Below are 236,538 nucleotides of genomic sequence, written 5' to 3' on the forward strand. Positions count from 1 at the left end.
AAAAAAAAAAAAAAAAGTAAGGTCCTCAATCATACCAGCCACATTTCAAGTGTTCAAGAGCCACTGGTGGCTACAGCTACCACCTGGACAGCATGGACACAGAACACTTCCATCACTGTAGAATGTTCTATTGGACAACACTGGCCTACCATTTGAAAAATATAACTAAATCCCTACCTTACTCATAACAGAAAAATAAACTTCAAATAAATAAAATATTTCAATGTTTTTTAAAATAAAATAAAAATAACACAGAAAATTAGCAGCAGAAAATACCAGTGAATACTTTTATGACCTTGGAGTAAGGAAGACCTTTCTAAAAATGATACCAAAGCTAAAAAAAAGAAAAAAATTGGTGGGTGCCTGAGTGCCTCAGTCAGTTAAGTGTCTGCCTTTGGCTCAGGTTGTGATCTCAGGGTTGTGGGACGGAGCCCCACATGAGGCTCCACACTCATCAGGGAGACTGCTTGTCCCTCTACTCCTCCTCCTCCCACTCATACACTCTCTCTCTCTTTCTCTCAAATAAATAAATAAATAAATAAATAAAATCTTTTAAAAAATTTTTGGTAAATTTGACTGCCTAAAATTCTATATGGCAAAACACAGAAAAAAATGAGGTTGAAATACAACTGACTAGAAAGTTAACAGATGACAAGAGTTGTTCCTGACCCATGATGTACTTCTTCAAATTGTTAAGAGACCTATAAACATGCCAACAAAAAGAAAAAACAATAGAACCAAATTAAAATCAAGACATGGATTGGAGTGCCTGGCTGAGTTCAAGCCCCACGTTGGACATGGAGACTACTTAAAAAATAAATAAATAAGGGGCACCCAGGTGGCTCAGTCAGTTAAGCGTCCGACTCTTGATTTTGGCTCAGGTCATGATCTCAGGATTGTGGGACTGAGTCTCACAACGGGCTCTGTGCTCAGCGGGGAGTCTGCTTGAGATTCTCTCGCCCCCTCTCGCTCCCCTGGCACACGCACACATGCTCTCTCTCACTCTCTCAAATAAAAGCTTAAAAAACCTAACTAAATAAAATTGAGTCATAGAACAAACATAAACAGCCAATGGATATTTGACTATATTCACTTACAATAAAAGAGATCCCAATAAAAATCAGTGGTTTTTTCCTCCAACAGATTGGCAAATTCCCTGGAGAAATGAACACTTTTTAACAGCTGGTGACACAACCTTTTTGGAGAGAAGTTTGGCAATGTGTACCCACATTTTAAATGTACATAAGTTTGCTGGTTTTGGGTTTTTTTCGTTTAGTTTTTTTTTTTTTTTAAGTAAACTCTGTGCCAATGTGCAGCTTAACCTCACAACCCCGAGATCAAGAGTCACATGCTCTATGGACTGTGCCAGCCAGGTGCCCCTAAATGTACATTAGTTTTAACATAGCAATCCTTCTCCAGCAATTACTGCCAGAAGTAAAGTACATGTTTGCAAAAATGTTAAAGATGCTTACTTCAGCATCATTTACAAAGAACCACTGCAAATAACTGAATCAACCATCAATGGATATTCATTAAAAATATAGCCACATAATGGAATATTATCCAGTTACTAAAATCTGATGTTAATCTGTATCAGTTGTTATTTAAGCCCCAAAACTTAGTGACTTAGAATAATGATTCTGCCTCCACCCCCAATAATTCTGTGAGTTGCCTGGGCTTCAGCTATGGAGTCCCTTGAGGGGTGGACTGGGCCCCTCTCTCTCCAGGTTGTCTTTTCATTCTCAAGGAACACTTAGCATCCTGTTATGGTGGTGGCAGTATTCCAGAAGTACAAGCCTCAAGGTACAAACACTTATTCAATCTTTGTTTGAATGACACTTGCTGATGTTCCCTCGGCCAGAGCAAGCCATGTGGCCAAGCTCAGCATCACTATAGAAGGGGACTGCCCATGGCAGTGAATACTGAGAGGGATGATTCACTGGGGGCCATTAATTTCACAATCTACAAGACTGGTATCCCATTCATTCACCAAATATTTACTGGACAGCTACTATGTGCCAGGCATTTTGCCAGGGGCTTGGGAACAATGGTGAAAACGACAGACTTGGTTCCTGCCCTTATCTACACGCTGCTGGAAGGAAGAGAAGCGGGCAAGCAATGGCAAATGGGTTGAGAATTACTAAGAAGTTTCGGTTACTACGGTAACTTTTAACAGGGGAAAACCAGTCTAGGCTATCAGGAAGGGTGTCCCTGAGAAATAATGGTTAAACTAAGACCAAAAGAATGAGCTGGCATTAGCTACAGAAAGGGGGAGGAGGCTAAGGAAAAAGACAGGAAAGCATTCCAAAGGGAGGAAATAATATAGAAAGAGATCCGAACATACTGTTTAATGCAAAGTAAGTTTGAAAACAGCATGCATATGATTTTACAAAGATGTTGGCCAAAATCTTAACAGTAGAGTGTTTTTTAACACTTGTTTATGTTTTGCTATATGTCTAGCATTATGGAAGCATGAATTATTTTTATAATTGGAGAAAACCAAGCAATTATGCTATTCTCATTTTGGACTAATAACATTCTTCTAAATTGTGGATGTGAATGTTTTCTCCTTCTCCAAATGCTGCAATCTCTGAAACTACTGCCCAAGTTGGAAGTTGATCATTTGGTTCCTGTGACTAATCCAACATTCAGAACACTACTGACTTCACATGTCATCCCAGGGGGGCCTATTCTCACTCAGGCGTTTGGATCTAGAGGCAGTTCAGAAGGCCAAGACTAAGTCCTATCAAAACCGCCTTTGCGAAATCCTTAAATGGCCCCCAAACACAGTGCTGGTTTGCGGGAATAACTCCACTGCCAGGTTCTCCAGCACTGGAACAAATCAGATTCCTCAGCTGGACACCAGCTCAAGGAACTGGCTTGAGCCAAAGTGAAGGAAATCACACTGCATGTTTAAACCCTAGGAACATACTTCCTGTGGACATGCTTCCACTTAGAAAGGCCAGCTGGAAGGAAGACAGGCTGAAGAGGCAATAGCAGATTCTCAGCTCCCATCTCAGGCCTAGGCATAACTGCCCTCCCTGTTTAAGATTTTATTTTTAAGTAATCTCTACTCCCAACGTGGGGCTCGAACTCAAAATCCCCAGATCAAGAGTCACAAGCTCTGGGGCACCTGGGTGGCTCAATCAGTTAAGCATCAGAATCTTGGTTTCAGCTCAGGTCATGATCTTGGGGTCCTGAGAGGCCCCGCGTTGGGCTCCGTGCTCAGTGTGAAGTCTGCTTGGGTTTCTCTCCCTTTCCCTCTGCTCCTCCCCCACAAAGCTTGCTCTCATTCTCTCCCTAAAATTAATCTTTAAAAAAAAAAAAAGAGTCACAAGCTCTACCGACTAGGCCAGCCAGGGACCCTTGTCCTCTCTGTTTTAATCATTATCTTTTTCTTTTTTGCCAAGCAGATAAGGTTAATTGTGCTTATCCTAAATGTGTCCCTTTGATTGCCCCATAAACCTAGCAATGGTCCTAGAGATGCCAGGGAGCAATTAGGAAATTCTATACTACCTACTTTGGGCCTCAAAAAGTTTATGCTCTTGGGGCAGACGAGATTTTAAAAGAAGTATTCAGTAATATAAAAGGCATGTAAATGTGTAACATACTAACTTGTAAACTGGTCTTGTCACAGGTCGTGAACATACCTATTGTAGGGATGGTAGTCACAATCTCTCCCAGTTTCAATTTATACAAGATGGTGGTTTTTCCGGCTGCATCCAAACCCACCATAAGAATCCGCATCTCTTTTTTCCCAAATAGACTTTTAAACAGTTTTTCAAAAACGTTCCCCATTGTGACTGAATTCTGTTACCTGAATGAAAAGAAAGGCAAGTCAAGCAACTGTTCTTTGCAGAGATAGAGAAACACCATACATAAAACACAGGGCTCTATTAAAGGTGACTCCTAGTAAAAAAAATTAAACAATCTTAAGTATAATTTGGCCAAGAAGGAGTAGTGTGTCGTTTTCAAAGGGAAATTCAACTAAGCCTTTTGATGCCTTGTCAGAAAACTCTTCTTTTCCCCTGCAACATCCAAGTGGGGTAAGTGGAAACATAGTCTCAATGGCCTAACCACTATGGCAGCAGGCTTTGGTCAGCCTACGCATGGAAGCAATACCAAAACAAATACATCTAAACGCTCTTGAAATGAGAACTAATGAAGCAGGAAACCAGTTTATTTTACGGGATGTGAAGCAAAGTCCTTAAGGCAGGTTAAATATCAGTATCTCTTAGAAATTTAGTAGTGTCCTTTGGCTAGCAAACAGTATCAACACCCAGAAAAGAACCTAAAACAATTTCAGAGGGGAGGAAATACAGCATTAAGACACCACACTGCTAACAGAGAAACTGACTACGAAAAGAGTTGAGCAGATCCCATAGCATCCAGTGTTGACCATCACCTACCTCTCAACCAATTTCTTTTAACATTTTATTGAAATGTAATTTACATACAGATAAAAACACACACAATAACCAGTTCAATGAAATGTCATGAACTAATCAAAATATGATTACCAGCGACCCAGATCTCTTTGTCTACCGTCCCAATCATTACCTCCCAAAAGGTAATCACTATATTAACTTCTAACAGCGTAAGTCTTCAATATTTTATTTTTTTAGAAGCGTGCATGATAGATTCTATAAAGAAAGGCAATAGTAAAGACAGACTAGCTTTGCAGAACTTTATTTTATGGTCTTTTAACACATCAGCCTATTTGAAGTGTAAGCCTGACATTCTGAAGACTTAAAAGTAGTCCTGTGTCTGCACCTCTAACCAAGCTCCTGAAAGTCTACAAAGATTCTTCAAAAATAAAAAAAAGTCCTTGCTCCAAACACTATGATTTTCCTTTTAAACTGCTAACCAGCGGTGCCTGGGTGGCTCAGTGGGTTAGGCACCAGACTCTTAATTTCCGCTCAGGTATGATCTCAGGGTGGTGAGATCCAGCCTGTCATCGGATTCTGCTGGGCGTGGAGCCTGCTTAAGATTTTCTCTCTCCCTCTTCCCCTCCTCAAAAAAACAAATAAACAAAACTAAATAAATAAATAAAACTGCTAACCAAATAAAAACTTTATTCCAGGGCAGAGCAGAGGGAAAATGCAACAAGGACAGCCAACTTCCCATTCATCTGGACCCTAGTGACCTCAAAGGGGAGGTCCAGATTCCAAAGGCCCAACGTCTGAAATTCAACGGTTTCCCACAGTAGCTTAACATGGATGATGTCCAAGCATACACCGTTCCATTCTACAACCAGAGAAAAGAAGAGCATTTATCCCGTACATAAATGAAGTAAAAGTGAACTGCTACAAACGAAGAATGATGAATGCTTTAATCATTCATAGTAGGTCTGTATGTAAAGTATATAAACGTCCAGAGCACTGCAGCGGTCAAAATCTTGTTGGGCGACAAAACTAAAGACGCCTTGTCTTTGTTTCCGAAAAAAGACAAATCGCATAAATGAGAAAAACTGTAAGGAACGTGCTAGGGGTGGAGGAGGAAGGTCCTTCCCACTTAAATGTCCTTTGGGGCAAATACTCGTACTCGATTCCCCCTCCTAACTACACACAGTACACTACCTAGGTTTTCCCTCCCGCTTCTCTATTCCTCTTCTTCCCACTCATCTGCTAGAGGCGCCCAAATCCCGCCGAGTCTCTGGAGACCTCTGGGGAAAAACGTCCCCGACCCCAGGGCCTCTTCGGCCCGCTCACCCTTCCCTGCCACGAGCACCAACTATCCATCAGGGATGTACGGCGGTGAGGCCCCCGAGGGCACTCACGGGAGCGGGTGTCCAAGGGGGCGTGCGCGGCGGGCGGGCGGGCACGCGCGCCGGGTCCTCGGGAAGAGCACCGAATGCCTTTTCTGCCAGCCCGCCAAGACGCTCCCTCTCGAGGTGCCGGCCCTCGGGAGAGAGGAGGACCACGGGTGGACGCGCCAAGCTTCCCTCGGGTCCCCGCAGCGCCGGCCCTACAGAGGGTGTAGAAGGGGCAGGGATCCCAACCCCTTTCCGCAGGCCAACTGCTGCTCTCTGGTTTCCCGCCCGCTGATGGTGCGGAAATCCAGCCAGGCCTGGATTTAACTGCTGCCGCCCCTTCTCCCCAGCCCGCTACTCACCTGCCACCACACTCAGCACGGTTACCCACACCACTGCCTTTCGGATTTCGGCTCCCTCTGCAAAATGGCGACCGGCGCAGGGGAGGGAACCGCAACCAACCAATCATCCACCGCCTCTTGGAGCTTTCGTACCAATGAGCTCGAAGTTCTGTGAGTGACGACATGTCTGGCCAATGCAAAGGACAATAAGAGCCTAGTCGCGAGGAGGCCCGCCCCTCGGCACCTAGGCGACGGCACGAAGCTCTGAAAATGCCGGGTTCATCTTCCAATGACAGCTCCCGGCGTCCCGGCAAGACACTCCCACAAGCCCCGCCCCAATGCCTCGCGCGACCAATCAGAAAGGTAAAAGGATTTCCGATTTGCTCCGCCAATAGACTCGGAAAAATCCCTAGGATTGAACTAACCCCGGGAGCATTCGAGCCAACCGTGTGGGGGCATGTGGGCGGGGCCGAGTTCCTAGTGATATTTAAGGAAATTTGCCGCGGTTGAGCTAAAAGTAGAAACTAGTTTGGGGCGGTGTCCCATCTGGGAAATGCCCAGACATTGACACAGAAGTTAGGCTTAAGGAAAGTTTCCTACTCAGTCTAAAGCTAGACTGCAGCCCTGCCTCTGAACAGATTTTCAACAGTTGGATAAAATACTAGTCACCTGCACCTCTCAGATGTCACAGTATCGCAGACCTCTATCGCAGACCTCTCGATAACTCAGACCCCTTAAACGTCAATTTGGTTAGCCAAAAAGGTAACCAACTCCTGTAAATGGTACCTGAGATAATCAGAAAAATGAACACCTATTGAACACATACCACGTGGCATGAACTATGTGAAGGACTTTACCTGTATAATCATAGTGCCTTCTGAGTTAGAAACTACCTATTTCCACTTTACAAAGAGGAAAATTAAGTAGCTGAACAGAGATAAAAGCTTAGGTCTTAATCTCTTTACTACATACTTTCTGTCCCGGTCGCAGTGATTGTATATATGACAGTAAATATAGAAGAGGTTTTTCTACGTGACTCCTTAAAAAAATTTTCTGACGAAAAAAATTATACAAAGTAACTTTTAAAAAAGATTTTATTTATTTATTTATTTATTTATTTATTTATTTATTTATTTGAGAGAGAGAGAGAGAGAAAGAGAACAAGCAGGGGGAACTGCAGAGGGAAAGGGAGAAGCATTGGCTCCCCAGTAAGCAGGGAGCCAGACGTGGGACTCGATCCCAGGACCCCACAATCATAACCTGAGCTGAAGGCAGACACCCAACGGACTGAGCCACCCAGGCGCCCCTACAAAGTCACTTTTTAAAATACATGAAAAATGACATTCCTCACCAGAAAGTGGACGAAAAGGAGGAGGGGGAAGAAAAAAAAATAACCCTTCTATCATCTAGAGGCAATCACTGTTACATTTTGGATTATTTCTTTCCAGTTATTTTTCTATGCAATTTTTTTTACATAGTTCAGATTAGAATACATAAAATTTTGGGGTTTTTTTCCAGTTAACATTTTAATTTGAGCATTTTCCACATTAACTTAACATTTAAACATTTCTGAAATGTGTGATATTCCGTCATAAGGATATACTCTGATTTATTTAATCATTTTCATGGAGTTCAACATTTAGATTGTTTTTAAGCTTTTCTATATGAATAATGTTGAAATTTTTCCCCCCAGAATTCCTGGCTATTGTTTTTCCTCAGGAAAAACCCCAAAAGTGGTATCACTGGGTTAAAACATGAAGATGTTTAGGTTCTTGATAATATATTACACTGCCGAATTATGTTCTGAGTAGACTATGCAAATGTACATTCCCAAACCAAAACGTACATTTTCCTATTCACTTGACAATGTACATTTGTACATTTCCCGTTGCCAGGTGAAAACAGTGCTTACTTCATCATTTCGTAAGCTCTTCTTAATGTGTTTTGTTCTCTAATTTGATAACCAAAAGAAAAAAAAAGTATCTCTGGGGCGCCTGGGTAGCGCAGTCGTTAAGCGTCTGCCTTCGGCTCAGGGCGTGATCCCGGCGTTTCGGGGATTGAGTCCCACATCGGGCTCCTCCGCTGGGAGCCTGCTTCTTCCTCTCCCACTCCCCTGATGTGTTCCCTCTCTGGCTGGCTGTCTCTCTGTCACATAAATAAATAAAATCTTAAAAAAAAAAAGAAAAGTATCTCATGTTGGTTTCATTTTCATTTCTCTGATTACTTGTTTTTCTCCAAATGTTTACTAGCATTTTTATTTCATCTACTGAAAATGAACTATTCACGTCCTTCTGCTGACTTCCAAGTCAAAGATGCAAAACTGTTTTGCCAGCAATTATGAAGCCTGTTTAAATGGATTCATCATAACCCGAAAAAAAGTTGAAATAGCAAAGAAAAGATCTTTCCTACCATCGTTTGTACCCTACAGAAGGAATGTTGGAGCTGATAATCATGGGGCTTTATTCCTCCACCTCAATGACCTGAGAATATGCATTATTTTCCCAAGATCTGCATCATGATGCCTATGAATAAAACAAAGTCCCTGCCCACAAGGCACTCAATTGTTACAGGATTACAACCACATGTAGGTACATATATTCACACAGAGACATGTTTATATACATATATACTCACGCATGCATTTATGTTTTATGTTTATGTATGTTTTACACATACATATGTTTCATATGTATATGTTTTTTAAGATGTTATTTTTTAAAGTAATCTCTACACCCAACACAGGGCTCAAACTCACAACCCCAAGATCAAGAGTCACATGCTCTTCCAACTGAGCCAGCCAGGCACCCATCATATATTTTTATAATAATATGCATGGGGAATGTATGGGAGAGGGGCTAGAAGAAAACAGGTCTAACTTACTAAAGATTGTATTCAGGAGACAGGGTTGTGATTTTTTTCTTTAAGTGATTGAGAGAAAAAACTAATTTCATAATGCAAAACTCAACTTTTTTTTTTTAATATAAAACCCACAATTAAGACTTTATAATTGAAATCATGGTAACTGTTCAGGGAAAGTTTATTAAGCTCAATTGTGGTGACTCAATAAATGAATTGTTTACAGTGATGTTGATTGAGTAGGGTTTTTTCCTTAATAGAAAACATCTCTTGGGGCGCCTGAGTGGCTGTCGGTTAGGGGTTCAACTCTTGGTTTCAGCTCAGGTCATGATCTCAGGGTCATGGGATGGAACCCTGTGTCTCAGGTTCCTTACTCAGCAGGGAGTCTTCTGGGGATTCTCTCTCTCCCTCTCCCTCTCCCTCTCCCCCACCCCCCCCCAGCACGTACGTGCTTTCTCTCTCTCAAATAAATAAATCTTTGAAAAAAGCAAACATTTCTTGTCAATGTAATGTTATTTGTACAGCATGGCAAGTAGAAAGTGCTCTGGGGAGAAACAGATCATTTCACCCTGAGAAACATCTCAACTGGAGATAGCTTTCCTTCTCTGAGTTAGACTTTAAAATCAGCTAATAGCGTACTAGTGTATAGTACTCTTGGTAGTGGTAGTTAGTATCTGTGTAACTACTGCACCAGGTATGAATGTGTTAGGTACTGTATGATAATTATCTCATTTAATTCTCCATGAAACCATTTCAGTTTAGAGTGTCTAAATGTCACACAGTATACCCACACCACCCTCCCCCAAGTATCACTAAACATATTCCTTTATTCTTTTTTTCTTTTAACTTAAGTAATCTCTGTGTCCAACATAGGGCTCGAACTCATGACCCCAAGATCAAGAATTGCATGCCTTACTGACTGAGCCAGCCAGACACCCCTTTATACCTCTATTCTGGTCACACTTCTGCTCAAGAGATGTCTCCTCCTTCTCTTGGAAAGCCCTGCTTTTCATGTTCCTTGCCCTAGAAACAGCCCTCCAGAAACCATAGACACATCTTCACTTTTTCTCAGAAGCCCTCCTGAGAGCCATCACAGATAGCCAGTATTGTAATGACCAGTGAGCTGTGGTTTGTGGGCCTCTAGTGTCTTAAGATTTCAGGCAACTCAGTCCCTTCCGGGAGACTGACTTCCTTTTTACAAGATGCATAAAAGCTCATCAGACCAATATCTGAATAATTCCTTTCCAAAGAACTGCAAGCAGCTCTCCAGACCCACAATGTTAATATGCAGGGTTAGGCAGCCTAGCAAGCAAGCTTTGGGGCTCACACTAAAGGATCATCTGGTTTCCATAGCAACATTCATTCCTTTCCACGGAGGGTTCTATCATCTCTCCTGCCCACTCAGACTTTTCAGAATGAATTGTTTTTTGTGACTATAGGTGTTTGTCCTTGATCTTCCAAAGAGAAAAGACCTATTCATCAAAACAAATAACACCAACAATAAAAAACCTGACTGCAGCTAAAATGCTGCATTGCATCAGCCCGTCTTCCTTTCTTTAAAAATTCCATACCCTTTCTCCATTTTGCTCCCTTCCCTAGCCTTAGCCATCGTTTTGGGAAATAGGTTTCTCCAACAGAAAACAAACAGATGGCAACTCTATTTTCCTAAAACTGGCTACCACGGGGCTGTAAAATGAAGTTTTCCCTTAAGCCTGGGCTTAGGTCATGGGTGGCTGACCTGTGGGTTATGATTGGAGGGGCAAGAGTATGGATCATTATCGACATAAAGCTCCCTAGAGAGATGTCACAATCTCTGAAATTCCACCAGTAGCAATTTGTTTTTTTAGGTTAGGCATTGCTCTCCCCAGCAATATTCTCTTAAATTGCATATACTTCTGGGAAAAGTAATATATGAGGTTGCTAATGCTCAAAGAACTTGGGAAAGAGAGGAGGCGGTGCAGGGGGAAGGGTGTAAAAGGGGCTCTGGGGACCACTTTTATCTGCTTCACAATGACATCTTCTACAAGAGGGGCGGTACAGGTCCTTGTCACTCATACACAAGGCCACTGGAGGATGTTCTCCGACATTTACAATGCAGTGGTGAATTCACTGCATAGCACTGTTCCCTGAAACACCTGCATGCAGTCTTGCTGGAAGATGTTTGAAACCCACACGGTGAAGCCACTAAAACACCTCTCTGTTCCCAGCACCATTTGTTTAACCCTAGAGTTTCCACGGACAAAAGGTAGTTTTCTTCTGGGTAACATGGCAAGCACCAAAAAGCTGCATTGCTTTGTTAAATAAACTAGACAACACTGATTCAGTTCACTCCTATGTAGGTTACTATTACCTTCACTCTTCAACACACAGAAGAAATTTTCCCCCAGTTAAATTCCTACCGCAACTGTTAGAACCAAAATGCCTCTGTAACCGGAAAGTCACTCAACCCCATTCCAGTGGAGCTCTTACTAAGTGATGCTGAATTGGCCATAATTTGAACACAGAATTATATCCATGCAGTCTTTAGTCTTCGAATCAGGCCTCCACATATAAATGTTGGTTACCCATCAGGGAGGATCAGGTGATATTAAGTTTCACTATGTAGAAGCCTGGAATCACTTTGTTGTCACTGACAGGAAATTTAGTGTATAAGTCAGGGTTCTCCAGAGAAACAGAATCAATAGGGTGTATTGTATGAATATTTGTATAAAATGAAAATTTTATTTAAGAAATTGGCTCATGAAATTGTGGAGGCTTGGGGAGTCCAAAAATTTGATGAGGCAGGCTGGCAAACTGAAGATTCAGGGAAGATTTGCAGTTCCAGTCCAAAGGCATTGTGCTAGGAAAGCAGGAAGATGTAATGTTGCAGATGAAGTCAGAAGGCAGTCTGCTGGAAAATTTCCTGTTGCTCCCAGGAGATTAGCCTTTTATTCAATGCAGGCCTTCAACTGATTAGATGATGCCCACCCACGTTATGGAGAGTACCTACTGTACTCAAAATCCATGGATTTAAATGTAAATCTCGTCTAAAAATATCCACATGGGAACATCCAGCATAATGTTTGACCAAGGATCTGGGCACTGTGACCCAGCCAAACTGACACATAAAATTAATCATTACACTGGGTCACACAGTTCAACAAGAACCGATCTTGATCAAACCCTTACCACCACCACCCCCGTTCCTCACTGTTACTTATTTTAGACACTGCAATATCTAATTCATTATTATGTCATTATCTTTTGTCCTTTCATTCGAGGTACCTAATACCCCTTTCCTCTCTGACTCTATCCCTAGTCTCACCTCATCCACTTCCTGCCTCTCTAAAAAAGCCCTGCAGCCCTTAGAAAATTATGCTGGTCATTTACACTTCAGGATAAATTTAGGGACATCTGGCTGGCTCATTCAGTAGGGCATGTGACTCCTAATCTTGGGGTTGTGAGTTGGAGCTCCATGCTGGGCATTAAGATTACTTAAAAAAAAAAAGGGATAAATCTAAATCATTGTTAGCTGTCTTACCTACTTTCTCATTGTAAATGAAAAACATATTAAAAGGATTTCAGGATCAATGAAGAGCTGAGGGAGGTATTTTTTTTGAGGAAGAGAAGGAAAAAGAAAGTGACAAACAAATGAAGACAAAGAGGGACAGTCAGATTTTGCAGAAGACAGAAACCAGATAAACTCCAGGGGTCTAGATAATTCATGAATGGTCTTTTCAAGGTGTCACCATTGTAGTGAATCAGCTCTCACTGTTTTCTATCTTCCTCAGGATAGAAAAGGTTGCAATTGCTTGGGAGAGAAGCATCTGATTGATTGAGCTTAGGTTCTGTGCTCCCTCCTGGGCCAGGGGATGGCAGGGCACCTTGTCTGACAGTTTCCAAGCGGCATGAGCTGGAGGAACTGTGGCCAGAAAAAGGGGTCGTGGATGTGGGGCAGCAAAATATTTATTCGTTATCGACTATCACTGTAAGAATTGCTCAAAGGTGATGCAGAATCAGTTCCACTATTTCTAAGATAACCCTGAAGATCAGAGCAAGGCACAGATGGGAAGTACAGGCACTGTGACAGCCTGGACCAGTATCTCAGAATCCTTCTGCTCCAGCTGGATACTAAGCACCTTAAAGGCAAGAGCTCATGCCTACCTAGTTTCTTTGATAGGTGGACCTGTAGGACAGTGTACATGATGCTATTGAATTTATACCACTTTGGAGATGCTACAAAGGGTGGCCTATTACTCGCTCTAAACAGACACATTAGAACCTCTCCAGCGAGCCTATCTTTCCTAGGTGGTAAGTATTCCTCCCTATTGGAGAGATTAAAGACATTTTTCCTTGCAATCTATTTTACCTAGTACCAAACCAGTGGTGTAAATATATTTGCATTATTCTCTGGCCTTGAAAATAATGTCAAGGTCATTGGCCTGAGAACCAATATCATATTCTGGATCTGTTTGATAAATCTCTTTGATTTACAGATTCAAATTCAAAGTATCAACAAATATAAGACACAACCATTAAGCTCATCTAATTATATCTCTCACTTTGCAGATAAGGAAACAGGCTCAGAGAGGTTAAGAGATATGGCAAGTGAGTTGGCAAAGAAGGGAAGGGACAAGAACCTACACCTCCAAGCTCACCAATCCATTCTCATTGTTTTTGTAGCTTTTGCAAGTTAATAGATCAGAGTTCAACTAGTTCTGTCTTTCCTGACAAACTCAGATCACTGATTTAGTTAACATCTGATTTGTCCAATAAAGCAATGTGGTTCTCAGGCACTGCGTGAGAGTTCATAAAACTGGCCTGATTTTGTTTCTTCTGTGTCTGGCCCGCCTTCAGGCCACTTATTGATTTTTATTCCCAATTTTAAACCGCTAAGTATGCCCAGCTCTTCTAATTTTTTCCTTTGCTCATGTTGGAAAAACTATTTTTTCCTAATCAACTGTGAGAAATGAAAGATAAATCCTGTTGTTTCTCCTGTCTTAAGAGCTGATAGCTTATAGAAATACAAGCTATCACGGGCAGGGGCAATAAAAGCATCAGGGAATCTGCTAGGCAATCTCTCTTCTTGCAGGGTGCTGCTGCTGCTGTTGTTATAATTATTTATTCTAATAATTATTATCCCCTATTCTGAGACTCCAGTGAGGAAATGGTATAGTAGAAACATCGAGGTAAAAAAAAAAAAAAAAAAAAAAAAAAAAAAAACCGGAGAAAAAAAAAAAAAAAAAAAAAAAGAATGAATTTTGGGCATAGTTCATTCAAATTCCGCCGTATTGTCTAAAATGAAACAATACTGGGGAATTTTAAAGATTGTTAAAATCATTACCTTTATAAATGAATATACCTAATAATGAAATAAAAAATATAGAAAATAAAGGTATAGCAACAATCACAATTCACTTTTAAATTTTTAGAAAATACTGTTTTCCAGGCTACACATAAGCTAAATACAAATGCCAACGTTGATTAATTTCCAGGAGCTAGGTAAACAAGCTCGCCTACAGAAAAACGCTTGAATTCACGTAGAACTTGAACTCAGAACCAACTTCGGGCAGGACTCTTAGGCACATTTTCACATTTCAATGGATCTGGAAGCAGAAAGTTAAAAGGATGAGAGGCCATTACTGGGCAAGCAGCAGCGGGCAAAGAGAAGCTGAGCTAAGGGATTAAAACATCACAGGCCTTGCTACAAAGTCCGGCGCAAACGGTCAGCTGTGACAAGACTCGAAAAAGAAACCATTGAGAAAGTCGCTAGCGGATAGGCACTCTGCAGAAATCAGAGTCACAGCACCCGCAGCTCCCGCTCAAAATGGCGCCGCCGCCCCGCCCGCCCCTCGGCAGCCGCTGAGCCTGCGCGCGCCCTACGGGACGGGAGCGCCGGGGACGCGGCCGGGCGCGGGCGCGGCCTCACGACGGCTGCGCGCCTGCGCGAGGGCGGGCGACGGGCGCGCGCGCGCGCGGCGGGGGCGGGCTTTACTAAGCGCCCAGCTGCAGCCGCGGAGCCGGACGTGTCCGCGAAGATGGCGGGCCGGGTGAGTGCCGGCCCCGAACCTGCGGCTCGAGGCGGGGGCGCCGGGTTCGCGGGCACTCCGAGGTGCGGACGGCCCCAGGGGAGGGGGAGTGAGTCCCAGCAGATGGGGGGTTGGAGGGGGCGGCAAGCCAGAGAAGGGCTTGAGGGTGAGAAGGGGGAGCGGTGGCAGGGGATTGCCCTTCCTCAGAAACTCCATTCCCCTAAGGAAGCTCGAGGGGAGGTGACCCCCTCACTACCCTGGGTCTCCTGGGTCTCCTTTAATTCTCCCTTTCCATGCCTTGGGGCTTGTTACCCGCTTCCCCCAAGCCAGCCGCAGAATTGTGGCGGTCCCAGCCCCGTCGGACGGGCTTTGGGGGTTTCTCTGCACCCCCTTGCTAGGGCTTATTAGGTGCAGCCGCTGGAATAATTGCGGGGGATCCGTCTGCTGCGTTGGGGCGAGTGCTGTGGGAAGGATCATTAGGAACCCATTTCTGTTTCTTTAGAGTGAAAGGTCTTGGGAAAGGAGGAGGAGGTGCAAATGACTTTGAGTGTTAAACCCCAGCCATCTGGGGGACCTGTCACTGTCGGAACAGGCAGGAATATCTCCAGCTTGGAGTGGGGATGCATTTGAGGGTGTCGCGTTTTGTTTTTATGAATGACAGTCGCTTTGAATGCAGTAGGATATGTTGAGTTTCAGGGTTTAAATTTTACTTCCTCCTTTAGCCTCTTAAGATCGCGGTGTAGTATGGGTTTGGCAAGGGGAGATAGGGCTGGTTCTGTGCTGTACTGCAGTGTGCGATGAGCTAAAAGCTCTCTGAGGGATGGATCTTGCCCAGAGATTACACTGGTCATAAACCTGGGGACATTAACTGCGTCACTAGGGGATAAGGATGTGCTTGACTGATTTATTTGAACAAGTTTGCGTAGATTTATGCTCTCCTGCAAATATCCTATATAAAAGAAATTGTAAATCGTGAGATTATGGAGTGGGAAGAGACCTTAAAGGTCATTTAATTTGACCTCTTTCTCTTCCTTTTCCCCATAGCCTCCTTTTATCTATGGCTACTCCCTCTACCCATGCTTCAGATTCTCTTTTTTTGCACCCAAAAAACCCCACTCCTGTGCATTCACCTGTTTCCTCTCAACATACTTAAGCTTCTCCCATCTTTAGACAAACCCTCCCTCAACCCCCACAGCTGTCTCCTTTCTCTTCCCATTTTTCAGCCAGATATTTTGATAGAGTTGTGTACATTTATTGTCTTCCATTTGCTTACCACCTACTCATCCCTCAGCCCACTGCGGTCTGATTTCTGGCCCTATCAGTCTACCGAAAAGTGTTGCTAAACTTAATTGACATTTTTCATTCTTTGGCTTGATGTCTCCACAGCATTTGACATGGTTGACCATTGCCTCCTTCATGGAAAATGCTCTTCCTATGGCTTCTGTGCAGCTTGCTCCTGTTTTTACTCACACCTCTCTTTTGCAGACTCACCCTCCTCTACCCTGTTATTCAATGCAGATATTCCTCAAGGCTCTCTTCTCCATTTTCTCTTCGGGCAATCTCTTCTAAGCCTACAGCATCAACTACCATCCATATGCCAGTGATTCTCAGTATTTTACTCCCAGTTCAGATCTAGCCTTTAAATTCCAGATCAATATGTCAAACTGCCTATTTAAAATCAAGGCACCTCAAACTCTACTGTTCACATCTAAACCTATGATCTTACCCCACCTAATTAGTACTTTTCCTGTTTTCTGTTTCAGTGAATGGCATCACCGTCCATAGGCTGGAAACCAGTGCCCCCCCAGTAAAATTCATCACTGAGTTCTATTCCACCCAACCCCATCCCTTCCCTAAAAGGGTATTATTAGGTCCAAAGAATATGGCTTGGGCACTGGTGCTTTAAACTATACCCAAATAACCCACTGGACTACGGGTCACGTGGGTTTTGTCATTTTAATATCCTAAAAGTCTCTTCAATCTGTCCACTTCTGTGCATTCTTATTTCCACTTCATTTCCCCAAACTACCATCATTTGTGGTTTGGACTACTTCGGGAAGCTCACTAGAGGTCTCTTTACAGCATTTTCCACATTGATTGTTTCCTCCCATGCCTGTTGCTACTTAAACCCCTACCTCAATAGCATCAGGTTACTTTTGGGAGAAGATCAATCCAAATTGGTCCTGTAAGGCCCTTTGTGGTTCTACTCCTGCTTCTTTCTACTCACTGCCTTACAGTCTATGCTCAGGTTATATAAACCATTCAGTTCCTTGAACTTTAGTAGTGTCTCTTACCACAAGGTCTTTGCATGTGCTGTTTCCTTTCTTTGTGATGTTCTGTTCCCAACCATTTACCTCCTACTCATAGATCACTCATCTACTTAAGGGAAGTCTGTTCTGATCCCACACAAGTCATGGTCCTTTGTTATATGCTCTTGAAGAATTGTATTCCTTTCCTTAGAGATTTATCTATTTGTCATTTTAAATTTATTGGTGTAGTTATTTGCCTTTACCATTTATCTTTCATGAAAGAAGAGACCGTGTTAGTTTTTTATTCATTATCATCACTTGTACTTTGCACACTGCCTGGGACCTAGGTGCTCAATACATTTTTGTTTAAAATGAAACTAATCTAATCTCTGTTTGAATATTCTAGCAGTAGAGGGTGCATCACCATTAAAGCTAACCCATTTTAGTGTCATGTTAGAGAGGTCTTTTTCATATGGCGTCCCAAGTAATTTTTAGCTCTTTACAGCTACATAGAACTAAACACAATTCCTTTTCCATATGATAGGTCCTCATATATTTGAAGACAGGTTACATATTCTCTCAGATTTTCTCTTTTGGTAGTCAGACATCCCCAGTTCCTCAAATATTCTGTATTCCAAACCCTTCATCATTTAGATTACCTTCCTTTGGAAATGCTGTTTTGCCAATGTTTCTTCTAAAATGTGCCCCAAGTGGAACACAGTGATTAGTGAAGAATATGCTGAACGCTTACTACCATTATTAATACAGGTAAAATTGTATTTGCTTTTATTCTGTAGTAAATCACACTCTTGGCTCATAATGAGCTTGCAGTCAATTAACTCTCATATTCTTTTAAGATTGGCTCCCCCACCCCATTTTATGTATTGTGCAATTGTTTTATTGAACCTAAGTATAAAACCTTACATTTATCCCTTTACAATTTTTTTTTCTTTATATCAGGACCTATCTACTACTTGTTCATGCTCTTCTTGGTTCTCGATTCTTTCATGTTATGCAACATAGTAGCTCTGTCTGCTGATTTTGTTTTCACCTATAGGCTTAAAATCATGACTTCTGTGTCTATATTCAAGTCATTGATAAAAAGGAGAATAAGACGGGTCAGAAATAGCCCTTGAGCGTGCTCTTAGAGACCTTCCTCTAGACTGATAAACATCAGTATACTTTGAGTACCATTACTTAAATACAAACATATCTCATTTAATCCTGACGAAACCACTCTGCAAGCTAGGTAGCATTAATATTGTTTTTCTCAGAGATAGGGGCTCCTTAATCTTCCAGGTTCATAACTAACAAGAAGCAGGGTCAGGATATGAATTCATCTCAGTTTGCTACTATTACCTGCTTCACCAACTTTGTTGCAAGGGTCTAGAGAAGAGTAGATTTACCTTACCTAGAACTTTTGGAGGTTGCTGCCAAAGTTTAATTTTCAAAAACTACCGTCTATCTTTTGGAAAATCTGAACACCTTTGGCCCATCCCTGATTTTCTTGTTTCTTCTGACAACTATAATTTCCTAGTAACTACTTATTGTTGTTTAACAAATAGAGTTAGCCTTGTTGTAAGGCTTTTAAAATGAGTTCTGAATTTCCTTTTGTGGGAGAAAAGCTATTTTGAATTATTTTTGCTTTTGGTTAGTTTAATTTTCTCATTCTGACATCTTGTAAATGGTATTTATATTCACTATATAATTGAAGGCTTTTTTTTTTCACTGAATCATTATATCACATGTATCACTGGTAGCATTAGTAACCTGTATATCTTGTCTTTTGCTTTTTCTGGGCAAAGGAGAGCATCATGTTTAGTTCATCTGGGAAATTGGCCGAAGAATAAAATGTGTGATATTATTCAGTAAATAGCATTTAGGTCATCAGAACTGATGACCCTAAAATATCCTGAAGCTCCTAATCTCAAAAGCAAAGAACCTGAAAGGAAATAATTCTTGTCATTATCTTCTTCAATGTATTTACTATATGAGAAAAAACAAGGAATTGTAAGTTGGATATGTTTTATAATAAATGATGAATTGATTTAAACGTACTTGATTCCCTTTGGCCTTTCAAAAAGATTGAGTTAGGTAATTAATGTTCTTGGCTGTCTTAAATTTTTGCTGGTAATAAAGCAGATTCTATAGTTCTAATTCTTATTACTTACATTGAATACGGACTCTTAGTTATAAATGAACTCCCCATACAGATGGCTACCACTGCCCCAGGCCTCTTATGCACTATCAGAACTCTTATGCTACAGCTTCTCTGGAATCATAGAATCAGAAGTGGAGGAAAGAAAGAATCTGAAATACAGCCTTAAATGTTTAGGAGAGCTGACTCTAAGTATGGAGAGGCTCCCGAGTAAAGCTGTTCTATTTGGTGTTGCTTTCTTGGCCCCTTCTACTACCACCACCACCACTACCACCACCACCACCACCACCTGGTTACTGAAGAGAAGAAAGGCTTTCCACATTTCCTGAACTTTTTTATAATCTTTTAAAATTGCCAGAAATTTCACTTGCTGGAGATTCAGCAGTGCCTTTCTGAAAATACACATACAGTAATGCCAGTAAAGCCAATGGATCCCTTTCTTCATAAATTCTTACACCTTGTTGAGGTAATCCGTTGTGAAGGAATAGGAATAAGATGATGTTAAATAGGAATCTAAGGAGTTGAATGAGGTGTAGAAAGAAGTTAGAGGGGCACCTGGGTGGCTCAGTTGGTTAAGAGTCTGCCTTCAGCTCACGTGATCCTAGGGTCCTGGGATTGAGCCCCGCATTGGACTTCCTGCTCGGCAGGGAGTCTGCTTCTCTCTCTCTCTCCCTCTGCCCTTCATCACGGCTTATTCTTTCTCTCTCTCTCTCAAATAAATAAATAAAATCTTTTAAAAAATTTTTAAGAAGAAAGATGTTAGAGGTAAAATTTACCTAATCTCACGTTTTTCGAGGGCAGGCTAGTATATTTAGTATCAGTATACTGATGAAACTTGTAGCCTAGTCTAGAAACCTAGCCATTTATTTGTTTATGTATTTATTTTTAAAGATTTTGTTTATTTTAGAGAGCGTGAGTGGGGAGGGACAGAGGGAGAGAGAGAGGGAGGGGGAGAGAGAATCTGAAGCAGACGATTCCTGCGCAGAGCCGGATGTGGGGCTCTATCCCACGACCCTGAGATCATAACCTGAGCTGAAACCAAGAGTCTGATGCTCAAATGCCTGAGCCACCATGCGCCCCAAGAAACCTAGCCATTTATAACATTTTGTGGGTAAATGACATCTTTACCAAATAATCGACCTTCAGGTAGTTTTGGAGCACAAGTTCTGAATTGGGAATAGCTTATGTGCAATACCACAAGTCCAATCAAACAATACAGAATGTTTTGTAGTCTTGTTTCGTAAAGTCAGAGTTGCACATCAACTTTCTGCACTCTTACATGCAGTAGTTATTGTTTGTGTGTGTTACTTTAGTGGAGATTTTAAAAAGTATCTTCAAATGCAATATGTTTTAGAAAATAAAATTGAACTATTTATAGCACTATTAAATAGCTTCTTTTTGAAACAAAAGAAATTTATGCTTAAAGTGGATGTATTCTTTTTTCAAGTACTTAAAACAAGGTGCAGAGGTATAAGGTGAAAGTATACTATTGGGAATGCCTGGGTGGCTCAGTCAGTTAAGCATCTGCCTTTGGCTCAGGTCATGATCCCAGGGTCCTGGGATCGAGTTCCGCATCGGGCTACTTCTCAGCGGGGGGCCTGCTTCTGCCTCTGTCTGCTGCTTGTGCCCTCTCTCTCTCTGACAAATAAATAAAATCTTAAAAAAAAAAAAAAAAAAGAAAGTATACTATTGTACTTTTGAAAATTCTTGAATTGTCAGAACAGTGAGCCCCTGGAAACACCTGCACTGGCAATATACTAGACACTTTGCTATAGTGCAGTTCTTAAGGGTCCATACTCTGGGTGTGTATCTTCGGTAAGAACGTCTTAATGAGATCCTCTCTCACAATTCCGTATTAATACCACTGAGTGGTCTCTGAGGCCTACACTATGTTGTCTTTCAGTTTCCTAGAGATTTAATCTCATAATTTCCGACTTATTTTTTATGGTGGAAACTATTCCTTTCTTGACTGTAAGTATTTCTAGAAATTCTGTGCATTTAAACAAGAATAATTTATATACACTTTAAGAGATTTCAAGCATGGGGCGCCTGGCTGGCTCACTCAGAAGAACATGCAACTTTTGATCTTGGGGTTGTGAGTTCGAGCCCCACATTGGGTACAGAGATTACTTAAAAAAAAAATTCTTAAAAAAGATTTCAAGCATGCTGAAAAGTACAGCAAATAGCATATATCCATATGCTCACCACCCAGATTTAAGTGTTAACATATTGTGATATTTGTTTCAGAACTTTAATTTTTAGAAATAAAACATTACAGATCCAATTGAATCTCTTTTGTATCTCCTTTTGATTTCACTAACCTTTCCCCCAAATTAACCACTATTCTGAAGTTGGTATAGATCCTTTCTGTTCACATTTATGTATGTTTGTGCCCATAAGTAATAAATTGTTTTGTGTGTTTTAAAAATATATATAATGATGTCATACTGTATATTTCCTTCTGCAAACTGCATTTTTTAAATTTAAAATGACATTTGAAATTTAGTCATGTTGATATATAGAGAGCCAGTTAATTCTGTTTAACTACTGTGTAGTATCCTATTTTGTGACTGCTCCACAATTATCTCTTTTCTTATCTGAGGATAATTTAAGTGGCTTCCAATTTTATTTTTTATGGAGTATACATTCTTCTATATGTCTCCTTACATGCACATGTAAGAGTTTCTTTAAGATATATGTCTAGAAACTTAGACATGTATCTTATGTAGAATTGCTACATAGAATTGCTGGGTGATGAGTTAACCTTTGTCTTTACCTAGTTATACCAGTTTGCACTCTTGCCAGCAGTATATGAGTGTGTGTTACTCATGTCCTTTCCAGCACTTAACATAGCCGACATTATAATTTCTACATTATGATAGGTATAAACAATCTTACTGTTTAAATTTGCATTTTTTCGGGGCGCCTGGGGGGCTCAGGCGGTTAAGTGTCTGCCTTCGGCTCAGGTCATGATCTCAGGGTCCTGGGATAGAGCTCCGCATCAGGCTCCTGGCTCAGTGGGGAGCCTGCTTCTCCTTCTCTCTCTGACCCTCCCCACCTCATGCTTTCTCTCTCTCAAATAAATAAAATCTTTAAAAATAAATAAATTTGCATTTTTTCCCTAATTACTAGTGAGATTGAGCAGTTTTCATATTGGTCATTGGGATATCTCCTTCTCCAAATCATCTTTGTATAACCTTTGCCTATTTTTACCTTTTGGCTATTAGTATTTTAAAAAAAAATTAATTTGTAGAGTTTTCGTTTTGTGGGGAGTAAGGTATGCTTTGGAATCTCATTCTTATTTAGTTGTAAATAGCTTCTCCCAGACAGTGGTGATATTTTCATGTTTATAGAGTTTTAGGTTTAAATTTTATTATAGCTATAATTACTTATTTGTTACCTTATGATTATTGTGTTTGTGTGCTTTAAGAGAAATCTTTTTTTTTTTAAGGTTTATTTATTTATTTTAGAGGGAGAGAGAGACAGCAGGGGAGGGCCAGAAGGAGAGGGAGAGGGAGAGAGAGAATCCTGAAGCAGACTTCCCACTGAGCGCAGAGCCCACGCGGGGCTCAATCCCAGGACCCTGAGATCATGACCTGAGCCAAAACCAAGAGTCGGCTGCTCAGCCAACTGAGCCACCCAGGTGCCCTAAAAGAAATCTTTACCTACTTTCAAGTCAAAAAGATACTCATCTCAAAAGTTTAAAATTTTGGGTTTTACAATTTGGTGTTTAATTCGTCTGGAATTTGGGGTGCCTGGATGGCTAAGAGGGTTAATCGTCTGCCTCTGGCTTAGGTCATGATCCTAGGGTTCTGGGATCAAGCCCCACATCAGGCTCCCTGATCAGTGGCAAGTCTGCTTCTTCCTCTTCCCTATGTGATCTCTCTCGCTCTCACTCTCAAATAAATAAGTAAACACATCTTAAGGGAAAAAAAAAAAAGAAAGAATTCGTCTGGAATTTATTTTTGTGTTTGGTGTGAATTGGGAAGCTAATTTTATCTTTTCCATATGTATAGCCAGTTGTCCCAACGTCATTTATTGAGTCCATCCTTTTTTCCCACTGATTTTAATGCTATCTGTGTTTTATAACCACCCTAAGTCTGGACTCTGTTATTAATATGCTGTTTGCCTATACATGCACCAGTGCCACTGTTTTAATTAAAATAGCTTTAATATTATATTAAATGTATATCATATTATATATTTTATAATAATTGTATTATTTGATGTTATATATATTGTATGATAGCTTTAAAATTATTCTTGATATATGCTAAAATTATTCTTGCCCCCTCCTTATTTTTCTTTATTTGGCATTTCTTGACCCTTTTCCATATGAAGGTAATCTTTCCTCTTTTAAAAAATGTCTTTATCTTTTTTTTTTTTAAGATTTTATTTATTTGACAGAGACACAGGGAGAGAGGGAACACAAGCAGGGGGAGTGTGAGAAGCAGGCTTCCCGCTGAGCAGGGAGCCCGATGTGGGGCTCTATCCCAGGACCCTGGGATCATGACCTGAGCCGAAGGCAGACGCTTAATGATTGAGCCACCCAGGTGCCCCAAAAAATGTCTTTATCTTTAAATTTAGATTTATCTTTATTGAGGTGCCTGGCTGGCTTAGTCAGTAGAGTGTGCAACTCAATCTCAGGGTCATGAGTTCAAGCCCCATATTGGGTGTAGAGATTACTTAAAAATAAAAAATCTTTAGAAAAAAATTATCTTTATTGTCATTGATTTTGACCTGCATTTTTCCCTTATGTTTTACAAGAGCAGATAAAAGATAATTTCAATAAAATTCAGCTGAATTTACTCTACAAAGCCGATTTCCTTTTCTTTTTTTTTTTTTGACATTAAGCCAAAAAGTACTAATAATTTATCAAAACTTTGTGCTCTATAGATTTGAAACCAAATGAATTAGCATCAGCTGTTTGTGAGTAATGCAGGGTATTTTGGTCCTTTGCTAAATTCAGAATGAAGTGCTAAAGTTCTCACGTGTTTTGCACTAGCCATATAGATCTTTGGTAATGTAGAAAATGGGAAAATTATTAAAGTAAGAAATAAGTAGTCATTTTTCAAATCCAACATTCACTTATTTTTAAAATCCCTAAATAATAAAAGAATATTTTAGGGTTTTGCTGGTGGATTTTTAAATACTGTAAAGTGTTTTTAGTGTTATGTGCATATGAACAAACATTTTCTTACTTGGTTGACAAGCAATGAAAATAGCAATTATCGCTAATTCTGGGTCTTCCAAAGAACATCAAGGTGGGGGAATTTAAAAAATTTAGTTATCCTAGTTACTTTTCTCCTAGAGAATAATATTGACAGCATTTTGTGAGATGATAGAAGACGTGGTTCTCACTGTTTGAACAGAGCCTGGTGTGGATGTATTACTCAGTGAATGATTGTTGAGTGAATGGATGAACATTTATTTCTAAATACCTTAATAAATCATCATTTTGGACAATGTAGTTTGAATTTTAATGTTACATTCTCTGCCAAGCTGTTGAATTCTGTACTGATGTTTATTCTGTTATTCAGATCATTAATAATGTGGCATAGATCTAACTTTAAACAGCTGCTGGATTTCATGCTAGTCTTTTTTCTCCATGTGCCGATATTGAGTCTGATTATTGTTTTTTGTATAAAAAGCCTCCCAATCAATTTACTACTTAACAAGCATCAAAATAAACTTAATTGTATTTTTCAAGTTAAATGATGAAATGGCCTAAGGGCATTATTGAAGCCTGTTTCCCACATTTCTATTGTAGAAAGAAAGGAACCTGTAGGTATTTCTGTTTTTATGAAGATTATTTCTCCTTACTTAATACAGTGATTCTCAAAGTGGAATCTGCAGACCAGCTAATCAGTATCACCCGAGAACTTGTTAGAAATGCAAATTCTCAGGCCCTACCCCAGGCTGATGAAATTAGAAACTCTGGTGGTGGGGCCCCTGCAATCTCCTTTAACACATTATCCAAGTGATTCTGATGTATGCTAAAGTTAAGAACCATTGACTTGGTACATGGTGCTCTCCAGATTGCTGAAGATAATTTTCCCATTTCTTTCCAAATGTATATTCAACCTTGTTATTTCGAGATTTCAGGATTATTGCCTTTTCTTCCCGTTAATACCTTGAACTGTATCCAATTCTCAAACATTTAAGAATGCAAAGTTATTTCCTGCAGTATAGTGAATTTGGTATTTGAAGTGCTCTTCCCATAGAAACAATTTAAAATGCTAGATAGCATGGTAACTATCGTTAAAAATGATATATTGTATACTTGAAATTTGCTGAGAGTAGATCTTAAGTGTTCTTACCACACACAGAGAAAATGGTTAACTATGTGAGGTGCTGGATATGTTAATTAGCTTGATTGTGGTTATCATTCCACAAAGTATACTTATATCAAAACACCACATTGTACATGTTAGGCAAAATTCCCTGAAGCTGAACATGTATGTATATGCTATGACCCAGCAGTTCTGGAGGCTGTGTGTGTGGGGGGTGTATATCCAATAGAAATTCATACATATATTATTCAAAAGACATGTACAAACATGCTGATAGCAGCAGTATTCATAATTAGAAACTGGAGACAACTCAAATGGATAAATAATGGTGGCATAGTCATATAATTATATACTATAAAAAGCAATGAAAATGAATGAACTAGTGCTGCATGCAAGAGTGTGGATGCGTTTCACAATCATGACATTGAGGGAGAGAAGTCAGACACAAAATTGCACATACTATATGATTCTATTTATATAAAGTTTCAAAAATAGGCAAAACTATGATTATTTCTGATGATAGAAACAAGATACTGGTTATCTGTAGTTGGGGGTAAAGGGCTAGTAACTAGGAGGGGGAAGTATGGGAGGCTGGTATTGTTCTCTTTCTTGAACTCGGTGTGTTCACTTTTTAGAAATTCATTTAGCCAGACACTTTAATGTACGTACGTTTCTGGAGGTATGTTTTTCTTCAATAAAAGTTGATTTAAAGAAATGGTAGTTCTTTTTTTTTTAAACTGGGGTGAGGCTCTAGGCCTTCTATTTTTGTTCTGATTACTTCTCCAAAGATTCTTCTCTTCCCCTTCACCCTTCAAAAGAACATAAGTACTACACTTCCATCAGGATGTCGGGAATTAAAAAGAGAGCTTCACAAACATTGTTTTCATTTCTTTAACAGTTAGAGATAACTTTTTAGAGTAAGAGCACTAAGTTACTGAATAAAGATATCTTAAACTAAATGGTATTTTACAGTTTTGAAAACACCTTCACAGATCTTTTCTTGTTAGATTCTCGGAGCAACCTTGAGTTGGCACTCTGTAAATTCAGTTCAACAAGCAAAATTCAACAGAATAATCCACAGCTAACATTATACTTACTGGAGAAAACTGAAAGCTTTCCATTTTAAGATCAGGAACAAGATAAGGATGCCTGCTCTTGCTACTTATATTCAATGAGATATTGGAGGTTCTAGGTAGGCAGTTCACAAGTAAGGTAAAGAAAAAAAAAGTTTGGAAAGAAATAAAGTTCAATTTGCAGATGACATGATCTTATATATAGAAAACCCTAAAGAATTTACAAAAAATGAATCCAGCAAAGTTGCAGGATACAAGATCAATATACAAAAATCAGTTGCATTTCCATACACTAGCAATGAACAATCTGAAAATGAAATTGAGAAAACAATTCCATTTACGATAACATCAAAAAGAATAAAGTACTTATGAATAAATTCAAGGAAGTATAATGCTTGTACCCTAAAAAGTACAAAACATGTTGAAAGAAATTAAAGATCTAAAGAAATGGAAAGACATCTTGTGTTCATGGATTGGAAGACTTAATATTATTAATGTAGCAATACTCCCTGAATTGATCTGTAAATTCAGTGTGATCCTCGTCAAAATTCCAACTGCCTTTTTTCCAGAAATGGATAAGCTTCTCCTAAAATTCATATGGGGTTGCAAAGCCATTGAATCCACAACAATTGGAAAAAGTAGAACAAAGTTGCAGGACACACACATGATTTCAAAACTTACTACAAAGCTATAATAATCAAGATGATGTGCTGGTGGCATAAGGATAGTCATATAAACCAATGGAATAGAATTGAAAGTCCAAAAGTAAACCCATAAATTCATGGTCAATTGATTTTTAACAAGCATGCCAAGACCATTCAATGGGGAAAGAACAGTCTTTTTAGCAAATGATGCTGGGACAGCTGGATATCTTCATGCAAAAGAGTGAATTTGGACCCCTACCTCACACCACATACAAAAAATTAACTCAGAATGGATGAAAGATCTAAATCTGTAACATTCTTAGGAAGAAACATTGGTAAAAATCTGCATGACTTGGGGTTAAACAGTGATTTTCTTTTGGATATGACAAAAGCATAAAAAAAATAGATAAGTTGGACTTCATCAAAATTTAAAACTTTTATGCATCGAAGACCACTATCAAAAATATGACAACCCACAGAATGGGAGAGAATATTTGCAAATCATATATCTGATAAGGGTCTAGTATCCAGAATATATAAAGAACTCTTGCAACTCAACATTAAAAGACAACAATATAAAAACAGGCAATGGAAAAATAAAAATCGGTAAAGGATTTGAATAGACATCTCTCCTAAACAAATGTGCAAATGACCAGTAAGCATGTGAAGAGATGTTCAACATCATTATCATTAAGGAAATGCAAATTAAAGCCATGATGAGGGGTTCCTGAGTGGCTCAGTTGATTAAGCATCTAACTCTTGATCTCAGCTCAGGTGTTGACCTCAGGGTGGTGAGTTCAAGCCCTGCGTTAGGCTCCACGCCCAGCCTTAAGAAAAACAAAACAAACCAATGAGGTACCACTTTACACCCGTTAGGTTGGTTATAGTTTAAAAAAAAGAAAAAGTGTGGGTGCTCATGCAGGGAAATTGGAAATGTTATCCTCTGCTGGTGAGAATGTAAAATGCTGTAGTCATTGTGGAAAACAGTGACAGTTCTTCAGAAAGTTAAACAGAATGACTCAGCAGTTCTACTCCTAGGTATATAATTGAGACGAAAGTACATGTTTGTACATAAACTTGTTAGATGGATGTTCATAGCATTATTCATAATAGCCAAAAAGTGGAAATAACCCAATGTCTATCAGCTGATGACTAGATAAACCAATGTGGCCTATTCATACAGTGTGAATGATCTGGTCACACACTGCAACATAGAAAATCTTGAAGACATTATGCTAAGCGAAAGAAGACAGTCCTACAAAGATGACAGATTTTCTGATTCTGTTCATATGAAATGTCCAGACTAGGTAAATCCACAGTGACAGTTAAACTAGTGGTTATCAGAGGGTGAAGGGAGGGGAAAATTGGGACTAACTACTAATAAGTACAGGGTTTCTTTTTGAAGTTTGCTGGAAATGTTCTGGAAGCGTTAGTGGTGATGATTGCACAACATAGCGAATATTGTAAAAACCACTGAAATGTACACTTTAAAATGATGAATTGTATGTTACATGAAATTGTCTTAGTCTTTTTGGGCTGCTATAATAAAATGCCAGAGACTGGGTAACTTTAAACAGCAGAAATTTATTTCTCACAGTTATGGAGGCTAGAAGTCCAAGATGAGGGTGGTTGAAGTTAACAGTGGACTGTTGTGATCCTTGAAGATGATGAAATGAAACTATATTATATGCTTAAATCATATTGAAGGTGCCTATAGGATGAAAATATGCAATCTTCAGTTATTCACCTTAAAATAATTTTTTCTCTTCTAAGTATGAATATTCAGAATGAATCATATTAAAGAATCATTTAAAGAGGAGTAATTTTCTTGTGTTGTGAGAAACACACCTAGAGCTGGAGTGAGGCAGATACAGTTGACCTTTGAAGAACACAGGGGTTAGGGACATTGACAATGGAAATTCCAGTTAGAATTTTTGACTCCCCCAAATCTTAGCTACTAATAGTCTGTTACCAGAAGCCTTACTGAGAAATGGTTGAATAACACTTATTTTGTATGCTGTATTCTTAACAGTGAATTAAGCTAGAGAAAAAAATGTTAAGAAAATCATATGGGAGGCACCTGGCTGGCTCAGTTGGTAGAACGTGTGACTCTAGATCTTGGGGTTGTGAGTTTGAGCCCCACGTTGGGCATAGAGTTTACTTGATTAAAAATATATATATATATGTTAATATATATATATATATAAAGAAAATCATAAAGAAGAGAAAATACATTTATAATACTGTAATGTATTTATCAAAAAAAAGCTTCATAGAAGTAGAGTTCAAACCCATGTAGTTCAAGGGGTCAACTGTAATGTTAGATTTTGGTAATCAGAAAGAATTGTGGGCTGGGATGTTTGCAGGTATGTGAAGCTCTTAAAACTGTGTCTGATTCATAATGAAACTCCCCAAACACATTAGCTTTTTTTTTTTTTTTTAAGATTTTATTTATTTATTTGACAGAGGGAGAGGCAACACAAGCAGGGGAGTGGGAGAGGGAGAAGCAGGCTTCCCGCTGAGCAGGGAGCCCAATGCGGGGCTCGATCCCAGTGTACTGGGATCATGAACTGAGCCAAAGGCAGACACTTAACGACTGAGCCACGCAGGCGCCCCTTAGCTTTTATTATTAACACTCCTCCCTCACCACTACCAAATGGATAGTCTGTTGTCTCAACACCATTATTGAATAGTTTCCCCCACTGATTCTCAATCTTGTATATTAAGTTCTCATGTATATTTAATCCTATTTCTCTGTTAGTAGTTCTTTTTTTTTTTTAAGATTTTATTATTTATTTATTTATTTGACAGAGAGAGAGACAGCCAGCGGGAGAGGGAACACAAGCAGGGGGAGTAGGAGAGGAAGAAGCAGCCTCCCAGCAGAGGAGCCTGATGCGGGGCTCAATCCCAGAACTCTGGGATCACTCCCTGAGCTGAAGGCAGACGCTTTAGCGACTTGAGCCACCCAGGCGCCCCTCTCTGTTGGTAGTTCTACTCCATGAACCGTTTGTTTTTGTACCAGTACCATCTTGTTTTAATTATTGTATATACATGTTTTGATGTCTAGTAGGGCCAGTTGCCCTCATTCTTGCTAAAAGTTTTCTTGACTAACAAATTAAGAAAATTCCCTCCCATTTCCTCTACTGTATTTTACTTGGCAGTTCCTTTACTGTATTGAATTTATGAATGACCCGTTGGGATTCTGCTTATAATTACATTACATTTATAGGTTAATTTGGAGTTCATGATTCCCTTACAATATTGAGTCATTGCATACAATAACATCATATTTCTCTACATTTATATGGATATTCTCTTATGTATTTCCATTGATTTTCTTTATGAGGGTCTTATGCATTTTGCTAAACTTTTTTCTAGTACTTTAAACATTTTTTGTTTCTGTTGTACTTGGAACCTGTTGTCTATTTCTTATTTATAGCAGTTTTTGATTATATGTATTTATCTGCTTAGATAGGCATTAATTTTCTTCAACTTTGTAGATATATTTCTCCAAAAATTTTAAAATTCAACCAACACTTATTGAGTCCCTATCATGTGCTAGATATTCTTCCAGGTACTTCTCCAAATTCTTAAATAATTTATTTTAAGGCATTGACGAACTTCCCCAGATTAATGCAGCCTTGGAGAGGAAATTGTTTCCAGTGCCAAGGACTCAGTTAACTGACTGTGATTTAGTGCTGTACTGTCATTGGTTAACCTGCCCAATATAAATAAATTTTAACTCTTTGTATGATTATCAAGTGGTTCTGTGTCTCAGACCATATTTTATTTTTATTTATTTATTTTTTAAAATGATTTTATTTATAAAGAGACTGAGAGAAGGAACACAAACAGGGGGAGTGTAAGAGGGAGAAGGAGGCTTCCTGCAGAGCAGGGAGCCCTTCGTGGGGCTTGATCCCAGGACCCTGGGATCATGACCTGAGCCGAAGGCAGACACTTAATGACTGAGCCACCCAGGTGCCCCTCAAACCATATTTTATAGCTTCTTACTGAGTTTGCTAGACGTGCTTTTTCTTTATTTACAAAAATCCTTGTCACACCATTATCAAAAGAAAATTAGATTTAACCAACATGATTTAATTATGAAGAAAAGACACACACAAAGGATGAGTCAGTGTCTTGTATGTCATGCGTAATGACAATGACCTTTATTAAGCATGTCCTTTGAGTTATTTCCTAATGTGTGTGGTCATAACTATCTATACAGAAGCAGACAGAGATCTAAAATGAAATGCCATCAATCAACTTTAAAGATTTATTTATTTGAGAGAGAGGGCGGGGGGGGGGAGAGGGAGAGGGAGAGAGAGAATCTCAAGTAGACTCACTGCTGAGCGTGGAGCCTGACGTGGGGCTCAATCTCATGAACTGGGACCATGACCTAAGCCAAAATCAAGAGTTGGATGTTTAACTGACTGAGCCACTCAGGCACTCCACCGTCAATTAACTTTAAAACAAAAATTTTAATTTGGTAAAATTGGAAAATGCACAAAAAAAGATGAAAAAAAATCATCTGTAGTTCCATTATCCAGTTACAATTGTTTTTTACATTTTGGTGTGTTTCCATTTAGTTGATTTGCTATTCTTTTAAAAAATCAAACTGTAAAGTAAAACTTATGTGTATTTTTTCATATTCCTGTGATATAAACCCCTCAATATATTGTGATATTTAATTAAGTGGATATGTTGTAGTTTACATAGCCTTTACTTGGAAATAGTATTTTTAGGTTGCTTCTAATTCATCACTGTTAAAATAATGCTATAGAGGACAATTTTGTACATAGAAGTTTTCCATATTTAAAATTATTTCCCTGGGTGCCTGGCTGGCTTAGTCAGAAGAGGGAGTGACTCTTGATCTTGAGGTTGTGAGTCTGAGCCCCATATTGGGTGGGGAGATTACTTAAAATAAATAAACTTAAAAAGAAAAATTATTTCCGTAAGACAAAGGTTATTTATTGTAAAAGTAATTTTAGAATTGTGAAAAGTGAAAGTGTTTCCCTTATGCCTTCTTGTTTCTCCTCAGAAGTAAATACTGCTATTTTAGTGTGTATCTTGTTTATTTAAAAAAAAAGGTTACCCTACACACTGTTTTGTAACTTAAGAAACATTTAGCACTATATAGTGGACATTTGCCCTTGTCAGCAACACACAGAGGTACCTTGACCTTGAAATGGCTGCATAGTTGGGATTCTTTTAGCCACACCCCTATTAATGGCATTTATTTAGGTTTAGGTGTCTGTGATTTTTTTTTTTTTTTTGCTATTACTGAGTATCTTTAGGATAGTTATAATAATAGCTAAGATTCATTGAGTATTTACTCCGCATCAGTAAATGAGGATTATCTCATTTAATTCTCATTGTTGTGTATGTGTGGGTGGGTGTGCCTTTCTTCCTACTATTTTCTCACTTTTCTGTCCCTGCCCATAGGGAGGGTAGAACTTTAGCTCAAACTTCCTTGCCTCTTAAGGGAAGAATTATTACAGGGAAAAAAATCCTTACTTATTCTTCTCAGGAGGAAGAATTACCAATCTGACTGTCAGTATGGGACATTTGTGCCAGAAGAAGTTGTAGGTTTTATCCTTCCACGTTGACTTCCTGTGCCCAGGACTGGCCAGTATGGGCAGTACCCTTGGACTGGCCTTTTAGAGGTAGATCTGACCATTTCTTTAGTTCTGTATGTTTCCTGCGTCTGGGATGAGGACTGGTTGGGGAGTGAACGGAGGCTGTTCTGCAGACCAAATTGTCTCTGTCTACCAGGTAGGAGTGTGGATGTATCAAGGTCTAGGTCTTTGTTATATAGAGATAAGGGCCCCATTTTGAACTTGTACTGAAACTCTGTTTTCTAGTTTTAGCATTTATCCTATCTTTGCAATGGAAATTATTAGACTGTACAGCCATTGAAAAATCAGAGCATAATCTTTCAACTTTATTGAGTTATAACCTATATACAGTAAAAGGCAATCAGGATGTAAAACACTTATCAGGCGCCTGGGTGGCTCAGTTGGTTACGTGTTTGCTTTTAGCTCGAGTCATGATCCCAGGGTCCTGGGATTGAGCCCTGCATTGGGCTCCCTCCTCAGGTGGGGAGTTTGCTTTTCCCTCTCCCTCTGTCCCTTCCCCGTGCTCCCGCTCACTGTCTCAAATAAATAAATTCATTTGAGATAGAGGGAACGAGAGACTGAGCACACAAGCAGGGCCAGGGGAGTGGAAGAGGGAGAAGCAGGCTCCCCACCAAGCAGGGAGCCCGATGTGGGGCTTGATCCCAGAACCCTGAGATCATGACCCGAGTGGAAGGAAGATGCTTAACCAACTGAGCCACCCAGGCGCCCCTGAGTAAATAAAATCTTAAAGAACCATATAAAACACTTCTGTCATGTCAAAAAGTTACTTCATGCTTCTTTACTGTCCTTTTCACTCAGGCAAGCACTGACTGATCTTTTCGTTGCTGTTGCTCTAGATTACTTTTGCCTCTTCTAGAACTTCATCTGAATATGAGGTGAAATTTACATAATATCCAGTGATTTGCATTTGGCTTCTTTTACTCATTATTATGTTTTTGAAGTTTACTCATGTTGTTGCATGTATCCATGGTTTCTTTTTAAGTGCTGGGTAGTATTCCATCGTATGGCAGTACCACAATTTGTTTTTCCATTCATGTGTTGGTAGGCACTTGTGTGTCTTTCCGATTTTTGGCTATAATGAATAAAGCTTCTGTGAACATTTGTGTACAAGTGTGGCTATATGTTTTCATTTCTCTTGAATAAAAAGCTAGGCCAACTTGCTGGGTCACATTAACTTTATAAGAAACTGTATTACGTCTTTGCCAGTATTTAATGTTGTCAGCCTTTTACATTTTTCTTTGGGGTCCCTCCCCCCAAAAAAAGACCAAAATTGGAACTTGCTTTTTTTCTTTTTCAGGATAAATCTGTAAAGGAATTTTAAGGCCCTAAGGGATGTCAGGAGGTTCATTTATTTGAATAGTTATTGGTCTGAAATGAATAAGGTAGAAGTATCCCTACAGGCTCTTTGAGAGATAACTTTAAGACTAACTTATTTCTACTCCACCACTTATAGGCTCATGTGACTTCAAATTTTAACAGAAATTATTACCTGAGTTTATAGCATGGAGTGATCTCAGAGGCCTGAAGACAGATATCACTGATGGGCTTTCTCACATAATCCTAGACTAGCCCTGTCCAGTGGAAATTTCCACAGTAATAGCTACTAGCCACATGTGGCACTTGAAAGGTGGCTAGTGCAACTGAATGGAATTTTTTATTTTAATTTTAATAGCCATCTCTGTCTAGTGGTTACTTTATTGAACAACGCAGTTCTAAAATGTTATTTTTCAGCAAAGCTCGTCTGACAAGAAATAATGGAGTGAGACTTGTCAGCGGAGCTGGCTCTGGGCAAGTTCATGTTATCCGTCCTACTTCCCTTTCCTGTGGGGGATTTGGGTGTCTCTAGAGAGATGTAACCAAGCCTCAAGCACCGCAGAGGAAAAGCACGAGGATTCATGAGTGTTGCAGTTAGCTAGGGTAGGGGCAGTTATTTGGCAAGGAGCTCTTCTAGTTAGGTACTGCACTCTGTTTTTTTCTATTTATTTTTCCCTATTAAATTCTTTGGTAAGTGACAAAGCATATATTTAATTAATCCAGTTCTTAAAGTAGACCTTTGGATGGAATTATGCTATTTGAATTCAAAAACTGTATAATGTTGCCCAAAGGAGACCTAGTTAAATCCTTCCAATTTTTTTTTTTGATGAAGAGAAGCAAATTCTCTTTCTGCACTTTAATAAAGGCTTTTTTTTTTTTAAAGATTTTATTTATTTATTTGACAGAGAGACAGCCAGCAAGAGAGGGAACACAAGCAAGGGGAGTGGGAGAGGAAGAAGCAGGCTCCCAGCAGAGGAACCTGATGTGGGGCTCGATCCCAGGACTCTGGGATCACGCCCTGAGCTGCAGGAAGATGCTTAACGACTGAGCCACCCAGGTGCCCCTAATAAAGGCTTTCAAGTAATGATATAATTGCCTCTGCTAAAGTTTCAATTAAAGATTTGTTGAGATTTTTATTCTTTTGAGTAGCAATGAGTTAATAATTTTTTACATTTCAAGTTATTAGTGAAAACATTTTACAGCCTTTAGATGGTTAAATGTTCTAGTAACTCAGATAACTGAACTTATAAAATTGCCTATCAGTGTGGTATTTTCATTTCATATTAGCTGCATGGCTGTAGTGGCTGAGTTTTTATTATTGTTTCCTAGAGGCAAGTTCAATGTTAGAAAAATTGTGGAATTTTCCGTTGGCATTACTGTGGTGGGTAAACAGCTACTATTTATAGGAATTTATATTTTGATGAGAAAATGAGATACCCTGCTTGGCTTATCATAAAAACACAGATGCTTCTAGATTCCACTAGGAAGGCCTTTTGCTCACAGCATCTGTTTTGGTTGGCTAGCCAGATGACTTCTACAGAGTTTTTTACTTTTTTTTGAAGGACACTACCTCTTTGGCAATTTTTTTTTTTGATGGATGTAGAAAAGTATTATAAATAATATCCTGTATCAGACAGACTGGAAGCCGACCCCCCCATCACTGCCTCTAGTTATTTGTGCCTCTGTGTAATCCCCTCATATACTTGAGTATATGGGACAAGCAGCTTGCTTCTACCCAATAGATTATGGCAAAGGCAGTGCAATGTCATTTCCATAATTACATCATGTTACATAACACTCCAGCTTGCTAGGGGACTCAATGTACTGACTCTCCTTGATGGCTTGATGAACTAAGTGACTATATTAGGAATGCCATGTAGCAAAGAATTGAGAATATTCTCCAAAAACTGAGGGTGTTTTACAGCAAGAAGCCTGGACATTCAATCTCACAATAGCAATGGAATAAATTCTGCCAATAATCCCTGTGATCATTGAAGCAAGCCTCCAGATGAGAGTGCAGTCCAGCAGACTTCTTGATAATGGCCTTACGAGATTTTAGACAACCCAGATGAGCCATGCCTAGGCTCCTGAGCAACAGAAACTAAGATAATAAATGTGAGGACACTGCCTCTTTGACAACTAAACAAGTTTATAAATGAAAAGGTTAACTTAGGGGTGCCTGGGTGGCTCAGGTGGTTAAGTGTCTGCCTTTGGCTCAGGTCATGATCTCTGGGTCTTGAGATCGAACTTTGCGTCGGGGCTTCCAGCTCAGAGGGGAGTCTGCTTCTCCCTCTCCCTCTGCCTCTCCTCCTGCTCATGCTCTCTCTCTTTCTGTGTCTCTCTGTCTCAAATGAATAAATAAAATCTTAAAAAATAAAAGGTTAATTGAGCATCTTGTACATTTTTTATTACTTTGGCTATATCAGTTCTGTGTAATTTTGAACTATTAGATAAATTAAATTATGTCACTTCATACCACTTCCTAAGTAACCTTGAAATGTCCTTTGTGTACATGTCCTTTGAACAGTTTATTCTGCAGTTAGATTTATATTGATCCATAAGTTCATTTATTCAGCAGATGTTTGATGAGCATTCACTGTGTACCAAGCTCTGTACTAGTCCTGGGGAACCACACATGTAAGCAAGATATAGTTGAGTTCTTGAGAAGCTTACTGTCTTTTATGCCATGCACACATGTAAACAGACAATAAAAATAGGTGCTTTCATTTGAACTTTATCGTATCAGTTTAGTGGGGAGGGAAAGGTCTAGAAAGGTCTTCTAGAAAAAGTAATGTCTGAGCTGAGAATTGTTGAAATGAGTAGGAGTTGGCTAGGCAAGAGGCTCAGCATTAGTGGAGAGAGAAGAATGTACAAGGAAGAAGCTTATAGATGAGAGAGACCTGAGGATGGGTAGGAAACTAGAAAAGTTTGATAAACTTTTGTTAGATGGCTAGTCAGACTGACCATGGGCAAAAAACCATCTCATTCATAAAGCAAACTTTTGATCTAGACTTTATTCATCTCATGTTCTAAATAAGTGATTTCCAAACATTTTATGAATCCCATAAGTAAAACATGTTTTGGTCCTGTATCTCCAATATGTATACATATGTACTTACAAGTGACATACTAGTAGCTTATATACATAGTAAAACATATACAAAAAGAGTTAAAAAGGAACTAAAGATGTAAAACATATTCTCTATTTTATTAAAAAATACGAGCAAAGTGCTACTTCATTATTCTTTAAAATCTTGGCCTAATATTTTATGATATACCTTTTTAGAGGTCTGTTTTCTAAATGCAGTTAATTTTGATGCTTGGATTATCTGCAAATCCTTCTGGTGCACATAGCCTGCTTTAGGGACCATTGCTCTAAACAACTGGGATGACTGTATTTTAGTTAAAAACAAAGCAAAAAGTAATATATTTTGCTTTATACATTTGTATTTGGAAGGCAAATTTAAGAAGAATCAGCTTTGGCTTGAGATGTAAAGAATGAGTACTTTAGTCATAAACTACATGTCATGACTACAAGGGTCATATTTCACTAACTAGGAAACCCTAGAGAATGGTAGAAGGGTTATTGGTTAAGTATGTTATATGAAGGAATGTTTTGCTAGTAGCTGTTGATCAAAAAGATTAATTGCTGCTTTGAAAAAATATATACCCTCCAGTTATCTTTGTTGGGAGGTATTTGGATGATGGTCTTTCTTAATCCTTAGGAGATGTGGCTCATGCCACTTGGGGTCTCTTATAAAAATATTTGTTCATGATACACTTTATTAAACTTACTGAATTTACTTCATTGCATTTGAATCAGTCAAAATTCTTTTCTTCAGAAAAGATGGAAAACCAAATAAGCTTGAGTGAAAAAAAGAATTTATTGGTTCATAACCAGTGTTCAGTATTCATCTCAAGGGCTTTAACTTGGTTAGTTAACTTGGTCAGATCTGTATTTCAAGGTCTCTGTTTGTCTGTGTCTCTGTTACCTTGGCTTTCTCTGTGATAGTTTCACTCTTGTAGAGCAGTGAAACCTCCATGCAGTGGTGAGGCCAGGGAAAGTGTCCTTCTCCTGGCATATGCCTGTATAAAATTCCACGGATGAAATAGAATCTGTAGTTGCACATGTGCTGTGATTGGCAGGCCCACGGAAACATATGGAATGGGGAAGGAACAGTTTCCCAAAGGAAGGGTTTGCTGTTACCACAGAGGAAGGAATGCAGGGAGTCAAAAACAATAGGTAATTACTACAGGTGATGAGGAATAGAGGACAGGAGGCATAAACTATTCTTTAAGGTTATGAAAGATGACTTAGGGGCGTCTGGGTGGCTCAGTTGGTTGGGCGTCTGCCTTCAGCTCAGGTCATGGTCTCAGAGTCCTGGGATTGAGCCCCATGTCTGACTCCCTGCTCAGCGGGGAGCCTGCTTCTCCCTCTCCCTCTGCCTGCTGCTCCCCCTGCTTGTGCTCTCTCTCTCTTGAATAAATAAATTTTTAAAAAATATTTAAGAGATGACTTAATTTTATTTTCTTAATCATTGATTTTTATAGAGTATGCAAGCTGCAAGATGTCCTACAGATGAATTATCTTTAACCAACTGTGCAGTTGTGAATGAAAAGGATTTCCAGCCTGGCCAGTGAGTATCTAACTTTGTTTTCTCCTAACCTGCCAAGTGGTGTTTTAGAAACTTCTAGAGAGCCCTTATTTTTTAGGAAACTTGAGAATAATTTTTTAATTCCTCCTGCTGAGTTGGAAAATGGAAGAGGTGGGAGTGTTGTGTATTTTAGTCTATACTATATTAAACTTTGATTAATATGTTTTAAAAATCATACATAGCTTTTTATATATAATCTTTATTTTTATCAACTTTCTTAGCAGAACTAAACATACTGGTTATTAAATCATATATAGCATAGTCATTAGGATTTTGGCTCTGCAGTCAGATTGTCTGAGTTTGGATTCTGGCTCTGCCAGTTACAGACTGGATGACCATGGATAAGCTTTATCTACCGTCTCTGTGCCTCTGTGTCCTAATCTGTGAAATGGGGATGATGATGATATCTTCCTCAGGGTAGTTGGGCAGATTGACTTACAGAAATAAAGCATTTAGAACAGTGCCTTGCACATGAATAAGCCCTCAATAAATGTTAGCTATTTTGATAATTATTACTATGATAATCCAAGAGACGTGAAAATTGGAAGATGCACAACAAAGTATAAGTATTTACTTATTTACTTATAAGTATTCTTTTGTTGTCTTTTATTTTAACCAATTCATATCACCTACTGCCAAAATTTCTAAAAACCCCACTACCAAGTTCAGTGCCACCTATATGCTTCTGAGGCAGGTAGAGGTAAGGAGATAAAGGAGCCCACCAGAAGGCAGACTAGGGAAATAAGGAACAATAAGGCAGAATTTTAACTGAGGCTTTAAAAAAAAAAAAGCTATCTGTAAAATCCAGGAGTTTTACAAAGTTAGAATCGCCAACTGTTTGTAGTTTTCAGCTTCAGGGTAAGGGGCTGCACTACATGATTGCTGTAATATTGTTTCTTATCCTAAAAACTCTTTGATGCTAAGTTGAACACAGAACTTTCTGTTTATAAACTGGGGTATAGATAATCAGTGTGAGAATTTGTTTATGGAATTCTTATATTTGTCAGATGTTCACTGTACTCATGATGGAGTTACTTGAAATGTAGCAGATGTAAGGAACTTGTGTTCTAGTGGCAGAAAGATGTGTATAGAAACATCAACCGTTAATATTTCAAAAGTCATAACATTTTAAAAGATGATATTCTAAAAAGATTTTATTTATTTATTTGAGAGAGCGAGCTAGTGAGAGAGAGAGAGCACTAGCGGGGGGAGGAGCAGAGGGAGAGGGAGAAGCAGACTCCCCGCTGAGCAGGGAGCCCAACTTGGGGCTTGCTCCCAGGATCCCAGGATCATGATCTGAGCTGAAGGAAGATGCTTAACTGACTGAGCCCTCCAGGTGCCCCTCTAAAAGGTGATTTTAAAACAGATAGCGCTGTTGCAAAATAGAGTTTGAAGGTTTCATCACACACACAGTCCTTGGCAATTTCTTGTTGTAGTAGGTTATCATGAGATGACTATATTTTATCTATATATGGGTAACTTTTGAGCAGAATGAATTAGCACAAAATGCTTTGAAATAATAAATATTGATATCTATATGATATCACAAAATACATTTTGTGACATTTTTTTGTGACAATTTTTTATTTTTACCATCTTTTTAATTTTGTAGGTTGCAACTGTTTCAACTATTGTGAGAACCTACAGAGATTTAATGACTAGTCCTAAAACTAACTTTTTTTGGACTGTTATATCCTCGTCCTTCTGTCTTTGGTTCTCCTCCCTTTATTCTGTTGAGGGTGTGAAATAATTCCCAGAAGAGGAAACTCATCTAATTTTTACTTAATATCAAGGACTCTAAATCATTGTCTTTAGTTTTATGTAAACTGGAAATATAATAGTGTTGATATTTTGACTGGTATGTACTCTCTTGAACTTGATCCTGAGTCTCCTTGATGTGTGCTTGGCCCAAGGTTATTCCTGGAAAGCATTTTGCATTCCTAACCGTTTTAAGAAATGAAATTTGTGGTTCTGTTCCTTCAGGACTGTCAGACTCTCTGCCATGTTTCCACCTGGTACTCATCAAGCATCAGTTGTCGGAAATGAACACATGCAGTGGAATTGATGTTTTTTATTTCCTTTGACATGGAGCATTAACTACGTTTCTGTCTTTTAGGCATGTGATCGTGAGGACCTCTCCCAACCACAGGTACACATTTACATTGAGGACCCATCCATCCGTGGTTCCAGGGAGCATTGCATTCAGCTTACCTCAGGTAACTCAGATGCTGATTTATTCTCTTCCATTCTTGAAAGTCCTAGAAAAATCAATTCATTTAAAGCAAGCATCATCCTGGAACTGTATTGATTCATATGGAAGAAAAACGTCTAGGTATTTATATGAGGAACTTAAAGATACATTCTTTTCTTTCTTAAAGGGGGTTGGGGTAGAGGGAGAAGGAGAGAGAGAATCTTAAGTAGGCTCCATGCCCAGTGCGGAGCCTGACACAGGGGCTTAATCTCACAACCCTGATATCCTGACCTGAGCTGAGATCAAGAGTTGAATGCTTAACTGACTGAACCACCCAGGTGCCCCTAAAGATACATTCTTTTTTTTTTTTTTAAGATTTTATTCATTTTTTTGAGAGACATAGAGAGAGTGAACACTCGCATGCATGAGCAGTAGGGAGGGATAGAGGGAGAAGGAGAAGCAGGCTCCCTGCTGAGCAGGGAGCCCAATTCGGGGCTCGATCCCAGGACCCTGAGATCATAACCCGAGCTGAAGGCAGATGCTTAACCAACCAAGCCACCAAGGCACCCCTAAAGAGACATTCTTAATTGCCAGTTTTACTGTGTTTGCCTTTTTATTGCCTTGATTTTTTTCCCCTAATTTAAAAAAATTCGGTGGTTATATCAGTTAGCTATCAGATAAAGTCTCAAGTTATTTTAATGTTAACTCATAGGGTAACAGAAAATATATAAAAATAACATTTATAGGGACGCCTGGGTGGCTCAGTCAGTTGAGCGTCTGCCTTCAGCTCAGGTCATGATCCCGGGGTCCTGGGATCGAACCCCACTTTGGGCTCCCTGCTCCACGAGAGTCTGCTTCTCCCTCTCCCTCTGCCTGCTGCTTTCCCTGCTTGTGCTCTCTCTCTCTCTGTCCAGTAAAAAAATAAAATATTAAAAAAAAATTATAAAATTGACATCACATAATAGTGATTTTTAAAGTGCAATGATGTCACGCTAATGAATATGATATGAGTAGTTACTATCTCAAATTATGATGTAACTTGCTGGGCTTCCTAAAGAGCGGAAGGATTATGATTACATATATAATTGTTGGTGGATTCTGTGGCAGGAAAACTGCCTTGCACTGTTGCAGGCACTTAATACATAATTGAGGAGCATTGCAATATTAGTCTGTATCCTTTTCTCCCTTATCTTACTTGTGCTGCTGATCCCACAGTCCTCAGCAATGTAATGCAACCCCTACCTTCTAGTATGCTAATAAGCATTGATTCATTCCCCTGGAGGTTGAAGGAAAGAGATCAAACACTCTTTAGGGATCTATTAAAGGTCTCTTGAAGCCCTCAAAAATTATGGGAGATCTTTACTCACAATTCCCCTTTTCTGTATTTGGATGCCTCTTGATTATCAGGACTACTTTTCACATTTGTTTTTACACATCACATGTTTGGGATATTTTAGAGTTTGTCAACTTTTGCAGAGCTGGGATTCTGGTGGCCAGAAAAGGGGCTTCTAATTATTTCTTCTTGTCTCTCTGCTTTAAAAAAAAAAAAATCCATAATATTTACAATAGGCCAAGTGCTATTCTAAGTATACTTGTATATATTAGCTCATTTAATTCTCAGAACAACCCCATATGATAGATACTATTACTTTCATCCTTTGAGTCTGTCTTTGGGATTGAAGTATAGAACCTGTTTGTGGCTGCTTTTTGACTCAAAGTCTGGACTTACCACCATGCTGCTAAATTTCTCATTGGCTGGAAGTGAGATGGGATATTACAGAAGGGGGCATGAAGGGCGGAGAGGAGGGTGAAGCAACTGTGATAAGAGAGCTAGAGGGGAAAGCAGGTGTTGCACATACTCACAATGCAGCCTCTTCACCATCCACCCCCAAATCCGCACTGGTTGATGAGTAGACAAAATGTGGATTTTCAGCCAAAAATTATTTTTCTCACTGTTCTTTGAAGTGTTATCAGGAATGACTAATTTTGAATCCATACCAAGCCAGTCCTAAATTCCTGCCTAAGCACAATCTGGCCTGCCTCTGTATATTCTTGCCATTGTAACCAGTCTGGACCTGGGAGAAGCTAAAGTCTAGTTGCAAAAGCCCGAATATTCTTTGGCTAGTACAAAGAGTCATCAGGACCATCTAATGATTAGAATGGCTGCTTGGTTTTCAGACTAGATTAGCTGACCAGCTTTAATTTAGTTTTCATGATTTGAACGTCTTTCTTGTTGAGATATTATAACAAACAGTATAAGTAACCATAGTACATTTAGAACACCGAAATATTTTCTGATACTGTGAAGGCCTTCAGGAGCAGTATAGTGTGCAAAGGAGCATGCTACTCTGTGATACCAGTTTTATTGTACAAGGGCAAGCTTTTTTTTTTTTTAAAGATTTTATTTATTTATTTGACAGAGAGAGAGACAGCCAGCGAGAGAGGGAACACAAGCAGGGAGAGTGGGAGAGGAAGAAGCAGGCTCCTAGCGGAGGAGCCTGATGTGGGGCTCGATCCCAGAACGCTGGGATCACTCCCTGAGCCGAAGGCAGACACTTAACTACTGTGCCACCCAGGCGCCCCCAAGGGCAAGCTTTGTATATTTCAGATAGATGGTCAGATATGAACTATAGCATATAAATATGTTTCCTAGGGCTCCTGTAACAAAGTACCACAGAGTGGGTGGCTTAAATTTATTCTCTTGCAGTTTGGGAGTCTAGAAGTCTGAAATCAAGGTGTCAGCAGAGCCATGCTCTGTCTGAAGGCCTTAGAGAAAAATCTGTTCCATGCTTAGCTTCTGGTGTTGCCAACAACGCTTGATGTTCCTTGACTGGTAGATGTGTCACTTCAGTCTCTGCCAGCATCATCACATGACTTTCTCCCCATGTGTCTATCTTTTCTCTCTCTCTCTCTCTCTCTCTTTTTTTCTTTTTTTAAGATTTTATTTATTTATTTGATAGAGCGAGAGAGCACAAGCAGGGGGAACAGCAGAAGGAGAGGGAGAAGCAGCAGGCTCCCCACTGAGCAGAAATCCTGACACGGGGCTTCATCCCAGAACCCTGGGGCCATGACCTGAGCCGAAGGCAGACGCTCAACCATCTGAGCCACCCAGGCGCCCCTATCTCTTCTTATAAGAACACCGGGTCATATTGGCTTACGCCTACCCTAATTTGATAATGACCTCATCTTACCTTGATTGCATATGCAAAGACCGTATTTCCAGATATGGTTGTATTCCCATATGCCAGGGGCTAAGACTTCAACATGTCTTTTTGTGGATCATAGTTCAACACACAACACTAAACCACGTTTTGATCTTTGAATGTGTACTGAAATTCATAGATACTCCTTTTTACCTCATTTTTCTAATTTTGATTGATTTGGTTTTAAGTGTCTAATTTTTTTCTTTTATTTTACAGCGAAAATGGGCCGGACTTTCTATTGGGCAGGAAATAGAAGGTAGGTGTATTTTTTAGCTACCTGATATAGATTTTCTTTATGATTTTTCTCGTGGTTGTGGGTATCTGTAAAATTTTCTATTAGTGGTTGTCAGGCCATTAAACATTGATCCTGTTTATGTTACTGGTTAAATATATGATAATGGAAAAGTAAGTAGTTATGGAACTTACCGCTTGACTTACTACTCTGCCTGAAAATTGCAGTCTAATGGGGGAAAGAATATCCACTTATTCGTGGCTCACAGAATGTGTACAGGGTAAATAAGTGCACAAATATTACCATTGGGAGCTCTGTGTGAAAGTGCTAAGATAGAACAGGAGTGGATGAGTTGATTGGAGACTGGAAAATCAGCCAGAGAAATCTTTTTAGGCACTGGAGTTTTGAGCATGATTATGAAGTAGGGGGAAAGCATTACATAGTAGAGATAAGGAAGGAAGGCTCTTAAGATGAGTCAATAGTATCAATAAAAGGCATTCATATGGGAGCAAGCAAATCGTAGGCAGTGCTCAGGAAGTATGTTTGCCTGATTGAAAGGATTTGCCTGAACGAGTTCTATTAAGTGATGAGAGTATGCAGTTAGCGGAGGGCCTAAAAGTACATACTGGAAATTTTGGATTTTATTCAAACGCAGTTGAGAACTCCTGAGGATTTCTGAATGAGCCCGTCAAAATCCTAACTTTAAAAAAGATTCTGATGTCAGGGTGGAGGATAGTGAGGAAAGGGGAGAATTCAGGAGTCAAGGAAAATAGCTTGGAGATAGTTTGACTTGCCTAGAATTAAGTTGAATAGGACTTTCTGAAATTATGGCTATGATAATTTTTTTTTTACAGTCTGAGGTATGTTGAGGGCGCCTTGGTGGTGGCACAGTTGGTTAAGCATCCGACTCGGTTTTGGCTCCGGTCGTGATCTCTGGGTCATGAGATTGAGCCGCACCTTGGGTTCTGCTCTCAGCTTGGAGTTTGCTTGAGATTCTCTCTCCCTTTGCCCCTCCCACTTGGGCGCTCCCTCTCTCTCTCTCAAATAAATATATTTTAAAGACTTTATTTATTCATTTGAGAGACAGAGAGAGAGAAAGAGCGAGTGCATAAGCCAGGAGAGACAGAGGGAGAGGGAGAAGCGGGCTCCCCGCCGAGCAGGGAGCCAATGAGGGGCTCAATCCCAGGACCCTGGGAATACAACCCGAGCTGAAGGCAGACGCCTAACCGACTGAGCCACCCAGGTGCCCCTCAAATAAATAAATCTTGAAAGTTTAAGCTATGTTGAAGAAGATAATTGGTATTAGTTGGTGATTCCATTTTATTGTATACTGAGTTATGTTTTCTTCTGTGTTTGTTTGGAAAGATAAATCAGATTTAAGTTAAGGAAAGGATGGCAGTATTTAAGCAAATGGTATACTTTTAACAATTTTTATTTTAAAGATTTATTTGTTTATTTTAGAGAGAAAGCATGTGAATGCATGTAAGCAGGGGAACGGCAGAAGGAGAGGGAGAGAGAAAATCCTCAAGAAGACTCCCCACTGAGTGGGGAGCCTGATATGGGGCTCGATCTCATGACTCTGAGATCATGACCTGAGGCAAAACCAAGTGTCCAATGCTTAACCAACTGAGCCACCAGGCTAACCAAATGGTGTAGTTTTTTTTTAATGAAGTATGTATCAAGTCATCGTAGTTCATTGGGGAAGGGAGTAGAAAGCAATTTATGACTTCAGGAGGAAAAAAGGACTAAGCTACATGTGGATTATAAACTAATGAGCTAATAAGCAAAAATTGGCATTATCTCTTAGGCACTGTGGCAAATTGAGAAAATGGGGTATGAATCTTCTTGTCAGATAGTTTCATGTCAACTTCATGGGTATGGCAGGAGAAGGAAAGAAGCAAGTATAATTAAGTCAGCTTTTTTTCTGCTTGCTTTTCTTTTTAAAAAATGTTTTAAAGATTTATTTATTTATTTGAGAGAGAGTATGTGTGCATGAGTTGGGGGAGAGGCAGAGGGAGAGAATCTTCAAGCAGACTCCCCTGTGAGCTTGGAGCCCAACCCGGGCTCAGTGCCATGACCCTGAGATCATGACCCGAGCTGAAATCAAGAGTCAGACGCTCAACTGACAGAGCCACCCAGGCGCCCCTTTCTGCTTGCTTTTAAAACCTAAAAATTTCATATTTATGAAAAGTTTGCAAAAATAATAGAATCGCTATATACTACTTTTACCCAGATTTACCAATTATCATATTTTTAAAATTCATTCTTTTTCTCTCTACACACATGCCTGCATACACGCTTTTTTTTCCTGAACCATTTGATATTAAGTTGCAGAAAGCATTCCTCTCTACATCTGATACTTTAGTGTGTAATTCCTGAGAACAAAGATGCACTCTTACAGTAATTGAATTCAGGAAATGAAACATTAATATAATTAAACATTGAAACTTTAATCTGTAGTCCATAATTCAGTTTTGATAATTGTCCAGTTATTTCCTTTACAGCCTTTTCCCCCTTCAGTGTAGGATCCAGTTCAGGACCGTGTATTTGTACTTAGCTGCCATTTCTCTAATCTTCAGCTTTTTTGTTTTCCTTTGATGATGGTGATATTTTTGAAGAAAACGTAAAATGGGGTAGTTGTTTGGTCAAAGGGTACAAAGTTTCAGTTATGTAAGATGAATAAGTTCTGGAGAGCAAACATACAGCGTGGTGTGACTATTGTTAACAATACTGCATTGTATACCTAAACTTTGAGAAGAGGGTAGATCTCAAACATTTTCATCTCACACGTGCACACACACACACACACACACACACACACAGAAAGAATGTGCACTGAGAAGGAGGTATATTCTCTGTTGTCAGGGTGTAGTGTTTGTTACATATACGGAAGCTCTGCTTTACTGATTATGCCGTTTGGATCTTCTATATTCTTACTTATTGGTGGTTACTTACCCTGTCTTGCACTGAGAGAGTGGTGTGTTAAAATCTTAGTGTTTTTCTATTTTTCCTTGCATCTCCTGTAGTTTCTATTTTACATAGTAGTTTCTGTGTTATTTGGTATGTAGATATTCATAACTGTTATCTTTTTAATGTGAATTGTGGCTACTAGCATCATAAAGTGTCCTCCTTTATCTAATTTAATGTGCTGTAAATTATACTTCGCTGTCAGGATCAAAACCTTGCTTTCTTATTGTTTTTAATTTGCTCACTGTATCTTTGCCCATCTCTTTACTTTTAGCCTTTTTTTTTTTTTTTTAATGATTTTTTATTATATTATGTTAGTCACCATACAGTACATCCCCGGTTTCCGAGGTAAGGCTCAATGATTCATTAGTTGTGTATAACACCCAGTGCACCATGCAATACGTGCCCTCCTTACTACCCATCACCGGTCTATCCCATTCCCCCACCCCCCTCCCCTCTGTAGCCCTCAGTTTGTTTCTCATAGTCCATAGTCTCTCATGTTTCATTCCCCCTTCTGATTACCCCCCCTTTCTTTATCCCTTTCTTCCCCTACCGATCATCCTAGTTCTTATGTTCCATAGATGAGAGAAATCATATGATAGTTGTCTTTCTCTGCTTGACTTATTTCACTTAGCATTATCTCCTCCAGTGCTGTCCATGTTGTAGCAAATGTTGAGAACTCATTCTTTCTGATTGCTGAGTAATATTCCATTGTATATATGGACCACAACTTCTTAATCCAGTCATCTGTTGCAGGGCATCTCGGCTCCTTCCACGATTTAGCTATTGTGGACATTGCTGCTATGAACATTGGGGTGCATATGGCCCTTCTCTTCACTACGTCTGTATCTTTGGGGTCCTTTTCTTCACTACGTCTGTATCTTTGGGGTAAACACCCAGTAGTGCAATGGCTGGATCATAGGATAGCTCAATTTTTAACTTTTTAAGGGACCTCCACACTGTTTTCCAGAGTGGCTGTACCAATTTGCATTCCCACCAACAATGTAGGAGGGATCCCCTTTCTCCACATCCTCTCCAACAATTGTTGTTTCTTGCCTTGTCTATTTTTGCCATTCTAACTGGCGTAAGGTGGTATCTCAGTGTGGTTTTGATTTGAATTTCCTTGATGGCTAATGATTTTGAACATTTTTTCATGTGTCTGTTAGCCATTTGTATGTCTTCATTGGAAAAGTGTCTGTTCATATCTTCTGCCCATTTTTTGATTTGTTTATTTGTTTCTCGTGTATTGAGTTTGAGAAGTTCTTTGTAGATCTTGGATACCAGTCCTTTATCTGTAGTGTCATTTGCAAATATATTCTCCCATTCCGTGGGCTGCCTCTTAGTTTTTCTGACTGTTTCCTTGGCTGTGCAGAAACTTTTAATCTTGATGAAGTCCCATAAATTCATTTTATCTTTTGTTTCTCTTGCCTTTGGGGATGTGTCATGAAAAAGGTTGCTTTGGCCGATGTCGTAGAGGTTGCTGCCTATGTTCTCCTCTAGAATTTTGATGGATTCCTGTCTCACATCGAGGTCTTTCATCCATTTGGAGTTTATTTTTGTGTATGGTGTGAGAGAGTGGTCAAGTTTCATTCTTTTGCATGTAGCTGTCCAATTTTCCCAGCACCATTTATTGAAGAGACTGTCTTTTTCCCACCGGATGTTTTTTCCTGCTTTATCAAATATTAGTTGCCCAAAGAGCCGAGGGTCCATTTCTGGGCTCTCTATTCTGTTCCATTGGTCTATGTGTCTGTTTTTGTGCCAGTACCATGCTGTCTTTGTGATCACAGCTTTGTAGTACAGCTCGAAATCCGGCATTGTGATGCCCCCAGCTTTGTTTTTCCTTTTCAACAGTTCCTTGGAGATTCGGGGCCTTTTCTGTTTCCATACAAATTTAAGGACTATTTGTTCCAGTTCTTTGAAAAATGTCCTCGGTATTTTGATCGGGATAGCATTGAAAGTGTAGATTGCTCTGGGTAGCATGGACATTTTAACTATGTTAATTCTTCCAATCCATGAGCATGGAATATCTTTCCATCTTTTTATGTCTTCCTCAATGTCTTTCAAGAGTGATTTATAGTTTCTAGAATATAGGTCCTTTACGTCTCTGGTTAAGTTAATTCCAAGGTAACGTATGGTTTTTGGTGCTATTGTAAATGGGATGGATTCCCTAATTTCTCTTTCTTCGGTCTCGTTATTCGTGTATAGAAATGCAACTGATTTCTGAGCATTGATTTTGTATCCCGCCACGTTACTGAATTGCTCTATAACTTCTAATAGTTTGGGAGTGGCTTCTTTTGGGTTTTCCATATAGAGTATCATGTCATCTGCAAAGAGAGACATTTTGACTTCTTCTTTGCCAATTTGAATACCTTTGATCCCTTTTTGTCGTCTGATTGCTGTTGCAAGGACTTCTAGTACTATGTTGAATAATAGTGGCGAGAGTGGGCATCCTTGTCGAGTTCCTGATCTTAAGGGAAAGGCTTCCAGCTTTTCCCCATTGAGAATAATATTTGCAGTAGGCTTTTCATAGATGGCTTTTATGAGATTGAGAAATGTACCTTCTATTCCTACACTCTGAAGGGTTTTAATCAGGAAAGGATGCTGTATTTTGTCAAATGCTTTTTCGGCATCGATTGAGAGGATCATATGGTTCCTGAGTCTTTTCTTGTTGATATGATGTATCACGCTGATTGATTTGCGAATATTGAACCACGCTTGCATCCCAGGTATGAATCCCACTTGATCGTGATGGATAATCCTTTTAATGTACTGTTGGATTCTATTAGCAAGTATCTTGTTGAGGATTTTGGCGTCCATATTCATTAGGGAAATCGGTCTGTAATTCTCCTTTTTGAGGGGGTCTTTGCCTGGTTTGGGGATCAAGGTAATATTGGCCTCATAGAATGAGTTTGGTAGCTTTCCTTCTGTTTCTATTTTTTGAAATAGCTTTAGGAGAATAGGTATTATTTCTTCTTTGAATGTTTGGTAGAATTCCCCAGGAAAACCGTCCGGGCCTGGAGTTTTGTTATTTGGAAGGTTGTTTATCACTGACTCAATTTCTTCATAATTAATTGGCCTGTTTAAGGAATCAATTTCTTCCGGTTTCAATCTTGGTAGTTTATAGGTTTCCAGGAAGGATTCCATCTCTTCCAGATTGCTTAGTTTATTGGCATATAGCTGTTGATAAAAATTTCTAATAATCCTTCCAATTTCAATGGTGTTCGTCGTGACCTCTCCTTTTTCATTCATAATTTTAATAATCTGGGTCCTTTCTCTTTTCTTTTGGATAAGTCTTGCCAGTGGTCTGTCAATTTTATTGATTCTCTCAAAGAACCAGCTTCTAGTCCTGTTGATCTGCTCTACTGTACTTCTGGTTTCTGCTTGATTGATTTCAGCTCTAATTTTGGTCAACTGCTTCCTCGTGCGTGGATTAGGCCTGTCCCTCTGTTGCTGTTCCAGCTTCTTGAGGTGAGAATATAAAAACTGCATTTTAGATTTTTCTATTCTTTTGAGTGAGGCTTGGATGGCTATGTATTTCCCCCTTAGGACTGCCTTTGCAGTATCCCATAGGTTTTGGACTGTTGTATTTTCATTCTCATTGGTCTCCATAAATTGTTTAATTTGATTTTTGATTTCCTGGTTTATCGAGTCATTCCTGAGCAGGATGGTTCTTAGTCTCCAAGTGTTTGAGTTTCTTCCAAATTTTTCCTTGTGGTTGAGTTCCAATTTCAGAGCGTTGTGGTCTGAGAATATGCAGGGGATAATTTCAATCTTTTGGTATCGGTTGAGACCTGTTTTGTGTCCCAGAACATGGTCTATTCTTGAGAATGTTCCATGGGCATTAGAATAGAATGAGTATTCTTTGGTTCTGGGGTGTAGTGTTCTATATATATCTATGAGGTCCAACTCGTCGAGTATGGCATTCAAAGCCTTTGATTCTTTGCTTAGTTTTTGCCAGGGTGTTCTGTCTATTTCTGAGAGTGGAGTGTTGAGGTCCCCTACTATTAATGTATTTTTATTTATATGTCTCTTTATTCTGGTTAAGAGTTGGCTTGTGTATCTTGCTGCTCCCCTGTTGGGGGCATATATATTTATAATTGTCATATCCACTTGTTGAATACTTCCCTTAAGAATAATATAGTGCCCTTCTGCATCTCTAACTATAGTCTGTAGTTTAAAATCCAATTTATCTGATATGAGAATTGCTACCCCAGCTTTCTTTTGAGGTCCATTTGCGTGAAAGATGGTACTCCATCCCCTTACTCTCAGTCTGAATGCATCTTTGGGTTCGAAATGAGTCTCTTGTAGACAGCAAATGGATGGGTCATTTCTTTTTATCCAATCTGCAACCCTGTGGCGTTTTATGGGATGGTTCAAACCATTTACATTAAGACTGATTACTGAGAGATATGATTTTAATGTTGCCATGTTGCCAGTAAAGTCTTTGTTTGTATTGGCTGTGACTTTCTGTTCTGTATCACTCTTGGGGCCTTTTTACTTTTATAGAACCCCCCGTAATATCTCCTGTAGGGCTGGTTTCGTGGTTACAAAATTGGTTAGTGACTGGCGATTCTGAAATGTCTTTATTTCTCCATCAATTCTGAATGACAGCCTTGCTGGATAAAGGATCCTTGGCTGCATGTTTTTCTCTGAAAGAGCTTTAAATATGCTCCCCCAACCCTTTCTCTCATTCCAGGTCTGTGTAGACAGGTCTGACGTAATTCTGATGCTTTTGCCTTGGTACGTGAGAAATTTCTTTGCCCTGGCCGCTTTCAATACTGTATCCTTGCATCTAATATTTGCGAATTGCACTATGACGTGACGTGGCGTAGGTTTGTCGTGGTTGAGCTTGGGAGGGGTCCTCTCTGCCTCTTGGACACGAATGTTTGTTTCCCTTGCTAGATTAGGGAAGTTTTCAGCTACAATTTGTTCAAATATCTCTTCTAGACCTCTGTTTTTCTCCACCCCCTCGGGGATGCCGATGATTCTAACATTGGATCGTTTCATTGAGTCAGTAATCTCCCGTAACCTACATTCGTGGGCGTGGATTTTTTTAAGACCATCTTCTATTTTCATTTTTTCCTCTATTAACCCATCCTCCAATTCACTAACCCGTTCCTCTGCTTCTGCGACCCTGGCCGTCAGAGCCTCTAGTTTTGCCTGCATTTGGCTCATAGAATTTTTAATTTCTGTCAGATTCGCTCTCATTTCTGTCCTTAGGGATTCTATATTCTCAGTAACCTTTTCGTTAATAGTTTTTTCAATTCTACTCATCATTTTGACCATCGTTACTCTGAATTCCATTTCTGATAATTTGGTTACATCCATATCCATTATTTCTGTGGCAGAGGCCACAGAATCACTGTCTTTTCTTTGCTGGGGGGGGCTTCTCCTTCTTGTCATTCTGATGAAGAGAGGTTGCGGGGTTTCCAGAGCCCAAATTATTGACTGGGTCCCAGGCCGTGCCCCTTGTTTTATAGGGATCTTAGGGATGTGGGCTTCTTCTTTAAAGATTTTATTTATTTATTTATGTGGCAGCCAACCAGCGAGAGAGGGAACAGAAGCAGGGGAGTGGGAGAGGAAGAAGCAGGCTCCCAGCGGAGGAGCCCGATGAGGGACTCCTTTCCGGAACGCCGGGATCACGCCCTAAGCCGAAGGCAGGCGCTCAATGACTGCGCCACCCAGGCGCCCGGGTTGTGGGCTTCTTGATTTTTCAGCCTGCCTTCTGTGTTCTGGGGGAGGGGCCTGCCGCGCCGATACTCAGGCAGCCCTGTTTGGGTAGAGTCTCCGTGTCCCCTGCGAGGGGGGATGGGGATGGGCACTCCCTGAGCCGGTATTTCCAGGCTTTTGTTCTCTGGCGGCTTTCCCTGGCGGTTTGCTGTGCCTCTTCTGAGAGTCAGAGCAGCAGCGGCCAAATTTCAGCCTCTGTCACGGAACAGAAGGATTGCGGCCCGTTCTCTACTAATGTTCTGGCCACTTTAACTCTGTTCCTGTGGTGCTGCTCAACCCTGCAGCGTCCCGGGATGTGCGCCCCACACCCGGCGTCCCAGCCCTCACTTCCAGGGCCGGCGCGTCTCTGTCCTTTGTGTTTCTAATGCCGCCAGCCGCCCAGCGCACGCTCCCGGATCTCCCGGTCTCAGTCTGGATCCAGTGAGCGCACCGGGATTCCGGAGTTCCGCGAGATGCCTGGTGGCGCGCACCCGGCTCACGGTCTCAGTCTGCTGTTTCGCGGGTGCCGTCTGCGAGCCCCGCCCGCTCTCCCGTGCAAGTGGCTGCCGCTTCCCGGCGCCCGAACGCGGCGGCTCCCTCCCCCTTCCGTTTATCTTCCGATATCTGTGCACAGTTTCATGGCTCCCCGCTTCGTACCTCAATACTCAGCGCTGGAGATGTTCATTTGTAGAGATCCAGATGCGTCTTCCTGTGTCTCAGGCTGGTTCCGTGGTTGTTTAGGCTGGTCTGGTACCTATCCAGCTCGACTCGGAGGACTGGCTGAAAACGGAGTCTCCTACTCCTCCGCCCTACTTTTAGCCTTTCTTAATCTCTGTGTTTTAGGTGTGTCTGTGGTATACAGTGTAGAGTTGGGGTTTGCTTTATGAGTTAATTTGAAATCTTCTAATAGGCTTATTAAGCCCATTCACAGTTATTGATATGACTGATAAATGATCTCAGTTCTGTTATTTTACATTTTAGTTGTGTTTCTCTATTTGTTATGTTGTCTTTGCTATTTTAAAATTTTTATTTTGGTATTTAGGAGTGTTTTTTGTGTGTGTGTTTTAGTGATTACTTTTGCATTTGTACCTCTCATAGCCCCTTGGTCCCCTCCTTTTTTAATTTTTATTTTATTTTTTCTTACTTGACCTTTTCAAAAACTGTTCTGTCAGTTATAAGTGATACCTTTTGACTCTCATCTGTTGCCTATACAACAGTTCATGATCATTTTCTACCTCCCCCTTTCTCTTCCCATTTTGTTGCTTGCTTTTCTTTTTTTTTTTTCAAATTTAAAAATCTTTTTTTGAGTGGGAGAAGCAAATTTTTAAAAATTGAGGTATAACTGACGTATAACATTATATTTGTCTCAGGTATATAACGCAGCGATTCAGTGTCTGTATATGTTGCTAGTGACCTCCACAAGTCTAGTTAATACCCGTCACCTTCTATAGTTACAAAAGTAGTTTTTTTCTTGTGATGGGAACTTCTAAGATCTCCTCTTAGCAACTTTCAAATATGCGATTTAGTATTATTAACTGTAGTCACCAAGTTGTACATAGTAGTTACTTTCTTTCTACTTTTTCAAAGCATGATATTTAAATGCTGTTCTTCCACACGTGACCCCATACTTGTTTTAGTCTTAACTCTGCAATTAAGTCTCTTAAATGATTATGATCGGTCCTTTTGCCTATTTCTACTTGGTTGGATAAAAACCTATGCTCTAGGAGATTCCTCCAGGAAGTATATATGTGTATAGTGTTCCTTAAGTTCTTGCATATCCAAACTGTTTTTCTTTATCTTTGCTATTTCAAGTGCAGCTTGGCTGGATATAAATTTCTTGGCTTGTTTTCTTTTCTTGAATTTCTTGAAAATGCTGCATGCAATTGCCTTGATGCTCTTGAGAGGTCTGATGCCAGTCTGATTTTCTTACCTTTTAAGTAATTCAATTTTCCTGCCTGGGAACCCTGTGGATTTTTCTCTATTTCAAGTCTAATATCCTTACTAGGATATTTTTTGGAATTGGTCACTCTGGGTCAATGGCCAAGGGATATAGCAGGTCATTTCAATATGCAGATTTAAGTTTTCTCTTATTTCCAAAATTTTTCTTAGATTATGGTTTTGGAAATTAGTTCTGGTCCAATTGTTTTGATTTTCTTCCTAGGGGCTCTAATTATATATATATTAGTCCTTGTGTGCCTGCCTTCCATTTCAACCACTTTTTTCTTTGTTCTTTTTTTTTAAAGATTTTTTATTTTATTTATTTATTTTTTTAAAGATTTGAAAAAAGAAGATTTTATTCATTATACAGAGATAGAGAGCATGAGCCAGGGGAGGGGCAGAGGGAGAGAGAGACTCTCAAGCAGACTCCACACTGAGCGTGGAGCCCCACCCGGATTCAGCCTCACGACCCTGAGATCAGGACTTAAGCCGAAGTCAAGACTCAGATGCTTAGCCAACTGAGCCACCCAGGGGCCCTTTGTTCTTTAAAAAAAATTTTTTTAATCTTATTTTTGTTATCTGGTTGTTTTCCTTTTCTTTCACTGCCTCTTACTAAATTTCAGTTTGAATCTACTCTCCAGTGGGCACTTTGTAATTTATTATTCACTCTGAAATAATTTTATCTTTTTCTTCAGTTTCCTTCCTGAGTTTCATAAACTCCAATTGCATTTCTTGTGTCTATTTGTGTCTTACATTTTAATCTTCCAATTGTAGATGTTTTGTTATATCTCTATGTACTCTTTTGAGGATATTTAATTCATTTTAAAGTGTTATATATATATTTTCTAGTTCATGGTTGATTTTTTGGGAGAGAAGACACTTTATCAGCTGAAATGCTGCACTATTTAGTTATATGTTATGTTTTCTTTTTGTAGTAAATTTGTGGAGTTTTTTTCAATTTTTGTGGGTTTTTTTTTAGAGGGAACTTAAATATTGGGGTTATCTTTTAGGTTAAATATTTAGGTTATCTTTTTTTTTTTTTTCCTTTGTGGAAATAGGATGAGGGCTAATTTTTTTTGATTGGGTGTGAAAATAAAGGAAATTACTTTAGTTATGGGTAGCTGGTGGAGAGAGTTACATAATTAGTGCTTTCCACACTTGCCTGGGAGAAACACCTGGAGAGTTTGTTAAAAAAAAAAAAAAAAAAAAAAAAAAAAAAAAAAACGATTTCCAGGCCCTTTCCTTGAGAAGTCTGATTCATGAATCTGTGTTTTTAACACTGTTAAGTAATTACTCAGCCACATTTTGGGAAACACTGACATAAGTGATTCCCTTAACTCTAACCCCCTCACCTGAAGCCTGGTGAGAAGCTGAGACAGTGAAAGAGTTCAGCACCAGAGTGAAGTAGGTCAGTGCATGAAACCAGGGTTCCTTATTTACAGACATATATGCTTATTAAATCTAGTGAGAAAATAGGTGTGTATGTAACGTAGGTTTCTTACTTCTTCAAACTTATCTTTCTAAATATAGTTAAGAGAGTGCCTAAATTTAGCCTTTAATGTAGATAAATTCTGTGTGGAAAGGTATGAAAATTCAAGATTATAAATCTTGATGACTTGAGAAATGTGTTTTGTGACTTAAATTATATTTAAAGCATTCTTCTGCTACGAGAAATTGTTGTCTTGATTGTAAATTTAGTTCTTTAAAAGGCAAGTCAAACAGGGGCACCTGTTGGCTCAGTTAGTAGAGCATGTGACTCTTGATCTTGGGGTTGTGGGTTTGAGCCCCATGTTGGGTGTAGAAATTACTTTAAAAAAATAAAGTATTTTTTAAAAAAGTGAATCAAACAGACTTAATGAGCAAAATTATAAAACTAAGTGATTAGGTGGGACTAAGGTGGAGTTAGCTTGAGGCAAGGAAGAGTTTGGAGGCCTGAGTGATGTGAGTGATGTGGCCGTAAAGGAATACAGCTGGTTCAGGGTAAGTAGCAATGTGGGCACAGGTAGGCAAGAACGTGTGGTATGAAGGGGAGTGCTAATTCAAAGATTCTGAAACAGGAGATTTGTCTGTAAGGTGAGAATTTTTTTTAGTCAAGTCAGTGATTTTAGTGTGAAGGAATCTTCTAGAAGAATCATTTGCATATTTAAGTATTACAAACTAATGTCCAGTTAACACGTTTTTGACCATTATAGTATATGCCTTTCATTGTAATGTCTGTTTATTCAAAGCACTGCCTATAACATTCTTTGCTTATAAAAATAATTTTTATTAGTCTTTGGCATTAAATTTCTATTAATCATAAAATAAGAAAACATTCTCAACCTTATAGCCCTTCTTTGCTCCTGGATGAAACTTTCAGGGCACCTGTCCTTTTGGGGCTGACAGTGTTGCTGACCATGGTGCTGCCTCTGGTACTGTCCGTGGTACTGTCCATGGTACTGCCTGTAGCATTTGAAATTGTTTAACAGCTTGGTCTTTTCTATTTAGGAACACTGACCTTAAATTAAGGCACATTTGAAAACCATAGTCAGAAATAATGATATTTTAATACAGTTATTCAAGTTTCTTGATATGTAGATGATACACACATGTATATGCACACATTGGTGTATGTGTATGTGTGAATACACACATACATAAATATACATCATGACATTATAGAATGGTTTTTGAGTCTTTAATGCACAGGATGGTATCGTACTGTATGAATCTTTCTGCATACAGTTTTTTGCTCAATATTATATTTTAATAGCTCATCCATCTTTTATACATTTAAATTATACATATTTTATACATTTAAATTATACATATACATACAATATAATTTATAATTACACAGTTACATATACGTCAGGTTTTTATTTTAATTGCTGTATAGTATTCCACATTCTGAATATAACACATTTTACTCATCATTCCCCTACTGATCAGTGTTTTTTCAATGTTCGGCTGTTATAAATTATGCTGCAAGGAACCTCTGTATAGATCTCTTTTTAGATAAATGTTAAGGAGTGTTTTTGGTACAGACACCTGGAAATGGAATTACCGAACCAACTTACTCATTTCTTTTTTTTTTTTTTTAAGATTTTATTTATTTATTTGACAGAGATAGAGACAGCCAGCGAGAGAGGGAACACAAGCAAGGGGAGTGGGAGAGGAAGAAGCAGGCTCATAGCAGAGGAGCCTGATGTGGGGCTCGATCCCATAACGCCGGGATCACGCCCTGAGCCGAAGGCAGACGCCTAACCTCTGTGCCACCCAGGCTCCCCAACTTACTCATTTCTACATTAATATTTCATTCTGTATCTATCTTAACTGTATGAGGAAACAGTTAGGCTCTCTTGCTTATGAAAATTACTTAACATGCAACCTGTACTTTCTACAAAATGTTAAGAAAGAACAAAACACCTAGAAGTGGAGGCAGGGGGGCGCCTGGTTGGCTCAGTCGTTAAGTGTCTGCCTTTGGCTTAGGTCATGATCCCAGGGTCCTGGGATCGAGCCCCGCATCAGGCTCCCTGCTCAGTGGGAAGCCTGCTTCTCCTTCTCCTGCTCCCCCTGCTTGTGTTCCCTCTTTCTCTGTGTCAAATAAATAAATAAAATCTTAAAAAAAAAAAAAGTGGAGGCAGGAAAGTCTTCTGAAACTTTCAGGTGAGATTTGAACTTTTTCTTTCTTTTTTTTTTTTTTTTTTAGATTTTATTTATTTAACAGAGAGAGACAACCAGCGAGAGAGGGAACACAAGCAGGGGGAGCGGGAGAGGAAGAAGCAGGCTCCTAGCAGAGAAGCCTGATGTGGGGCTCGATCCCAGAACGCCGGGATCATGCCCTGAGCCGAAGGCAGATGCTTAACAACTGCACCACCCAGGCGCCCCTGAACTTTTTCTTTGATCTTCAGTGAATTTCCTATTCTTTACCCTGACTTTCTTAGTTATTTTGCTTTTGAAAATGTTTATCTTTATGTGTATCCCCCTTTACAATGGGAAACCAAAATATTAAAATATGATTAGACAAGCAATTTCATTCAGAGAATTTAAAGAAAATCTCTGTATATAACTGTCTAGACTATAAGAAATACGTTTAGGGGGCGCCTGGGTGGCTCAGATGGTTAAGCGTCTGCCTTCGGCTCGGATCATGGTCTCAGGGTCCTGGGATCGTGCCCCACAATAAGTTCCCTGCTCAGCAGGGAGCCTGCTTCTCCCTCTCCCTCTACTGGTCCCCCTGTTCCCCCTGCTTGTGCTCTCTCGCTCTCTGTCAAATAAATAAATAAAATCTTAAAAAAAAATAAGTTTAGAACAGAATTTAGGGTATGGAAGGAACATAAAGGTTTATATAGTTCCATCTTCTTGTTTTACAGATGTGACAAATAAAGGCACAGAGAGCTAGATGATTTACTTAGATTCTTAACTAACAGAATCTTTTTTTTTAAGATTTTTTAAAAAATTTATTTGAGAGAGAGAGACAAAGATAGTGACAACACAGGTGAGCACAAGTGAACACAAGCGAGTACAAGCTGGGAGGAGAGGGAGAAGCAGGCTCTCCGCTGAGCAGGGAGATCATGGGATCATGACCTGAGCCAAAGGTAGCCGCTGAACCAACTGAGCCACCCAGGCGCCCCCTAATGGAATCTTTTGGAACACAGACTCAAACTCCAAAGTTCCTTTGTCTTGCCTCCTTTGTTATTAGCATGGAGATTAGGTTTTTTGCTGTTGTGTGCTGTTCATATAAAGATGAGTTAAAAACATGGTCCTTGCCTTCTTTTACATGTTGTACATGGAATACTTACTCTTGAGTGTACTTACTCCCTGCCTACAGTAGGTGTCAGTAAATATTTTTGTAGTATTAAAAAAGAAATGTCAAACTCTAAGTTGCTGTGGAGTAAACCTGCCTAGTAAATATTGTTTCTCAAGCCTTTTTTTTTTTTTTTTTTTGGTCCTACACACTAACTTGCTAGGGCAAAAGAGTCCACACGCTTCTCATGTTAGCTCTTGTTTGTGTCATACAAAAATCTTGTTTGAAAGCAGCATGCTATGCCAACTCCACTGGCACTTTCCGTGCTCATTTTGTTCTCTGTTAAATGAGAAGAAAGAAGATGTAGAGACCATGTGGGAAGGGCTGTGATTTCCCATAAGGGTCGGGTGAGGGGTAAAGGTAGAGGGAAGGTGCTGTTCAATATGCCCTAATTAATTCAGAGGGGAGCAAAATATTCAGTGGTCATATTATTTTCTTTAATCTGTGCCTGTGTGTCCCTCCAGTGACAGCCACGGAAAGCCCCCTTTTGGTCGAGTTCTGTTAGGTTTCATTTATGTGAAACTTTTAGTTATTCGAAACACAGAAAGTATTTGGTATCTTTGAGATTTTAAAAATGCTTCTTCTTTTTCCCCCTAGTATCCTTATATACATTTGACAAGGCCAAACAATGCATTGGCACAATGACCATCGAGATTGATTTCCTGCAGAAAAAGAGCATTGACTCCAACCCTTATGATACTGACAAGATGGCAGCCGAATTCATCCAGCAGTTTAACAACCAGGCATTCTCAGTGGGACAACAGGTGGTTTTGAATTTTCTTTCTTTCTTCCCACTTAACAGGCGTTCCAATCTCTGTAGTTGTCCAAAATAATAATTCTACCTTGTAGAAATTACGAGGAGCTTCACATATGGACAGAGATATCCAGTCGAGTGATAGAAAGTGATAGATAGTGTTGGAGATGTGTTTACTGAACCTCTGAGTCCAGTCAGAAAAATTCTAAAGTAGCTTCTAGGTTATAGTGTCATATTTAATTACAGCAGCTCTTTCCTCTGTAAATTTGGGAACACTGCAAACTTATATGCTCAGATTTCTTACTTTTCTTTTTGTGGGACATTTGTTTTGTCTCTGGATGGCTTTTTGTTTTACTGATACATTTCTGTAAGAAAAGTAATTCTTAACTCTTTTAGTTATGAACTAACTTGAGAATCTTAAGACAATTATTTATATATATTTTCAGGTTTTTCGCAGAATATCCGAAGCCCAGATTTTCTATCCTTAAAGGTGATATTGCTGATCTTGCCCTTTTTTGGACTTCAGTTAACATATTGTTAACCTCCTAGGAAGAAATTCTGTTCTTTTTAAAATTTTACTTAAAAAATTGTGTGAGTTAAAAATTGCTGCTTGTTTGTACACATAAAGAATCATTGCTCTTTTGACTTCACCATTACATTTGTCTCCATCTTTGTGACTTTTCTTAATTATTCCTAACTCCTTCCCCCTGTCATTCATAGCTCCATAGCAGTACTTCTCAGAGTGTGGTCCAGAGACTTCTTTGGGTCCCTGAGACTCTTTCAGGGGATTTGTGAAGTCAAAATTATTTTCATAATAATAGCAAGATGTTACGTCTCTTTTTTCTCTTACTCTCTCACGAACGTATGGTGGTGTTTTGCAGACTGTGTGATGTATGCTAGCTCGTCAGCACATCGACTGTTAAAGCAGATGTGAGGGTCTGCTGTCTTCCGTCTGCGAGACATTAAAGAGATTTGCAAAAATGTGACAGTGCCACTGTTTCCACATATGTTTTTTATTTTGGAAACTGGCGGGGGATTTTTTTTTTTTTTTTAAGATTTTATTTATTTATTTGACAGAGACAGCCAGTGAGAGAGGGAACACAAGCAGGGGGAGTGGGAAAGGAAGAAGCAGGCTCCTAGTGGAGGAGCCTGATGTGGGGCTCGATCCCAGAACTCTGGGATCACGCCCTGGGCCGAAGGCAGACGCTTAACGACTGTGCCACCCAGACGCCCCTGGCGGGGGATTTTATAAATTAAACACAATTCACTTAGGTTCACACATAATGAATTTCTTGTCATTTTTATGTTAATAAATACATTTTAAGTTTCTTGTTCTAATTTCTACTACAGTGAATACCAGTGGATATAATCCATTTAAACAAAGGCTCTTTGAGGATTCTCAAAAATTTTTAGGCATATAAAGGGATCCTGAGACTAAAAAGTTTGTGAATCGCCGCTTATGGCATTCTGATCTCTAGTGACTTACCTAGACTATCCTTGCAGGCTCTCATCTGGGGAAGTATGTGGAACAGACAGTGAGAGAAGCGGTAGAAAGAACTAGCTCTTGGATCAAAGGAGTGTCACTTCTTTGGATTCTCTCATCTCAGTGAAATGGCGTAAATCTGAAAGAACAAGACCAGGCATCCGGATAATCCATACATTATGATAATCAAGCTTTCACAAGTGAAAGTAAATCACTGACAGACAGAAAAGGGTTACAGTGCATTTATTATTCTTTTTAAGAGTATTAGAATTGGAATGAACCTCAGAGGTTGTCTTGTCTAACCTCCTCATTTTGCAAATGAGTAATTTTTAAATTCAGAGAAGGTAAAAAGCGTGCCCGTGGCTACACAGCCAGGGCCATAGCTGAGACAAGAACCCGCTAGATAACTGAACAGTTAATTAATTAAACAAATATTTACTGAATAACCTAGTATGTTTCGGCTACTATTTTAGTCCCAGCAGGTGAGCAGTGAACAAAATACACACATTTCCTATTTTTACAGAGCTTACTTTCTAGTTGGGGAAGACCATGCACTGTTAAGTACTTTGATGGAAGGAAAATGAGCTGATGTACCAGAGAACCAGCATGGTGCTGCTCGAGATGAGACGGTCCGGGGAGTCTCCCCAAGATAATAGTCCGCTGATCATTGGGTGACCACGTGTCCATTGCTTTTTGAGCTATGCTGTTCCTTCTGGATCCCTACACTTTTTGATGAATAATTATGCTCAAATTGCTTACCTAAACGTCATTGTTTTTACCTTTTCCTTTAGTGTTACGACTTTAATAGAAGATGCTTTGGTATTTGTAATCATTTCAAACCCAGGAACATCCAGATGTCTATAAACCCATGAGAGAAAAATCCTCCATAATTCGGAGAAGAAATAAATATCTTACCCCAAATCACTGTTCTTAGTGTCGATTCCCATTCGTAGTGGTCAGTAGTGGCAGGGCTGGCAGTCAGCTTTGCCTGCGGTACTTACGGTTGCAGCCCAGCAGGTAGAAGAGGGCCTAGGTTGTAGAAGGCACTCAGTAAACACTTGGTGAAGGAATGGGCATTCAGAAGCTCTCCATGCACTTGTATGGCAGGGATTTGTATTGGTGGTAGAAAGGCATGACTCTGGGGGTCATGGACCCGGGACCCAGGCGTGAATCCTGGCACTGCCATTGACTGTGACTCTGACTTCCGTTGCTTAGGCGCGCTCTGGATCTCAGCTCCCTTACTGGTAAAACTGAGGAAGCCCGTCTGTTTCCAAGAGAGTTTGTATTAAGTAGAGGACCTCCTGTAGTGTTTGTTTGGCACACGAAGATACTCAATAAATGTTAGTTGCCTTTTCCTCTCATTGCCTGTGTGCGTAGTTTGCCTGTGGAGCAGATTTGAGAGGGATATACAGGAGAAAGCTGCCTTCGCTGCATTTGGAAAACGCTGGTGATGATGTGAGAATCCAGCCATTATATCATGGAAGTGATTTTTCTCCCCTTATCTCTTTTCTACATAGCTTGTGTTTAGCTTCAATGAAAAGCTTTTTGGTTTGCTGGTAAAGGACATCGAAGCCATGGATCCTAGCATCCTGAAGGGAGAGCCCGCGACAGGTAAAAGACAGAAGGTACGTTTTAGTTCTAATAATCACTGTGATGCGAGTTGTGCAAATTAATACAACATTCCTAGCCATTCTCTTGCTCAGTGTTTTCTTTCGTATTATGTAGTCTTTCTTTTAAGGTAGTAAGGAGAAAACATTGCTTTTATAACTAATACTATTATCAAAATATAGCATAAATTAAACTTATTTGCAGACTTAATAGTTATTTGAAATTTGTATGTGTACTCGTAATCCTGGTTGAATACAGATCATCTGTATTTATTGTACACAAATAAGAGCAGTAAGTCAGGCATTATCAAAAGATACATGCATTGAAATTAAATAGAAATAGTAGAAAGTAGTTAGGACAAAAATAAATGTAACTTAGATGATAGTTTGGAAGATTTGCTTTGCTCAAAGAGACCTTACTTCCCCTTCATTTTTGGCCTTGCTTTGAGAAGTCCAGAAGTTCACTATTAGACTAACTGCTAATTATTGTCTTTCTGTACAGATTGAAGTAGGACTGGTTGTTGGAAACAGTCAAGTTGCATTTGAAAAAGCAGAAAATTCATCACTTAATCTTATTGGTAAGATTTGCAATTTTTAGAAAAGTCTGAATGAAGTGGGACTATCTCTGTTATCATATGTGACTCAACTACTGTGATTTTCAAGTCTGGGAGGAGAATAAGGGCACCTCTGTTGAGAAGGCTTATCACAAAATCACACAGTATTTCATCACTGTCAGATGTGCTGATACAGAAAAAAAGTTTAGGGCACCTGGGTGGCTCAGTCAGTTAATTGTCTGCCTTCAGCTCAGGTCATGATCCCTGGGATCGAGCCCCGCATTAGGCTCCCTGCTTTGTGGGGAGCTTGCTTCTCCCTCTCCCTCTGCCTCCTGCTCCCCCTGCTTGTGCTCACTCTCTCTCTCTCTGTCAAATAAATAAATGAAATGTTTATTGAAAAAAAAAAAAGTTTAAAACCTTCACTAGATCATTATTGTCCAATAGAAATAGAATATGGACCATACGTGTAATTTTTAATTTTCTAGTAATGACACTAAAAATCAAGAAAAAAATACAGAGTAAAATTAATTTTCAAACTTTTTAAAAAAGATTTTATTTATTATTTGAGAGAGGGAGTGAGCAAATGAGAGAGAGAGCACACAAGCAGGGGCAGAGGGAGAGGGAGAAGCCAACTTCCCTGCTGATCAGGGAGCCTGATGTGGGACTCGATCCCAGGACCTTGGGTTTTTTACCTGAACTGAAGGCAGACGCTTAGCCAACTGAGCCACCCAGTCGCCCCTCATTTTTAAACTTTTAATTTTGAGATAAGTTCAGGCTTACAGCAGATTTGCATAAATAGTTCAGAGAGGTCCTGTATGTTTCAGCAGCTTCCTTGGTGTTACATCTCAAATAATCATAGTACAGTTACCCAAACTAAGTTAACATAGTTACATTGATACTAACTAACCTACAGATTTTGTTTGGGTTTCACTAGTTTTTTCATTATGTCCTTTCTGTTCTAGGATCGGATTCAGAATCTCACATTGCATTTAGTTGTCTAGTTTCCATAGCCTTCTCTGGTCTCTGACAGTTCCTCAGGCTTCCACTGTCTTTATCCACCTTGGTGCATAATGTGTCTGTACGCATGTTGGGAACTGGTCAGTTATTTGTAGACTGCCCCTCACTTGGTGGTGTGTTCAGTGTGATACTAGCATCACTTCTGTTAGTGATTGAGTTAAATGGTGAATGTGCAGGTAAAGAAAGTCTTTCCAACAGATTCTTAGCTCAGTCCTACTCTTGTATGTTAGCCCTGCTTTTATTATAATAAAATAATGCAGATTGGACTCCAAGAAAAGTAACTCACCAGAATGATGATGCCATGAACTGTATAGTCATTCTGATTTGGGGTGATTTTCACTATGCCGATGTCCTCCCCAGTAGAAAGTAGAGGGTTGTCATCATTGGTTGCCCACCATTATTTCCAAGGCTATTTACCTTCAAATATGTGACCTTTCTTGATCCATAAATTATCATTCCCTCCTTACTTTTTTTTTCTTAATTTTACAACAAAATATTTGTTTCATAAAATATGGATATTCACTCAAAAATAACTCACACACTCTAAAATTTTTAAATTTGATCCTATTTTCATAATGTTTTATAATTTGTTTTGTTGCTTAACATATTTCAAGCCTCTTCATACACCTCAACAATATAATTTTTAATGACTATATATGTTGTTTTATGGATGTCAGATTTATTAGAATCTCCTATTATTGATCCAATACATTTCTGAAGTGATTTCTTTGTATTTTATACACCTTTCATACACCTTTTGTTAAGGTATCTTATCTTAAGGGAGTTGCATGCCTTTCATACAATGTGGGTGTTTCTAAGTCATGCAAAGGTGATTGATGGGCTTTTTTCCATTGATAAATAAAATTGTGTACGGATTTAGCGTGTGGTAAATTTGGCCACAAGAGGGCAGTAGAGTGTAAGAAATATTTTTCATAGCTTCATAAAGGAAACGAGTCCGCAAAACCCTAACCATAAAATCACCATCTAGGATAAACTTTTTCTAATGTGAGCTTTTCTTCTCTCATAAAAAAAAAAAAAACTGTATCACTTTATTTTTTGTTCATAGCGGAGTGTACTAAGGCACTTTTATTGTTTGAGGTGGGTAATGTGCTTCTCTTGAGTTACGTTAGGGGGCACTATAACATTTAAGTTAGATACTTTTTATCTGTGAAAATTAGGAACTGTGAATTTTGAAATCATTAAGACTTTAGGATAATTTTAGACTTTTGTGTGCAAGTAGAGGAAAAAACAAATAAGACATCAGACTTAGCGCATCCTTTCAGGCTAAGGGGTTATATACACGGTTTATAAACTTAATCTAGATAAATACACGTATTTTTAAATACACTTGCTTCAGGAGCGTTGAGGGATTGCTAGATTTCAGTTGCTTTTCTAGCAACTAGTGTTGTCTTCATCAGATGTACACATGGTGTTTCCTCTCATCAGCCAAGTTAGTTAACTAGGTTAGGATTAGAGGTTAATAAGACCAAGCTCCATGGATTGACCACAAATGGACTACCGCATGAGTTTAGACATGTCGGAAATGTTTTGCTGGCCCTAAGTGGGTCCAGACAAAGTAGTTAACATAGCAAAACTTATTCTTCTTATTAGAAAATCAGCTAAGAGTGTGTTCATCTTTGCCTAGGGTAGCTTCTCTTTATTCATTAAGAATGCCCAGCAATTTCTGTCTTTTTTCACCTAGTAACGAAGTTCTTGTTTCACATTTGATTACATTTGTCTGACATAGGCAAAGCTAAAACCAAGGAAAATCGCCAGTCTATCATCAATCCTGACTGGAACTTTGAAAAAATGGGAATAGGAGGTCTGGACAAGGAATTTTCAGATATTTTTCGACGAGCATTTGCGTCCCGAGTATTTCCGCCAGAGATTGTGGAGCAGATGGGTGAGTTTAAAAAGGAAAATTTGATAAAATCTTGTATTATTAAAAAAAAAAAGAAGAATGCAATGAAATCTCTTTTTAAATAACATTTTGAAATTTTTTTCAGACTTGCCAGTGTATTTTTGTGTTTTAACTTTTTCTTTTAAAAAAATGGTCTAAAATTTTTTTTTGAAGTATTACAATTTTTTAAATTACATTTTAGTTTTATAGGGAAAATAGAAATATTTGTGGTTACTTTATCTTTATTTATTTGTTAATTTAAATATGTTTGTGTATGGACATATTTAGAAATTTCGTTTTATTTATTTATTTATGAATGCTTTTCTATAGGGCATGTTTAGGAATTTCACCGGACTCTGAAGATTCAGTGTGTGTCTAAGATTTATGCTGCTGAATCATCATCATCTATTAGACTGTGGGCATTGTTCTTATGTTAGCTACTGCTTCTTTTTATTGTGCTGTTGCATTACCCAATTAGTACATCTTCGTACCTAGTAAATGGATTCTTGGCATGTTTTTCAATTAGATAAGTTTGATCCAAAAAGACAAATGCATGGTATACATGGGAGTTTCCATATTGCGTGTAAAGAAATGTGCCGTTCATTTATCATTTTCTTCTTGAAGGTTTATTTAATTTATCTGTGTGTGAAATGGCTTTATTTGCCCCAGTGGAAATGCTGTCATGACTGTTTTCATATCCATATCATATGTTGAATTGGAATGTGAGCAACAGAATATCTGGGAAAGGAATTTATAACCTAACAGCTTCTGACAGACTATTAGTATAAAAACAGTATCTAAGAAAAACCTGAAGAAATACGAAGATATTACTCCCTTCACCTCCATCATTCTTTATCTGTACATTGCTACTGGCAGATAAAAGTATGGTGGAGAAAAGAACTGCTTTCTAGGCACTAAGTGCTTGGTTCTATTAGCCTCCTATTGTTGGTAGCCTTTCTGCCTGGCCGTTCACGCTGATAAATTAGAGGCACAGCACACACCTGTTCTCTGGGTAAAGGTCGAGTTTGGAGTTGGATTAAGAGAAAATGACAGAGACCCTCATCACCTGAGTTTTATACACCTTGAGATGGCAATAACATACTTTTTTATCTGAAAGATAACAAAGGCCAAGTCCATAAAAAACAGAATTTTAATTTGGAACGTAGTAAAAAATGTGGTAATTCACTGTCTTGGTAATGTGTATTTTAAAGCACAATAAGTCCATAAAGCTTTTTGATCAAGACATGGAAATGTTGTTTGCATATATTTTGAGTATCAGGAGAGATAAAAGGATGATTTTAAATGTTCTGTTATTCTTATGGCATATTTTTTACTGGTTTTTCAAGACTGAGCTCTGTGCAGAGTCTAATGATTCTGTTTCTTTGAACATGTATATTATCCAACCAGCAAGTAGAAAAGTAACGGCTTCTGTAATAATCTGTATCTTTTAATTATATTACAAATGTTTTCTCGCAGTTTTTAGAAGCTGTCAAGGATTCAATTTTTCAGATGCATGTTTCCTGTTTGTGCATTATCCAGACCCTGCTCATTAGGGCCTCTGTCTGCAGTTGGGTTGATAATCCTGAAAGGAGCAAAACTCATATTGGTCGATCTGTGACTTTGCCAGCTGTTGGAGGGTTTGGAATTAAATCAAAACAGATCTGGAATTTTTGAGTGAATTTAATCTGTTGCTACAACTCATATTGAAATTAGTTAAATTATAATAATTTGCTTTTTTGTTATTGTCAACAAGTTTTTTGACTAAGAACCATGGATTTGAATTTTGTTTGTGAGGGCTACTATCCAGAACCTTTTCTGTGGATTTATTTTTTTAATATTTTTACACTAATTGGACAAAAAACGAGTTCTGTTCTTTAAAAATATTTTTTTTGTCTTTATGGCTTTTTGCCATAAAGATGCATGTTATCAATTTGATTTAAAAGACAAAAAGTATAAAACTACCTTTGCTTTTCAGCTAAATTGAAAGGCATTATTTTCTTTATTCTGAATGAAGATTGTCAGTGTCCTAATGGTCAAATGGCTGGGAAATAGTTCTCTTGCAATGCACGTGTCATTCTCTGTTTTCCATTAGAGTCTTCTTTTTTCCTTTGAATTTTGGGGGATTACATGGTAGAATACCTCATTGCAGTCCAAAAACAGCATGGTTATAAAATTCTCATTAGGCTTTGGTAAAGGTATATAAAAGTACAGATTGCTACATTTGGATAGAATGTAAAATAACCCTGCACAAGTTCTTTTTATATATACCCTGTGTTCTTTTACCCTGGCAGGTGGGAACAAAATTGTCTGATTTTTTCCTCACTCTTTAATGGTTTGGGGATCCGTTTGGACACTGGGTGTGATTGTTTAAATCAATTAAAATGGAAAGAAATAGTGATTAGAGAAGAATAATTTATGTAGGTTATGGGGCTGTTTTGTTTTAAGCAGAGAACTTTTTGTGTTTACCATGGAGTCTAGAGTTATGTCTACTTTGTAAGTAGGAATCTTAACTAAATGGATCTTTTTGCCTATGTATCAAAGTTGCAAGTTCACAAAGTGATCGATTTAGAGTTCTCTTCTCTCACTGTGTTTATGAGTGATAATTTTGCTTCTAGGTAATACAGTTCTTTGCTTTTGCTTGTGAAACTTCATGTTCCTTTCCATGATTGAGGATGTAGTTTAGAAATGTGCAGAATATTGCCGGTGAGGCATACAAAGACCAAAGGGCTAACCAGAGGCACACCGTGATGCAGGAACATTCGAGGTCAGGTGAGGTCACGCACATGCAGTCCATGTCCGAGGAGCACCTTCTGAGTCCCAGGGTAAAGGTGTGGGCATCAAAAAGTGGTGTCTGAATGTCTCGGTGAATAAACTCAGCAGCTGATTGCTGTCCTTGAGTACAGTCAGGTGTCAGCTGGATATACACTTGCGTTCAGACATTTACCACACTTACTCCCTTGCACGTGGTTTTGTGGAGAATGTTGTGAATAATTAATTGATTGAGTCCCTCAGTTCTTGTTGTGGCTCTTTTGTTGGCAAAGATAGAGATTCTGTAAAGAAACTTCATTTTTCAGCATCCCTGGCAGTTACCCCTAAGTTGTAAATGCCAGGACAAAAAAAAACCCCACCAAACATCCTCTTCAAAGGACAGTGGAATGCTTGTTAAAGAATTAACGTCTCTTAATGTAGTTTTAGGACTAGGTTTACATGTAGCCAAGGAAAGGGGCTTTGGCAGAAGTTCCTCTTTTTATAGTTGGAAGGAAGAGTGTGCGGACTGAAGGCCTCCAGCCTCATGTTGCCTTTGGTGGCCGTATCCCTCCAGGAGATCCAGGCCACCTAGCGGGGAGGAGAGCCTCTGTGATGTCTTGTGCCTCCCTTCTTTGAAACGGACTCTGTTCTTTTTGGTCCCCTTTCTCTATGCCTCCCTCTCTAAGCCCATTTTCAACCTGTATTTTTAAGATTTTTTTTGAAATTCTAGAGGAGAGCAACTCTTTTCTGATACAGTAGGTGAAGCCGCAGTGACTCTACGGAGTAGAGTGCCTGGAAGATAAGGAGCCTTTCAGTCACACGCAGGCATCTTTCACATGCTAAGAACAGTGCAAATAAAATATGGTGGAAGAAAGGGCACTGAGGTTTTCTGCGCGCCATATTTGGGGGAGAGGGAGTTCTTACTCAGATTAACATAAACACTGACACTCTTAAGATGCATTTTCACACTCCCACTCATGAGGAGAGATTGCAATTTAAATGGGGGTTAAGACATCTAGCCGAACTCCAGGGCTCTGTAAAAGGAACCCTAAGGCTAAAGAGCTTATCTGAAATTTGAAAAAAAGAAAAAAAAAGTGAAGCTTTCTGACATTCATCTTTTTTCCTTGTATTAGTCATAACTTGCTTTTCAGCTATATTTTAGGTTTTGAATGCCAACCTGACATCTGTTCAAGTCTGCCTGTAATTTATTAGGAAAGGAAAAGAAAGCAGTTGCTCACTAGTTAGAGATGCAAAACTTCCCCCTTCTGCTTTTCCACCAAGTACTTATAGATGATACTTGGACATGAAGAAGGAATAATTTACTAATTATTAATTCAAACTTCATTTTAGGAAATCTGTAATTTTTTTTAATCAGAAGAAGAAATAGCTTATGACCATGTGATTTCCAAAAATCTCTAGAACAGGATTTAGAGCTAAAGCACACACCCTAAAAATTACTCTAGGTGCTTTTTTTATAAGTTGAAATTTTTAACCTTGAATTAATTCTTGCATTGGTTTTAATAATTTAAGTAAAATTTACTTACATTTGAATAGAAGTAATGTAGCTGTGGTCATGTCTCAGAGTCAAACTGTGTGTAAATTCAGTTAGTATTTTTTATTAATAGATAAACTTTTAGAAATAAATCTTTCAAGGAGGGGGAGCTGTCTGTAGAGTCTAAGCTAATGGATTAGATTTGCTGGCAGCTACAGGTGAGTTACGGATCAGTCACTAGTCTAAGTTTGAACCTAAACCTCCAGCAGTAAGGAAATAATTAAATGAAGTATGCTACATGCTCTTACCCTTGGTATGGAATACAGTGAAGCAGGTCTTAAACTGATAGTTTCCAATGTACAGAGATGTTTTAATAAAATATATATATAAAACTGAAAGTTAAATGCATTACAGAAGTCTCTATGAACACACATTAGATTGAAAAAACATTGTTTACTTCCATGAAAGGGAAGTTGGGATGGGAAATACAGGGAGGTTTTTGTTCTTTTACTCTCTGAACTTCTGCATCTGAATGTTTTACTGTGATCTTATATTTCTACTTGTGTAGTTAAGAAAACAACCAAAAGGTAATATCACAGGCTCTTTCTCTTTTGTGGTGGCTTTGCTGTCAGCACAGCAAGGGAACGTGGGAACAGGTGTGTCCCATGTCCTTCATGAGGTTTCTTTGGAGGAAAAGAGCGCAGGGGTCATGGGGACCCCCCCCCCCAGGGCTTTGATGGCAGCCCCTGACAGAGGGGAGTCAGAAGCACATGTCCTTTTCCACTGAAAAGACCAAGTTCCTGATGTGTAAGAAACTACTTCCTCCTATAACTGTTTTGCATTATATTAATGGGTATGAGTAGTTTGTACTCCCTGCAAACTGTGAGAACATTTGCATCAGGCCTTTACTCAGCTGTGGAAACCCTAGAGGGGAGAGAGTGGGACCCAGGGACTTGAGGGAGAGCAGAGTATCTCTGATGTGTGAGGAGCTGTGCTTGAATTTGCTCACACCTTTCCACTGAGGAATCCAGCTCCCGTGACTCCTGATGTAAAGTGGTGGGTGTTTCTTCCCCTTTTACTCCCGTGTTTAAGTTGGTGGTGATGACGTCGATGACGGTGGTAGCTAATACTCCTGCAGTGCCAGGGGCTGTTCTACATTCCTTACATGTATTAACTTGTTTCATTCTCACAACCACCTTACGAGGTAGACACTGTATCATCCCCATATTATGGAGAAGGAAGCTGAGTCCCGAAAGGTTAACTGACTAGTCCAGGACCTATAGCTAGTACGTGGCGGAGTCAGATTTGAACCCAGGCGGTCTGGCCTCAGAGGCCACACCTTTAACACTTACATTGTTCTTCTCTCATGAAAGCCTATCCTATGTAACCACTAAAATGGGCCTTCTCAGCCCCACTTCTTGGGGCCTCTGAGGTGGTCTTTGAAGGAGCTAGAGCCAAGGGTTTTTCAACTGTGGCATCATAGACATTTTGGGGCCTGATCAGTATTTGGCATGAGGCGCCGGCGGGCCTCTGCGCTGCAGGATGTTCAGCAGCATCTCTGGCCTCTACCTGCTAGATGCCAGTGGCACTCCCCCCCCCCCAGTGGTGAGAGTCAAAAATATCTCCAGACATTGCCAAAATGGCCCTTGGGGGGCAAAATCACCGTTGGTGAGCTAGTACAAGCCCCTGGCTTCTCTTTACAGATGCAGAAGCTATGGCCCAAGGTCACTAAGCAGGTCACAGGCAGAACTAGGACTAGAACTTGGTTCTTCTGATTCAGGAACCCTTGAAGAAGGAGAGGAAGTGACTTACTAAGTTTGTCCAGCTAGTAAGTGGCTGAGCTGGGGTTGGAAGTAGGATGTCTGGTTCCAGAGTCTGATTGGAGTCTCAGCTGCCTTTCCAGGTACTGGAGAGATGGAGCAAAGAATCAAGGAGTCAAGGAAGCCCTGAAGTTTAGGTCGAAGAATATTTTATGATGAGTCAATAAGTGCCACTTTTGCCTTTCTCCCTTAATTAATTCTCAAAGAAATTTACAAAGTTTTCCGTATAGAAAGGTTCTGAGAACTTAGACATGACAGGTAAGGAGGGTGGGACAGAAGAGAGGAGTTACTGAAACCCTGAAGGTCTATAGGTCTGACCTCACCCCCCCCCCGCCATTGCCCATATGCAGGTATAAGTAAACGTTCAGAAAATACACTGCAGAAATTGGACTTCTGCATTTAGGTATGAGACAAGACAACTTTCTAAACTGTTTAAACTTTTCCAACCTTTCTGTCTCTGCTAACTAGTTAAACCACCTCCTCCTTCATCTTCCTCTTGTCATTCTCCTCTTCTTTCCCCCTGCTCCTCCTGTTTCTCTTCCGTCTCCTCCCCCACCCCCTTCACTCTTACCATTCTTCTTTTTGAGATTAGTGGCATTTTCCAGAATCTCAGATTTTTGTCACAGCAGGAAGGTATTGAGTAGAAATAATAAAGATCTTTTTATCTGTTTGGGTTTTGAACTTTGAGCAGAGAAACTGTCCCAATTGAGATTTTTAAATTTTCTAATTTCTGGCAGATTTTCTGAGACTTAAATGTGGCAAAAATCAGTGGACTTCTCTTGGCCTGGAGAAGAAGTATAAGTGCTCAATGTATGAGAATGAATGAACTCTCTATAACACTAAGGTTTTATAAATAAACTGTCTTTCTAGTAACTGGATATATTCAAATTGTCATGAGCTCAAAGACATGAAGCATTGGTTGTATGACTGTAATGTCTAATACTTAATAAGTCTAGTCCACTTTCTTCTTGTGTTTTTTGGTACCTGTGGTAGCATTAATACAGGAAGGAAGTGATTGCTCTGGGTTGTCCAGCAGCTTTGTCTTAAGTGAACTGTCAACTTAGAGATGGAACATAAATGCTACAATTAATCATTTAGAAATTAAGCACCATAACCTAATAAGTGATATCAAAAGTCAGTATATGATAAAGTGCCAAATGAGTGGTATAGATGGAAAGTCCGATAGCAATTTTAAGAGAGAGAATCCCTGAGGACTTCATGAAGGAGACGGAGCTTGAATGAGGCCTTGAATGCTGAATGATTTTGGATAGGAGGAGAGAGGATGGTTGTCCATGCCCTGGGAAGAGTGACAGACTCATCAAGGTATAGAATTCACAGCTTAGACCAGTTTAGCAGAGCTGTTGTTGGAAGAAGCAGGAAATTAGATTTAGAAGTTAGGTTGGGGTTGTATGTGGAAAGCTATGAATCAGGAGATGAGGACTTCCTTTTCTTTTTGTAAATACTAAACCTATTTGACCTTCAAGACGGACTCAGGTGCTTCTTCTGTGCTTCCTCTGTACCTTGTATATACTTAGGATGTAGCTGTCTTCTTAATATACTATAATTATTTGTTTGCATTACACTCACAAGGGGGAGTTTCTCAACCTCAGCATCTTTGACATTTTAGGGTGGATAATTCTTTGTTGGGAGAAAGGCCTGGTCCTGTTTGTGGTGGGCTGTTTAGCAGCATCTCTGGCCTCTGTCCACTCAATGCCAGTAGTTCCCTGCCTCCTTCCCCCTGTGTAGTGATCAAAAGTATTTCGCCTGAATAGCAAAATTGCCCCGCATTGAGAACCATTGCTCTAAGACCTTTGAAGGCACAATCATAGTGTCTTTTTATCCATGTGTTATCAACATCAGGGCTGTTTGGAATGTGGTCTACAGACCATTGCTGGACCTTGAACCATTATTACCAGTCCAGGATAAGATAAATATTGAAACTGAGAGTGAGAATTTAGAAACTTTTGTAGCAATTTAACATTAGCACAATGTTTTTTACTGTACTTTACAAAAATATTGATTAGAAACTTTTAAGAAAAAAAAAACTGGACCTTAGCATAGTTTGAGAAGTGTTGCCCTATGTAAATATTTGTTAAATGAATGACATTTTTTAAAAAAGATTTTGTTTTTAAGTAATCTCTACACCCAATGTGGGACTCGAACTCACAACCCCAAGATCAAGAATTGCATGCTCCACCGACTGAGCCAGCCAGGCACCCCTAAATGAATGAAATTTCTGAACAAATGATTATAATGAGGAGTCATTGGAGAATTTCTAATAGTGGGATAAGACAAAGTGAATGTTTTAGGGTTGTTAATATGGTTGTTCTGTGTGAAAATGATTGCTCTAGAGAAGAGGTGAAAAGACTGCATAGCCTGGGAGCCAGTAGAGTCTCCATTTGTGTGGTCCTTAGAACCGGATTGGGGTGGTGGCAGTGCGGATGGAAAGGGAAGAAAAGGCACAAGAAAAGGTTACAGAGATGAAACTGGCAGAATTTGATGATTACTTACTGTGGGTGACAGAGTTGGAGGTGAGAAGTCAGGTCTCACTGAAAAAATGTTAGAAATGAGAAGACCAGGAGGACCTAGTTTGGCGGGAGTGGAGAATATCATTGCACGTATTGTCATTACCACGAAGAGAAACTAGAACCTGGATTGAAGCTAGGAAGAGTGACTGATATTTGTGAAGGCTAGCTTCAGTCTCTGCAGGTTTGAGAAGCACTCTGTTGACCACTGTTTCTTGAAATATCCTTTTTACTTGGTTTCTCTCACTCCAAGGGTTTCTGATTTTCCTTCTACCTCTGGCTGTCCGTTTTGGGTGTGTTGTGTGTGTCCTTTAAAATGCTGGAGTTCTTCAGGAATCTGTCTTAGAACTCCTCTTTTCCTCACTCTGAGATTGTTCTCCCTAAAATTGATCACGTCCATTTCCATAGCTGCAGTTAGTATCTTTATGCCATCAACTCTCAGATATGCATATTTTATGTCCGAGTTTAAAGCTCTGGATTTTTATCAGCATAACCTGTTGTTTCTCTCATGATCACACAGATAAGTTCAAAATTAAATTCATTCAGCTGTCCCGTCTGTCCTCCCTAAACATGCTCCTACTCCTGTTTTCTGTCTTGGGCAGTGCTCTAGCCAAAAATTTGGGCACCTTCTCTAGCTCTCCTCTCTCCTTCCGCTCCACTTCCCAGTCAGTCACAGAACAGACCATCAGTGCTATAGTCTCCTCACTCTCTCAGATCTGTCTTCTCTCTCCATCTCCCCCTGCCCTTGCCACTGCCTTCATCAGGATCCCTTGCCTGAATTGCTTCCTGGGCCTTCAGCCTTGCCATTCTCCAGTCCATTCTTCACACTGTAGCTGGAGGGATTTTTATGAAAAGGCAAGTCTGATCCTGTCACTCCACTGGTTAAAACTCTCCAGTAGCTCTCCTTAACTCCTTCCATGGTTTATAAGCCATGCGTTCTGGCCCCTGCCAAACTTCCCCTCCTGCTGCAGCCTGTGCCCCTCCCCCATGCTCTGGGTTCCAGCCAACCTGTCCTATTTCAGTTCCTCTGCTGGGTCATGCCACTGTCTCTTACCTCTGTACCCCAGGGTGCATTTCACCGTCTTTTTATCCTGCTCCTGTTCATCCTCACTAACAAACACTCCATAGAGGTAGTTGTTTGGTATGACTCTGTTGCCTAAGGTACTCTTCCAGCTCCGTAAGAGGCAAAAATCTTTAATCCATTGCCTTCAGTCAAATGTTTATAGATCTATTTCCTTATCTGAAACTTTCGTTGCTGTTGAAGATAGTTAACGCCTTAGATTATCCTCTTATGATGTTTGGTAATTGTCCATTTTGAATAGTGTTTGTTGATAAGGTAGTCAAGGGGACACTTAGAAATTTTTTTCTTTATTTGTGAACTCATACTTTGGCTGATTTATATTTACTTTTTATCACATTCCATCAGAGAGGAGGTGATAAATGCTCTACCACTTCTATAAATCTTGTCAGTTTCTTGTATGTGAATACTGATTTAGAAAAACGATTATCTTAATAGAATATTGGAGGAAGGGAGGTGGAAGAAAGAATTAGCAATGATGTTAGCAAAAAGCTGCACAGAACTTAATGCAAAATTATTTAGGAGAGTTCTTCTACCGTGATTCTGAAGAGACTTTTCGTAGTGTTCCGTATGACTTGTTACTTGGAGCAATATACCTTTGATAATATGTTTATAATTTTTAAAAAACCTGCAAGAAATGTGGGTTTTGCTTTTTGTTTTTTATTTTTATTTATTTTTAAAGATTTAATTTCTTTATTTGTCAGAGAGAGAGAGCATGAGTTGGGGGGAGGGGCAGATGAAAACGCAGGCTCTGCGTTGAGTGAAGAGCCCAATTGGGGACTTGATCCCAGGACCCTGGGATCATGACCTGAGCCAAAGGCAGATGCTTAACCAACTGAGCCACCCAGGTGTCCCTGCCTTTTGTTTTTTAAATAACGTGATGTTCTTTTAGGTTTTTCAAAGACGTTAGAAGAGACAGCAGTAAATCCCTTCCATATACCATTTTCCTAATTGTGTAAAACTTAACGTTGAAAGTTACTGTAGATAATGTATTCAGGACTCAAAGGTTTCCTGTACTTAGGGCTGTGAGTTCTTCATTAACACCTCAGGCTTTCACACGGTATCTTCTCTCTGGGCATGTGATGGTTTGAGTTCTGTTCCTATTCCAGAGTGACTGAAAACTGATATATAAAGATACACACATCTGTAGCTTGAACTTCTCTACCGTTTATACATATTTACTCGAATTTATCCACAATGACATAATTTTTTTGGAAGTGCTTTGATTTTTAAAAAATCTACCAAGAATCGTGTCACGAGGGAGAAAACTTAGCAAGACTTAGGAGCCTTTTGATAATGAATGGTTACTGCAGGATAAACCTGTAATGAGAATGCTGCCAAGCCACACACTAGATATGTTCAGTCAAATCTCAGGTATACGTAGGAGAATCATCCAGACTGCTGACTATTAGTACATTCCAGGGACATTTCTAAGCTGATCGACAACTACTTTTTTGCCTGGCACTTTTCCTGTGTTACTGGACTTTTTCTACAAAACTTCTCTTGATTGATTCTTTTTTGCTTTTCTGTCTGCCACGTGATGACTTGGCCTCTTCTGCAGTGCCTCATTTAGGCCACCAGTTGTGGCTGTGATGAGCTGAGACCAAGGGAGATAGGCAAGACGCACTTCCCTTGAGTTACACAGTCTCTGTCGTCTCTTCTTTCTCTGGCTGGAGAAGGCTGCCCATATGTGATAATGAATGACAGAACTCAACTGTGGAAAATTCAGGTTTGTCTTATAAGTAGTAATGGCTCCAGGTGGGACACTGTGTGCACACAAGGAGAGAAAGGTGATAGTTTTTTTTTTACCATAGACAAAAGATTGAGTCCTTTTCTTCATTTTATCTAAAACGAATTTTTTAAAAAGTTGAATGGGTTGACCTTGTAGTTGAGTAATTCTGTTTTTGGCAACTCCTATAAGCATTTGAGGGAAAAGATCATTTAGAAGGATAGCTAGAAACAGAATAAAAGACATTGTTTACATTTATTACCTTAATTATCCAGTCCATTCTCAGACACTATTTTGTGCCTTTTTCCTGTAGCCCCTTTGCTTTCTGCACTCAGTTGCTGCTGTCAAGGTATGACATTTGCTCAAAAGGATTGTCACCCGTTTTGCATTATCTAATACTCCTCTCTAGGAGCTAACCACAGGTAACCTCCAGATACATCTGTAAATATAGTAGCTTTAAGTACATTCACGTAGCTATATACTTGAATCAGAATTAGACCAGATTAGAGTAGGAGACCTTAGAAATGATCTAGTCTAAAATTTTCCAAATTTACTTAAACTTACTTACGCATACTACATAAAGATACACCTATTAATGTTCCAGGGAAACATCAGTTTTGAGAAACACTGATGTTTGTTCATGTCATTCTTATTTTGTAGTTGAGGACATTGGGGCCCCAGAAGAGTAAGCGGCTGATTTAAGCTAAAGTCACATTTGGGATAAATTCGTGGAAGTGGAATTGCTGACTCAAAGAGCATTCCCAAGTGTAAACCCTTTTTTCATGCACTGCCAGATTTAGACTTCCTTCTTAAAAAGTCAAAATGTTATAGATGAAATCAGTCACTGCATCGGTTCTCTGGAAGAGAGAGAGAAATGGGAGAACTCTAGTGGTTACCGGGAAACTGATGGACAAGGTGTCAAGAGTTTTGGAGCCTCGTCTTAATTTGTCATTGACTGTGTGACTCGTGAATGTAGTTTCCTCATTAGTAAAAAGGGGAAAGCAGATGAGATGTAGAAATGTTTCTGGAACAACTGCTGTGTGAATGCCTCATTTTAGTGACATATGAAGTCTGTGCACAGACTCTGGCAGGGAAGCTTATCCTTCAGGTTCCAGCTTGATTCCCTTCTCTGGAAGAGCCCTCACACGTGTCTTCCCAGTAGAAGTAATTTTTTTTTCCTCTTTGGCTTCTCATAGCCCTTTATCTATTTTGTTTCTATCCAGTTGTGTCTTTGATTTTTAATATCGAGCTACTTATGACAAAGGCCATCTTACTCATCTCCTGGAAGAACTCGGCTTAGCATATTTTGGGGTATCTAATGGATACTCAGTAAATATCTGTGGGAGTTGAGAGTGATAATGTAGGTCTCCGTGTCCCCAGCGTATGAGATCAAAGAGCCTAGCTTTCCTACTGAGCGTTGTCTTTTCCCACTCTGAAGAGCTTCGCCATGTTTCTTCAGTTTTGGGGGGTTATTCCAAAATGTCTCTCCTTCTGATGCCACTTCTATTTAGGAACACAGTGGTTCTCCGTCTTTGGGGTCTATCAGAATTTGGGGGAGCTTTAAAAAAGAAAAACAGAGGCACCTGGGTGGCGCATCATTAAGTGTCTGCCTTCGGCTCAGGGCGTGATCCCGGCGTTATGGGGTCGAGCCCCACATCAGGCTCCTCCTCTAGGAGCCTGCTTCTTCCTCTCCCACTCCCCCTGCTTGTGTTCCCTCTCTTGCTGGCTGTCTATCTCTGTCAAATAAATAAATAAAATCTTTAAAAATAAATAAATAAATAAATAAAAAAGAAAAAACAATTCAGAAACGGATTTCCAGGTTCTCCCTCAGGTCTGCTGAACCTGAGTCTCAGGCAGAGCGGACACCCGGTGCCGCCAGTGGCTGAGCTGTCCTGCCAGTGCTCACTTGGCATCGGGCAGAGTGCTGTTCACGTTCCGACTCTCTTGTTTACCAGCTGTGTCTCCAGGGGGAAGTCATTTTACTGCTGCGAGCCTCAGTTCCACATCTGCCGGAAGAAGGGTAAGAATAAGACGTGCTCACAGGGCTTTTTAAAGGACTACGGAAGAGAACACACGAAAGCGCTTAGGACAGTGCTTCCAGTAGCTGCACTTCCAGCCTCCATCTGTCCCTGCTTGGGTTCTGTACGCATTAATTATTCATTCATTTCTTTTTCAAATAACATCTATGTTTTTCCAACTCTTAAAAGTTAATATGCTCAGGGGCGCCTGGGTAGCGCAGTCGTTAAGCGTCTGCCTTCGGCTCAGGGCGTGATCCCGGCATTCTGGGATCGAGCCCCACATCGGGCTCCTCTGCTGGGAGCCTGCTTCTTCCTCTCCCACTCCCCTGCTGTGTTCCCTCTCTCGCTGGCTGTCTCTCTGTCACATAAATAAATAAAATCTTAAAAAAAAAAAAAAAAAAGCTCAGATTGGAGGTTTAATAATTCCATTTCCGAAAGGTAATATTTCATATGAACTTATTCATGCCTTTTGTCCAAGCATTTAGTGGTGATTCTTAGATCACCTTTACTGTATGTAACATATGGCTCTATCTCCAGAAGCTTTCACCATCTCCCATTAGAATTCTTACTGAGGGGCCCCTGGGTGGCTCAGTCGGTGAAGCGTCCGACTCTTGATCTCAGCTCAGGTCTTGATCTCAGAGTCATGAGTTCAAGCCCCATGTGGGACTCCAAGCTGGGTGTGGAGTCTACCTTAAAAAAAAAAAAAAGCTTGAAATGTTCAAAACTTTGTTACATTTATTAAACATGTTTTCTCATCCCACAAATAGTTATCTCTTCCTAGTTTCTTTTATTTTCTAGGTCCTTGGAGTCATGTTTTCTTCCCTTTTTCCTTTGCTTTGCAAGCATTTTTTTTTTTTTAAGACTTTTTCTTTTTTTCAAGTGTAGTTTTAGGCCCACAGCAAAAGGAGGGGAAGATACAGAGATTTCCCATATATCCCAGTCTCCATACATGCATAGCCTCCCCCAACATCAACATCTCCTACCAGGTGGTATCTCTGTTATAATTGAACCTACTGACGCATCATAATCACCCATGGCCCATAGTTTACATTACTGTTTACCCTCGGTATTGTACATTCTGTGACTTTGGACAAATGTATAATGACACGTATCCATTGTTGTGGTATCATACCGAGTATTTTCACTGCTCTACAAATCCTCTGTGCCCTCTCCCCCAATCCCTGGCACTCACTGATCTTTTTACTGTCTCCGTAGTTTTGCCTTTTCCAGAATGTCCTATTGTTGGGATCATACAGCATGTAGCCTTTTCACATTGGCTTCTTTCACTTACCAATATGCATTTAAAGTTCCTCCGTGTCTTGTCACGGCTTGATGGCTCATCTCTCTTTAGTGCTGGATCGTATTCCGTTGTCTGGATGCACCACAGCTTATTTACCCATTCACCTGCTAGAGGGCATCTTGGTTGCTTCCAAGTTTGGGCAATTATGAATAACTGTGAATAAAGCTCCTATAAACATCTGTGTACAGGTTTCAGTGTGGACATAAGTTTTCAACTATTTGGCTAAGTACCAAGGAGTGCAATTGCTGGATCATATAGAAAGAGTATGTTTAATATTGTAAGAAGCTGTCTTCCAAAATGGCTGTGCCATTTTGCATTTCCACTAGCAACAAATGTGAGTTCCTGTGTTCCATAGCCTCATCAGCATTTGGTGTTGTCAATCTTATGGATTTGGGCCATTTTAATAGGTGTGTAGTGGTATCTTGTTGCTTTAATTTGCATTTCCCTGATGACATATGATGTAGGGCATCTTTTCATATGCTTATTTGCCATCTGTATATCCTGTTTGGGTAAGTGTCTGTTAAGGTCTTTGGCCCATTTTTAAATTGGGTTGTTTTCTTATTTTTGAGTTTTAAGAGTTCTTGCTATATTTTGGTGCTTCGTCACATGTGTTTTTTGCAAATATTTTCTCCCAGTCTGTGACTTGTCTTCCCATTCTCTTGACATAGTCTTTCACAGAGCAGTTTTTAATTTTAACAAAGTCCATTGTATCAACTATTGCTCTTATGGATCATGCCTTTGGTGTCATATCTAAAAAACCATTGCCGTACCTAGCGTCATCTCGGTTTTTCCCCTATGTTGTCTTTTAGGAGTTTTATGGTTTTGCATTTTAACATGTAAGCCTGGGATCCACTTTGCATTAGTTTTTGTGAAGGTCGTGAGGTCTGTGTCTGGATTCCTTCTTCTTCTTCTTTTTTTTTTTTTTGGCGCGTGGATGTTCAGTTGTTCCAGCACCATTTGTTGAAAAGACGATCTTTGCTCCATTGTATTGCCTTTGCTCTTTTGTCAAAAATCAGTTGGCTGTATTTGTGTGTGCATGCATTTTTCAAATCCATTATTGAATACTCCTAATTTTTTTCTGCTTCATTTTTTGGATCCTTCCTTTTTTATTTTTTTATAGCTTCAGTAAATTATACTTGAACTATAAGCAATAGCTTCCATATTATCTTCCTAGCCTTCAGTCTCTTTTCCCCTTTGTATCCAGGAATATTTATTTCAAAGCTCATTCTCTTTACAAAACTAGCTGGTTCTGCCAGGGAATGTCAAGGGAAATTTAGAATCTCAGCATTGCGAGGGATCTTAAATATCATTTAGTTCATACACTTTTGTTGAATTTTCTCTCCATTTTTGCTAAATAACTTCTGTCAAGTTCCTTAGTCTAAGCTTAGATTCCTGCAGTGACAGGGGAATTATTGTCTTTGAATGTTGCATTCCATTTTTTGGACAAGCGTATATGTGAGTCTTCCTTATGTTAAGGTGAGATGTATATCCTTGTATTTCTACAAGATCTAGTTCTCCCCACTAAGACTCTATAGAACAAGGATGCTTCTCCTTCACTATGAAAGCCCTTAAGGCATGTGAAGAGAGCTGTTCTGTCCAGACCTAAAGTCCTGCAGGATTCATCTTTTTCCTAAGCTACATCTCCCAGCTTGGTTGGTTCCTCCAGCCAATCCTTTTGTAATTTATTTTCATCCTGTTACCAGCCTATTCACATTTCTCTGAACTTTAACATTTGTTTATATTCATCTTAAGTTGTGAAACCCAGAAATCAGTGATATGTTGCAAGTGTCTCCCCTGTTCTAAAACAGACCAGAACTCTCCATCCGTTGTTCAAAACCTCAGTCTTCTTTTAATGCAGGCTGGAATTGCACTAGCATTTTTGACATCCACATGCTATCTTGGGTTCTATCTCACGTTGAATTACTGTTGAGTAAAACCCCCAAATCATCTCTTACAAAACCGTACCTCCCCTAGCTCTACTCAACTACAGAAATCTTACATTTATTCTTGATAACTTCTATCTTGTTAGAATAGTTTTTTGCTATTTTATAGCTACAACTTGTCAAGGAATAAAAAATGTGTCCTTCTCAGCTTATGATTTAATTTAGGCTGTAGAACATATATATAAATAAAATAAAAACCTCAGAACTCTTAGAAAATGACTTAACAAAATGTCAGTTGTAAGTATGTACGGTTCTCAGTGTCCTCTGGCCTACATTAGACTCGCCTGGGTGGGGGGAAGCTTTATAACTGGTCACCTTCCTCAGCTCCACTCTGGACTTAATGAATTCAAATTTCTAAGAGTGATGCCTGAAAATCTGCGTTTTAACAGGCCCCATTGAACATTGGTGCGTGTTAAAGTTTGACTACTGCTACTGTAAGTGTTGGAGAATAGAACCAAAGATGGGATGCGAACGAGGTGGCACTGACACAGTCAGATGTGACAGGGTTAGGGGGCATTGCTTAAGGAGGTGATTTCTGAGGAGCAGAAGAACATGAACTCGATAGAATGAGTAGAAGTTCCAGGTGTAGGAAAAGAAAGAATAAGTTGTCTGCTAGAGGAGACAAGGTATTTGCTAGTGTGCAGCAGATGCCTTATAGAGCAAGTGGAATAAGTAGAAAGCTAAGGGACAAAGGGAAGAAGAAGAAAGGGAAAGCTGTAAAATTCTGAAACCAATAAGAACACATGCCAGATGGCAGCAAGGCAGGACCTGCCATAGTAGAAGCATGATCTTTGTCATCAAGAATTCATGAAATACCAGGCCACACCCTAGGAGGGAGTGTAAAAGGGTGGGGGTGTCAGCAGAGATTAGTTTGGAGAGTTGCTACACATACCCCATCTTTAGTTCTAGACTATCTAATGAGACGATCTATATTAAATCTCAGTTGACTAATTTGGATATAGACCAGTCAGGTGGTAGACATCACACAGCTGCTTGGTGCTCAGGGCGTAGGCCTTTTTCACTTTATCGTAACGGAACTCAAAGTGTTCTTGAGAATATTTTAAAGTTGGCGGGGCACAGCAAGTCTCTGCTAGACAGAATGACACCTGTGGCTGATCAGAGACCTGACTGCCCAAATGGGGTCAGGAGTGAGTTTTTAGTCTTAAATGTGTCCTTTCCTTAAATATTTGATAAGTGCACAGCTCAGCAATTGCAGATGATAGCCTGTGTTAGATGCTGATTGACGGTCTTTGAAACGCACAAACAAACTAAAAGGGCCTCCTGTATTTCAGTATGTTGATAGAAGTGGTGCTCCAAGTCCTCACTGCATGGCTGGAAAATACCAAACTATTTCGTAAGTAATCATATCATACTACTGAAATGATGAGTTGGATGGAAGTAAGAACATACTCATGGTTCTAGGAGAAATTGGAATTATGCAAACTTTAAAACAAAAGATCATATATTAATATTGACTTGTGATTGTATTTCTGCAAGTGCATGCACTGTTTAAAAATAAGCATTCAAATCTGGTTTGCACAACTGCAGAGAGAAGCTTGCAAGACTTGTGAATATGTCCTGACTTGCCACTAGTCTGTTGATAGTCTCCCTCTTAGGCAAACATGGCAAGTCCGTCTGCATCTGAACTGGAAGCTACTTGCACTTCCCCTTTAAACATCAGCTGTCGTTCAAAACCCACTTCACACTTTCTCTCTTTACAGATCTTTTTGTCCACAAAATGAACTAGACACTCCTTACCCTGATGCTAATTTGACAGAGATCACTTCTAATATATTATCATTCTGTTCACTCTTGTGTAAAATCAATGAGTAGTTGTTAGTTGTGTTGGTTTTTTTTTTAATATGTATAGTTTTTCCTCTTTCGGATACCTAAAAGTTGACTGACAGTTTTTCCTCAGTGCAGCTTGCCTCTGATATCATCTCAGGAAAACAAAGGAAATTCACTGCTTTTTAAAATAAAAGAGCCTAGCAAACATACTTGTCACTTTTTTGGGATAACGTTTTATAAGATTATAAACAGCAAACATTACTGTTTATTCATTTTAGTGCAGTGGTAAGGCTATATATTTTTCATTGAGCTATCTTAAGAAGAGAGATTACAATTAGCATATTAGATATCTTATTTTTTCATGGATCATTTTCATCAGAGGGCTGGATAAGCCTTATTATAGTGTATACGGCCTTCTTCAATTTAGACTTTCAGATCAGAAATGATTTGAGGTTATTCGTAGCACACACCTTAAAGCCTCTTCAAGTTGTCCCCACCAAAATTTGTATGATTATAATCACTGGGTGTCAATACCTGGGGCTCAAACAGTATTCCAAGTTTTATATATTGCTGGAGAATTCATTGCTAATTCAACTGAGAGAGTAAGAAGTGAGGTGGGAAGGCGTATCATGCTAATCTACCTCAAATGAGCAGGCAGAGGGTAGGCTGTGGTCGTCTGGCATGGCAACTGTGCTTTTGGATGAAGTACCCAGAAATAGCCTCAGTTCCTCCCAGTAGCACCAAGTCATTCCAGGTGAGTGCCAGCAGAGCTGCATGTGTGCTCCCTGAGAGGGAAGTGGCCACTAGGAACTATGACAGTGGTTTTGCACTGGGGAGACACAGGGGACTTTGGAGAAGAAACACACAGTAGAACAAGGGGTGGAGGAGATAGCAGGACATATGCACACGGAACTGATAATCACAGTAGCCTTGTAGCCTGGATTATGTGAACGAGTATGTGTTGACCCTAAATGGGCTTGGAAAACTGGAGACATAGGTATGAAACGGACTCTGCCTGAGGCATAAGAGAAGCAGGTGGGATTGACTTTGACCGTAATCCAGTCCACCTGGAAGACAGAGGCTGAAGCCATGGAGAATCCTGACTTCCTGAAACTCTCGTGAAATCTTTGTGAAACTGCTGTGGTCCACCTCATTCACTACGGTGCTCATTTGGAGCTTGCATCAGCAGAATGGGTACTATCACTTGCAATGTTCAAGTGACAGTAGTGTCCGATAAGTTAAGGGGCCAGAGTTGTCGGTCTCAGAAAGAATTTCATAAGCAAAGTAGTCACTTATTTTCAAGCTTTACAGTCACCTAGCGGTGATGTAATTCTCACAGGACAGTTCGGAGTCTGACTCCTATCAGACTATCTTCACAGTTCTTTGGCTTCCTCATTTCCAGTGAACTTTCCTTTCACTCCATCTCAGCCACCCCCTCTTTGGTCACACCCCAGGCTTCACCATTACCAGTAACCACCATTTCAGGGATCTCAGCGCTAAGCGTCCTGCTCTCAAGCCGCCTCCTGCTTGTGCCGTGCTAGCATTGCCCTCCACAGCTCTAGCAGCTTGGATCCCACAGGACCCTCCAGTTAATTTACTCTCACCTCCCAACCTTTTTGTTCTCTCTTCCCTCTTTACCCAGCTTCGCTTCTGTGGTCTGTCATGTTTATCCTCCTCAAGTACATCTTTATGGCCTTGCTCCTCATCTTCTGTGTGTGTCAAAGGCCTGGGTGTGTGTCAGCTACCTGCCTGCTCTGGATCGGTACCCAGACTACTGAGAATGGCTTCAGAAGAGCACAAAGCATGGTATCTGATCTCAGTTTAAATTTAAGAAGCACACCTCAAGTTGGCCCTCAGTGTTTCTTGGAATCAGTATTTCCTGCTATTCCTTCTGCATTTCCCTAGTCTAGCCACTTTACTCTCCTTCTCTCGAAGAGGACTCGTTCCTCTTCTCCATTCTCCTCAGACCTCCAGCACCATTTCCTCCTCCCAGTCCCTCCTCACCAGCTGCTGGTACCCTGGAATCATGATTTCATTGAGAAAGTAGAAGTAGTCAGAAGAGAACTGCCTCCTCTTCCCCACCACCAAATGAATATGTCCCAAATCTTCCTTTCTTTTCCTACTACAATTTCTTACGACTATTGCCTCTTTCTATTTCTGGTCTCTTGTCTAGATTATTTCAGTACTATATTCAGGGGTTTAAATTTGGATTCCATGAATAGGCCTCAGAGGATCTAAGAATACCCTCAAAACTGCATGCAAATTTTTTGTACATGTGCATTTTTCGGGACAGGTCCATTAGACTATTCCATGGGAAAGAAAGTAAGAGATAGAATGAGAGACTATGACAATTTAAATGAGTCAGTTCCACTGATTTCTCTTTCCATGTCTGCTCTTTGCTATGTAGTTCACCAGCCCAGGGCACTGATCTCTGAGCAGCGAGGCACGTAAGACATCAAGAAAGAACAAGTGACAGCAGTCAGTTCAGCTTGGCAGTCAGACAGGACAGTCCAGCAGCCACAGGTCAGAGGCTTTCCAGCATCAGAGCCACGTCTTAATGTCCTGCAGAAGCTCAGGAGAAAGCTGGGGCATCTCTAGGGAGGTGTCTTCCTAAGGCCTCTGGACCCATTTGTTCATATGCTTCCAAAGGACTTGGAGGGAAATGAAAGTTTAATTGGCAGAAGTCCAGAGCCAGCCAGTGAGGCAGTGTCCCCAGAAAAAGGTTAAAAATATTCCTCTAGCTACACTTTAACCCACTCATCTTTGTTCTCTAGTCCTTCCTCCACTCTACCACCAGAGTTAGTTTTTAAATGTATATCTCATTGTGCACTCTCCCTGATTAAAAACCTCAGGGTTTTTACAAAACAAATTAAAAACTCCTGGGCATGGTGTCAAGGCCTTCCATAGTTGGGAGCCTGTCAGCCTCTTCTCCAGGCACTCCCCTCCCCTCCCCTCCAAGGCTGTAGCCACAACAGGTTACTACTGGCTGTTTTGAAAGGATAGCTTCTATGTCCATACCTTTATGCCTTTGATCATGCTAGTTTCCCTCGTTAGGTGCCATTTCCTCTTCTGTGGCCAATCATGAACCTCCTGCTGTCCTTCAAGGCCTACACTAAATATTATGTCTTCCCGTATCCATCCCTAATGTTCTGCCATCACCTGGCAGAGTCAGTCTCTCTTGGCCAGGTTCCAAAAACATTTCATACATATCTCTGATAATGTCATATTATATTGTAGATAACCTATTTTTATTTCTGTCTTTCCTACTAAACCAGAAATGCCCTGCAGGTAGGGACTGCCTTTTTCATGTTTGTATCCCTAACACCTAGTTTCATGCCTAGTCCAAACAGGAGCTTAATACACTTTTGTTGAATGGAATTACTTACGAAGAGTTTTTATGACTCATTTAAAATTAGAGACCAATGCTTATTTAATAAGTCAGAATAGGCTATAATAATAGTAGTAATAACAAAGTCCCATTTCCACTGCTTATTCAAGTAACTGCTTCCTTTGTGGAAGTAGATTTTGAAAATCTTCACATGTCAATGTATATTTTTGATGTGTGTTCTTGAGATCCTGAAAGAATTATAGTTCTAATGCAGACTCGCACTTCTATGACATTCCTATTGGTGTCATATTCAGTAGATTCTGTTATTTCAGAGATATGTATGAAATACAGTAAGTTCCATGGATATGCATTTTATCTCTTTCAGACTTCGTGGAAATATTTTGTGAATTGTTTGTAAAGTCTGAGTCCATTTAAATCAAACCACATTAAATTGAGCATTTTCCACATGCGAAAACAGAGTTGTGGAGTTAAGACTCTAGTACAGACAGTCCCCAACTTATGATGGTTTGACTTAATGATTTTTTGACTTTTTGATGGTGTGAAAGTGATATGCATTCAGTAGAAACATATTTCAAATTTTGAATTTTGGTCTTCCTGGGCTAGAGGTAGGCAGCACAATATTCTTTCATGATTCTGGGCAGCAGCACCCACAGCTCCCAGTTGGCCATGCCGTCACAAGGGTTGTCTTCAACTTACAATGGGTTTATCAGGAGGTAACCTCATCATAAGTTGAGGAAGATCTATGTTATATATTATATAGTTTGGTCTGCTAAATTTGCAAAGTCCCAGTCACTGTAAATACGTTTTTTAGGTGTTTAAATTAGTTCCGTTATGAAAGTAAACATTTACTTCCATAAATGAAGAGCTTCAAATAATTTTTTTAATCTTTTTTTTTTAAGATTTTATTTATTTATTTGTCAGAGACAGAGGAAGCACAAGCAGGGGGAGCAGCAGGCAGAGGTAGAGGGAGAAGCAGGCTCCCCGCTGAACAAGGAGCCTGATGCAGGACTTGATCCCAAGACCCTGGGATCATGACCTGAGCCGAAGGCAGATGCTTAACTGACTGAGCCACCCTGGCGTCCCTCAAATAATTTTTTTAAATGGTCTCCTCTCCCTCATTTCCTTTTCTTTCTTTCTTTTTTTTTTTTTAAAGATACAGATAGAGACAGCCAGCGAGAGAGGGAACACAAGCAGGGGGAGTGGGAGAGGAAGAAGCAGGCTCACAGCGGAGGAGCCTGATGGGGGGCTCGATCCCATAGCGCCGGGATCAAGCCCTGAGCCGAAGGCAGACGCTTAACCGCTGTGCCACCCAGGCGCCCCCTCCTCTCCCTCATTTTCTTTGAGTTTTGTAGGAAAGGAGTCAACAACAATTTACTTATTCAGCCATTTACTGAGTACATATTATATGCTAGACATTATGGTGGATGTTTGCAATTCCAGACTGAGGAGGTAGCGCCTGCTCTTGAATAGTTCATGGTCTAATGGAGAAGGTATATAAACAAATAATTGCAACTTAAACTTTGGAGAAGAGGAAAGAAACTCCTTTGAGAAGCCATGGTGAGGTTGAGAATGGATGTGTCTGCAGATGAATTTGTGGTAAGAGAAGCAGTGAGCTGAACGAAGTTCATACCTGGTAGTCCTTTTTTTTTTTTTAATATGCGAAGTAGGAATCTAGATCTTTTCTGTGAATTAAACGCATGGGGTAGCGCTTGAGAAGAGAAGAACGGTGACAATCTGGGTAATTAATGTGAAGAATGGGAGGCGGACTAACAGAAACCAGTAAAGGGTGGCATGCAGTATCGAGAAGCAGTGAGCATGGAACTGAAATTGGATAACAGGAAATTGTGAGAATATCAGTCAGGACAGTGGTGTAATTTTCCCTGGCTGTGCTCTGTGGCCAACGTGTAGGTGCAGTAAAGCCATATTGTGTTCAGGCCTGTGGGATGAGTAGAATAGAAGTGTAAGAAGGCCAGGGAGTTGAAAGAAAGTGTAGCTTAATGTGGAAGGAAGTACCATTAGGAGGAAGTTGATAAATTTGGAGAAAGTTAAGAAATAAGAGGATGAGGATAAGGCTTGGTACTTTGTCCTCAGCAAGTCTTCATTTTCTCCTTTCTGACTCCCCTTTCCTTTGCCTTGTTTTACCACCACCATGACCACCTGCTTCTGCTGTGGTTTATATGAATAGTTTCAAGTCATGATGGTAGCAGTTGGCTTGGAGGGTGAGATTAGCAGCCAGGTCCCAAAGTCTTCATCAGAAGTGCCCCAGTGGTTTGGATGCTGGCAGTGCCTCCTGATGTTGGCCTCTAGGAGAAGCTCACACCTGACCACTGTATCACACTACTGCTTGTGCTCCAAGAGTGGGTCAAGGGCAAAGACATTTTATTGGCCATGGTTCTCGGGACAAGAATTTACTCTGTGGTGAGAAGGGTTAAGACTCTTAAGCCTTCAAGGGTTTCCACTAAGTTCCCCTTGTCTCTACAAATCTAATCATAGGCACACATCTCATTACTCTCAGGGATTTTAAAGGGAGTGTTTTTTTGACATATAGAAGCAGTGACCATACTGGCAACCCAAAGGGTCTTCCTCCTGAGAATCTAAAATATCTAGTAGAGTTGTACCTTGTGATTTCTTTTATGTGAGTTATTAAACGTATTGTCATAATTTTTTTTAAAGAAACAGTTTTTAAGGCTTTCATTCCAAATAAGGACAAACTATTATACATGGAAACACACTATATTTCATTTCCAGAAATTTTCTTTTTCACCTGTACTTTTGAGTGTAACACTGAAATCTAATAAATCATTATTTTGCAGAATGCTTTTTTTGGTATAGTGTAAGGGAAAAACTCATGAAACAAGAGTCATGCATCTTAAGTGTGAAACTGCAAGAAAGGTGAGAATTCCTAGAGTTAGTAAACTGAAACCACAGGTCGTCCGAATCTTAGAAATGGAGTTAATGGTCATGAAGAGTTGGCTAAAGAAATCCTGGGGAGTCTAAATCACCAGTCCTGCTCTTTCCCAATTGTTACTGATAACTTTTAAGCCATTTAGTAGTGCTTGCCTAGAAAAGAATTGAATTTTGTTCTTTTGAAACTTCATCTTCATCTGGGTGGTGCTGAGAAAAGCGTGTGCCTCCCTTGGCATTAGTCACATGAAGTAGGACATTCACCTTTATCCACTAAGTCGTAACATCCATTTGGATCCTATGGATTGCTCTATACCAGCCAACTCAAAACATGTTTGCCTGTTCTTCAAGGGCTTGTGTTGACAGGTAGACCTGTAATTTCTATGACTAAGATATGGTTTCCATAGCCTACCGTATCATAATAGATTTGTGTTGAGTTAAATTTGCCTAAAAGCAGATCTCTTTTATTCTTTGACTTTAAAGTAAAAGATAATAGAAAATAAGTAATACTTCCTAATTAGGTATTTAGGTCAAAGAGACATTTTCAGAGTTAAATGTATTTGTTCTAAATGATAGTTCAAATATACTTTTCCAAAGACCTTTAATTGGCAGCTTTCACACTCAAATATTGGTACTTGTGTAGGAATTTTTTTCTGGATTTTCTATTTAAAAAAAAGAGTTTTAGAGGCGCCTGGAGAGATCATGCAACTCTTGATCTCCAGGTCATGAGTTCAAACCCCATATTGGGTGTGGAGCCTACTTAAAAAAAAAGAGCTTTAGTTGTTCATTCTTGTTCTGCTCTGGCACTTGGGTATTATATGTTAATGACATGACTATAGTTTTCCTAACATGCATATGAAGAAGAAAGAAAACTTTCCTTTAGATGTCTTACTTGGAGTTTAGTTAGTTGTTATAAGACTGTTTTCTTTTCCTTTTTAGGTTGCAAACATGTTAAAGGCATCCTGTTATATGGGCCCCCAGGTTGTGGTAAGACTCTCTTGGCTCGACAGATTGGCAAGATGTTGAATGCAAGGGAGCCCAAAGTGGTCAATGGGCCAGAAATCCTTAACAAATATGTGGGAGAATCAGAGGCTAACATTCGTAAACTCTTTGCTGATGCTGAAGAGGAGCAAAGGAGGGTAATGTTAATATAAGTTTTTTTAGTAAAAGTTGTTATCATTTATACAATGAGTGAAGCCCAAAGCTATGGTGGAAAACTTGTGATCCATGTTTTGAAAACATGCAGATAAAATTTATTTAGTACTGAATTATATTTTAATATAATAAAAAATATATTTAGTACTGAACCAGGGATTATGGGGAATTTACATGATGTGAACACATCATTACCCACATGTACATATACAAAGATAGATGATTATATAAGCCAAAGGTTTTGCAAAAACAGAGCATGAATTTATTTTCAGGTGTCACTTTTATTCCACATTACTTTCAGATACTTGAACTCATTTATCCTTTGGAAAAGGGGGGAATTAAATCCATAAAATGACTTCTAGAATTATCTATATGTAAGGTTCACGAGCAGAAAGCTAGTTTACTTACCACTAAGTCTTCTCACTTGTAGAGTGACAGGCATGAGTTGTTAAGGTCTCAAGGAAAGGAAAAGGTCTCAAAGGAAAGTTTGATGTGGGTCTTAGAAAAAAATTAATTAAAAGTCAAACCCGAGTTTACTAATTGTTATGGTTAATTTTATGTGTCAGTCTGATTGGGCCTCAGGGTGCCCACACATTTGGTTAAACATTATTCTGGGTGTGTTTGTGAGGATATTTCTGGATGAGATTACCATTTGCATTGGTAGACTGAGTAAAGCAATTGCCCTCCCTAATATGGGTGGGCCCCAGTCAATCAGTTGAAAGCCTGACTAGAACAAAAGGGCTGCTCCTCCCCTGACTAAGAGGGAATTTCCTACTGCCTCACTCCTTTTATCTGGGCCATCAGTTCTTCCCTGCCTTTCTACTCAGACTGAAACTGCAGCCCTTCCTCACTCTCCAGCTTGCAGGCCTTTGGACGAGAACTATAGCATTGGCTCTCTTATGTCTCCAGCTTGCCAACTGCAGATATGGGGACTTGTCAAGCCCCATAATTGGGTTACCCGCTTCCTTATGATTAATCTTTCTGTAGATAGATATAGATCTACATTTAGATCTATATGGATCTGTGTGTGTGTGTGTGTGTGTGTGTGTGTGTGTGTGTGTATTTCCAGGTGTCCAATAGGATGGATCCATAGATCTATCTTACTGTTACATTTCTCCAGAAAACCCTCATACGCTAATGCTAACATATTTATTTCATCAGCAGAAGTTTAAAAACAATGCCATAAGATTTCTGCTTCTAGCAATACAGTAGACTAGGTAACCTGAAAACCTGTCTTCCATAAACACCTTCAAATGCTGGGTAAAATATAACTAAAATCATTTTAAATGCATAATTTAATTCTCAAGAAAGAAAAGGAGATCTTCAGAAATGAGAAGAAAACTCTGAAAATTAGAGTGGTAAAGATAAGAGCTACAGCTTTTGGTTCTGGTAATGTATGAGTTTGGGTTTTAGTACCCGCTAGCAGGTAGAAAATGAGTCCTTGAACCCACTTAGGGTGTGGACTAGGAACTGGAACCTTCAAAGGGGTTGTGTCCTCAATGAAAAGAATGGACTAAAAATTGCTCACCAGCACAAAGAAATAACAAAAACATTTAACCATCTGTCTGAGTTCTGCAGTGGGAGCTAAAGAATCTCTCATGGGAATTCTGAACTATGGATTCTTAACTTATGCTTAGGATTTGAAAGCACACACACCACCACCACCACCACCACCACCACCACCACCACCCCTGACCTATGTGGTCTCGGGCCCCCAAACTGAGAAATTGATTTAAAAATGAATCCTGGACTAATGATAGCATGGGATTGATAGATATTAGCAAACCGCTGGGAGGAGGAGAATGGAGGCCCAGAAAAAAAAGGTCCTGGTGTGTAGGGTCACCATTCCTTTGGAGATATTAGCCATTTCTGGAGGGAGCTGCTAAACAGCGGTACAGCCCTTTTGACAGGCCAGTGGGAGTAAGGGGCCAGAGGTTGAAATGCATGGCTCATGAAGAGAGGACACCTGATGAACTTACTTCCATTTGAGTTAGGACTGTGGAAGGCTGCACGATAGAAGCAGGGGTTAACCGGAAGTACACATGCTCTCACAGAGGCCAGCTTTGAATCACATCTAATTTCTCTACAATTAAATTGAAGGTTCCTAAATCACTAGTGCCCCTTGGCATCCAACAGAATTGTAGATCCTTCCTGGAAGAAGGTAGTACCCTGCAAGGCCACATATTATTTCTGTAGTTTGCAAATGAGATGCCTGGTTATAATCAAAAGCAGTCAGGTGTACAAAGACATAGACAACTTGAAGAAAGAGAAACAAAAGGTGATAGAAATTGGGCCTCCAGATATTGGAATTCTCAGATACAGACTTTTAAAATAACTACACTTATCATGTTCAAAGGGAAGCAAAATTGATAATTTTGGCCAAACAGTGAAAACTATAAAAAAAAAAAAAAAAGGAAATTCTGGGAATGAGAAATTCAACAACTGAAATTAATTCAAGTAGTTGGGTTTAAACAGCAAATTGGAAACATCTGAAGAGAGAATTAGCGCACTGAAAGATGTTAGACAAAAATAACCAGAGACAAAGGATGAAACCAATGAAAAGTGATAGAAAATACCAACACAAATGATGGAAACCAGAAATTAGTTGAATGCTATTTCTAAGAAGCTGGAAGAGAAGAACTATTAACTTAGAACTTTGTATCCAGTAAATGGATAAATTGTCATGTAAATATACAATGAAGTATTACACAGTAGTAAGAAATAGACTATGGTTATACATAGTTGTGGATCTCACAAATAAATGTTGAGCCAGAGAAACCAGACGAGAAAGAATACATACTGTGCGATTCCATTTATATAAGGTTGAACTAAGATATAATGTTTAATGATACATGCTTAGGTGGTAAACTATAAAGAAGAGTGAGAAGTAATTTCTGTAAAAAATCAGATTGGGGTTGCCTATGGGGAATAAAGGGGAGGGGTATTGGGGAAGAGTTGTGAGGACATGTGCCCACGATGCTGGCACTATTCTCTTTCTTGTTACATTATAGGGATGTTCATTTTTCGACAGTTCCTTGAAACATGCATTCATATTTTGTGAACTTTCCCTCTCTGCATCCCATAGTTCACCATAAAAAAGTTTAAAAGAGGTAAACTTAATAATCACTGCATGAGACAACAATAATAGTCATCAATACATTTTTTTTTTAAAGGATAGAACTAAAATATGGAACAAAACATATCGGAAGTGGATTAAGTTTATGTAAGATCTTTGTATTATTTGGGAAGAAGATAGTACTGTTAATTAACATCAAACATTAAGTTAAGTGTGTATGTGAAAATTGTGTATAACTTTCACACTTTTCCAAAGCATGAGGAGGAGCTGGGAAAGGAATAAAGAAAACTCAAATTCTTTAGAAGGCAAGACTCAAAGAAAATGTGAAGATATTAAAAATGTAACTTTAAAAAAAATTTCACTTACATCAACAGTCAAAATGATAAGGTACCTAGAAGTAAATCTTAACAGGAAAATTAAAGGAGAAAATTATAAACATTTTTGAGAATATGTTTTCAAGAGCTAGTAAATGATAAACCATGTTTATGTGTGGGACTACTGACATTATCATAAAATGACAGGTCTGCCCATATTAATTTATAAATTTATGCTTTTCCAATCAAGTCTAATGGGAATTTTTTGGAATTTGACAACTTGATTTTTTTTTTTTTGAAACTTGAAGAGCCATGAAAGTTTTGGAAAATTATGAAGACTTATTTCATATCATGATTTACTGGAAAGCTGTAGTAATTGAGACAGTTATATGTTCTTGCATAAGCAAACCAAGGAAACAATAGAACACAGGAAGAACTTGCTATATGAAAAGTGACAATACAAATCAAAGGGGAAGGAATATTCCGTGAATCAGGATGAGATCATTGGCTTTCTGTTTTGATAAAGATAAAATACAGTCCTTATCGTATCATACAGAATTGCAAAATGGATTTGCAAAAAATAAACTAAAACTTACCAGAGAAAACATTTTTAGAAGAAATACAGGCAAAAAGCTTTAAGAATTGAGGCTAGAGAAGAATTCTTTAAAAAAGAAAGTTTCATTTGTTTGTTTGTTTGTTTAGAGCCACCCAGTCACCCCAAGAAGAATTTCTTTATTAAGATACAGAAATCAAATCCATAAAAGAAAAAAAATGTTAGTTTGGTTATATTAATATAATATGAAGAAAATTCCCTCTGACAAATTACACTAAATATAGATGTCTCAAACTGGAGAGGATATTTGCAATGCATATAATCCACAAAGAATTGGTGTTTTATAAATTGTCTGTAATAACTCCTTCATATTAAGTACGAAAAAGACAAACACCACAATTAAAAAAAAAACAACCAAACAAACAACCAGCGGGGGCACCTGGGGGCTCAGTCAGTTGAGTGTTTGATTCAGTTTTGGCTCATGTCATGATCTAGGTCTCTGGCCTTAGCCACATTGGTTCTAGAAGGCATGGGTCTTGGTGGATTGGTACAAGTCCAGTAACTCTTCAGACAGTCCCAGAACCAATTCAGTTTTATTGTTCATCCCTAACACTACAATATTTTCTGCTTCAGAAATCTTTTTAACACTCAGGGTGCCAAGAAAAATTGTCATCATCATTTACTATCTGGGTTGAAATAACTCCTTTTTAAAAATTATTTTTAAGTTATTTTACAAGTAATTTACAAATGTAAGAGTAAAAGGAAGTGAAAGACGATTATATATCTAATAACTTAAATATAGCAAACTAAATTTTTATTCCATATTTTATTGGTTTTGAAGATATAGATATAGATAGATCTATATATCTATATCTATGTAGACATTTATATACCTACATCCAAATGGGCAGGAGCCTCTGAATGTAACTAACAGTCCATCAGTTGTCATGCATGAACTTCTACATACTGGTTCTAAGTTTTACTTTATTTTTTAAAAGATTTTATTTTTTACTTATTTGTCAGAGAGAGCACGCGCGCAAGCACAAGCAGGGGAAGCGGCAGGCAGAGGGAGAAGCGGGCTCCTTGCTCAGCGAGGACTCTGTCCCAGGACCGTGGGATTATGACCTGACCTGAAGGCAGACACTTAACTGACTGAGCCACCCAGGCGTCCCTGATTCTAAGTTTCAAATACACCTGTAATGGAGTCTAGCTTGTCATTACTTCTGATTCTTTTTGTATTTGCATTGTCAAGACACAATACTTGAATTTTTTTAAAAAAATCATTATTTTGTTGTAGAGAGGATGGCCACCAAATACTCCATAATTGCAAAACATTTTCATTTTTAAATTTGTAGACACCTTTTAGAATGGCTAAATTTTTTAATATCTATATCATCTGTTTCTTCTCATCATCTTTCTATTAATACCTGCCTTCAGCATCTGTCTACTTAGAAACCATATCAAGGAAATTTTGATGCATAGATGAAATAAGAGATGAAAGAACACTGTCATGTGTCCTTTTAGAAAAATGAGATGGTCTAGTTTCTTGTCACAAAATATTGCACAATGAAAATTTTTGTTGAATAAATAACTAGATGAAAATGCCATTTTTTTTGTCCTTAGAAGTATATTATTCACTCATTCTTTATTTTTAATTTGAGAGAGAGAGAGAGAGAGTGGGGGCAAGATAGGGGCAGAGGGAGAGGGAGGGAGAAACTCAAGCAGACTCCCCACTGAGCACAGAGCCCACCGCAGGGCTCGATCCCACAGCCCTGAGATTAGACCTGAGCTGAAACCAAGAGTCAGCACTCAACAGACTGTGCCATTGAGGCACCCTGCACTCGTTCTTGAGTTTGAGAAAATGTATGCAGGATAACATCACCTGAAGCCACGTAGTCTGAGATTTTACTTATTATCATCGATTTCACCATCTTCATTAGAGTTTCAAGTGCTACCTTATCACTCTGCATTAATCTTTGGATTAGATGTAATAAGTGTGAAATATTTGCCTCGGTCAGTTTTCTTTTCTTTGCCATTATGGCCGGCGGAGGGGGGGAATCTGAATTTTCAACTGTGTTCAGTTAAAGCTAAAACCAGGCAGCAAAGATGGTGGATGGTGTCTCCGGACTTCTTTTATACCTTCTTGAAAGATGTTGTAATTTTTTGGGCAACACAGTAAGAAAACTGAAGGGTGATATCCTAGCGGTCTTGATTTCACTATTGCATTATCCCTCTGAGCAATTCCATCATTCTTTCACTTTCTTATTATCTTCATTTCATTATTTTATTTTCATTTCATTATTTTTTTAGGATAGGTAGGAATAATTGATGAGTAATGATGATGTAATTTCTAGAATGTTGAAATAGCATATCTTAGATTTAGAAAAAGGTCCAGTGGACTCATATGGTAATTGCAAGATAGAATGAGTTTTATTCTATTTATTCTATTTTTTAAAATATATTTTCCATTTTCTTCTGTGGAATACTTCTAATTTAAAAAGTCATAAAATATCAATATTTACAAATAGTTAAAATTGTTCAGCAAAAAAACTTAAAAACTGAAACTGTGTCTAGTGGACCCTGATGATAATACTGAGGATTAAATACTAGGTGCAGGTGAGCCAAAATGTCCCCTCTCGAAAGAGGCATTTTATAAAAATCTGTTGTGATCGTTTCCACATGGCTGCATAGGTGTCTTTGGTGCTGTTTTTAAACTTGCAGAGAGTTGTTTTTTTTTTTTAAGATTTTATTTATTTATTTGACAGAGAGACAGGCAGTGAGAGAGGGAACACAAGTAGGGGGAGTGGGAGAGGGAGAAGCAGGCTCCCAGCAAAGGAGCCTGACATGGGGCTCGATCCCAGGACCCTGGGATCACACCCTGAGCCGAAGGCAGACGCTCAACGACTGAGCCACCCAGGCGCCCCTAAACTTGCAGAGAGTTTAAATATGACACTATTCATGATACAACTGAGTTGACAAAGAATTTCTAGGTAGATGTTAATCTAGCCAGCCTTTTCAGTTACACCTTTTCTCAATTCTTACATCCAGGAATGGCTTGGTATACTCAGCTAACAACCCCGTGGAGGGCAGATGTGTGTTACATAATAAAGAAAAGCATCACCTCTGTGATTCTGGACAGTCCAGGCCGACAGAGATGAACACTTGCATATAGGTCAAACTGGTTAAATATAGAACAGCCGTTATCGAAGGCAGTTGCCAGGGGCTGCACAGCATCAGCTCTGTTTCTGTGGGGGAAGACTTTGCAGATGGTAAGAACAGAGCTAGAGGCCAGTGAGTTAGAGGATTGCATTGGGAAATTTAAACTCTTTGGTAAAGGGTTTATTGATGAGTCAGCTATATTAATCTGTGAACATTAATCTTGACATCTTCCTTGCCTGACTTCCAATTTATTGCAAGAACTTACCTTTATTTAAGTAACACACCTGTAAAAATTGGTGTGGTTTTACTGACTAGGTTGGGGGAAGGCACCTGATGACAGGTCACAAGATTAGTAAGGTTCTGAAAAGGTCAGAATGGTACCGAATTATATTTAAGACAGATTGTTCCTGGGGGCATACAGTGTTCCTATTGTCTCTGGCTTTCCATCCACACAGATGATTTTTGAGGTCAGACTGAGAAGGAAGTCATGATTCCAGTGGCAACAGAAGGTACATTGACAGCAAAATTCATACATTTAGCAGCTTTTTGTTTCGTGCTAAATTGGCAGACAACCTTGAATAAGAATGTCTTATAAAATAATGTAGAATCTCAGGGCGCCTGGATGGCTCAGTTGGTTAAGCATCTGCCTTTGGCTCGGGTCATGATCTCAGGGTCCTGGGATGGAGCCCCTCATGGGACTCCCTGGTGGGTGGGGAGTCTGCTGCCACCCCCCCCCCACTCGTGTGTGCACGCTCACTCTCTCTCTCTCAAATAAACAAATAAATAAATAAATAAAATCTTAAAAAAAAAAAAAACCAATACACATGTTAAAACTCACAAAACTGGGGGCACCTGGGTGGCACAGCGGTTAAGTGTCTGCCTTCGGCTCAGGGCGTGATCCTGGCGTTATGGGATCGAGCCCCATATCAGGCTCCTCCGCTGTGAGCCTGCTTCTTCCTCTCCCACTCCCCCTGCTTGTGTTCCCTCTCTCGCTGGCTGTCTCTATCTTTGTCAAATAAATAAAATCTTTAAAAAAAAAAAACCCACAAAACTGCATACCAGAAAACTCAATTTTATAAATTTTAGAAAACAGATAAAGTATCTTTTAATACTTACATTCTATTATTCATATCTGGATTATTGTTCACTCTTTAATGCAATTCTCTGCAAGAGGATAGTCATGTGTTCATCAAGGTTTCCAAAATTTAACTAGGTTGTTTTTTTCCCTGAACACTATTTAGAGATTGTTCTCCTTCCACCAATGTTTTAAAAACTAAAATCAAATCTGGAAAAAAAATTAATTTTCTCAATATAGTCGTATTTATTGAACAGGTGTCTGATGATAAATGATAGCTTGGTTGCTTAAAAAAAATTTCAACACCAAAAGCTATCATCTTTCCAACTATAGAAAAGACTGAGAATAAGGAGTTGGAACTATACCTTCAGCTTTGCTGAACACTTCTGTATGGTAGGGTATTAATTCTTGGGAATTTTGTGACTGAAAAACTGAGATTCTACATTTTTTAAAAAAGATTTTATTTATTAATTTGAGACAGAGAACAAACGATGGGAAGGGGCGGAGGGAGAGAGAAAGAAGCAGACTCCCCTTTGGGCAAGAAGCCTGATGGCAGGGCTCGAACCCAGGACCCAGAGATCATGCCCTGAGCTTAAGGCAGACACTTAACCGACTGAGCCACCCAGATACCCCATAGAATAGTCAAAATTGTTATGACAAAGAATAATGTGTGGAGGAAGCAAGCTTGCCCAGCCTACTGCTACAGTAGAATAGGCTGGTAATAATATAAAAACATAAAGCCCAATAGAAATGACATCTCAATCAATGAAAAAAAGATTATTTCGTCTATAGTATTGGATCAGTTAGTTGATTGTTTGAATAAGAATTACTTGCATTCTTACTTCACATGTACCATTTACAAAAATGAAACTCTAGATAGATTGAAAAATTACATATAAAGTAAATTTTAAAAGAGGAAAATATAGGTGACCATCAGGGTCTGTAATGGGGGAGGATTTTAAGGGTGAAAGTAATTTTAAAAATCATAAAATGAAAAATGGGTACTTCTGGCTACTTACATAGTAAAAAAAAAAAAAGTAGAAGTCCTTCTGTATTAAAAAATATGCCATAAATAAAATCAAAAGATAAGTGGCAAACTGGGATAAAATATTTATAACAAATGAATAATGCCCTCAATATATAAAAAATTTTTCTAGAAATCAATAAGAAACACTATTAAGTCCCAACAGAAAAATGTGCAAAGAATATGTACAAATAATTAATAAAAGAAAAATTACAAATGGTAAAAACATGATTTTAAGAAGTGCCAGCCTCTTCAGTAATCAGACAAATGCCAGTTAAAAACAGTTGAAAAACACCATTGTTCGGTTATCAAGTTGGGAATTACTTTTTAGATTTTTCTCATATTCATTACTTGTGAGGATGTACCAAGATAAGCACTTTATATACCTTGGTGGGATTATGAAGTGATAAAATATTTCTGGAAAAGTATTTGACAACCTATTTTAAGGGCCTTAAAACACTCAATACACCTTTTAAAGTAACAATTTGCATTCAGGAAGTAATCGTATCTGTTGTCAAGGAGTTAAGTACAAAATGTTTATTATGGAGCGCCTCGCTGGCTCAGTCAGAGCATGTGACTCGATCTCTGGGTCGTGAGTTCAAGTCCCATGTTGGGTATAGTGATTACTTAAAAATAAAAATCTTAAAAAAATGTTTGTTGTAACAACATACATAATACTCAAAACTTAGAAATTATTAAATGTCTGACAGGAAGGAATTAATGTGAAGTTAGGGGAGTTCTCTGTGCAACCAGTCATACAATGAAATATTATGGAGCCATTAAAAATTATGTAGTTGTATTTATAGCCATGTGAAGGGCTGAAGATAATATCCGTACTGAAAAAAGGGATACAAACTACCTACACAGGACCTAATTAATACTATGAGTTATTCGTAGCTAGTTGAATTTTGGATGATTGTGATTTCTTTACATTTTTAAGTATTTTTCCACATTTTCTTTATAATGATCATGTTTTTTGCAAATAGAAACAAAAATAACAATTTTAAATAGTTTTCAAAGAATAATGTTCAAGAGAATACAAGATGCAGTGAGTTACCAATTTTTTAATTAAAATAAATTTAAAATATAGAAATAAATCCACAGAATGTTAACAGCATTTATCTTTACGTATTATATAGTATATATCATAGGTATGATATAACATAGCTTATTTTTAACTTATTTCCATTTGCTTTTCAACTTTTGCTCAGTTAACATCTAATGCTTTTATAACAAAGTAAAAAAACCCCAACTCTTAAAAAAAAAAAAAAGATTCTATCCTTACCAGAGGTTAATGAACACCAACCATATTTAATCCTGAATCTCATTATGCCTATCATTTATATTATCCATTTGTTAGTTATGTTCATTTTCACCTATTTTGTTAATCCCTGGTGTTTTTTGTTGTTGTTGTTTAGAAAAAGAAAAGAAAATTTATGGAGTGCACTTCCTTCTTAGGTTCCTATAATAAGAGACTTAAGTACTTGAATATAATTGTTAGAAGGTCCATGTTAACCTAATGAATTATTAGCATTTGAAAGTATTTGCATCTGTTAAAAGTTTACAATACATAAACTATTTTCTTGTAATGATGACTCTTTATTAAGTAAACTCAAATCACTATGCAGAAGAAATAGCACCCCCTTGACTATTCTTTCTATAAACTATGTCTCTGTTCTCACTTTACAGTTAGGAAGTACTTTGTTTTCATGTGATATAACCAAATGTGAATCATGTTCACCTCCTTCCGTCATCTGCCCACTTCCCAGTCGACCTCCGGGTAGAGTTGCTGTTTAGTTATATAATATGACAAACAAACATTAAACCTGCTGCAACTCGGACAGTTCTCTCACCAAAACTCAGGGAAAATGGGAGGGAGTTGCCATTCACTGACTTAAGACAGGCATCTGATAATTCTGAGCTCTTCTTTCCAGTAGTGAGATAAGAAATGCATGTCAATGAACAGATTATTATTTGATGGACTCTTCACATTCATTAATGTATAATGTGTATTTTTGTTTTATGGCTGTTAAGTATGAGGTTCTGGAATGCCTTTTCAGTTTGCAGAGTTCTGAGAATGCAGTTCCAATACGTTTGAGAGGGTAGGAGCCATGAGTACACCTGCTGTACTTATTAGTCAAAATGGAGCAAAATCAATCCATGATGGCTTTGTTTTGCTTTCGTTGACTAGTTTGTTTAGTAATATATTCAAATTATGACCTTGACTCTAATTTCTTGCCTTGCTAGCTTGGTGCCAACAGCGGTTTGCACATAATCATCTTTGATGAAATTGATGCCATCTGCAAGCAGAGAGGGAGCATGGCTGGTAGTACCGGAGTTCATGACACTGTTGTCAACCAGTTGCTGTCCAAAATTGATGGGGTAGAGCAACTGAACAACATCTTAGTCATCGGTATGTTTACTTAAAAAAAAAAACCAACAGAAGTTCTATGATTTCAAAACATTAGACACATAGGTTCTGAATTAAGATCTGTGTAGGTTGTAGTTAATACTGTGTTGCCCATGTTTCCAAATTAGTATCAAGTGATATTGAAGAATCTTAAGTACCTATTTTAATGTCTGGCCTTAATAAGACAAATAAAAGATGGGTTTTAGTGACTCATGGGTGTATGCTCATAGCTCAAAGATGAAAAAGGCAGCACAGTGTAATGCAGTGGTTTTCAAATTGCGTCCTATAGGCCTCCAGGGGCCCTCAGAGGTGCCTCAGGGTCTGTGAGTGAGCTTCAGATCATGTATCCCAATTATAACTTCTTTAACTGTTACATGTACTGAGGTTCTCTTAAGATGACTTTAAAAAAACAAAACAAAACTTCTGTTATTTATGAACATTGAAAACCATTGGCCTACAAAAAAGGAGAGGGATTTTGGGGTTGGGCAGATCACATTCACATTGTCCCTCTCTCACTTTGACAGCTGCTTAGCCTCTCTGAACTTTATCTTCTCTTTTTAAATATTTGAAGATTTCATTACATTTATATTCCATTGGCAGTATGGCGAAATACTAAAGCAGAGTCTTCAGGGGTTTCCATTAGAACAGATCAAGAACAAATGATATTTTTATTTGAGAATAATTGGTTTTCTGTTTGACCTTTATAATATATCTTAGCTTGTTTGAGAAATTACTATTTGTACATGTAGTGAAGGGACTATTTATTTATTTATTTATTTATTATGTTGTGTTAGTCACCATACAGTACATCATTAGTTTTTGATGTAGTGTTCCATGACTCATTGTTTGTGTAGAACACCCAGTGCTCATTGCAATACGTGCCCTCCTTAATACCCATCACTGGTCTAACCCATCCCCCACCCCCTACCCTCTGAAACCCTGTTTGTTTCCTGTAGTCCATAGTCTCTCATGGTTCATCTCCCCCTCTGATTCCCCCCCCTTCATTTTTCCCTTCCTTCTCCTCATGTCCTCAATGCTATTCCTTATGTTCCACATGTAAGTGAAACCATATGATAATTGTCTTTTTCTGCTTGACTTATTTCACTTAGCGTAATCCCTTCCAGTTCCATCCATGTCGATGCAGATGGGGGGTATTCATCCTTTCTGACGGCTGGGTAATATTTCCATTGTATATATGGACCACATATTCTTTATCCATTCATCTGTTGAAGGGCATCTCGGCTCCTTCCACAGTTTGGCTGTTGTGGACATTGCTGCTATGAACATTGGGGTGCATGTGCCCTTGAAGGGACATTTTATCTTATTTTTGAACTTTTGTTGTTTTGTTTTGAAATCTGTGTTTAGGAATGACCAACAGACCAGATCTGATAGATGAGGCTCTCCTTCGACCCGGAAGACTGGAAGTTAAAATGGAGATAGGTAAGCAGGTCTGTCACTGGTTGGGGGAGGGGTGTGTGTGTGTAGAGTTCATGAGTAAGAGCAGAGTCCTATAACTTAACATCGGTTAGAAAAGTTATGTATCATGAGGAGCTCATGTTTACCTACCTAAGTACCTATAAGAAAAGCATTAGGATGGGGCACCTGGGTGGCTCAGTTGTTAAGCGTCTGCCTTTGGCTCAGGACGTGATCCCGGCATTCTGGGATCGAGCCCCACATCAGGCTCCTCTGCTGGGAGCCTGCTTCTTCCTCTCCCATTCCCTCTGCTTGTGTTCCCTCTCTCACTGCCTGTCTCTCTCTCTGTCAAATAAATAAATAAAATCTTTAAAAAAAAAAGAACAGCATTAGGATGATTGTAATTTCTATTTTATTTTCAATTTTACTAGGCTTACCAGATGAGAAAGGTCGACTACAGATCCTTCATATCCACACAGCAAGGATGAGAGGGCATCAGTTACTCTCTGCCGACGTAGACATTAAAGAACTGGCTGTGGAGACCAAGAATTTCAGCGGTGCCGAACTGGAGGGGCTGGTGCGGGCGGCACAGTCCACTGCTATGAACCGACACATCAAGGTCAGGAAGATCACCTAACACGTTCGGGGTCTGCAGCTCTGTAAATGCTGTGTCCGTGTTCTGTCTCTTTCCTTTCAAACATGCAAGGGCTATGGTAGTGCTGACTTTTGACAGAGAAGAGACCTGGTAAAAGGAATAGGAATTGTCAGCTGCCAAAGTGTCAGGGTGGCAGGAAGTGGATGATGCTGGCGTCTGCCCCACGGTCACTGCTGACACACCTGCCTCGGTTTGCCGCCGTCTGATAGAAACGTGTGAAGTTGAAGAGTTGGAGGAATTTAATTTTTTTTTTTAATGGAAGTTTCCAAAGGAATTTTTTTTTAAAGATTTTATTTATTTATTTGAGAGAGAGAGAGAGAGCGCATGAGGGGGGGAGGTCAGAGGGAGAAGCAGACTCCCCACCAAGCAGGGAGCCTGATGCAGGACTCGATCCTGGGACTCCAGGATCATGACCTGAGCTGAGGCAGTCACTTAACCGACTGAGCCACCCAGGCGCCCTTGAAGAATTTAATTTTTAATCTTTGTACTGTGTTGAGTTGTAACATGTCATAGAAGTTGGGTTTTCTATGATGCTTGAATTATGGGGGCTGCGTCGTTCAGCACACACACTGAATACCTGCTGTTTTCTGAGTATTAAACTGGAGACACAAAGATGATAAACTGTGACCTCTCCCCTCGAGGAATTTAGAGTCAGGTGGATAGATATGTTTGTAAATGAGTACACTAATGTTATTGATACTACGGTAGGAAGACATACCAGGATACTTTTATGTTGATAAAGTGCTTTTGAACCTTTACCATCCCTTCTCCTCTTCAGAGGTAGATGGATGACTCCCAGATTTATGTCTTGTCTCTTGAAAGTTTCTTTCTCCCACTTTCAAATTTACACAAAATACCTCTACCTCAATGGTTTATCAGGTCTCAAATTTAATATCCAAAACCAAATTCACTGTCTTTTTTTTTTTTTCTTTTTTACTGCTTTCCTTACTGTTCCTATTTTCCTGTTTATACCAATTTCCCAGGCTTAAAACTTCAGGAATATCATTAATTCCTGCCACTCTCCTGTGTCCTACATCAAGTCATTTGCCAACTTTTGTCACTTATATCTTGGCAGTGTCCTTCAGTTTCTACCCACTTTCTGTTTGATTAGTCTTCCTGTTTCACACTATTCTACCCTACAGAAACTTTCGGAACAAAGTACAGACTTCTTAGCCTGATCCTTACGGTCCTCTAGATCTGACCCTAAACTGGCCTGTCCAAATGTGTTCCCAGTTATTCTCCATACTTTAGCCAAACTGAAATACTCATTGGTCATCAGACGTTAATTTATTTTGTTACTTCTCTGCTTTTGCGGAAGTCTTTACCCTCTATGTTTACTTATCTCTTTAATACCTAGTTCATATGCCACCACTTTCTTCAAACCTTTTCTGATTGTCTCCTTCAAGAAGGATGTCTTGTCTTCCTTCTTGAAATAGTGATGTATCACCTGTGGTACTTTGGGTTCACTTCGGTTCCCAGTAGACGTGTTCAGCACCTGCTCTATGCCAGACGCTGTGCTGGCAGCTAGTGCTACACCTGAAAGAAACCACCTACCCTGAGCAGCCCGTAGTTTTAATCTCCACATTCAGTAACAGAAAGGACAGGAGACGTAAGGAAGTGAGAAGGTGTCAGATGTGGCCAACTCGTGGGGTGAGAGGATGCTTCACTGAGACATTTCTGGGTGAATGCATCTCTTGGTGGGGTAGGACATTTTAGGTAGAAGGCAAAGGAACAGAGACACAAAATAGCATGGCATGTTAGGGTAATTCAGTATCGCTTCAGCATAAAAGGTAGGGGAGGGGAGGTAGAGAGAGACATTGTGGGGAATAAGTCAGGAGACTAAAGCAGGGAGTGGAGCACAAAGAGCCTTTTATATTGTGCTAAGAAGTATGGACTTTTTTCCTGGAGTAGTGCTAAGCCATTGAAGCGTTTTAAGAATAGCAGCGACATAGTGTTAAAACATAAGCTCACTCTGGCAGCTGTGTCGAGTGGAGTATTGAGGGGAGTGGAGTTGGCAACATCCTGTCACTGGTTCTAACCCAAGGATCAGCAAACTGTGGCCCATGGGCCGTATCCAGTTCACCACCAATTTTTATAAATAAAGTTTTTGGGGAACATACCCATTTATGTGTGTGTTGGCAGTGGCTGTTTTCATGCTACAGTGGTAGAGTTGAGTATTTGGAACAAGGACTGCTTGGCCCACAAAGCCTAAAATAGTTACTACCTCATTCTTTACAGAAAAAGTTTGTCAACCCCTGTTCTAGACTTTAAGTCCCTATCTTATTCGTGTCTGAATATCCCACCGTGCCCCAAATAGGTCTAAATACTGAGAACACAGCAGGTGTTTGGTAAGTGTTTCTAAAATTAGTAAGCTTATGTATTTATTCTGAATCAAGCTCTACCCATACCCATGTATGTATTCTGAATCAAGCTCTTCCCTACGTAGTAGAAGTGACTTTGTTCTAGCTCAGAAATGCCAAAGGTCAGGATAGTGTGGGAATACAGTATTGGGTCCTTTATAGACTGGATCCATCCATCCATCCATCCATCCATCCATCCATTCATTCATTCATCCTTTCTCCTTGCCATAAGAAATGCCTTAGAAGTGATGGCAACTTCAAGAAAAATTGTGTAAATGATGTGAGAATTGTTCCCAGACCTTTCATCATTTTGGTATAATCCACATCTCAGACCACATCAGTGCATCTTTGTATAATCCACAGTGACTGGTGTATTACCAGAGTTTTCATGTGCAATGGCCACTGGATTTTTCTCCTAGTCACTTGTCATTTTTACCACAATAGTCCTATCCCAAAATGTCATTCTAAGCCATTCTCTCACTAAGAAACGTACTTTCTTTAAGTATATATTGAGTTTATCTACACACAAAGCAATGAGCAATGGTGGAAAGATCACAGATTTTGTAGTCCGAAGGTGTGGCTGTGCATTACACTTTTTTCACTTTTTTATTTCTTTTTTTTTCCTTAAGATTTAAAAAATTTATTTGAGAGAGAGAGAGATGGAGAGAGAGCATGAGCTGGGGGGTCGGGGAGAAGCAGGCTCCCCTCGAGCAGGGAGTCCGACACAGGGCTCAGTCCCAGGACCCTGGGATCATGACCTGAGCCGAAGGCAGACGCTTAACCAACTGAGCCACCCAGGCATCCCTGACTTTTTTATTTCTGTCAAGGGGAAATAACTACTTACCTCATCAGGTTTTTTTGAAAATCAAATCAAATACTATATATGGAAGTGCCTTATAAGGTATATAAATGCTAATTGTTTCCATTTTTATTATTACTGGCTAATTTGAGAGCACACCATATATATCCTTTCCAATGCCTGAGTTTCTGAATTTGTTGACTATTATAATTAATTATAATAAATAATATAATAAATATAATATAAATATAATTAAATAAGTTATAATTTTTTCCATTGTAAATGTTTGCTACCACTGTACAGAATATGTTACCCTTCAGATTTGCAAGTAAGAAGTAGTACAAATAGTTGGTATTCTTGCCCTCACTTTTCCCAGGTGGTTACTTTTATACTTAAGGTAATGCATATTGACTTGTGATCAATATCTTTTATACCAAAGAGCTTTTATTTTCTTTCAGTATCTATGGAATATCTAATACAAGGGACTGTTTAGGCACTTCAGGGAAGAGAAGGATTTATAGGACACCAACCCTCACCCCCAAGAAGAAATTATGTGAACATTTATTTTCTTTTCTGTGTTTTTAAAAATCTGTGTTGTCAAAGGTCTTGAAACACTGTTTTCCCAACGAGACTCCTCAGCTGAACAAAAGGCATACAGTCGTCATATTTCCATTGTTGCAGATGTTCGTAGCTTTACTAGTAGTGATTGGTGAGTGAGTATTTAATCTGAAGCTTATGATCTGGAGTTGATATACAACTTTAACACATCCACAGCATTCAGCTCTTGGTTCTAAAGTCCTGTCTTTGTATTATAAAAAGTCATAATTGGTTTTATTTTGCATCCTTTTCAAAAGATTTAGGCTTAAATAAGTCAGATAGATTCAACTAAACAAGTCTTCCCGGTTAGACTGTGTTTGGTTTGTTTTTTTCAAGTTTTCTGAAACAGGGAGAAAATCCGGTCACAAACACCTGATGTTCATGTCATTTGTACTTGAACCCATGTTTGTGGTCAACTGAAATTCATGTGACGTTTGGTTGTTTTTTTCTTGAAAGGAATTTCTGCTTCAGGTAGAAAAGAGTCATAACCCAAGTTTCTTCTGCTCTAATGGGTTGTAAGGAAGTACATTGAGGACGTGCTCATCCACACAGCACACAGACATTCTGCCCCGGAATCCGAGCTCTGATTTACGCTTGCAGAATTTCAATAAAATCATTTCTTGCTTTCTGTAGAATTTTGATTGATTAAGGTCATTCTACCCGTAATTTAAGAGGAATGATAAGAACTTTGAAAGGTCAGATTTAAAAGGTTATGAAATTTAAGGGTGACCACTCGATATTTGCTAGTGTTGAAATACAAGTTTATTAGTTTCTGCAGGTATAAGCTGAAAGATGTAGCCTCTTCTCTATTGATTAGCTGTTATAAATAAAATGCAGGAAAAAATCACAGTAATTCAGACAAATGAGAAAAGGTTTTCTGAATGAGTAAAAATTCAGAATTGTAGAATATTTTAAAATTAGATTTTACCAATTTTGATAAAATAGTAAAAGTTAGGAGAAGGCCTTAGAAAACTTAATGAATAGGCAGGAATAATTTATAATTAGAATATTGATTATTTACAGTTAGGCAAGTTCTACAATTCCTGGCATGCCTAACAACTTGCCTTACAATAACTCTCCCCCAGCCATTTTAATTCACTTTTAACTCATTGGTAAGTCCCTTCTTAATAGTGAAAAGACAAGTTTCACACAGCTTCAGTCCTGAAATCTATCCTATTTTTTTGTCAAATGTCAGAAGTTAAGATTTTCCCCTCACATTGCTATATGTATCTATCATTTGAGTTCACTTTCACCAGCAGAGGAAATCAAAACACAAACCATCGTAGTAGAAGCTCAGGGCTATATACAGAGGGGACATTGGGAATGAGGCTGGAGGCTTCATTGGGGCTTTAACATGATTCTGTCAGAGCTCCTTCTTCACTTTGACCTGAAAGTTAACACCTTGTAGAATCCTTTAAGATGTGTCAAAAAGTTTTAATCAGAGTTAAAACGTTTATATAAGATTACCTAGGAAGGAAATCTTATATCTACCCTTAGTTAAATTATCCTACCTTTAATTTAAGAAAACTTCCAGGCTTGTATAAGGATAAAATGAGATAATGGGTATGATGAAATGAGTAATGTATATGAACATACTTTATAAGCTATAGAGCACTGGGGTGCCTGGGTGGCTCAGTTGGTTAAGTGTCTGCCTTTGGCTCAGGTCATGATCCAAGGGTCCTGGGATCGAGTCCTGCATTGGGCTCCCTGCTCAGCGTTGAGCCTGCTTCTCTCTTTCCCTCTGTCCCTCTACCACACGCCGTCTGGCTCGTGCTTGCTGTCTTTCGCTCTCAAATAAATAAAATCTTAAAAACGAAACAAAACTATAAAGCACTGTAGAGATTTATATATTATGAACTGAGCACTGTAATTTTTTCATGGAAGTGCTTGTTTCTTGTAATACCATTTCCTTTCTTTAACTTAGAAATGTCAAATAAATGTGGGTAATATTTTTTTTTAAGGTTTTATTTATTTGTTTGAGAGAGCATGAGTTGGGGAGAGAGAGAGAATCTCTCAAGCAGAACCCATGCCACGCATGGAGCCTGATGTGGGACTCAATCCCATGATCCCAAGATCATGACCCAAGCCAAAACCAAGAGTCGGATGCTCAACCGACTGAGCCACCCAGGTCCCCCAGATGTGGTTAATATTTATCAAATGCCTAGTATGTGTTGATGAAGACCCTATTAATAATTTAAATGCTCATTGTTCTCTGTATTTAAGTAGAATCTATTATTATATCTACTTAAATATTATTTGTTACTTTCTTTTTAAAAATATAGAAGTCATGTATGAATACATTCTCTTTGTAGATGATTCAAGGATGCCAAGTGATGGAGGGAAAAGTGAGAAAGGCTGTTTCTAATACCCCTTCTCTTTCCCTCTCCAGAGGTGCCAACATTTAAGTTATATCTTTATAGTGTGTTTTCCTTACATTTACATTCATATATATGTGCTTTTTAAGAAAAAAATCAGTGGAATTATACTGCAGTTTATATTTTTTACTTGACAGTGTATCTTGGATAGCTTTCCATGTCCGTATATATTGTCTTCATTATTTTGGACAAATGCACAATATGCTAGAATATTATAGCATAATTTAAAATGTAAGATCCATGAGAACAGGAACCCTGTCAGTTTTATATTCTGATATGTCTCTGGTGCCTGGAACAGTAAGTAATACTGTTGTGGAAGTGTTTGCCTATTCCTCCCCGAGTGCATGTGAGAATCATTTTCCAGGGGAGATAGCTGGATGTATTTTTGAAGACCGCCTTTAGTTAAATTGTCTTCTAGTTACATTGTCTTCTAGTTTCTAGTGTTGCTGGTGAGAGATACACCAGTTTTATTCTGGTTTCTGTGCAGGTAACTTGTTTTTGTCTCCCAAAAACGTTCAAGGACTTCCTCTTTACCTTTAGTGTTCTGATAATTTACAACAGTGTGTCTAGACAGATGTGGGGTTTTTTCACTCATCCTCATTGGCACTCATTGAACCTTTTAAGCTGCAAAGACACTCCTTTTTTCAGCAGTGGAAAACATTTTTTCTTCCATCTTATTGTTTTTTCTCTATCATCCTTTCTCTTCTCTCCTTCTGAGACTCCTCTTGGGTCAGTGTTAAATTTCTGTGTATATCGTCCATGCTTTTTAACCTTTCTCTTTCACTTTGTCATTTCATGGAATTTGGGGCAGGAAGGGAGATAAATAAATATGTTCTGTTTGCCATCTTGAGCGAGTTTCCTGACATAGTTCCTTTTATCCCATAAGGCTGACTTTTTACAAAATGTTTGTCATTTCATTTGTCTCAACAATCTGTTTCTAAAGGAAAATGAGTCATATTTTATAATAATCAATGGAAGGTTGATATTGCTTAACATACTTTTGTGTTACAGTCAGATTTTTTTGGAAGATACCGTCTTTAAAAAAAAAGTAGTGCCATTTAGAAATTAGGCTCACTTGCCTTGTGCTATTGGGAGTGAGCCCAGTCGCATTAAAAAAATGTGTTGGTATCTAATCACTCATCAGGTCCAGGCAGCTCCAAGTGCTGATAAAGGCCTTGATGCTTCTCCAGATGTCTGTTCTAAGTGTTAGCTCCAGGTGCAGTAAGCAGAATATTTGGAGCTGGCACATAGATTCTCAACCACAAAGTATGGCTACAAATCAAAGTTGTAGGACCTTGGTCTTCTAGAATCATGGTTCACAAACCTACTTGAGCATCAGAATCACCTGTGGCACTTTATGAAAATATAAGTGTATGGACCCTTGTTGGACCTGTCAGATCAAAATCCTGAAGGGAGTGGGGCTGGGCTTCTGTATATCTTTAAAGGCTCTAGAGGTTATGCTGGTATGCAGCCAAGGATGAGAACCACTGTTCTTAGAGACCCTCTGAATGTATTTTCTCCTCCTCGTGCCTTATTTGGGGAGGGGGGGAGCTATCTAGCATTCTTTGGTACAAATGCATCATAATTTACTTAACTGGTACCCTCTTGCTAGACTTTTAATTTGCTTCTAATCTTCTATTATTACAAATTACTCTAATAGATATCCTGATATATATAACTTTGCATGCATTTGTGGTTATATTCATGAGATAAATTCCTAGAAGTGGAATTTCTCAGGCAAAGGTTATGTTTGTGAATTTGAGAGAGAGGTTTTTTGTCTGTGAATAGACGCCTTTTAAGTCCTCAGGTATTACATTCTTAGACTGAAAATATTCTTACATCTTGGAAGTCCTTACATTTTGTTATCATTTCTAATTAGGCCAGTACTAAGGTGGAAGTGGACATGGAGAAAGCAGAGAGCCTGCAGGTGACAAGAGGAGACTTTCTTGCTTCTTTGGAGAATGATATCAAACCAGTGAGTATGGATATTGAGTGATGGATAAGCCAAAAAATAATCGTAATTCAAGAGAAAAGTAAATGCCATTTTACTCAATATTCTGTAAGGTTATATCATACATATTTTTAAAAATCAGGAAATCTCAATATTGGAAGTGTCCAGTATGAGAAACATTTGCGCATTAATGCTGGTGGCTGGGTAATTTATCAGGACTTAATTGACATTATTTCTCATGATAGGGAGATCGCCATCTCATAACACTTGGTATTGTCAGAGTTAATTTTTGCCATTCAGTCGGATGTAAAATGAGATTTAATTTTGATCTTGATTTGTACATCACTGATTATTTATAAAGTTAAGCATCTTTCCATATGTTTATTGGCCATATGAGTGTCTTCTGTGAAATGCTATTTGTGTCTTTTGCCTATTTTTCTGTTGTATTGTTTATTCTTTATTTTTATTTGGTCTGCATAAGTTCCTTATATATTCTTGACAATAATTATTTGTTGCAAGTATCTCCTTTAAAGACAAAAATTAGTTTGTTTTAGCCCTGTCTACTTTATGATTATTGTGACTTTTAAATATAAAATAATTACTTTCAAAAGTTATCAAGTAATGGAAATGATTTAATCTTTTGCTGCTGTCATCTGTAATAATTACCAAAAGTATTAGAGCCTGGCCTAACTGATTTATCGCAAGAATTTTTTAATGACAAATAATTTGTTACCAGGAAGGGTAAACTAAGATAACTTAGTCAAGTAATTAATAATTTACTTTTATTTATTGCACGGGCCTGGGGTATAAAACAGAAAATAAAATGACAGAATAAGTAAGGAAGACTCCTACATTTGGTTAGCCAGGGAGGGTCACCCCTTCCTGGTTCAGGTATCTTGTTGCTGCTGCTGCCGTGAGGCTTGGAGCATGTACTTGGAATCATTACAGACAAAAGCCAGCCAGTCCACATATTTCCTACAGTAGCCATTCAACCAGTGTTTCCTAGGCCCTTTATAACTTTATACAGGGCCATTCAGTGTCCCGTATCCAGAAGAGGGAATGATATCTTTCTTCTGTATTCAGGAATCAGAAGTGTGTGCAAGGACGAGAGGGTGGTCTGCAAGTGATTTGGTGGCAAAGTAACACAGTAATGAGACCACCTTATACTGTTAAGAGACAGTATTACAGATAATGACTTTCTGTGAGGCTCAAGTTCTAATGTTAAAATCATTCCATATGTTGGGTAATGAAAAACTGACTTTTTGAAGGATGTGATAATTTTTTGAAATTTGAAATTCTCAAGATATGTGACCCTTAGATTACGTTCGGTTGTTTTCCTACTCATTTCTTTACTTGTGAACCTTATGAAAACACAATTCAATTAAGTCACTAAGTACTAACATCACTGACTCCTCTTGGGAGCTGGTTTGATGGGAGTTACAATGTGAAAGCTGAAGCTGAAAATGAAGAGGGATGTGATTTAAGCTCTAATATGTAATGAACACACATAAGATTATTATATAGTAATTGCTTTTATTTCCTTTTTCTCATACTTCAGTCTTTCAGTATAGCTTCTCCTTTCTACCTCATTCTAAATTTTGTGTTTACAAACCTAGGCTTACCTTGGTGCCATTTAACTTATGTCCTATGTCCCCTGCTACCAAGCCGATGTGGACAAGATCTTCTCATTACCATTTCATTTCCCATTTTAATCCGAGACCCCTGCAGTCAGTGTGAGGATAGTATCTCTGTCTGCTGAGCCAACTGCTTCTAAGTCCATAACCTCTTTTTCTCTTTGTTCTTAACAGAAGGCCACAACCAACGTACTCCTTACAGAAATAAGCACATTGAAACTACCCTTTCTCAGGGATCATGAGGGCTTGGGCTCTTGTAGAATCTGACCCTAGAATCTATGTTTTTTTCTATTAAGTCACCCAAAGTCACTCTCCCACCACTGGGTCAAAGGTTAAATGAGAAATTATAAAATAATGGGTTTTTTATTTTTGGTTTTATTTGCTTTTCAAGCTTTTTACATGAATATGGGATATTGCTCAACACTTTTAGTGTGTAGGAATTATTACTCATCTTTTATACCTTTAAGTATTTTAATTTTTATACTAACACTCAAAATGCTTTAAATTATCCTTTTCCTCCATAGGCATTTGGCACAAACCAAGAGGATTATGCAAGTTACATTATGAATGGTATTATCAAATGGGGTGATCCAGTTACACGAGTTCTAGAAGATGGGGAGCTGCTGGTTCAGCAGACTAAAAATAGTGACCGCACACCACTGGTTAGCGTCCTTCTGGAAGGTGAGAAAGTATGAGGAGATGGCATTCAAAGTTAAAAAGAAAAAAACCCAAAACACAAAAAATACTTTTACACTATTTAGCACATTCCAGAAAAATGAATTATTTTCCGTTCTAAATCTATTCATGATCTAAAAATAGTAATCCAGTCTATGTGCCAATATTGTGCATAAATTAAAATTTTCTTGGGGTAGAATGTTACTAATGAATGATAGCAACAAGTTTTCTTGTGGAATCGTATCTAAATTTCTGTCACTTAATTGACTATGTGCTACCGTAGAGTACTTGAGTCAATTAAATAAATATTCACTGAGTGCTATGTTACGTAACAGACTGTATGATAGCACAAAGTACTTGATTCAATGAAGTAAGTATTCATTGAGTAAAATGTTTTAGGCATTGAACTGGTTGCTGGGGATACAAAGACATTCACAGAATTCAGTCTGGTCACAAAAAAAGACATGTAAACAAATTCTTAACTACAGTATATATGTGTAAAGGTGTGTGTGAATGCCAGTCATTTTGCCCAGGGATGATCAAAGAAAGCTAAAGGTGGTGTTTAATGTAGACTTTGAAGGATTAGTTAGGATTTTACCAAGTAGACAGAAAGGCAAGGACATTCTATTCACTAGTTACTTGTTTATAGTTATGATTAGTACCACGGAAAGGTTTGGTGAGTCCACATGACAGAGGAACCTAACTCCTTCTGAAGTCTGGGAGTGAGGGCCTCCTGAAACATATTAAGCCAAGGCCTGAAGGATGAGGAAAAGCTGGCCCAGCAAAGTAAGTGGGGAAGATGTTCTAGGTAGAGGGATCGGCATGTTAAAAGACCTGGGTGGGAAGGGGATTGAAACAGAAAGGGATGTTGGCTAGCCATGAAACTGAAGAAGTAGACAGGAGCCGGTTCGTACACAGCCTTGTAGACCATAGTAAAGATTCAGTCTGTGTCTGAGGGGCAATGGAAGCCATTTGTAGGGTTTTAAGCAGTGAAGCGACATGATAAGATTTGTATTTTCAAAACCTCACAACTGCTTTGTGGTAGAGAATAGATTAGAGGGTCAGAAAAGATACAGGATAAACCAATGGTTAGAAGCAGTTGTATTAATGCATCTTAATGAGAGCTGATTGTGATTTAAAGTAACATAGGGTAGTGGAGATGGAGATAAGTAGACCATTTTGAGAAATATGTAGGAGAGAGAATAAAAGAGACTTCATTATGATTATTAATGATTAATCATAATTAAGCCAACATTCTTTGAACTGTTACTTTCTAGTCGCTCTACTGGCACTTTACACTTATTGTCTTCTTTAAACCCCACTTCAGTCTTCTGAGGGCAGATGCTTCTGTTAGGCCTATTTGGTAGATGGGGAAGCTAAACTTAGAAGTATTAAGTAACTATATTGAATATGGGGAAGAGTTATCAAATACAATCGCCAGGTTTCTAGTATACACGGCCTGGTTAATGGTGCAGTTTAGTAAGACTGGGAACACTAGTGGAGAAGCAGATTTCAGGAAGAAAGATTATGAGTTCAGTTTTGGATATGTTGAGTTTGAGGTTCCTGTTGGATAATTGAATTGGAAATGTTGAGCAGCCTATTGGATATGTGGGCGCAGAAGAGAGGTGTGGCTGGCAGTAACATTCATGAGTTGTTGTTGAATCCATGGGAGTTGGGTGAGGTGGCTTACAGAAGGGGTATAAGTTGAAAAGGAAAGGGGGCCTAGAACTGATCTCTGAGGTGTGTCAACATTTAAAAACTAAGTAGAGCAGGAAGAGTTGACAAAGGAGACTGAGCAAGAGGTAAGAGGGAGAGAAAGAGAAGGAGCTATTGCAGAAGTCAAGAGAAGTGTTTTTTAGAAGAGGAGTTATCCATTGTATCAAATATTCCTAAGAAGCCAACAGAGAAAGTGTCTGTTGGATTTGGTGACATGGAGGTCATCGGTGACCCGCATGGGATCCTGTTCCATGTAATGGCAATGGAAGCCAGAGGGTTTGTTTGAGGATGGAGGAAGGTGGAAAGTGAAGGTAGCCAGTGTAGATAATTATTTTGAGTATTTCCATTTTGAAGGGAGAAGAAGGAGTGGTGTTGAGGGGTGTGAGTCCAGAAAGAGTTTTTTGCTGTTTATTAAACTGTTAGGTAGATTAAAGCATGCCAGAATGCTGTTGGACAGACTGTAGGGAAGAGGAAGATGTGGAACAGATGGGGAAGAAGATACAGTCAGGGTCAGGTTCCCGAGAAGATGGGAAGGAAGAATTTGTTGGTTTATGGATGGAAGAGGGACACATCTTCCATTTCACAGAAGGGAAAGAGGAGATGTCCAAAGACAGTTAAGTTTATAGATTTGGTTGCCTTTATGAGAAGGCCTAACTAAATCTTTAAAATTTTAGCTTTTTAAGTCACATTTGCTTCTGTAAGGCAGTTTTTCCCTGTCCCGATGTCATCTCCTAAGAAGATCATATTTTTTTGTTAGACATATAAGATCATATTTTTTTGTTAGACATATGATTTGATGGAACTAATAACATGAGTACAGATATGCATTCTTTCTTTTTGAATGCATTCTTTTTTTTTTTAAGAAACAAAACCCCTGCATTTTATATATTTAGCCAGAAGTTTGAAAGATTAAGACTGTGAGAAAGAAAGAAGGAATGTATTTCATCATACCTTTGAGAAATGCTAATCAGTTCATTAAGTTTAGTTGCTAATAAATAAGAGAAAACATGTCTGCTATGAAACTGTGTCAGGAAATGTTAATGAGCAACTAGTTGAGACCTCAGTACATTGTGGGTAAACGTTTAAACTTGTTTTATTCCCCTTTGCTTAGGTTGGCTTTTTTCCCCTGACTTGCTCCTATCTTTACGCAGGCCCTCCTCATAGTGGGAAGACTGCTTTAGCAGCGAAGATTGCAGAGGAATCCAACTTCCCCTTCATCAAGATCTGTTCTCCTGATAAGATGATTGGCTTTTCTGAGACAGCCAAGTGTCAGGCCATGAAGAAGGTATCAAGATTTTTACTTTCATTTTACTCTCCTATCTCTCTTAGATACGCGTGTGTACACATGTACCTGTATATCTATCTTCGTACATGTAGATCTGTAAAAGCCATAGCAACCATGTTCTCAAGTGAGCTCAATTATCAGCAGAATTTGGGGGGAAACAGTGACTGTTTTAGGTAGATTTAACTTTGTAATGCAGTCTTACTAGCATTTATCTTCCAAATTATGAGGGCTTTTTTAAGATTTTATTTATTTGTTTGAGAGAGAGAGACTCCCCGCTGAACAGGCAGCCCGATTTGGGGCTCAATCTCAGGACTCTGAGACCATGACCTGAGCCGAAGGCAGATGCTTAACCAACAGAGCCACCCAAGCGCCCCCAAATTATGTTTTGTTTAATACATATTACAGTTAATTTTCATTTCCTAAGTTTGTATTGACTTGATTGAAAGAAAGATCAAGTTAAAAGTATTTGAGTAGAGGGGCGCTTGGGTGGCTCAGTCAGTTAAGCGTCCCACTCTTGAGTTCTGCTTAGGTCATGACCTCAGGGTCCTGGGATTGAGCCCTATTGGGCTCTGTGCTCTGCGCAGAGTCTGCTTGTACCTCTCCCTTTGCTCCTCCCTTGTTCACTTTCTCTCCCTCTCTTTCTCTCTCTCAAATAAATAAAATCTTAAAAAAAGAAGTATTTGAGTCAAGTGGAGCAAATTCATTTAGGATTTTTTTTTTAATCAGTGTACAAAATCACACAAATTCATTTAGGATTTTTTTTTTAATCAGTGTACAAAATCACACATAGTCAATTAGGTTGACTATGTAGTTTGGGAAAGAACAGAAGTACATCATTGGAAAGATATTTTCAAAACCCCTACAAAGGGATGGTGGTCTGTTAGGACAGTCAGAGTCTGCTTGGCAACTTAATGCAGCCCTCATCCTTCTTCGTTTCTCTGAGTGCCATTTGTCACCTTCTTAATGCAGCTGCTTTAAACCATCAGTGAAAGTTAGAGCCACATAGAATAGAATCCTAGAGCTGTAAGGACTCTAAGACCGCCCGGTCCATCTCTCTTACATTCAAGCAAGTGCCATTTATGGCTTCTAGGATAGTAAGTGGCTACTCTTTAAAAAAAGTCACTGATGAAGACATAATGACTGTTTCATGTCACTTGGCAGCCTGTGTTCCCACTGATATTCTGATTTGGTATACTCCCAGGCAGTGAAGAAGTTATTTTTTTATATCTAGTTGAAGTATTTCTTTTACTTAAATCTGATTTTTCATGCTTGATCTTTCATAGGTGTGAACTGACTGTTAGTTAAAGAGATGTGGGAAAATCAGAATCGGAGAAAAGAGCTTTGAGAATTGGGGTGCTGCCTAATAAAGACAGCTCCGGAGTTCTTTTTTTTTTTTTTTTTTTTTTAAGATTTTATTTATTTATTTGACAGAGAGAGACAGCCAGCGAGAGAGGGAACACAAGCACCAGGAGTGGGAGAGGAAGAAGCAGCCTTCCCAGTGGAGCATGGAGCCTGACGTGGGGCTCGATCCCAGGACCCTGGGATCACGCCCCGAGCCTAAGGCAGACACTTTAACAACTGAGCCACCCAGGTGCCCCAGCTCCAGAGTTCTTTAACCTTGCTCCTAGGACCCCAATTTTTAGAGATAGAGGATACAGTTACTTTAGGTTTTTTTAAGAGAAAAGACTGGAGGAAAGATAATATTTTAAAAGAAGCAGACTCCAAAAAAATGTAAGTTTGAGAAGTTAGCTTCTTGTTTGTGCAGATGGCAGAAGATTGTTCCCGTAGCATTCTTGAAATGGATGCAAGGGGCAGAGCTGGAACCAGGATTCTTGCCTGTACCATCAAGATAAATATTCTGTGGGACGCCTGGGTGGCTCAGTTGGTTAAGCGTCTGCCTTTGGCCAAGGTCACGATCCCTGGTCCCTGGGTTCTGTGTCGGGCTCCCTGCCCAGTGGGGAGTCTGCTTATCCCTCTCTCTCTCCCTCTGCCCCTCCCCTTGCTCGTGCTCTCTCTCTTACTCACTCTCTCAAAATAAACAAAATCTTTTTAAAAAGATAAATATCATATATAAAAGTCTTTGAAGTTGGGTGTGAAAGAGAGGGAAATGTTGCCAGACAGAAAAAGAACTTAAATATCATAGTCCGTTTATTCTGTGTCTGAGGTGAAACCAGTAGTATCTCTCCTTCTGGGGAAAATCTAGACAGAATCACTAGAACCAGAAACTTCCCTAATGTAGGTGGGGGTGGCTTTTCTTTTTTGTTTTTTTCCCCTCTAAAGGAAACCTAAACAACTTCCTCTGGTCAAACTTTAAATAATAGCCCTTGGAATCCGTGGCCATTGAATGTAGCGTTTAATTGCACAGCTAATTCTGTTCGCATTTCCCTAACTCCATCTAGTCCTTGTATTTGTTCAAAAGTAGTCGTCTCCTTTGCAGATGGTAAATTACTCCAGTGCTTTTCACCAGCTGCCAGCTTCTACCTCAGATGTACTCTGAGATGTGGGTGGAATGGTCCTAGTTTTTCTATAAAGTTTTAAAAAAGCACTTTAGGCTCCTGCAGATCAAAGCTGCTTTGTAAGTGTGAGATATTATCATTTTTATTATTTTAATCTCTTGCAAATTGACTTGAGGGGGGAAGGTAATATGTGCTGGGTTTAGAGGCTTAAATGGTTAAATTAATGGCTTAATAACTTATGATTTAATCTTTAAATTGTTAAAGCCTTTCAAGGTAGAGTTTGAGATGAGTGGAAGGCTAAGGAATAGAAAAATAAGTGTCTATACAAGCTTATTCAAAATTGTTTCGATTCATGATTCACTGTCTGGATCATCCATACACCCTTAAAGTTACAAAAATTATTTCCATGTCACCAGTATAATAAATTCATATTAGACTTTTTTGTTTTCTCTGGGGAAAAAAAAAAAGTCATTCCCTGTAACTAAAGTACAGGAACAAAAAATGAAGCATAGGTGTCTTAGAAATATATTAAAAATATTGCAAAATCTTTCCCTGCAAATAGTTTTCAATTGTTGCCTAATGATAGGTTGACAAAAGCCTGCGGGCTCAAACCAGTCTAAAGGTGCTAAGTCTTCCAGGCTGCTTTTGAAAATGAAATATAAACGCCATTCCTCAGTACTTCTTGTCTACCTCCCACTGCTGTTCTCTTCCCTTCATTTTTAGTGTTAGGATGGGAAGATATTTTCTTTCTTTCTTTCTTTTTTTTCAGAGCACAAATAATCTATAATTTTTTATCAGTTCTGAAAAGACATTTTTTTTCTTTTAAGTGTTGCTCCTCCCCAGTGATGCAGCTTTTCTAATCACAAAAATAATTTAGAAAATACAGAAAAGAGCACAGAAGAAAAAAAAAAGGAGTCCATATTTGTCCTTCAATTTTCTTCTATAACACACACACACACACACACACACACACGTTTATTGGGGATCACACTGGACATACTGTTTTTTGTTTTGTTTTGTTTTGTTTTTTTGTTAGATTTTATTTATTTATTTCACAGAGAAAGCCAGCCAGCGAGAGAGGGAACACAAGCAGGGGGAGTGGGAGAGGAAGAAGCAGGCTCCCAGCGAAGGAGCCTGATGTGGGGCTCGATCCTAGAACGCTGGGATCACGCCCTGAGCCGAAGGCAGACGCTCAACAACTGAGCCACCCAGGCGCCCCTGGACATACTGTTTTAAACCTGCTTTTTTTCACTTAATACATTATGGCTCTTTTTTCAGTGTCATTAAAATGTATCTCAGTATTATGTTAATAGATGTACAATATTCATTTAAACCCATTTTGCTGGATGTTTAGTTTGTTTCCAGGTTTTTTCACAATTAAAAATAATATTCTGTAGAACCACCAAACTAGGGAAATCACTACTCCCCATTGTCTTACTAGATTTTTTAAGAGTAGCATCACATTTTAATGGCTGAGAACTTGGGCTTAGGTTTCGAATAGATCTGCCTTTGAATCCCAGCTCCACCACACTTACCAGGTCTTATAGTCACTTAACCTATAAGCCTCTGTTTTGTTGCCTATGAAATGAAGATAATATTCAGAATTAAGTGAGATGATAATCTATGTAAAGTATCATGCAGTGCCTTGGGATATCATATGTGCTCAATAAAGTGTAGAGGTTATTTTTACATATCATTATTACTGTATATACATTTCTGGTTATTTCCTTAGGATAAATTCTCAGAATTGGGATTGCTAAAGTAAAAACATTAATATTTTGAAGATTTTTGATAAAGATTGGTATCAAAACTCTTATGTAAAAATACTGCTGATTTATAAAGTCCACCTCTTCAAAAAGTTGTACCAATTTACACTTGTAGCCCCATCATGTGAGTGTCCATTGCCTTGGGCTCTCACCCACATTTGATTTTATTAAAATATTTTTTTTTTTTTGCCAGGCTGCCTGGCTGGCTGAGTCGATGGAGTGTGTGCCTCTTGATCTCGGGGTTGTGGGTTCAAGCTCCATGTTGGGTGTAAACATTACTTAAAAATAACATCTTTAACAATTAATTAAAATATTTTTTGCCAATTTGAGAGGTAAAAGATTAGCATTTAAAATTATTTCTTCAGCTACATTTTAATAATGAAGTGCTCAAGTTAAAAGATTTTTTAAGTGTTTTATAATGGCAATAGTTTGTGAAACTCAGAAATATTATAATTTCATACAATTTAACACATTAATTTTTCTTAAATTGAGGTGGTCTGATTCATTGATTCATAGAACATCTTTATATACCATTTTATTACTTAAACCAAGAGGTAAGAGTTTTTGTTAGTAGAGAGGGTCATTCAGCTTGCTTTAGTGAGTATCTTAGATTTAATTGTAATTAAGCTGTTGCTTCTTGTTCACATATGGATGATGCTAAAAATACATGAAAGTAGTTTATTTTCAATTAATTTAAATTCTACCTTGTACTTCTCGTAATTTGCTTAATAAATCCTTTCTCCATGGATAAACTCCTCAACACTGCCATTATCCTCACGTTGGGGGGGGTGGGCGGAGATACCATATGTTCCATTAAGATGTTTGAAGGGTTTACAGATCTTCTTCTCCCCCATTTTATGTTTGTTTCCCAACTCCGTTCTGTTTTTAAATTTTAGTTCCTTTATCCATATTCACATCTATATTTTTTAAAAATCTATTTTACTCATTCTGTTAGTGGCATTAAATGAACAAAAGAACAGAACAGTAGAGTTTGATTTTAACTAGTTACCTAATCTTGATGCTTTCTGAGTGCACAATCAGTACAGAGAGGAAATAGAACAACCTGACGTGACTAAATTGAACAAAATTAAGTAGGAATATCAGTGACTTATAAAACTATACCCGTTAATAACATAATATAGTCTTGTTTTTAAAGGACTGAAAATTAATGGAAGAAATTTTCCTTTCCACTAGCTTTGCAAGAAGGAAATAATCTTCTTTGAATATCCTCCTGTAAATCCCACTGCAAATTGTAGTCTGTACAGAACAGAATCATGGTGCCTAATCCTCCTCTTTTCATGGTTTAGTCCATACAAAGAGCAGAGCTGGAAATTGGATCTTTTGACAGCAGTTACTAAGCAACAGAATTTGGATGTTTTTGGTTAACATCCTAATATATCATGTAGCTGATTTGTCGAAGTTTGTGCACGTATTAACTGAGAGAAGTGGGCACTCCGGAAGTGACTACAGGTCCCCATACGGCTGGGGGGTGGGCGCATGTTGTTGTTTTGTTTAATACACTTTGTCTCTTGGCGTTTGTTTCTCTTGGGCACACAAAGGAGGACGGTGCAGCCTTTAGTAGAACTTTTAAGACCTTGTGACTTTTTATATTATTAAGAATACCCCACTCTGTGGTTTGTGTTATGTAAAAAATGTAAGAATTTTTCCTGAAAAGCAGGGAGAACAAATGAGGGATTTTAAGGTCATTCCAGGAAGCTTTAGTGCTTTGCCAAAAGTTTAGGTCCACTTCCTGAGGCAGTTTCATTAGAAGACAGCTAATGTTTGCTTGGTCTACTCCCAAGTTATTTTTAGAAACTAGAGATTATTACTGATAGCACCGATTTGAATTTGCTCATTTACGTTTTTATATGCTACCAAATATGATTAGGGTAGGCTTTCAACTAATTGCTGACAGATTTACTGCATTAGGGATTTTTCTAAGTCATCAGATTCCTACTGTCATCAGATTCCTACTAACTAGGTACTTCACGCCAACCACTTCAGAATTGAGATGAACTCTTCAGCCCCAGAAGAACCAGAGAATTTGGCTTCACTTACCTCAGAGCACTAATGAGGTGATAGAAAATGGGGGACGGAATCCACTTAGAACACGCTTTGCTGTGGTTTGTGATTCTGAAAGGCTGGGATTAACATGGAGCTAATGTTGGCGTGTTCCCATTTGTACTCATGGAGACTCCAGAATCGGCAGCTGCCGCCCCTCCCCTCCACACAGGTGGCTCCTCGCTCGTCTGTAGATTCCAGGAGTGGGCTCGGTGCCGAGAGCGCTTGCAGGGTCCTCGCGGACCGTATTCAGACCTGCCCCGCGCCTCCCTGTCCTCCGGCTTGCATAGCGCATGCAGCACGTTCTTGCCTTCAGCCCAGCTCCTCACACTGGTTTGTGTCTTAGGACCTCGTACCTACTTTGCCCACAAGAGGGTTGGTACCAGAGAGCAGAAGTAGACTGTGGGATTCTCTGCTTTCTAGAGCTACTATTCATCTTCTAGAATAGACCTCTCATTACGTCCATGTTGACTGATGCCACTCTTTCACACACTTTTTCTTTCTTCGGTTCTTCAGATTTTCAGACTTCTCCCCGGCCTCGAAGACTACATATACTGATAATTTTACCTGCTCTCAGGAAACAGCCTGATAAAACTAGGATGACCAGACATTCTGATTTGCTTTGAGCAATCCTGGTTTTTACCTGTTAATTCAGCATGATTATTAACAGTGCCCCCCTTTCAGGTGTCCTGGTTTGCGTGATAACTGTTTCTCTGATCCCCAACTGATAACCTCTCCAAGAAAAGGCTTTAAGTGTCATACATTCGTAGTACTAATTGAGAGGATCTGAATTTAAATTTATTTTTAAAGAGTTTTTGACATACAGCCACTAGCCCCAGCTGCAGCCCACCTGCCTCCCTGGCGCTCGGCGTCATTCGATCTGGAGCAGGCACTGTGTCTGCCAGGTGCTGTTAGCAGGGGCAAGTTTGGCACTTCAGTTCGAGTGGGCAGTTTGTACAATTCTACTTTTTTTCTGCAGCTTTCTTTCTGGTCCATCTCCTCCTTTTTTGGGTTTATCTACCTAAAGTTGTGGTAGAACTTCCCAGCTCACTCTGTAAATCTCTCACTTAGATGTTCACCTGGCAGTGAATTGCATGTACTTGCCAGTCAAATCTGTCTTCTTAGTGAACGTTGTGCTGGGGCCTGGACCAGGGGGCGAGGAATGGAAGGGGCTGAGGAGACTAGGCCGAAAACAAGGATCCAGAGAAGTGGTGACTTTGTATTACATTAGTGACTAGGTAAGGCAAAGAATTATGTGTGGAAGAAGTGAAAGGGGTGTGTGTGTTTAAATTAGAGCAGAGTTGCCACCCAAAGGAGTTTCAGGTCAACTGAAACTGGTCAAGTTACAACTGGAATTGCACAGCCTTTGTCATGGTTAGTAGGTTGTTAAGAGAGTTAGCCCTGAGTGCTCCTCTCCTCATGATAGTAATTAGTACATTAAGAGCTGTCTGTAAAAAAAAAAAAAAAAAAAAAAACAAACCTACATTAAATGACTGCCATAGGTACTTTTCTTCTCAAGTCTTATAGGTAAATCATGCAGTCAGCTATGAAGTGATCTGTAAGGCTTCGTGAACACAGTATCTGAGATACACTGGTGAGACAGTGTACAGTTTATCATCAGTTTTGACCCCAGCAATGTCCTGAGTAAGGTTCCTGTAGCTGAGTAAGCTCTATACTGTTCTTGAGAAGGGAGAAGGGCTGACTTGGGAAAAATAGAGTACTGCAAATATCCTGGGCCCCTCTGACTCCAATCCACTCTAGTCCAGCCTGACAGACGGAGCTATATGCTTGCATCAGAGCCTTTAGTAGAATTCTGAAAAATGATTTGAAGAGCAAGTGTATTTTCAGTGACTCCTTGACATCACCAGAGTTCATAGGATACCACATTGACTGCTCTCTTGGTCCAGTCTTCAAAAAAAAAAAACATAGCCAAGAACTACTGTGAAACTGCTTCTAAACTTTTCTCCTGTCTTGGATTCACCAACTCAAAGCTTGATCATTATGTATCAAGAGGTTGAAATAAATGTCCTATTTTTCTTCCCTTTGTGGGGCGGGAGGGAGGGTGGTGCAGGGAGAGGTAAAGGGCTCCTATTTCGCTGGTCTTTACATGTACTCATGATCCATCCCCAAACCAGCTTCTCCTCTGTCCTCTATTTCAGTAGCCAAACCAGAAAGAACCCTCCACTCTAGTTTCTTCCTCATTACCACAACTATTCATCACCAAGTCCTTTCAGTTCTGCCTTCTAAATATCTCTAGAATCCATCCATTTATCGGAACACCTACTCCCCTTCCCACTTCCAGACCACCATTAGCTTTCACCTGGAGTTCTATAGTATTAAACAATGATTACTCCCCTCTGATGCTTTTCTATATAGTAGCCAGAAAAATGTTTCTAAATCATGAACTTGACATGGTGGTCCATTATTTAAAATCCTTTAGAGGCTTTTTATTGCCTTTATAATAAAATTTCAACTGGTATGAAATTTTTAAGACCCTCCATGTCCAGGCCCTTCTGTCACCTCTTCTGCTTCATCGCTCACCTACCATTCCCTATGCATACCACACTAAGACCTCTTCATTTTAATTCTTATTGACCATATGTCAGTTCCTGCAGTGCTCCTGAATTTTCTCGCTCTGAGCCTCCTAATATTCGGTGTGCTCTGCTTGGAACACCCTCTTCCCCATTTTCCACTGTTTATCCTTCAGATCTCAACTTAAATGCCACTTCCTAAATTTAGGACACTGTCACTGACTCCACAATCCTCCATGTCGGTTAAGATAGGCTAAGTTATGCTGCAATAATGAGCAACCCCCAAATCTCAGTGGGTTAACATAACAAAGGTTGTTTGTGGCTCATACTACGTGGCCTTCATGGCTCAGGGGAGGAGCTTTGCTCATTGTAGCTTCTCCGAGACTCAAACTAACTCATAGTAGAAGCTCCCTCTCACATGTGAGATCATGATAGCTGAAGCAGGATAAAGGGAATATGGTGAATCATTGCAGTTGCTCTAAAGCTCCTTTTAGAAAGTGATATATATATTCAGTTGTATTTCATTAGTGGAAGCAAGCCCTGTAGTCGTCCCTGCCTTGAGAGGGGGCCGGGAACTACAATCCTACCACATGCTAGAAAGAGAACCAGTATGTGTGGGGGTATCCCCAAGGACTACTGTCTCATCTCGTATTTCCTCCAACATAGTAGTGTCATGCTTTGTTATGGTTACCTGTGACCTGCTTCCCCCACTCCAAGCTTTGTGGAGTTATGATCATACTTGTCTCATTCATTACTCTCTCCATTGCCTTCATTAATGCTTGACACATAACAGCAGTTTGAAAATATTTGTTGAATGACTGCACAGAGTAACACTCAAGATTTGGTACTTAGCCTATTATTCTTTTATCTCTGCCATTTCTCCTTGAGCTCTCTTCCCCTCGCGTGCTTTCAGCAGTCATTGCCCTGAGGGTGAGCTCCATACCCTGACTTCAGTCATACGTCTCCAACTATACTCACTTGATATTTCTGCTTGAATATAAAATGCATATTTATGAGGGGTCTGGGTGGCTCAGTCGGTTAAACGTCTGCCTTGGGCTCATGTCATGATCTCAGGGTCCTGGGATCGAGCCCTGCAGGTGGTCTCCCTGGTCAGTGGGGAATCTGCTTCTCTTTCTACCCTCTGCCCCTTCCCCCTGCTTGTGCACTCGCTCTCTCTCTGTCTCTCTCTCTCTCAAATAAATAAATAAAATCTTTAACAAACAAAATAAAATGAAATGCTTATTTATTCTTGCAGTCAATATTTATTGATTACTTTATGATAAGGCATTATATTAATTGATTTGAGGATACGTCGATAATTAAGATAGTACTTGCCTTCAGAGGGCTTATATTCTAGTATAATATAAGGAAGAGTGTAAAGAATCCTTAATACGTACACAATATACAAAATGCTATACCAGAGCAGAGCAGAGACAAGTGATTTATGGCAAGATGGAATTAGAACTTGTGTTGTTTCAACCGCTGAATTCACTGGGCAAGTACTGTTCTGTGCCAGGTCCTCGAGATGACATGAATCAAGTTTTTATCCACCTCACAATCCAATGGGGAGAAAGGGTAAATGGGATTTTTACACAGTATAGGAGAGTGACTGAGGGGTAAAGGGGATGGTGCAAAGGAAAGCAGCAGAGGCTTTCTTTCACGCATACATACAGGAGACAGTTGTTAAGCACCAGTGCCATGTCAGGACATTGAAAACATAATACCGAGGAAGACAATTCCTTCCTTAAAGAACAGATAGTGTGTTGGGAGGAACTTATTATCTGGATTGCCAACCTGAGTCGATTTGTTTTGCCATGTTTTTGTTTTGCATCTTTAAGGGTGGCTTTTGAGGGTAAAAAAGACCATGTATAGCTAATTTAAGGTTTAAACAATGAAAGGGAGCATATTAAAATTTTGTAATTTAAAACCTAGTTTTTCAACACAAAAGAAAACAAACTTTTAAAAAATCCCTTTACATCTCTTATTCTATTTGTAGGTCTAGTGAAGGTTAGCAGTTCCTTAAAAGGGGACTTTTACAACTTAATTAAATTTCTTTAAATATTTTATTTTTTTTTTCTTTAAATATTTTAAACTATACTTACACATTTAAAATGTTTTATTTTCTCTTTGAAGTACTTCAGTTGTTTGTCTAACAAACAAAACATTGAGTTTCAAAATAACTATAATTTGTTTAGTAATAAATTAAAATACAACTAATAATATATATATGGTGAATCTTAGATTACCTTTACCATTTTAAAGTTATCTTTTGCCTTCCAACATAAAAACTTATCAAAATGAATTATTCAACAGTATATTTTAAATTGAACTAGCAAGGCTAATCTATTAATCTTGATATGGTAAATTTTCTTAATTGTTACAAATACTTTTGAGACCAGGCATATATAAGTTGTCTTTAATATGAAAAAATATTAATACTGAAGACTTGATTTACCTTATTTCTGTGCCTAATACTTAATTATCTATGGTTAAAAGATAACCACTAAGGAGTATCATGCCACCCCGAGCAAGATGTGTGGAGTGGTGGTTAGCATCTTGGTGCCCTGAGGTTATTTATCAACCAGAAAGACTGGGCTGGGATGCAGAAATTAATTCTTACCGTTGACATCTGTGGGGTGCCCTGAACCCCGGTTATAGTCACTAGGGTAGGAACCCCCACATTTATGAAAAGGCTGGTCCCAAGGCTGTGGGCACTTACATCCAACTTATACATAAATTAAATCTTCTGTCTGGCTTGAAATTGCCACATCCTTGTCAGGATATAACAACTTCCTTTACTGCTTGCTTTAATTTGCATTTCTTTCACTATCTTAAGACAGTGTACTATTATCTTTTTTCTGGTTCTAAAGATACATCTATCTGATCCTTTATAACCAACTTTAATTCTTCTGTGAACATTTTGACCATTATGGTCTGATTTGCATGAACAGGATTCTGTTCTCTCAGTGTTGTTCCTGCTTAACAGGGCCGCAATTCTTATCGATAATAAAACGACATTCGGTTTTATTCTACCCATCCCTTGTGGCTTCAGCTAGCTCTTGGGTCACAACACTGAAGTCGCGCTCCTGACATAGGAGGAGAGACCATTGTGATACATTTGATGGGATTTGTCAGTTGATTAATGACCAGCGGTTCCTCAGCATGGGCAGGTGTGACACGTCCAGCTGGTGAGGCTGAAAACAGCATTACCCTTCTTCTTGCTCAGCCAAGATCCAGTTGTGTTGTCTTGAGCAAGTCATTTAACTGCTTTGGGCCTCAATTTCCTCATTTTTAACTTGTAAGAACTCTTAGTTCCAAAATCCTAGTATCTGTTAAATTCTAACATAGTAGAGTCTGAAATATTGGTTTTCTATTGTGCTTTGTTTAGGCATTGCTCAAGAATTAACTAAATTTCATCTTCTTGGAAATTGTCATAATTATGGAGAGCACTGGGATAATAAATGGTTTTACTTTCTTCCAGATCTTTGACGATGCGTACAAATCCCAGCTTAGCTGTGTGGTTGTGGATGACATTGAAAGACTACTTGGTGAGTCATAATTTCTGCCACTGTGCTATCTTCGCCACATTACACTAATGTCTCACAAATTGCAAGAGAAAAATAACGGGTATTTATAAACTATAAGGCAATAGAAATACTTTTCTTTGTCTTACAGGGAGTTATGTTACCTGTTATAGCTGAAGTCAGTGATGATCTTCATGTTAGATATGCCTTACGACCATAACTCCATTATGAACTGCTTTCCCATCAGGGCCCACACCTCACGTTATTTTCTTTCTTGCACAGAGTTCTCTGCCCGTAATAAATGATCAGTAGTTTCCATTGATGGATATATTTGCTATTTAGTACCTCTGGACTGCCTGTACCCCAGAGTTTCCAGCTAGGAACTTTGATAGAACTAAGGGAAAAACGGGCTTATGAATGGAGTGAAATAACACTTGGGAGAAGCTACAAGTTCTCTTGTATCCCAGTCTGTTTTATAAGAACGAGTCCCTGTTATAATGCATTTATTCCAGGTTTATCTAATTTTTGCAAATAAAATATACCTGTTTTATAAGAACTGAGACTGTGTTCCCTTCTTTACTTATCCCATAGAGTAATTGTGCAGACAAAAGTGGGGTAACAGTGTTGAAAACATTCTGAAAGTTACAGGTGCTCTACAATAGTTAAAAAAATTTTTTTAAAATATTGATTAACCATTTCTTATGCTGAAATGCACTGCTGCCAGATACAAAGATGAATAGTAGGACAGTCCCTGCGTGCAACTCGTAAGATGTAATCTCCCAGTACATGCCAGAAAAGTGTTGTTACTTACATTTATTTCATTGCAAAAATTAGATACATCTGGAATAAATGCATTATAATAGTGACTCGGGATGCTGTGATCACTGTATTGAAATTGAACCCATGTGGTGACTTCATAAACTTCTGAAAATACCACCCAACACCTGAGTAATCCCTTCTTAAGCTATCCAAAATGGTGTAGTAGTGATTTCGAAGTTAACTGTTCTTACCACATTTTCCTCATGATTTTCAGACTTGCTTTAGGTCCTCTGTTATTTATTTTTATTTCTTAAGGCAATGTTTGTTATAAAGCAAAGACGTACCTATATATAACAAGGTGTATCTGAGGTCTTCTTAATTTGATAGTTTTATCTAGTGACCTGGGGTTTTTGGTCTGCTGTTTTTGATACATTTCAGCCCAGTTTATAGGATTATTTCTTTAAAAGCTTTTAAGCACAAACTCATAGCTCTGTGTAAATTCCTTTATCTAAACACAATTGAGATGTGTGGTCATAGCAACACTACTGTGTCAGGAATGTGTGCCCTCCGAGTATATTTTCACTTGTATGAATAGTTATTACCTATACTTGTTTGTTCATTTATTCAACAAAGTAAGCTGAGCCCTTACTACTCTGCTAGAATTATTAGGCTCTCAGAAAAAATAAGTAACATGCTGGTGTTGTAACATATATTGGTAAAAATTATTGCAAAGTAGAATGTGCCCTGTGTTCTGGATAATTCGGAAAAGGGAAAGATCACTTTTGACTTCAGAGGGCTGGTGCCTGAAGGTAGTTCTAAGCATAAGGCAAGGGTGCATGCGTATGCACTATTCAGAGAAAGCTGGATTTATGCTGAATCTTGAAGGATTAGTAGAAGTTTAACAGAAAGTTATAGAAAGTTCTCTGTTCTTCACCAACCAAGGACCATTCTTAGTGACTTTACCATCATCTCAGTTATATTTAATACCTTACTTACATTATTAATTGCTGTTTCCCCCTCTACTCATTTTCTAGTATGTTTTGTTGCCTGTGAGCTTACTGTATTACCATGGTTTGCAGTAATTTCTTGGAAATGGTTGGTAGATACACCTGGCTATTTTCTTCATTAAAAAAAACAACAAAAAAATAAACTGTCTCTGAATATTAGACAAAGATGTCTACCTGAACTCAAAATGGATATTTAGAAGCTTTTTAAAAAATGTTACAGATGTGAGTTCTTACATAATGTTTTAAGCCTTTCAGTTATTGGAGATACTATTCTTCTAATTATCGTTAGTTGCATGACAGTTACTTAAGACTATGTTTACTCTTGATGCAGAAAAATCTGAATGTTTGGAATATGTGCATATGTGTATCGAATCCCTAAAACACAGCAATGTTTCTGTTCCAGATTATGTCCCTATTGGCCCTCGATTTTCTAATCTGGTATTACAGGCTCTTCTCGTGCTACTCAAAAAGGCACCTCCTCAGGTAAAAATAATATAAGGAACATTTCCACAGAATTTTTCCAGTATATTGCGTATAATGGTGCATATAAGCTGCTAACTAAGCAAGTGATCATTAACGTAAAATTCTGTTGTTGAGGGGCTTTGGAAAAGTCATCTGGTCTGGACTTCTGTTTTAAGGTAAATGATTTTCTTAACAGAGAAGTTTCCTTTCCGAAGACCCCCAAATCCTAGTTTCGATCAGTGTTCTGTTTTTGTTGTTCTGTAAATTTCCCAGGATGTTACATATCCCTAGCCACCTGCATCTCCCATGAGAGATCATGATATTCATGTAGAAGGGATGGAATATACATTCCCATTTGTTTCATTTATCATCGGATAGATTTTCCTAAGAAATTGTATTTGAGGATATTTATTTCCTGTAGGCAGATTTTTCTTTTTAAAAAATGTTTACAGTGAAGCTTGAGTTATGTCTCTTGTGTCGTGTGGCACTTTTGAGGAGGGAGTTCATAGCCAGATCCTTGTTCATGTGGTTGCATTTTTACTGATGTGGCTACTGGAGACTGGTGATTTTGATAACACATTTAAAAGTAATCTATGAGGGTTGGCTAAATATGTTAATTACGTAGAGGCTGCCAGAGCATGTTTGGCTATGACACAAGACACCAATTCTCTTGATTGATTTTGTGTGCTGTAACCTTCAAGAAATGCCAAAGACAGATACAAAGAGGTTAAGCATTAACTTGAAAAACATCTTAATGTCTGTATGGGAATCTTGTATTGAAGTTATAGATTTTAACTAGGCTGTATGGAAAATATTTCTTGTTAAGTTGATGAATCTGCTTTTTAATTTAAGTTAAAATTGTGTGTGTGTGTGTGTGTGTGTGTGTGTGTGTGTGTGTGTGTGTTAGAACTAAAAGTGATGGACTTGTCTTGATTTTCTGGGATTTTTTTGTTTTTTTGTATTTCTAGAATAGTGAAAAGAAACATAAGGTACAACAGCCTTGAAAATTTACTGCATATATGCACTGTAAGGATTTTGTAATCATTTTTCCATAAACTATCATTCCCGGTATTTGGGAATTAGCTCGTCCTAAGGCTGAAGTTAGAGAACTGGGTGTATTTTTCCCTTCTCTGATTCCTGCAATAAGTATATAAATAGATAAATATAAAGTTGCTGGAAGAGTCGCTTGGGTGGCTCAGTCGGTTAAACATCTGACTCTTGATTTTGGCTCAGGTCGTGATCTCAGGGTCCTGGGATCAAGCCCTGCACTGGGCTCTCCACTCAGTGGGGAGTCTGCTTGTCTCCCTCTCCCACTGCTCACACAGGCACACTGTCTCTGTCTCTCTCTCTCAAATAAATAAATAAAATCTTTAAAAATAAATAAAGTTGCTGGAAAAAGTAAATAACCCCAATATCCATATATATCACATACAAAAAGAATCCTTTCCTATGATATAGCATTTTAAAAATTATTAGATTGGGAGACTTTCTCCAGGCATTTAAATTTATATCTTATTCAGGGGCACCTGGGTGGCTCAGTTGGTTAAGTTTCTGTCTTTGGCTCGGGTCATGATCGCAGGGTCCTGGGATCGAGTGCCGCATCTGTTTCCTTGCTCATCAGGGAGCCTGTTTCTCCCTCCACCCACTCCCCCCTGCTCATGCTCTCCCTCTCTGTCTCTCAAATAAATAAATTAAATCTTTTAAAAAAATAAATTTATATCTTATTCAGTCTTTAGCTAAAAAGAATTTATGCTAAAAGTCATTGGGAGAAGGAAGAATTATTTTTCAATGATATTTTTTAAACTGCTTGTCCTTTACCTTGGCAAATACATATATTTAAACAGAATTATTTGTAATCCAAAATAGATACCAATAGAAATAAATAGAGCATATTAAAAACACTTGCAGCATTTTGACTAAAGACTTAAGAATAACTTTCCATTTTGTAAAAATAATTGTAAAATTCTTGAGGAAAGGAACATTACCTAATGTTTTAAATCTTACAATGTCTGGCACCAGTTTATACGGGTATACTTCATGAACAACTTATTCCACAAAAAATACAGACAACTTCTAAAGAGATTTTTTGAGTGTCCGCTCATTTTGGTGGCCTTAAGTATTTTGTATTGTTGTATTTGGCAAAGTATGATTAAAGTGAAAACATTCAAAAATAAATAAATTTCAAATGGTCAACGAGCACGTGAGAAGATACTCCACATCATTAGCCGTCAGGGAAATGCACATCAAAGCCACATGAGATACCACTTCATACCCACCAGGATGGCTACAACCAAAAAGGCAGATAACAATAAGCGTTGCTGTGCATATGGAGAAATTGCAACCCTTATGCGCTGCTGGTGGGAATATAAAAATTGTGCAGCCTTTGGAAAATAGTCTAGCAGTTCCTCGAAACGTTAGAGATAAAGATACAATATGACCCAACAATTTAGGTATATACCCCAAAGAAATGAAAATATATGTCCACACAGAAGCTTGTAGATATGTTCAAAGCAGCATTATTCATAATAGCCAAAAGCAGGCACAACCCAGGTGTTCACAAAAACTATGGTATATCCATACAATGGAATATCATTCAGCAATAAAAAGAAGTGAAGTCTGAAACATGCTGCAACATGGATGAACCGTGAAAACATGCTAAGTGAAAGAAGCCAGTCACAAAAGACCACAGATTGATTCCATTTGTATGAAATGTCCAGAACTGGCACATCTGTAGAGGCAGAATCTAGTAGATTCACGGTGGCCTAGGCCTGGAGGGGTGGATAGGGGAGTGAGAGGTGCCTGCTAACAGGTGTGGGTTTCTTCTTGGGGTGTTTCACATGTTCAGAAATGGATCATGGTGATAGTTGCACATTCTGTGAATATACTAAACAGCACTGAATTGCACACTTGAAATCAGTGAATTGTGTGTTCTGTGACTTCTGTCTCAATAAAACAGATACTTTAAAGAAGAAAGTGATTGCAAAGCTGCTTAAGTGATGAAAGGAGGGTTAAAGGGAGAGCTGGAAGCAAGGAGTGAGCATCCAGGTACATGGCCCAACTTGGGAGAAGTCCTAGAAACAGGGATTGGATCATTAAAAAGGGATGTGGGATGAATTTCTCTAAGGACCGAAAAGGAGGGATATGGGAATATATAAGAAGTCAAAGATAGATCTGGTTGCCTTAGTGACTGGAAATGGTGGGGATTCTCTTTTAAGGGTTACCAGCCTGTCGTTAATCAGAATTCGGTGACTCTGACCTGGACTGCTGGATGATGGCCTACTGTGTGAGCACGTCAGTGGCCGGGGAAGTAAATGTTTCCAGTGTATCTAGTTGGCGTACATTTGACAAAATAAAAATATGCTTTCTCTGTACCACCTTGCTTTTTAAATTAGTATGTATTCTCTCAGGAGAATAAGGGAGAATTTTCAGGCTGATCCAGTGGCGAGAATATTTGTCTTTATAAAGTGAAAGCATTCACTTCACCAAACCATTATCTGTGTCGGTTTTTCAGATGTTTTCAATTAAATATTAAAAGTGTATGAATCTGAGTGTTGTAGAGCCACCTAGGGTGGTAGAAAACTATTATTTTTATCACCGTCAAGAAAACAGAGAAGTTGAAGGCATTTTTCTTTAAAAAGAGGAACTGTACATGTGTACAATATAGTAATCATATCAGCCACAGAATCCTTAATATTGCATTTGTTGTAATTCCAGCTTTCACACAGAAAAATTATGTGTGCATGTGTGCACATGCTCAAATAAAAGAATCCCTTCAGGGGCACTATGTTGTTATGTATCAAGATATTCTCTTTTCTCCTCCTCCCCTCCCCCACCCCCCCTCCCTCGCTGTAAATTGGCTTATTAAAACTGGCTCACAAGCCTTCTTTTTTTCCCTTTGTGATTGCTTTGGTCTTGGATTTTCAGTGTAGGACTAAAAATTCAAGTCAGATTTCAGTTACTAGGATAATTTTCTTTGAATTTTAAATTTTTCTAAGTAAATGCATAGATTTTTAATGAACCCGGTATTCAGTGGGTTTGCTTTAAATTTAGCTGGAGAGTTAATTTCATGATTGATTTATTAGCCCTTTGAAAGTATAAAAAGTGGTATCTGTAGTTCATGAAGACTGAAAAACATCATCACATTTTGTTTAGCATCTTTTTAAAACCAATTAAAAGCTTTTCTAAAATGGATTGAACAGGAGAAAATAAAACATGTTCCCTAGGTCTTTATTTCAATCAAGTTGCCCTGTGTTGTGCAGGAGAAGAGATCGAGGGGGGGTAGAACACTGAAAAGGGCTGTCCCAGCAGGGAGCCACGCCGGAGAAAAGGGCTGCTCTGAGAACTCCCGGCGGCGGCTCAGAAAGCCCCCGGCTGGCTTCATCTACATGCAGAGTCACACAAGGCATGGGGGCGCTCACCGGCACCACAGAGGTTTCACATGTGCTTCCCTGCTGATTCCTGTGAAAAGCTAACAATTGGCTCGGAGGGTAAAAGACCACTGCAGTTCACCCTCCCCGAGCTGGATGTACAATTTGTCCAGTGTTAGGAAATGTCCGGCTTAGCAGTGAGAGGCTTGAAGACACCCCTCCTTCCAGTGAGATTCCTAAAGCCGGCTCTTTTACTCAGTGACACTGGGGCTCTTTTCAGGTTTTGCAGATTTATGGAAGTTGAGGAGAATGTGCTTTTCAACATCAGGAGGATGAAAGCCTTAGTCTTAATGTCAAGGAAGAAGCAGTAGGAAAGCCGTAAGGCCAGGTAAATCTTCCCGCAACGTGCAGCACCGACAGCTTTACTATTTCCCTCATTGGGCCCTTCTGGCACCTTCTTTTTTTCTTTTTTGGGAGACAAAATAAAGTGCCCGCAAAGGAACTCTTCAGGCTCTAAAATGACATGACTTCCCAGTTTCCTCAACAAGTGCGGGAGTAGTTAGTTAAGCCCATTAACCTGACTGCTTCAGTGCTGGATTCACTTGACACTTTGGGGAATCCCATTGGAAGACTGCATCCGTGGCCACCAGAATGGCCTTGTCATTTATGGAGACCCATTCCTCTTTGAGCTCAGCGTAATAGTATATAGAAAACGGTAGCATCTGTTGAGGTAAGTCAGGTAAATGGCCGCCACCGCTCTCAGCCAGACAGAGGCGCAGCTCCCCACCCCCACCCCAGTGCCACCCAGCCTTCCCCAGGGCTGACGAGAACCGATACCTTAGTCCACCTATAACTCCTTTGCAGCATACCAGTTGGAAAACTCTTTGGAAACTGTAAACTCTTACAAGAGAAGACCACTCTGAATTCATAACAGTATTACTGAAGGAGAATTCAGACCTAGGGGTTGTTAGAGTTTTAGGTAAAGTAAAAGTTGTTGGAAAAAACCAACTTCCTCACTGCTCTGGCACCTAGGAATATTACCTGATAAGAAAGAAGTAGGGTTTAGAGCCAGGACTGGCATCACGTACCAATAAAAAACTGTAGTGAGCTGCAAGTGGGAACTCGGGCAGGTGTATCTGTTTGTCCCATGGATTTTGTTTTAACATCACCAGTCCCTGGACAAGATTGCTCTTCGTGTAATCCTGACACGACGTCTGAGTACAGTCTTACTTCAGAGATGTTGTTAGGAAGTCTTGGTAATATTAAGCAACTCTTCAGCCTTTGGGTTGCTTCAGCGAAATAAGCAGATAATGGAAGAGACTCCAAATCGTGCAGGCCTAAACATGAGTATCTCCCCATCTATCTGTTCAAAATTAACTCTGGCTAATGACTACAATATGACTCAATAAGATGTGTAACCACTTTAGGAAAGAGGTGTAGTCAATCTGCCAGACACATTAGTCGTAATCACTGATGTGATGACTTGTGCATTGGACTGCTTTGTTGAAGAAAAGCTGTATGATGGTTGACAATTTAGTGGCCCAGTTTTTCCATTTATTCAGTCAGTGACATTAGATGGCTACTGTATTTTATAAAATTCTCTATACTTTGCTTAGTATAGTAGGTTGTCTCAAAGTTCTATATAAATCGAATATATATATATATATATATAACTTTGAGACATATATATATGTGTGTGTATATATATGTATATATATATATATATACACACACATATATATATGTAGGATGATTTCAGATACATAAAAAGTAGTGCAAGAAATTTGGTGAGTCCTTTTATAAAACATTGCTACAGATACCTGCTAAATAAAACCATGTTTTCAGGGGCACCTGGCTGGTTTAGTCGGTGGAGCATGTGAGTCTTAATCTCAGGGTCATGAGTGCAAACCCCACGTTGGGTGGGGAACTTACTTAAAAAATAAATCAAGTACATAAATAAATAAAAACAGACACACATTTTAAAAAAAAAACATGTTTTCAAAATAGGGTTTTTGGTTTGGTAGAGTGCATCTATAATAGGTATTAATGAATACAAAAAATTATAAGACATGTATACACCATTTTCAGCTAATTCAAAATTAAATATCTAAAGTTTAGTCATCGGGGAACTGCTAATGGGGCTGAGACACAATACTCTATCCCTGCCAGAATGTCTTCGTTGAGCCCCATTGCCATAAATATATTATTGCAACATGACGTCAGTGTTAGAAGTGTTGATTTTAGTGAATCTTGTTGTGAGGACCCCCTCTGCAGAACTGCTCTTGGAGTCAGAAAACCTGAGTTTGAGTGTTAGTTCAGTCAACTTTGAACTAGTCCCTTACTATCTTTGTGTATTTCTTCATCTGTAAAATGGAGGTAATTCTCCCTGCCTTACCTACCCCATTGAGGGCCAGCGAAGATAATGTACAGTGAAGTCCTCTGTAAACCTGGGGACTACACAGAAGGCTAAACCTGATGCTTTATTGTGAAAAGCGTGGGGTTACTGAAAAGTAGGAACCTGCCATTGTCCACAGAGCATGTCATTTGTAAAGGATTGATGTATAGAGTCTTATCCTAACATCTTCGAAAAGAGAACGGATGTTCTCTTGATTTGAATATTCCCATCGCTTGGGGCCAAGGGTTGACCATCTCAGATTCTGTTTGTTCCTGTTTTGTGGCTGTTTCAAAGTTCTTAGAGGGTCTAATATTTCATTAAGGCTATTGTATGGAACTAGAAATGTATTTCCCAGTTTGTTTATTTTTAAAGAAAAGAGGTGCCAGTCCACAGACTCTTTTTAGCCTGTATGACAGAAAAACTAAAGAAAGCAACTCCTATATGTAGCAGATCATCAGAAAGTGTGTTGGAGTTCCAGCCTGGAGTGCCCAGGCGCAACTTCCTTCATTCTCATTACGGAGGGAAAAATAATAAGTATGCCCCTATCTCCCATGTGCTGGAATTTAGAAGCATCCTAAGTACTCTGGTTTGAGAATTAGAGATCCCTGTTATAAATGAAGAATGAAACAGAGACAGGAATTTCAGGGCTCAACAGGGTAAGGAGTAGAGGGAGGAACAGGGCTTCTGGCCATTGTCAGCTCCCTGAGGACACTACCTGTTATGTTTATCCTCAGCCTCCAAGGACTGGCCCACCTACTTGCTTTTTCCCTGCAGCCACCTGTTGCTTGTGACTAAAGCTCTCCTTTTCTCCTACCTCACAGTGGACCAGAGTAGTGTCTCTCACCTCTCCTGCCTTCTTGTCCCTGAAACAAGTACATAGATCTTTGGAGATTTCTTAGGGCTTTATACTGTGTGGCATAACAACTGTTGGGCAAGAAGAGCCAGTAAGAGAAATCTTACAAAAGGTCCAGAACAATCCGTCAATATTCTGATAGTTATTGGGGTGTAAATGGAACAAGGTCTTGATCTTTTTAAGTCACTGCTTGGTCTACCGTCACTACTTGGTCACATCTTCATCTTGACAACCTTCCTTACCCCTCACATTGGGGAATGGAAAGAGGGCTTCCACAGGCAGGCTCCAGACAATCTGAGCAGCTCCACCTTTTCTTTTCTTTTCTTTCCTTTTTTTTTTTTTAAACCAGTTAGGCTATGTGGATGATGATATTTACTACAAATGGGGTATTTTTGAAGATGGTGGGTCTTAACTACACATAGAACTAACATTGGCAGTGAAATAAGAGCACGGGAGTTAGAATTCAAAGACTTGAATTAGAATCCAGTTACTTTGGAGCCTCAATTTTCACTTTTCTAGAATAGGAACAATAGAAATATTGAAGTTGAGAATGTGAGAATTAAATAAGAGAAATGTTTATTGTAGTTCTCCGTCAACTGCAAAGCACAACTCAGTTATTAATTTATTTTTCACATCAAAGAAAACTCTGACTCTTGTCTTTCCTCACACACAAAATATATAAAACCAACAAAGCAACCAACCCATATCAAAGGAGCTCGGCTCCACATGGCTGCTGCTGAAGAAACCAGCCCTAGAAATCCGGAAGAGAGAACATAGCAGCTTTCTCTGCCGGCCCTCTTGCTCCCTGCAGCACCTGCCTGCCTTAGCCAGCCCTGGAGCAAGCGGAAGAAGGGGGCCGGTTTCCAAAATAAGAGGGGCAATATTGGGAAGGGAGGACAGAGAGAAATATCTAGGTGACCACAGTCAGATGGAAAACTCTGGCCACCCAGCTAGTGACCCATTGTCTATATAAACTGAACCTGTGTCAGAAACTGCCTGCATAACTGTCAAGTCACCTTTCACTTAATCCCGAGTTACTCTCCGAGTGGATTTCAGTCAAGGAGAAAAAGGACTGGGGGTGAGGGGGTGTAATGCCAAAATTGTGTTCTAATGATTGCCTTTATAGCAGCGACCCCCAGCTTTTTGAATGCGTACCCTTACCAGTAAAAAAAAAAAAAATCTGAGCTTATCCTCCCAACATTTTACTACATCTCTTGTTCTATAAGATGATGTTCATTTTATTATGATGATGTTCATTTTAAAACATAAAAAAGGAAACTTTTTGAAGAATGCGATCAAAAATAGAAATAAAAGGAAGTTCTATTATTTCCCCATCTTAAAGGCACCTGCTGTACCCTAGATGGTAGGATTTCAGGTGATTCTTTTTCTGCTTTATTGCTTCCTATATTTTATAAATTTTTGACAGTAAGCATTTATTACTTTATAATCAGGAAAAAAGAAAAAATGTGTATACTATTGTTTTCATTTTTAACTAGCAGCATATAACTGTCAAAATTCTTTAATTCCAATCCTTCCAACTGATTTGCTGTTTGCTTAACAGGGTTAAATGAATGTCCTTTGTCTCTAAGCTTGTCTATATGTAATTTTTTTTTTTAACCTTGTTTTTTCTTGTAAGGCTGATTTAATTTAAGGTCTGGTCTGTAAGACGCCCTGTGATCCTGAGAGGAAAAGTGTGAAAGTGTCTCATGCCTCTCACAGTTGTCCTCGGAGACCCACCTGGCATTCAGCTCAGTGTTGTGCTTCCAGTAGGAACTCATGATGCTGGAATGCCAGTGTGACGAAGGTTGCCGAAGGTAGATGGTGACAGTTGTATTAAGTTCCACGGAAGGGCAATGGGAAGGGTTTTTTCCCCATCCAAAAATATTTCTTTTGACATGCAAGTTTGAAATATTACTTTATAGAATCTATGCTTATCCTGGGATGTGCACTTAATAAGCATTTGTTCCACACTGTAGAAATAAAGGGTGAGTGAGACGTTGTACCTGCCCTCAAAGAGCTTATAATCCAGGACCACCTGTTCGGTTGTGCAATTGGTGAACAAAGTGTGTACAAGGTCAAGTGACAATTGAGAGTTAACGTTTAGCCCACGCTTCGCTCACCAAGCCCTATCCACCCTGGTATGGGGCTGCATCTGCTCTGAGTGGGGTTGCTGGATTTGATAGATGCAAATAAAGGACACCCAGTTAAATATGAATTCCAGAAAGATATCAAATAATTTTTGGTATATCTCATGCAGTGTTTGGGGCATATTTGGGTCTTTATCTGGCAACCTTAGCCCTGAAAGTTACTCCTACAAGTAGGTGCTGGGCCTTGCGGGGGTGGGGCAAGGATAGCTACAAGCTTCTTTCTAGTTCTTCCACCTAGGAAGGGTTTTGTTTTGTTTTGTTTTGTTTTGTTTTTTTAGTTAACTGAGTCTAACTAGTATCCCTGTCACAATCCAGTGATGGAGAGAGATGTGTAAACATGATATATCTAGTTAAGTTTTATAAGTGGTGTGGGTTCCAGTGGAATATAAAGGAAAGCACAGTCCATTTTACTGAGAAAATCTGCTAATGTTCCATAAATAGTTCTTGATCTTGGTCTTGAAAGATGAGTAGAAGGGGGGGAGAAGGTTATCAGGGCCATTGTGCCACAGTAAGGCATTCCAGCTCTGAAGCAATGAGGAGAGATGGTGAAGGATGCCTCAACGCCAGAATGCCAGAATTAGCAAATTTTTATTATTTACACACTAATGGATACTTGGAAATGTAAGGATATGTTTTGTGTACAGTTACTTATCTCAGGCTTCATGTGGCATATTCCGTTTCCCTGGAGACAAAAATAGGAATTAGTAAGAAATCAAAAGCTTTATTTTCAAATGATGAAAGTTTAACCTCTTTAAATATCTGTTCTTATACTTTAGCCTTTTTTAAGAGGAAAAAATTGCTACATACCTTTTTGGTATCTGAACTGTGTTAGAGAATAAGGATCATCATTACAAATCATATGCACGTGGGTCAGTAATATCAGGAGTAACAGCAGGAACTGTTGGAATGTCTACAGCTCTGTGCAGGTCGTCATGAAATAGGTCCAGTGTGCCCTGTTTTGTTTTGTTTTTGTTTTTTGTACCTTTTCTTGTTCTTAATGGTTTTGCTATTAGCTGTGACTTGCAAAATCGCATTGCATTGTGTTAGCCTACCTACCTCTGATGGTTCCCACTTTTCTCATTTGCCACTTGTGGTCAGCTGTGAGCTAAAAAAGGCAACCACTGGGACTCACGAGTTGTTTGTCAAGTAACCAGGCTGCAAGAGCTGGAAGAGCTTTCCTGTGAACAGGGCCACATTATGATTAACATGGGCCCTTTCCTCCATTAAAAAAAAAATCAGAATTTTATTTTCCAATTGTTGGCATTTCAAACATTTTCTTGGGGCGCCTGACTGGCTCAGTCAGTGGAGTATGTGACTCTTGATCTAGGGCTGTAAGTTTGAGCCCCACGTTGGGTACAGAGTTTACTTAAAAATAAAATCCTTAGGGGCACCAGAGTGGCTCAGTCGGTTAAGCATCTGACTTGATTTCAGCTCAGGTCATGATCTCAGGGTCATGAGATGGAGCCCCGAGTCGGGCTCTGCACTGGGCGTGGAACCTGCTTAAGATACTCTCTCTCTCCCTCTGGCTCTCCCCCACCTAAAAAATAAATAAAAATGAAATCAAATAAAATCTTTAAAAACAAGAGTAATGACAAAACATTTTCTTTGACCTGAAAGGTCTCTTTGTTTTGATTTTATAAGAAAATAGAGGGGCACCTGGGTGGCTTAGTTGGTTAAGTGTCCAACTCTTGGTCATGGCTCAGGTCTTGATCTCATGGTTGTGAGTTCGAGCCCCGCGTTGGGCTCCACACTGGCCATGGAGCCTACTTTAAAAAAAAAGAAAAAAAAAAAAATATATATATATATATACACACACATACTTATATATATGTATATATATGTATATGTGTATATATGTATATGTGTATATATATGTATATGTATATATAAGTATATATATATGTATATATAAGTATATATATGTATATATAAGTATATATATATATATACATATACATATACATATATATATATAGAATATTTTTGTGGGCCCTTCCAAGTTTTATGGGCCCTGGCCACTGTGCCCACTGTGCCTAATGGATAAGGTGGCACTAGCAGTGAGTAAAGTCACTTGAATCTCACTTTATTTTGTTTTGTTTTGGTCTTGGGATTAGAGGATTTTTGTTTATTTCTTGGTTCTGTGTTCTGGATAGCAGAAATTGTTCAGCAGACTGGCCTCCAGTTAAGTGAGGGCATGCCGATCCGAGTTCGAAAAGGTTGGGGCCTGTGGGAATACACGGAGTTGTGTCTGGTTAAGTGAGGGCAGAGTGTAGAGAGAAGACAAGTTTTGAAATATCTTGGACTTAAGAGATCATTGCAAACTGGTAGAAAACTCTGGAAAGCGTTTCAATAAAGAGGAAAGCTGTGGATAAAAGTCACAGAGGTAGAAACTAAATGAGAAAAGAAGAAAATTGACCTGATTAGAGCACGAAGGTCATTGTAAGGCGCATCAAACTAAACGTCCAGAGGGAGAGAAACTTCTGTGGGTGCAAGACTGAGGAGTTTGGATCTGCTAATGAATCAGTGGTCATCTTAGTTCAGTTTCTAATGAGAACTATTCCTTTCGGCACTGACAATACTGTGGCATGATCAGTACAGCTTTATTTTCTTAATTTAAACTTTTCTCCTCAGAGCGCAGAGATCATAATTCCTAGGTGATGTGTCTCCCTGACTCATAATTAAGAGATCAGCCATTGCCGATAGTTAAAAATTGCACAGATGAGAACAATGGACAGCAGAGCATAATGGAAATATCTAAGAGGCCTGAGCTCTAGCTTCAGCTCCCTGCCTGGATATAAAAGCTGCAGACAGGTCACTTCACCTCTCATCCCAGGTTTCTCATCTACAAACTAACCAGGGGAGGACTCGGTCATCATTAGACGAGGTAATCTTCAAGAGCTACTCAAGTGTGAAATCTGACGATTCAGTGTCTTTTTCACAAATTGATCCTAAAATATTCTGTAATATCGTAAAGTGATCTGCTCTTGCCTGTAGTAATTATTTTAAATGATTTGAGGTGAAGTGTCTCATTTCATATCCAGTCTGCGTCGTGAATTCCCCTCCTTACTGTCCTCTGCCCTGCTAACAGCACCATGAGGTAAACTAAGAATTTGCTTCAGGGGAAAAGCTAATGGAGAGTTTGAGTTGTCTGCCTAGTTGTAGCATGATTTATTTGAAACATCCTTCCTTTGGTATTCAACTTAAACATTTAACCACAAAAAAAAAAAAATTACCAGACATTTGAGCATGAGAAATCAGAAATGCATGTAGAATACTGTCCTGGCTCCTGGTTGTTTTTGATGGTAGTCAGTTGTCTCCCTTGTTTTGGAGAAACCAAGAGTTGTAGGAGATGCTTAACAATACTTGTTATTTCACTAGCTTGAATTAATGGCTTCTGATGAATCTCCTCTTTTCCCTGTTAGAGTAGTCTGTATTATCCAATCAATCGCTTAACTGTTCATCCATCAGATGATTAACTACAAGAAGGAGATGACAGCCTTGTGGCATCCACTGACATTGTAACTGACGCATACATGCCGTTCATTCTAGATTATTTTCTTGAAAACTTGTTATAGCATTCCCCACGTGGGGCTCCTAGGTGCAGACTCTGAACTGGTAGATAGTTATTTTCCTATTGAACACTTGGTATAATGTGCATTTTTCTGGGGCCAGAACAGAGAATGTGACAAGGAAGGAGTGCTCTGCATCCTCGAAGCCTGCAATGAGATCACCATTCACTCATTCAACACAAATGTATTCACTTCTCAAGATGTACAAGGCACGGTGCTAGCCCCAGACATATCAATAGACCCAAACAGACAAAAATCCTGTCCTCCTGAAGGAAGGCCAGCAATAAATACAATAAATAAGTAGAGACGGTAATTGAGTAAAGTATTTCGCATGTTAAAAGGTGATGCATACTGGGGGGAAGAGAGCAGGGTAAAGGGAGCTGAAGAAGGGGTGTGCAGTTTTAAATGGCGGAGCCCGGGGGGCCATGTGGGCCTTGTGGAAGACGTGACATTCAAGCAATGCTGTGATGTCAGGGAGAGAATCACGTGGATGTAGAATGGAAGAGCGTTCCAGGTGGAGGGAGCACAGGAGTCTATGTGCCGGGCATGCTGTGCTGACAACCACAAGGACAGAGATGAATAAAACATGGCTCCTACCCCCAGGGAGTTGACAGGCTAGGAACAAGATTCAGACTTGCAAATAAGGGCAGCGATAAAGTTGTATAAGAACTATGGTGGGTAGAATGTTTTCTTAAAAGTCTCTATGTTGAATAATACAAACTAAGTAAAAATGTGTGAAATTCTTCCCACTTCATGAATGAAGCTTGGATGCGTGGAGGAGTAGAGCATGGCTTCCTGGGAAGGCTCCTTCACACCCCTGCCCTGAACTGTCCTCTCCCTCAGAAGCCTCTGGCTGAGGCCACTCACTCTCAGCCTCTGCCACGACTCCTGAAGGCGATGGTTGATCTTTAGTTCAGGCCTCGTCTGGGCCTCCCTGGAACCCTCGTCAAGCTGCACATCGGCGCTCTCCTCTTCCCGAGAGTGAATCTTGGGAATGCGCTCTCTGTGCATCATTGCCAATCAGTGCCCTGTGTTGTGGGGGGAGGGATTTGCAGACAGCCCACTCTCGCCCACCCAGCTAACCCTGACCTAACCGTAGCGTTATGGAGTCCTGACATCCAACACGGAGTTGCCCTCAAGACTGTTCATTCAAGCTCGCACCTCCTTTCATTCTCGCCTTCTCCGAAAGACTCCCTTTCGCCAACCTTCTCCGCCCGGCCCCCACCAGCGCTCTGACAGGGAGGTAGGATTTTTATCCCATGTGTATGATTGAGGAGGAGACCGGGCACTCAGAAGTGAAATAATCTGCCCCAAATCACATGGCTATGAATGACGGAGCCTGTCCTTTTGCTACTGCCCCAAGCCACCTATCCGTCAGGGACTTGCCGCTCCTTCTTGCTGTCTGCCAGCCCTGGGCTTGCCTTCAGAAGGACGTTGTGTGTGGGAGGTCTCGGCGGGAAGGTGCGGAGCCTTCCTGGGCTTGCAGACTTGAAGAGCGAGCACTTTCCACCGGCCCCTGGACCTTCCTGCCCGGAGCTGCTAGGATCCTCTTTCTCTTCCTCACTCTTCTGCCTCCTCAAGAACCTTCTTTAGTTTCCTGTTGCTTTTTATATCAAATCTCCTTCCTTAGTTAAGCATTCTGAGTCTTCCTTTCAGTGGCTGCCCACTCCCCTCTCTCTAAAAAGACTTCATTTTCAGCCCTGAGCACTCCGCTCAGCTGCCTCCACCACCCACATAGGATTTAGTAGCATTAGAGACCCGTCCCTTCTCCTGCAGGGCCGCCTCTGTGTCCGTGACTCTACAGTCTACGGGAATCTTCGTAGATGCCCCCCCTCCAATGAACCTGTCCCCTTATGCTTTGTCCCCTCGGCCGTTATTAGTTTGTGCTTGCTGGTGTGTTACTTGGTCCTGATATCTGAATGTGCATTTGCTCTTCCCAGCTAAGTTATACCCTCTCTGAGGGCACAAACCAAATCTCATAATTCTGTGAATACCTGAACAGAATAGATTCTTGTTAATGGTCTGATCGACTCGTCTTTTAATTACTGGGTTTATAAATTCTTAATATTCTGAAAATTTTCACTCTCAGTTAGAAAAACCTCAGATTCCAACAATCAGAGAATAAAGTTTAAGGCCCCCAGCACACAGCAGTTTTGAGTTGCACTTTTAAACTCACTTCTTAATCCATTTCAGGGTTCCCAATTGTTCACAGTTAATTCTTCTTACCGAGAGTGTATTACACTTGCTCAGCATTGAATGATATGGAAAGAATGGCCTTTCTTTACTGCATAACTGACTTTACTTTTGTTCACAGGTTAAAATCAGCCCTTCCATTTCACTGCAGTATTATATCGGTGGCATTTTTATTTAAGAAAAAAAGCTTTCTTCCACATGAACTTTTGTTACAAATCAGTTTATTGGGGCCAATCAATGGGCAGGACCTATGAAAGGGTGTGGATTATCTGGTTAGTCCTTTGTGTGGCAAAAGGCTTAGATACTGCTTAGTACTTTGTTCATTCTTCATCATGTAAAGAAGTGTTTTTTTGAAGGATCAACACCTGACTGAGCCCTGCCTTTTTCATGGAAATGTTTTCACCTGAGTTGCTTCTTATGGTACCAAGAATTAGTTAACTAATACTTATTTAACCTTGGAACAATGTTCATCATAATCCGATTGGCAGATAGTCATTTTATTTAGGTCCGTTTCTTTATTGTATCAGGAACTAGCAAATCTCAGTAAAGAGTATGCTGGGAACTGTTTTTTTTTTTCCTTCAAATAAGTTATCATTCTACTTTTTTTCTTTCCATCAAGGGCCATGTTTCCATGCTGTAGACTTAAGACAAGTAGCCACACATTAATGAGTTAGATTTCCAGTCTTGGGTTGAACTCTACTTTTATTTTTAAAGCCGGCTTTCCTATTACATGCTGCTGGCGGCTTTTCATCCAAAATGTTCTCCAATATGATTTACTACATTAACACACTCAGAGTTGTTTTTTCATGATAAAGCTTCCTCATGAGCATTACCACTAATTAATAGACAAAATGACCCAGCACAATTTAATTATTTGGTAATGATTTTCGGTGTTTTCTTAAAGATGATGCTTTACAAGTCAAGGCCTGAACTTGCCTGGGTCATGACCTCTCTGCAGTGTTTGCAGTCTTGTTAAACAAGAAGTAAAGCAAAACATAAATTAGTGTTTCCATTATAAGTTGCTCTGCATTGCCCAGTCTTTCAACACTCTGAAGAGCATAGTCACGGTTAACGTAAGAGAAAGTTTCACTTGGAAAATGGCAATTCCAGCTTTCTGGAGTGAGTAAGAAGTTTCTTCCTCAATGCCTTTCTTCTAGGGCCAACATGTGGCCCTCCTTGAGAGAAGACAAGATGAGGGAGTTTGAATTATGGGCTATAGAACATTAAAAACCTAAGGAAAAGAAGAGAGAACAGTTGCCTTTCATTGTAATGAGAGTGTACCAGCCTGTGTGGCCTTCAGCATCTATCAGCCTTCAGGAATGTGTTCCGAAGTTTACCGATGGAATTTAGTGTTGAATGTTAAAGCACTGCTCTTCTGTGTTAGTAGAAATGTGTATTTCTTTGTGTGTTTGTGATTACCGCAACTCCCCAGTTCGTGTTTTTATTATTTCGCCTTCAGACTTATATATTTCTGCTCCTTCTGGCTTGGAATATCCTTCCCCTTCATCTTGCTAATCAACCTACTCATTCCTTAAGACTCAGTTTCAGAGAAAGAGCAGGTGTTTCTCTGCCACATGTTCCCTCCCTCTACCGTGACATCCTGTGCATAATACCCCCACCTGTCCATAAAGTATCGTCGTTATCTCTTTTGTAGCTCTCTCTCTCTCTCTACAGGGTCTATTCCACATTCATCCAGGAGCTTGATAAAGGTCTGTTGATAATGTGTTTGATTTTTAGCTAGTTGATTTCTTGAATGATAATAATGATTATCATTCAGTCTGTATGCCTCCCAGGTATACCTCTATCCTGTGGTCTTTGCATAGTCATCTGTATGCCAGTCACTGATTGTCTCAACTTAGCTTCTTTGATATGCCTTTGTTTATGTTGGTTCATTTTCCATGATTGCACAGTAGGTGGACAAAAACAGTGAATAAGATGGAGAATGGTTGGTCTGCCTTATTGATGATCATGGTATAATGTTTACAAAACCCAAACTGAAATTGTTTTGGCATCTGATCTTCAATTTCTTCACATCTTTTCCTGAGTTTAATTTTCATGTAATAATTTATTTTCTTGTTTATTTTATTTTTTTAAAGATTTTATTTATTTGAGAGAGAGATAGTAAGAGAGAGCACGAGTAGTGGGGAAAAGGAGAAACAGGCTCCCTGCTGAGCAGGGAGCCCGACGTGGGACTCGATCCCAGGACCCAGGGGTCATGACCTGAGCCGAAGGCAGACACTTAAATGACTGAGCCACCCAGGCGTCCCTATTTTCTCATTTATTTTAACATCCTGAGTTTTTAAGATCCATGAATAGGTTTAATGATTGTATTAAAGGCTTATCTGTGGAGTACGTATGTACCATAAATCTAATGACATACTTTAAAATGCATTCCTCTTCCATTTTCTAAGTAAACATTTTTTTAAATGTGTTTTTCTTCACCAAGAAAAGCAGTATACAGTTTGGGATTCTGGATCTGGCTTCCATTCCTGGATCCATCATATATTAGTAAAATGTCCTTCAACAAATTACTTGTATCTGTGAGATTCAATAGCTTCATCAGTAGAGAGAGCAAGTACTTAATTCTTAGGATTATATGAACATGAAATGAGACATTGATCTCAAGAGATTGCCATTCTGCAAAATAGGAGTAAACGGGAGTCTCCATATGGAATGGTGAGGTACCTGGATCCCTTCCCCCATCTACTCCCAGTATGCTGGAAACTAGGCTTTATAGCCTTCAGGAAGGAGATTGGAAGATTCTTCTCTGGGAGAAATGCACACATCCTGACCTTTGAAGGACCCCCAATAATCAGCCACGTCTTATCTGATCGTGCTGTAGTGAAGCCCTCAGACTCAGAGCTTCCAGTCACTATTTTAACTCTTAAATCTGAATAGTCATCCAGCAATCACCAGATACTTGAGGGAAAGCTCCAGTGAATGAACTCCAGGGAGACAGGACAAAGCAGAGAACAGAAGAAAACATTTACAAAATCTGTAATATTCACACAACTCTAAAATAAGGCATCTATCCATTAAATACAATAGGACATAGTAAAAAAAAAAATTAAGAAACAAGAAAGAGCTGTTAGAAATGAAAATATAGAAAGAACTTAATATAAAGGTTGGAAGATAATGTTGATACTAACCCAAAAAATATTTGAAAGAGAAGTAAAAACCAGGATCAAAAAAAAGAAAAAAGAAAAATATATTAGTTTTAGTAGACCAGTATGCAACTAATGGAGGGTCTGGGGAGGGGGGTTAAAACCCCCAAAAAACAAAAACAAAACAGAAAAACATAGAAAATGAATGAAAAGAAATATCAAAGAAATAATCCAAGATATTTCCTAACACTGAAAGATTTTTTAGTTTAGAAAGGACCCATCTAGCACCAGCATAATGAGTAAAGAAAGACTTATCTCAAAGTATGTGATTTTAAATTATAGAATATAAAGGTAAGGAAAAGGTCCTTTAAATTAAAAAAAAAAAAAAAAGCAAAAGTAGAAGCGAGGAGTCAAAATCAGAATAGTATCTGTCTTCTCACCAGCAACACTGACAATTAAAAGACAATAGAGTAATGCCTTCAAAATTCTGGAGGGAAAATTATTTTTAGCCTTGTTCTGTGTGCCTAGCCGAAGTCTCACGTATGGAGTGGACAATATTGATGGTGGAATAAAGGCATTTCCAGACATTCAGAGTCTTTACATTTTTACCTCCTGTGCACCCTCTCTCAGGAAGTTTTTGAACTAGGTGCACCACGGAAAAGAGGGAATAAATGAAGACCAGGATGTAGGGGATCTAACAGGAGAGAAGAAAGTTCTAGAACGGCAGCTGTGCAGCAGCAGTCTGTCCGACTCTGAGAATCGAGGACTCCAGGAGGGGGATGCCCGACACAAACAAACTTTAAAATTCCCCAACATGTCTGAATGTATTGAAAGGATATTCATGGGTGTGTGTGTTTGGGGATGAGCTTGTAATAGGTACCTGGTAAAGGACGCAAAGGGTGAAAATGGCAGTTATTAACTCTAATAAATATAAAATGTTTCCTAAGAAAGGAAACATAATAATAAGTGGCTTAGCTGTCAACCATATTTATATAATCATGATAAATACTGAATATAGCTTTATTCAAAGACTATGAAATAACCACATTGGAAGAACAAGAAAAGGGGCACATGGCAGGGGTGTGTGAAAATTTAGTAGTAAATCCCCATCTTCATTAATAGGTGGTCAGTAAATGATATTTGAAGCTGAAAACAAAAATCTAAAAATGGTGGTGTAACCTTGTTATTTAAAGAAAGGGAGTTGAATACAAGAAGAAGAGCCAAGAGTTTAAAATGAAAGCCTTTCGAGAGAGGGAATCAGGAATGGTGGCCTAGGCCTGCTGTAGTTTTTAAGCATTTTTTGTATGTTTTTGGGTTAAAATAACTGACATTTTAAAATATTAAATGACACAGTTATGTAAAGCACTTGGCACCATGCCTTTTACAGTTAAGTGTTGCATAAATGTAAACAACTATTGTTCCCCTACTCCTTTTTTTTTTTTTTTTAAGATATATTTATTTTAGAGAGAGAGAGTGCGACTGGGAGGAGCAGAGGGAGAGAGAATCTCCATGCCGAGCGCGGAGCCTGATGCGGGCTCGATGCGGGCTCGGCGCCAGGATCCTGAGATCATGACCTGAGCTGAAACCAAGAGTCAGACGCTTAACTGACTGAGCCACCCAGGCACCCCTACCTTCCTCCTTCTTAAAAGCATTATAAATCTTTGCTAAGTGGGTGATACAGACTTACCGTTCATGCATTTCCTTTTTTCCAATCCGCACCATACGTACACCGTGTTGGCCGTGAGAAATGAATTACAGCATATACTTCAGTGTCTTTTTATTTGGTTTGTATGTCTCCCTGACTTACTCATCCATTATTTCATTGACGTGAATGACAAGAAGGAGCTGTTGCCTTTCTGAATCCCGATTGCGATACTTTCCTTTAGATTTTCATGAGGAAAATTCTGAATTTCTTTTCTTTTGCCTAACCCCTTGCATTTCTGCAATTAAATAAATGGCTATTGTTCAGGCTTTACTCTCGTTTCCTAACTGGTCTTACCCTGCATTTTAACACATTTTCTCCCTGTGGTCAGGGCCGCAAGCTTCTTATCATCGGGACCACTAGCCGCAAAGATGTCCTTCAGGAGATGGAGATGCTGAACGCTTTCAGCACCACCATCCACGTGCCCAACATTGCCACAGGAGAGCAGCTGCTGGAGGCTCTGGAGGTGATGATGACTCAACGGACCGCAGACTGTCTCTAAGAAAGGAGTCGGGGCAGGGAACTATGCTAAGGGAGTGCGGCGGACACTGCACCCCGTGCCTAGTTTCTGTGCTAACCCAGAATAGGGCCCCTGGGATACACCTCCCGTCGTTTCAGGAATTCAGGAAGGGATGAATGTCAGTGAAAGTGAATGAATCTCCCGTTCCTTGGTGTAGGCAGCACCCAGGCTGCCAGGAATGAGTGACTCTGTGCCCACCATGAGGGATGCATACAGATGACATGGGCCAGAGCCTTGGAATGGGGGAAGGGGACGGTAGAGTAATCAATATGTAGAAAATTCGGTCATTCGCAATAGCTTTCTACTCATTTACTTGCCTTTAATAAACTGGAGTGGTGATTAAAACCTTAGAGACTTCAAAAAAGCTACAGAAGTAAAAGGAACTGCTTTATTAACAAGTTCATAACATGGAAATGTCTTAAATTTTTTGAGGATGACAGAATTTAGATTTTTGAAAACTGTAAACTTCATTAAACTTTTGATTAGTATCAATGTACACAAATGACTTGAGATCTGAAAGAATGTGATGTAGTGATTTGTTAAGCAGTGGTAAAAGCTTCTTAAAATCCTCAAGACCCGTGCAATTGGGGCATACTCCCAACAAAACAGGAATTATCTATATGATGAATGTCTCCAGGTTACCTATGTGAGCAGCTCTTGTGCCGAGGTTGGGTAAGAATTAAATTTAGTCTCTGCTTTGACACATGTTGAAATTTTTAACTGGTATTTATTATGGGTTGAAGCCTTTTTTTTTTCCCCTGTCCCCAGCAAATGTATATCTAAATTATAAAGGAGATCTCTAAGAAAACCGGATTTAGAATACCAGTTTTCACTTTCATAATTGTACCTAATGGGTTTAAGAAGGTCAGGTTGGATTTTAAAATAGAAAATCCTGTTAACTTGAACCAGTCAGTTCTTACTACTCTTCTTTTAAAGATAATGTGAGCATTAACTAATGTTGCTGATGCATTTATTATAAAAGTGCTTTCGTTATTTTTATTGTTTTTGTAGCTTTTGGGCAACTTCAAAGATAAGGAACGTACCACAATTTCACAGCAAGTCAAAGGGAAGAAGGTCTGGATAGGCATCAAGAAGTTACTAATGTTGATCGAGATGTCGCTCCAGGTAAGAGGCTGCGTTCTCCGTAGGATTCAGACACAGGAGCTTCGTGACATACCAAGAGGCTTTATATTTCCTTTGCTAAGGTTTTATTTTAAGGATTTTACTTTAAGTAATCTCTACACCCAGTGTGGGTCTCGAACCCATAACCCCGAGATCAAGAGTCACCTGCTCTGCTGACTGAGCCAGCCAGGCGCCCCTCCTTTGCTAAGGTTTTAATTAGTTTGTTATAATTCTCTTATTTCTGAACTCAAGTTGCTATTCATAGCCTGCTTCTGAGACCAAGCAATAACTTATTAGTACTTTTCTTTCTCACTTCTTAAAATTCAGAAATAGAAGAACAGATTAATAGTTACTTTCCATTTTAATTTAAGGAGTCATTAGATCTTAGAACTGGAAAGGGCTTCAAAGAGGCAATTGCTCTCTTGTCATCACCCCCTGCCCCCATTTTAGAGGTGAGGGTCCTGAGTGTCCCACAGGTGGTCAGTGGGTTATCCAAGATCACATAGCCAGTTATTGATGGAAGGAAGATGGCGTTATCAGAGGTCCGGAAGCTACTGTGCATTACACCGAAAGGGGCCTGGGAGACCGTTTTAAGGGACAGGTTAATTGAATTGTACAGAGTAGACTTAGGCTCTCTGTATTTTCCCCTGGCTGGGCTCCTAGAAATTTCATGCAAACTACTGTGGGGTTAAAGCATCCAGGATCACATAGAAAACCGAGCCCTAGGCTAGTGCCTGGGCAAAGACAGATGAAATTTCTTTGGGACTTTCTCACATCTACTGGCAACTTATCTTTCCTCTTTTGGGGACTCCACCCCTCCACGTGTCCATCCTATGTCTTCCTATCCTTATCTGACACCCTGGTTAGATAATAAATGTATTCCTGCCAAGTTCTGTGAGTTCAGGGACCTTGGCTATCACTCACTGTTTGAATCCACAGTCCCCTGGAACAAAGCCGGACACACAGTAGGGCACTCAGTGAACTGTACTCAGGTGGGTCCATCCCAGGTCACTGGTGAGCAGATTGGCCGCGCAGCTGACATTATGTGTCACTGCTCAGTCCTGCCATCCAGGCCCTGTGAGCAGTGGGTGGCAGAGGTCAAGTTTGACTTCACGTTTACATCCGAAATAGGCTCTTGGACCAATAACAAATGGAGAACACGAAGTGAATGCTTTTTAACCTTTGCTGGTACTTTTATTTTAAAACAAATTGTGGCTTTCAGAAATTAAAGTTGAATGTACTGAACATTCAGCCAGACTGAAATTTATTTATTCTCCATGATGAGTGGTAACTTGAAGTTACAGACTAATCATTTTGCTTAGGATTATCCTTGGTAAAGGTGCATATACAGATGTATTCACTCTTTCCTTGGGAAAAGATAAATCTGTCAAGGTAGTCAGCTCTACTCTTCATTTTTTTTTTTGTTGGTTTCAGCATAATTTTTTTTCACTAATTGCGTAGAAGAAACTATGCAGGCTTTTCGCTCCAGTCCCTACCCCTTCTTCCTTTGATGCCTGCAGGTCAGTGATCAACTTCATGCCTCTCGTGTGTGTGGGGCAGAGAGTGAGAGTGGGGCACTCAGGCCTAATCTTCATGGACCTCGGAGTTTGAACCCCTTCTTGTCAAATGGATTTCGTGCAGCTGAGTGAATTCTCTTTAGATCTGCCTGAGAGAGACTGAGCCTAAGTGGAGAGGCATGTAGTTGAGCAGAATATAAGTCATGTTACCTCTCTGTTCACTATACACGATTCTGTTAAAACTTGCACAGTGCTGAGGATCTGCTCTGACTGGATGTCACCTGAGGGAATAAAGTCATTTATCTAGATTACTTTTTTCCTCCCTTTCTCTTGACTTTTAATTCCATAGCTACAGGCAAGTCAGTAAGTCGTTGCTCACACATATTAAATATATTTAATGGGCAAAGAGCTGCAAGTACTGACTGCAGCTGAGCTCCAGCCAGTTCCATTTTTTTTTTAAAAGAACTTGACAATTGATTCATATGTAATTCTATTCCCAAAGAGGGAAAATGTTTCTTTTGTTAGCTATTCACACTTTTTCTTAGTCCTTTGTAGTCTGACGCCTTAACTTTGATACATTTGAAACTTCTGTTCCATGTTTTTCTGGGATAGAAGAGAAGAAATCTTAAAAAAAAAAAAAAAAAACGGTTGGGGGGAATCCAGTTGCACATTTACCCACAGCTGCACCGACATTTGAAAGCTCTTCCTGGAGGGCAGGGAGTTCCCTCTTGGGAAACAGACTCCTGCTCTGGAACATTTTTTAAAAGTTAGGTATGTTTCTTACAATAAAAATTCATCTTAAGGAATTAAAGATGTTTTTAGTGATCATTTTTTAGATAACTTCACATCTCTGGTGGACCAGTGAGAACAGAATATAATTAAAGAAATTTGTATAAACATGAATATAAAAGGAAAATGAAGAGAGAAAATTAGTAATATCCTAAACTTGGCCCTTGAACCAAAGTTCCCCTATCTTCTCCTAGACTCATGATGCTTTTTTTTTTTTTTTTGAAGATTTTATTTCTAAGTCATCTCTATCCAACATGGGGCTCCAACCCACAACCCCAAGATCAAGAGTCACGTGCTCTACCGCCTGAGCCAGCCAGGGGCCCCTATCATGATGCTTTTCTATCATGGGAGACCTGGATTATCCAGGGGCCACGTTAGGGGAGTCAGCCCCACTCTTCATTTTTTTTACTTTCAGCACCATTTTTTTTCCCATTAATTGCAAAGAAGAAACTGCGCGGAAGACCAAGGCTAAGAAAAGCTAATGTGTCGATCATGCAGAATTAATAAGCTACTTTTTAGCCATTTAATCAACCTCAGTTGGTTTAAGTTTGGGCTCGCGTTTATATGTTGCATGAGTCCTAAGACTTGGATGCCCTTCGAACCCCCGTGAACAGCCACCGTCTGGTCTCACACGTGTCCTCGCAGACGTGCTGCCCCCTCACACAGCGCTAGCTAAGGGGGCGCCCAGCTGAGGTGCCGGGGGATGAGCAGCTGGGTCACTTGGAACCTCGTGCGTGGTGATTCTCTGTGCTGGGAAATCCTGTTCACTCCTCGTGAATGACGTAATCTGCTTCGCTGTGTGTCAGAATACTGGTCAGGGAGCCGGTAGCACAGTTCTGTGACTCAGCAGGGCACTGGTGGAAGTACGAAACCGAGCATTTCCTTGGCATGAAGTGCACAGTCATTAGAAGGTACCATTAACCCGTGTTCTTTATTTCTTTTGATGTATTTAGATGGATCCTGAGTACCGTGTGAGAAAATTCTTGGCCCTCTTAAGAGAAGAAGGAGCGTAAGTACACACAACACTTAAGGCCGTCAGCCAGGCTTACCACTGTGTTAAATCGCAGTGCCTGTTCTAAGCGTTGCTAGACAGTGCATATATACATTTGGATTCTCAACCTTTCTTGGACAACTTTGTTTCCATTTATTAGCGTTCTTCACTGTGTTGTAGGTCTGAGAGACCAAGCAAGGAAATTGGTTGTACTGTTGGCTTGCTCTCCTTGTCCTGCTTCGCAAAACTTCCTTGTCACAGTGCAGGAAAAAACTCGATGGTACATATTTATTGGAACCTGCTTTTAAATGCATGGGGCTATGACCATTTTCTTTTGTGAAATGCTTATCTAATAGCAAATGCATAGTAAAAAATGTAGAAAAACCATTAAGAAGCTTTTGGTGATTTTGTGGTAAATGGTTTTTTGCAGACCCTCATCTGTTTTTTTGTTCTGGGTGTTTCTGTTTCAGTAGCCCCCTGGACTTTGAAAATGAACTCTTTGCACACACACAGTGACCAAGGGAAGTGACCAAGGTGAAGACAGCCTGGGATCTTCACTCAACTTACTCAAGATCCCAGACAAAGTGAAATGTCCCTACCTTCACATGTGCTCAGTCTGCATGATTAGTGCAATAAACTCCCTGCCCTGTGCTTACTCAGATATTCTGTTTTGTGGAAGGCACAAATTTGCTCTAGAATGCTATGCTTACCTCTCTGTGCAAGCTAGGATGATTTCTTCTTCCTCAGTCTCGAAGTGTGGAGACACGCTGCACTTGTGAACACTACACATTGTAAGCTCCCGACCACCGTCACCACCCAGAAACTCTCAGTAACGTAATGATGTTGCAAGACAACGCTTGGCCTCTTAGAAGGAAGACTTTCTGGATGTAAACCAGGAGCAGTGACTTGGAGGTATGGGTTCAGAGGGATTATCTGACAGCTCCCCTGCGCGAACACTGAAAGCTTGGGTATTTGGTTAAAGGTTCTCCCAGAAAACTAGTTGTTATCTTTGCCTGAAGAAACAGGACTTTGAATTTCTGAGACGCTGTTCTCAGTCATTTTCAGAGATGTTTCCAAGTTGCAGTCAGGAGATCTTTCTTAATAGAGAGTCCAGCTATTACTGTTGGACGTGGCACCCGCTCAGTGTCACTCATTTGCTCCGTGGCAAGAGATGTGCCGGCCATTGCCACGTGGTAGCTGTCGTTAGCGACTTGGGAAAGACCTGTATGGAAAAAGCCTACACCCCTAAACAGAAAGGAGTCATTAAAATAAAGTCATTTATAAATCTCTCAGCACGAATTATATCCGACTCTAAATGGGAGAATTCTTTATGATATCAAAGGCTTATTATTAGTATCACCATTTTTCTTTTTCCTCGGTTTAATGACTTAGGACTTATTCTTCCTTTATGTTAAACCCTCTGTGCTGTCTAGCATCTAAATAAAACACTATTCTCCAGAAGAAACTGTTTTCTAGCCCTCACCCAGAGTCTTTCAACATCCATTCCAGTACGTTTAACACATTTCCTTTCCCCTCCACACGCTCCTTCCAAAGAGAAGGACATCCGGAGGTTTGTCTGATAACTGAGTCAGGAGGAAAGAATCAGGTCATCCTGTCTGTGATGACACTTACGGAGCAAGCCACTGACTCCCCACCGCTGCTTCCAATGCGGGGACGAGCAGTCAGCAGCCACCTGAAGGTTCTTCACGCCGCCCGTGAGGCTTGTGGCCACTAGTGGCGCTGAGCTGTCATGTGTCCCCATGGTAGAAGGCAGATCATCTCCAGATCCTGCCATCTGTCTATTTTTGGTTGACTTCTGTGTCACAGCTACTTCGTTTTGGGGTTTCATCCCTAGCTTATTTTGTGGCTTCTTAAAAAGTGGATTTTGTGTTGTATAATTCTGTGATCCCTGATGGCCAGTACCCCGGGTCCCCTGATCTGTTGTGCAGCTTGCCTCTTTTCTCCTCCCAGGAAAGCAACACACACTGTATTAACTTATGGCTCTCGTTAAGTGAGGTTCATGTCTTTGTGTTTTGTCCAAAACTATACTGAAAAATATAAATATATTGTTTCATGCAAATGAAGGAATGCAATAAAGAGTATCTATACTCAAAAACATTCTGTGGACCAGTGTTTTGTACAGAACGACACACGTAACTGATAGGAATGTGTGAAGAGGAGGGGGCTCAGAAAAGCCCCTCCTTGTTTTGTTATAACTAGCCTAAGGAGATGGAGAATTTTAATTTAAAAATCTCTGGTTTTCATTATTTAGGAAGTATAGTCACTTGAAAAGAGAAATACATCAATAGCGTATTTTCAAGAGTTAATGCACAAGAACCTTCACACTTATTTTACTTATTTCCACCTTATTAAAAAACTGAAGCAGACCAAAGCCATAAATGGGCTAGTAATAATCCAGAAAGGAAAATTGTTTCTCAATTAGAATTACTCCTTTGAAATGTACAAACCAAGGGATTCAGACACTCTCAGTGGGATTTCTTCGCATGTTTCATTTTGGAATCCTTTTTGCATTTTTCTGAGCTGTCGGATCTCTTAGCCTAAAAGCCCGATGCTTAGAGTTGGATCAGGTTAGGACGAAAGGCAGCTCAGAGAATCAGCAAGGCTCAGTGCAAAGAGGTCAGCTCCCCGGGAGTTGTCCACACCTCCTAGGAGGACCTCAAGGCCACCCTGGTCCCTGCATAACCTTGGGAAGGTGGGCTCTTGAAGCTATCCCAGTGCTCTTCAAAGTCGTGCTGGGCAGAGAGTGAGAGAGCACACGACGTCACAGGCCTACTGACAAAGCAAAGGAGACTGGCCGGCTGCTGCTTTAGATTTCTTCATATATGGAGGCACTGCGAACAGGCTAGTTTTTGTCAGAAGATATAATTAAAACCTCAAAAAAGGAGGTTATCTCATCCTTTCCGTATTTGTACATCTTCACTGAAATACCTTCAAAACTATATAACAGAAGGGCGCCTGGGTGGCTCTGTTGGTTGAGCGTCTGCCTTCGGCTCAGGTCATGATCTCAGGGTCCTGGGATTGAGTCCCACATTGGGCTCCTTGCTCAGCAGGCCCCTTGCTCAGCGGGGACCCTGCTTCTCCCTCTCCCTCTCCCTCTGCCCCTCCCCCTGCTCGTTCTTTCTGTCCTTCAAATAAATAAATAAAATCTTTAAAAAGATATATATAACAGAAAAACTATAATGGTGGCTAAAATCTGAAACATGGTTTGCCTTAAGGCTGTCTTTTCATGTCCTAAAAATTACAGTGAACAGCCTCTGCTTTAAGTTTCAGCAGCAAGTCCTGGAGTAGATTTGAGTGTGTAATAATCAAATCCTGGTAAGCAGACTTGGTGAAGCACTGAGTCAGCGATAACCAACCAACCCAGCCCAAGCACAGAAGGCAAAAGCAAGATTTCCTGTTCCTCGCCTGGCCGCTTGATTCATAAGCCTCTTCAAAGAAGACCCCGGGGAAGGTGTGGATGAAAGCTCAAAAAAGCATGTAAATTTCAGAAGTTATTGCAAAATGATCTAAAGTTTCTCCTCCACTGGCACGCAGTGCCGAGCCCGGGCCCTGGAGCCGAGCCCACAGAGGGCGTGTGCTGTGCGGACACCCGGGCATGACGATGCTCTGGGGAGCGCCGTGAGGGGCAGGAATCTCAAGCCGTGAAGACAGCATTTGCAAGGGGACTCACATTTGAAATTTCCCCCGCATACAGTCTCTCCACACAACCGACTTTGTCACACTCTGCTGAGTATCAGATTAATGGTAAGGTAATTCTTTGCCTCCTCGAAAGTTCTCTGTCAAGCTAAGAAAATGATGACAGCGTAGCGACCATCATTTTTCCGCATTAGCTTCCCTTGTGTGTGTGTCGATCAGCCACAGCTTACAAGTCCGTCCATGTACCCAGGGCTGGCATAGATGGACCACTGGATCACTGGATCCCATCACTGGATCCTTCTAGAATCACCTCCCCATCATCCCTCCCCCTGCTTTTCTCTGTCTTTCCTTTGCCTTTATTTGTAACCCCTCCCCCGAGCCTTGAACTCACACACTTTCTCCCCAGCTTTTTCCGTAAACCGCCGCATTCAAAGAGACCTTCCCACTATATTGTCTCTTTTCTTTCTTTTGGATCTTCTTTTTTTTTTTTTTTTAAACTTCTTCTTGTTTTCAGATGTTTATTAGTATTTATACTTATGGAGAAATTGAATGTTCAAGCACTGTAATAAACTGTGTTCTCTTTAATCATAGAATATGATTAATCGTAGAAAGAATTACAAATGGCCTCGGTAAGTATGAATAGGGACCATTTAAATGTTTGGCAATCTTATAGGTTAAAAAAAAAAGCACTCAGGATGCTGGGGAGATGAGTGTTAGTTTTATGTCAGAGAGAAGTACAAGATGAGCGGGGCTGTGAGTACGGGGATTTCTGTCTACACTCCACATCCGATTCCTTGCGCGGCCAGTACAACCATTTTTGTGGCTTCAGCTTTTCAGGGACTAAATAAGGACACATCGTGGGCACAGTAAAGTTCATGAGCATCTGGTCGCCACTCCAAGTCTAAGGTTAGAGGTCTGAACAGAGCGCGCGGCAGTGCATCGCCAGTGTGCAGGGCAGACTGATTTATTTTTATGTTGTTTCTGTCTCTGCAGTGAGATGAATAAGATTTGCCTCTCATAAAGGTAAATCAGGAGAAAGAGAAAGAAAAGGAAAGCATCTCAGCCGTGCTACATAAACTGAAGATGACATTTTATGGGTAGGTCTGAAGACCAAAGGATTGTCTGTCGTCATAAAACCGAGTTACTGCCCCTTGTCGTCGAGAGAGCATCGCGTGTGAGCTTCTGGTGAGTCCCTTTGAAGCAGCAGTCCAAGGAGAGCATGCCCTTCCTAGAGCGTGCCCACTGCTGGGTGCTTTCTGCCCAGCCTTCAAGGTCAGAGGACACCTGTTCCAGGCCACCCAGAGGCCAGGGCAAACCATTTCTTCTTCCCGACCAACCTACCCCTTCTATAGCTTAGCTGGCAGGAGGGGAAGCCATTTCCAGTCAGGTTTCATTTTCAATAGAGCAAATCCTATTTTCCCAATAAATGGAGTTGAACACATGGGTGAGGAAAGGATTAACCAACCCCGTGGGCTGCTGGCCTCGAGCCACGTCTTTTCAGTGTCTGTGACATTCATTTGTGCAGTGGCAGTGCTAGAAACTACGAAGGGAATTACTGCCCAAACCGCTTACTTCCAGACCTAGGAATTACTTGTCAGATGTTGACTTAGCGCAAGGTAAGCCTGTAAGAAAGTCCTGTAGTGGATGAGACCCACTGTCCATGACGTCTGAGATGATCCCGCTTAGAGAACGGAGGGAATGGCTTTACTTTGGGCCACTAACTTAAGGGTGCACGTTGAGGCCACCACATCCAGAAATCGGATATTCTTGACCTGAGCATGAATCTGGAAACTCCACACATTGTACAATGTATCCATTTTAAGTTTGTTTACCTTCTCTTTAATGACTTAACAGAAAAAAACTGCATGATGAAATATATTTTCTCCAAATATATATATATTTATATAATATATAATCTTAGTTAACTCAAAGGTATATACATTGTATAATAAATAATATTTATAAAAAGAGACTTTTTGAATATAAAATCAAAAAGATCAACAACTTCTACAACTTTTTACAAAACTTTGGATACAGCAGGTCGGTAGGAAATTTCTGTTGGAGACTATTACCTGACTATGGCGAGAATAATTACAATGCGCTCAGTGTACTATTATTAAATAATTACTTGTCAGCTACTTGAATACGCCCCAGAAACATGACTTTATCACTTTTAATATAGAATACATAGATATGAAAAGACTGTTCTGAAAATTTGTATCCGTTCTGCTGAAATAATTCTCACATAAAGCAAGCATTAGCCGGTTGACATGATTGAAAACTTTTCAGTCTAAGGTGAGATGGGGAGGGGCATTGCAGACTCTCTGGAGAGGGGGTGGGATGTGTATCTTTAGCCGAGCGCGTTGCCAGCAGATTCAAGAGTGCGGGCATGGCTTCTAGATGGTCCTGGCAAGCCTGCCTGAATGAGCAGGAAGATCACTTGACCCGGTAGCTGAGGTCAGGGTTAGGCAGACCAAAGACAGAAGGGTTTTGGAAAAGGAAGAAACAGCTTTGTTCTCGTCTCTACCCCTGCCGCCTCTCTTCTTCCTGATTCTCCCTAAGACAGAGCTGTGGCATTGGTTCGTGCTGTCTGATCCACTGGCGTCCATTCGGGACCCTTGAGAGGACCCGCCTGGAGCAAGGGGAGCTCAGCTGGGAGATGCTTTACCCGAGGGAGTAAGTGACTGCTTGCCCCCCTTCGAACACCTCCTCCTGATCCTTGGGAACTGCGTGGACTGGCGCGCTCTCTGCACACAGGTGAGACCAGCAGGTGTGTGTTAGAGAACTCTGCGTTTCTCTTTTACCCACACAGGCCAAAGGAGGGAAAGGAGACATGTCTTTATCAGAGCGGAAATGAAGGAACCGTTTTTATCCTCCCTATCTACAAGTAACCACATTGCAACTTCGGGCATCGCCCGCTACTCTCTCTCTGACCCTTTGTCTGATTTCTACCAAGGTGACCTGAACTCCCAACTGGTCTACCTAGAGTTGTTTTCTTGGGGAATCTGCAGGTGAGCAGGGCCAGGAGGGATTGAATGGCCCCTTCTAAAGATACCACTTCTTTCTTTAGGAAGCCACTGGAGCTGCAGAAGGCTCACCACCCCCTAAACATAACCTATTTACATTGTTTCGTCCTCTTTAAAAAAAAAAAATAAAAGCCAAAAAACCCTACGCTGCGTTCCTGGTAGAAACCGCAGAAGGGGCAACAGAAGACTGGGACTCTGACTGTAGTTCATCAGAGCCTCTCGTGCAGAACAGGCTTACAGAGGGAGCGAGACCGAGAAGAACACACAGCTGCTCTTCAAACAGCTTACCAGGCCACCCAGAGCTCCTGGTTCTTCAAAACTCCAAATCCTACTCCCACAATTGCCTTGGGCCTCCCTCCCACTTGATCCTAGCTAAACCTATGGCTTTTGTCAGAATGTGGAAGTCTATCAGATTGAGCAGGAGGAGACAGAGAGAAGGAGACTGCAGGGGTCTGTCCTACTTCGTAACTCCCACCTCACAGGCATCTTGGCATGTCACCAGAAGAAGCCGTCTGGAAACAGAATCTTGCCCGTGCTGAGGTCTTCACCACCAGGCAGAGAGCTCACGGCAGCCCAGCCTGTTCTGTCGGAGTAGAATTTTTTTTTTCCATTTTTATTTTCTTTAACATGTGCAAAGATAAGCCTGGGGTCTGTTCCTATCAGACCCTAGAGAACTAAAAAGAAAGCCCCTTCTTTAAAAACCACACACCATCCAGAGCAGGGTGAGAAACTTAAGAGAGAGGGCGAGGGAGGCCTCCCCGGCAGCGGGCGGCTCGGGTCCAAGGTCATTTACCGCACGGGCGTCTGGCAACAGTCCAGATTCCTTGCTGCCTGGTGCTGAGGGCCGAGCCCGGCTCCAGGTCGTGCTTCCCATGGGACTTCGGTGAATCTGCCAGCCACACACTTCACCCGTTCCCAGTGCCCTTTGGAAAACAAAGAGGAAGAATCAGACATGTGATTCCTTTCTTGGAGAAACCCCCCGTTGGGGTGCCGAGATCAGAGGCTGTGGATGGGAGAGCTCGACATTCCTCGTGTACTTGGGGGTAATGGGGAACTCAAGGGGCTTTTCCATACCCCCTCCTCTGCGTTGGGGTCCGCCGCTGAGGAAGGGTGTGTGGTTTAAACAGGAACAGGAAGCTTTAACAGCCACAGACTGGGATCCAAACCCTACCTGCCCCACCTTCTAGCTGGGACCTCGGGCAGCCGGAAGGCCTGTGGTGGGCAGCTGCCCCCAGACAGGAGTCCGCCTTGTAGAGAGACTGAAGGACCCTCCGGTCCAGGGCCCTGTTCCCCACGAGACTAGACACGTGCACTGTGCTTTTCTGTCACACTGGTGGTTTGATAATGAGCTGTCCACACTGGAGCACGGCTGTTTAATTAACTATGAATGATTCCTTCTCAGGGGAGCACCAGTGTGTATCTCTTACTCATTTGTGTATTTACATCTCACCACGGATTTGAGGCCCAAAGCGCTTTCGTGGGCATTCCCAATCAACCTTCCCTCTCCCGGGGGGCGGACAGGGCCAGCGGAAGACTATTTTACAGGGGCAGAAACTGAGCTGCACAAGGTTGAAGGGCCACGTCCAAGGTTCTGTGGCAAGTGAGTGACAGATCCAGCACTTGGGGCCAGCCAGGCCCCCTGACTCTTATCCAGAGAGAGCCCTTTCCAGCTTACTGTGCTCGCGATATCCGAATAACAAGGAATAAACCTGGTATTTGCAAGGTAGGAAATCGGTCATTAGCATGAGATACTGGACAGAAGCTACAGGCAATGGAAAAGATGTTTTCCCGACCAGGGAAGGACTGGGAATCTCTGGCCTTCCTGTGGCATAAAGCCATTTTGACGGTCTCCCCACTGAGTGTGTGGAGGGCATATGTCCCTGCCGGCCTGTCTCGAAAGTTCCCATCTTGCCTGCAGTGTCAGTGTGGATGAAAAGAGGGGAGAGGTAACCAGGCCTCAGCCAAACTTGGGCCTGTGGCTCGAGACCAAGCAGCACCCTGGGGAACATCGCTCTGGGAGGTCAGCTCTGCTGGGCCTGGGAACTTTGCTGCCTCTTCGGACCACATGCCAGGCCCGGCACTGGGGCTCTTGTGTATACAGCCTCTGGTCCACACAAAACCACGCGCCCCCCCACCCAGTTCACAAATGAGGGAACCGGGGCACAGAGAGTCTCCACAGCTTGCCCCAGTCACTCACCAAGTTGAGAGTTTGTCAAGAGGACACCACATTGGGAGAAGAGTCCTCACTTGTCCCAGAGCGACCAGAGAGGAGGGGCCTTGGGGCGCCCCATCTACCTAGACATGGCATTTGAAACTCTGTCTGTGTAGCACTTTCTGTAAGATTGGAGAAGACACCATTCTACTTCAGAAATGGGAGAAAAGAGGGCTGCAGATGTATTCCTTCCTCTTAGGATCAGTACTAATTACAGGGGTGGCAGGCAGGGGAATTTTTCTGGACACTGACGGTCAAACTGAGGGTCAAACCAGCACCTCCTTCCCTGCTTGGCGGTGGCTCCTGTCGGCTGCCCACCTGGGAGGGGGAGGTGCGGGAACACAGCTGCTGGGTCTGACTCGGTGACACCCTAGAGTCCCCCCCCCCCGGAGCCACCGAGGCTGGAGCCTCTGCAGGACCCACACGTGGAGCTTTCCAGAGACAGAGACCTGGGCTCGGTGTCCCTACCCTCGTGATGAGTAAGCTGGACACATGTCCGGCGTTAGCGTTCTGCAACTGCGATTTCCCCTCAGCTCCCCCTCAGAATGGCCAGAGCTGGGGCCTGCGTGGGGCCCCCGCGCTGCCTCGGCCACAGTGCGCATGTGACAGTGAGCCTGTGAGTTCTTCCGTGCTCGCGGACATTTCCATCACTGTGAGGAGCAGGAAGCGAAACTTGCCCAAGTGATGACACCGTCTCACTGCGCGATGACACCCTCGTGTCACGGCTCCTGATGGCAGTCATCATCCCTAGTAGTATCCGAGTCAGACAAGTGTTCTCTGCTAACTCACGTGAACCTCCTAAAACTTCCGTTAGGCCCCCCCTGTCACCGCGCGGGTGAGGAACCCGGACTTCGGGCTCCCGGGCTGGCACGTGGCGGGGCCGGCACACCTATGTCCTCTCTCCCCGGGCCACACCGCTCACTCAGACACCAAGAAGGCTGTGCCTCCTGCTGCCTTTCCGGACCCCGTCCCTGCCGGGTCCCAGCTTCAGCTACACCGCGGGGCCTCCCAGAGGTACTCGCCCGGAGCTCTCCCCGTGATGGGCCTTCCTCCGCACCTCAGAGAGGCCCGGCCACTCCCCGGGGCCCACACAGTGTAGACAGGTGCCACCAGCTCTGAGGTGCTCTCCGTGGAGCTGCCTCACCCAGAGGGGTGCCCCCCCACACTGTCCTGGGGGCACGATCCAGGCAGGTAAGTTCTCTGCAATGAACCAAGCACTGCCCCCACAGCACCTCTGGGGAGGATGACAGATAAGCAGACAGATCTATAAAAGCTCTCTCGTCTGCGTCCCCCAGCTGGCAGGTGGTGGCAGCTGGACCAGGGCTCACACCTCTCTATACTAGGCTCCTCCTCAGGGCAGAGGACAGGGAGAGAGGGCATAGCGGCCTCAGACTTCCACCCAAAACTCTAGGACCACCCTAGGTCAGTCCTGACCTGTGCTGGGGACCGATGGATCCAGGGACCAGGCACCGTGTCTCCCACGCAGGCCACCTCTGGGAAGCTTGGGAACATAATCCACCGGCCTTTGATCCCCTGATTACTCACCATCATCACTCTGAACTTGAATCCCTCCTCCTCCCCATCCCCTTCCATAAACTCCGAGAGGGTGCCCCTGCTCCACCCAAGCTTCAGATCTGTCAGGATATGGGCTTATACACCGCTTCCCCCACCCACCTCCTCGAGGTCAGTAGGATTTATGCTTGTGCAAAAACTTGCCCTCAAAGTTCAAGGTGGATGCAAAATGACTCTGCCCCAGGGGTAAAAGAGGATCTCTGGCCTACTATTTCAACTATTTTACCCCCTTGTTTCACGGTAAGAAAACTGAGGCCCATGGAAGTGAAAGAACAGGAACTTAGGGACTTCCTGGAACAGGGCAATGTTGGGACCAGAAGTCAGGTGTCCTGGCTTCCAGCCCCAGTGTCCCTCCTCTGGCTCCCCAGATGCTCAGTGATGATAGCCAGTGGCCACGAAAACATCTGACCTGGCTCATAATTTACTAACTTGTATACAAATGTTAATCAATTGCTTGCAGTCTTGCGGGCACACACTCGGCTGGTACCCACTCTGTAATCCACCCAGAGCTGCCCGGGGACCATTCCCACTGAAGCTCGGGGAGATCCTGGCTTCCTGTTTGAGCCGTGGAACTGTGTGTGTCTTGGACAGCTCAGAAAGAGAAGTGGTTGGTCAACAAGAGGAGCCAGGCAAACCCAGGTCCCTGTCCCGAGGCCCCGCAGCCGCCCTACCTGGCCCCCTACTTGCAGGTGTGCACATCGTAGATGCGGATGCACTCCTGGCAGCTCACATAGCAGCACCAGTGGAAGATGCAGTGGCATTTCTCCTTCCGCTTCTCCGTCCTCGTGTTGTGGCCGCGGCCACAGCACAGCAGGTCACAGCCATCGATGCCGTGGGAGGTGACATTGCAAGTCCGGTCCCTGGTGCCAAAGGAACCCGTCTCGGGGTTGGGCTCGCAGAAGTTGGGGGAGTTCTCGTAGTAGACCAGGTCCCTCTCGGTGGGCGGCTTGAACAACGCGTACTTGGCGCGGAGGGTCTCCACCCAGCCGCGGGACTCGCGGTGCTTCTCCACCACCATCTCCGAGGCACTGTCGTACTTGTCCTTGAGGAAGTCGCCGATAGCGCGGAAGTCGGGCTGGGCCCACCAGCACGTCTTGACCTCGCAGCTGCCGGACAGCCCGTGGCACTTGCATTTGAGGTGCATGTGGTCCAGGATGGTCTGGGGAAGAGGAGTAGCAGCTGGCCCCCTGCACGACCCCACTGGGAGCACATCTAGGCCCTCCCTCTCTGCTCCCCCCCCCAGTCCCTGGAGCCTCCTCTATTCCTACTAGGGGTCAGGAAGAGAACGGATTGGGGGCTGAGGTACGGACCTAAAGAATGATGACCACTGTTTCCCTCCCCTTCACAGCCCAAGCAGAGGCAGAAATCGCAGCCATTTCTCAAAGCTGTAGGAAATAGGGATCCCCGTTTAAAAGATGGGGAAACTGAGGCCGGGAGCTTAAGTGACTCGCCCTAGGTCAAACGACCAGAGGAAGTGGTGGAGGCTGAATTCAAAGTCAGGCCCACCAGTCTTCATAGCCCTGCCCAGGCAGCCCAAGGGCGCTGGCTGAACTGGGCGGGTACTCGCTCCATGGGGCCCCTCACTCCCGCGCTGACGCATCCCCAGGTGCGTGCAGATAAGGAACAGCGAAGGGGGAAAGGGTGAACAGAAGGGTTGATTGTGGGGTGGGGGGGTGGCCAAGTTCTGCCAAGGGGAAAGAGGAGAGCAGGAAGCCCGGGATGCACAAGAGCCACCAGAAGGGCAGGGTGGGGCGGGGACGAGGCCAGCCGGGAGGGGCAGGGACAGGGTCCGCGAAGGGGTACCGGGCGGGGTCGGCCGCAGCTCACCGTGCGGCCCGCCTCGTTGTTGTGCTTGTTCATGGCCGAGCGCGCGTCCGGCCTGTTCTCGCGCGCGTCCGCGAACTCCCGGGACACGAGCACCCCGAAGTCGGCATCCTCGCTGCAGCCGCCCCACTTCCAGCCCTCGCCAGGCGGCCCCTTGTGGTGCGAGTCGCAGCCGCAGATGGTGGAGGTGCCCTCGGCACAGGAGCGCGTGACGGCGAAGGCCACGCCGGCAGAGGCGATGGCGTGCACGAAGGCCGACTCGCGGGTGGCTGTGGGGAGGGCATGGCTCAGGCCGGGGCCTGGGGCGCAGCCGCCCTGCCTCGACCTCCCCAGCCAGGAAGAAGGGCTCGCCAGCCCCGAGGAAAGAGGGAGGAGCCGAGGTGTCCTCCTGACCCCCTTTGGCTGGCCCAGCCTCTGAGGAATCCCCACTTTACAGATGAGCAAACTGAGGCCTGGGGCAGCTGATTAACCCAGGGCCTCAACACCTGGTACAGGGCAGAGCTGAGCCTGTTAGAAGCAGGGGCAGAAACTATAGCTCTGGCAGGTTGCTGAAGAGATGAGGTTGTCCTGCTCTGTCCTGGCCCCGTGCCCCCACCCTCTATTTGTCCAAACTCCAGAGACTGCAGTACAGGCATGAGCCCTCGCACTCCTGAGAGAGCCTGAGGCCCGCGCGCCGGGGAACCTAGTGCCTGAACTACCCAAGTCCACCCCATCCCCCACCTAGATGCACTTGGGCAGACCCCTTCCTTTTCTGAGCCTCAGTTACCCTCTTTGTAAAACGGGTGTAATTTCCCTCTACCACCAGAGTTCCTGACCAGGAGGGCAGTGGCCCAAATCCCAAGCCCTCTCCCGGCCACCACGGGGAGGACCAGAACACAGGGCAGGATCCCTTGAAGGAAAAGGAGAACTTCTCAGTGGAATCCCCAACCTCATGATCCTGATAACCACCTCTGAGCGCTCAGTATGCACCACTTTCTGCCGTTCGTGTTTTTGATCTTATTTAATCCTCTCAACTAGGAGGCAGAAAGTCTTAATATAGGCCCATTTTACAGATGCAGACATTGAGGATTAGAGGGCCGAGGTCTGGGAGACCTGCCGTCCAAACATCTCTCTTCGGACAGGCGAGGAACCCAGAGCGGGAGGTGACCTGCCCAAGGCCACGCAAGCCGGCCGAGAAGCCGGGGCTCCCATCCCGAGTGCTGAGGGAGACCGCGGCTCGGTGCACAAGCGGGAAGCCTGGTAGCCTCGTGGGCTACCTGCGGAGGAGCCGCCCGTCCCGCTTCCACGGACGGCCCCGCGGGCGGACCCCCCCACCCCGGCCCCACCGCCCGGCTCTCCTCGCCCCCCGTTCCGGCTCCCGCCCTCCCCGGGGCGCTCGGGGGTGGCGGCGCCGAGGGCCAGCGCCTCGCTTCCGGCCGGGACCGCGGCCTCTCGCGGCGGCGGCGGCGCCCGGGCCCCGGGCCGCGCTCGGTTCCCAGCCCCGGGGACGCGGGGGTGGCGGGGGCGGGGCGGGGATTAGCCTGGGAGCGGCGCTGACAGCCCCGCTGTGCCGGTCCCCGTCCGGCGGGGCCCGCTGGGCCGCTCAATCCGCCTTTGTTCGCGCGGTGTCACACCGCATTACCCGCATAATGCGGCCGCCGGGCCCGGGCCGCCGGGCCGGCCGCCACCGCGTAGCAACGGGCGGCTCCCGCGGCCGGGCCGCGCCCCCGGCCCCGGCGCCGGCCCGCGAAATCCCCATTGAAGCGGCGCCCCCCGCCCCCGCGCCGCGCCGAATGGCCAGAGGGCGTGTGAATGGCGCGGCGGCCGCAGCGGGCGCGGGGCCGGGCCGCGCGGTGGGGGGCGGCGCTCGGGCCCCTTTCAAGCCGCCTAAGCCCCTCCGGGCCGCCCGCGCCGTCCCGCCCGCGGAACGCGATCCCGGGCTCGCCTGCGCCCCGCCGTCGCGGCCCGTCGCCTTCCGGCCGCCGACCTCCCGCGGCCCCCGTCCCACGGGTGCCGCGCGAGTCCCCGGCCGGCCGCGGCCCCGCCTCCGAGCCGGCCCACCGTGGGGAGCCGGTCCCGGCCTCCGCGAACGGTGCGCGCCCCGGGCAGGGCCCCCGCCCCCCTGGCTCTCAAAGCGTGTGTGTGTGTTGGGGGGCGTGTGTGCAGAGATGAACGCGTGGCGGCCCGCGCGGCGTGGGTGGGGGCTCGCCGAAGCACTCGTGCCGGCGTGGAGCCTTCTCCGCGGACCCTCCTGAGCTTCATCAGATTCCTAGAGTTTGTGCCGTATTACCCACCTCCCTACGCCCGCCCAACACAGAACTGCCCTCCTGCAATTTAGACATGAAGGCCGGTACCGAACCTACAACGGTGATTGAAAACGTTTAACACAAACGTGGATGGGTAATAAGCTCAAAGGCCCGGTTTTCATTGCCAAGTGTCCCAAGAGGGTAAGAGCAGTCAGAAGGCGAGTCTTGCTTTTGGGGAGCGCGTCTAGACGCCAGGCTGTTTGATTAAGCGCTACCTGGCCCGAGGTGGGGCACCGGAAGGCGGTGAGACTGACACACCGGGCAAGATCAGGTTTGAAATGCAAACCGCCGCCACTTGGCCCCAATTAGAGGCCAAACCTTTTATGTAAACAAGGAATAATTAGCTTTGGTAATAGAAGCGTAAACAGAATCATCATCCATTGATTCGCTAATTGCTCTTCTGTCCCTTGACAATGGCCTGTAGGTCAGACAGACCCAGACTACCTGAGGCCCAGGTGAAGGGGGACCGCATACTAAAACGTAGGGGGTCAGTGCCCCCCACCCCCACCCCATCAGATCCACCTGGCTCTCAGATCCCTTTTCCTTCCGGCTATAAATACAGTTCTTGTAAAAGAAGGGAGGGCCGGGCTCACCAGTTTGGGTGGCAAAGCCCTGGTGGTGGTCGGGAGGGTTCAAGTTGCTGCGGAACGGGAGTGGTGGCTCCCAGGAGGCTGGCTGGGGTCATTAAATTCCGGGACACGACTGTTGCCCAGAGTTGCCCATCTTCCACCCAGAACTCTCCAGCCTCAAAGTCCCCTTCTTGGGAGCAGTTGCCCCACCCCACCCCCTCCCCTGGTCATGCTTGAGGTCAAGTTCTGTGAATGCCGTCATTTCAGGCACCAGCCAGCTAGACTCCCAGGTTGCAGAAGGGTGGGAAAGTTACCCGGGCCGGCGCCCCTCCACAGTCCGGGGGTATATCCAGCGTGCAGGGGTGTGGGGCCAGCAGAATCTTCTCACTGAAATGCTTGGGGGCAATGCAATGCCACCGGTACCAGGCAGTTTCCTCAGCTCCAGAATTTTCCACATGGGAGGGGCCTGGAGGTGGTGATGCTCCCCACCCCGCCCAAAAGCTAGATTTGCATAGCACTTAACCCAGTGTTGGGAAAATGTCACAAATGTCCACAACGGAGCCTGGTCCCCTCCGCTGTGCAAGCCGGGAGGGGGGTGGGGAGGAAGGCCATGGCTTCCTGTCCTGCCCTAGGATCTCAGGATCCAGGGCATCTCAAGGCTGCTCAGCTCCCAGCAGCACCTGGGAAGGTGTGGCAGCCGTGGTGACAGTCCGGGTTGGTCCAGCGAAGGAGCCGACCCACTTTTGTGGAGGCTGCGGATCCCGCCCGGCTTTATGGCCCTCCCCTGGGACCCCTAGGCTGGGAGCTGAGGCACCCTGAGGGGGAAGTGTCTTCATGCCCTACCCCCACCCAGCCCCTCCCCGACCTGCTACCCGGCCCGGAGACAGTACCTTTGTCCAGGACGGGCCCAAAGATGGCCAGGCTGTCGTCTATGGTGGTGCAGTTCCAGCGGCGGCCCCGGAACTGGTGCTGGCACTCCTGGATGCCCAGCTTCACGCCCTCGGCCACGCTGGGCATGATTTCGATGTAATTCCGGCAGAAGCGCAGTTGCTTAGGGACCAGGCCTGGGATGGAGCCGCAGAGCAGGGGCTGTGAGCCCAGGGATGTGTACTGCTGGCCCAGGGCCAGGGACCTGCGGGCGGACAGAGGGCGGTGGCACATGGCCCATCAGGGGCCTTTTTTCTTCCTCGAGAGCCCTCTGGGGTAGGCGGAGCCATGGAGGGCCCATGGGTCAGCGTGAACCCAGAACCTCAAGCAACCTGGCCCCTGAGTGTGCTCCCTGCTCTCAGGAATACACCGCCCCTTGACGGGCAGAGCTCTGGTCCAGCCAGTCAGCCTTCTGATGGGGACATATCTGACATGAGCATGGGGGCCCGCAGAAACTTCTCGCAGGGGTGTTTGGGGGCCACGCAATACCATGAAAAGAACCCTGGACTGGAAAGATGGTTTGAGAGGCCCAGGTTATGTCCCTCCTAGGCTCTGGGCCAGTTGCCCTGATGTGCATTGAAGTGGTTGGGCTGGACAATCTTCTAGGAAGTCTAAGTTTCTGGGGCCACACAGAGACTCCAGTGACCCATGGGAAATAACCCATACCTAAAGTCAGGGAGGTGGCAGGAGCTGGCTTGACCCCAGTCCCATCTCAGATGAAGCAGAGAGGCAGAGAAGCCCCAGTCCCAGCAGAGAACTCGTATGTGCACGTGTGCCTAAGATTTGCACGTGCGCATGCACACACATACACACACACACACACGTGTGCACGTGCTGCCCGCGGCGGTGTCCCTCAGCCTCCTCCCCAGGACACTGCCTGCCCAGCCAAAAGACCCCAGTGCCTCCCCAGGGAATTGGTGGCTTCTGCTATTGTCCTCTGTCCTTTGTCCACTGGTGCCTTTGTGACCATCTTGGCAGCTTCCTAGAAGTTTCTAGAGTGCCATCTTCCTGCTCACCAGAGACTGGAGCTTGGTGTTGTTTCAAGACAAGTGTAGCTCAGTGTCAGGAGGGAGAAGATCTCATATCATACTCTCCCAGCCAACATTCATGACCTTAGTCGAGTCACCTTACTCTTCTAACCCTCATTTCTCAATAAATACCCTGTCAACCTCTCAGATTTGTGAATAGTCAACAGAAGGAAAGGTCTTGCGGGGAGCTGGGGGAGGAGGAACGAGAGTTTAAAATACTAGAAAACCAAGGTGCTGCTCTTCCACTCTCTCCCCCAGCACTGGAACAGCAGGAATGACATTTTGCGGGAGAAACTGGGAAGATGATCTGTGGGTCTCAGTGGACCTGAAGGCCAGTTGCAATCAGCCCTGTGATCAGGGACAGTGTGAGCTGGAAGAAGGGTTGCATGGGGGCCCAACTCCTCCCCCTTCACATCCAGCACTGACCCAAGGCTCCAGTCTGGCAGTGACCTTGGTCGAGTTCCTCACACGAAGTCATGCCAGAAACCTTGGGAAGAGGGACCAGAAGATCCCACATGCTGATCAGGAAAACACACACACACACACACACACCCACAAGCTTCCTGGACTAGACACGGGGCTGAACTAAACGTCTGCCATGTATCAGCTCTTACTCTGTGCTGGCTGCTTTATCTGTACCATTTCTGATCACTTCTCCGAGGCTGGAGAACATCACTACCCCCCAGAGGAGGAAGCCACGCTTTAGGAAGTTAGCTTGCTCAAGACTTTTTGATGCCAGGCCTGGAGCAGAACACAGCATGCTCACTGGGCCGAGCCTTTTCCTTGGGTTTGCTTCGTTGAATCCTTGTAACAACTGTATGACAAGGCGGCGGCGCAGGGGGGCGGGGGAGGTGGTTTACAGCGGCTGTTTTAGGATGGCGGAGACTTGCATACCGAGGAACCAGCCCAGACCACAGAGCTGCTAAGAAGTTGCTCATTGGACCCCAGGCCATCTGACTCCAGAGCCTGGGGGGCAAACCACTGCACCGCCCGCCTTCTGGGCAATGCCTGCTTGGGACCTGAGGCAGGGGGGTGGAGTGAGGGGCTGGCTGTAGGCCCGGCCCATCTGTGCCCTGAGCCCCACCAGTGATCTCATGCCTGAGTGAGATAGAGCGGATCAGCCCAGACCCCCTGATGGGGCCCTGCAGCCTGTCCTCTCCTGCTCGCACCCTGTTTACACTTATAAACAGCTTATCATGAGAATTATGATATTCAAATATCTATCACTGATTATATGCTGGGCCAGTTCTAAGCGCTCATGTCCCTCGCCGTATGTAATCCTGGCCGCACAAGTCTATGAGGTAGGAACTTCATTATCATCATTATTATCCCATTTCCTAGATGAGGAAACTGAGGCCAGGAAGTTAAGTAACCTGCCCCGGTCTGCAGGATTGCAAAGTGTCAGAGTTGAGCCTCCCTCCCCATTCAGGCTGCCTCCCCACATGTACCTTTTTTTTTTTTTTTAAGATTTTAATTATTTATTTGAGAGAGAGAGACAGAGAGCACAGGTGGGGAGAAGAGGGAGAAGCAGGCACCCTGCTGATCAGGGAGCCTGCCGTGGGGCTTGACCCCAAGACCCTGAGATCATGACCCGAGCTGAAGACCCAGGCCTTCCCCACTCCCTCCTCTGACATTTAGGACCTGAAGTCCCAGATGAGGAGAACAGTCAGAGAGGGGAGCTGAGACCCGATAGCGGACTCTGCCACCCCAGGAACCACACCTTGGTTTGGCCCTGAATGGGGTGATGAGTCCCGGCCGCCTCCCCATGCCCAGGTCTGGCCCCTGCCTGTCCCAGAGAAGCATGGGAAGACCTGGTACCCACTTCCCAGCCTCAGTGTCCCTCCCCTTTGACCAGAGCCAGTCTCCCGGGTGCCCCCACCACAGGCACCCCGGTCCATGCCTGGGTCTGGAGGTGTAGACTGTCCCTGTGGTGGCCACACTTGCCATCAGCTTGGCTTTCTGCCCCCACGACACACTCTGATCTGAGCTGGTCTGTCCCACAATCACCTCTGGCACCAGGGGGCCTGTCCCATGTCACCCCCCATTACTGGTCTGCTCACCAGTCAAGGCCCCGAGTGCCCCGAAGGACCCAGCCTCCTTTTGCCCAGAGATGGGCATCGTCTGTCACTTTCCCCCTTTCTAGCTCTCTCCTAGCCCCTCGGCAGGCCCGGGCCCCCTCAAGCTAAGCTGAGTCCCCGGACTAGAATCAGAACCTACGAAGGAGCCCTAAGCGAGCGCGAAGCCCATTTATACAGATGAAAAAGCGGGAGGCCCACAGAGAGAGGGAGCTTGCCCACGGCTGTACAGCCAGCACCTGGGAGCCAGGTTGGGCCGCTGGCCAGTGCAGAGAAGGGACACTGAGGAGTGGGGACGCCCCCACTGGCTCTTCATTTCCACTTGGCAAGGCTGCTTCTCATCCCAGCTCTCCAGAGGGGCTCCCCGCTCCCTGGTTTCACCAACTCCCTCCCCCCGGGGTCCAAGGCGGCCCTCCCCGACCCCGCAGACCCCCGAGCTCTGGGCACTGGCCGGCCGCAAAGGCCAGAGTTGCTCCCCAAACTTCTTCCAGCAGGGAGATGCCTCGTTCCCTTCCCCTCCTCTGAAGGACACCAAGTCCTTCCTACTGGACGACTGTAGTCTCTCCTCCAACCCGAGCCAGTTGCCTTCCGCTGCCAAGCGCACCAGCGGTCACAGTGGCGCTGCCTCTTTCACACACCCCATGTATTATCTCATCAGATCTTCACAACAGCTCCGGGAGCTGGGCGTTGCCGCCCCCATTTTACAGAGGGGGAAACTGAGGCACGGAGAAGCTGGGCAACTTACACAGAGAAGTGGCTGAGCCAGGGTTCAACCCTGGGTTTGTCTGACTCCGAGTATGACACCCTCTGAAAACAACTCGGCCTCGGAGATGATGAGTTCTTTGTTTTTCTTTTAAAGATTATTTATTTATTTGAGAGAGAGAGAGAGAGAGAGAGAGAGCAGGAGCAGAGGGAGAAGCAGACTCCCCGTTGAGCAGGGAGCCCGACACAGGGCTCAATCCCAGGACCCTGAGATCATGACCTGAGCCAAAGGCAGACGCTTAACCGACTGAGTTACCCAACTGAACCACCAGGTGCCCCAGAGATGATGAGTTCTTCCCTTCTGGCCAAATCCGGGCTCCTCCCTGCTGCCCGGGAGCCAACCCAGTGTGCACCCTGGAGCTGGGCTGCCCAGCGCAGACCCAGCTCTGCTGTGTCCTAACTACTGATCTCAAACAATTCACTCAACCTTTCCCTGCCTCAGTTTCCTCACCTGTAAAATAGACATAGTAAGAGGAAGGAATGATAAAACGTGCTGGGCACCTAGGAAGCCCCTAATAAATGGCAGTCATTGTGGTTCCCATGTGTTTAGGGGCTGTCCCCAGCACTTGGTCCCCTGTCCTGTCAGCAACCTCCTGCCTCCTTGCCCTCCCACTCCCGACTTGATAGAACACATCAGAATTTCCAGAGCCCCTTCCCATCCATCGCTGGGAAGGATGCCTTGGATCAGAGCAAAGTCGTCCCCTTCCCCAGCAGCTCAGTCCTAACTGGGGCGGCTGGATGGACATTTGTGACCTGGCTGAGTGTTAAAGGTAACCCAAAGGGCAGGGGCCGGGGAGCATCCCCAGGACGCTCCATTTGAGGGTTTCAGCTTCTGCCTTTGTCTCGGGTCATCATCCCAGGGTCCTGGGATCGAGCCCCACCTGAGGCTCCCGGCCAACAGGGAGCCTGCTTCTCCCTCTCTTTCTCCCTCTGCCCCTCCCTCCACCTCTCCCTCTGCTCGTTCTCTCTCTCAAATAAATTAAAAAAAAAAAAAAAAAGACAGGACTCCTGGGTCACCTCCTTTCTAAAGACTTCCATGGGCTCCCAGACAGAAGAAACCTCTCCTGCCTGTCTTTCCTGCACCCTATTCAAACTTTGTCCCCAAGTGGGGACTCACTTGTTTCCAGTTCGATCTGGCTGTGAGAGTGGGAGTTCCCTGAGGATAGAGGGTGCGTCTCCTCCCATTTCCCCAACACTTTGGACCACACCAGACACACACACATACACACGCGCACACACACACACATACACACACGCACACTTGGTCTACTGAAAGGCCAGGCGCTTGCTTAGGTAGGAATGAAGGAACCACTCCTTCCCCAAAAGGCCAGTCTGATGCCCCCTGTCTCGCAGCTACTTAGCCTCACTCCCCAGGAATCCAGGCATCCGGAGGTTTCGCCTCCACACAGGACAAGACTCCTCGGTTCCGCTGAGGAAGTCCCTATGGTTAGGACCTCAGACAACAGCCAGGCTCCCAAGGGAGGTAGGGACCCTGCCTGGCACGAGCAGCTGGTGAGGGGGAGGGTGGAGGGCACCGCCAGGCCTTCCCAGCTGGGCAGGAGCTATTTATACCCAGCTCCTGGCCCGGCCCTGCCCGAGGACCCTGCCCCCCTCCCCTGAGGACAGCCCACAGACCGGCTGGGCTGAGGACAGACACAGGCAGCCGGGCAGATGGGCAGCAGAGGCCTACAAGCAACAGGCTGCTCGTGGAGCCCTGGATGTGGACCTCCCAGACCGAAATTCCCTCTCCGAGGAGGCCCTGTGCGACTCCCACTGCGCCCCGGTTCTTCGGCTCCCCATCCCCTGCCCCGGCGCACCTCTGTCTCCGGAGGGCCGAAGGGGGGCCCGTGCGGCGCGCTGGGGCGGAGAGAAAACTCAGCACAGTCAGCCTGGGTGCTGCCTTGACTTACACGTCTCTCACCCGGCGAGACACGCAGTATCCTGTGCAGGGTGTCCTGGCCGGTGATGCGGGCACCGTTGACGCCCCAAACTCTGCCATCCCCCCAGCATAACAGGATTTTAGAGATGAAGGGGCCTCGGGAGGCATCTCGTTCAGGGTGTTTTGTATTTGTCACCTATTCTTTCCAGATGGAATCATACACAGCCTCCCCCACTCCCCTATACCGAAAACCGATAAAAAGAAGGGCCCGTTCCTCTTTTAAAGCTACCCATAGAATGACCACATGATCCAGAAATTCCAGTCCTAGCTACGTGCCCGAGAGCGGTGAAAGCAGGCGCGCAAATAGACGCACGTCCATCAACATCATGACGGCGCTATCCGCAGTAGCCAGCAGGAGGACGCCGCGAGTGTCCGGCCGGTGGAAGCACAACGGAACGTGGCCTGTCCATTCGGTGGAAGATTATTCAGCCACAAAAAGGAATGAAGTTTGGACAGCTGCTACAACATGACGTAATGACATGATGCTAAGTGAAAAAAGCCAGTCAGAAAAGGACAGATTTTGGGGCGCCTGGGTGGCTCAGTAGGTTAAGCGTCTGCCTTCGGCTCAGGTCACGATCCCGGGGTCCTGGGATCGAGTCCCTCATTGGGCTTGTTACTCAGTGGGGAGCCTGCTTCTCCACCTGCCTGCTTCTCCCCCTGCTTGTGCTCACTCTCTCTCTTTCTCTCTCTGACAAATAAGAAAAGAAAAAGAAAAAAAGAAAAGGAAAGGACAGATATTGTATGATTCCATTGATGTGAGGTACCTAGAAGAGGCAAATTCCTAGTGACAGGAAGTAGAGTAAAGTTACCAAAGGCTGGGGAGTGGCGGGGGCGGGGAGAGTTACTGCTTAGTGAGTATAGTTCCTGACCCACTCACGGCCCCTCTGCAGGACGCAACTGCGAACCAGAGTTCTAGTCTAATCCCTTCCTTCTCTAGTTGGGAAGACTGAGGCCCAGAGAGGGTCCTAAGTCACATAGTCACATATGGGTGGGGCTGTGGAAGATGGGCAGGGACACAGCCCAAGGAAAGTCTCCCCTTCTCCTCCTTCCGGTCTCGGGCGAGCTCCATGGCCAAGCCTCCCCGCATTGGGCCTTTCCTGGAGTCAGGAAGGTCCTCACCTTTCCCTGGGGCGAGCCTCACTATCTCCACCAGCCCCAGACAGGGCACTTGCCATGGGTGCTGAGAGGGAGGGAAGGAGTCAGAAACCACTTCCTCTGAGGTCATCGGTGTCTCTCTCTACTCCAGAGTGACCACCATGTTTCTAGAAGCCCTTCAACAACCCAGGGCTTGGTGCTCCACCTGCTGGCTCCTGGGCAGTACTGGACAGGTGCCCTCCCTGCTCCTGGGTCCAGTGGGGCCCCACCCTGGCTTGGGACAAGACGAAAACTTCCAGGAGAAAGAAAGGCTTGAAAATGGGCAGGAAGTCCAAGAGCCAGGTGTCGGTTTGGGAACACAAAGCTACTACTTTTCCATTTAGGTCAAGAGGCCCTTCAGGGCTGGAGGACAGCATGGGGGGAGCCTGACAAGTTCAATGGCACACACGGAGTGGGGCAGGCCAGGGGCAGGTCCTGGTGGGCCCCGACGCATCTCACTCCTGGAATGACGTGAGCTATAACCCAGAAGGGCAAGGCCATCCCTGCTCCTGCCGTGGGAGGCCCTGGTCAGGACACTCACCCTGGTGCCTTGGCCGGGAGCTCATGACAGAGCAAGACAGACCTAACTCAAGATTGACAGGTTACCTCTCTCCTATCCCTGCCACAGATCCTCCCTGGCGCTCGTGTGGGCCCCGTGGGCGCTGAGCACGAATGCAGCCGTGCACCCGTCTCCGTACAGGCTGAGGCTAGGGGGTCGCTTCTGAGTCCAAAGGGGCTCCTGGGTTCCCTCCATCCACAGAGCAGGCCCAGAGACACCGCAAGTGATGCCTTTCATCAAAGAGGGGCCGTCTGGTTTTCGCGTGTCTCCGGCAGCCTAGGGAGCACCCTCGTCGATGTAGAGTAAGGGAAGGGGGTGGGGAGGGTAGAAAGGGTCCTCGCACTGAGCTGGGACCTGGAGGCCAGCCAGAGAAGAATCAATGAGAAAACAACAATTATATACAAGCTTCTGGGCCCACGGAGGCCCAGGCCTCTTGCCGGGCTGCCCGTCTTGACTTCGTCCCAGCCCGCCCGCCGAGGGCCCCATGAGGGCAGTAAGCACACGGAGTAGATGGAGGTGCCCACCCTGGGGAGGTAAACAGATTCACTCCCCACCTATTCCCTCAGCACGCATTTGAGCGATGACTTGGAATCGGGCAGCGTGCCAGGTGCTGGGGACGTGGCGAGGCCTTAGCCACACCCACGGAGTGCCCAGACCAGGACACATCTGTCAGTTACCGAGCCGCAGCATTTTTCCAGCACCTACGAAGCTTGGGTGCCAGAGGCATCATGAACAAGTGACAGAGCATCCCCAGGCCCTTGTGACCGACCACCCAAGTTACCACCACGCCAGAAAGCGCACCACGGGGGCCGAGACATCCAAGAAGGCAGAGGCAAGAAGGTCCCAGCCAATGGTGATCACGAAAGCACAGCTGGGGGGCTCCCTCAGGAGGCGCTGGGGTGGCTGGGAAGCCCCAGGCACGAGGTGGGAGGGGGAACCGCAGCCGTTCCACCCCGGCTGGAGCCCAGAAACTGTACAAAGGAGCAAGGAGGGGAAAGGAGCCCTGAGTGCCCAGTTTTATCCAGGCAACCTGGGCAGCTGTTGGAGGCTCCTGGACTGGGCTTTGGAAATATTAATCTATTAGACAAAATCTAACTGCAAAATGCCCGGAGGGGGGTGGGCACTAGTGACCCACGGCTGGGAAAGAGAGGCTGGTGTGACAGTTGATACTAAGGAGGGTGTCAGGCTTGGCTGCACATTACAACCCCTGGCGGGCACGTTTCCCTAGTCTAGGGTGACCCCCCGTGCGGCTGGGGCTGGGCACCACCCGTCTGTGCTAGCGGGGCCTGAGACAGCGGGTCTCAGGCCAGAGGCATTAGGAGCAGAGAGGAAGCCGTGCACAAGGGTGGTCATGGGGACACCAGAGGAAGGAGGAGAGCATGACAAGGTTTTAAGCCAGGATGACCAGGAAGATGGATATGACGTCAACAGAGGAAGGGAACTTAAGAGATGAAACAGGTTTGGGAACAAAGACAGTTTGTGGGGCCGATGAGACCTCCAGGCACCCATGTCCAGACAGTGCTGGAAAAAGACAGAGCCTGGAAATTCAGATTTGGGAATCTATGCTAGAGCTAATAGTGGAATGACACTTGAGGCCTTGTCCCTCCCCGGTGGGCACACGGTAAAGGGTGAGACAACCAGGGAGCCTCATGGTGTGGGTGCTGGACGCTGTGTGCCAAGGGAGGAGCCCCAGGAATGCGGGGCATCATGGGAGGAGGAGAGGGCATCAGCACGAGGGTGGGGACCTCACATCAGACGGACCTCACACTTCAGGCCGAGAAACGGGGAGGGCTCTCCCCAAACCCTGCGCCCACGTCTGGCTTCTGTTCCTGGTATTTCTGATGAGGTCCCCACGGAGGCGCGGCCAACATACTTGGACAGAGTGAGTCACCACGCCCTTCCTTTGCTTTGGTCGTTCCCTCTTCCACTCTTGTCCCCACCCTCCTCCCTGGGTGAGAGCTCTGAACACACACTAAACCATCAACCCGCAGCCCCGTCCTCTGGTGGGGACCCTCTCTGTGCACACGGGGGGCACTTCCCAGCCTGACCCTTCTACCTGGGAGCCACAAAGGTAGCCCTTCCTTCTCACCCTGGGACACAGCTTCTGGGCCTTTCCCCTTGTTGGCTCGGCTGAGAGCTGGGCCTTTGGACTTTGGTCAGCCTTTTCTGGACCTGTCACCTGGCAGTGTGTGCCCAAGGTCACCACGAGTGTGGCGGGAACAGGAAGATGGGAGACCGGGGGTGAACGTGAGGGAAACGGGGTATTCCGGGCCAACTGTCCACACCACCACGGATGGGAAACCCCCCCCCCCAAACACGACGCCACAGTAAAGAGCCATTCCGTCCCATTGGGCAGCAATGAGGACTCGCCATGGGAGCCCGAGAAAGGTCTTCCTACCTTCCTCTCTCTCTCCCTAAACTCTCCGACACAACTTGCCGGCCCTACTGGCCAAGTGGTCACGTCTACATTCAGTGAGTGACTTTGACCACTGCCCTCTGCCTGCCACCTTCTAGAGGTCCCCTTGCAGGGCCAAGGGGGCCCTCCGAGGACGGGCGCTGAGCCCACCTGAAAAGCCAGAGGGGCCACAGCTCCGGGCAAACGTGGGACGAAGAGAACGGGTGGGTGGTGGGCACTGCAAGCCAAGGGGTTGAAGACTTGAGTCTCGGGAGGGGAGGAGGAGGTGCTGGCCCCGAGCTCCAGCCGCCATCCCGCCATCCCACCATGGAGCCCTGTGGGATGTTTCTCTGGGGAGAAGAGGGAGGGAGGGAGGGGAAGGCGGGCCGGCCTCAGCTGGAATGTTACAGCTTCTGTTCTCCAAAGCAGCTCCCAGAGCGCCTGGCCTGCGGCTCCTGGCTGATCTGATAAGATGTGACAAGGCGGCCTGAAAAATGTTGAAACCTGTAAAATGTTTAAACCTGTTTTTTGCTGTGTTGTGAGCATGAGGGTTCTCTTTTTTCTCTCAATTTCATAGGAAAGTGGAGTCGATCAGAGGAGAAGGGGAGGAGGGGGGGAGAGAGCGATAGTCCCCTTCAGCCAAATTGGGAGGCAGGGCTCAGAGCAGGATGGTCAGACCTGGAGAGGAGGAAAGGAGGGTGAGAAGTGGGAAGATGAAGGGGGGGGCCTGACAGAAGTTGGGGGGTGGAGGGGGAGAAGGTGAGGAGAATGGAGGGAGGCAGTTGGTGCGGCTCTGGCCCGTTGGCAGCTCCAGCCTGGGTCTCCTCGGGGCTGTGTCCCCCCTCGGGACCCCGACAGGACACAGTGAGCTGAGGGTACCCTCCTTCAGACAGGCATTGGCCCAGGAAGTCTCACCATGGGGCACGGAAGTGCCTGAAGCCAGGCGGGTGTCCAGAGAGAAGTGAAAGGGGTTCAGGCCCAGGGCCTCCCCCCTCAGACTCCCTGAGGGCCTCCCGAGAGGCACCGAGGCCACAGACAGATGAATGCTCACAGGGGACCACCGAGGGGGAAGCTGCTCCCAGGTCCACTTGCTTTGCCGAGCAGTTCAGGACTCATGGCTGAGCCCAGATGATCTCATACTTGCTCAGTGGAGTCCGGCTTCTTCACAGTTAGAAGCTGCAGCCCAGCGTCTGCTCTCAGACGCGCGAGGGGTTGTCACGCTCTCTACAGATGAGGCGACGGAGGCCCAAACACGTTAAATGACTAGCCTAGGGTTGCTCCTGCCTACCAGTTTTGGGCAACCCTCTGAAAGTTCCCTCAGTGGGTCTTGTCTTCCCCACCTGAGAGATGCAAAGCGTCCTAGAAACCATGGTGGGACCAGGTGCCTCTGGGGAGCTCCCTGGTCCGAGGTAGGTGCTTGCTGAATGAAAGTGCCCGCCCGAGGAGGTTCCCCGTGGGTCTCTGGCTAGTTGGAGGAGGCGGGGAGGGGCGTAAGATGCCCGAGGAAGGCTTTAGAAGCGCTCATCATTCTATCACGGCACCAGGCCTTAGAAGGTCGAAGTTGGGTGGGGTCTTGGGCTAATCCAGGAGTCCACTCCCTCAGGGGAAACTAAGGCCCAGGGCCGCAGCGTGACTTGTCTAGAGTTCCTCCACTGGTTGGAAGCAGCGCAGGGGTCCGCCCAGGCCCTGTGACGCCAGCCAGATCTCTGTCTCCCACGTGCTGTGCAGTTCCTTCTCGAAGCCCCCGGTCCAAGGGAGGGGGCTTCGTTCAGTGCCCGTGCACCACGTGCCTGGTGTGCACAAGACGTGGCCTCCACCCTCCTCAGAGGCCCCCGCCCTGGCGCAGGACAGACATCCCCGCAGGTGACCACGGGCCTGGCGGAGCGTGAGGGTGGAAACCACAGGGGTGGGAACGTGGAGGGAGAGGGGCTGAAAGCCAGGAGTCCATCTTCAAAGGGGTCACCTTTGAGTGGGGCCTTGCAGGCGAGTTCAGCTTGGACACCTGTGACTCCCGGATCGTGGCCACATGTTTCTTCCACCTCCCCTTTCACCAACCAGAATTCTGATTTAAAGTTTTCCTAAACCGTGTTTGCATCGTTAGCTCCTTTCAGCAGGGAACACTTCTCCCCTCCCCCTTCTCCAGCCCCCGTGTTATATAAGGCCAGGGCCCATCTCCCATTCTCCAGATGGGGAAATGAGGGCCCTACAGGGTGAGGTTGCTTGTTCTGAGAAGCCATCTGCTGGTCCCCAGGCCGGGCTTTCTCTGGGTTCACACACTCCTTTGCCCTTCAGGCAGGTGCGGGTAAAAGCCGAGGCAGAGTGGGCCGAGCCCTCTCACTCACTTTGGACCCCTACTCACCCATCAAAGTTTGATTTTAAAACCCCCTCTTAATGGTCCGGTTTGAACTGCTCCCTCTGGATATTTCCCAGTTCTTATACATACCCGAGGAGAGCCTTAAACACATCCCACTGACTTGTCCTTTGACTCTGTTTCCCCACTACAACCGAGTTTTTTGAGAGGATGAATCACTTCACTTATTTTTGGATAATGGGCAGAATGTTTGGTCCCCCCAGGCACACGGAGCGCTCCCCACCTGACTAGCCCGGACATTCTCCTGCAGGTCCCGCAGGCCACCACCAGCTGAGGGCAGGGGCTGGCCCTACTGGCTCTCTGGGCCTTATTAACACAGCTGCTGGCTCTTCCATCCAGAAAGCCTTTGTTTCAGTCTTAGGGAAAAGCCCAGGACGGACCACAGAAAGGAGAACCCCTCGGCTGAGAATTCCTCCTCACAGCAGCTCCCTTGGGCCCCTCCGTAAGCCACGGGCTCGGTGTGGATCTTCACTCCACAAACACGTATGCTGGGACAAGCCCTGTACTGAGGGCTGGGAGCGCAGAGAAGGGTGGGGGGCATCCCTTGTCTTGCAAGAAGAACTCCCAGCTGAGCCTGGGAGCTGCCCCCGGATACCCCCATGCTCCTCCCCTGCTGGGGCCCAGATGCCCACCCACCCTGCCTCACCCCCAGACAGCACCGATCACACACTGGGGAAGGCTGGGGTCTCGAGGACCTCACGTACCTCAGTCATCCCACCCATGCTCTCGTACGCCACCTTTCATAGAACCGAGGACAAGCATTTTTCAGCTGGCTACTGCTAGTCACGGATACGGGCCGTGACACTCTGGCGCCCAGATCACTGGGGGTGGTTTTGAAAAATACAGACACCTGGGATCCCAAGCCAGCCCTGCTGAATCAGACTTTCTGGGGAGGAGTCCAGAAAACTGGATCATTAAAAACCTCCCGCAGAGTGTGACAAGAGCATGGCATGAAATCATGCAACGTGAAGTACCTAGCCTCCCGGAGGAAGTTCTCTGGCCAGAGATGCTCAACCGGAACCTCCCCAGGCTTCGAGAACTGTCAGCTGCCAGCAAGCATGAAGGACAGAGGAACAAACCAAGTGACACAATGGGGAAGCAACCAGACAAATTAAGAATGTGGGACGGTACACGGGGCTACAGGACTGAACTTCCCAGAAGCTCCTATCATTTTTAAAAAGTGTGCGTGTGTGTATGTGTGTGTGTACACTTCTGTGTGTGTGTTGGGGGGCGGTACTTGAGGTTAAAATAAACTTCAGAGACGTAACAATCAAATAACTGGAGCCTAGGTTGAAAATCCTAGCCATGAAGGCATTATGAGGATAACTGGGGAACACTCCATCATTGGGGATCATGATTAATTTTGTTAGTGGGATGATGCTAGATGGTCATAGGGTGGGCCATCCTTATATTTTGGAAATACAAGGGTGAAAAAGGGTCATGATGACTCTACTTACTTTGAAATGATTGAGCAAAAACAAACCAAGCCAAACTGGGGGCGGGGGTAGTTTGGGGGGTGAGGGGTAGGGCTACCATGGCGAAATGCGAAGCAGTTGAACTAGGAGGTGTGCACGTGTGCGCTCGTTGTACTATTTTTTCTGTTTTTCAGATTCACAATTTTCATAATAAAACTTCGAAGGAACAATAACAATAAAAACTCCCACCAACTCGGGACTTCTGGCCACAACCGCACAGGGCTCAAACCCCAAACTCTGGACCCGGGGGCTGAGCACGGCGCTGCAGGTGCGCAGGGCCTGGGGCGGGGGGCAGAGTCCTTGCGGGAGATTCGCGCCGTTGCTGGGCTCTGGGGTGGGGTGGGGGGTTCCACTCGCTCCCTGGCTTTCAAGGTGGGTATTTTCACCGCATTCCCAGGAGTGTGTCCTCGTGCACGGGGTCAGGGACACGCAGGTGGAACAGCTCAGCGCGGCCCCTGGACATCCCCACTTGGTGTAGGGAGGCTCCATGCAAGTTCAAAGCAGTGGCTACCCCCGCCTCGTCCCATCCCCATCTGCAGGCGAAGCAGCCAGAGCGAGCCTCAACATCTCCGTCTGCGCCCCCCTGAATTCGCCAGCCCTGAGTGCTGCCATCAGTTCCTCCGCGGGGTCCTTAGCAAACATCTACGCAGCACCCATTAAGAGCTGTATTCCGAGGCCACCGCAGACCTCTGCGGGACCTGGTTCCAGCATTCCGAGGGGCAGATCACTGCTTCTCAACCCTGGCTGCGTGTCAGATGGCCTGGGGGAGCTGACAGCTGCTGAGGCCTGGGCCCCACCCCCAAAGAAAGAGACTGAACGGGTCCGGGTGCCCCCTCTTCTCTGTGCTATTCCATGCTGCGGGGAAGAGGCAGGGGGGAGACCATCCTAGGTCACAGACAAGCCTCAGAAACCCCCAGGGTGGTGGTGGGAGGAGGCCCCCCACCACTCCCTGCTATGCATCCTCAGGGGCCCCACCTGAGGTCCCTAGTAGCTCCCAGAATTCGTCCAGCCTTTCCAGCCACTGGTCTTCCAGACACTCCCCTCCTCTCCCGAAAGGAGCCCTCCCTCAACCTCCCTCTCCTGGGCTCTCACATCTCCTCTTCACAGGGAGGGAGGCAAATCTTTTTTGACCCGGCGCAGCCCTCAGAAGTGTTTGGGCATGCCCCTCGGTTGACACACACACACACACACACACACACACACACACAGACACGGGTCTAAACCACTGGCCCGCCAGCCACCACGCTGGTATTTTACATGCACTCCACAACACGGGCTAAGGAGCGCTGGGAAAAGACAAGGTAAGAAGTCTATTTCAAGAGAAATCACTTCCCCCGGCAGCCTAATGCTTTATCTGGTGACCCCCTTCCAGGCTTTCAGTCCCCCTGTCCTCTGGTTTTCCCTGCTCTCACTTCGCCTTCTTCCTGATTCCCAACTTCACTTTTCTCAGCCTTGCCGCGGTGGGAATGGTGTGAGCACGAGCTCCTCTGCGGAGGGGCGGACACGGACAAGCACTCTTGGGGCTCAAGGTCCGAGGCCTTTTCCCGGCGGGGTCCACGCCTTCCTTGGTTCTTGCCCACAGCCATATCTGTATCTGTATCCATATCTATCTATATATATATTGTGTGTGTGTGCTAGGACTTCGAGTTCCCCATTGATCTCTCCCTAAAATGCTTTTTCTCCACAAGTCCATGGGTGGAGGTCCCACTCACCTCCTCTGGGTCTGTCCTCACTTCCCACCGCGTCACCTCTGCTCACTGCCTACACCCCGCCATCCCAGGCCTATCCCCACACAAGTGCCGGTGCCACAGGAACTTTCCGTATTTTCAGTCCGGTGTCCTAGTCACATTCGTGACAAAAGTAGGAATTTCTCCCAGGAAGAAGCACGCGTAAGGCAGAAAAGATAAAATCACACACCACACTCACACACACACACACACACACACACACACACCCAGGTTACACACACAAAGAGCAAACACGTAAAGTTAAAAAAAATTTTTTTTCCTCTACAAATAGAGAGTGTGTGCGTGAGTGTGTGTGCGTGTGTGTGCATGTGTGTGTGCGTGTGTGTGCGCGTGTGTGTGCGCGTGTGCGTGCGTGTGTGTGTGTGTGTGTAATGTGCCTTCAGCATGAGGGGCAAAATGTCGAAGCATATTCGGTCCAGTTAATGCCCGAGGGAACCGCCCCGGCCTGAGAAGGCCCAGGTCGCCACAGACAGGGGGAGGTGCCCAAAAAGCACAGGGAAAGTGAGCTGGGGGGACCCTCAGAAATAAAATAAATGAAATAAAGGGGAATGTCTAGTCCCGGTGCATACCCGATGGAGGAAAGAGAATGTAGGGTGTATTTGTCGGGGTAGAGAGTGCCTGATGAGGTCGTGAGGACACGATTTGCTGAACTCTGTAAGTCGGGCAGTGAGAGAACCAATCTGTCGGGGCTCTCGGAGCGGTGATTATGACTAACGACAGCTGACGTTACGGAGCCTGGCGAGTGCCAGGAGCTGCGGAAAACACGTTACGTAGAATGTATCTTTTCATTTGCCAAAGAACCCTCTGAGGTTACAATCATCCCCCTTTGACAGGTGACAACATGGGTTCAGAGAGGCTGAGCGCGCTCGTCTGGGGTCGCACCGCTAGGACATGGTGAAGCCTTAATAAAGCAGTGAGGGGAGACACTTCTTGGGACAGAGTCTGTAGGGAGCCGAGGGCGGAGGGGACGCAAACACTCAAGTCGATCCTGCCACTCAGCCTGCTTGGGGATTTACAGGGCTGTAAACCCAGACGCGGGGGCCCTGCCTATTGATCTTCTTTCTTTTGAATGTTGTCATGGATCTTCCATACTTGAGGTCTATCTGTCTGTAGCCCAGAAAGGGCTAGACTCACACTCAAAGCACCCCCCCCCCACCATGGGGAGGAGACCTCTATCTGAGGGCTGGAGGGATGTGTGTGGGGGATGGGACATGTGAATTCAGGACCTCTCTCAAGAGGCATCCAAGAGGGCTCAGGGTAGATGACACACATTCCGGCACCTTCCCATTTGCAAAGCGTTTTCCCCACACAGCCTCTTAGTTCATTCTCTCAACAGTCCTGAGAGAAACATATTGTCTCCACTTGACAAATAAGGAAGCTGAGTCTCGGACAGGGGACCAGTGAGTGAAGGTGGGGTTTGACCAAAAGCCCAGAGGACGAGTAGGCCACATGCACAAGAACAGAGGACGTGAGTAAGGAGACCGGCCAGCTTACAAATCGTTCTGGTGGAGATGGGAGGATGAGGGGTGGATGGGGGGACAGATAATCCACAGGACTTCAGAGGGGTATGCTCTGAGGTGGATTTTTATGCCCTGAGAGAGAAGGAAGAGGAAGGGCACTTTGGGGACATTGGTGTGACTCAAAAACACCAAAACCCAAGGAACAAAGAGGGAAGGAGGCAGGGCCTGAGGTCCCAGCTGATGAGTTTAGATCCTATAGGCAGTGAAGTGGGGACCAGGGCTCTTCCCCCTGAAAGAAGTCTGTCAGAGCTGGAAGGAACGTTGCGGGGCAGGGCGGGGCGGGGGGGGGTGTCTGGCATAAAACGAAGGCCCAGAGGAGGCAGTAGGACCCAGTGCTCACACCCTCTAGCTCTGTAGCCCCAGTTTGGGAGTTCGGTTGAGATCCCATGGGGCTGAGGAGCCAAAGAACTCAGCGAACCATGATAAGGGGTTCTTCCACATCTTCACAGAATTCTGGTTCTCCTCTGTTGGCACAACACGCTGTACCACCATGGAGAAGAGAAAAATCCAACTTTAACACCTTACCTGATTCTCACACTAGTCAAGCTTTTGATAGACCAATCAGCCCATAGATTCCTAGGAATTCCCTCGTCTTTCCAGGCTGGAAAGTTCGCAGCCCCACTTCTCTCAGTCTCTCTGCCAGCCTTGCCAGCTGTTCCCACTCCTGGGTGTCTTTGCCTGTGACATTTGGTGGGAAATCTCATCTCTTTACCTCACCCCATCCCTCTGAGCCGCCATTTTGGCCCTCGTGTCCTCTCCTCAGGTGCTGACGGAGTAGCTGCTCCCCTGCCTGGAATCCAGCCCCCAACCTTCTTTTCTCCAAGATAAATAGCCTGTGGCGTGTGCGTCTTAAGCCTCCTACAGTCACGTCCCCGAATTAGCCCTGCCCCCAGGACCCCCACACCTCACTTCTGTTGTACAGCCAGACCGGGGACGGTGCTAGAATAAAGCCCTGGCCACTATGGTGAGAAGAGGACAGTCAACCCCATGACTCCTGGGGTCCTCCTCTTAAGTGGAGAAGAATGGAGTTGGCCTACAGGGTCTGAGGCGCATGGGAAAGGGATTCCAGCACGTTCACCTCAGAAGTCCGGGATGGCCCCCTAAGCCTGAGGCCCTCTTATAACCATCTGTCTTTCGCCCGGATAACCTGCCCGGAGAAAAGCGACCACAGATGTCCTGCCTGCACACATTTCCTGGGCACACACAGGGCCCGGGGCAAGGTGCCACGGGCGGTGACACCAAGCTGCCAGGTCTGCGGCACTGCTGATTCACAGGGCATTTTCTTCCTGCGCATTCTCAAAGTCCTGCCTCGATGGTCTGTGTTCCTGGGTCTACCCAGAAGGTGACGGCAACCCCCAGGCGTCTCGAAGAACCCATCCTCATGCACTTACCCTCTGTCTTACGTACACCGTGCACTTAACCCCCCCAGGCGATGCCACGGATTTCCATCTTCAGGGAAGGACAGAGGATAAGCTGATCAGGTGCTCGGTGGGGTCCCTGCAGGTGTGGAGGGAGAGGAGCTGCCCAGTCCCCGAGTGGGGAGCTGCGCTGCTAACCGCCGCCTGGTCCGGCTGCCCGGAGCCCCGGCCCATTGCTACCGCTCACTACCGGCTGCGTTTGGGAGGCCTCCGCGTCCTGATGAGAAAACTATAAACGTCCACTCCTTCTAAGAGACTGGAGGGAGGCGTCGTTGAGACAATGCAGGCTCTCATGACAGCCCCTGGGACAAGGAATGGTGGTCGCTGGTGTTACAAGTGCCAGCAGTGGCCAGCCCATTCTCCGTGCCAGGTCTGTCTCACGTGCTTCACACGCACGAGTAACTCATTTAGCCCCCAACAACCTGGTAAGGGAGGTACTGTGATCATCATCTCCGCTTGGATAGGGAGACCAAGTGCCGAGATGCAGCGGTTCGCCTGGGGTTACCGGCTGGTTATAGACACATCCACTCTGGCTCCGGAGCCTGCGGGCTTGCCCATGGCGTTCTAGATCCCTCTGGAAGGAGTCAGAGTAGAGATGCCACTTAGCAAGCGGGGACTATGTACCCGCTTACAGGGAGACAGACGGGTGATCGTGAGACAGATGCCTAAGAGGAAAATCACTGGCGCCTAATGTGGGACAGTGACTCATTCCACTGTGGAGAGGGCCCGATACAGCCCCCAGGGTACGGTGGCCAGGCCATTTTCGACCGCTTCCCAGGAGAGGGGATCTAGCTGGATGACCAACCGAATGACTGATCGCTTCCTTCCTTCATTCATTCATTCATAAAAGAGTGCATTCATTCCATTCAAGCCCCTCTGGGACGAGTACTCAGGACTGAACTACCTTGAGAAGGATGATTTTTAAAAGTCAGGGGAGGGGGTGCCTCTGCTGGCTCAGTCGAAAGAACGTGCGACTCTTAATCTTGGGGTCATGAGTTCGAGCCCCACATTGGGTGTAGAGATTGCTAAGATAAATAGCTAAAAAACTTTCACATGAAATAAAATAAAAAATAAAAAGTCAGAGGAATCACAGCCCGAGTGCTGAGAAGACTAAGACCGCAAGGACAAACTGACCTATGAAAGGAGCAGGGGACTCTTCCAGATGGCATTTTCCAAACAGGTAATAGTTGTTATTGGGGGAGAAAGGGCTACCAAGTTAAATACTTTCAGAATACCCACTAGACAAATGAAGACCAGGGTCATCCCCGCAGGGCCTGTGTTGCTAATATGCTAATGGATGCTAATATGCTAATAAATGCTAATATGCTAATAAGCACCATAAACACCGAGAGGTTGGCAGTCGCAGGGGGCATGTCTCAAGCTTGATTGACCCCAGGAACCCTCCTCAGCAGGACTGTTTGGGGCCGGTGTAAGGAGTCCTGCTCTGGCCCCAAAGAGCGCAGGGGAGCTGGGAGCGAGGCGGCAGGTAGGCTGGGAAGGTCACGTCCCCGGGAAGGTGACCGCTCCGAGCTGAATTTTGAAAAATCCTGGCAAGGTTATGGTCAGGTGAAGGAGTGATGGGAAAGAGTTTTCCAGTCAGGGAAGGGATCCTAAGACCCCTTTATCTTTATAGTAAAGGCCCGAGGAAGTGGGGTGTCGCCCTGGCGGGGCGGGAAGGATGGGCAAGGCCAAGCTTGTGAGGACAGAGATTCCAGCAGGACGTGGCTGCCCCATCTGGCTCCCGGGGTGGGCTGAGGAGCTCACAGCTTTTCTTTCAGAAGGAAGGAACCCCAGCATTTGGATCAAAATTTAGGGGAAAGAGTCACCTTCTGGTTTTCCCTGAAGTGGCACCTGGGAGATGTTACTGTTGTCACTCAGGCAGGAGAAGGCTGGGAGACATGTACCCTGGGTCTGGTGGGGGCTGCTGGGGTGGGACTCCCTGGGAGGAGTGGCATTGTTTCTGGAAAGCAGGCAGGGCATTCACAGCCCAGGAGGGGGCATCTGAGGAGCAGAGAGGAGAAGCGGTGCAGGTGGAGAGGTGAGGCAGAGAAGAGAAGGCTCCACCAGCCAATTTGCCCCATCGCCAAAGGCCAGTGATGCCCTCTGGCCCTTCGAGAATGTGAGGAGCGTAAAGGAGTGAAGCCAATGTTGGGCATTTCCACCAGACACACCAGCCATGGGCCATATGTTCTTCCAAATGCATGTCTTATGTGTCGACATGAACACCTGGGTCCCCGCCCCATCTCCGCTTCGCCCAGCTCTGGGACCTTAAAAACAGCCCCATCTCTGCAAATGAAGACTCCAGGTCCCCTTTTGTAACTGCCAGATTGACAAAGATGAAGTCAGGTGGTTCCAAGTGTCAGTGAAGTTATAGGGCAAAGACGAGAGTGGAAATGGGCACCACCTGACTTGGTTTCAAATGGCGAAGGGGACATTCGCACATCCTGCCATAGGCACCCCCATGAGCTCCCGTCCCCCCTGAGCACCCCGAGACATTTGTCCACTGGCAGGAGCTGGAGTTGGCAAGTGTGCGTTCACACAATGGGCTATGACCCAGAGCTCCGGTAACACCCAACAACAGTTTGAAATTAGAAACATAACGTAGAGGGAGCAAGGACAGCACGCAGCATAATACCGTTCTTATAGTGGTTAAAAATATGCAAAATGAAATATATATTTGTCTAGGCATTCTTAGCTGGGAAAACTATTATTTTATTTAGATTTATTTATTTGAGAGAGAGACACTGAAAGGGTGAGCGTCGAAGCCATTAACTGGGGCCCTATTAAATCTACACAGACCAGTCCTTGGAACCCCAGTAAAAACAGCCAGCTTCCAGTTTGATTTATCCTTCCCTTCGCATGAGCTGGAGGCCTTTGTGAGTATTGTGGCTGAACAGGGCACCAGGACAAAAGGTCAGGCCAGAGTCCACGTTGCATTGGGTCCACTGAGTCACAGACTTCTACCACGTGCCCATCACCTACTTCTTTCTTCAAATAGGTTAATTAGTTGGGACCAAACAACATAAAGCATATGGTTTTCCCTGAGTGTGGCCTTTCTGTTTTGGAAGGAATTCAGATCTTTTTGTTGTGCAAATCCTGGCCTGGGATATTTTTATAATCCTTGCTACATTGGAATGACCTTCAGAACATCCTTGACTTATTCGCTATTCACCTTTAAGTCAGTTCCTGTGTATGGTTTCATTTCATTCTCAAGGGGCGCCTGGGTGGCTCAATTGGATAACCCTCTGCTCAGGTCATGACCCCAGGGTACTGGGATCGAGCCCCGCGTCGGGCTCTGTGCTCCGCGGGGAGTCTGCTTCTCCCTGTCGCTCTGTGCGTCCCCCTACTCTCTCCCCCATTCTCTCTCTCTCAAATAAAGAAATAAATAAAATCTTAAAAAAAACGCAAAACTGCCCTGAGCTCAGAATTTTTACCCCCATTTTACAGATGAACAAACTGAGATTCAGAGGTTTTTAAGAAACGACCCAAAGTTCCAGAGCCATGAAGTGGCACAGCTGAGATTCACACTAAGGCAGATTTGACCCCTCTTTCTGGAACACTAGGCTGACTCTCAGCACAGAGACTTAGAAGGCTCGGAGCTGGGCCCTGTGAGGCATCACACGGTGAGGGAAAACAGCAGCCCAGGGAGCGGCGACCTGAGGAGCCTGGGTGTGAGGTTGCTCGGGAAGGACTCATCAGCCAACAAGCCAACCCAGCTGGGCTCCTGCATTATTCAGGGCGACGTGCAAGGCTCCCCGGAGAACTGAGGACATCTAAGGGGAATCCTGCTCTCAAAGGGCTGACTCTCTAGTTGGGAAGAGGTAACCAAGAATCCAAGAAGACACATGACAAGCGCCGGCAGCTCTTCCCAGGCGGGCCTCACGGAGGCTATGAGCCTCCGGCTGGGGCTGGAAGGCTGAGCCTGTGACCGGCAGGCGACTCTCAGCAGTGTCCCTCCGTCCCACAACTCGTCTTAGAGGACCCGCTGTGTGCCCCCCCCCCCGCTCTGGTTGGTGACGTGGGCCCAGAGCTGACCAGGGGCTGGTCCTGCCCCCAGGGGGCTCCCAGGCTAGTCCATGAAAACGCTCCCACTAGAAGGGACTGAGCTGGGGCCGGTGCCCAGGGAAGGCAACACAGAGAAAATGTGTCCCGAACTGGGCTTCGAAGAATACACGCAAGTTCGTAGAGGTCATTCCAAGGGAAGGCCAGGGCCCGCACAGAGGCCTGGACATAGGTGGTAGTCGAAGAACAACACAGACAATAAAACAAGATTAAGGACAGCAACATGTGTGGACACCAGAGCCTAGACGAAGTCTCAGACATGCTATGCCCTTTACTCCTTAGAGCGGCCCTCGTCTTACAGAGAAAACGGAGACTCAGAGTTTCGGGTCAGCCCGGTACTAAAGGCAGAACCATCTAGAGCCCAGGACTGCTGCTCCCCAAACCCACGCTCTTCCCCACGCAGGGAAAAGCAGGTCACGGGGAGGAGGTGGGAGTGGGCCATGAGCTAGGGTGGGGAGTTGGGGCAGGGCTGGATGGCGCAGGCCACCACGGGCCACACCAGCGGGCCGTGCCCCCTGCCTGCCCTTCTGATGGGGCCGTTTAACAACGACAAAGCCCACCACACAGGACGGAAGCTCCTTCGAGGCCGAGGATGGGTGAGACAATGTTCCAGCTTAACAGGAAGGGGCTTGAAGGTGCGAGGTGACCCCAGCCCATGAAGGACCTGGAAGTACTGCCCGCGCTCAAGGCAGGTAACCTGCTAAGGGACAACGTCGACGCGGCAAAGTTGGAGAAAGCAAGCCTTCTTCCGGGATCTGAGCTGGCGTGGCCCTGGGGGAGCCCCGTTTCCTGCCCAAGTGCCCGGGCCCCGCTGGGGGGTTTGCAGGGCCTGGGCGAGTGGACAAGCAGGGGCTCATCTACCGCTGTCCGACGCGGAAAGGGTCCCGGCCAGGTTAGCAAGCTGTTAAATACGGTATGTCCCATTCAACTCAGGGAGTGGTACACGCTGACCCTCCGTATGTTCTTCTGTGTATACTTTCTCCTTGTTCACCACCTCAGAGGCTGGGTTCTCCGCAGAGTTTTATGCTAGAAAAATGATATCGGGGCGGGGGGGTGCCTGGCTGGCTCAGCTCCTGATCTCGGGGTTGTGAGTTCGAGCCCCACACTGGGTGTAGAGGTTACTTAAATAAATAAATAAATTTTTAAAAAAGAAAGAAAAGTGACATGGGGACAGCCAGCCCCCAGCCTGCTGTCTGCCCATCCCTGCTCCATCCCACACTGGACACCCCAATGGAAACTCCAGGCTCCATCCACAGTCCCTGCAAATGGCCTCCCCCTCCCAGGGGCACCCACACCAGCAACATGGCCACCCTGACAGGATAAAACCCAGAAAGAGGTCTGCACAGCCCAGAAGCAGGCTTACAGCCATTTGGGCAAGAAATTCCAGGGGCTTGAGGACCCAGAGCATAGGCTGGGGGTTGGGGAGTGTGTGCTCTGGATGCGTGTGACCCCTTGGACCCCAGACCCCATGCCCTGTAGGGAGGGGCATGGCCTTAAAACCGTTGAGTAGAGCCCTCTAAATGGAAGGGTCTGGCAGGACCCCTTCTCCCTGGTCTCAAGGCAGTTCTGTGGGTCACAGCACTTGCAAAAGGGCGTAGAGAAGCTGGAGAGAGATCAGAAGAGGGAGAGCAAGGTGGTTCAAGGCGTGCAGGAGACTGGAGAAGGGAAGACTCAGGGAGAAATGTACCCCTGAACTGGAGGCGAACTGGAAATCCACAGTGAAGCTCATGTCCCCGAGAGGACAAACCAGAGTCTGGGCTTGGACTAAGTCAGAAAAGACTGCAGTCAGACCTAAGGAGGAACTTCCTGACTGGCAGGACGTGCTGTGGTGTCACTGGTGGGCCTGGCTGCGGGCAGTGTGTGCTGTGGTGGCTGCTCCTGGGCTGGCCAGCTGTGGGGCTTTGGGCAACGGAGTGGCTCTCTGGGGGCCTCAGTTTCCTCAACTGTAGAATGAGGATAACAGGGGTAGCTGCGTCTCGAGGTCGCTGGGTGGGGGGGGGACGAGTTAAAGTGCATGCTGTTTCTTCAGCGCACCCCATACATGATGGATTATCGCCTGGCCGTGACCTGCCCTCCCTGCTCACTTCCTGGCTCCTTACTTAGGCTCCGGCAGCCTCAATTTTCTCACGGACAAAATAGGGACGAAGGTGCCAGTCTCACGGGGCTGCTTTAGCTGCAAGGACCGTGCTGACGTCCCAGACTCCCTCCTGACGGATCGCTGAGGTGGCTTCAGGATCTCTCTCCCTGCAGAAGCTTCAGTTAAGACGGAGGAGCCCCCAGCCTGTGGTTGGGCATTCTCTCTTCAAAGTCAAGGGGCGGGGTGGAGTGGTCCCCAGAGGAGCTGCTCCAGGTCAGAAGCAGAGGAGGTGAGAACTTACTCCTGAGGACCCCTTGCTGGCAGATGGGTGAGGCCCTCCTGGCCTTCATTGCTGGCTGCCCTTCTCTGTCCCTCCTTGGAGATCTATCGATGGATGGGGGCTTGGCACCTTCCAGGCTAAGCCAGTGCCCCCCTAAGATGTTGCCAATGGGAAAGGCCTGGCTGGTAGTGAGGGATCTTGGCCAGAAACAAGAGAGCTTCCCAAGAGGAAGATTATGGACCAACTTCAAGTTTCGAATGAAGCAGACCATGGACAAAAGAAAAGATGGTGGCTTACCCAAAGACAAGGCTTTAGTGGACTTGGGATGGAGGGGGAGCTGATGATAAAGAAAGAGAAACTGATTGCAAATCTTGCAACCCAACTCCCTCCTAGGGCAAGATTAAAAAAAAAAAATTTTGTGTTGCCTTGCCTCTTTCCAGAAAAGATTTGACCGCAAACATTTATTCCAGAGACAACAAATATTTATGAGTATCGACTCTGTGCTTGCCAGGCACAGAGAATACAGCAGCGGGCAAGACAGTGCCTGCCCTCAAGGAGCTTATAATGCAACACACATGGGATTAAAGAATAACCTGAAAACAGAAAATCAGGATCAAGGTGAAGGAGAAGACAAATGCCAAGTCAAGGTCAATAGAGGTGCCAGGATTGAACTCCAAGTTTGACTCTGGGTTTCCTAACAGCCAGTACATAAAGGGAAACATACTTCATCTGACAAGGGGAGATGCTCGTGCTCAGGGAGGAATAAAGCTGAATTTTGAATCATAAAGATCGTGGTAAAAAAGAGCAGCTGTCTCAGATACACCAGCTGCAGAATTGGTTTGGGCAAGAAAGATCCTGTCTGGTGGCTTTCTGGTACGGGTATGACAGAGGTCAGGTGGGAAGGAGCAGAAGGGACCAAACTTCTAGCTGGAAGTAATGGAGAGGCCTCTTACTCCACCTCCTTCCTGTTTCACAGGTGAGAACACACTGACGGCCCAAGCCCCCTGCGCCCGTCCGAGGGGCAACATAATGGTCCCGCGGCCTCAACTGCCAGCCTCCGACTAGCCCAGCTGGAGGGCATGCGGCAAGTTCGCCAGGGCCTTGCATCTATCCCTGAGGGAGGGACCTCCCAGAGTTTCAGACACAGTATCCATAAACCCAAAGCAGCAGCTTACAAATTGAAGGTCGAATGTAATCTTGCCCCAAAGCCCTCCTTTGGGGAATAAGGCGGAACACGAACAAGTAGATTCTTGCCCCCAGGAAGAAGTCCACTTTTGTGCCTGAATGGTGGCAGAAAGAAAAAGCTTTGGGCCCAACAGGATGTGGATTGAGAATACAAGCCGGGGGACCCGAGTCCTCATCTGCAGAATGGGCTGAAGTAGGTTTTAGAAGCCCACGATGTGCGTATAGGGACCAGTACGTGGACTGCCAACAAACACACTCACCCGACCCTGGGTGCAGAAACAAGTCCCACCAAATGGGAATTTACAACTAAAGGCTTAGGCTCCCAAGTGTAGTGTGAGCTGGGGAGCACGGCGGGGATGGCGGGTAGCAGATAGAACACAGAGGGGAAATGTTTGCAAGTGGAGCTGCGATGGAAAATCTAATCCCAGGGGATCGGAGACTCTAGGGACGAGGCTCAGACAGCAGCCTGCTCAGGTCTGGGCTCCCATCCTCCTGAGAGCTCTCCACAGGTCAGGGCTGTCAGCCACGTGGCCTGGGCCAAGCGGACCTGAGCTGCGCGGGGCAGGCTGACCGCTGGTCAAGGGGAACCAGGTCCGGCTCCTTTCAAAGTCGGCAGAAGCAATGTGCTCGGAGCCTCAGGTTAGGCCAGGGGTGGGTGGGGTTTGTATCCCTTCTGCCCATTCTGTCTGCTCGTGAGACCACGGTGATGCGCGCATGGGCCCGGCACTCTTAGAAACATCTTTTGTCCCTGTGCCTTTACAGAGGGTGTTACATACAGCGCAGTGTTTGTTTACGGACCCCTGCTCTGTGCTGGGGTCACTGGGCACTGGCGGGCGGGGCGGGGGTTGTGGAGGGGAGTTACAAGGGACTAAAACTCTGGTTCTCCCTTGAGGGGGGCATGTGTAGTCTGGGAGCCCATGGTGGAAGGCAGTGGGAATTCCGTAGGGCATGTCTGCCTGTGGGGGGAGAAGAAGAGGGAGTGATGACATGGGTAGGGGCATGGCTTTGGCAATCTAGGAGTCCTTCCCAAAGGAAGAGGGATTTGATCTGGATTCAAGGCAAAGTAGCATCTCAACAGTTGCATGCAGGGAAGGGAGAGAGGAGGGGGCGGGGTTTTCCATGAACAGGCACAGAGGAATTGGGAGGGTCTTATGAAAGTACGACTGAATGGGTAGGTAGAGGCCAGATCCTAGGGAGCCGCGGTGCCAGACAAGAGGTGGGAGCCATGGGAGGTTTTAGAGCAGGGGAGAGATCCTCAGAAATCCCAGTTAGGAAGATAAGTGGTGAGGAGGTGGACAGGAGGCAGGAGCTCGCTCCCTCGCACCGCCACAAGCCCCTATTTGCATTCCTAATGGCCCTGCGAGGAGAGATTGGCTTTTCTCGCTGGCCCGGCTGGCTCTGGCAGATAAGTGGGACTCTGTGCCCAGGGGCAGGTTTCACACAAGGGCCCTCCCAACAGACTGGGTGCTTGGTCCTGTTGCTCCCATCCCCCTTTTCACCCTCAACACACATGTGCACATGTGCGCGTGAGCGCACTCTCTCTCTCTCTCTCTCTCTCTCACACACACACACACACACACACACCTTGGTTTTCCAACCTAGCTTGAGTGGTTGGTCTGCCTGTTTGCAAGTCCTTGTACAGGCAATTAGGATTTTCTGATGACCACAGGCCTCAGAAAAGCCCCTTCCACCTCCTGGCCCTTTACCCTGACCCCAGCTCACCTCCACCCACACCAGCATGGCTGTGTGTCCCTCCTTAGAAATCCTGCTCTGGGGCGCCTGGGTGGCACAGCGGTTAAGCGTCTGCCTTCGGCTCAGGGCGTGATCCCAGCGTAATGGGATCAAGCCCCACATCAGGCTCCTCTGCTATGAGCCTGCTTCAAAAAAAAAAAAGAAAAGAAATCCTGCTCTGTGCCTGGCTGAGCGCAGTCAGGCCTCTGGTCTCTGCATTAGGTCGGGAGGGCTCCCATGCCGTGTGCTATGAGCTGTGAACCCGGGCATGTCCTGTGGCCGCTTGGCCTCAACCTCCACCCCTCCCTTGGGTGCTCCCCACTGAGCCTCATGACGCCCCTATTAGCCCATTCCTTCCTCCTCGGCTGAAAATACCAACTCCTCAAGCTCCGAGGCTCCGAGAGTCCTGCTGGGTCCCTGCTCGGCACCCTCTGACCAGGGGAGGACTCTAACTCCTCTTTTCTGGTAGGACCAGCAACGACGCTGACTTCTCTGGAAAGAACGTGACGCTTCTCAACGAGCCTCATCAAGACCCTTGCTTCGGAAGCTCTGGACAGCCCTGCAGGTAGGCAGGCCAGTGATGGCGGAATGATCATCGCCCACATTGCAGACAAGGACGCCGAGGCCTGGGAGGTGGTGAGACCCCTCCACGACCGCACAGCTGTTTGAGTACAGAGCTCCGTGCTCAGCCCTCCCCACCCCGCCCTGAGGTCAGCTCTCAGCGCCCACCCCCCTCTACCGGGCAGCTCGTCCAAATCACTGGGTGACCAGAATCCGGGATTGAAATCGCAGAGCTGGGAGTCCAAGGCCAGCCGCTTGCCCACGTCCCATTTTATTGAGGTCCAGAACAGTGAAGGGACTTGCCTAATGTCACACCCCAACTAGGGGCAGAGCCAGGGCTCAGGACCCCTAACTCACTGGCCAGAAACCTCTCGCCACCCCACACTGCCCCCTCTTGTCTCCCAGCACACCTCTGTGTCTCCATCCTTCCCCTGGATGTATGGGTGTGCCTGACATTTCTGGAATTCACTCCACACACATTAATGAGGCCATTTTGAGAAGGCCTGCCTCAGGGGGAACCAGAGAGCTGTCTAGTGTCCCCATCCTGACCCCTGCCAACTCCTCCCGGCCGTGCACGCCAAGCCGCAAACAGATAAATAGACGCTATTGGTCTAGGCTACCCTCCCCCCGGCCCCCAGCACACCTTTCTAGCCCCGAGAACTAGTGGCGGGGTTTTGGGTTTCAAAGCTGCGATGAGACTGCATGGAAACCAAGCAGCCGTCGAGAGACGTCAGGCTGCCACCTGGGTCCGTGTTCATAGAGGGGATCCAGATGTCACCACAGCAAGTGACCGAGCAGAGTAGGGGTTGCTTGTCAACAGTGCAGAAGTGATTTTGTAGCTTAAGCAATGCCTCTGAGACGTTGGTTTAGCGTGAAGATAGGACAGTTCCTCTCCCTCTGATACAAGCCTGACCCTGCCTGGAGAACCCTCTAGATCTAAGGCAGCCCTTGTGCCCACATAACACAGGTTGCCCGGCACTGAAGAACTGGTTGTCAACCTCTGAGCACAGAACCTGGTCCCTAGTGCCCAGCCCGTGGCCCGCTGAGCACCGACCATGCAAGGAACATACTTGAAGGAAGGATCCAGAAGCCGCACGATAGGGCACTGCAGGGAAAGTGTGGAGTTGGCATTTTCTGGAAGATTCTAGAAACCCTCTTCCCCCGGGTGGGTTATCGATTCACCTGTGCAGAAGCAGGGAAGAGAGGAACCGATGACCCTCCTCCCTGGACGGTCCTGTTTGCCAGCCCCCTCTGTATGCCAGACTCCGGAGGAGTCCCAGGAGATGGAACTCTGGCCTCTGCCCTTTCTCTCCACCTCCTCCAGCCCCAGCAGCTCTTCCTGCTCTCCTGGCCTAGTCCCTCATTGCGAAGAGGGAATTCCTTCTCTGGCAGCAGGAGAAAGAGGGACCCTGCTTGGAGCGTGGGCAGCGATGGGGACAGGCCTGGAGGGGGAGGGAGTAGAAGTGGATCTCCTGCTTCTGCACCACTCCTACCCCCCCCCCAAGAATGTAATTAAGCAGCAGGCCTCTGCCAGGAGCCAAGCTTTCTGCCTTCCGTCTATAAATCACCTTCTGAATCATCTCTCGGCTCCTGGAGGAGCAACTTCTGTGCTCGGGCTGGTCCAGGCGGCCCCAGTGCCACTCCCCCCCTCTGCGCCTGCCTCCCCCACCCCTCTCCGGCCCAGCCCCAGGTGGCTCCAGGTCCCAGCTGGAAATGGCAGTGGCCGCAAGAGCCCCACAAACTGTGGGGTGGGAGGAGGGCTAGGGGAGGCTCCAGTGCCCTCTCTCCCTACCCTTCCTGGGCAAGCAGAGAGCTGAGGGTAGGTTTTCCTGGCCTAACTCTGTCAAGTTAAGAATAAAGCTATAGTGGGGGCACCTGGCTGGCTCAGTAGAAAGAGCAATTGTTGGACTCTTGATCTTGGGGTTGTGAGTTCAAGACTCGTGTTGGGTGTAGCGATTACTAAAAAATAAATAAATAAACTTAAAAAAAAAAACGAATAAAGCTATAGGCTTGTGGTCAGCAGTGCCAAGGATAATAGGGCAAGCTGACCTCGGAGGGTAAGAAAGCAGGGCCAGGTGAGGCCAACCCAGGAGGGCTTCTTGGAAGAGGCAAGTTTGGATATAGGACTTAAAGGGGTCAAAAAAGCTTGCAGACAGGAGGTGTGAGTAACAAATATTCACCTATACTTCTGTAGGCCAGGCATTGTTCTAAGAGCTTTATATGCATTTGCTCATTGAACCTTCTCTATAAACCTATGAAGCAGAAGCAATCACTGTTCTCATTTTAGAAATGGGGAAACGGAGGCTCAGAGAGGTTAACTTGCTCTAGGTTACCCAGGTAGTATGTGAAAGCCCCGGATGTGAATGTGAGCCCGGCTGCTGGGTTTGGGGGCAGTGTGGTCAGGGGGTGCACGCAGGCTGGTCCGGTGGCGGTGGGGCAGCCAGCTCTGGGACTGAGGGCAGGCGGGACTGCGGAAGTCAAGGGGCTAGGCTGCCTGAGACAGACAGGCTCTGAACGTCTGAATGGACCGGGAAGGGGTGGGGCGTGGGGAGGGCAGGGGGGAGAGTGGCAATGGGGCCGCCCCTGGCAGCACCGTGTCAGTCCCTGTCATAGCCCTGGGAATTCCAAGGGGCAGAAGGGATCCCTCAGGGGAGTCAGGGAGAAGGAAGCCCAGAGGGAGTCAGGGACTCGAAGCACAAAGAAAAGGAACTCGTCCTAGGTCGCGCAGCCAGTGGGCGGTGAACCCAGAACTCAGACTCGAGTCTCCCCACTCTGCTCTGTCATGAGAACATAACGTATAGACAGATCATCTTGGCCCTACCCTTGAGAGAGGGGTGAGGCACCCCTCTTCTCCCAGCCAGGGACAGAGGTAGAGAATGTCTTCCCCGCCCTGGTGGCTTTAGAAGGATTCTACGGCTCCCAACAGGGTGGGTGGAAAAGGCCAGAAGACCAGGTCCTCCTCCACTCCTGGGCTCACCACATTCTGAGGCCAGGGAGGTCTTCCTTTTTCCCCACTCTCCCTGGAAGGGTCTGTTAGCTTCATCCACCTCCGAGAAAAGTCACCTCTCCTGCCCTGACCCCAAGCTCCTTGTCTTGTCTCCTGCCGAGACCTATTCAAAGTCTAGAGAAGACACTTAGGTCATAGCTCCCTTGCCCTATCTCATGCCCAGATCACCTTCTCCACGGCCCATACTGTCTTCTCGATCCTTGGTCTGCCCAAGTACCACTCAGGTCTTTTGAACATTAAGCTCTGTAGTAAGGCGAGTTAGAGACGCTTCCTTGGCTGAGTCTACTCTTCAGGGATTTCCACCTAGGGCCCCCCACCCCACCTCAGTTTCTGCACCTTCATCGGTTATCGAGAATGCACCCAGGTGCCAGAGTGTGGGGGCTGGTGGGGGCTGGCTGGGTTTGTCCCTGGGAAAGCCACAGGGAGGGAGAGTGTCCCCTAAAGATCTTGGCACCACAGTCCAGCTCCCAACTCTTTTTACCCCACCCCCACCCCCAAAAGGTCTTCCTACCAGGCAGCTATCTCAGACGCAGGGCCCTCAAGATCCCTGGGGTGGGGGTGATGCTCAGACTCCGCCCATCGCTCACCTTTTGCCCCAGAGCTGTTGAAAAATGCTCTGAAATTCTGGGAGAACTTTCCCTGACTGCTGCCCCTTCTCTCGTGCCTTTTCCCCTATGCTAAAGCAGGTTTTCCAAGAACATAACTCAGCTCCAAGCTCTTGGTATTATTATAACATTTCACCTGTTTTTGTTTTTGTTTTAAACAAAACGTGGTCCCATCATAAGAATCCAAGCAGATCCACCACCAATTTTGCTCGCCTTGGACAGCAAACCCCACCCACAGTGGGGGTGGGGTGGGCAGGAAGGTTGTTAACTCACTTCCAAGAGACCTGGCTTAATTTCCACCCCCCCATGTCCCCCCAGGGAAGGCCTGCCCTGGAAGGGAGACCACCCGGTTCAAGCCTGGCCATCCGATCTGCCCATCTGTCTGTCTGTCTGTCTGTGGGATCAACAGCCTCCAGCCAGCTCAGCTCCTCGCCAGCCCCAGCCCCAGCCCCAGCCAGCTGTAATTCCTGCCTGTTACAAGTGTTAACACCTGGCCTGGGGCCTTCCTCCCCCGCAGTCTCCAGGTGCCTCCTTGGGCCCAGCCCACTGACCCCCACGGGGTTTGACTGAACATGTTCACAAGCCTCTGAAAGGCGGGTGGAGGTGGGAGCCGGTGGGGGAGGCAGCACGACATCTGACAGGTAGGGAAACTGAGGCAGGGCTTGGGGCAGCCACTGGAGTGGGGGAATGGGTCCCAGGATGGTGGAAAGAGAACTCAGGTGTCTTATTTCCCAGCTCACTGCCCTTGACTCCTGCAGAACACTGTCCCCCAAGCTGTGAGGCAGGAGGCTGGCGAGGCTGGAGCATAAGAGGGAACAGAGCCCCAGGTGGGTGGGTCACGCAGAGGCAGGGTGGGCTCCCGACCCCCAGCGTCGGCCCCTTCCATCAGGGCCTCTGTCTCTGGAATGTAGCAGGCCCTAGGATGGGCCCTAATAAGGGAGTTCATTTTCCCCCCAGAAGGAGAAGAAAGACAAGTTCCTCCAGCAGGGGCTAACTGGGCCTGACAAGAAGAATTATAGAAATCGGTGCCTGTCACCGCTTCCTGTCCCAGCTCTAGCACTACCTGGCTGGGGAGGCCTGACGCACGCCTCTCCCTCCCAGGAGCCTCTGTCTGAGGCCCTGAGTAGCTCTACTTTCTGGTCTGCCTTTCTCAGGGCTGGGGCTCTAGGAGCGCAGGCCCCTGGGGGTTCGAAGTACCTTTCTTGAGAGGTGGCAGGGACAGAAATCCCAGCTAAACCATTTCCCCTGTAAATCCGTCCTGGGGAATGTGTGAGCTGGCAGGGCTAAAGACGGCAGCCTATGTGGGGCTCAGATGCCGAAAGAACTCGAATCTGACCAACTGCCCTGGAGGCAGAGTGGGAACAGGACTTTGAGGCCTGTCCACTCTATGGTCCCTGTCCCAGGCCCGGCCCCAGCTCTAAGAGGCTGACTTACCCTCCAGCCCAGTTCCAAGACCAAAGACAAACGGCCTAAGAGGGGAGGGCTGCTGACCGCTGTCCTCAGGCAGACAGGATGAGCTCGGGCCAAGAAGGGCTCTGCGCCCTGCCCCGACACTGCTGAGCTCGGGACCCTAGGTCAGCGGGGCCCTTTGCAGCTTCCTGGTTAGACCTTTGTCTCCTGCCGGACCACCCCTCCAGGACCTCGGACACCCAGTAAGCACCCAGGCTCGGGATGTCACTCACACCCGCAAGTCTTAGGTCTGCAAACATACCCACAAACCTGGGCCCTGCCAGTCACTGGCACGGGAGGACCGGGTCCCAGGCGGACCCAAACACAGCCTCACACTCCTGCTTGCAAGCACAGTCAGGTCATGGCCATGAGCACTGATATCCATGCACAAAGACAGCTGTGGGGCTTTCCCCTGACACCGTCATGAAGGCATGCGCGCACACGCACGCACGCGCGCGCACACACACACACACACACACACACACCACTCACATGCCCAGTCATGAACACAGTCATGCAGTGTCACAAGCAGACACAGGAGCTGACCTTTACGTGGGCATAGACACTTCTAGACTTCCTCTGTCTCTGTCTCTCTCTCTCTCTCTCACACGCGCACACACACACACACACACACACATCCTAGAATCAGCCACTTGCTGGCACTTGTGTGTAGAGAGGCAGCACGCCCTGTCACAGCCACGGATCCCCCATCTCACGTGAGTTCATGTCCATGGTGGCCCAGGTGCGGGCACGGACTCTTCCATATGTGGAGACTCGCTCGTGTACAGTTGACACCTCTTACGATCATAGACCAAGAACACACACACCCCTCTCCTCTGCTCAGACAAAGCAGCATCCCTGTCTCCCCCTCCTTGCCCCCCGCCAGCCCCCAAACAAGCCATGTGTCCAGCACTACATTAGGGAAGACGTCCTGGCTTTCCGGGTTTTTCCAACATCTTCCTATCTAGATGCTCCCCAACACAGCATTACACACCAGACACCCCCCCCGCAACGCTTCCCCACAGGCACTGCCCTGGGAAGTGCCCTCCTCCAGTTAATAGGGTAGGGGACCTGGCCTCTTCCTCACCCCTGCAGCCTGTGGGGCTCCAAGCCTTCTCTCCGTACCCTCCCCCCACCAGTCCCCATGAAGGCAAAGAACAGCATGGCCTTGGCCCAGGGATGGAAAGAGGGTCGGAAAGGGCTGGAAAGGTGGGATGGGTTTAGGCAGTGGTCTTCCCCCAACAGGCAGAGCCCCCAACCTGGAATCCCAGGGTGCCCCAGCCACCCCTTAGACCTCTTTATGTACCGGAGGCCCCAGAACAGCCCAAAGCCCCAGAACAGCCCAAAGCCGCGGGAAGGATGGGCTGGGCGGAAGAAAGACTTTCCCTCGGGTGTATGTCCTGGGAGCAACTCTCAGCACCCTCTGTACCCAGACCCTCGGCCGTGCCCTGCTCCTGCCCCCATCCCGGCCCCCAGACAAATCCTGCCACCCCCAAACAACTGGAGGCAGACTCAGGGTGTGGCCCCGGAATCATGCTGGCTCTGCTCCCCCCTAGCTTGGGCTGGGGAAGGGGTGGCAAGTCAGGGAAAAGGGGACACATGCAGGGGGCACTGCGCCCTGGTGGCCTTCCTCTGACTTTCACCTCAGGGGCCACAGGCCCTCTTCTTACTCACAGATCCCAAATTCTTCCTCCTCACCTCCCACCCCTCCCCGCCGCCGGCCCCCCCCCCCGGCCGAGGCTCTCCTACATCCAGGAGGGTAAGATTCTTTAATTAAAGTTTTCCGGAATGCAGGGGGCTGGAGACTGAGGACAGGCGGGGTATAATTTAGAGAACTGGTTTCAGTATGTCTTTCCCCTCTGGCCTCTGGGACCTGCCGGGGGGCGGTGGGGCTGCTTGGAAAACAAGGGGACTCCCTGGAACTGGGGCTCCCAAAGGGATGTTTATTCCTTGGTCAGTCCCCCCCATACACGCACACCCCCCAAACACCGCGCCTGGTTTCCCAGCCTTATTTACTAAAAATGTCTTTTGTATCCGCATTTCTCGGAGACAGAATTCTCCTTTCCCTCTCTCCCTTTCTCCTCGGTCCTCGGTTTTCCAAAAGGAACGAATTTGACATGGAGAATTGGGTTTTTGGTCAAAGAACAAACCCACCCCCTCCCAAACAACTACATTTTCAAAGAGCCCCTCTTTTGCCAGGATGGACAAACAAGAAATGAATAAAATCCGAATTCAATGGCATCTCGGATCAGCAAATACCATATTCACTTCTGAGGCTCAAGATTAATCTAGAGCAGAGTGGGGAGAATCTGATGAAATCCCCCCCCCCCCGCCCGCTCCCCTGCCCCAGGGATCCCTGAAGCCATCGGGGTCTGAAATATGAAGGCAAAAGGGGTTATTGTGGGGGAAATCTCTTGATGGAGGCGCCGGCGGAGCTGGGGGTGGAATGAAGGAACAGGATGATTTTGCCCATGAAGACCCCAAAATGGAGAAGAGGAGTGGCTGGGCCCCAGGGACAGCGCTGGATTTCCAAGAAACCCAAGTGCAAGCAAATGGAGGGTCTTCGGGGCCCCCAGATGGAGACGCGTGGAGGGTGAGGATTTAAGAATCAGAGACCATCGGAGCCGAGAAAAGTCCTCCAGCCTCTGCAGCGAGTAGCAGGGAAAATGGTGATTATCAGAAAAGCCAGGAGTTGGATTCCGAAGGCGACACCAGCAGAAAATCCAGGAGGGGTGGGCGAGTGGGGGGCTGGAGGGAGGCAAGGAGAAAGGAGCCGCAGCCCACCCCCGGCCGGCGCCCCCCACCTCCACGGGACTCGGCGGAGAAATCGGGCCGCGGGCAGACAAGAGGCGAGTCTTACCACCAAATTGGGTAGCCGGCGAGGACCCTGGTGCCACAGAGCAGGAGGCCGAGGAGCAGCCCGAGCAGGTGGGGCTCCATTAGAAGCGGCGCCGAGGAGGAAGTTTGCCCGCGACCATGAAGAGGGGGAGCGACGCCCCCAATAGTTGGAACAAAGTCCACTTGAGATTGGAAATGACTTTCGGGCTTGTCAGAAGCGCACCTCCACCCGCAGCCGCCCCCCTCCCGAGCCCAGCGCGGAGCAGCCGGGTTTGAGGATGTCAGCGAGCAGCCAATCAGCGCCCGCGGCCTAAGGTAAGAGATGAGTCTGTAGTTCAGCCTGTCAATCACGCGCCCCTCCCGCCCGGCCCACGAGTCGGGCTCGGGGAAGGGCATCGCCCAGCAAACTTGGGCAAAGCCCGCGCCCCGGACATAGTGGGAACCTGGGGGAGGGGTCCCGGCACGTTGGACCCTCTGCTGGCACGGGACCGCCGCGGCGCCCCCCCCCCGCCCCCCGCCAGCCAGGTTGAAGAAGCTGGGGCTTTGACGGGGGCGTTCACGTGGTGCCGGGTTGGATTGGGCATTGATGGGTGGCTCCTTTTCTCTCGGGGGACCGTGACCCCTTTGGACTTGGGCGCATGAGAAATCGAGAGTAGAAAGCACACGGATGTTTCCAGAAGCCTCGCTCGGGCAGGACAGGATCCGAGGGTCTCGGAGGGGGTTGGGAAATACAACCCCTCCCAGCCTCCAGCCTCCGGAGCCGGAGAGCCTGCCGGCCACTCGACCCCGGCCGCGGGAGGTCGCTTCCCGGGTGTCCGAGAGGCGCGCAGAAGGGTCCGCGGAGGCTCGAAGGTCTGGCTGCGGGCGGCGCCGGGGGACCGAGCTGAGTGTCATTTGAGTCTTTTGTCAGGGATCAGATCGGTATCGGGACCTCCTGCTGCCTTTGCATTTCCTGCAACTGACACCAGCGGCCAGTTGCATTTCCTGCTCGCAGAGCCAGGTCACTTTCTCCTCCAGGGGTTCAGGCCCGGCCTCCAGCTCGGGTCAGAAGCAGTGCCCGCTGTCCCATTTGGATCTTAAGGATGAACCGTTTGGGGCCAGTGAAACGCAGCAGCCCCAGCAGGGAGCAGCTGGGGTCCTCAGAAGACCCTGCTGCCCACCAGGGCGTCCTCCCCCCAACTCTCTGCCTGAGTTCCCACCTGGGGTTCGGGTTCAGTGATAAGGAGTCCTTTCCCTGTGTGGAAACCAAATGTATCCAACACCCCCACCCCCCACCATTGGAGAAAAGTCCCACCACAGCCCCCTGGGGTCTTTCTGTCCTCTCCCTCTCCAGAGTCCAAGAATTAGGTCTCAGTCCTGAGTGGTGCTGAGATGGAGGTCACTCTTGGGGGACTGGCCCCCTGTCACCTGGGCGACCTGCTTCCCAAGCCCCTCTCCCGGGCCACCCACAGCCCCAGAGGCACCAGGGACCCTGGAGTAGCCCTGGGCCTGGGGTGAAGAGAGCAAGGCCAGTGATGGGGACAAGGGACACTGCTCAGGGGTTGGAGGCAGAAGGGGAAGCAAAGGTGCCGTCCCCAAGTCCCTCAGAGGCCTGGAATGGCGGACCATCTCTACACCAGTTGGGGGGCATGGCCAGAGGAAGTCCGGGCAAGGGCCCAGACATTCCTGGCCTTTGATCTGGGCCACCCATGCCCATGGCTCGAGCCTGCTGCCCCTGCCCATCCTGAGAGCCCTCTCCCTACACGGCTGCTGTGGGCGCGGGGAGCTCAGGGAACTGGCCCCGGGGCACCAAGGGTCGGGAGAGCCGCCTGGGCTTGTCACGGCTCCTGCCGCGCGTTCCTAGCCGGGGGCTCGGCTGGAGGGGTGGGGTGGGGTGGGGGGAGAGATGAAAGAGAGGAGGGAAGGGGGAACAGGGAGAAACAGAGTGAAGAAAGGAGAGAGAGAAAGAGAAACTGAGAGACACGGATACAGAGAGAAGAGGGCGGGAGACTAGCAGGGGGAGACGGAGGAGAGAGAAGGGAAAGGGAAAAGGAGGGAGGCTGAGAGGGGCAGGATGAGCAAGACGGAGAAAAAGCCCCAACCTGCCCAAGAACAGTGACTGGGACGGAGGCTGCAGAGATGACAATCCTTTAGAGATGCCCCCGTGGTGGGCTAATTCTGGGGTGCCTTGTTTCTGATTCACCTGGAAAGAGGGTCACAGTGGGTTTGCCGTAATCACTGACGGTGGCGCCTCGGGGTGCCAGCTCTAGGGGTAGAGAGCCCTCCAGACACCCCCGCACGGCCTGCTAGGTCCTCCCCTGTGTTCTGTCCTGCCCAACGGGGACTCTCCCCCGGTGTTCTGATCCGAGGTGCCTGCTGGATCTCACCTTCTGCCTGGAAGTTCGGGAGGCTCGGAGTCCATAATTGTCGTTCTGAGAGCTGAGCAGGGCTGCCTGCCCTGGCCACCAAGACACATTGTGGATCCAGTGTGACCAGGAGGCAGGAGCTGGACTAGATGACCTCTTGGGATCATTTCTGGGGCCTCAGAGTCCATAGGAGCCAACCCTGGGAGGTGGGGGCAGAAGATCCCCGAGGCTGTGGGTGGGCTGAGGGTTGGCTGAGAGATGCCCAGCCAGTGGCCCTCGGCAGCCTAGGCAAGACTGGTCATTCTCTGAAGGGCCACTTGTATCCAATGCCTCCTCCAGGCAGCCTGGGAGCACCCGGAGACCCAGGTCAGGAGCTTAAGGCAGGGAAGGGAAGAGAGGCCAGAAAACAAGTGGGTGGGAGGAGAGAATCTCGGACTTTTGCTGGCTGCACAGCCTGGGGAAGTAAAAGAGCGGAGGCCTGGCAGGGAGGTGTGGGAACCCATAGTGGCCCTGCATGGCGCCCTGGAGAATGGAAGCTGGTGTGGGGATTTCCCCCCACTAGAAAGCTGCCCAGAGGAGGGGATTCCTGAGCCCTTTCCCCTCCCCTGCCAGGTGTCTTTCCTTCAACACAGGCTTAATTTCCTTCCTCCCGCCCGCCAGGCGCTGCCGGTGGAACACAGAAATGGTCCCTACCCGAGAGGGGGAGGGCGCCCCCGCGCTACGTGTCACGAACGGAAACACCCTCTCTCTAACGGGCACCCCGAACCTCAGGATGGGTTGCAGTCGATGGGGGGAAAGGGTTAAATTCCCTCCAAGGTCAGCCAGGGTGGCTGAGGTGGCGGCGTCGGTGCCGTGGACCCCGAGGCCTCCGCCCTGAATGGGAGGGTGGCCTCTAGAAAGAGGGCCGAGAAGGCTGGGAGGGCCCGGGGCCTGCGGGCTGAGGGCTGGCACGTGGGAAGCCCTTGGTGTTGTGCGTGTGAATATCGGGGAGCTCGGCGCTGCCGGGTGATTGCCCGGCCCCATCCCACCCCCCACCTCTCTCGCTGCCCCGAGGTTCCTTTTGATGTGCGCTCCCCCGGAGCACGCCGTCCGCAGCTGTGTATTCAGCGCCGCTCGCCGGGCCCCCTGCGGAGCACGGCCCAGACAAAGACAACGGCGGCCAGGCCCCCGCCCGCCCGCAGGGGGCTACCCGTCTGTCGCCGGGAGGGAGGAGGAAATCTCCGATCGAGCGCAGGGCTATTCATTTTTGCTTGGAACGTGCCCGAAAGCTGCTCGGGGCCCAAAAAGCTGGCGCCCAGACCGGCCTGGGGAGGATGAAGAGAGAGGGGAATGCTGCAGGGTGGGGAAGCCGCAGGTGCCCAAGTCCAGAGGGCCTAAGAGAGCGCACGGGGAGCGGCACGAGGGGGCGCGTGGGGGCTCTCTCACCGGAGAGAGGGGCTTTTCACTTTCTCCCAAGAGCTATAGGAGCCTCAGAACGGTTCAAGCGAGCTCCTTGGAAGCCACTAGAAGGCTGGACAACCAGAGAGGACAGCCCGGAAGCAGGCAGGCCATAGCGTGGGTGGTGGGCACAAGAATTCACTGAACAAGATTTCTTTAAACCGCCCAGCGTAGAGGTAGCGTCCTGGAAATGCCAGAAGACCGCACCGGGTAAGCACCATAGGTGAGCAACCAGTGTCAATGGAACACACAAAGGCGCCCGGAGCCGGCCAGCCCCTCCGTCGTCCGGCCCTGGCACGCCCCCTGGCGGCGGTGCTGATAATAAGGCAGGAAGTCCGCGGGCGAGGAAGGGGGCCCCACCCGGCCCCGCACCCGCACCCCGCGGGGCCGGGAGCCCGAGACTTTGTTGGTGAGCAGCCCGGATCTTTGAGGATCCAGGTTAAGTAGGCGTCCTCGTGAGCGAATGCCCTTAATCTACTTCGCAATCCCCGAGCTTAGCTGAGGATAAGGTGTGCGTGGCTTCGGGCTCCCTTTCCTCCCCACCCAGGTGGCTCCGTTGGGAGGCCGGGCGGGCCCCAGATGCAGGACGCGGGCGGGCCGAGGTGATGTGAGGTCTCCTCGGCACCGCCTGGCGGGAACCCTGCGGCTGCCTCCGCTTTGTGTCGAGATATGCGAGGCTGCAAACGGCAGAGTGATGTCACCGAGTCCTTCCCAGCCTGGCTCACCCGCACCTTGAGATCACAGGTGCCACCTGTGGGAACGTGAGGGCTTTCCCCTGTCGCAGTGATTCCTCCGGTGCTGGTCATCTCCGGTTCCCCAAGGGCATTTGGGAAAGCGATTTGGGCCAGAGCCCTTTGGAAGGGGAGGGAGCAACAGAAAGGATGAAGGGCACCCCTGGCCAGCTGCCTGTTATCCCTGAACCTCCTCTATTCTGTGGGAGGTGGAGATAATACTTTGTATCTCATAGGGAGTTGTCAGCGTTAAATGAGAGCCGTGCTGACAGAACGCCAGACCGCGGCCCAGGATAATAAATATTGGGTTTCTTTCTTCTCCTCTTAGGGGCTGAGGAACAAGCTACTCTCTTGGGTCGTTCCTTCTGTCCCCGTCAGCCTTAGCTAAGCAGTCCCCCTCAGGCACCCAAGAGCTTCCTCCAGAAGGGTTTTCCAGGAAAATCTTGTTTGATGTTCCAACTTAAACCTACCTCAAAATCTCCTTTCCAGAAAGGTTCCCCTTACCACTAGCTGCTCCCCGACCCTGTCCCTCTTGGGCTCCTATTCCACTTTATGTTTCTGCATAGCCCCTAACACTGACCTTATGTTGCATACATTATATGTCAAATATGTCCGTTCATTTCCTACTCCAAAATTAAAACTCTGTGGGACTCCCCAAAACCCCAACACCCTGAGCAGGGGCTGGCACATAGGAGGCCCCATGTAAACATTGTTGATGACTGGCTGAGAGACAGAGGGAGGAGGCAGGGGCTGAGGTCTCGGATGGGAGGACCCCTCTCTCATGTCTGGGATCCTTATGGCTCTTCAGGGTCCCCACGGTGAGTAGACCTTGGCCCTTCGAGCTCTCTACCTACCCCAGCTCCCCAGCTCTGTGCTTTGGCTCCTGCTTCTCTTTCAGAGGAGAGTGGCACTGCCCCAAGTGGGGTGAGATCAGGGGTTGGCAGCCTGCTGGCATCTGGGGCTTGGCAGCCCTCATGCTGCCCTTCCCCATGCTGCCAGCGCCCCCTCTCTGCCACTCTTGCCCTCCTTCTCCTTCCCTTTCCTCCTCCTCTTCAGCTTTCCTCCAGCCCCTTTATGCTGCCTTCGGCCTCAGAACCCGGCCCGGAGCCCCCACCCAGAGGGGGCTGGCCCCCCGGGGGAAGTGATTGTGTCCAGGAAAGCAGAGCCAGACCTTTGTGTGGCTGGTTTTTCTTGGTATGGACTATGGCTCCTAGTTTCCTTTAAAACCAAGATAAGAGCCATGAAGGTTCTTTCCATCTCAGGGGTCTTTTGGGGAAGACGTCTCTGGGACCCATTAGGGAGACGGGACAGAACAAGCCTGATATTATTCTTGGAGATGGTGTGGAAATTTCTGGTCAAATCCAGGTTTAGACCCTCCAGAGCTCTGCCAGCTAATTAGCGTCCCTGCAGACAAGTGCAGCCAGCAGCGGCCGTTGGTGGAACCTCAGGAGGGGCCCTGGGTCCTGGGAACCTAGACACATGGCTAGGGACCCAGTGGGCTGGCCATGGGGTCAGAGCTGCCTCACCGGCAGGAGCCCAGGAGCAGGTGGCTGGGACAGGTACAGGCAGGTCCTTGGGCAGACCAGGGGCACCTGTCTGGCATTGCCCCACACCTGGCAGAGCCCGTCTCCTTTGCTCCTTGTCCTTGGCTTCCGGGTAAGACCTGAATGGGGTTTCATATGTACGGTGGGGAGACCCTCTGTGTGAGTGCTTGTCTTAGAGACCAATCTCTTGCCACCACCATCACCCAATCAGCACCAGCTCTGCCTCCTGCTGTGAGACACTGGGCACACTACCTGCCCTCTTGAAGCCTGTTTCCTCACCTGCAAAATGGGTATAATAACACCTGCCTCGGATGGCTATTGCCTGTTCAGTGGAGTGATGTGTGCGATGTCTGAAATGGCACCTGGGACATGGCGAAGAGCTCAGTAAGTGGCCCTTCTGTACTTTTATGACAGTCAGCTGCTCTTTCTTGAGCCTCTCCAGGGTAAAGTCTTCTATGCTGGTGGCCCCTTTCTCCAGGCTGAAAGAGGCCCCCAGTCTGTTCTGCTGTCTGCCCCTCCCCGACCTGGCTCAGAGATCAATCCTGATTGGTCTAAGCCGATCCTGGACTCATTCCCCTTACCAGGGATTGGTTTAGAGGTAGGTATGTGACCCATCTTTGGCCAATGTGACATGAGAGGAGGTCTGCTGGAGTGTGCAAAAGGACTTCTGGGAAAAGGTTTTGGGGGCTTTTAAATGAGACTAAATGTCCCTTTTTCCTGCTTTTGGACATTGTGTCTGGGTAGGATGCCTGGAGCTGCAGCAGCCATCCTGTGACCATGAGGGAAACTGCCTGAGGATGAGGCTGAGTAGTGGAGGAAGAACACGGCAAAGCGAAAGAAGCTGGGTCTCTGACACCGTTGCTGAGACATTAGCAGACCCCTGCTTCGGAATTTCTTGGTATGTGAAATAATACATTTTCCTTGCTGTTTCGGCCACTCCGGGCTGTTAACTTGCAACCACAGTCCTCCAAGTGACATCTGTGCCCTCCTGCCCGTAGTGCCTAGTATGGTGCAGCTAGATGAAGTGCTGCTGATCGACTCACAGTTGAGCTGCTTTAGTTTACAGGCTGGTTAGGCTTCTTTTTCTTGGTTTGGGGGTTTAGTCTGGATGCGGGTGAGGTTGCAATTGCTCCCGGAGCTGGGAGACTCGCTCTGAGACAACTTGGAGGGAGAAGGGGGCAGTAAGAGACGGTGTAGGAGTGAGATGAGGCTTAAAATTAATCCAGAATCTACTTCCATCTTGTGCTGCCTTTTCCTTTCTCCTTAAGAAACCGCAGCTTGACGGCTAATGGGTACACGTGTATTTTGGGGTTGATGAAAAGATTTTGAAATGAGACTGTGGTGATGGTCACACAACTCACTGAATCTGCTACAAGCCACAGAGTGGTAGACTTTAAAGTGGTGACTTTTATGGTGTGTGAATTGTATCTCCATTTAAAAAAAAGAGGGGAAAAAAGCTGGAGCTCAGCTGCCTTCCTCCCACCCTCTCTCCACCTGTAATCACAGCCCTCCATTCGCAGCCTCCTCAGGCTCCCAGAGAAGCCCCCTCCCACACATCCACACAGCTTCCTGAGGCTGTGCTCTCTGGGGCTGGTGGAAGGCTCCTCTGGGGTCCGGGGTGGAGGTGGGGTTGCATTCTTCCTACACACACACACACACACACACACACACACACACACACACACACATTTTCAGGCTTCTGGGCATCAGCTTCGCCCTTTATCCACAGACCAGGGTCTCCTAAGTTAGGACTGTCCCCACTGGCCAGCTAGCCTCAGGTTGCCGGGAGGGAGGCAGGGGAGCACAGGCTCTGGGATCAGAGGGAGGCATTTCAAATCCTGGCCCCACCACTGCTTTGCTGTGACTTTGGGCTAGTTATTTGGACCTCCATGTGCCTGTTTTCTTACCTGTCAAATGGGTATGCTGATCCCACAACTCCCTGGGGTTAAATGGAATAATCTACCCAGAGAGCCTGGGGCACATAGAAGACCCTGATGCTGGTGCCCTAAGATTTATTATAAACTTGTGACCCCCCCCAATGGCAAAATCTTGATCAGACTGTCTAATGACTGAGGGCCAGTGGTGATGGCGATGATGTTCCCAGAGCTCCTTTGCTGCTCCCAAAAGGCTTTTCCCCCCTCTTTCTTCTTGCCTGTCCCTACCTGGACCCTCCCCAGGTCCCCTCTGCCTTTTGTTCTGCACATCAAAGGGGGTGCTAAGGTGAGAAATCATTTTCTGAACCCCAAATCAGAGAACATGGTGTAACTAAAATATATTTTATTTTTTATTTTATTTTATTTTATTTTATTTTCTGCTCCAGAATTTAAGAAAGTCTGAAATATAGTTTGGCCAAATGTTGGAATTTGGAGAGCATTTCCACTGCTGATGCGAATGTTCCTTGGAAGCTGGAGAGGACCATGGATGATGGCCCACGAGATGAAGCATGGTATTTAATAACTTCGAATCACACAATGAGAAGGCTCATTTACTCACATTCTTATTCCACTCTCCTTCACTCTTCTTGAGTATTGTCCAGGAGAAAGTCTGTTTGGTACTAAAACGACACTAAGATTCCTTCCTAATAAGGAGAGAAGGGGGCGCCTGGGTGGCAGAGGCGTTCGTTGGGCGTTATGGGATCGAGCCCCACATCGGGCTCCTCCGCTATGAGCCTGCTTCTTCCTCTCCCACTCCCGCTGCTTGTGTTCCCTCTCTCTCTGGCTGTCTCTCTGTGTCAAATAAATAAATAAAATCTTTTAAAAAAAAATAGAAAAGGTCACACATCCAGAGCCTTTGGGGGCCATAGTATCTGGTTAGAACGAAATCACGCTGCTCAACATCACAGTCTTCTAATATCTCCTTATTAAGAACGAAGCAAATCGATTTAAAGACAAGTGTTAAGAAAGGAGCAGGTCAGGTACTGTGGGGCAAATGCAGCGTGGAAATGCCGGGAGTCTGGAAACCCCGGATCGCGGTGCCCACCTGTGTGGTCAGGGCATCTTCTCGGTGGCCTGCACCTGCTGGGTGGCCAGCGGCCCTGAGGGTGAGCCAGGCTGGAGCTGGCTGAAGTGGAGGAGCCCCCGAGGTGGATCCGGAAACCATACTGGCGAAGAGCTGAGATTCATTCCCGGCATCACCCCTACCTTGACTATCAGGAAACGTGGGGCCACCCATCCAGCCTTATGAGTGTGTTAGATGACAGGGTGGCCTGGCACCAGGCCTCTGTGACACAGACACTCTTGGTGGGGGGAAGGAGGGAGGAGGAAGCTCAACTGTCTCCCAGTTGTCCAGAGGGGCTGGGGAAGGAGGTCCCCCCCCCCCGCCAAGTCCAGGCCTGGCAGAAGCTATTTGCGTGGAGGAGGCAGAGAACTTTGAGCTGGCAAGCCAGAGCTCAGAAAGTGCACTGGCCTCAGAGAGCCACCTGTTCCCCTTCAGTAAGGTATGTAAAGGGCCACAGAAGAAGGGGAGCAGAAACCAGGGTTCCAGCCCCCCCTTTCCCCTGACTGCCTGTGTGTTTCCAGGCAAAGCACTTACCCTCTCTGGGTTTCAGTGTCCCTCTAGATTGAAGTGGCCAAATGAGGAGTCCTGGTCCTGACACTCACAGTAGATGATCTGTCTCCCCATGACCCCCGGGCCCACCACCCCTTGTGTTCCTGCCCCTTTCAGGGCAGACCAGGACACTGGGCTGGAGCTGGCTGCAGGCCTCTGGCTTGGGCTGTCCCAGCCTTCAGCGGAGACTTGTCCTTCTAGGTGAGGGGTTGTTGGTGTCCAGCCCTGTGAGGCCCTAGCAGGGTCGGGCAGTGCCCAGTGGCACTATTGGCAGGCTTAGGGCACTAACAGAAGAGACTGGGAGCTGAAGCTGAGGAGGGGGGAGAGAAGGAAGAGGGGTGTGCAGGGCGAGGGAGAGGTGGTTCTATTGGCTGCCCCTCGTGAACGTGCCGAAGATTGCCAAATTGAGTTTAAGCCTTGGTTCCAGAACACAAAGCCTCGTCTCTGGGGGCTTGACCCCTCGGAGCCCCCACCCCCAGGCCCGGCCGGCTGAGCTGCCCCAGAAGGGCCTGGTTGTTGGCTGCGAAGTGGCTGGGAGGGAAGTTTTAATGATACACAACACAAGACACAGGGGGGAAAGGAAAAAGGGGGGTGGTGGAGGAGAGAAGAGAGGTGGGGGGGGGTAAAGAAAGACCTCCTGCCAGGCCTGTTGCCAGGAGACGGCTAGGCAGCCAGAATCAGCCCTGCTCTTTTCACAGTTGCCTTTAAGCACCGAGAGAAAGCCCTGGCCATAAAGGGGGACATGTGTTGCTGGGTGTGTAAGGCTAGCCTCTGCAGTTAGGGGAGCCCCTGGCCCCCGCCCCCTGCCGCTGCCTGGAGAGAGCCCCTCTCACCCCCAGCCCTGCCCCCGCTACTGGGGGTTATGGATGAGTGAGATTGGGCTGCAGAGCGATGGAAAAGGGTTCAGGGAAGGTGGTGGCCCTGGCCACCGAAAGACTATAGTCACCTCTGGGGTGAAACTCACCAGCCAGGGGCACCAGGAAGCTGGCAGGGGCCAACAGGGGCAGGGAGGCCAGGGGAACGCAGTGGGGCATGTCTGTGGAAGAGTGTTCTGTTGGCCTGGGTGGGCCATGAAGGTTTGGGGGGCGTCTCAACATCGAAGAAGCCTCAACAGCGACTTAGGTGGGTGGACTGGGGAGTCAGCAAGGCCCCTGACCTGCACTCTGGCCCCCTGTCCCTTGTCTCAGACCCCATGAGGGATCTGCAGGGATCCCAAGGCTGTGTGTGCAGCCTAGGGAACAGGGCCCTAGCTGCCCGGTGGGTGGCTGTGGCTACTTCTCCTGGAAGTCCACCGCACGACCACGGAGTAAATAGGAGGTGAGGGCTCCAGGACACTCCAGTGTCCCAGATGCTGGCCGTCCACCCATCGAGAGCCAGCAGCACTGGGCCCCCCAGTGCACTCAGGACAGGGCTGCCAGGAAGCCAGGCTACGGCACCTGCCACCACTGGGTGTGGAAACTGGGCTGGGGCCCCGATGGATTTGATCCCACACCGTGTGGCCTCCCTGGTGTAAGGGCTCCTTCCACACTATGTGCTTCCGCCCCCACTGAAAGCAGTCTGTGATTTCTGTTGCTTCCCAGAGCAGTCAAATTAGAGAGAGCTCCAGTCCCTTCCGGTGCCCCGGCCTGTCGCCAGGGCCTGGGTTCCAGTCCCAGCGGCACCGCCGGCCCCAGCCTCTGCGGCTGCCGGGAAGGAAAGCCAGCCGACTCACATCAGCTTCCCGGCTGGGCAGCTGGCTTCTGCGGACACCTGGGGAGTCTGCTTCCCCGGCCGTCCTAACCCAGGCCCCGGGGCGTGCGGGAGGGCGGTGTGTGTCACAGAGCTGGGCAGAGGCCGCCTCTGGACAAGACGGACGCATCACCGGACCTTCTCAGGAATCTCTCACCCGGCCCGTATGTGCGCCTGGAGATGGTTCCCACACATGGTGTCGTCGGGAAGCCGGGACCCCCGAAGAAAGGAGGAGGTGAGACTGCCCACGAGACACTGTGTCCCAGGCTCTGGTTGGAGACCCTTGCTTTTCCTCCGGCTTCCCCTGCCCGCTGTCCCTGCCAGAGTGTGTGTGTAGTTACCAGTTCTCAAGTCTTTCCTTGACTTTCCAGGCCCCACGCCAGGTGTCAAGGCTCGCTCCCAGAAGAGCCAAATCTCCATGAGGTGATAACCAAAAGGGCCAGTTCCCCAGCTCTCAGAGGGGGAAGGGGGTGGGGGCAGGAGGCAGAGGAAAGGGGGGTGGGGCAGAGTGGACGGGAACTGGTACTGACTGAGGGCCCCTGGGGAAGATGAGAGGGGGTGGACAGATGGGCCAGGAGGAAATGCAGAGGAGGGAGCCAGTGAGTTCTGCCAGGGCCTCTGACGTCTCCTTGGGCTCCACGATAGGAGGCTCAACACACCTTTTGTGCAAAAGCCCAGCTCCCTGGCTTGTCACTGACTTTTCATCCTGAGAAAGGCCGAGGGCTCAAGGAAGCAAACACACCTGGCAGGCTCAGCCCCGTACCTAAGGCTGGGCACGGGTTTAGCCCTTCCCCCTCCCTCTCCTGTCACACCCTCCCCCCATCCAGACAGCCCAATTTTAGCCTGGAAGGAAGGTCTCCCTCTCTCCGCTCACCACCCAGCATCTTGTTATTCTCTCATACCCTTTGCCAGCCCCTCCCAAGGCTCTCCCCCCACTCCATACACACAAACACACACACACACACACACATACACGCACACGCACACGCACACGCATGGACACTCTTAGTCTGTGGTTCCTGCTTCAGTGGCTTGTGGGGCGAGAGTCCCTACAAGCCCACCGGACTCCAGAAACATCCCCCAAAACAGCCATCCATGAACTCATCTCTTAGCATTCCTCACCCAGATAGTTCCGAGTCCCCAGGTTGGTCCCTCTTCTCCCTTGTTCTTCTTGTGAGGCAAGACCCTGAGTTAATCTCTTGAGTCCACACTCATCTCCTCCAGGAAGCCCTTCCTGACTTACAGTCCCCTTTGTGCCTTCTGGTTCCTCATCAGTCTAATGATTTCTGACCCAGAGGGGTCCTCAGCAGTCACCAAGATTTGTCCCCCAAACTCAAGGCAGGTGGTTAGGTGGGTTGAGGGAGAGTGGGGTTGGGGAGGACACTCTCCTAATGCAATGTAAGAAGAGACTGATGGAGGAAAGGAAGGAAGGTCTAGGTCCCCTCTTCCCTCTTCACTCTCCATTCTCTGCAACCTCTACCCAGCCCTTGACCATGAGGGTGAGCCTTCCCTGGACCACAGTCCTTCCCTACAATGGCCCTGGGAGAGAGTGCAGTAGAGACGGGATCCCTTCTCTTTGGGACAGGACTCTTCCTGTGGGACCCCTTAGAGGTGAGCTCCCCCCTCTGGGAACCCCCCAGGCCTCAAACCTGTCTTGTGCACAGGCCCAGGGGCGGGGCCTGTGAGGATGGTCAGGGTCACAGTGACACCTGCTGGGGCTTCTAGGAACAGCAACTGTACAGGCGGTGACAATGGCTGGAGTGTGCAGTAAGGGCAGTTCATAACCCCTTACCACGGATCCTGAAATTCCCCTCAGCTATTAGACCCTTATCCCTTTTCCCAGGGGAGAAGTACAAGAAGGTGTGGAGGGAACTGGGGCATTGGAATCCCAACTGGGGCTCCTAGGGAGAGCCAGGGCCCCAAGGACATGAGCTGCATTCCTCAGAACTGGTGCTGTTCTTTGAACTTCATTCCAAGTCTCATTTCTAGGGATATACCCAGAAGGAAGTCTGAGATTGTTCTTTGCATCTATATGTGAAATGGAGTTTTTAAGGGCCAAGAAAGTACACCCTCTGTGTTTTATTGCATTGAGAAGAGGAAGAAAAGTGTGTGATATTGCAAATGGCAACAATTAAAAACAATCCGGGTGATCATTGTAATGTCAATTTCTGAAGAAATGGGCAGGAATAAATAAGAAAATGAATGAGCACAGTGCCTGACACACAGCCAATAATCAACATATTGGGGGCAATCCGTTGATAGAATGAAAGCTGCAGTGGCGAGAGCCCTCAGCCTCCAGGGCGAGCGGGGCTGGTGAGCAGTTGCCCAGGGCTGAATGGTGAGGTCGTGCTTGGAAGCCACCGGGCAACCCGTGTCCTAGCGCACACGTGTGCTGCTTGGCAATTCCCTGGAATAAATAAAAATTCAGGCGTGTGAAGGAAAAAATCCAGGGATGAGGATTTCAGTTTGTAAAATAATCCTTCACTTCAGAAAGAACTCAGTACAGGACTCTTGCAAGTGTTTCATGTGTCGTTTACTTGAGGGGCTTAAGTATGATCAGACTGTGTCTGCAGTGACGGGGCTGGAGCGAGAAGCTACGCAGGTAGCCACGTGCTGAGGTTCCTGGGTCAGAGTTTGGAGTATAAATGGGAGAAAATAGGGAAGGGGGGCTGAGGTAGGGAACTCGGTGGCCTCATGCCCTGATTGTGCTGCACGACGTTTACTTCCTTAGCTCACCCCCGCTGAAGTCCCATGTCAGAGCTGGCGTGACTCTCACTTTGCAGCTAAGGGACTCATGGCCCAGGAAGGCTGTGAGCCCTAGCTGAGGTCACTAGCAAGTGCTGAACCTGAGATGTGAACTCTGGAGCCCAGGAGGGATAGGTGACTCTTCCAAAGGACTGAGGCTGGATACCCAGGAAGGTGGTGGTGTCCCCACTGGGAATGTGCATGGAGGATGGTTTGGAGGGCTAGCTAATGGTCTGCAAGGCTCAGTTTCCCACTCATGGGGCAGAGGAGTGACCTGGTGTATGCTTTTGGTGCTGCCATGCACAGCTGCAGAGGTTGGGCACTGCAAAAGGGAACCCCATATAGGAATGCACCATTGGCACCACAGGCATATTTGCTCGGACCCTTTTCTGAGAGTGGGAAGCAAAGAGCCTGGAGGAGGACACATCTGGTTCCAAATCACTCGGAGAGCCTGTGTGGGTGTGCAGTGCCCTGCCAGCTTTTTCCACGTGCACACTCACCTTCTTGGAGACCTCCACCCTAGGGAGTGAGCAATTGTTGGGGCAACTCCAGGCCATAGCCTGGGAGTGGAGAAACCTTGTGCATTTTCTGCCCTACAGTCATCAGGGGCGGCAGGGAGCAAAAGCCTTCACTGTACCACCAGTCCTGCTGTCTCCTCTCAGAGCTATCTGGCTAAAGATTCAGGCTTTTGCTCTCCTTGCTGGAAGAGGGCCTTATAACTGGGGATGTGGTGGGGGGGAAGGAGGGAGAGAAGACTCAGGAGCGCAGTGGGTAAATACAGGAAAGATACAGAACAGGACTTGGCTTCTTTTTTTTCACATTACAGATTTTATTTATTTTTATTTTTTTCAAGATTTTATTTATTTTAGAGGTGGTGAGGGGAGAGGGGCAGAGAGAGACAATCTTCAAGCAGACTCCCTGCTGAGCACAGAGCCGGGCACAGGGCTCAGTCCTACGACCCATGAGATCACAACTGGAACCGAAACCAAGAGTCAGACGCTTAACTGACTGAGCCACCCAGGCGCCAGAGATCTTATTTTATTTTACTTTTCAACATTTTATTTATTTATTTGACAGAGAGAGAGAGAGCAAGCACAAGCAGGGGGAGGGGCAGAGGGAGAGGGAGAAGCAGCCTCCCCGTTGAGCAGGGACCCGGACACGGGGCTTGATCCTAGGATCCGCAGGACACCAGGATCATGACCTGAGCTGAAGGCAGATGCTTAACTGACTGAGCCACCCAGGCGCCCCTAGAGATTTTAGTTTTGATAATATTATAGACCATTTGGGGAAAGGGGAAAGTCTTTCTCCCAAAACCATCGGTCAAGTTTGGGGACCCTGAGACTGCCTCCTGCAGCAGTATTTATGGTAACAAGCATGTGGATATCAAGAGTCGAGTGGATGCAGTCACAAAAATCCGGGTGTACAAGACAGATAATTTGGCGTGGAGGCCGGTGCCAGTAGAGGGGATCGCTCACCACATGAAACAGTTCATAAGGGATTGTTTCCTTTATGAATAAATTTCAAATGACTTTCACAAGTTTCAAACATTATTATTTATGAGTGTTCATGGAGGATACCTGACCCTCCAGTGGCCAGTCCACAACTGGCCAATAGCCTTCGACGGGTCCAAGCGGTGCTGGTGTGGTGTTCCCATGTTTTCCTCAGACGTTTGTCGGGATACATGGCAGGGCCACTGGGCTCCAAAGCCGAATGGCCACAGCACTGGGAGGATGTCATGGAGGCCATGATGGGCCACGGGCAGGCTGTAAGTTCTAGGAAACAGGTACCAAGAGTTCACAGAAGCAGAAAGCAGCAAGATGTGTTGAGAAAGAGTGCAGGGTGAGGAAGCTGGCCGAAAGGGGAGCGAGGGAGGCAGACACAGGTACCTGAAAGTCATGCTCTCTGTGGCTTGATCACCCCCCATTGTTCAGCCTTTCCAGTCTTCTAGCAGCGTGTTCCTTTCCTAGGGCCCTTCCACACTCACTGGGTGGCCCCCTCCCTGATTCTGCTCACAACAGGAGCCGGGGGTGGGGAGGATTACATCTGGAAGGTTCACATCCAAGATTGAGGATGCCAAATAGGAGAGGGGCGAGTCCAGGGAGACCAGCCTAAGGCTCCTTGGAAATCTGGCTAATCAACCTCGCCAATTATTGAGCACCTACTATGTTCAGGCACATTTTACACATTATCTCATTCAAGCCTCACAACCGGCCCAACGAATAGCTTTATTCCTATTTTACTGTTGGGAACCAGAGGCTCTGAGAGATTTAAAGTGACTTGTCCAAGGCCGCAGGCTAGGAAAGAAAGCCCCAAAGCCAGCATAGACAGCCTGGCTGTTAGGGCCATAGACACTGCTGGGCTGATCTGCAGTGAGAAGAAGAAAAAGACATGTGTCTATATTCATCACCCCGTGCGAGTTTGGCCCTGGACCAGGCACCTCTGGGTGGAGAAGGGCTGAGTGGGTGAGCGGAGAATCCAAAAGAGAGAGGCCTCATCTCTGGTCCCCGGGATGGGACCTAGAGGCTGACAAAACCACTTCCGGGAATTGAAAGCCATTTAAACTCGCGGCCTCTGGAGGCAATAGGGCTTCGGAGCACGGGGACCTCTGGAGCTGCAGGGCTGGAAGGTTCCGGGAGGAAATGGGCTTGTGCGGCGGGGCGGGGCGGGACTGGAGAGGAGGGGAGCAATGAGTGCTGGCTTGGCGAGGCCAGGGAGCAAGGGGCCCTCTGGGCTCAGGAATGCGGGGTAGGAGGGGAGGGGAGATGGCGGACTCTGCCCTGCGAGGCAGGACGACTGGGAGACCCGCATCCCGCTGCCTTGAACAAGTCACTTCCTCCTCTGAGCTTCGCGTTTGCCATGAGCAAAGCGAAGAGGTTGGGACGCCCCCGTCTCCCGGCCGTTCCTGCTCTAGCTCGGGGAGAAGGGGGTGGTCTCGGTCCTCTAGAGAACAGCCCCTCCAGCGCTGAGCGTCCTCCTCCGTGAGCAGGGACACCGGGGACCACCAGGGGGCGCTCCTGCAGAAGGCTGGCCGCCGCAGCCGCCCTCTGCTCCATCCGCCTGGCCAGGGTGTCCGGACAGGAGGGTCTTCCCTTCTCCGTCCCGCCGGGCCTGCTCAGGTCACTTGCCTTTCCATTATGCCCCTTCCCACCCCATGTTTTGGAATAAGCTGGCTGGGAGGTTCTTGGAATCCAGGTTCTTTCTTGGGCAGGCCACTTCCCGTCTCCGTGCCTCAGTTTCTCCATGCGCAAACTGGGTTATGTGAGGAAGAGATGAGTTATTGAGTGGAAAAGACTCCCAGCCACAGACTGAGGTCGACGCCCTACCGCTTTACACCTCATCATTTTCCCAGGGCAGGGGATGCTGCTTCTACTGCTCTCCGGGGAGAATTCTTCCCTGACCCCCATTCAGTGTTACAGTTTGCTTTAAAACTTGGATTCAAAGTCCTTTTATACAAGGATAGAGATGATTTCTGGATTCCATATGGCACCTGGCGAGATGAGGGATGCTCAAAAGGTAGTTATGGAATGACTGGTTTTTTGAAATCATCCGGACAGGAGCTGCCTCTTCGGAATCACGCTGGAAGGTGTCCACATTCATCCTCACACTTCTCACACTGTTCTGTGAGGAAGGCAGATAGCGAACGTTATATCCATTTTACGGTCGGGAAAATGAGGTCACAGAGGAAGGTTAAGTTAGGACCTAGGGTTCTCTCCATTCAACTTCGGGCAGGTGTCCCATCCTCTAGTGAATCAGCGACCCCTATTGAAGACAATTGGTATTACAGCCAAGTCCTAGGAGACACTGAATGCCCTGCGGGCCAGGAGGAGAACAGTGGGCACATCCCTGGTGCTAAGCCCAGAGAGAGAGACTAGGGTAGACCTTGACTTTGGACCTGGGGGGGGGGGCAGTCTGATGTGAAAATGAGATTCCAGAGTCAGTAATACAGGGTGGCAAGTTTCAGCAAGTCTCAAAGGCATTTCCTATTTTAAAGTCCCCAGTACCCTTTCAATCTACTTCTGACTCCAAAGGTGGACTCCATACAGCAAAGGGACGTTCTGGAGCATCGTCCCTTAGAATTAGAAGGACAACCACTGGTAAAACTCAACTCCTTCTCAAACATTTATGTGGCAAATTAGGATGGACTGTGTCTGTTTGGTCAAGTTCAGGAAGATGGACTGCAAAAGCCACTCTACAAGATCCAGCTCAAATATGGCTGCCCCCCGGTAGCGTCCCAGACACCCCTCCCCTGGAACAATGACTGGATTGTCCTCTCGCCAGTTGCCCTCTCGTTTGGGACTTGCTACTGTCTATTGCAGCACAGTGATGAAACACATAGCCTCTAGTGCCGGCTCCCTGGGTTCTAGTCCCAGGTCCCAGCTTACTAGTTGGCCAGCTGCTTAACCTGTCTGCACCTCAGTTTCTTCATCTGTAAAATGTCCTGAGGATTACATGAGTTAATATTCCTATAGGATTTAGAACGATGCTTGGCACATAGTAAGTACTAAATAATTAGCTTACACTTACAGAGAAATGTCAAAATACTCTATGTATTTATTTATACATCTTTCCCAACAAACTGCTTGCTTAAGGTAACTTAAGAACAAGTAATCATCTCTTACTCCCAGGGCTTAACACCAGAGGTTCGATCAAAGTTTGTTACATTGGATATTACATAATCGTACTTTAGACGAAATGCAACTTTTGCGGTAAGATAGAGGTAGTCACCTTTTTCTCCTTGAGGAGTTAAGTCTGAGCTTACTGTTTCCCAGATATAAGTCCAGGTTTGAGTCTCTCCCCAGTTTAAAGAACGACCTCAGGCTGGGACCAGGGAGCCCCACGCTGAATTCAGGAAGACACGCTGCGGTCCAACTGTCTACTAGTGAAGACCCGTTGACGAGCACTCCCTGCGAGCTTATTTGTACCTGTAGGTGTGAAAATGTGGCCCAGAGGAAGCTGTCTCTGATGGTTGTCCCTACGACTGCAGGGGGACGACATGCTGAACTTCCAGACGGGACTCTTTTGGCCTCACCCTTCCCTTCCGGAGAGCCAGAATGTGCTCAGACGAAAACCAACTACAGAGAACATGTGCAGCGTGTCTCCGTTCAGAGTCAAATCTTTAGCATGTTATTCGTAGTAAATTCTGGATTGTTTTTCATTTCCATTTGCTGAGAAAGTTGGGTAGATGCTTTGGCTTTGGTGTTTTTGCCTTCCTCCTTCCCTTCGTCCTTCCTTCCTTTTTCTTTCTTTGAGCTGTATTAGCAGCTGTGCCTCGCATGGAACATCTTTTTGCTGTAAGACATCCCAGGGGAGAGTCTCTCCTTAGGGCTTTGCCATGGGGAAGCCCTGTGGGGGATTCGCAATAGTCAGGGACAGAATGGATGCTGCCCAGCGCTGCGTGGCCGGACATCTTGCTGTACTCAGATGTTCCTGGAAGCGAGGACCGGGGGGTGGGTATATTGATGGTGCGCCTGGTGCTTAGGCAGAGCACGGACATATATGTCACCTAACATTTATGAGTTTCGTATGGAAATGATGGAGCAGGCTATTTAAATGGGGATTGTCCTTCCAGATTATTATGTAACCCATCTACCTCCAAACCTATCTACGATCCCTAGACAGCACCGGACGGATCCGAGCACTCCCTCCAGTTCTAACCATGCTGGTGTAGAGGGCTGAGCATCTTGTCTCTCATGATTATAAAATTAAGGGCAGAGTTTGTAGTCATCAGTATGTCAGATTTGGCCTAGCCACGGTCCAGTGTTTATTCAAAATTCAAATATTTAATGGTTTCTATGGTGTGGAGCTCAATGTATATAAGAAGGTAGGGGTCAAGGTCTTGGTCCTTGAGAAATCTGCAATCTACACATAGCAGGGGTACCTAACATCCCCCAAACTCAAAGACAGTGTGCGTTAACATAATCACTGGCATAAAATTGAGTTGTGCCAATCAAGTGTCATGGTGCAAAGTGGTGCGTGAGCAGAGCCAGGAGCAGTCAGTCAAGGCAGGCAAGGCTTCCAGGAGGGGTGGTGCACCAGAGCAGGAAACCTGCTGGCCTTGGCAAGGGAAGTGTGGCTGGGTGGAGGGGTGCTAAAGGGCACCCCTCTGCATTCAGTCTTGCTTGGCTAAGCTCAAAGATGCTGCTGTATCAAGGGCTGGAGAAGAGCCGCGTGCAGGCAGGGGACAAGGGAGGGTCATACCTCCCTCCACAGAACAGAGCCTTTATTCAGGGTGTTGTTCTGGAATGAGGAAGGTGAGGAAGGGAGAGAGGAATCGAGGCAAGAAGGCTTTGAATTGGAATAGCCATGGGTGGGGGAGGTCTACCAACTCTGGGGTGAGCTCCCCAAGAGAGAACAGGAGGGGTGCCATAGGAGGATATCCAGAATGCTTCCCTCTCCCCCTCCCAAATACCTTTCCAACAATGTTTAAAGTCCTATCATTAGATATTATTCTTGGGTATTTGTCCCCTTCCCCTTTTAAGGAATTTTCACTATAAATGTTAAGCATGCTTGTAATAGAAAATTTGGAAAATACAAAGAGGATAAAAACATTTTCTACCCAGACTTTCAACCTCTAAGGCACCCACTATTTTTTTTTTTTAATATTTTGGCATCTCTCTCCACCCTCTTTTTGCTGTTGTTCTTTTCACACATAGCCCTGAGTCTCCTGTGCAAGGGATTTGGTAGCCCACTCTCCCCACTGAGTTTCAGTCCTTTCTCAGTCTGATGTTCTGGAAACATCGAATCCCTAACCATCCAGTGCCAGTGAGTTCTATGACACTGAAGAAGTTACTCACCTTTCTGCACTTTAGGGTTGTACCTGAAGAGTGAGGTCAACAATACCCAGCCGGCTACCTCACAGCGCTCCAGAGTCAACTAATGCAAGTGGGGGTCACATCCAGTTCAAATGTGCAGAGGCAGGATGAATGGGAGTGCTCAGAAGAGAAGGAGTCTTAATAAGGCCCCAGCAAAGAAGACTGGGTCACCAGAAGGTGGGGAGGACAGGCAGAGGGACAGGCGAGCCTCCCCAGGACCAGCTCTCCTGAGCAGCCGAGCCGCGGACCAGCACGGGCACTGGTGCTTTCCCTCGCAGCTGCTGGGCGATCGCCTGCCCCACTTCCTGTCGGGTCGAGCCCATTTCCTGTGCAGCCCGTGAGGGCGATCAGAGGGAGATAGCCCACCTGGAATTCCTCATTTCCAATTGCTCATGGCCTGGTGGTGAGCTTGGGGGATTGTGTGATTGCTGGGCTCTGCCTGGGGCCGGGGTTGAGCTGGGGCTTGGCGTCCTGGGGGAGCTGGGGCCAGACAAAGCTGGATGCTTCCTGAGGGTTAGAATCAGGCAGGGCAGCCTGGTCTGAGGACAGGCCTCAGGGGGAGGAGGCAGGTCTGGAGAGACGCGGGAGCTGATTGATGCAGCCTTTGCAAACCATTCAGGCACATGCTTGCAGCCTCCAAACTCTGTGTGTGTGTGTGTGTGTGTGTGTGTGTGTGTGTGTGCACATGCAGGGGGAGGAGAGGACTCCATCCCTGAGCGGGGCTGCCTTGGGCTGGTTACTGGAGACAGGTAGCTGCATGTGGCTGTCTAAGAATGCTTCTCCTGCAGACCTGTGTGAACCTGTGGGTCCAGGAGCAGCTGTGGGTCCGCCTAGGAATTTAGACATCCGTGGGGGAGGTGCGGGGGAGTCTGTATGTCACTGAATGCCTGGACTTGTGTTGTGGTGTCAAAGTTGGACGTGTGTGTGTGTGTGTGTGTGTGATGGAGCATGTGTCTGAGCTTGGGAGGGGATGCTGTGAGCATGCATTTTGTCAGTGCGACACTTTCTATCTCTGCAGCCCCGCACAAAGACCAGAGACCAGCTGTAAGCTGGCAACAACACGTACTCCCTGAGCACCGACTATGTGCCGGGTCCTGTGCCAGCCCCTGGACATACGGACAGAAGCCAGGCGCACAGGGCGTGGGGGCAACGAACCACCTGGGACACAAAGCTCGAAGGTCCGAGGGCTGGAGTCCACAGCCCCGCAACTGTGGACATAATATGCTTTCATCACCGTCTCCCACTCCAGGCGGGAGCCCCTTCAGAGGTACATGATGCTGCGTAAGGATGAATTATGCAAAGGCCAGTGTGAGTCAGGCTGTGCTGGGCAGTCCTCGGCCAGCCACAGCCCGTCATGAGCCACAAGCAGTGTGACAGTTCAGCTGGGCCTGGGCTCAGCTCCTGTGTCCACTACTTACAGCTGGGTCACCCTCACCAGCTACTTAACCTCTCTGAGCCTCCAGTTTCCTCATCTGCAGTGGGGATCCTGGTGGCCCTGACCTCACAGCGGTGGGAAGCTGCGGTGAGACCACGTGCCAGGCCTGGCACGCGCGCGCACAACACACACACACACACACACACACACACACACACACACACACGGGAGCTGCTGCTGGAATTATGATCAGCAGTAGGAGCTGCCACCTGGGCATTCCTTGCAGCCCTGGCGTCGGAGGAGGGGGAAGCAGAAGCAGCACTGTGTGGCTGTTGTGGGCAAGCCAGGAGTCACCTGAGAGACCCACACAGTTCTAACGTCAGGTGGAAGGAGCCAAGGGTGGAGTCCGTGCCATTGGCTGGTGTGGGCTCAGGAACACCCATCTGGATAGTTTCTGTGTGTATCTCACAGTCTAGCCACTGACCTCTCCATCCCTCCAACCCCTGCATCACAGACTTTTTAAAAAATTTTTATTTATTTATTTGACAGACAGAGAGCACAAGCAGGGGGAATGGCAGGCAGAAGGAGAAGCAGGCTTCCGGTTGAGCAGGGAGACTGATGTGGGACTTGATCCCAGGACCCTGGGATTAGGACCTGGGCTGATGGCAGGTGCTTAACCGACTGAGCCACCCAGGCGCCCCCACATGCAACTTTTATGAAATATGGAGAATGGGTCACTTTGGGAGACTATGATCCCCCCACCCCCCACCTTCTCCAGGCACATGCTTGCGGGTGCGTGCTGGTGTATAATGGTGCGTGCCGTGGGCTTGAGGACGGGAGGGGCTGCTGCATCTGCTTGCTCTTCGCCTGCCCGCACTCCGGTGCCCATTGGGTGTGGTGGGGCCTCCTAGGGGCTCTTCCTCTTCCCTGACTCACACTGGTTTAACTTGGCCCCCCCTCCTCCGAGCCTCACTGAGCCTGGTTCAAGATCTTAAAAGTGGTATGCGGTGTCAGCTCTGACTGGCTTGCAGAACTGATCGAGCAAATCTCTTCCTAACTCAGGAGATCAGGGATGATGCCACATTGTCATCTTGAGATCAGCCATGGTGGGAATATTCGCAGCACAGAAATCGGTGAATGATACAAATCAGACGCCCATCCACGCCCTGAACGCATGTGAAACACCACACCACTGGTCCTGCCTGCTGTTGTAACAACCCACTAGCACCTGCTAGGCATTTGGCATCACTCTGCACAAAAACCCTGTGAGATAGTTGTCGGCATCCCCATTTCATATCCAGGGTTGATGATGTACGTGATCTGACTCTGGGTCCCAGCTTGCCACACTGGGCTGTGCACCTCACTAAACAGAACCATGAGAACTGACGGGGCTGGCAGAGTTGTTAAAGATCATTGACCTCAGCAGGGAAACTGAGATCAGAGAGGCTCACGGTGGCAGGGGCTTCCTCGGGGAATCCTGCCTAAGGTGGAAGCTGCCATCTCTCCGCCAGCCTCCCAGCCACCCCCCCATCACCTTGGTGCCCACCCCAAAGCCAAGGTCACTGTCACCTGATGTTCTACACGCATGGCTGAGATTTTGGAAAATTTGCACGCAGATCTTGACTTTCAGTGCAAGTTATACTTTGTTTTGCTTGATTTGACCCAGTGCTCGAGACTCTCAAAAACACTTAAAATCTTGCTTGGGTCACTTGCTGTATGTCTCTCTCATAGACCGGTGTCAGCTACTGCCTTGATCACTGCACCTTCGCTGCAGGAATTGGGGTTAAACTTCAAAAAAGGATAAGCAAGACAGAGCTTTGTGGCCCAATACTGGAGATTCCCATCTTGTCTGACAGAGGTTCCGGCATCCATACACTTTGGAAAGCAGGTTCCTCCCTGCACCCCC

At 44.5% G+C, this 236,538-nt stretch overlaps 3 protein-coding genes and 1 long non-coding RNA gene across 6 annotated transcripts in view; 2 read left to right on the top strand and 2 right to left on the bottom strand.

Annotated features, from left to right (window-relative positions):
- The window catches only part of LOC103665610 (ADP-ribosylation factor 2), an 18,828-nt gene extending 12,636 nt beyond the window's left edge, over nt 1-6,192 (bottom strand). The window contains exons 1-2 of one of the 2 annotated variants that reach the window (XM_008693571.2): nt 6,115-6,192; nt 3,651-3,817 (exon numbers count right to left, since the gene is read on the bottom strand). In XM_008693571.2, the coding sequence (XP_008691793.1) occupies nt 3,651-3,798 (148 nt within the window). In that variant the 5' untranslated portion in view covers nt 3,799-3,817; nt 6,115-6,192. Of the gene's footprint in view, nt 1-3,650; nt 3,818-5,062; nt 5,248-6,114 lie in introns of those variants that run through there. The other variant, XM_008693572.2, reaches the window with a different exon arrangement.
- Nucleotides 6,193-14,884: 8,692 nt separating this feature from the next.
- Nucleotides 14,885-162,194, top strand: NSF (N-ethylmaleimide sensitive factor, vesicle fusing ATPase). 2 transcript variants are annotated; one of them, XM_040640450.1, is made up of 21 exons: nt 14,885-14,978; nt 38,879-38,964; nt 41,099-41,198; nt 44,593-44,632; nt 60,606-60,772; nt 63,763-63,870; nt 64,355-64,430; nt 67,171-67,326; nt 92,957-93,156; nt 104,621-104,786; nt 106,149-106,223; nt 106,628-106,815; nt 114,862-114,957; nt 117,092-117,248; nt 120,110-120,243; nt 132,539-132,605; nt 134,751-134,830; nt 155,471-155,605; nt 156,671-156,784; nt 160,041-160,096; nt 160,549-162,194. In XM_040640450.1, the coding sequence occupies exons 1-21, from the start codon at nt 14,967-14,969 to the stop codon at nt 160,592-160,594; spliced, it is 2,259 nt and encodes a 752-aa protein (XP_040496384.1). In that variant the 5' UTR covers nt 14,885-14,966; the 3' UTR covers nt 160,595-162,194. The 2 variants fall into 2 exon arrangements, with proteins under 2 accessions (XP_040496384.1, XP_040496385.1); XM_040640451.1 differs by having other exon boundaries at nt 14,949-15,040.
- A 1,991-nt stretch (nt 162,195-164,185) lies between these two features.
- Nucleotides 164,186-166,892, top strand: LOC121104978. The gene is made up of 2 exons (XR_005837356.1): nt 164,186-164,920; nt 166,298-166,892. It is a non-coding gene; the product is annotated as an uncharacterized LOC121104978 (long non-coding RNA).
- WNT3 (Wnt family member 3) lies at nt 166,325-212,471 on the bottom strand. Its single transcript, XM_040640452.1, has 5 exons — nt 212,392-212,471; nt 176,114-176,355; nt 172,373-172,638; nt 171,217-171,704; nt 166,325-167,684 (listed from the first exon to the last, which is right to left on the bottom strand). Exons 1-4 carry the CDS (start codon nt 212,469-212,471, stop codon nt 171,225-171,227), a joined length of 1,068 nt encoding a protein of 355 aa, XP_040496386.1. The 3' UTR covers nt 166,325-167,684; nt 171,217-171,224.
- Between the last annotated feature and the right edge of the window lie 24,067 nt (nt 212,472-236,538).

Source organism: Ursus maritimus, unplaced genomic scaffold (genome assembly GCF_017311325.1).
Source record: "Ursus maritimus isolate PB19 unplaced genomic scaffold, ASM1731132v1 scaffold_24, whole genome shotgun sequence".
Taxonomy (NCBI): domain Eukaryota; kingdom Metazoa; phylum Chordata; class Mammalia; order Carnivora; family Ursidae; genus Ursus; species Ursus maritimus.

Excerpts from the sequence above, each read along its gene's own strand:
- NSF (XM_040640450.1), top strand. Across the intron at positions 117,249-120,109 it reads GGTTAGCGTCCTTCTGGAAG|GCCCTCCTCATAGTGGGAAG; the intron begins GTGAGAAAGTAT and ends ATCTTTACGCAG. Across the intron at positions 120,244-132,538 it reads AGTGTCAGGCCATGAAGAAG|ATCTTTGACGATGCGTACAA; the intron begins GTATCAAGATTT and ends ACTTTCTTCCAG.
- WNT3 (XM_040640452.1), bottom strand. The coding sequence starts at position 212,471 with ATGGAGCCCCACCTGCTCGGGCTGCTCCTCGGCCTCCTGCTCTGTGGC. Across the intron at positions 176,356-212,391 it reads GCCGGCTACCCAATTTGGTG|GTCCCTGGCCCTGGGCCAGC; the intron begins GTAAGACTCGCC and ends GTCCGCCCGCAG. Across the intron at positions 172,639-176,113 it reads TGGGCCCGTCCTGGACAAAG|CCACCCGCGAGTCGGCCTTC; the intron begins GTACTGTCTCCG and ends CCCTCCCCACAG.